The sequence below is a fragment of the Epinephelus fuscoguttatus genome, linkage group LG2 (assembly GCF_011397635.1).
Source record: "Epinephelus fuscoguttatus linkage group LG2, E.fuscoguttatus.final_Chr_v1".
NCBI lineage: Eukaryota > Metazoa > Chordata > Actinopteri > Perciformes > Serranidae > Epinephelus > Epinephelus fuscoguttatus.
This window is the reverse complement of record NC_064753.1, coordinates 17,143,880-17,369,728: the sequence shown is the minus strand read 5'-3', so window position 1 is coordinate 17,369,728 and position 225,849 is coordinate 17,143,880. Positions and strand designations below refer to the sequence as shown.

At 42.1% G+C, this 225,849-nt stretch overlaps 3 protein-coding genes across 10 annotated transcripts; 1 reads left to right on the top strand and 2 right to left on the bottom strand.

Moving 5' to 3' along the window:
* Positions 1–14,481: 14,481 nt before the first annotated feature.
* Positions 14,482–92,552, bottom strand: cd276 (CD276 molecule). Of its 4 annotated transcripts, none has more exons than XR_007448325.1 (9): positions 92,311–92,547; positions 84,260–84,355; positions 71,959–72,309; positions 69,245–69,541; positions 40,593–40,730; positions 35,865–35,906; positions 28,359–28,397; positions 28,198–28,240; positions 14,482–15,361 (listed from the first exon to the last, which is right to left on the bottom strand). XR_007448325.1 is itself a non-coding variant. In XM_049566100.1 (8 exons), exons 2-7 carry the CDS (start codon positions 84,303–84,305, stop codon positions 28,375–28,377), a joined length of 897 nt encoding a protein of 298 aa, XP_049422057.1. In that variant the 5' UTR covers positions 84,306–84,355; positions 92,311–92,544; the 3' UTR covers positions 14,482–15,361; positions 28,359–28,374. The 4 variants fall into 4 exon arrangements, 2 of the variants coding, with proteins under 2 accessions (XP_049422057.1, XP_049422075.1); XR_007448324.1 differs by having other exon boundaries at positions 28,198–28,237; XM_049566100.1 differs by lacking the exon at positions 28,198–28,240 and having other exon boundaries at positions 92,311–92,544.
* A 256-nt stretch (positions 92,553–92,808) lies between these two features.
* ubl7b (ubiquitin-like 7b (bone marrow stromal cell-derived)) lies at positions 92,809–100,232 on the top strand. Its single transcript, XM_049566086.1, has 11 exons — positions 92,809–93,424; positions 93,932–94,112; positions 94,283–94,402; positions 94,509–94,594; positions 98,322–98,406; positions 98,508–98,565; positions 98,687–98,820; positions 99,044–99,093; positions 99,190–99,366; positions 99,532–99,645; positions 99,868–100,232. The coding sequence occupies exons 1-11, from the start codon at positions 93,422–93,424 to the stop codon at positions 100,006–100,008; spliced, it is 1,149 nt and encodes a 382-aa protein (XP_049422043.1). The 5' UTR covers positions 92,809–93,421; the 3' UTR covers positions 100,009–100,232.
* Positions 100,233–105,768: 5,536 nt separating this feature from the next.
* zgc:158464 (uncharacterized protein LOC791139 homolog) lies at positions 105,769–211,600 on the bottom strand. 5 transcript variants are annotated; one of them, XM_049566052.1, is made up of 8 exons: positions 210,723–211,600; positions 193,793–193,925; positions 137,236–137,454; positions 136,323–136,421; positions 124,064–124,210; positions 117,680–117,854; positions 117,380–117,499; positions 105,769–109,237 (listed from the first exon to the last, which is right to left on the bottom strand). In XM_049566052.1, the coding sequence occupies exons 1-8, from the start codon at positions 211,161–211,163 to the stop codon at positions 109,051–109,053; spliced, it is 1,521 nt and encodes a 506-aa protein (XP_049422009.1). In that variant the 5' UTR covers positions 211,164–211,600; the 3' UTR covers positions 105,769–109,050. The 5 variants fall into 5 exon arrangements, with proteins under 5 accessions (XP_049422009.1, XP_049422018.1, XP_049422014.1 ...); XM_049566061.1 differs by lacking the exon at positions 136,323–136,421 and having other exon boundaries at positions 124,064–124,207; positions 210,723–211,599; XM_049566057.1 differs by lacking the exon at positions 136,323–136,421 and having other exon boundaries at positions 210,723–211,598.
* Positions 211,601–225,849: the final 14,249 nt, after the last annotated feature.

The window sequence follows — 225,849 nt, the reverse complement described above, 5'->3', positions numbered from 1 at the left end:
TTGGGTGAATAAAAAGAGGTAAAACAAATTCTCTTCAACCTGATATGAGAGGAGTCGACATGAACAACCCACTCTTGTATTCACAATTTCAGGAGCACATATATTTTTCTCAGTTTTCACCAGTTTTGTTGTTATACGTTTTGTTTTCGTTTCACATGAAACACTCAATTTTCAATGGTATTCACTCATGAAATTCTAATAGTACTGAAAAGCAGCATTTATCACAAACATATGGAACACAAACATCACAGACTGATGTACTGGTGTTAAAGTATCCAAGGGTAGGAGTTTCTTTTAATGTCAGAAGCCTCATTAAAAAATCTTCTTTGACTCCATCCGTGCATTTGGCTGTGAGCGCAACATTTCTCTGCAAGTTTAAATAAATAATGAAATTATTTGGTTAGATCTGTCAGTGGAAAAATTAAGATTCATGAACATATTTCTACATCACAGGGCTAGAGGCTGTCATATGGCTGAGAAACCTTTCTTTCAGGCCCCCAGTGTGTCCGGTGATTACAAACAGTAGGAAGAAGGATTGAACGCAGCATTGCTTTCCTTAGCCTCATGCCTCTCCTCCTGCTGAGATGCAAATGTGTGTGTGTGTGAGTGCTGAGTCGTCACATAACATGTTGCCTGTCATGTGCGTTAACTACTAGGTGCTAATTACTTGTTTTGTTCACGAGTCCCTGCATGGCTTCTCACTTTCTGTGACTCCTGACAGTGGATCGGGCCCAATCACAAGTGAGCATTCCTCCTTCTATTTCAGATTTCCCCAGTCATGGGGAACATGACCTGCCCTGATCACAAATGGCATACTGGCCTTTCCATCAGTGGTTTGCTTCAGTTAGCAAGTGGGAACAATACATGAATCAGTGGGCAAGAAATCACATTTCTTGCTAACTAAATGTAAAGGTTTGAGCATCACATGTGTTGAGTTAAAAATGATGACAATCAAATGTGATTTTCTTTTCTGGATGCACTACATGACATGCCAAATCAAATACAGTAAAAAAAAAAAAAGATAATAAACTGTGTTACCACAGTTCTACTGGCTGCATGATCTCTAACTTCACCATGATAACTGTGGATGCCAAGAGAAGACTTGTGGTTTAAAATCCAAAAAATAGTTCTAAGGATTTATTCAGGCCTAATGTAGGCACCATTAAAGTTAAAATGTGTGGCTACTGAATGTGCTATAATGGTTCAGTGGAAAATAATGCATGCATTTTCTTACATCTGACATAACAGCCTTTGTCATATTGGTTTCCCCTATTTCTATTCTTTTTTTCTCAATTCCACTGTAGACTGTCTACGGTTCCTCTGCCTCGCTCCCCGCCTCTGTGGACTGCTTCACCAGGAGAGAGCAAAGCAGCAGTTTGGGAAACAACCTTCAGCTGGCTCAAATTCAGCCAGCCCAAACCCCCCAGTGCAGGGTTTCACAGCAGGATGGTGGCCAGCAGCAGCAAAAGGGCTAACCTGTGTAATGGCAGCAACAGAAAGTTTGCAGGTGCCATCCATTATCCTCCCGCTGCGGTGGTCTGTGGCAACAGGGAGTAAGGTGGAGAACAGGCTCTAGGTAATGCTAGCTACATACACATTAACTTGAAACAGCAGCCATGAGCCTTCAGCTCCAGTTAGCAGAAGGCTGAACTATTAGCAAGATTTTCTTGTATATTGACATGTGCTTTATTTTGTTTATCAGACTCTCATTTAGACTCTCATTTTGATAAGTCTGTCTTCCTTTTGTGTTGCTCTGCAGTGTAGGCAATGTAGCCATTGCTGAAGTGGCAACTTTCTCTGCAGGATTATCTGCCACTGAATTGGGCTTTCACCAAAGGGACGTGCACACACAGCTGCATTTGAAGAACAGCCAATAGGCATCTCTCTGAAATAGTCTGAGTGGGCGGAAGTTTGCTGCATAGATCAGCCTTTCTCATTGGGCGGAACGAGCCACCCGCTGAAGTCCCGCCCTACCACCTCCGGTTGTGTAGCAGTTTTCAACCACTTTCAACACGTCCTTTACTAACTTTTGTGGTGTTTGATCTTGCAGGGATGTAGCCATTTTTCTGCCATGGTTCACGTCCTGTAGGTGATATTTTTGTGGGCGTATTACACCAAAACCTGTCCCCCCCCCCGGGGCGTTTTTTTCTCCAATCTTAAAGTGAGAGTCGGCCCAGCCAGACCTTTCTTTTCTTGAGAAAAATGGTGAGCAAGACTACTCTGAAATGACCTGTGATTGGCCAGTCTCCTGTCACAGGCTAAATTTTCTGAAGCCTAGAGACAGAGCCAAGAGGGTGCAGAAGTCAAAGTTTATTAAGCGGTTTTTGCCCAATAATACCAAAATAAAACTGCCTACCTTAAAATAAAACACCCCCTGAGAAATGCAGCCACATTGAGGGATCACAAACAAATGACTACTTCCTTAATTCTAGTTACTTCCCAAATTCCCAACACATTATCGCTTGACTTGCAGTGTTGGTGTCCTGGATTTATAACTGTTTTATATCAGTGGAGAATAGTTTTCTGGAAGTTGCACAGAGGTACATAAATCTAGCTTTTCTTTCTATCCTCCTTTCTGTAGTAAATTTACTGCAATTAGCAGCAGGTCAGTATTTAAAGACATGTAAAGGGGGTTCACGAGGAGTTTCACCAGTCCCCACAGAGAAGGACTGGACTAATTTCATCACCAAACACAGCTGTCAACATCCAATAAAAAGTAGGGAAAGGAGATACAGTCCTCGATATAAAACTTAAATGACTTCACTTTTATTTTTCTCCAGCTATTCATAGAGAAGGGGGTCATGGAGATGAATGCCAATGAACAGCTGTGTTTATTCATTATTCTTATCCAGAGTGATAATCCAAAGTTTATCTGATATGGATTGCTGAGAGCAGAGACACCACAGGAAAGCATGGATAATTTGGCAGAAATAGCAAGTAGCCCCAACACCCCCACCCCTAACCCCACCCCCACACAGGGCTTAATCTTTTATTGAACAACCTGAATAACACAAATGAGTTCGTGCATCTTTATTTGTAACATTCAAAGGGACCAATCATTATCTTTTAATTACTAGTACCCAGTACTGGGGCCCATTAAAGCAAAGTAATTAATCTAACACTTTGGCAAGGGAGGGGATCTGTTGTGCAAACAGCAAGTTCATTGAAACTGGTTTTGAGCTTTAATATTTACACATGAAGAGGCACTGAATAGCAAATTAATGGTGCAAGCAAGGACTAAAGTGAGGCAGTACAAAGAACAGAAAGTGCGCATGACATGTACACCACACAATAGTTTATCAGATACTATTTATTTTATGACATTTCCTTTTATTTTCTGGCCCTATTGCTGAGGAAAAACACCCCTGGCACAATGGCTAAAGATGAAAGAGCAAAATTAATCAATAAGCAAAGTAAATATATTATGATCATACACAATGCCTTGTGTACTACACCTTTGTCTGCATACAATATAAAATGCTATTTATATCCCTTGTTAACATATTAGTGTGTGCTCCAGCTATGTTGATGATTGATTAACATGTCAAATTAAATCACTGTCAAAGTAACATTAGCGGCGCTGATATTCCAAACAGTCCAATTACTGCCATTAATTGAGTGAACCCACTAAGCTCTCAAGGACAACAGGAGAGTGTTGACGACCACAAAGATCTGATTTCACTGTCTATAACCAACAGTGCCATCTTAGGTGTGGTTTATAAAAAGAAACAATTCAATCAATTCATATTTATTTCACCCAATGCCACTCTACTGCATTTTTTAGCCTGTTTAGCCTCTAAAACCCACAAATTCAGCCCAGTCTCCAGAAGAAAATGTTGGCATTGCACCATGGTTATATTTGTATGTTAAATATGTATCACATGTTCCTAAAGTAAGGTAGCTTGGATTACATGTATATGAGCTGACGTTGTTATTGACACCTGAAGGGGATGGTGGATGGCGCAACACGTAGGCAAGACGGCTGCCAAGATGCAAACCACTACAGACCACAGTTCAAGATATCTGTGGCCTTTCCAACAACAATTGCGCCACCAAAATCTGATGTTTTTTAGCGAAACATCGACGGCATTTCCAGCCGTGACTGTGCCACCTAAAGTGGATATTTTAAGCCAAAACATGATCATTTCCTAACTATTACCAAGTGTTTTTTTGTGCCTAAACATAACCACATGGTAACCACAGTGTTGATGAAACTTAAAGACAAGACCAAAAAACAAAGAGAGAGAAAAAAAAAATCACATCATGATACCAATTAGCATAGTTTAGACAGAAAATCTCTCTCTGAGCTCATGTGATTTTTTTGTTTTTTGGCTTTCAGGAAGAATAATAAAGTAAAATATGGCAAAGTTGTGTTAAAAAGTTGCGCGTAGGTGTGAATGTGAGCATAAATGGTTTTCTGGCTCTATGTGTCAGCCCTGTGATAGTCGATCTGTCCAGGGTGTACCCCGCCTCTCGCTCAGTGTCAGCTGGTATAGGCTTCGGATCTCCGCGACCCCTGATAGGATAAGTGGTTACGGAAAATGAATGAATGAATGTGTAAAGAAAGGATGTCAAAATAAATGACACTACACTTTTTAAATTAACATGTACATGTTGAATGATTAGGGGATACAGTAAAATAATTACTTGTTAGCAAAAGTGGAAGAGTGAGAAAAAAGGATAACAGTATATCCTAAGGAATAAGTATAACTGTAAAATGTGTTGTGGGATTCAGATATTACAATACTGATAAAAAAAAAAAAAGTTGATTGGCTAATAGCCGCAGTTTTTGCATATTTATTTTCCACTGTGGTGAGCGGAACAATGTCTAAAAATGAGGCTTTTGGACAGAGGTGAGGATGGAAGCTCTATAAGAATCTGAGTTCAACATCATGGTTGACAGGCTGTAAGCTCAGTCACTCTTCCTGTATTCTAACTGATATATTATGCAACATCTACAAACTTTGGGATAATAACACTTGCTGCATTCAATTAAATGTATAGCAATTATGTTCATTACGTGAAATACACAAAAATGTCAATAACCAAAACAACCAAAATACAGGCAAGTACTTGGCTAACATCTGCAGTGTTCTCTAAATCTGCTGTGGATCTCAAAAAAAAAAATCCAATATCATATTGCTGCTGCAGGATCCATTTCCTATATTGGAAGTGGATATTGCAGTATCGATTTGCCATTTTGATATTGCACATCCTCTTTCTATATCAGTAATGGCCATCTCAGTATCCATTTCACACAGAAATGTGTTTTTTTATGACAATCTTGTGATAATACATAGTCATATGGTGCATACTGTAAAACACTGAGTCACAGAGCAGCGAGAACCAATCATGGCACTGTGGAACTGTGTGTTCCATACGCAGTTTAAAGAGATTATTATTATCCTCTATCACCATATCTATCTCACTAAAAATCATAAAATACTGGGGAACTGAGATTGCCCTTCAAAATTATATAATATTCCTAATTCCTTAAATATTACTTCACATTATGAGAAAAAAAATGGAACAATGAGCGCAGCTAATTACACTGTTTTGCAAACTTTTTATTTCTGCCTCAGGAAACGAAAGACCATCATCACCATTGGAAGAAAACAACAAGGTACGGCTCTAGAGGAAAATGGTTTGGAGATTTGACAGCCCTGTGGTAATTTGTCAGGGTCGTTCTCCATGAGCGTCTCTACATCGTCCCCGCACTTCATACAGGAAATGATTCATCTGCATCCAGGAGAGAAGCTGAGCGCCATTTCTAAATTACCTATGAGTTATCTCCTCAATAACTTCTAATCAGACAGCTGCCGTTTCCTCCACTGTAAACAAAAGTAATTACAGTAGATGTGATGGATGGAAAGAATAAGACAGCTTCTGCATGCTCAGGACCAGTCTGGGACTCTGTAGAGCAGAACACTTTAATTAGGGACGGCCTAGCCCAGCACAACTGAATGAGTCTGACAAAGCACACATTTCAGTTGCTAAAATAAGCCTCTGCCTATGCAGTGTCTTTTGTTTCCCCAAGTTTGGGCCAGTGATTTACTTCAACGCCTCTGAGGAAGTTGTTTTGAAAGGGGAATAGAATCTAGCATGATATCACTTCATCCTGATTAAAGGTAGTGTGATTTTAAATAGAATTTAGGAGAAAAATCAAATACGCAGCCACAGAGTCAAATAAAAGCTGCACTTTTCATTGGCCAACCAGGAGTGTCATTACTTATTTGCTCTTCAGTGCACTTTGTGATTGATCACTGTTTATGAAATATTAAAACTCGGAGCCAATACAGTAGAGTTGGGGGACAAATAAAATCCACATCTTGTGTATATTCAATATTCTTTATATGGACATGCAGAAGGGGAAAGTCTGCTCTAAGTGCCTTTATTATTAACTATTGATCAAGTTTTATAAGGTAAAGCAGCCGGGGCGGCTTCACAAAAAAGACATGCTTTTGTGCAATCACTAAAACTGAACACAGCAGCAATTTATAGTCAGTAACTAATAACTATTAACTTGTATTTGCATTGTTATCTGAGGAATAACTGAATTTGGCCACACCTTTTTCTTGTGGAGCATAGTGAGAAAAATGTTAGTGGTGGCTATTTTACTGAGAGATTGGGGATGAGTCCAAGTGCACCAACAGTGGGAAATTTTTAATTTTTAATTTCAAAACAGGATATAATAAATAAATGAATAAAGACATTATTGCATTATTACTCTCTAATCCTCTATGTTTAAGGTCTGGTAAAATCAAAAGACTATAATAAAAAATTGTCTTCACAGTTTAAATTTTATAAAATAACAGAGGAATACAGAGGAAATCTCCACTATTCACTAGGCTAATTTATACAATGTAAAATGCCATAGACTTGTGCTAATAACGTTAGCATGTTATGTTTGTTTGGAAAACGTATTTAATGTAAGATAATTGTTTTGTAGATGAACCATGTGAGTTTTAATGGAGCCAAATTGTGTGCCATTACCTTTGTTAAATGTTGCTGTTGTCCCTGGCTTCACATGAATAGAGGAAAAGTGCGCTAGCTGTTAGGCTAATTTATATAATGTAAAATGCCATAGGCTTGTGCTAAAACATTAGCATGTTGTATTTGTGGGGCAAATGTGTCCAGCAAAAGACAAGTGCTTTGTCTGTGAATGCTACAAATTATGATTAAGCTGTGTACTTGTGTTTAAAATGTTCACTATTACGCCATGTTTAAAGTGTGTTTAATGTATGTTTTGAATCAACTGAACTGTAAAGCACTTTAAAGCAAAGGTTCAGCTTACAAAAATAGTACAATCAACTCAACTTTAAAGCACACCCCAGCGCCATCTAGTGTTTTGAAGCTGCAACTGCAGAGTGATGCAGACACAACACCACACAAGTCTAAATGCTCACAACAGCATAGGCCACCACGACGTAGGCTCTGCATCAAGCTGACCCGCAAGTATAACACAGAACAACAGAACAGGAGCTTAACAACTTAGCTAACAAACACTAATAAACAATGAAATTTACTGTTTTCATCTTTCATCTTTTCATCTATTTTCATCAATGTCTTTGGTATGTATCTTTCTCAGTGGCGCTGTATACCATCCCCAGATTTATTCCCTGTAATGTGCATCGACAAAGTTAAAAACAAACCTAAGATGGAGGGTATCAGCCGTAAATAATGTTACCGTATGTCCCAACATGATGTGACACAGATAAGAGGTGATTAAAGTTTAATGCCATTACAAGAAAATGCTTTTATTTGATTAGAAGTCACACATGCAGAAATGGATAAAAGGTGTAATTTGAAACAAACGCAGTTGTGTCCATCTTAAATATAAATGAGCGGTTTTAGTTGTCAGAGAAAAGTGTATCTTTATTGATTAGGATCTGGTGGCAGACTGTTTTAGCTGCAAAACCTATAGAATGGATTCCTGGTACAGTTTGAGCCTGAGGTCATCACTATGCAGCCTCTGTGTCAGACTCAGTAATGCTTTGTCCATGCATTCAGTATTGGAAAGTACTTGGGTTACGCTATCTGTTGTGTAAAGCTGACTATGTATGTTCATTCACACACTGTCCCTTTGTAAGAACTGTGTGTGTGCATTCTGTGTGTGGGGCCTGCAGGTGATAGTCGTGTTATTTCCTGAAAAGTTAAGTGAAAAATATAAGTAAAAAATACATTGTGACAGCTCTGAATCTGATCTATGCGCATGGTCTTTCACCCTTTGTTGGACCTTTGACTTCATGGACATTGATTATTGAGGTGTTTCCTTTGAAGTTTACTGTACTATCAAGGGGTTTCCAGCTGACAGTTACCTACATATTATACAATACACCCCTCCAGGGGTCCACTCCTCTGTGCTCAATGGATACAGCTCCACTACCTTTTGTACCCATTGCACCTCCATGTCTTTGATGTTGATTCCCAGTAATAAACCAAGACCAGCTGACCTTTTCTTCCCTTTTCTCCTGGCTTCTTTAAAGACTAACATGTATAGCATGGCACAATTTCACTTAGTGCATATTCCACAGAACACTGATCAGAGAACATAAATGCTGTAGTTGAAAATTGCAGCGTACTGAAAAACTGCACGTTCGTGTTGGTGCAGAGGGCATGTCGCTGTGACTCTTTCGTTTGGCAAATCATGGTATTTTGAATAACCATCTTGCCAAGTTCGGTTAGCAGGGGGGAGTTAGGCGTTTTATTTCATTTTGCAGGATCTAAAAGTTGCATCAATGCCAGTTTCGGTGGCCAAGATTTCAACAGAATAAGTGCCTTACATGAAAAAGGTCAGGTGCAGTTTGCACCTGTTAAATGTGGAGGCAGGCAATCTGTGCACATTCCTGAACTTAGTGCTAGGGAGCGCAGAGTGCCAAGTGCGTGTGCGTTTGATTTTTGAGTATAGACAGGTCTTTTTTTTTGAGGAACTGGAGTTTCTGATGAGGGAAAAATCTTCTGCATCTCCTGCAATTCAAAATCCAGATTAATTCTATCACCATTATTGCTGTTTACCAGTAATATTAACAAAAAGTTAAGTAACTTTTAAATCCCTGTAACTGTTACACAGAGTTTGACCTTGGCTTCCTTTGACCCTGAAGATGCAAATTAACTTCAGCTGAGTGGGTCAGTCATACACTATGACTTACGTGGGTACATTTCAAGGGTTGCTAGCAAAAAATTAACAATTTCTAAACATTAAATAATAAATAAACATTAACTTTTCCACAGCAGCTGATTTTCAAATTCAAAATCAAATGAGTCCACAGTGACCACATCCTTGGTACTTTTAAAGCTCCTTATGGAATATTTCTTATAATAGAGTTAATGAGACGCAGTGTACCTGCTCTCAGTACCACTGACATTATAGAACAACTAAAGGTTCATCCATTTTCCACTGCTTACCTGGATCTGCTGGCCCAGATGTATTTCTCCCCAGCCACATTCTGCAGCACCTGGTGGGATCTGAAGACCTTCCAAGACCGATGAGTTCTTGATCTGCCCAGGGGTCTCATCCCAGTTGGACATGCCCTGAACACCTCCAGAGGGAAGAATCAAGGAGGCATCCTGATCAGATGCCCACACCACCTCAGCTTCCCATGCAAAGTAGCAGTGGTGCAACTCTGAGCTGTGATTCAATATGCAATTTTATCCTTTCTGTCACTACCAAGAGCTACACAGAGCTTTGGAAAGGTATCTGCTGGAAAACCAAGAGCTTTTCTTTCAGGCTCAGCTCCTTCTTCAATATGACAATCAAATACCCACCCCTGTTATTACTGCCGTACCAATCCGTGATCTTATTCTCTATCTTGCTGCTGCAAATATTAGTTGTCTTCACATGTTTTTTTTTTAATGGTAGAGATATCAAAAGGAGTGATGTGACAGTGTAACCTGAAGGCTATACAAAAATCCCTGTGTCTATATTCACAGCTGGTATTCTCAATTTTTTTTTGATTGAGGCTTTACTTCTTAGCACCTCAACTGTAATTTTTTTTTTTCATTCGAGCTTGGCATGCCTGCCCTTCCAACAGAAACCTTCATTTTCTGACTCTCTTAAATCCTTACGTCAACATCTCATGCCCAGTAAGGCTGCTTGCCATTCAGGGTGGAGGATGAGAGTGTTATGAATTCAGGAGCTTTCAAGTCTTTTTGTTTCTTCTCTTACTTTCACATCATTATTCACTCAAGGAATTTTGATCTAACCTCGAAAGCAACTCCTTTGTCCTTGAAGACATACTAGTAGGGACGTACAGCTTTTAAAGACACATGTGGAACACAAACACGGACCTAAAGAGGTCTTCTGAAGATCTAACAACCTTTTCTTAACAACTATACTTACATTTTATACTTACTGTCTGATGAGGAGGTATAATTAAAGGTCAGTATTATAAACTCAAATGTGATATCTCACAGCTGAAATGATTAATGAAACATGGAGGTGTATTTGTCTGAATTGTTCTGATGTGTCTTGAAGTAACAAACCCCCTTCGACTTATGTTTGACCCATTTATACAAGACTGCTGTCACACACTAAATCTTTTCACACAAAAACCTATACTATATACTCTATTTGCTTTGAGTTTTGAAAATAAAAGAGATTTCAAGTGGTTTCTGCTTCTGGCTTCTGGTAACCTGCTTGAAACCAACCAGTTTTGTTTGCTGGTCTCGAACAGTGGTCTGCAGCTTTGCAGGCGTCTCACCTTGGTGACACACCATCTCCCATCCACTCTTAGGTGAAACCCCATCCACCAAGCCCTCCATCTCCAAATGACAATGTCAGCTTATGCATTGCATCGCTTTAGAAATGCTGATATGATACATATGAAATGTGCAAATGTAATGTATTTCTGGTTTGCAGAAATGTACAATGCCAACATTTTCTTCTGGAAACTGGGCTGTACTGCAATAAGGCTACAATAATGTTTGAGAATAATCTGTGTTTTAAGGAGTAAAAAGTAGTCCCCAATGGGGTTACAGCAATCTTCCAGCAAATTCTACAGAAACCACTATGTAATCCCATTGTTACTCTAAAAGTTTTTTCAACAGCTGATTGTTTCACAATGTTTTAAATATAATTGGGATTTTTAAATCGGGTTAAAATTAATTAATGTACCTTCACACATGTAATATATATGTAACATGAATATTCACAGCATCAATATTGGTCACAGTATCGGTTTCACAACCCAATAATTGGTGGATCACTCTTCCAGTTGATTTGCCTGTTTTATGTTATGCTCCCACCTCTGCATACTAAATACATTATCGAACCTCCTCAGGAGAAATAAAACACAGCGTAAAATGCTGGCAGTGTTTTCTCCTTAAGCGGTGAACAAACCCAGCAGATCGTAAAAATGATGCAAGGATGCTCACAGTGAGCAGAATTCGTAGTAAGTGTTTACACACCGCGCTTACACCCAGAGTTAACTGACTACTGGCCGTAGCCCAAGCTATTTACATGCACCTTGATAACTTGTGATGGAGTATCCCACGATTCCATGAATAAACCAATTACACAGTGGTCTTCAATCCTGGTCCTGGTTTTCTTTACTACCATCTACTTAATTGCATTCACTTGCTGTCCCTGGTGTGAATCAGTCCCTGATTAGACTGCTAGAATGAAACCGACAGAGCTCTGGATGCAGAGTGGCTTGGACCGAGAGCCGCTGACCTCAGGTGTCCCATCCCAGACAGAACATGGGCCACTAGCTGCCAGCTGCCTCCTCTCTATTTGACTGAAGTTACTTTTAATAGAGGAGAAAAAATAGTGAAAGGATGTAAGTAGTGTGCATGCTTACGCTGAAGTATCTGCTAAAGAAAAGGGGGGTGGGGTGGGGGGGTAAAGGAGGATATTTACGAAAGAGCACACTAAGCATTTACTGTGTACTAAAATTTAAGGAGCACATCTGGCCCCATTTCAGTGACTACTTTACTGGGACCTCATGTTCAAATCAAGTCAAATGCAGGGTAGCAGAAGTGCTAATATAAATCTACGGCGTGATTGGGCCGCAGTCTGAGCCAGAGTATGTGAGCTATGGAGAGCTTTCTAAAAAAAAGGTGCACTGGTGTTCTCTCACTCCAAGATACTGTTTCACCCCGTCTGCACTGATAGAATTTTTTTTGCATCACTTTATATGAGTGAATTTGACTGAGAGTGAGTTTTTTAAGCCACAAATAACCATCTGAAGTGTTCCCAAATCATGAAGTGTGTCTATACATGTGGCAGTTTTGATCAATACCTATCAGGAACTCTACTTGTTTTACTTCTGGCTCCTGTCTCTGTACATTCAGTAGTCATTGTACACATAAACACCACACTAACACATCACCTGCTTTTAAGAATGAGTTTGAATTCAAGACAAGTTAATGTGTAAAAATGTTCCCTTATGTGTGTGACGAGGGCTGAGGCTTGGCTGTGGGGCAACTCCAAACCCTGCCAAGTGTTTTATTTTGATAGATAAACAAAGATGTGACATTAACATCTTAAACATTTATCCCCTTGTGCCCAGGTCCGTGAGAGGTGACATTAAGTGTGATCAATTATGCATGTGAAGTAAGTTAAGTGAAGAAGTGCAGTTGGCAGGTGAAGTCAACTGATAGCAGGCTCGTGCTGCATGCTGTCACATATTTAAGCAAATCTCGACTGAATTTGTGAGTACGATATATGCTCACTGTCCCTTATGCTGGAGCATGCTGATGTACATTTGACTATATAGAGCTGCTGTGCTACATTACACTGGGAACGTTTCTAATTTAGAGGAATATAGTCTGTCTTAATATAGTAGTCACATGCATATATGTACATTTAGGTATCAGTATCCGTAGGGACTTGAGTTGGGAACTGTATAGTCACTGGTTTAACATCCCATCCTGACCAAATATGAAACATGGACTGGTAGCTTGAGGGGTGCTAGTTCGCCTCCTGGGCACTCCTGAGGTGCCCTTGAGCAAGGCACTGAAACCCCAACTGCTTGAGGCGCCTGTCCATGGGCAGCCTGCTCGGTTTGACATCTCTACCCTTAATACATGTATAGAAAAAAATTGAATTTCACCTCAGGAATTTAAAAAGTATATTTTCTTCTTTTTCTTCTGCTCTTTCCTCCTGTCCATTCTTGCAATGCAGCGATAAAGCACTAGCACAAATACACTGTGAGCAATGGGTGACAAAATGCAAACCAAAATTCAGCCAAATCACATCTGTAAATTTAAAAGTTTGTCTTTTCAGTAAGACATCTCAACGTTTCCCGTCAGTTAAAAGTTGAATTTTTAACTTTATCAACATGTTTGTCTCACATTCGTCTTCTCTGTGGTGAAAACATATTCATGATCTATATTTTCCCTTTGATTGCCAATTGATGGTCACTTATTTTAATGTAGTTTTATGTCAGTGTAATTTGGAATAAAGGATTGTGAAAGGCTTGACAGACTTCCAAATAATTGAGGGCTTGGCATTGGGTTCTTTTGTCTTATAAGAATTATTATATTTTTAATTTCTCAGATGTACATTGAGCAGTGAGCTGCCGTTTCATCTCAGTTCCTTCAGTTTGACTTTGGTTTTCTTTTCTTTTCCCCGACTTTTATATTTTATTTTGCTTCCAAGAACTCATTTTTCACATCTCCGAAATCCCAAATTTCCACTAGCCCCGTGTCCCTTCTTCCTACAATGTAAGATTTAGAAGTCTTTGCAGACATTTCAGTTTTTGAGGACCACTGGCTCCAGCGCTCACAGTCAGAAGAAAATGTCTTCAAGACTGGCATTTTCTTCCTTAAATCCCATGACATTTTTTCCAGTCCCTGAATGAGAGAATGAGCGCTTCTCAGAGAGGGGCCAACCAAATAAACCCCTCTTTGGGCCTGGAGCCACTAATCTGTAATTTAATTTCAGGCGGGTGTCTGGGCCATGAGGACACACAGCAAGGTCAAGGGCTACTGTACAGAGAGATCTGCGCATTTGGGCTCAGCCTGGGGTTTGATCAACAGTCTCATCCAGCTTAGGAAGAGGACACAGTATGTGCGCGTGCTCCTGTGCATGTGTGTGCCGGTGAGGTATTTCTGCACTACTTACACAAGTCAGACTTGATGCAAGGTAGCCGTTTCGCGTATGACAGCAACAAACAATCACGGGGAAAATCCATTATTCAAAACAAGTAAAATGTTTGGGATGACTGAGCATCTGCAAACAGAGAGGGATTAGCCCTAAAATAGGACTGCGTCTAACGGGGAACAATTCAACATGTCAGTGTTGATCTGCATGTAAATGAAATATTTGTATTACTTTGACCATAATTCATGTTTTACTCATTATGTAAAAGAGTCTAGTCGGCAGATAAATCAACTAATGGAAAAGTGGAAGGATGAATTTGAGCAGCATGGCTAATCCTGTGGGTGAAGAAATGTCTGTAATAAACTCGACCTTGTTCTGCCTGAACGAGCACAAAGTGGCCCCGGAAATGGGACCAATAATTACCAATGACCAGGCAGTTTCACCATGTCTCTTTAATGTAAATAGGCACTGGGTTATCTGACACAAATGGCTTTGGCATTCATACATGGACATATGGCACAGGGACTTGCTCAAGTACCTAAAAAAATGCAATAAAACAACTGGTACAGCCCCGAGTCTGGAGGAGATAAAACATTGCACCCCAGCAGGAGAAAGTAGCTGAGACAGTGTGTGTTCATTAAAAACAATTTCTTACATATAAGGCTGTCAGGTCAGTGAGAAAATCAGGGTGTATCCCATGCACCATTTGCAGTTTGTTGGAGCTTAGCTGGCATTCAATTTCAATTCCCTCAAGTTACTGAATATAGGAGAGCGGCACACACTGACAGGTACAAGTTACTCCAGCGACAGACGCTAATTAGCAAGTGCAGGAGTAATGGGAGAGCCAAGCTCTCTCTCTGGCAGAGAGACAGTGATGGCAACTGAGGCAGGGTCATCTCTTTAAGTGTCTCACTTCCTATTAGACAGGAGATCTCTGGCACATGCCCCATCACAACCCATACAGAGTGATGTCAGCGACAGAGAAAGGATCCTGTCACATCCTGTAGTTTTCAAACAGAGCTTCTCTTTTGCATACTGCACGGAACCACCGGCTCAACTGCGTTCACTCACCGCCACCGCCCTCCATTGACAGAAAAAGGGTGGTGAGGGCAATAGAAAATAATGGCACATGATGTGTTTATGTGTTTTGATGGAAACTCGAGGGAAAGTCTTAGAAAGAAGATGATGGACTCATCTTCTGCTCAGCGAGGCTTTGACATTCTGTAGGGGACGCTGGAAATAGTCTCCAAGTTGATGGATAGGTGGAGTGGGATTACCCGCCAGACTCATCTCCTACCCGCCGTCTGGCCTCGACTCCTGGAAAAAGACACAAAAACACAATACGTATAATGTCAGGATGTTCACCGTGGGAGAGGTTATTACGCTTTGAAAAATAATGTAACACTGCAGGCTGGTCACAGTAACCAACAGCTAACCCAATAACTAAAGCAAGCAAAGGCACTCCCACTGGTAGCATCTGCTCTGACAGGCAGATTACTAATAATTCCCCACCATTATTTTTATAAGTTATAGTGACAAAAAGGAAGAAAACAACAGACAAAGTGAATTTGGCGTTATTAAATAAACAGTCACACCAAGAGGAAGCTGCGTTTCCAAGGATGCTGCAACCTTCAAGTCTGTCTCCATCCGCACATCCTCCTCTCTGTATCACAAGTGTCTCTGTGAACTTCTAATGCTTCTCCTCACTCGTAGCCCCGGCGGACCACCCCACCGCTGGCACAGCGAAAGAAATTGTTCTCCCTGCATCATTAAACAGTTTGAATTAACTTGGGTGGAATTTAATTATGTCACACATGAAGCTCTCCTACTTGAAGCTTTTAAAAGCAATATAGTTGGCTATATGCTTGGAGGTTTGGCTTTTAGATACATTATTCAAGTCAGTCAGCTATATCTGCACGCAACTGGACTTCTAAATGAAGACAGTGGACCTGCTCAACAGGGCAGATCTCTTCATTTGTGTTTCCTGGTCAGATATACAACATAAATACCCAGAGAGGAGCTAATAATGTGTGCAGTGGAGATTCTGCTCATGCTGTGTGTCCCATTTAGACTTCAACAGTACTCCTGAGTCTACGTTTGATTTAGACATACTGTAAACCTGAACATCTCTGACTTATCACATGTATCCTCGTGTTTGAAGCACTCACTGTGTCTATCCTAATATTCAACACAGGAAATAAAGAAAAGAAAAGTTCTGTTGGTGAGCTTCTCCTACCTCCTAATTGACGCTCATTATCATGCCTTTATTACATTTTACACATGACAGGCTGGTGTGATGTGGATAAATCCTAAATGAAACCCTAAGGGCATTGCTAACAGCTTCAAAATGTCAAAGCCAAAACTGAAACAGTAATAAAGTCTGTCATTCTAAATGATAGGAGTCTTTGCAAATTGCAAAACTCGCAGAAGAATATCTGTTTTGCAGAGCAGTACTGCATCTGAGAGTGCAGCTTGGCTTCCATTTGCTCCCTGTCAGAGGGTAATCCAACTTGCCAACTTATCCATCACCCAAATGAACACAACACAATTTTTCACACGTGCATTTTTCTCATCAGATTCAAATACCCCAACGTGCCTCCAGAGAGATCTAAGGATGTGCGTTTCAAAGAGGAGTCATGCTAGCAGTTGAGTCTGGAGGTCAGAGGTGAAATGAAAGACCTTTACTGAGACACTGGATGGACATCTGTAGCGCAGTGATTTAGAAACTTAAAAAACAACAGGAACAACCACCCTGAAACGACTTTTTTTTTTTTTTTCTCGGGGATTGTTAACACAGGCAATCAAAAAGTAAACTCCAGCTTAAGTGTTTAACGAACAGCTTCTCTCAGTCTGGGAATCCAAAGCAGCCGCGGCAGGGCAGAACCATTCCTGCACTCCAACACCTGAGACACAAGCTGATGGACAGATTCATTTACAGCAAGTACACGAGATTGCACACTAATTTACTCGGCCTATAGGAGATTGTTCACGTGAAAGATACAGCGGGCACAGTGGATTCAATCTAATGAACCGCTGTAGATCCACACTGTGCCCATTTCTTTCCTCATTTACATTGAAATGTAAGTGCCATATTTCATTCTCCCTGTCTGTAACACCATCCCCCCCTCTGTCTTTTTATATTCATATACTTGTGGAACATCACACCTAAAAACAGAGCTTTTTGAAACAGACAGAAACAACAACAATCAGAGTAACTATCAAAGACAAACAGCAGGCGTGGGACTGTGAAAGTAAATGTTTGGGACTAACCTTGGAGAAGAATTCAGGATAATGAGGAAGCAGCTAAACCTTGGTGATACTTAAAGATCATTACCAGATGATCAAACACACCATGACAATTTCTCTGTGCAAGGATGGATAATTATACCACTCATAGAGAGGTACAAAGATCTGCTTTTATGGATGCATTTACATTTCAACAAATGCCTTACACGCTTCAATATACAGTCGAGCGCTGAAATGGAAATAGGATCCTGTGGGAACTGCACAACACAAATAGTGGGGTGTGGGATATATCTAAATAGCAGTTAGTATCTTCGGTGTGTGAAGAGATATAAGAGTCTGTTATTATTAGGCTTAACCATGCATCAAAGAACATACTCTTTAAGTATTCTGTGTGGTGTAGGCCCTCCAAATATGCCATCCAATAAAGGTAAGCACTGCATTGTCTCTCCCTTCCTCCGGCCCCCTCTTTTTCAAACAAGCTGTGAAGTCAGTGACATTAGAAATTTGACATTAGAAAGTCTGACATTAGGCCATCTGATTTGTAAAATGTTGCTGATGACATGCAGTATCACAGAAAAATATCTGAAGGCTTTTAATAATGCTTATTTTCAGTTTATGTCTTCTGAAGATGGGTTATTAAAGCAAGAGTTTGACATTTTGGGAAATATTCTTTCTTGCCAAGACTTAGAAGTGAAGATACATTTTGAGGGTATCAATCTTCTCATTTATCTCTCATCAAGGAAACGTATGAATGTTTTAATCCAAACCGTACTCTTTTAAATATTAGCTTTAACATTTCTTTAGACTGATACATTTCATTAGGGTTACATGTGTCTCATTTTCCCTGCAGGATCTGGCAGACAGTTGGTGACTTCTTTCCAATAATCTTTTTGTCATATTTGCTAAAACTGTCACTACATCCACACAGTAGTACATGAGACAGATAACCTCCTCCTACTGCTTCTAATGGCATTTGCTAGAGTCTACAACCAATCAGATTCTCTAAAGTAGCGTTCAGTCACCTCAGTCGCTGCTTGTAAACTGCTGTGAAACTGTCAAACTAGGCAGTGCTAAACAAATATGAATCAAGATTGTGTTACTGCTAGGGCCGCCCCCTTACAGTTGACCAAACGTTAGTTGACCAGAAAGGTAATTAGTCAGCGAAATTACATTGGTTACTTAGTCACACAAAAAATATATGAATAAATAAATAAACAAACATGAATCTCCATGACAAGCTGCGCCTTGTCAAAATAAATCAAAACCTATAAGACTGGACCATGTGGCTATTTAATTTGAAAGGACAGACACAGGAAGTGGCCACGCTCCCCAGTCAGACAGGAGTCACGTTACAAACCAATCACAGCCGACAAATATCTTTCCCTTCTTCTGCAAATATTCAGTCTGTTACAAACACAGAAATGTTAATCATTTTAGTGCAGGGCTACCCAGAGCTTTACATCTGTCTAACGGACGATAGGCCTACACACTTATAAACAGCGCCTGGAAGAAGATCAGCTCGGTATTCAGGATTTCAGGTAAATTCGATGCTTGTTAAGGTTGCTTAATAACCTCAGATGCAAGCTGCTGCCGCGCTCTTGAAAGATGGCACAAAAAGGCACAAGAGTAGCACCAAGAGTCTGACCTTGGGTTTTCCAGGCGGTTAAACAAGGCCCCTAATTTACATAGCTGGTACCTGCGGTTATTCCACAGGCTAGTTAATAACATGTCGGGCAGGAAATCCAAAGTGTGGGATCATTTTGAGAAAGTGAAGGACGAACCCAAGGTGATATGTAAACTCGTCTTCAGTGGTCAACTCCAAACATGACGTATCATCTGAAACATGTAAGTAGCTACATGCCCATTAGCCACTTAGCACAATCATTACTGCTTTGCTGACAGCGCAATTAACGTGTGGCGCGCACTTGTAGATAAAATCTAGGCCTATATTAATTAAAGTTCATTAGTACGGTTTTGTTTTTCTCCAATGTGGCACAGTGTTAACAATGTTACTGATACTACTCTTTCTGAGACCTTGAACTCAAACCATTGTGTTGCCCTGCCCAAAATATATCATGTAATAATTAAAATAATATTGTAAACATGCCGGCGACTAGTCCACTAATGGCCCTAAATGACGACTATTGGTCTACTAGTAAAACTCTTAGTCGGGGGCAGCCCTAGTTACTGCATTACCTATTTCTTGCCTTAGTTGTTTTCAGAAATATATTGTAGTGGACTGTTTAGCTGTAGAATAAAATAGCTTGCACCAGCTGGTGGGCAGTGCTCTGTCACAGCTTGACTGTTTTCAAAATGGCAGCCAGGTCACAGACTCTCATTTTACAGCTAAACAATAAACTAAAATTTGTTTCTGAAAACAACTGAGGCAAGAAATAGGCAATGCCATGACAGAATCTTGATTCACATTTAATCAGCGCTACTGAGTTTGACATCTTGAATGCAGTTCATGAGCCCTTACTGACATGATTGAGAGCTGCATTTGAGACTCCTTGTGCCATTAGAGGCATCAGGAGGAGAAACATGGTGTTTTTCACAGATAATCTGTACTAATGTACTACTGTCAGGATATAGTGACAGTTTCAGCAAATATAACAAAAAGTTATTTTTATACAAGTTCCTACAGAAAACTTTAACAGAAAATGGTGTTGCAGAAACGTGTAGAAACCTCTGCAGGAGCAGTCCCTATATGGGACTAGAAAAAAAAGGTGCAATCGTCTGCCTCAGTGATAATTCACATAGGTCACAGCGTGTGATAATAATCACTATAATGATGCTGTAATGCAGCAGCTCTCGCTACAGGCCCCTCCACTTTGTCCCAATAACAATAAGCCAGAGTGAGGTGTCTGACAGGTCATTCTGTTACCACTCCACTATTATTCCAAAACAGCAGCATACATCACATACCTTTATCAACTCTGTCTCAATGGTCGAGGAACCCCACCCTCGACCTCTCTCCAGAAGCAGCCTGCAGCCCCCCCGGTGTTAATTATAAGACTTTTTCCCCCGGAGCCTGGGCGGAACGTGAAAGTGCATTAATCTTGATTCTCCACTTCAGTCTAAAGGATCATTTGAAGAGACTCCTGTGGTAAGCCCCAAAGGCGAGGTGACTCAGTACCAGGAGAAAGGTAGAAGGAGTAAGAAACGAAGGAGTCACAGTTTATTCTGCGCTCATGCTGGGATGCCGTCTACCTCAAGAGACAAGTCAATCATTTACCCTAAACCACTTATATTCTGAGTATGTTAATCTGGATGGATACTAAGAGTCGCACAGGGTGACATCACGCCAAGCGACCGTCTTCTACCTGTGCTGTTCCCTGATGCAGCATGAAGGTGACTGTCACCCTATAAGCTGAATTGAGCAGAGTTGCAATGGCTGAAGGACTGCGATATGTCGATGAGTTCACATTCAGTCCCATTTCATTGCAAAATTTATCCCATTATAGGTATGCACATAAGTCGATGATGCGCTTGGCAGGAACAACACAACCAATGCTTTTCACAAAAAAAAAAAAAAAAAAAATCTAACAGAATATGATACTGTTTCATGATGTGAAAAAATTGTGTGGTGCCCATTTTATAGCAATAAAGCCATTGCTGCCTGATGCACAATTACTGATACCCTACTGCGTCTGTACACCTTGTTGTTGCCAATGTCACAGACGGTAAAATGGAGAGATGGAGATGACACAATCAGGTAATTGCTTGAAACCCCCCCTCCCCCAGAAAACAACTCACATACAGCAACAGAAAAAAGCCATAAGTGATAAACATTGGTCTGAATACACAGGTCATTTGACATCATGTCCAAGCAGAGCTAATGAGAGTGAAATGATAATTTCTAACTGACTGACAGTTTGAATATTCACTAATGCACCACTAATTAGCTGCATGAGACACAATAAAACAATCGCTTCTGACGCTTTAGTTGAAAGAAAACTCTTTCGACAACATTCTCAAGTCGGTGTCATCGAGTGCATTTCAACAGCATCATTTCTGTGCGCTTGATTTTGAATGACTTGCTCTGCATGTTTGATCATGGTCCTCCTTATCTCATTAGTTAATCTGCTTCTCCAGTGATAAAAAAAAGACACTGAAGCACTTAGTTGGCATGCAGAGACGTGCACGTCTAAGCTCCCACTATTAGAACAACTTCTCTTTCAGTTTCACGACAACGTGTGCACACTTCAGAAAGTTACGCCTAAAAGTCATTTTGCCGTTCAATAAGCTACATGCTTACCATCTTCCAATCACAGCAGGGGGTGGGGTGGGGTGGGGTGGGGGGGCTGTTCAGTATTTAGGTTTGTGCCATCTGTAAACTCTCTTGAGCTGAACAGATTCTCTTTGATAGCTATCCTTTGTAAACAATAGGCTGGGATCCATTTGAAAATGCTACTTGTGACAAGACTAATTCAGGTTTTAAATCTATATGTGGCTGCCGAAAATGGAACATTTTAGAGAAAGCCTCAGATATCACCAAAACAGCAGGGGCTCTCAAATTTGACAACTGTTCAGAAAGAGTGTTTTGGTAGGCCGGGAAATTGACAGTGATCGGCCTGGGTGAGGGATGTTAAGTGACGCTAATATGTTTTGACAAGGGCCATGGCCTGGTGACCACACACAAAGCAAACCATGTCATCACCATGGAGCACTCAATTGCCCACGACAACATTGCAAAGCATACATCGGCTGCATTGACTCTGCTACAGGGTCCCAAGTGTGGCTGGGTGCGCCTGTCTCCTCATGTATGTGACACTGAATGGAATCACAGATTAGCATAGAGACTACAGAAACAGTGCAGCATTTTCTTTTTATATATTAGTTATCAATGTTTAATCTGATGTCCATACTTTGGTGCATAGAGTCTTATAAATAGCCTCAGAGAACAGACGTTTGTATGTGCAGATACTGTCTATTTTCATTATTAGGATAATGACTCTCATTAAAGTAGAGGCAGTGCAGTATTTTGCTTGTCAGAGCCTTTTTCATGAAGCTCTTTTTATCAACTATACATTGAAGGTACATCTCAGCATCAGTGTCCCAGTTGTCTGTCTCCATGCATGCACCATTTGTGTGTGTTTTTCAACATCACCACACTGCTGATCTTGTATACGGTCTCTCATCTGCATTATGAGTAATCTATGGTAGTTAATTGAGCCCAGAGGCAGTTGGTTTCAATGAAGGCTCCTGTGCTTTTCTGGCAAAAACAGGAGAAAAAGAGCTCTCTGGAGAAGGCAGCTCTCTGTCGAGAGGCAAACAGAGCAGAACTCCTGCCGTGTTCATTAGCTGTCATTGATCAGCAATTCAGTTGCTGTGCAACTCTTACCACAGCTCACATATTACCAGTTTCATGTCCTAAGAATTAATATAAAGGTAGGAAAATGGAGCCAGCGCAGCGTTTTCCTCGTTATATTTTATTTTTCAGTGCACTATTTTGATGTGAATGGATGTTTGCCAAGGTTCTCAACAGTATGCAGAGACGGCTATGCAGCACACTTGTCCATTCCACAGTTTTCTGATATCAATATGAGCTACTATATTCGGTTATTGGCTTCCCTCAGAGGCTATAATCGCTGCAGCCTATTCCATCACAGGAGATGTACTGTAGAATGAGGCTGCGAGGTATAAAAATGCTGATAAATGGCTGAGACAAAAGCATAAATAATGCAGAGATCAGAGATACTGGAATGGTGAGTCAAACTCCACTTCAAGACACCTCCCTGGAGAGAGTCCAACGTAAGTGTCCTGTCTGACATCATCAGTGTCTGCAGGGCCTCACCTGCCACATACAGCAGGGAGGAATTGAAGGAGCCCCCCTCTGTCTCTCCGAGTCCTTCACTCTTCTTGCCACCAACAAAAAATCAGATCATCAGAAATCTCACATCCCATCTTGCATCTGGCTGCAGCAGGCTTTTAAACTACATTTAGACAAGTTTTCTCCTTTCAGATTTCACTCCATTTTACCCCTTTTATCTCGTCCCCATCCTTTAAGAAAGTGCTCCCTATATGCAGCCTGTACTTATAAAACCATGACAGAGTAAACCCGGAGCTATTACTGCAAAAACGACTATAACAACTAGATATATTCTTCAGAGTTTAAGTGAATATATAGGGGCGAATTAAATCAATATTTCACAACTCCGCTGAAGGAGCTGGGAAAGGGCTATTATGTAGCACTAATTGCACCTATAGGGCCTATCTTTAAAAAATGGAATCTCTCTCATTGGAATTCATCAAAAGTCGTCAGGTAGATGACTGGGATCGTCCGCACTACTCCTCATTTCACTATGTTTTTTTTTTTATTCCCTTCATGTCTGCCTTTGAGTATTTATTCTCCTCTCATTTGCAGCCATCTCTGCCTAGGCCAAGGTTCTGCGCAATTCCATTCCTTCTTGGCCTTTTTACTGTTAAAAGAACAAAAAAAGACTTTTTTTTTAAAAAAAAAAAATATCCTTGCAGATTATGAACAAAGGTCTCGCAGTCAGATGCAGAATTTCACCTGGAAAGTTGTAAGGTTCCTCTAGACCATGATTCTTCACAGATATTACTCAGATGAGTCGGTTGTGTGATGTGACGCATTAACACCAGTGCCCCAAGAACAATAACACTGATATTCAGCATTTTTTTCAAGTGCTGCTGGAACCAGCATTATTCACACACTGTGGTTATGCAACTGTCAGTGAGTGTCCTTCCACTGGCGAATGCAAAGAGGGAATTTCAAACTAAAACCATAACTTTGGGAAATAACCAGCTGACTCACTGAGTCTTCTGAAGCATCACATTAGCTTTGGCTGGAGTATATACTATGGAGAACAAGGACTGTGGATTTTGACCCACATTTATGGCCGTGGTTTTACTCGCTGAACACAGCTTCTTCTACTAACGTCCAAGTTTCCAGAGCCACAAAGTTGCCATAATGATCAGTATGTAGTATTTATGCTTCTGTAGCACACAGCAAGTCTGAGCCACTAACGACGGCAACAATCTACAAAATATTGAGTGTGCTGCAGATAGCTATTTACTGTTATCTGCGCTGGGCTGCCAGTAATGAAACAATAAAACTTTGAGTGGATGAACATAAGTCACGAATGAACACATGTATCGATAAGGCAAAGGTTTATGAAAACAAAGTGCCGCCTCACTCTAAAACGATTTAATTATATGCAGGGCCTCGCTTTATTAAATAAGATATGCTGCACTCTGCATAAATGCATTAATCGATAGCAAAACTGCCACACAAATATTAGAATAATTGATCCAGGATGATTCAGCAGCAGAGAGGTCGAGGGGCTTGCAGGATATTACCTAGCAATAACAGTTTCAGTGAAGGTCAGTGGATACTACTGTAATGACAAATGTCCTCTCTTTGACTCCTACTGGCCAGACTTTATTTTGGCTAGTTACAGGAAATTACTTTCTGCACCTTCCATCATCTTCTACTCACTCTGCATGCTGCGGCTTTATGGCAATGACCAGTCAGGGTATAATGAAAACAGGCTGCGACTGTCCAACCTTGTAATAAAAAGTATTCACACAATTGACACCAAACCGCCGGTTATTAAAGTAAGAGTAAAAGAGGCACGGTGAAGAACAGATACAGTGTAGGTCCGTACTGTATGCTAATGTGAGATAGCAGTGAAGTGACTGTGACTCATACACAGCGGTGCGACTGAGCAGTATCATCCAGTTTATTTTTCTCGACCTCCTCCGCAATAGATGTATGCCCATACTGTATGCACACATGCACAGACAGGGACACCAAAAATACACTGTGTATTATATCTGCATTGCCTCTCAGATGCTGTTAAATGTAAGCATGCAGGACTTCCAGTGCAGGTATCCCTCATTAGCAGAATACATTTCAAAGTGTCCTGAACAGCAGGAAATATTCAACAACTAACAGCTAAATTCGTCTCAATATCTGACAAAATACAGAGCAGCTACACCGTCCTGTTTTCACTCCAGCACTACAGTGAAAAAAAAACAACTTCAATATCTGTCAAATCAAAATTGATGGATTGCCCCGAAAATGTCTCTAAAAATATCTGCGTTCAACATCAAAACATCTTTGTGTCAACAAAAGGGAAAAATATTTTCTCCTCAGACAAAAAAAGCTTTGAACACAAAAATATCCTCTGCCCTCGTAACTCCTGTCCTTTGTCGGTAACAGCACTGATTTCCCAAAATAGCTCAGAGGTTTTGGGTTTTCCTGGCCTATAGAGCTCCATGTGCTGCTCCAGGGAGGGATATAGTGTCTGACACTGGCTGGCCATGGTTGAGTGAACATGGGGCCAGTGGGAGTGTCCTGTTCCTCTCCCTGAGGGCCACGGGGTCCAACACTGCCAGCACCCTGGTTCCCGTCACTATCAGAAATGCCTGCCTGCCTACAGCTGTATTACTGCTGCTGCTGCTCTCGGTCCAGGTCAGCCTGCTAGTCGAGTGGAGTCATTAAAAAATAGGGAATACAGCTATACAGTCAACCTTCAGTCTGACGATATAAGTGAGGAAAAATACACCATCATTCTTGCTCTGGAAAAAAATAGCTTGCTACCCAACATTCAAACATGGTCAGGAGAAAGCTGTTTTCACAACTGGTGACTGGAGATGTACAAACAAAAAATGATGCCCAACACCAGACAATGATACTCAAATAGCACAACATCACCTGAGACTTCTACACAGATAGATAGATAAATATAAATTAAGTCCAGGTATTAAGTATAAATATCTGGTCTCCAATGAACATCTGCATGTCTTTAGCTCTGGGAAAATAGGGCTGAATAGCAGCTAGCAGAGAGAGGACTGACTAGTCTACACTGGCCAGGGGCCACTCATGGGCTGAGTCAATCCACACTGCAGCAAAATGGTCCACCTCCATCTTTTTATGTGCCCAGCAGGAGGTAACACACACGCAGAGAGGGAGATGCAGTGATATCAAGGAGAAAGCATGGATCCCTGGTCGAGTACTCCAGAGATGTCATCTGCGGTGTATATTCTCTCATGAGTCCATGTAACGTGGCGGTACCGATGAGGTTCCTCTCAGTCTGGTCACACCGTTTCATAGATTACATAACAGTCCCCCACATGTCCTACAGGGAGAATCCAGTTACTAATCTGTTTGTCTGCGTTCCCAGTTATCAACACTCTTCCCTCTGTCAGGTTGTTCGTCTGGGTTGTCCACTAATCCAGAACAGACCACAGTTCAGATCAAACGGGCCAGTTGCAGCACCAGGACACAAAATATATCCAATATATCCGCCCTCCTGTCTGCCTCTTTAATATGAAATGTCCGATAAATACAAACATGCTAAAAAAGGAAATAAAAAAGGAAATCTATCCATGTCAATAAGCAATACCAACGCTACATCTGAGATTAGTTTGTTCTACCTCCTTTCTTCTGCTATGTGAGAAGTAGAACTGTCCGTGGTACTGAATGTCTGCTTACAGTATATACCAGGTACATACTGAGAGTATGCTTTGCCTCATTACTACATGGCTACGACTGGGCAATATATGGATACTATGTCAATATTATGAGACTAAATGTCTTAGATTTTTGAGTATTGTAATGTCATAAGTGTTACCTATTCCTGGTTTTAAAGGCTGCATTACAATAAAGAGATGTCATTTTCTGAACCTAGTAGACTGTCCTATCTGTTCTGTTTGCCTTTACCCACTTAGTCATTATCCGCACTACTAATGAATTTTTATCAAACATCTTATTGTGTAAATATTTTGTGAAAGTTCAATTGTCAACCCTATAATATCATATTAATATTGACGTCGAGGAAGTATGTGGTTGAGCAAAATATGCGTTGTGTTCCTACTATAGGGGTCATTTCTATACTTTGCTATATTTCTCTATATTGCTAATATTTTACTTTGATGCAGAGTCACTCAATCAACAATACTGAGCCAATAAATGTATTAAGATTAATGACCAAGGGCGAATCCAGGAGGTGGAGGTTATGTGTGTAACACATCACATTATCTTACATGATTTCCTGTTGAAATGTATGTGTTATTGGTGCTTTGGTGTATTTTTAAAATGTTAAAAATGAATTATTGAATCATTTTTTTGATGAATATTTTATGAGTAATAGTTGGTTATGCGTTGGTTGTCAATTGCTATTTGATATCAGTAAAAAAAACAAAAATGCACGTTGTGGTAAGAGTGATAACACTCGTCATAGAGGCTAATGTGCACAGATATAAATACAGGTGTGCCTTGAGATTTGGCCTGCCCTTTGGTGAGCACTGGGCACAAAAAGTTTGAAAACTACTGCATTTAAAACTGCAAAATTGTAGGTACTCTTGTCAGTAAGAAAGTAAATCTATCCCTGGGATCAATATTGATGATCAATATTTTAGCATGACAGTGTCAGTTCAACCAATGCAAACAGGAAAAAAGGAAAAAGTTACAACTGCATCTTTTTCTCCTTCAACACTGGCTTTCTGTGAAGGGGTTTTTGCTTACAAATACATGTCATGTATTTAGTAATGTAAGATTGGCCAAACACCCACAAAATAGTAGTGACCCGTTGCTTAACTGTAGCAAAAGGATACTATTAAACTAATTATGCAAGTCTCTTATTGTAAGTTTACTTAAGCTTAGTTTTCTGCTAAGTTGGCAGATTGAAAACTTCATGAGGATGACAGTGAATATGCAGAAAGACACGACTCGCGCCTTAAATGTTTACCATTAATCAGACTCTCACACTGGCTTCGAGCAGACCAGGAAATTTATGTTTGCATGCCTGATAAAATGAAATAGATTTGTCACATCAGCCAGTGACCCTGTGATTCCCGAAATCAAAATGTCAAGACTTCTCATATTCGCAACTGTCTGCTGAATTAATGCAGCCTAGCCTCATTACAGCAGCACTTACCCATAACCTACAGAGAGGCACTGTGTCATCCAGAGCATTACTGCTGAGAACACCAGGCAATTGTGATAAGGAGGAGAAAAAAAGTGTAAAAACTGAGTGACACATAAAGACACAGTTGTGCTTAAAAGACACATAGATATACATATTGAAATCATGCTCACCTTCATTTTCTTGGCCTTAGCTTTCCAGTAGCGTCATGGCTGAAAAAAAAAAGAGAACAAACAAGACGTGAGCTCAAAATATTGCATCATTTATACATCTGTGAGCAAAACAACTACTGTAAAGTGGTCATGTCAGCATCGTCGTAACTTTGTCTATTGTCTTGTGGACCAGAGCATCATTACAGGCTCTCGCTAGTTGTTATTGTGTCCCCTCCTCCTTCAGCACCCCTCCTCTTCCTCTACTCCATCTCTGTGCACCAACCTTGCCATGGCTAACAGGAAGCAGAGGGCACAGCGCTTTATTTAATTAGTCACAGCAGCTGAGTGCTCATGTGGAACCAAACAGGGGAGGCAGATTGGGGTAGTGAGATGGATAGGCACTCTCCCACCGGGCCTTGGCTGTGCTGTCAGAGGAGCGTAGATTACATGACAGAAGGGGGGGGGGGGGGGGTTGCTGTAGATGGCATCTGTACAGGGGGATTCATCCCAGGAAAAGGAATGCCTTCACTCCTGAAGTATCCCTGTCCTCTCACAGAAGCGTTCTTTACACTGTTAGTATAGTCTTATATGCAAAGCACCCAGCAGTGGAATGACTGGCCTGCTGTTGTGATGCACAGCACTGAGTGATTTGACTGCTTTTATTAACTGTGACAACACTCATTATTCCAAATGATTTAGGAGCTGCTATTTTTCCTCTGTCTCTTCTGACAATGATCGGGTGGCCTTTTCCTCATGGACCAGCAGATAACCTCTGAGAGGTTGCAAATATAGCTCGGTGTGCAGCACATCCTTGATGAGTTCCTTCCCCAACTCAAGGCAATGAAAAAGAAAGAATAAAGTTTCTCAGCAGCTGGCCTTTCAGAATCTTTCCCTTTCTCGTGATGCCGGTAATGTATAGAAATAAGAGAAAAAAGCAACCACAGGAAATTATTTTTTGTACATAATTAGAGAATTCAATGTTATATGAGACCTACATGTATGTATATGATTAACGTGAGAAGAGGTATATGATTCCCATTATTATCCAACCAGTGTTACTTAGCCTTCAGCACCATAACAGCGTCTCTCAGGGTTCACCCTTAGAGAACACACAGTAGTAAACACGTAGCTTACTGTACAGTGCTGAACCAGCAAGGAACACGAGTGCAGTGCTTGAGCAAAGTGTGCGCAACTACTAGGCAACAGTGTGCTGGGAGCTCCTTTAATTAGCGCTCTTGAAGTTATCCAGTGACCCACATCTAATAATGAAGGCAACATGAATGTTCTATTTACATATCTTTAGTCAGTAATGTGTGACCGCTGGGAGAGCCCAGTGGCTGAGTGTGTGCCGGCAGTGAAAAGAGAGGGCATGTCACGCCGAGCTGCCTGGGGGCTGCTTTCCAAGGCCGTCTCAATTCAAACTATAGTAATGTAGAGTGGTTTGTCAGTGACCTGCAGGTCTGTCAAACTGGGTTATGTTTTAAGAATACAGTATGCAATGTTTTAATAAGCCTTGGTCTGGTAGGGCCATGTGTCCAAGAATTTTTTTTTTCAGTGCACCATTATAACTACCATCTGCGACTTATATTTTGTGGGCTAAGTTGGGCTTTAAATTTATAATATCAATAAGAAAACCAAACTAACTAAAAGGTGCCCTGTGGAGTTTCTTGCAAACACACAAAAATTTACATTAAGCATATCTCAACAAAACACATTGTGTGTACCCTACAGGTCCAGCAAACATGTTAAGTGCATTTTCTTCCACAACTGCAAAGCCGAATTTAAAAAAACAAACAAAAAAAAACCATCTTAAATATTAAAATGTTTACACCCAGTGTCTGAAATATCTTTTTTCACTCACCAGCCAAGAGGACTGGTAGATGAAAAAATCCACTGGCCAAACATATTTTTTTTACCGCACAAAATAATAAATCGCCGTTTTGTGTCATATTTGTTTCAGTACATTTCATTGAGATAATAAAATTGAATCAGAATTATTATTAGAAAAAAATGAGCAGCACAGCCTAAATAATATAATAAGTTCCCTCTGGTTAACAGTGATACAGTGTATATATGTCTAGGGCTTTTATTGTGAAAGGTAAGAAGAGAGTGAGCAAAGCTGTGATGAGCTGCTGTTCACAATGTGGGAGGCAATACAAGTTTGCCATCTCAGTTCAGAGTTCTGAGCCTCTGTGCTGTATTACCGTCATAAGTATGGGCGCAATTCATAAGCTACTCATAACAGTTGGCTAAACATTAGCATCGTGATTGCTAGCTGCAGCTAGCAGCAAGGGATAGCTTAGCGGATCAGCTAAACTTCTGTACTGTAAACAGTGCCGCAAAACTGGTGGCACTGTGACACTGTTTAGATGTGTGTAAAAACACATCTGTAGTGTCTGTGTGTTATGTGTGTCAAACTTGGACATTGACAGGAGATGAGCAGTGGAGCAGCACACTTGTAAATCACACCAAAATGCAGGAGAGACTTGCATCATAATCAATTGAAAGACTTTTTTGGTACAAACGTTTACCTGGCAGTGCGAGCGATGGTCTCTGAGACTTACTTGCCAACAGAAAATCTTGGAGCTTGGCAGATATTAATTTCGGACCAAGTTTATACATCCATGTTTGCTTTCTGGCATCCTTCTTTACTATGTTTGACCAACTATCAAACTGAAATTCAATTCAGTTCAATTCAATTCGATTCAATTTGACAGAACTTTATTTATCGTGAAGGAAATTCTTGTGCCAGAGACCATTCAAATTTCAGTAACACTTACGTAGAGTAACTACAATTTTACGTTCACAACCAGTAACAACTAGTAACAACCAGTGGGTTCCTCAGGTCAGGGTCACTCACTGGGCCTAGTTTTAGAAACAACAGAGGGTCAACTATCCGGCAAAATATACAAATATAAAAGATAAGTGTTTTGAAAGAGCAATTGACTGCAGAGCTGCCTGCAAATGAATAAAACAGAACCGCTTGAAAAAACACAACTCCAATAGCTCTGCGAGTGTTCAAAAACTCAAAGATGCCTTTGAAGTCAATCAATCAGGATTAGGAAACAATCAAATTTTGTAAAAACAAATGTATTACATTCATTTCTTTAGTTGTTATTGACTGTATACCAATCCCTACAATTAAAGTTTTATGGTTAAATAGACATGTAAAAACAATGTCCTAACTATGCTCAAATTAACTGTGTATAATGATAATACTCCCTGAGGCAATGAAATATATGCTAATCCAAGGAACATAGAGCCATACTCTGTGCTGAATTATACACTTAATATATAAACTTAATCTGTTCACTCAAAATGCTACACTTTGAGTCCCATGAGAGACAAAGGTGAATATTATGTTCCTCACGCATTAAGGTGTATTTTCATTGCTATGTGAATAACTCAACAGAAAGGACAGAGGGGGGATATAATAAGCACAGAGGTGACTTTGACTCTGGTACAGCTGTCCTTGTTTCTGTCTGTCTGCTCAAGAGTCACCTTTGCACAGTCTTAGCTAGCTAGCTTCTTAAAATCATTTAGGGTGAGGGCTACTGGGCTTGAAGCTTTAATATGATTTCAGCAACTGTCATCCATCTTTCAGTGATGGCCTTGGCATGAACGAACCAGAATATGGTGAAGGGTGGAGCTTCCTTGTGCTCCCAAGCTTTATAAAGTCTGATATTCCCCAAACTTCCACCTTCACAGGACCTTGCCTCAGTTAAGAAGGGTTAATAAAACCGTTTTTCGCATGGAGCTTCTTTTTCAGAGGGCGTGTCAAATTGTTCTTTCCGACAATTCTTTGTCTATGAAAGAACTGGGTCACTGACTAACACTCTCTTCCAGGGCCTTGTTGCTAAGGCCTGACTCCTTGGAGTCCAGGATTTAGGGAGACAGGGGCTAGTGCACACAAACTAAAGCCAGCTTCTGACAGGAGGAGCTTCACTTGCGTGACTGCAGCCCCCTCTAAACAGCACATCATGCTCAGATTACTGAACACATTGCAGGGAGGAGGTGGGGAGGTGAGGGATGAAGCCAGCAAGTACTGTACACACTGCGCATCTCTGCATGTGGATGTAGATTAGTGTATAACAGTGCTTCTTTCTGTGTGTGGTTTGTGTGTCCCGCTGCAAGTGTGTGCATGTGTGGAGCTGTGTGTGAAGGGGTTGCTCTTGGCTTCAGCGCCTGCAAATAAACCCAGAATTTGAGCTCCACTGTTTGTTAAACATTATTTGCTGCGGCTGTAAAGGCAACAAAGGGATCCTACCCCACTGCAAATGAACGAGCCCAGGTCCCTAGTTATCACTGGTTATTGTTAAAATCAGGCTGGCTTTGAAAGGGAAGGCGCGCTCTCCTTTGGACAGCTCATTAAGATAACACACAAACGTGGCTCCCCATCATCCTGGGTTTATTAAAGTGGGGCTCATTTCAGCTCCTTTGTCTCATGCAGGAACCTCTGGCTTTGTCAGCGCAATTGGAGCCAGATGGCAAAACAAAGCTTCCTGTCTGGAGTGCTTACAGAGTGATCTCAGAAGGCAGAGCCATTAGCTTGACTTCACCAGCTCACCGCCCACAACGTCCACCTGGATCATCCAGGTGCATGGACGATGACAAGAGGCAGCGAGGGTGAGGGTGTCTGCAAGTTGCTGTCTTGTCGCTGGAGTACAGGCATACTACAGTCTCCCAGCTCAATTCTCCTTTGCCCTGCCCCTTTCGCTAAAGCTGAACTATTAAGTCTCACTAGTTGTGGGATGGCTGACCCCGCTCCTGGCTGCACAGATCTCTCTGAAACATTCATGAGAGAGGCATTAGAGAGTGAAAGTCATTGTCCCCCTTCACTCAGAGACTCTCCTTCACCTCTCAGCTTATTAAAATCACATGGTATTAACTTTGCCGTTCACAGAAAGGCTAAATAATTCAATCAGACTAAAGAAGGAGTCAAATGAATAACTCTAATGACATTAACGCTTGAGGGAGAACTGCTCAGGACTGTGAGGGGTAGTCACTGAGGCTGGGCAGGCAGAAGAAGCTTGCTCTGCTTGCTAATGGCACAATTAATTCTGGACTCATACGGTCATAGTAAGCAAAATATCACATCACTCTCATCTCAGAAAAAGAAGCACACATTGAAGTACTTTGTCCTGGTTCACTTGCATTATAGAGGGCTGGAAATGAATGCCAGGCAAAACCTGAACCTTCCCTCTAATGTGAAATAGGAATCTCCTGAAATAGGTAAACTACATCAGATAGATTTAAAAGGAATATATTGACATTTTAGAAAATATGCTTATTTGCTTTCTTGCCAAAAGTTAGATGAGAAAATTGATACCGTGCTCATGTCTGTATGGTAAATATAAAGCATATATATATAATATAATTTAATTAGCAACTGGTTAGCACAGCTTAGTACAATGTCTGGAGACAGGGGGTAACAGTTACGGCTGATTCATGCTTGGGTGTGCGACACTTTTGAAGAGTGCTGCTAGACAGAAATTACGTATTTTCGACAGCAACAAACTGTCGCACCACACTTTTCTTTCATGTCATGTGCCTAGAGAATTTTGTTATGTCACGGACGTCACATTTTGTCAAGCAATGTGATTGGTAGTGTTACTATCCTCACCATGAAGAAAGTAGTTTTAAATCAACGCTGACTCTGACCTGAATTTAGCGTCACAGAAGCAGCCGTGTGTCCGTAGCAGCTCCTGCAGAGCTAAGAGGACAGTGACTGGCCCATTATACATCTATGAACCAAAATATTTTTCATGTCAGCGGCAGCACTGATTTTATTTACCCGCCCACTGTAACGAGTGAGGGGACTCTGCTGCTTGAAAACAGACACTGGAAGCTGATCAATCAATAAATATATGGTAAATAAATTAAATATACAGCGGGATACTTGTGTGATTTTAAACAGCAGCCTGTCTGTGCAGATAAGCTTCACTAAATGCAAAAGAAATAGACCTGGCCTGTAAAAAAATACTGCGCATCTCTGAACTATTTCTTGGCCATCCTCTCAACTCCCTTGAGTCTTGTCATTGCCATGAGGTTGCTTGGCAACCAGCAGTAACTCCGGCTTCAGCTTCACTTTGTTTGCGTTTAATGTTAATTAGGAAATGTTAATGTTAGTGTGTTATTGCTAACACGCTAAACTAAGTTGGTGAACTCACTAAACATGAGCATGTCAACATTGTTATTGAGAGCATGTCAGTGTTTGCATTTAGCCAAGACAAACTAAGACCTTTTGAAACATTCTACCAGCTAAATATGATAATGTTAGCGTTGTTATTGTGAGCGTGTCAGTGTGCTGACATTAACATTTAGCTCGAAGCAACACTCTACTTTGATACAGCCTCACGCAGCCAGTGGTGTGGCTGTCGGCTCATAGTCTTGTTCATACAGTTGTGAAATGTGAAATGCATCAAGGGAGGAAATATCTTTATTGCCTTTGTTTAGTGATTTAGACGAGTTAGACATAAAAGGACAGTGCCTTGCCAAACTCTGTGTAGTCATTAAGTGGTGCATGAACCATCACAGGTGATGTCTGTCAATTCTGCTGAATGATTCATCAGAAAATTTCAAAGCAACTCATCCAAGTGACAATAATATGCAGAACACATTTCGGCCAGGACTCAAAATCAATTCAGCTTGGTAAACAGGATCATCTGAGTGCAGGACACGGCAGCACTATTGTTGGCATTTTGTGAAACTTGGAACTTGTGGAACTTGTGGAACTTGTGGAACTTGTTACCATTAAATTTATAGACAAGATAGATTTCACTGTTATAGCTGTAGCTTTGGGGGAACGTATAATGTAAAACAGCTTGTTGGCATCACTACATTAGCGCGCTCGTATCCCTCTGTCTGCCTCAAACACTTACACACACACACACACATCCATGGTGGAAGAGTTATGCCGCTGGGTTGCTGTGTTGAATGCATTCGGTGCCTGGAGCCGGTCTCATTTCTCACGTGCACTCATGCTTCATCAGCGTTCACTCACACTTCAGTAAACAAACTTAACATTCAGTTACTTGTACTGTTGGGTCCCTACCATCCTGCCACCTGGACTTAATTCTGAAGCAGACATGCCAAATTGTGGGTGAATTTTGTGGTGTTTGATATTTTTGTAACTTTAATGTTTTGCGCAGTACATGTAAAGACATAACCTACATTATGTGTAAGAAAAAATATATACAATTTTAAATCACCGTGCAGAATTAATTGCCCTGTTTACAGGCTCAGTCTGGTCTGCCTGCCCACTTGATCCCCCCTTCGGCGGATAAAATGCACTGTTGTTCCTGACAGTGTTTACATCCTTGCATGATTACACTGCTTGCAGTGCTGAATGCAAAAGATTAAACACGTCCAAATATTTCAATATCGGTTTTAGCTGAAGTGGATTTTCAACTGTTTTTTTGACCAACATTTGCCACAATCGCCTGCCGCAGCAGTGCTAGCTACAACATACTGGAGGCCCCTGATGCATGCAGAGGCTGAGGCTTGACCAGGTGTGGATTGGCTGACCTGTCTTTGACTCCTCTTCTTCCAGTTCCTTGGCCTCTTCAGCTGTGGGGAGACAGAGGAGCCATTATCAGTGGGAGCCATGGTACAAAGGCAGGCACGCAATGCAGTCACTTCATCCCAAGCCTATGGTGAGCTGATCCTTCACAGCTCAAAAGGACAAGCTGTGGTGCGAGAGCTATATGACAAGGAAGCTCCACACAGTGGTACCCCTGCCACATCATACACACACATGCACATACACACACACACACACACACACACACACACACACAGACCCATACCCACCCCCTTAACCTCCTATCCAGCCCTTTCGCAAAGACAGTAATCACATTAGGCTTTAGCTGCTGGCTCTCTGAAAACCCACTGTCAACAGAGTTAGGGAGGCAAACAAGTGATGGCTGTCACACTTGCATACACACGTGACTCGCATGTGCATGTGCGTACACACATATGGGCTAAAAATAGGCCTGAGACACAGTGTCCAAGGGACTGATATTAATTCTATGACACATTTTTCACAGCAACTGAGCTTGAAATCCACTGTTTAGTGCCTGATACATGAGATTAAACTGCTAATTGTACAAAATTAAACGTAAAGACAACACAGCGCATTTGTTTATATTCCTATATGCCTGCCTGATTTTCTCTGACTTTGACAGCACACTATAATCCTTATTATTACCGCATCAGAGCATTTCTGGATTCAAACAGCACAGGCATCAATCTACTCACACCACATTCTTCAGTTTCTCTTCCTTTATGTTATGTAGTATTTTGCAATCAGATTACCTATTACTGTAGTATTCATAGTACATATCCCGTATTATTATGAGACATAGTTTAGTCAGTTCAAGGTATGGCTTTGGTCATGGAACTTAACATTTTCTTCCACTTTTCTCTGGAGAAAAGATGGTCTTTTGTTGGGAACCTTGAACTGTATGTCTAGAATGCCATTTTAAGGTGACCTGTTAAAAATCTGGACATTTTCAGAGTGAAATCCACAAAAGCACCTTGAAAAAAGCATGAAACCACATATCTTCACAACTGTGGTGTAACATTCACATAGCTGTGTGAGCCTGTTTACCCTCACTGCTTCATTCAACACCTCCAAATCGACCAACAGCCCCACCACTGTGGCGGCAGGGGAAATACCTTGGGGGACAGGGCTTTGATAGGAGAGTGAGGCTCATTTAAAGGCACCTTAAAGTCAGGGTGAAAAAGAGGGCATCCACAGGGCAGGGAGTGAGAACTGCTTCCCTTGTACACTGAGAGCGCTACAATTTTATGCCCCTATTGGCTGCATCCCAAATGTGTGGGGGTAAGAGGAAGGGTGGTTATGGCTTAAGCACAAAAGCTGGACAAACCACATAAAAGATGAGAGAGTCAGGAGAAAGAAAGCGACTCAGTGAAGCCAGAAGGCTGTTACTGTTCCTCATCATCCTCCCTTCTGCCCCTATGTTTCCCCTACGCAGAAGTGGTGCAGCACTGCTGCTGAATCTCTTCAAATACTGCCGTGACATCATGAGTGTTTCAAATTTAAGCAAAAGCAAATGGCCTCTTAGTAAACCTATAGTACTATAAATACACTGATTAGTGGGCCTAATTAATTCTTCTTGCACCCTAGAAACAGCAGAGCCTTCTTCTTTTTAAAACCTTTGTGCATACGAAACACGAGGCTTAATGACAGCAGTGTTTGTGCTGCGTAGGTTTTAATTCATTTTCTCTCCCTTTGAATAGCAACTCTTGATGACAAAAATGAAGCAATTTTGCTTATTTAAAAAAGAAAACACGAGGAACAGCTTTAATTAGCCAATATTTTGATTCGTTCCCACCCAGCAAAATGTTGTTGAAAAGATGTTGAGAAGACATCTTTGCAGATGTCTGAGCAACACTGAGATTCGGTTGAAGAGTTCAAGGTGAAACGACGTCTTTTTCATGTCCTTGAAAAAAGCGATTTACCGATATTGGTGTGATTTATTTTGTATATTGTCACACTCTCCTCAAGACTCTCTTTCTGATAAGTCCTTCTTCCTTTTTTGGGTTCCTTTGCAGTGTGGGCAGTTGTTGACAAGGCTGGAATAGAAACTTTCTCTGCAGGATTCTTCATCACTGCATCAAGCTTTCACTGTTCACATGTGTAGAACAGAAAGCAGGAATGCCCTTTCTATGACAGACATGTAAGCTATCCAATCATTGTATTCTGCCCAAATGAAATGATTGGAAGGGCTTAATACAACCCTGCGACAGCCACAGACATCGTTTTTATTTCCAGAGCATTTCATTTATTGATTGCTATTAGGACGTAAAAAGAACTTCAATCATAGATGCATCACAATAACTACATACATAACCCAAGATGGCGCCTATCCATTCCAGTAGAGTTGCTCACCTGGCGCATACTCCAGAGTTTCTAGCTTTAGGGTATACCATTACAAAATATGCACAGAGGTGTTTCTCCCACTGGCCCCGCCCAAGAGTTCCCACTCAGACTTTACGTTGTGATGACGTCAACAATTTTTAAATCATTGTCTTGGCTTGAAGATAGTTTTATAAATATAAAACCTCCATGGTTAAAAAAAAATCATGATAGAAAGAGTCATAGCTGACCTTGTCTGCAGTTCAAGGTGTACTCTCAGCAGTTTTACAGACATTTCTTTTCCAGTGGTGGTCGACCGGGAAAATGCTTTTTAGGCCGTAGGAGATTTTTTTTTTGCTGCAATACTGCGATTGGCCACTGGGAAAAAATGGAAGCAAGGCTGAGCTGCTTTCCAAGGGGCCTGATTTCAACAAATATAATAAAAAATGCTTGTAAATAAGTCGCCCACCCTAGCTTTGAGGCAATGATGGGTCGACCAGCCCCAAAAACAATGCCCTGGCTCTGTAGCATGGACTTGGCGTGAAGAAAATCTATATGTCTGTTATTTCATGTGAGTAATATGCACATAAGCCCTGGGAAACATGTGCACCACTGTGGTCAAAACCTCGAGGGACACCCTGCTTCCCTCATGACTTTCATTCGTCACACACAGGGGAGATCTGTCCCTTGTCACCTACACATGATATCCAAGCGTGAGTCTGATTAAATCACACGCTTATCTAAATGTAAAATATGCTTTGGAGAAATGGAACAGCGGCCGCGGATAGGTCACTGAAAGCATGTATTAGATACATAGTCATTATGTAAGGGAGGACAGAAGAGAGGGATGAAAGAAAAAACTGAGAGAACAGACCCATGCTGGTGCTGAGATATAACACTGCCCCTGGAACTGAGCTTCCACAAGCTGCTCTGCTCTGTTACGATACACATTCGGGTGCTCCACATACATTATGACAGGTAAGAAAAATGACTTACTCACTTCTCCACTTTAACTGACCCTTCCACCCTTGCTACACAGACACGGTGAAGTGAGAGTCAACTTCAATCTGGCCATACCTGGGAACGCCATTAAAAGATAAGACAACCACAATTAGGTTGCACTTCTCTGCTTCCTGCCTCCCCACAGCTCTGGACATGTGCATGGCAATCCTATTTAAAGCCCCTCCACACATCTGTATTCATATAGTATCATTCTATCGTGAGTATAAGAGTCCGCATGATATGTGAATAAGTCAGCGTTCCCACTCCTCGGCTTTGTGCTCGGAAAACACCAAAGACTGCAGAAGCATGGCTGGCAGGACAGAATAAGACTTTCAATAAGGCGGACAGAGGATGACCACATAATCAATCCTGCCTTCGGTGTTAGGACTGCAGGCAGGAAACACAGCTCCTATTCCACTCCGCTGAAGAAAAGGGCCCCACCACCCTAGGAGCCTTTTTGCCCGTGGGAGGAACTGCATTATATTCCTCTCTTTCCATTTCATTTGATTTCATATGTTCCATGGAGCTATTTACTCTTTCCTCTGAGTCTGTGTCACTTCCATATTTATTTTTAAACCTCTGGGCCCTGGTGCAGACACTGGCTGACCTTTATTTAAATGTCTCCTCCACTCTGAGCGGATCTCATTACAGCAGAGCTGGTGGCTCTGCACTATCTATCTCATTTCAAAACTTTTTCTCTTTGCACTTGCGGCGATCCTCAGCCATTCCGCAACGCTAATTACTGGACCCGAGTAATGATGTTCCTCTTTGCCGAAGATATGTGTCCCACCATCCGAGATCCTGCCTATACGCATTAAGCAGAACTCCCCCTGGATTCTCAAAGTTCCTTGAGCAGTTAACATCTCATCGCTGCCTTTCTGCTCTATCTCCCTCCCGCTCTCGTTGTGCCTCCCACATGATCTAGGCAACATGTCGCAATTATGCATATCATCTACTGGCCCACTATGTGAAGAGTTTAAGGAGTCATTCTGCATTTAAATGAAGGCCCTCATAAGGGCTGAAAGGGCCTGAGAGCATGATAGGTTAGCATCCATTATTCAGTAAGCCCTTGAACTGTGTACACAGCAGGCCAACACAGTCCAAGTGAAAAACAGGAAATCATTTCATGACTTTATTTTTTGTGCATATAGCTCCAAAGTTGCTCTGAGATTCACATTTCAAATTGCCCCTAATATAGGCAAGTCAGCCCAAAAAGCTTTTATCTAACCTTGAGGACTAAACATGGATTTTCAAGAGAGTCATCACCAATGAATTGTACTCCTAGTAAGAATATACACTGGTACTGAATGTGCAGAGCCACATCTCCAACCCCCTCACTCCCCCCTCACCCCCCCTTTTCCCTCCTCTACCTTCTCTCCTGGCCTCCTCGCAGCTCTCCTTGATCTTCCTGCGGCAGACAGCAGCCAGGGCAATGAGCAGCACCAGCAGACACACGGCCAGGCCAACAGTTACCCACAGAGCCACCGGGGGGAACGCGATGTTCTGACCTGAAGCAAAGGGCAGAGGGAGGAGGGAGGGACAGGGGGGGAGAGCCTCATTATTCACTCTTGCAGAGCTAAAATAAGAGCACAACTGTCACGGCTGTATCCATCACCATTATTTCACCATTTGACAATTTTTGCTGTTAGAGTCCGTTATCATAAAAATCCTAAATTATCCGGACTGCAGAACATGAAGCGCAACACGATGACACTGATGATGATCATTGCCATCATTATCTCCGTCATCGTCGTCAAGCTCGTCATATCATCTCCGCATAAGGTTTGACTTTGAGGGAGAGCGGGGCTGTCAGAGAAAACCGAAATGAGTGTGAACCTTTGCTTAATGTGAATGGAGTAAGAGCTTCTTTACTAGTGTCCAATTAAGACACTTGAGTCACTCAATTGAGTCCAGATGGCAGATAGCTAAGCAGTCGCACAAGACTGTGTTGTCGTTTCACTCAAACAGCATTGGCACAGCATTAAGAGGATGTTGGCGCTAACTATCCCACCCCCTGCCTTCTGCTACACATTGCTCAGATGTCTCGAGTTCTGATGCGTTTGCTTTAATATTCTATAACTTCCCTAATGTCTACAATATCATTTTCAGTCTGAACGGGAATGAAATGCCAATATTCAGTGGTTCATTTTGAATAGGAGCAAGGTAAGGTTTTTAACGAGTATAATGATAGCACATCTTTCCGAGTGCACTACACTAAAATTACTTTGGAGACAATTAGACATCAAAATGAGTGACAGTATGTTGGCAAACTGCAAACTGATGATGAGGAATAAAAACTGGTCAGCAGGACAAAAAAAAAAAAAAAAAAAAAAAAAAAGATATCAGAGACACAGCCAAATTTCCCTGGGGTATTCAAACTGAACAGAGGGAGAAGAAAAGAAAACAGCAGAGCCACTAAATAGCTGTGAGCCTGGCTGTAGCACAAACAGGCCTCCCTCAGAGAGAGTGCCCGCTCTGGGCAGATAATAATAATAATAATAATAATAAAAAAAAAAAAAAGACTGAAAAATGACTGGCATTGGAAAGAGGAAATGATGAAGCATCTGTAAGGACTTGGCATCAGCTATGCAGACAGGCAGACAGGCTATAATACAGCCCAGCCAAGATGGAGGGCAAATAGAGGCGTCCTTTTTTTGGAGGTGATCAATTCTCAGATGGAAATCCAGTCCATCTGATACTGTGAAGCAAATGTAACTGATTGTCCTACGAAACCGAGTTAATGAAAGGCCACAGAGGGCCACTGAGGGGAGGAGGAGGAGGGACATGTACTCGCCAATGATAAAAAAGGGTCGTTTTAAAAAAGGCCAGTTCAGCCTTTGTTCTGCTGTTGTTTTTAGCCATGCTCAAGGCTTAGGATGAATCATAATAACTTTGGCGATCTCTTCACTATCCATCTGGCGTAGCATCATCACATCAAATGTTTGATTTGTCCAATACTTTGTATTATGATATCTGCAAAACTACAGTCATTCCCATTAGCCTTAATTGTGCATTGGTTTTGGTGCTAATTAGCAAATGTTAGCATGCTAAAACACTTAACTAAGTCGATTCACATAGTTAATATCATGCTTAGCATCAGGACGTTAGCATTGCTGCTAACCATAGTGTGTATATACAGATGGATGGCATGACAGCTCCCCAAAAGTGAAGCCAAAATATGTCGATCACCTCCTGGTGGCTGGCTGCAGTATGGGTCATAGACCCCACCCCTCTATGTAAGCAGATGGGACATGGGCTAAAATAAAAAGTCGAAGTACATCAAATAAACTCCCAAAGATGGTTGCTATCATTTTAGATGTCACGATGATGTGTGTTCAAGTGTTCATTTTTCTGAAAAAGTTTGGTCATGACTAGTTATTTGATGTTATAAACATGGGACTGATGTCATGATTGACAGCTGTGTGTGTCAATCAGTGTGCAATTGGTTGGACAGGGGAATGAGTGGGAACTTGATAGTGGGTAGATTGCTACTGCACAGAGCAGGGGTCGCGTTAACTGGATATTTTCGGTCATTGACCGTTTTTTTACAACAATGACTGGAAAATCTGAAGGCTGTCGGTCATTTTGACCGGTTGCAATTACCACCCCTGCCCACTTGGCGGTGGAGTGCACAGTACTGCAGAGAAAAAGTCATTCATCTGCTTCATGTAGCGTTGTTGACATAACGCCCTGGACACACCGGACGTGGAACCAAAGCACGGCGCCCAGCAGCAAAGGCAGTTGTCAGTCAGGGCCCATGTTAACCTATCTGACTGTCCACACAGGCCGCTGAGCAGAGCGGAAGAGAAGAGACGAGAGAATCCAGCCAATTTTCAAAATAAAATAACAGCTCGCACTGAGTGAGGAACGTGAGGAGAAAATCCTGTGTTTATAATTTAAAATAACACAACAGTGCATAACTGAACACATTTTTCAATACCATAATCCCTTCATTACAATTTTAATTTTGTGTCACCGAGCCTACAGGCATAACTACATAATGCCCTGAACACACCGGACACTTTAGTGACGCGTTAGTGCCGTCTGGTGTGTCCAGGGCAAAGCCTAATGGCACGGGTGTGTGGATGTCTGTTCATCTTTTCGTTGATGTCCTTATTAATGCACACTTTATAACTTGCTTGTTGGATTTATTAAAAATGAACGAATGAAAACTAAATGTCTTTGAATATCTTTATTATCATTTAAAAACAAAAATTAAAATGACCGGTAAAAATAGATGATGACCGGATTTTTACGACCCTGTCGGTCAAAATGACCGGTGACGAAAAAGTCTAGCGCAACATCTGGCACAGAGACACATTGTCCATCTTTATTTACAGTCATTGCTGCTAATGCGGTGATGCTAGCAAGGCTGTCGACTCTTATTCTTGTTATTGCTGCTCCTTGTTTTCCTTATCAAATTTTGAGGAGGGCGTTAGCACCCTGAACCCCAGGTGAGGGGTTTCGAACCCTGGGATGGGGAAGCCCTTCTGTGCAGAGTTTGCGTGTTCTCCCCGTGTCAGTGTGGATTTTCTCTGGGTACTCCAGCTTCCTCTCACAGTCCAAAGACATGCAGGTTAATTGGTGACTCTAAATTGTCCATAGGTGTGAATGTGAGCGTGAATGGTTGTCTGTCTCTTTGTGTCAGCACTGCGATAGTCTAGCAACCTGTCCAGAGTGTATCCCACCTCTTGCCCAATGTCAGCTGGGATAGGCTCCAGCACCCTGTGACCCCTAAAAGGATAAACAGTTACAGAAAATGAAAGAATGAATGAAATTTTAAGGACACCACCATATATATCCTTAACCATATATATCTATTTCAAGAGAGTCTCTCGATACACAAGGCACTAAAAAGACTCTCTGCTACTGCTGCTGCACAGCAGAATAAACAACCAAATGTCACAGCGAAAGGATAAAATCTGGAAAGTCAATCTTGTCATTTTGATGAAGCTGCGTATGCCTCCCCAGGCTAGTCATGACTGATGATGCTGTGGCTCGCTGTCCACCAAGCCCTTCACTCCGTTATATTTAAAGAATGACCATCTGAGAGCCACTTTGTACCGACAGCGAAACCACCAAACATGTATGAAAGAGGAATAATCATACACAAGCTGCTCACGTCTTTTAAGTCCAAAAAGTAACAAATGTGTCTAGGTCTTTGTGACGAGTAAAAAAGACGCCGTGCTCTTTGTTTCCATTGTCTTTCTCATTCTCTTTTTATTCTCACACCATCCCACCACACTCCCTCTCCCTCAAGGCAGACTGATAAAGACAAATGCCATAGTCGGCTATCATTGCTACGCCGGGGCCCAAAGGGCTGCAGGATCATATTTTTCTTTTTCTCTTGTTTGATGATGTGATTTTGTTTTCTTCAGAAATAGATTTGTCTCTAATGGCTCTGTTTACCTATCCCCTCTTTCCCCCTTTCCCTATTCCCTCTGTGCAAGGGTAAGGATGGAGTGCTTCGGGCCGCACTGTCACATTACCTAGAGTCTGCAGACTTCAGAGCTGCAAACTTCACTTCACACACTTGGGTGTTTTCTTGATACTAGGAATGTGTGGGACACATCAGAATACACACCAACAAAGTGGAAAGCGTGTCTATAACGAGCTGACATGATATGATAGAGAATGAAAGAAGACATTCATGATAACCAATCTAAATGCCACACACTCACCAGGGTTCCTGTCTGTATTTACTTCCTGCCACGTTTGCTGATGTCAACACTCAATTCCAGTTGACGAGTAAACATGAAATGGATAGTCGCTGAAGTATGCACCCTGTCAGTGTACATAAAATGACACTATGGGTTTAGTAGTCCTTTTTATTTTTGTTGTATAATTCACTACTTGATGTATTGCTAAAATTTTGCGCATTTCAGCACATCCAAACCGTGATTTGATCAGATTCTATGTTTGATATGTGTGTCAGTAAAACTGCACTTGATAACATGTGCCTTTTGGCACTGTTTGCAGCTGCATGCAAGTTTGCTGCCAATAATTTCCATGAATCATACCTTACTACCTTATTGTGACAATCCACAATGATTATTTTCAAATGTATATATACATCATTTTTGGTCCTATAAATGTCAAAATAACATGTAATGCTCACATCTGTCTCATAGATTACTGATACGTCCAGTAGGTGGACACAATTACAGGAACACCTGCAGAATATCATGCAAATCCAATATAATAGCCCACTAAAATGTTCACATTTTGTGTCTGCGAGGCCTTGAGTCAACACTCTGGCAGTTTTAGAGGCTATAAAATGGTGCTGTTGTATTATGTTCTATTATAGTGTACATATAATGTGATGCGTTATTGTGTCCATCCCTTGGAGGTTGTTGTCGCTGTGCACTATCAAACTTCTATAAAAAAAAGGATACATAATGAAAATGTACAACTGGTAGCAGCGAATGCACCTTCAATAATGTCTGCAACATTTTTTACAGGTTATATCGACCACACCTGGAGCACATCCTCTGCTGTTACTTCTTATAGGTGGTGCTTCACCGTAGGTGTTTTGTGTATCATAGGAGGCCACAGCAGACTGCTAAGGTAAAAATAGATATTTAATGGGGGCAGGCAAGAGTATGATAAAACACCACCTCCATATGGAGCCTCTAACACAGGGCACATCACCAGTGAGAAATGAGACTCCCTTAGTCTCTGGAAGACACTATAGGGGACTCGCAAGGGGCCAGCTTACGTATTGTTTGGGCTTCAGTGAATGTGAGAGCCAAGATTTGCAGGCATTTTTACAAGCCTGAGTGTTTTCTCTCCAGCACCTTTGGTGGAATAAAGTGCTCCTAAGACTCCCTTGCCTGTCATCTTGGTTCTGCAACGTGAAGACAGTGGAGATCAAAGCTGCTTTCTCTCCAACTGTCAGCCCAGTTTTACCTGCCTAGAAGAAACCTAGCCTCTTAAGCTGTGACCAAAGGAGAATAATGTCCCTTGACAGAAGGATGGCTTCAGGCTAAAAAGAGCCTCAAGGCTCATTGTAGACAAGCTGGAGGGATGAGGAAGAGGAGAGGAAGAGTCAATTAGGTTTTTCTTTCATTTTCAGGATGAACAACCTGACCTTATTCTGCCTAGTTGTAAAAAAAAAAAGGAGGAAGATAGAAGGGGGGACCTATAGAGGAGAGTGGTGATCAGAGAAGAGCAAGGTGGACTAGGGCTAGCCCAGGGGTTGAGCAGCAGCAGCAGGGCCTATACAGCCCTGGAGACTAGAGTGGCACAGCCAGGCCCAGGACTCGAAATAGGCTTATATATCTCTCTAACAATGAGTCGCATGGCGGAGATAAAGACATTCATTCAGACAATACAGTAAGGCAGGGAAGAAACAGTAAAGTGAATGAGATATAAAACTCAGTGAGACAAAACAGGAGCTCACACTTAAATCACATTCACCCAACACAGGCGAGGTGATTGATGCATACTACCTCAGCGAGTGCAAGCAGGCTCGCTGACATTGGTGATTTAAACTTCTTTATTCAGTTTCTGTGTAGCGCCGCCGATCTCACAGGAAAGAGATTGGCAGAAACAATAACAACGGTACTAATGGAAAGAAGATGGCCTCTGTGTCAGAGGACACGGATTAGCCAGAATGAAAAACATGAGCATGAATATTAGGATTACATTGAACGAATGACTTTGAATTTGTTTCAGCTTCAGTTTCAATTACCAGCCTTTATTATCAACCTCGAAGGTGTCCATCAAAACCTCTGAACCCTCCCCGTTCAGCCCCAGCATGAAAGCGTGTGACCACACAGACACACCAGCTGTTCTTGCAATATTTCTAGGGAACACCTCTCCTCTGTGGGAGAGGACAAGAAGCTCACTTGTAGAGGGAAAACTTGGCAAACTGAGATGGATGGCGGCAGGTTTTTGTCCTGTCAGCATCTTTGCTCTGAGCCTTCTCTCCTCTTTTTGCATTTCAATAAATTGCTTTTCAGCAAGATGCTACCTCGCTGTCTTATTGGCATGCAGGGAAGCAATGCGCTCGTCTCTAGGACGACCTAGCGCCCATTTACTTACACAATTTGTCTGACATTATTGCCCTTCCCTTGACGCCATTGGGCTCGTGGCAAACATGAGTGTATGATGTGCAGACGTGCACATTAAAACAGAGTAATGGCTCTGCATTTATAGGAATAAAGTTTCTAACAGCCCTCTTTTTTTCTCAGCAGGAGAACTATAAAAGCCATCTGGTGGTGGTGGGGGAGGTGATGGAGGGTGAGCGGGAGAGTAAGGTGGATGAGTTAGTGACACAGTGAAGGTTGGAGGGATGGGGTAAGCAGGTGAGTGACCAAGCGACCTGAGAAGGTGGAAAAACAAGCAGGTGGATGAGTTTGTGAGTTTGCAAGCGAGCAGGCATTGAGCTGGTAACTGCGTGAATGCTGGACTGGGCTGGAATCACAATGAGGTTCTGTGGTATTAGTCCACTCTCAACTCATAAGCTGTCTCTCAGACATGTCAGGCTGCTACTGACCTTTCTTCAGTGGAAAGTTGGCCCACAGTCCAGAGCTACTCTGCCTATAGCGCAGCGCTATGGATTTAGAATGATGAGTTGGTGTTGGTAAGTCCAACTTTAGTCTGATTGATCCACAGGTGAATGTTCCCTGCCACCCAACGGTCACACATTACTGAGAAAGGTTACAATGAGACACAGAGACAGACTGAGCTTGAGTCACAATTGGCAGGTCAATGCAGGATATGGATTTGGATCATTGTGGTTTGTTCATTCAAACAAGACAATGGGGCTGCTGGATAATGAGTGACTTCTTGCCAATTAAAAAGTAAGTTACCAGTGAAAGTCAGTGGCCTCTAGATGTCTGTGAAAGGCAGCTACATGTCATGAACATCACAGACATTAGATATTGAATAACACTAAAGGATTCCAAACCTTTCCTAAAGTTAGCTGTGAAAAAATAATTAATTAAATTAAATTACCCACTGACAGCCAGAGAGTCAGATATCCTGGCTGGGCCTGAAAACATGGAAACATAATAGCTTGCTGCGAATACATCAGTATCAGCACACCACTTGTTAATCAATGAATGACAAAACTTGCAGTACAGAAACGATAAAGAAGTGTAAGGTATGTTTAAGGTAAAATGGCTTAGTTAATTGTTAGAATCCATTGTAACTGAGATAACATTGTAATATTAGTAATACTGCAGCAACTGTAGCAGAGCCATCGCCAGTCTTATTGACCTTGTGCTTTTTAGCCTCAAGGAGATTCTCCAAATCTGTTATTTCTTCTTGCATATTAGTTTTGCTAATTATTGCAATTTATAATATCAATACAATATAAATTATATAACATAGTTGGGTGAAAACAATGTGTTTTAATTCATGTTAATAAATCAGATTCCAGACCAACAAAGCATGGCATGACAAATCACAATCATTTTTAATAATGCAAAATTGTTTAATAAATAACTTTATGACCTCAATTATCATACAGATAAGTTAGCATCAGAGCACTTGATACTTGAAACATTGAGCTGCAACCATATGGCTGCAACACATGGTAAGTGAGTTGAGCAAGCTATAAGCTAGCTATTGCTGAATGCAACTTTGCCCCATAGATTTAGGCCTTTTTAATTATAATAAACATTTATAATCTGCTACGTGAACCAATCAGGACTGAGACTTCTTACTTATGTTCATCATAGACGGCAATAATAACCAGAAGTTAGGACGCAAAGCAGAAATGGGACAAATTAAAGAATTGGTTGACTGCATAAGGTCAGTAGGGGATGAGTATCTAATATAAAAAATATAGGTTTTGGGTGAAGTATTTTATTTTAGTTGGACCACTGGTGACTTTTAATAATACATGTGCATATTAAGCTACACTCTTTATTCATATTAGTAAATTGTGTGCATTTTTATACACATACATATTATTTAAAACACACTTGCATATACAGAGATACATGACTGGCATTAATAATTCATGTCATCGCCCCCCCCCCCACCAAAATGTCATAGTGCCATAAAAACAAATGAGCAAACCTGAATAATTGAAGTAATCTCAATAACTGTCAGGAGGGTTTGGGGTATTACTACAGTACACAACCAGACCAACGTATGACAGTCACTGATTGTCTGGGAGTAAAGGAGGCGAAGTTAAGTCAAAGGTATATTCAAAGGGATGATTTTAAATCTTACTCAGATATGCCAGGGGCAAGGTTAGAGTGAGTTTTCTCATCTTTACAGTTGAAGGTAATCCCATACCCAGTAGACTGGCTAATTAACTCAATATACAGCTAAGAGCCAACTGCATGGTTGTCGTGTTACCGAGGCAGAGGCTACGTTATAGGCAGAGAGGTATGAGAATGCGTAATAGCTCTGTGCTGGAATATATAAACCATGGCCTGGGGTAGAGGTGGGCAGTATAACCAGCATAAACTTCACAGGGGTGGAGATGTGTGTCCTGATGTGGATTTGGCTCAACCATTTGTTCTGGTACAGAATGGATTTTAAATGTCACGTCAAATTGCACCGCAAGCAGCAGCTTACTGCATGTTAACCAGTGAGCATACGCTTCCCTTTAACACTAAAACAAACGCACATTTGCATGCTAAGAAAAGGGCGGGTGAAGAAATGGAGTCAGACAGCTCAAAAGAGACAGGAGCAAATCATGAGGAAACATGTCAGCAAGTATGCGGAATCTTTGAGAATGTGCTCCCGCTCTGACACAAGTAGCGCTGGCACTGGTGTAAAAAAAGAGAAAGCAGAATGCATTGTTGCCAGAGTCCCTGTCCTAATGATGAGACAAGTCAGCAGTGGAAGGACATGGTGAAAACACAGAACCCATGGTACATAAAACAGACTCGCCCACCCAAAACAAAATCCTCAACTAGTACTGTAGCGGTTGTGAGAAAGTGAAGCAAACAACACACACACACACACGCACACACACACACACACACACACACACACACACACACACACACACACACACAGCTGTACAGTGTGATAAGCTCTTAATTTCCACCAGGTATGAAGCTCTCCTCCACAGCCACTGTAAACTCTATTAACAGTTAACTGATTATAACTTGTACTTGAGGTAATAAATTGTCACTATACCAGAGTCCATCCTGCATTTGAATCACATCCGATTCAAATTATGAGAAAAAATACATAAAACATCAATATTCAAAATATACTGTGATACAAATTTCATGTGATACTGCCCAGCCCTGGTCTGGGAGAAGGATGAAAGTGGGCGACAATACTGTCTCACAACCGGTCTGCCCACCTCATCTAACACCGGCCAGGCTAGCGCTCTCTCTCAACATCTCCCATGTCCCTCCCAGGCCCACTGGGGCCTCAATTAAAAACTCCTCTGATGTCTAGTAACTGACAGAGACTCCATCACTTCCACACATCCCTCTCCACTGAGAGTGGCATTAAGATGTTGGAGGCAGAGTGGACTATTGATTTTCTTCTTTTTTTTTTTTTCTTTGGTTGCTCCATTTCTTCACTCGGCCATCTTCGCAATGCAGGCGGAAGTTGGACGCAATACTCAGTTTACAACATTGTGTTGTGTCTAAATTTTTAATTAGCTCTAAAGCAAGAGCTGCCTGTGAGATGCTAAGGATGTGTAGGAGAGAATCACTAGTGACAGCTATCAGTACCAAAGCAGACTATCTGACTAGTTGATAATGCCAAGCAGAGGAGCTGAGAGCAGAGTGACAAAGACAAACAGCAATGAAAGGATTAAAGAGCTATTTAAAACAGAGCGTATGCATTGATCCTGCTACACAAACCCAAACGTAATTCTTCACCTGAGCTACATCTGGTTCCTCTTAAAGTGGTTTTAATTATTTTTTCAGTGCCATGGGGCACTGCAATAAGCTGTAAACAAAACACTGACATTATCAACTAAACAAGCTGTTATGGCAAACATGTTAGCAAATGGTTACCTCCATACACCTCCAGCAGACAGAGAGTAATATAAGCACTCATTTGCAGTTGTGTTTCTGGCCAAATGGACGAATGTAAGTCCAATATTCAATGTCTTTTTTGCTCTGTTTTGGTCTCCACCACCTCTTTGGAGCAATATCTTGCTCTTTAGGAGCATGCTTCACTGCTCACCAGCTACTAGGCTAACATTGCTACCCTGCCATCTGGTGCTAGACAAGTAGTGTACAATGATTCATCAGGGTGTTTTCACAAAAGAAGCTGCCTGCTGCTGGGAATCACATGGATGAGACTGGTGAGACTCAACCAAACAATGAAAGAGTGGGCCACAAAACCAAAATAATGAGCTGGTAGTCGCTAAAATGCTCTGTCGAGCATATGGTAACTGCATAGTGAGGTGATAATTCTCTGCTGGTTTATGACTATTAGGGATGCCAGTTTAGGTTAGTATTTTTTTCCATAGCCTAACGCTCACTAACAGGTTAAAGGGGGAAAAAAAAGAAGGTGGGACAGCATTGCTACAGAAGTATGGTGGCCACCCCCTGGTCTCCCCTCAGGTAGCCAACGTGAGCAAGGCACTTCATTTGAGCCGTAAACCCCTTTAGCACTCATAACTATGTTAGCACGACTAACTGTGCTGACACTACAAACGGTGCTAACAGAGCTAACAGTAGTTAACAATGCTAAAGGGGCTTTGGGGATCAAAATTGAGGTGCTTACTCATCAGGGGGAGAATGGGTACAATGTTTCCACAACAACACTGTTGGGTCGGGACAGGGTTATTAGTAGTAATCGCCAAAGGGATTAGTGGTGTCGCTAGGTAACGTTAGCTCCCACCAGACCGAAGTGGTGCTCAGTACATTAAGTGAACAGTAGCAAAATTAACCTATAGACCACCATGCATAACTAGTCAAAGATGTTCTCGGCCATTAACAATTGACATCGCAGCTACTGTGAGCAACTCATTAACATGACATTCATTCATTTAATCAATTGTCAATATAAAAAAATTGATTAGTGCAGCTTCATACTGTGATCCTCATCCTGCTTTCTAATTTTATTAGTGCATATTCACATACTGCTGGTGGGAAATTACTTTAAGTGATAAAGTGCATAGATAAAAAGCATAAACAAGGCTCATTACACACAGAATACTTCACTGATACACAAAGACAAACAGTAAATAATATTCAGTCCCTATAATACGGGAAAGCCACATACATGCCACTACAAGCCTCTAACATAGTGGATGAGCCAAAACATTGTGCTCATTCCATTGAATCACTGCACCAAGAACAAACTGCAGCCTGAAACTCTCTGCAGACAGTCTGTGAAGTGCACACCTATTGCTGAAACAACTCCTGTGTTACATCAGTATAGTGCAAAGTGGGTGAGCAACATTGCCCAGGATATGAACTTTAACATGACACTTATTGAACCATCCATTCAAGTGTTCATTTAAGTTAGGAAAACACCCTGCAGTTGCACTAGCTTTTGTAATCGTCTTTCGTGTTTGTTTTTTGTCTCTTTAGATTGCTGTGAATCTGTAATGGGGCAGCAAAACAGCATCAACACTAGGTCCTTGTTTCTAGAGTGCTTTAGTTATAAAATTGCCTTATCTGTAGCAAAACTTTTTACAGCCATTGGTGATTCTGTCTGATTTAAAATATCAATGTTTGTTTATGAGGAAACAAAGCCATTGTTCAAATCCACAGGAACAGTTGCTGCTTATATGATAACGTCTGAATACAAAATGACAGGATATAAGATTAACCCTATATCACAAGGCAATGCAACTTCTTACCAAAACATTAAAGAAATGCCTGGACCTCTTCAAAGAGCGCAAGTTCTTAGTATGCCTCTCCCTCTGCAGTATTACTAGGAGAATATATAATGACAGATTTTTTTAAAAGACATGTCTCTGTATGTCTTTGCCTAGGGCTCTCATTATAAAACAGCATTTCTCATTTTCCTCTGCTGCAGTCTTTGGTGGTTACTGGAGAGACAGATGAATATTCTCAAAGCACTCGAGCTAGGCCGAGCTCAGAGTGTGGAACAGGTCAGCTTGCTCCTGTTAGCCGTTCATCTCTAGATCAAACCTCTTCACATAATTGCACTATAATTTGCTTAGTCTGAATGCAAATAAATACAAACACTGTTGAAACCACACAGCTTTTGCCTTCAGGGCGATCAGATGTCAGATTTAGCTATTCAATAACACCCCTACACTTCTGCATTGAATCCACACCGTGAACGAGTATCCTACGCCATGGGCTGACATACACCTCCTCAAAAATATACACATTGCAGTGATGCAGACCTCCTGTTTATTTTCGTAAACTGAAAACCATTTACCTCAGCTTTTATTTACTTTTATTTCATAGACAAGAAATGATAAATTGTGAAGACAATAAAGCCCCCACAAAATAGCATTTTGCCATTTATCCTAGCTTCATATGAGTAAAGTCTGCTAGCCACTATAATTTATGCAGTGGGAATTGTCATAGGCTTTTGCTAATGTTAGCATGTTGAATATGTGGAGTAAACGTATCTAGCAAGAGACAACTGTTTTTTCCATGAACCTTTGTTTGTTACAAAGCAGCCGAATTTTGTAGCGTTACCCTTGTCAAATGTTACTGTTGTTCACGGCTTCATATGAGTAGAGGAAAACTCTGTTAGCTGCCAAGCTAATTCAAGGAATGTAAAATGTCGTAGGCTTACGCTAATAACATTAGTATGCTGTGATTGTAGAGAAATGACAAACACAATTGTTTTGTCTGTGAACCTTGGGAGTTAAAATGGAGCCACATTTTTTACTTGTTGAATATTGCTGCTCTACAGCCATGGTTTATGTGCGTTTTAGTTGTGTTAGTTGAATAGATAACATTTTTCTGCACTTCCCAGAAACTCAACACAGTGACATAGAAATCCCACCAACTGGTGTTTTGGAATTGCAGAGTGACACAGACACATCAACGCACGCAAATCTGTGTTTCCTGGGATAGTGAAGGCATGACCCACGCTGCTCTGCCTTGCTATGTCTCTGATTGGCTTACCCTGACCCCATACCCCAACCCCAACCAATCTCACTCCTCTTACCTAAACCTAACCAAATAGCAAAGGCAACAGGTACTAGACAAGCAGAGGATGAGTAGGGCAGGTCATGCCTTTGCTATCCTGGGAAACGTGAAATCGCCCATCTCACAAATGTGAATACTCACAATGGCATAGGCCACTTGTGCAGGCTACAGGGCAGGTTCTATGTAGAGCCCACACACAAGTATAAATCACATAACATTCTTGGTGCTAGCAGGGATACAGTGTTGTATTTGAAGACATTTCTCAGTTACCAGCAAGAGGCTTCAGACTCTTCCTCTATCATCACTTTTCTGCTCAAAGAAACAATGTTGAATTTATTAAGAGCATTTTGAAGAAAGTGATATGCATGTTGGTGGGAGTAAACATCTAAGAGAATGCCTAGCTTACAAAAAGCAAGATCTGAAACCACAAACATGGTTCACACCATACCACAGCAATGTATAATCCCTTTTATTATATTTAATTTCAACTTTCACAGTCTAATTAGTACCGTTATCACATATCTAGCTGGAAGGACTTACCATAGCTTTGTCTCACATTGTCATTGTTACATTACCCTATTGCTAGCTTAAATAAATGACTACAATCTAGAAGCTGGCACTGCGATCCATTGTGATATAAAATGATCAAAAAGAAACATTTCAAAGATCTTAGGCTTTTAAACCTAAAACATCTTTCCAGTGTCCATTACGACCTCAGCTGGATCAATACACGCGGCTCCTCTTGGAAAATCCAGTCATTTATTGAGCTTAAATCATAGGCCATTTTTTCCCCTCACTTTTGAATCAGTGTGTTTGGAGTTCTTGTGAAATATCTTGTAACCCCAAATCACTACTCTTACTGGTAAGAGTATCATTATTTATTACAGAAATTACATTAAAATGTAACATTTATGGCACATTTACATTCTCCTTTTATTGCAGTCATTTTACAAAAGCAAAAAGCTACTTGGAGTGCTGCTTTGACAGTTCTTTTAGAAGAGTCCCTAACAATGCCTCTAAGCTGTTCCAAAATCACTGTCAAGTACAGCTTCTCATGGCTTATTGCTTAAATATACTTTGTCTCCTTCCAGCACTTTTAAAATATGATATCTTGGACAGACTGAAAAAATGACTCTGTAAATCTCTCTCTCAGTGGAATATAGCTAATCACAGTCTCACAACTTGTGTGTAGCTAAGTCATTTAGCCTGAGAAAATGCTCAGCCGCTGGCTGAGAAAGGAGTCAGGGACAATATGTTCATACCAATGTCCCACAAGGGTAGCACTTTCCACAAAACTAATACATTATGACTAAAACAAGGCTAGCTAATGCACAAATAAGGACGTTTATTCTCTCATTCACCATAAGATATTTACACTGTGGGCTTAGAGCAATGTTAGCTGGTTGTGATAAAGTGTAAGGGAGAGAACAAACAAAAGATTAAACCTGACAGTGATCAACTTTTAAGCATCTTATGATAATCAATATGTCAACAAATAAATCATAAACGCTGCTAGCCTTGAATAAAATACAGACAAAAAAGGCATAAAGGAATAGAAGAGAGGAAGAGAGAGAAAGAGGCAAAAAACAGTAAAACCAATGAGAAAAAAAGATACATTTCATGTGTTTTTGAAAGTTTACATGGCAGAAAACAATTTGCAAGGCTGCAGGCTACTGTTTAGTTGTCCTTGAGCGAGGCATTAACCCCTAAATCTCTCCTGTGGTGCTGCTCAATGACTGGCAGAACAAGTTTGTTGGTTGTTCCCAGGTGTGAGAGTGCGATCCAGGCCACAGATATAAACAGCATGCATGCTAAGCAAGCATTTTCTGAGTAAATACAAACAAAACTGACTCTTTCACTTGGGCCATGACTTTGAGACAATTTTCCTCCAACAGCACAGTGGATGAGTGGGAGATCACACTCAACTTTTCAAACAGGGCTGCGGTTTTAAAAAGGCCTCTATTGTTGGTGCAGGGTTTGATTACAGTATAATAACAGGTAACCAACAGACTGTTATGATGAGCTTTCTACTTTACTGGATATTCCCTATTTCACTGTCCAAACTACTTCAAATCACTGAGAAGCTATTATGCAAGTCACATTTACTATGTGTTGGCTAATGTGTCCAACAACCCAGCTTAATAGCACACATACTACAGAATGGGTGATCATTATTTCTACCAGCAATTATTTCCTGACACTCTGTATTGTTCATTTTTTAGTTACACAATAGACCTCTAAAGCCCCCGCTGAGCCGAAATGACAAGGAGACCTTGAAGCAACTGTAAAAAGGAGTTTGCCCTCTTTTCCTCCCTTTTTTAATCATATTTTGACACCATTATGATGCACACTCCTGCAGTCTTTGAAGCTGTCTGCCCCTTGCTTTAAAACGTTTGATAAATAACAAGAAAATACAGGGAGAAACATTATTTAAGACATTCTTGTAAATCAATGGCAGATTTACAATGTACAGGATTACAACTTGAATCCTATTTTACTCTGTAACCTTGACAGCTTCTTTTCCTGCTTTGGAGTACCGGCACTAATTCTTTTCGTGGTACACAATACAAAACAGGACACGCTTACTTTCATCTCTGGATGTAAGTCATCACTCTGCTGAAGCAGCACATATTTCAAAACTATAACCAGTTACATCATAGCGCCCACAATGTCATCACTTTTTGTCACGTGGCTTTACCGAGATACAGTGACATATTGAAGGACATCAGTCTGTGTGCCTAGTGTGTCACTTAACAGGTACACAACCTGCAACAACACATTGAATATGTGGGGTACCAAAGGAGAAAGCCTCTATCATTAAAAAATTAGACCTTCTTTTTTAAAAGTAAATAGTGCAAAAATGTGTAATACACGTGTCTTATTTACTGAATTTGTGACATTTTGGGACATGGAAATTCTTTGCTTTTTTGTTGAGTTAGATGAGAGTATCGACAGCACTGATGATCTGTCTGATCAAACTAAAGCTGGTTAGCTGGCTGAGCCATTTAGCTTAGCTTAGCACAAAGACTAGAAACACAGGGAAACAGCTAGGCTGGCTCTGACAACGTCTGCCTCACAGCACTTCTAAAGCTCACTGATTAGGACGTTATATTCAATGCTGGTAGGCCAATTTAGTTATTTAAAGTTATTAAAGTTACCTTTGGGAAAAGCTAGGCTAGCCTTTTCCCCGTTTCTAGTCTTTGTGCTAAGCTAAGCTAATCACCTGCTGGGTCTCGCTCAATAATAATAATAAATACAAAGACATGAGAGTGTAATCTGTCTTCTCATTTGATTTCCACCACACAGTGAATAAGCACATCTCCCAAAATATTCCTTTAAATCATATTTAATGTATCAGCAAGCCTGTTCAATTGGTCCAATTTCTACTCCCTTTCCACCCATCAGCCCTCAGCTTGGTTGAACTAAATTTCTTGGTTCCGCAACACAGCCATAGTACTCTGAGACACTCTGAGCAGTGTAACCCTGTTTGGATTGCTTAACCCCTCTAACAACCACATCAGGAAAACGACCCGACATTACAAATGGCATCACTCTTCATCTGGTAGAGTAAGTGGCTGAAAGCATCGAGACAGATACATTATAGATATGACAGAGTCTTGCGGTGTGGGTCACTGAGCTGTCTCTGCCACTGACATAGAGTTGCACTTACTGCGGCAACACACACGAAGCGGAGCAAGTGATGAAATTAAACACAGTTGACAATATTAATAAGGTAAGAGGAGCGAGTTTGTTTCCTCGTGGACAGTTTGTCTGTAATGAGCTGCAAGTTGTCAGGCTCTGGGGAGACAGGCGTGGTTACAGAGTCCGAGCCAGCGGGAAGATATTAATGCAACCTGAAGGAGATGTGAGTCATCGCGAGCTGCTGTCCATTCAAACTGGTATCATAAGGAGCACGACCGCAGCATGGCTTAATCACGGTCATTACTGTGATATTTGACACTGGGGTTGAAATAAAGGGCTCTGTAATAGGTGCGTTTCTTATCACACAGTGAGTCAGTGGATGCTTACGTATTTTCGAGTCAAGCTGTCAGTACAGGGGGAGATGAGCGACTCGAGCACTACGCCTGCTCGAAACTCCTCTCCTCTGGGACACAGCCACACTCAGTCCGTTCTTAACTTCCATTTCACACTTGGTAATCAATTACTGGTCTCTAGAGCTATCGAAGAAAAGAGCTACCTATCCTGAGAATAAGCTAAATCTCTCAACGCCTCCTAATTGAAAACACATTATATCGCTAGACAATGCTCTTTGTGTGTAGCCAGCCACTAATTTGGACTGTTTGCATGCACAGAACAAAGCAATTTACTGAGGTTGCAAACATCCTTTTGCAGGACAATAATTCATGGTGTTATCAGGTGCAGAGTTTAAACATCAAATAAACGGGCTGAATAACTAAATAAGCAAACTTTGAAGGTGTGCCCAGCCGTTTGTTGGTGGCTATTCTCCCAGTGACTCTGAAAAGCTGAAACTAATATGATTTCATATCGTGAAGCCAAGACTGATGCCAGACCTCCCGAAACCAATCCCTCTTACAGGATTTAGCGGGAGCTGTGTGAAATGTACACTGCAGGGCCCCACCGGTCCCAATGATAGTCCTTGCTGTGAGTCCAAATCAAAATGAACCCGATCAATAACAAAAGAGGGCTTTTGTGCGTTTACTGCCGTCATAAATACAGTGTCCTGAAAAGGAAAGTGAGGGAGGACAGAGAGAGACACATTTCTGGGGACGGACATAAAGATGTCAGGCTGCTGTTTGTGAGAGGGTGGCAGTGGGGAGGATCAGGCTCCCATGACATGATGGTCTTGGCTAAGATGGAGCCTGTTTTTGATCACATGCATGTTAACATGCACAAGACAACAATACATTCAAGGTATATGCATGTGAAAAAACAACATTTGCTGCACTATTCGTAAACACACATACAGAGACTGCTGACCTTTTCTTACAGAGCAAATGCCAAACAAAAAGATTAAAATATCATCATGCAGGAAGAAATTCTGCATCACTATGACTTTTAATTGTGCCAAAGAAAAGCATTTTGACACCCAACCAGTGCGAAAAAAGCTTTGATGCTCAAAAGTCAAGATGGCAGGGAGGGAACTAGAATAAAGGGAAAATAAATCCCAGCACAAAAGAGAGAAGCTCATTTTATCTTTCTGATTGTGCCGTTCTAAAAGAGCATTGTACACCAGAAAGTGCCCACAACTGAATCCAGCCCAACAATCCCTCAGAGTCGCTAACAGTAAGACTGGGAGCATGACAAATAACATTGCCCGGGCCATAATACAGGGATAAAAATTTCCTATACTGAAGGCCCAGAAGAGAACGTTCAAACGTCTTAGAGCACTGACAGCGGCAAGTGGCCCGAGTTAATAATCCTGATAGGAATTAATGTGCTTACAATGGTGCCATTGCTGCCTACCTGAATTTATTTTAGATTGCCTACATTACTTCATCTGTCTATTCGGTTGTTTTCCCTGGCTGGGTTCCTGATAAGACAGAGCATGCATTCAGCAAGAGAAAGAGGGCCTGTTTGTGCACTGGACACTAATTAATACAGTGCTCCGTCGGGAAAGTTGCCTGCTTGCTGCTCTACTGACAACAGATTCATTTATACTGCTGTTTTCTGCTTCTCCGAAGGCTCTGTTAATTGCATTTAAATTAGACCTTGTTCAATAGAGAACAAGTACTAGCACAGTGGTTTGTTAAAGAAGCTGGAAGGAAAAACATGATATCGGGCAACGTATTACCACAGAAGTTGATTGACAGAGCGTTTGATAGGAGGTCCTACCAGACAAAAGCGCAAACATGCTTGTAAAATAGTTCATGAATAACTGCAATTACTGCAATTTCACCCCAACAGTTGCTCTAATGAGGGAACCTTTGAACTAGTGGATCACTGCATTTTGCTGTTTGGCCCTTTGGCAATGATAGCACAGCAATGCTTATACTTCAATTTGAAACCCAACAGTGCTTTCAAACTGCCAAGCTATATATTTCAGATATTCTGAGGAAAAGAGAAATGTATATGACAATATTCAGAGAAAACACTCATTGTAGAACTTCTTAGAAATAAATAGATGAATTGTTACTTAATGGCAGGAGTAAGCAGCATGCCAGGTAGACATTTAGACAGCAATGTGGTGTCTATATGAAGCTTTCAAGACATAACAGTAAAGAAAAAAGTGGTAAGAAAGCAAACTGAAGGAGAGGAAGAGAGGAAAAAACTGCTAAGTGTAATGAATAGCTGAACACTCTCATGCAGACTACCTACCATTAGCACTAGTGTTTGATTCCATCTTCACAGCAAAGGTCAATGTTTATATAGCAATTAAAGATGTTTTTTAACCTTGATTTACCCAATGAAGGTTGCTTTATAATGCACGTGCTTCACAATAACGCAGTAACAAACAGTCTCCTTGGGGAAATGTGCCCCACAAAAACAGTTCTGTACCTGGAATAGAATAAGTCACCTTAGAAAAGACTCTCTGGAGGAAAGTAGAAGGATCTGGCAGGAAACTGAGGAAATGCTAGACAGTGGTCTTGAAGAAATGGGGGAAAAGAGTAATTCTCAGTAACCACATGAATTCCACAGGGCTGTAACCGTTCCTGTATTTATACTGAACCATCAGCTGCACAAAAGCCCCGTTTCCACCAAACACTTTCAGTATGGTACCTTGGGAACCAAAAGTAACCCTTCAGACATGGTACCTAGACTATAGCGTTTCCACTGCAAACAGTACCCTTAAATGTGGGCGGAGCTGTTGTCACTCACTGCTCCATCAAGCACTCACTATATTTCCTCATTACCGGTGACACAGACAAGAGTCTGCACCTTGTTTATCGTCCACAGAACGAGGCTGCACGCCAATATTTTCAGAACAAACTAAAACAGGCTGCAGTGAGAGTCTCTCTCCATGGGATATTTGAAAATATTAGGTTTATGCATGCAGTCCTTCAAAGGCAAGCTCAGGTGTTTAGTGTTGCCAGTGCCCACAGGAACGATGCTCCTTGAGGATTAGAATATATGCTGTCCTGGTCAAAACTAATATAAATAAAAACTTACTACTTACTTACTTACTAAGAGTGTATGTCATATAAAAACTAAAATAATGGCCAAAGTTGTCACAGTAAAATCAAAGGTGTGCTGATGGATTCATGTTGTCAATTCATACATTGAGTAACATTACAAGCTAACTTTCCGTCTAAAAAGTCGTCGTTAGTCGGCCCAGTGAATTAAATTATTTTTTTTCTCTGACTACAGCTGCTGCAAGAGGCAGCAAAACATCCTATCATTTTATAGTTTACTAAAAAAAACTCTTCACGGTATGAACAGTGGTTATACAAGCCTCAAAACCAGCCACAACTCGGCCCTGAGCAGAGTGACTGTCCGCTATTGACCAATCAACAGACTGTAGTGTTCACAGCACCACCTTTTAGTACCGGATCTGTGTGCTACGTACCCCAACAGAGGGGTGACCAAAAACTGGGATGGTACCGAATGGTTCCATTGGTACCATCCACATCTTTTTACAGCGGAAATGGAAAAAAAGCGTACCGAACTGTACCGTACCAAACTGCTTGGTGGAAATGGGGCTAAAGAGTACACCAAGCATGTCCAAAGTCCAGCCCGGGGGCCAATAGAGGCCAGAGGCTTGTCTATCAAAATATAACCTACTGGTTAATTAAGCAAGATCATTTTGCATTTTTTTCTGTTCACCTCACAATGGCAGGACTATCATACAGTTTTTAGACATACACCGAACTATGCAGGCAGAACTAGTGTGTTTTCATAAAGAGAAGATAAGTTTGCAAACAAATGAAGACAGACGCATATAAAGTCGACAGCAAGGTCCACCACCTTTCGGAGCAATGGAAAGTTATACAATTTTTCAATGTAAGATCAAACACTTGTTTGTCTAATTTCATGTGATTTCTTTAATAATCCTTATAATGCAAAATGCAGCTGAACCCCAGGTTTTTTCATAATACCTATTCTGGCCCCCATTTAAACAAGTTTGGATAACCCTGGGGTACACAGTATGCAGACTGATGCATGTAATGTTGAACTTAAGTTCACAAGCACCATTCTGCCCAGAAACGTACGTGGTATGCTGTTAGCAGCTCATGCTGAGGCACAACTAGAGGACTGGCATGTGTGTCAGACACACTATGGCGACCGTGAATGAAACGTCAAACCTGGAAGACCTGCCTGCGGCTTGTGGATCACCATGTTTGAGTGCTTTTAATGTTTAAATGTAGCCAAGATGGAACTAATTGAAACACTCCTCTAGGGCTGTACCAAACTCAGAATTATGCCAGTCAGATCAGACTTGGCTATCCAATATGAATATCTGACCATTCGTTCCCTTTTCTCTATATAGAGGTTGAGAGTTTGAACAGGGTTTCTCGGGATATTCAGGGTGACAGCGACGTTCACATAATACAGTAAACAAGCTAAATCGTACACGTGCAACATTTTTTGCCGACACTAAAAGCCAGAGAGAGTATTTTATTACGTAGCTGTGAGCTGTAAATTCACCACTTATAAGCAGAAGGCAGAAGATAACGTTATCTGGAAGCCTGACTGGACAGCGCCTCACTTCCTCTGGGCAGCTGCCTCCTCCTCACTCAGACTCACCCTGGGTCTGATGATTTGAATCATCGACTTTCAGGGGACAGCCCTACGTTCCCCCTAATGTACAAGTTTTATAATATTCTATATATTTTGGTATTTTTAATTTCATGGCATAAGGGATGCTTTTCAGTTGTATAGCCTGTTGTGATATGTTCCTTTTGAAAAGTGTTTGCTCAGCAGTATTTCCCCTCACAGGCCTGGTGAACCGCCAGGCCAACAGGAACACCCCCAGGCCAGATTTTTTATTTCAAATGCCAAAACTAACACCAAATATTAATTTATTTGGAAAACAATGATTTATGTTTGTGGGGGCCTCTCTGCATCTCTGTTCTGAAATGTAATTTCCATGCACTATGTTTTGCTGTCTCAAAAGTCTAACATTTTGTCTTCAGGGCAACAAAATACAGAAAAACTTAATATAAGGATTATTAACTAAAGGAAATTTGAAAGTGTGAGGAAACCAAGGGATGGAGGAAAACCCACACTAACATGGGGAAAGCAAGCCAACACCGCACAGACAGGACTGGGAAGAAAATCTGGGATCCTCTTTCTGTGAAGCGACAGTGCTAACCGCTGAGCCACTGCGTTGCCAAGTGAAAGCCAGAGAATGCCAACTAGATAGTAAAATTCAGCAAAAAGCCTTCCACACCATGTGGGGTGATCTCCCTCCCCTTCAGTGAGTCCATCTCCTGCCTGTCAGGCCATAGTGCCACAACTCTGAGCTCAGCAAACGTTTTCGTCTCCATCTTGCTTTCTGTCATCCACTTCTCACCCCTCCTAACCCTGTCTCCCTAGCTCCCTCTCTCTATCTCCCTGCCTCATCTCTCTGTCTCCTTCCTTTCCCCACTCTATATATCTCCATCCCCACACTGTTCACTGTAAATGCTGTGCCAGCAGAGTGATGCCGGGGAAATGGCGCCATCCTCATTGAGAGAGCAAGCAGACGGAGTGGGGGTGGTGCTGGAGGGGGTGTTCAGTGACAGGCCCTGAAACCCAGCCATCAGACAACACACTGCAGCAATCACACAGCTCCAGTAGATGGGATACACAGCTAAAGCTCCACATTCAGAAAAGGATCAGTAAAAGAATGATAGGATATAGACTGTTGATCCCCCAAAACTCCCAAAACATTATTCTTTTTTCTTTTTTTTTTTTTGGAGGAGAACAAAGTGGTCAGAATAGGCTGGGTGATGAGACAGTGCAAGCCATCGAGACAGGTGGAGGAGGAAGAAGAGGAGCAGGAGGGGGGTTGGTATACAAGCATGCTGGCAGGGCAAGCAGACAGGCCACGGTTCATTTGAGGACTGAAGCTGCTCCTTTCCATCATTCGACTGTTCATTAATACCAGCTGTTCCTATGGGCCTCCCCGCAACTAAGCCTTGCTGCACTCTGCAAAAATCTATCAATATCCCAGCAACACAAAAACACACTGCCTATTCCAGAGCCCGGCTTAAAGACTGACCAGCACTCCACAGGGCGTGTTTACAAAAATAACCACCTCTGAGATGCCTGATGCTAGTGTGCATGTGGAGTGTGCATATGTTATCGACGGTCTGGGTGCTTCTGGTGAGATAGTTAAATTGGGGGTGACTATAAAGTAGGTTAGAATAACGTGGATGACTTAACACAGCCTCTCAAAGAGCAGCTCATGCCAGCCCACATAGTGCTGTGCTCAGTGTGGGTAAAGGGTTCATTTTCTCAAAATTAACCTTGTCAAACTCCTGTTCTGCCTGGGGGAGATTTGTATTACTATTGCAATTTTTCAATCAGAGATTGGGGAGAGTGTGAAATTTTAACATGCTTGTTCACTCTCCCAACCCCCCGCCTCCCTTTCTTTCTCACCCTCTCATTTCTTGCTGTATTTTTTTCATTCTCATAGGCCATTTAGAGTTTTAAGAAGATTTCGCCCATTCTTATAATAGGATTCTCCACTTCCTAAGTATGCTGTGCTGTGTTTGTAAATGTATACAGTAAGCGTGTTCCCTATATCAACTCAAGCTCGGCACGCTCCACACTCTGCTGCTCCAGTGGAAGAGTTCTGCCGGGTCAAAATTAATTACAGAAGCTGTTAAGCACACACCAGCTGTTGTAAACAAATGAAAATACATTTTCATTTCAAACAAGCCCCCTTGTATCGCTGCACACAAAATACTGTAAATCTTCTGTGTGTTTACTAACAACTTGTGCCACCATCAAGCTGTGCTGATGCTCCTACACAGAGAAATTGCTCTTATTCATGTACACCCAACTGCTGTAAACCATGCTCGCCACTGTTGTAAGGGTTTTCCCCAGTTTATTTGTGGATTTGCTTCTTTGCCATCCCTCTTTCAATCTTTACTTCATCGCACTTCAATAACTCCATTGCTTTTTGGCCGGACCTTTCTTTTTCAGTCCATTTTGCTCTTGGGCACTTTCTTTTACTGAATCTGTTCAGACGGATTCCTTTATTTTTTTAAGTTAGGGGAACAGCAGGACCATGACACTTTGATTAAAGGAAATGAAAATCAAAGCCTGTATCAACTGCTCTAATATTGAATTTGATCCTTCCAGTATTAGGGCTGCAACTAGCACTTACTTTCATTATCGACTGATCTGCTTCTTTTGCGATTGTCTATAAATTGCCAACATACAGTGAAAAATGGCCATCACCATTCAAGGTGACATCTTCAAATGTCTAGTTTTTTTCTGGCCAGCTGTTCAAAATTCAAAGATATTCAGTTGACCATTATGTATGACAAAAAAAAAAAAAAAAAGCACACATACACATTTGCATCCACACGTTGCCCCTTTTTGCCAATTTGCATTAACAGTTAATCAGCTGTTCATTGGCTAATGTCCAATCTCTACACTAAGTCTGGGGCAAGTCTGTGAATCCATTTGGAAGTTACTGGGCTCTGAGTGGATGGTGGCCAAACAAAGGGCAGGACTGTGGCACCAAAGCCCCGGGTTCACATCCAGACTCCTGTCTGTAGTTAGATGTAGGCAACAAAAGCATTTTGGTTAAGGTGAGGGAAAGATTGGGATTTCTATTATTTATCAATAAAGAAAATGATACAAAATATGCTGTAGTCGATATGAGGGGACAGTGTATTGTAAGATTGCCAAATCTGGTGGTTAAAAAATAAAATATGTTGTCAGTGAACTTTTTGCAGATATTTTTAGTATCAGTGTTTCTGTTATATGCCAGGTACATTAATTAGCAACATTTACTCATTATGTTAACAGAAAACGTAATTCACTCTCTTCAAACTTGCGGTTTCAAATGAGTTGTATATGAATGTAATTTATAGGAGACAGAGCTTAAATGTTCCACCTATATGTTGAAAAAAGACTTTATTTACTGTCATTTGACAAACTGAGTAATCAAATAATTATTGTAGCTTTGTCCAGTATCCATCTCCTTTGAATTTGGTATGTTCAATCAATGGCTATATAAAAAGATGGATGAAAAGCAGCTCCCTAAAAAGGGAAACCAAAACATCTTGTTGATTCCCTGATGGCCTGCTGCAGTGCAAGTCATAAGCCCCGCCCCATCCATGTTAGCAAATGGGACATGTGCCAAACTAAAAACTCACAAAGTACACATAGAATACATTTTTCCCAAACATGATTTCTGTCATTTTAGGTAGTTCTTATCACAATGATGTTTGTTCAAGTGTTTATTTTTCTGATTAGTTTGGTTTTAGTTAGTTATTTGGTGCTATAAAAGGGGTGTGTGACATCATGGTTGACAGCTGTGTGTGTCATTTGGTATGCTCGCAACCAATGGTACTGCTTGCGATTGGTTTCAGACAGGTGTATGGGTGGGAACTTGATACTGCAGCTCCACTTTCCAATTGCTACTGCACAGACAATGGTTCAAATTATGTCACCAGCGCAAGATGGCAGTGCCTGCATTGTGAATATTTTGGCTTCATTTTTGGAAGGAAGGAAGTGGAGTTGCATTGTTCATCTTCATATACAGTCTATGAGTTGAATGAGTGCGTAGGTCCCAATTTTGTGCAAGTGTCCCCTATTTCACTAATGAGTGAATGAATGAAATTTATCAAAAATGTAGTAATAATAACATAATAACAAGTCTTAATTCAAATGCCACCAGCACAGAGCACACTCTCAGCTTGAGACATTAACGTGACTTTATTCTTAATCTGGGTCACCATTAGCTTTCACAAATTGATTGCTTAATTTCTTGAGGCATTAAAGATCTCAACTTATCATCAATCCATGTTGCACTACAGTACTTTACAAATCTTTTTTCTAAGTGGAGCATGCTCATCCACTAACTTTGGTAATTTCTCCATGACATTTTTCAAAGAAATGTATAATAATTTTCCATCCCTCTGGTGTGGCAGGACATCATCGACCTGCAGACGGAGGTCTGAGGGGGGAGGAGAGGGGCTAATGAAGCTAACTGATTTCATCTTGTTCACCTTTTAGGTTTGAAAATGGGATCCTGAATGAATAGAGTAGAGGAAACCAAGAAACATTCTAACTCTAGACTTGGGCATTTCTTGTTAAAACAATGATATTATAATCACTCTGTTACACTGCCTGTGAACACAGGACACTGTGTAGAAATGAATTAATATTCTGGTCACCAATAAGAAAGATATCCTTAATTTCATCTGTCATTAAATCTAGAGTTTCATATATTAATTTCCAAAACTTCACGTTAGAACAGGGTGGCCTGTACAACTAACTAGCAAAGGCTTACAGTACGGAAGGTGAATCTGAAGCCATATCAGCTCAATGTCAGTACTCATAATATCTTTCTGCAGAACTTGAAATGCAATTTTGCCATCATACTTGTAAACATCTGTTGTAATCTATATAATCTACAGTATATCCTTCGACAGCCAGCTCAGAATCATGAGGAATAGTAGTTTCCAGGTGTGTTTTTGACATTGCTAAAACATTTTCTGAAGAACATATTCTGATAATCTCATGACCCTTGTTGCTGAGGATCCCAATTCACTCCTGTCCTTCTGTTCTTTCTTGTCTGCAGTCCTATCAATTAAAATATTTATACACCTCCACTGATTTTCTGCGCAGTCTAGCATGGTAAACATCCTCTCCATTACCTACTTTGAAATCACTGTAGTTTCCAAATGACTTCGTCTTTGTTTCAGTCTCCTTGTACCTCATCTCTTCAAACTTATCTCGGGTGAAAAAAACTGACATCAATGGTAATGAAACGATCATATCTATTTCAACCAAACCTGGAGAAAGGTCAAAGGGTAATAGCAGCCACAGACTATTTTACCACACTCTTACTTTACAGTCATATTTCATTCTCGCCATGTGTTTAATACCTTTAGACTCCCCCAGTGGTCCCTCTGACTGGTTATCTGTGCTGTTTTGAAAGAGGCCAACCAAACTGTTAGAAAGGCCACCCTCCCTCAGCCGTCCAGCAAGCCTGCCCTGCCAATCGGCCATCCTGTTTCCAGACAGCACAGTCATTTCCCAGCCCAGTGGAGCAGCACTCCCTGACCTCTGCCTCGACCTCCGCCTCAACAGCCCGAGCTCCAGCACCAGCTCCAGCCCAGAGAGCAGGCTCAGGCCACCTCTACTTATTTATGAGCCATTTCACACAGTGCTGCTCCCATTAGAGACCCAGCCTTGGCCCACCTTACACGGCACTCTCCTTGCACTTAACACATAGAGTACAGCAGCAGGGCCACGGGGACATGAGCGGTGGGTGGTGATGGTGGGCGGGTTGAGGAGACCATTAGACCTATCACATAGGTGGTGTCACACAACAGGCTCAAGATTACATCAAACAATCGGAGGAAGGCAAACATATCAATCTACTTTGTGGTTAGCGAACATTTCCTGCAGACAGTTGTGAGAAGACCAATCGCTCCATCCAGCACAAACTCTTATTACCGTATTGCCTTTTGAAATATGTGATGAATAGCTATTTGATTATTCTTAGGGAAATGATCACCCACTGATGTAATCTAACGATGCACAAGAACTGATGGGTTATGCTTATTGAACCATAATTGGACATTTCATTATTTCTTATTCATTTCATCGGAGCTGAACTGTTACTCTTAGCAGGAAACAGAGAGGCTCGGAAAGACAACAAAAAAAAAGCTGAGTCTCCACAGCATAAAATTTGACTGATGGATTGATTCACAAAAGCATACCAGACTTTAATAAGAAACTCTGCTTACGCATAACTGAAAACAAGATTAGTCTGAGCTGGTAACATTCAAACACCGCAGGAAGCAAGAGAATATTAGCTTGTTTGCTTTGCACCAGAATGGAGCTGACAACACTGACTGAAAGACAGAGAAGCTGTTTATGGAGAAAGAGAGATGAAGACCCACCTGTGATCGTGACAAAGGCGTAGCCCTCCTCGCCCAGTAGTGGGTTGATCAGTCCGCAGCTGTAAGTGCTATTGGGCTCCAGGACAACTGTCAGCACGCTGGTGATAGTGAACAGCCCTTCCTCGTTGGCCACCAATGAAGTGGTGATATTGTCCGTCAGGTTGCGACTGCCGCCATCCTGCCATATCACACCGGCTTCGGGATAACCGCCATAGGCCACGCAAGTCAGGGCCACCTCATCACCTGGTCGTAGGTTGGATTCAGACGCCAATGTTACTACAGGCTTGGAGTAGGGGGCTGAAAAGGCGAGAGTACACAGAAACAGAAGGAGTGAAGGGTTAAGGGGAGGTGGATTGGTATTGGGTGGGTAAGGGTGGGATATGGGCGCAGCAGACACATACTGAATTTAGGTAGATTCTCTGCAGTGAGAGTCACCCTGGGAACTGTTTGACATGATTCCCATTAAATTCTTAATTATATTTAGGGAGCTTAGCATAACACAGTGCTTAAGATCCCACAGACACAGGCAGCATCTGTGGCACATCCTGATGCTGCATCCCTGCACTCTAACGCAGCTCTCTCTAGAGACCCAAAGCACTGAGCCACTCCCAGAATGGGAATGCAAGCCGGAGGCAGGGCAAGGAGAAAACTGGCAGGTTCAGAAATTTGGGACGACTCAGCCTATAGCATGGAAAAGAGCATAGTGGGGTAGAGGTGAGGGGTGAATCGTCCGCCTTGGCTGAAATCACGCTTCTTCAATCCCTTGTGCTAAAACATGAGTATAGAGGTGGCAGAGAAATAGGCTGCTGTATTCCCAGAACCAATCATCACACAGCAAACAATGGGGTGGAGCTGAGGGCGAGATGAAATAAGTTTGCCTGAGCTGCTTTTTGAAAAGTGGACTCTCAACACAAAGACAGATTTAGCGTGGTACACACTAACTTCCCCAGCTGTCCATTTGAGTGACAGGCAGATTTCCATCGAGGGCTCCTTTCATTTTCTTCCGGCGCGGCATGAGGGAAGTCGGCAATGTTAACTGTAAATGTTGGCTAAAAATAGAGCATCTATAAATCTAATGCATAAAATGGAACCAATTTGTCACTGTTGGAGACATTGTTTTCCCTTCTCCCCAGCCAGGAGAGAAAAAAATGTTATTCATTAACACCGCCTAATGCACATCCATCCTTAGAGAATACAGGAACAATCTCACAACAGATATAGAAATGGGAGAAGGAAGGAAAGGCACACAGTATCATTATAAATAAATAAAAGGCTCTCAGCTGTGAAGGCGGGTGATGTAGTCACACAGCAGAGAAGATGTTGGTGATGGCTGATTGACCGTAACAACAGCTAATAATCAAAGTCAGCAGATATTGACCATGACAGACCGCAATCAGCGCTTATTGACCAAAAACACTGCTGAGCAGCCCTGAGGAAACTGTTTATCACCTGCTTACGCCTGGTGAGAGGAAATTATCATAAATCACCTTCTTCATAGGTAACTGTATAACACGTTTCATTGCATACTATTAGTAGCTGTGCGTAAATAAGTGCCGAGGTCAAAACACTGTTGATATAATCATTACAAAGTGTAAAGTGAAGCTACGACACAAACATTAGCCAATGGAACAGCACTTATTAATTATGTAGTGGTTGTATTGAACATTTTCATTAAAACAACATTTATTTTTTGGTTTGTTTAGTTCTTGGGACAATTATAATTATCTTGTACTTAAAGACAATAAATCTGTGTGTGTGTGTGCATGCATGTGTGTGAGTGTGTGTGTGCGTGTGTGTGTGTGTGGCTCCAAAGGAGTTTTGAAAACACTGATGATGATAACAGTCTGCCTTACAAAGGCGGGGTGTTTAGTTTTAAAAATAGGCAGGAGAAGTCCAACAAAAGATGCTGTTAGGTTGCATCATGGGAAATGTAGGGCATTTTTCTGGCGTTACCCCTACCACAGACTAAACCTCAACATATCTGGATTTAAATGTTTATATGTCCCTGGTGAATACATCAACTTATGGAAGTGCTTAAGTAAATTGCTGAAGTACACCTTTGAAATAAAAGGGAATTAATCAAAAAATAATATACATTTAGAAGTGAGTCTCAAATTTGTGATGTCATCAAGTATAAAGTCTGGAGCTGCTCCATGTGAACCCTCAGAATGTTTGTTTTCTTTTTATCACCAAAGTTAGTTTTATTGTATTGCAGTGATCTCAGTTCTGAAACAGAAAATGTACTCATATATTCAAAACATTCTCTTGGGTGCTCTCAGTGTCATCTTAAACATCTTTTCAGTTCATTGTCAGTGGAGCAGTTCCAGACTTTACACCCTATGACATTGGAAATGTGAGTTTTAGCATTCTAGTGTTTGGATTTGTGAGAGTTGTTCATATTTACAAAATTTTTGTACTGTCTCAAAGCATTAAAATAACACGAATGAATTTGTAAAATGGGTGTGGTTCCCCTTTAACGTTGCCTGTTTTGTTACATTTTTGTTTTTTAAAATGATTTATTAATTATTCAACATAATTTAAGTGAATACTAATTATAAATGTTAAGCAATATAACTGATGTAATGTACTTTACAAAGGGTGTCTATATTCTCTGTGAATGTGTGTATCTCCTTTCTGCATGCCATAGGTCATAAGTGTCCATGTGTATGTTCATCTGTTTTTACACGTGTCATGGACATCACAGCTTGACTCACCGGCCACCTGCAGCAGCAGAGCAGCGCTGCCGTAGTCCTGCACCCTGACAAAGCAGGTATAGCTGCCTTCATCAGCCACCACGACCCTGCTCAGCAGGAGCGAAGCGTTGCCCAGGCCCAGCTGGGTGGGGAACAGACTGGTGCGGTTGGCGAAGCGCTCAGCCTGGTCCACCAGCTTGTCGCGTCCCTCCGCATACCCGTGCACACTGCGTTGGGTGTCGGTCAGCTGCCAGAAGACGCTCAGATCAGACAAGTTGAAGGGGCTGGCGTGGGTGAAGGAGCAGTTGAGTGTGGCATCCATGCCATGCAGCGCCACCACTGGCTGCTCTGGGACGTGCACTTCCATCACAGCTGTAAGAGAGGAGGTGGGACATATTAGGGATGTCAATTCTAAAAAAAAAAAAAGTCCCTGAATTGTATAAAACAATTGTTGTGTTTTTATCTTCCTAAAGAGCAGTGCATTTTGCTGTATGTTAGAAAATGTCAGGTAAGCTGTCGCAGAAATATATAAACACACTTCCAAAATCTTTCTTGCAATCATCTTGAATTTGCAGTCTTCACTGTATCAGTCTCACTACACCACCTAGGTAGTCTAAAATAGACAATAAACAGTATTAAATACTATTTGGCCCGGGTCTAGTATAAACATACAGTATTCACTGAATCACAGCATTAATTCAGGGTGCTGTGTTCAAATGTGACAGACTGACACCTACTCAAATTTGAATGTCTTTGAAAAAAAATCGATGCAGTATTTTGAAATATATGCTGTGACTGCTTCAGAAAACATCCACTTTGTTTGTGCAGCATGGTAGCACGGAGCGGGTGAGACGGGATGAAGGAGAGAAGGAAAGAAGAGGAGGGATCTGGAGGTAAGCATTAGGACTTTGTTTGTGTTCCTATAGGCTTTGCCTCCTGGCGATGGCTCAGTGCGCTGAAACTCAGCGATGGAAGCAACAACATCTGTATAGCTTTAGTTAAATCGTTAGTTAAATCTAAAAAAAAAAAAAAATCTGTTGGGGGGGTATAACTGCAGCAAAACTCTTGAGTGTGTGCTTTTGTGGGAATGAAAAGTGACACCGCTTCTCACCAAACACTTCTACTCAAAGGCAACTGATTTTTCTGTGTAACTGTGCATACGCATGTGTGTGTGCGCTTGTGTGTATTGTTTGTCTAGACTAGGCCAAGAGCAAAGAGTACACTGTATAATCATTCTGGATTAGTAGCCATCTCAGGCAGTCCAGAGTACATCCATAGTATTCTCAAGAGTCAGCATTCTCCATTGATCCCTGTCTGCTCTTATACAACTCTGAGACACTCATCAGCATCACAAGGGAGAGAAAAAAAAAGCCAGTCGGCCCCTGGTGCAATACACTCTTCTTTATGCTCAGCCTCTCTAATTGTTATAATCACAGCAGCATTTTAGCCTCCTCACCCCTTTCTGAGCTCTGTCTATCACACAGCCAACGTCAATGTTGAATCATTTTGCTATGAAGATTTGACTGCTGCGGAGGTGCAATAATTACTTCCCCTATTAACAAGAAACAAGTCTTTCATCTGAGAGGGTTCATATATGGATGGGTATTGCTAAGTCAAGGCAGACCTATTTTCAATCACATTCAGCCATTCCCAGATAGGTAGCCTCTCCACATTACACCCCAAACAACCTGCTCGTCTGCAGGAACAGTGCCACCTACTGCCTAACCTCACGAGTGCAGAGAAGTGGGACAGAAAAATGCACAGATTTCTCTCCAAATACCCCAGGCTCCTTCTAAACCTGTGTCAGGGCTTGAATTGCTCATGAAAAGCCTTACAGAGTGAGATTTTAAATCTAAATAATAATTATGATATGTAAAATGAAGGCCATGGACACTTTTTATGACACCTTTTTTTCCTTTTCAAATATTACATCAGGTAAAAAATGGAAACAGGAAACACAGCGGAAACTGGAGGACAAAACTGGCTTTTGCTATCATAGTCCGCCATACCTGTGTCCTGGGTATTTTGAATGAAAATGTTGCACTGCAATTTTGACCTGGAGCAAATCAAAGCCTCCATACACCGATGAATTGCCAGTCAAACAACAATTCTCTGACCCCCATGGTGACAACAGCAGAGGGTTTTTTCCTTTACTGTGATTACAAAGGCTCTTCTGGTGCTGTGGGGGTTTCCCATCGCCCGTATTGTGCCCACATTCACTCGGCAGGGCTACAGCACGGCAAACAATACAGAATTGTTATCAGGGCAAAGCATGGCAGGAGCAGGCGGTATTGTGCCGCCATCAATAGGGATAACCGAGCAAATTTCTGGAGTGTGTATTTATGCTGTCTTTGGAGGTGGCCCAACCTTTGCGGTAATGAATAGGTCGCTGGTATTTTTTGTAGGAGTGGAGGGTCAGTGACAGCCCTCTCCGAGACGTGCATGTTGAAGGAGGAGGAGAGAGAGCAATTAAATCACTCCCCGAGCAGCCTGGAATGACTCACACCACTGAGTTCATACAGGAAGGGGGAAGGGGAAGTGGGAAACGTAGAGAAAGAGAGGCCGGCATCGAGTTCATAGTTAAAGATAATATCTGGAAACAAGCCAAGGAAGAGGCCGTGGTGGAGCCTCACACACTAATCCCTCAACGCGGACCAAAGCCATGTCAGCGAGGAGAGAGAGATAGAAAGTCCCCTTTCTTCCACATCTCTGCCTCCTCCTCTTTCACTCACTGCTTCTTTAACTGGTGACCTACCACTTGCTCCAAGGCCCTGGGAGGATGCAGCTCTACACAGGGACCTTGTGTAGAGACACAGACCCGTGCTTGGAAAGAGAATTCAAGGGGAGCATTTTGCATTGCATCAAGGGGAGGGGATTGGACAGGAGAGGAGGGCAAGCTAGGCCGGCTGACGTCATGGAAAGCGCACATCTGATGTCCTATTCGTCAGAGGTGAAATACCACGAGCCAAAGTGAATCACTGCGCACTTGGCTGTTTTTGATCTGCTGCTGTTTACACCAAACAGCATGCTCTGTATGGCAGCTGACTGTTTGATCGTCTCTCCTCAGGTCTGCTCTAGACATGAAAAAACATGCATTCTCTAAAGAGACAAGTGTATGTAGCAGAGGTTAAAGATTACAACACAAGTGGTCTTTGGTGAAGGGGCCGGGCTGCACTTTGTAGCCAGGCCCACGGTGTCGTCTCAGGGGTAAGTGGGGATCTCGCCTCTCCCTTCTCCCTCTCGATAAAGAGATGCTCAGAAGCCATAGAGGGCAGGCTGGGAGACGTCAGGCTGTGGGGATTTACACACTGCACTTTGTGTTTATGGGCCTCAGCTCTGTTTGAGTGCCTGCGAGACAGAGACGGGCACTTTCACAGCCGACATGAAATAAACTCATTACAGCCTTCGCGAGCGCTGGCAACGGGCCCCGCTTAACAGCGAGGCACAGGGCTGGCTAGAAAAGGCTGCAAGTGATCTTCACACTGCTCTCCACTCTACTTTCAAGACGACCCGCCACCTTGTCACTATCAACACCTCCTTCCATCATGCTTTCCTCAGGTGTGCGAGGCATGGTGCTGCTGGATTTGCCTCAACCATGATATCTGTATAGTGAACTGATGCTAGCTAGGCACATGAGGTGAGCATGGTGGCTGAGTGTGAGACAGCGTGGGATGCAAGCAGACAGCAGATAGGAGGATCATAGCTTTTATAAGGAGGGTGCTTGCAGGGTGACGTGCGGGGCTGTTGGTAAATAAAATCCACTGATGTCTTGCATCATCCTGGCAGATACAGACGAGTCCACACCCAATTAAAAACACATTTTGTGCACAAAATCAGATGACTGGACTGAGACTTTCTGTATGCATGTCCTATATGTCTTGTTTTACATGTTTTGCTGTGTGTGGACCCCAGGAAGAGTGGCTGCTGCCTTAGATACAGCTAATGGGGATCCAAATAAAGAATTAAGGCTATTAGCCTTCACTAGTTGATCTAGTTAAGTAGATAGGCATAAATGTGACTGATTTGCTATGTACACCTTAAATAAAACTAATCACATCTGTGACCAGGGATGCACCGCTATGTCGACACATCAGTATTGGCTGATATTGGCCTTGTTGACTGCCACCGGACTATCGGCAAATAGGATAGCATTCACCGATGGCAGTGGCCAATATTGTACTGTTGTGTAACATCCATTTTGTGCAGGCTAAAAGCAGGGCTCGAAACCAGGCATCCTGTTGTCCAGGGGACAACATGTGTTTGGGAAGGACAGAGATCTTCTGCGGGATGCAGTTGGGACAAAACATACAGCAACGAATTGCCAGTCACACAACAATTCTGTGTTAAAATAGGCTGGAGGAGAGCGAGCTAACGTTAGCTGTTAGCAGTCGGTGGCTAGAACTAACTGCTGACGGAGGCTGCATTGGGTTACATTATGATGTTCAAGTGTTCAAGGTCTATTCAGTGAAAGTGAATATTGGGTGAAGGTAAATTATAACATCCTTGTGATGTGTTCAGATGTGACCATGTAAAATTTGCTTTTTGGTAAACAAATTAAGTTGTCTAAAGGAGAAATGTGTTTATGTTTTCACAGCAATATAAAATGTGTATTAGAAAGGGAATTATGATTTATTACATATATTAAAAAGACCTCTGTAGCAGTTGCTTCTGAAATGTTTTTCATGTGGGAGGTTATATATCAAAGGTTATTTCATAAATGTATAACTGAATTTGTGCTCATTCAAAAATAGTGTATTGAAGGACTGAATGACTTTTAAACAGTTAAATACATGTTTTTAATAATAAGGATTTCTCTGTTTTCCTATCACAATAGTATGGTGGCTGAGAAGGATCAAAGCAAATGCAGAAGCCACAACACAAGTAGGCTACAAAAGTCACAACATGCACAATAATAATAATAATAATCGATATGCTCTTGTTACAAATAGACTGAGTTGATCGTATTTATGTACTCTGTTTCCTACTGTCAGGCTGTTACAAAGCTTGCATTCCAGTAGCATCATGTAATGTAACATGAGCTAATGTTAGTTAATCAGGTGCCCACCAGCAGCCATGGCTGGAGCCATGTCAATCTCATTTGAACAAATGATATCAAAAGCCATGGTGCACTGTAAAGTTAGCAATGTTAGCGTAAACCGAACAGCTATGTTCACTGCATGGAGTAAGGTAGGCTACATTTCAAAGAAGTCATAGACTCTTCAACAAGCACAGTTGAACTGTGACTGTTAACAGGCCCTTTTCATGTCAGACCTTTTACCGTATCATAGCAAGACAACTGTAATAATGCCATCATAATCATGGCTATGTGTCATTTATGTAAGATAATTAAAGGCCACTGGTATCTTGGCAAGGCTAACTGGGACACTGGGACATTAATGGAATGAGCCCTCTCTGTGAGTCTATGGGTGAACACACACAGCATGTTTTATTTATAATAACTTTATCAAGATATCATGTGTTTTTAAATAATTTTTTACAACTTTGAATTATTAATATTTTCACTCAATTAAAATGGCTTAAAAATCAGGTTGGGATGAAATGATGTTACATGTATTTTGCTATATTTTTACTTTCACTAAAAACATTTGTACATTTTTAAAGATGCCTGTCTTATTGTTCTTCTATTAGGGTTCCTGTCAGCTTTATACTGTATACCGCAAAAATCCGACTTAATGAGTTGATACCATGCATGTTGGCTAAGGAAAGTTTAAAAGATACAAAACAAAGATAAAAACAAATGCATAAAAAAATGGCAAAAATCAACCAAATTTAATCTAGACGTATATCTGCCATAAAATGCAATACAGAAGCAAGCAGCTAAAACCTGAATTGACAGACCACAAAATAACTAACCTAAATAACTGTCAATGCAGCCCTAATACTCAATAGTGTAAATAAGACTTTCTAAACAGCAAGTGTTAGCTGGTAACTGGAAAGCTGTCCTCCTCTCACTTTCGTGCTGTCACTCATAAATATGCACTGCATGCAGGCAAATGTATAGCACAGCAGAATGTGCAGAAAGGTATTTACTCACTGAATTTTTTCAACTTCTTATGCTGCAGCCCCAAAAGTGAATCCACAAATGGCTGACTTAGGCATGTGCGAGCACACACTGTTTCAGACAAACACACACATGTACACAGAGCCAGGGATGGTATTCAAGAAGTGGTGCCAAATTATCACATATTTTCTTTCCCATTTCCTACAGTGTAGCATAAATGCACTAACAATTCCAATGGGCACTGAGATTGACAACAATTTAAGTAAGAAAAAAAGTGTGATGAGCTAGGGGGCAACTATTGACTGAGATGAAAATTGTGCAGTTAGCAGGGTTTTGGCAGTAATGTGACTGTTTGGAACATACTGAGGACACAAATGGACAGCAGAGAAGTGGATTATGCTGCAAGACTTTTTTATGGTCATTTGTGGCTGTTTTTCTGCTGTGAAAACTGGTCACATTTGGAAACCATTAACCGACATGAAATCAAACTTTCTACGGCCACGTTTCCAGTCTGCAATACTGAAATAAAAACAATTCAATAAAGAGGACTTAAGAAAAAGTGTGTCTTCCTCACAAGATGAAATCATTCTTTTGATCATCCTTAATTTATATCCATAGACATGAGCCCGGCTAGAGCCACGACATACTCCAGTGGTTGTGAGTTATATCAAACTGTTGATCATTGCAAAAAATCCATCAGCTTATCCCTTCTGGGGAAAAAAATACTCAGCATTTCAAAAAACTAATCATGCTCACGCCAGAAATGATCAGTTCTGTATGAGTGCGAGTCGGATTTTTAAATGATGATTATTTCATTTCTGCTGTCGTTTATTGACTCAACAACTACAGAGGAATGGTTTTGCACAAAACCCTATTGCGTAGAAGCAGTAACAAGCGATAAGACATGTATCACCACGGATTATTAGTCTTCCACTGGGCCACTGGAAAAGGAAACAGGTGAAAGTGCAAGTATTAGTTAGCACTGGCTTTAATTAATAAGCAGCATCAGTAGCATCAGTATCAATAAACTCCAAATAATACCCTGAAGCACACGCACACCATCCCACACGCAATTTCATGCAGAAACAGACACCCACAGGCCAGAGAACGCATTGATATTCCACACCTGTATGACTCCTGACAGCTCCACAGCAACACACTGTCTGAGGAATTGGACACGAGGTACTCTGACACTACAATGGAGACGCTGTTACAAAGCCGCTCTGGAGCAGAGAGGGTCCCCATCAGCATGACCAGCAACAGCCAAATACACAAATACACACGTGTACATAGTGCTAGTACACAGGTGTCAGGGCCCGCGCGCGTGCGCACACACACACACACACACACATACACATTTTCAAGTTAGTAATTCCCGCAGCTATCTGCAAAGATTATTTTAACAATTCACTGACTTCACATGCAATTAATTTATTGATGTCCAGCCCACATACAAACACGCATTTTAATATGCAATCCAGCTCAATAAACAACACTTTACTCCAACTTGACTCAATCCAACACCAGCTACAATCACACAAAGATAGAGACCTCACAGCCTCCACTCAGAACACGTAAAAATGGTTCAAGAGCAGAGCGCTTTGTTAAACACAGTAAGTACACATGTTTAAAGGGTATCCCTAAAACCCTGCTGCAGCCTGTGACATGTGAGAAAGTATTAATATGATTTCACACACAAGGAAAATCTAGCACTAGCACTGGAGGGGGCAATATTGACACAGCAAAGTAAACAGGTGCAATACTAACAGACTGCAATGACATTAGGGTTTAGTCTGGCAAAAACACAAGCAGAAGAAATATGCTTTTACAACACTGCCCCCCTCTGTTGAAGACTGCAACTGCAACTCAACACATTTTCACTGTGGACATTTTGCACCACCTGAACATCAAAGGGTTTTGCTCAAAGGATCTGTGAGCCCTTTCATACCGATTATTCTTATGATATAACCAATCCCTGTAAAAAGTCTGAGGGGAAAGCTAGCTTTTGATTTCACTCTGTCAGGAGCAGATGTAGATGTCCATAATACTCCTATTCGGAAAAAAAAATTAGCATCTGGAAAACATTAAGGGAGCGATGGGAGTGTGTGCATAGTAAGCATGATTTGGTTCAAAATTAGCAATCTGAAAAAGTAGACTGTGTCTCCAGCAGTGGTTTTTTAAATGGCCACTCAGTGAAAGAGGCACAATATGGATAGGATTAAGTGAGACTTCAAGCCTTCTGCGGTGTAAAGGGGTCACTTTCAACATTAAGCTCTGAACATAATCTCTTCCTTTCCCCATTTTTGCTCCAGGAACTCATCATGGAGTGTGAGTGCCCTCACTCAGGGAGAGATACAGGTGATGGCAGATGGGGAAGACAAGGACTCTGACTTGCTTATTTCCAGCGATGTCATAAATCAAGATGGGACTCGCTGTTGTGCTATTTTCTCTTTTTTTGCTCTGTTTCTTGCTCCCTATCTCTGCTCCCTCCGTCTTGCTTTCCTTCATAGATGTATGCCATCTCATATCCCGTCAATAACCTGTTAATGGGCTCCGGCAGTCAGATAATAGTGCCGGCTGAAGAACAGTGGGCAGATAAGGACAAGCTTCTGGCTTACGAGCCTGAGAGACAGAGAGCCTTTGATGAGCAGGAGGCTGGAGATGGATGAGGGAGGGGTCGGGCGGTACACGAGGAAGTGTCGCAAGGTAGCAGGAGGGTCATGGGGTCAGATCTGACTCGAGTGCAGCCATTTTCTCATAATGGCAGGCAACGTACATTATAGCCTTCATTACGGAGGAGCTGGGAAGAGTTGATGAGAAAGACAAAGAGGATTTTTTTCCTGATCCCTCTGATGAGCCAGGTGTTTTCCATCTGCTCGCTTATGAAAAGATTTTTTTTTTAGCTCTTTCACAGGTTCATATCCTTTGCTGAATCATGGTTTCATGCACCAAGGAGTGATGCGAGGTTAAGCAAGGGTCAGTTTGTCGCCAGCTGTGCGTTGTCTCCGTGACAGAGCCCCTGTGGCTGACATCACCACCGTCACGTCACCAAGGCAACACCCTGGAGGTGGGTGTCTCCCTGTGTCAGCTGCTGCGTTGCTTTCTCAGCAAGTCAGTAGCTGTGATGCTTTCCAAGCACAGATCAGCATCCATTCAACCCATTCATCACAGCCCACTAGGCACACAACAGACCCACATATGGCTCCAGGCCCCTCTTCCCCTCCAGAACTGCCATCTCGGCATATTAACCGTATCAATTTTTTAACGATCCCACAAGGCAGCATTTTTAGGACTTGTTGAAATAATCATGAGGTGCTTGTTGGGTAATGCACTCTGTTTCAATGAGCGCACTGTGAGAAAAGAAGAGCTGGGAAACGGTGAGACGAAGGCAAGCCAACAGAGACTGGTCATTATGTATGCATTGCGGCGAAACCAATCTTTGTTGAGCCTGTCCTCGATTGTTTTTAAAAGGATACTTCACTGGACGCAATCAAATTAGCAAGAACATCACTGATATGGGGTAATAACCCTAAATTGAATTTCTGCACAGGCTAAAGTGTCCCCTCTCTGCAGAATCAATTGCTGTGAAGAGAAAAGGAGGACAGGAAGAGGGCATTCATAGTTAGCAGACCTTTAAAAAGTACACCAGAGATGCAGGCATGAGCGGGCTATTTTCACGCTCCGGAGCCCTGCCATAATGTGTGCCTACCGACTACTATGCTAGATGCAAATCTATCCAATTATGCTAATTAATTTGAATTACCTTACAGCTCCCATCACTGAGAGGGAAATCGGGTCAGCTTTCCATTTCTGCAATACAATTCTCTTTCATTGTTTGGGTGCTAAGCGCAGCACACAGCGAGCTCTGGCAGCCTAGTGGCTGTGCTAACTGAACAGAGAGTATGACAACAACAAGCAATTAGCTAGACAGCCTCCTGTTAGCTCTGCCACTGGCTGACACTCCTGTGTGCTGTGCTGGAGTGAGCCAAGGATGTTACTGTACTCGGCTACTGTTGCAGCTCAGTCATTACTGTACATATACATTGACATGTCATGCATTTTGCTGACATTTATAACCACTATTGGTCATAATGAGCGCGGTAAAAATAAAGCTGAGCGACCGGTGGGGTCAAGGGTCAGAGCCAGACTGGGCTGGAGTAGCTGATTTTTCTCGCTCCTGCTTCCTCAATGGTGCATTTAAGTACAAAAACAACAACGCCTTACAGACAAGCGATTCACTGCTGCAGTGACACAACAGCTGTGCAGTGCTGTATGAGTAACATCAGGGAGAGGTTTCACACAGAATGATCCATCATCTGACTACTGAGTCAGGATACAGCTGGGAGCTACAGAGACAATGTTACTGCGTTGGGATGACAGTGTTGTCATGTGCTGTTGTCCTTGTGTTTTACTTCCACAAATACTGCTCTCACGATAGGAAGTGTGTTGGCAGAGACCACAAAGTGTAATCATGTCTACTGATATAGGCACTTGCAGGAGTTATCGCGCAACGACACGGCTGAATACAAGGAAGATTACAGCCAGTAATCCCAGCGAGGGACCTGGAGACCTAGGAGACCCTGAATCATATCGACACAGATGCGCGCACACACAGAGCTAGTCACATAATTACACAAGTCTGTGGGCTTTCTGTTTGGGCGGCCAAAAGAAGCAAAACATGGCTGTTTATAAATCAAAGGCAACCAAAGTGACCTTTAATTAGTTACCCAGATAATTACTGTTGTCCCATACTAGTAAAAAATAGAAAGACTGTGCTTTCATTAGTCAGCCCACAATGTTATCAAGCACACACCACTGCACTCAATATATTAATCAATACAGAATAAAAGTCAGTTTGAATCTGTATTGCTCTGGAGTGCACCTGCATTTCTTTGAAGCTGTTCGCACAGTCAAAGTTTCTAATATTACATAAGCTCTACAAAGCATGCAGTGTTTTTGTATCATCATACATCATTACATGTGCAGACTATAGAATCAAACTAGACTCCAACTAATTCACTTAGTGCTTCAGTTAGCAGAGAGAAACTGAATCGTGTGTGCTACAATAGCCCATTACCCGTGAGTTAAAGAGCTCCATCAGTGCCCGACACCTCCTCCTCCTCTTCCCTCCCGGTGAGAGGAGCGAGTTAGGCAGTGGATGCCACACAGCCAGTAATGAGCAGGCCGCAGGCCCATTTGTGCTGGGAGAGAATAGGTCCCTAATGAACCACTGAAGACACTTAGGTCCACTGAGTCAAGATTGAAATGTGCCACTGATGGCCGATAGGAGGTTGTGTCAACTCAACCAGAGAGCAGAAAAGGCGAAAAATAGCTCTTTTTAAATGATGGTGTTTTGGACGATAAAAGTTCTTTGTGAACTTTGTGGGTTTGCCAAAGTATGCTGAGTCCATTTCTGACATTCGGAAGAAACCTTTCAGAGCTGGATTGCTTGTTCTTCTCCAGGCTATACATTAATATAAAGGAATATCATCCACTATGAGATATTAATTTACATTATGTGTCAGCCACTCACCCACTGGGGAAAAGGGTGGTGTTACAATATATGCACTGTCGATCCCTCTTTTGACATGCCCAATTCTCTTCTTTTATTCACCGCGTCTTGAGACGTTATCGAGCCTACACAGGCTATTTGTCTCTTTTTTATGATGACACAAGTTTTTCTTCGAGCACCATTTCTACTGAAGAAAAACTTTTGAGTGTGTGAGTTATGAATCCTCAGTTGCAACATCAACCACCACCCTGCTTCCCAGTGTTATAAATATAAGAGGATGACTTGCACACCACACTCCCTGAGTCACAGCAGAAAAAAAATGCACTTCTAGCACTTTTCATGGAGGGCCTCACCCTAGCCCCAAGCTCTATTCCTCACCTGTCTGGAAAAGGTCAAAACTATTCTGTTTTACAAGCTGAATTATTAAAAAAAAAAATATATAAAAAACACACTACCATATCATAGAGCTGTAACCCTGTAAAAACTCAACTTAAAAATAAAAAATGTCTTTCTACTCCCTGAGGCAGGACGTCTGTATAAATAAGAATATGTTCTTTGTCAACTTGTCTGGGCGGATGAGCGTTTAAACGGGAAGGGTTTATAACTTTCAAACTATTGGCACATTATTTTTGGGAGTAGCCTCATTTGAACTGTTGTTTTGCCCAGTGAAGCCTTTGAAGGGGAAAGACTAATAGGCCCTGCAGGGCGTATTGTTTAACAGGCAGTGGCATTTCCCACTGCGGTGACTCTAATCTAATGGCCAGGGCATGGACAAGGGCGACACCCACCCATAGCTTGGATGGCCAGCATTGCGGACAGCAGGAGGGACAGCATCGTCTTCCAGGGTGGATTTGAACCGCGGGTCAATCTCTTCAGACACAGCGCTGCGGGGGAAAAAAACACAGACATCTGAGAAGGAGGCAGACTGTAGTAACACAGAACACGACAGGGCGGCAGAATGAAATGATGTGTGGACACGAAGGGTGATTAAGAAGTGACAGAAACAGAGAGGGGTGTCTTCCATGTGGGTGGAGTTTGAGACAATGATAAAGCCAACATTTTTCATGAAGTGCGGGCTATTCGTAAGTCTGGAATTATTTTTCGTGACTCACAAACTCACAGAAATTATGTCTGAAGGTGATTACTTCAGTCTTTTCTCTGGCCTGCTCAGGGCTTGTCTCTTTTATAAAAAAGGAGCTGTGATGACAAATGGGGACTTCCAAAGTTGACGGGAAGCAGCCCAGTCATTCTCTGCTTTCCTGAGGGAAAACACTACTTTAAGAGTGAGCAGAGACAGACAAAACTATCCCCTCCCTGACTACTACCACTCTACCAGGTATTAAATATTTAGGAGATATTATTCTCGCAAAGATTGGTAGAGGTCACTGTATGTGTCTGTATTTTTACTTGTAGTACTTTGTATTTTAGATCCAACTGGAGGTACTTCTTTGTTCATTGATATGAAGTCATTGTTTTACAGTCGCCAACAGCACAACAGTTAACCTAAAAAAGATAATTCACTGTACTGGATTCACAGTATGAATGAATGCAAAACTTTTAAGTAGATTTTAAAGCTCCTCATGACCACATGAACAAATGAGTCTCACACTTCATGTTTCACTGAAGTGAATGAAACCAGAAGCTTTGTGGTTGTAAGACAGAAACAATCAGCAATCTAAATAAACACTGTTGAATACTTTAGGTAACACCTGATTTTAAAACAAAAGAGTTTACATTCTGTAGACTATGGCTATGTTTTCTACATATGTGTCTGAGCATAAATAATACTAAACTCAAGAGACACACTGTGCATGGATGGATGAACAGCACAAAAATAAATAGAGGAAGTAAAAACCAGAGAAAGAAAGAGAGAAGGAGGGGGTTCTTTTATAACACAGGCATACTCAGCATTTTAAATATTCAGAAAACAGGTTATTTCTCATTCTAACCCCACTAAAAATACATCTGGAAAGATTCTATGACCATTTAAGTCATTGGACATCTTCTCCAGATATCGTCACTGTGTTAGAATGTGCGAGACATATCCTTAAGCAAAAAGCATGCGAGCGACAATCCACCAACAGACATAAACCATTTGGTTTCCTGTCAATAACTGCTTTAGCGTGTCATCATGTCTTAGCACAAGAGCACATGGGTCTGCTTTCTTTCTGTTTCTTTATACTCATTTCCCTGTGGCAAGTAATCCATGTCCTCCTGTCTGCGACTTCTCTCAATTCCGCTGTAAATACCCGGGAGGCCTGAGAGTGTGAAAGCTAGATGAGGAATATTATGGTTGCTTTTTTTTTTTGTTGAGTTTTCATCTTTTAAACTATCCTGATGGCAGAAAAATTGGACAATTCTGGTGCAGACTGCATGTTGTTTTCAGACCATTCATTTCAGAGTCCAGCGTCCCTGGGTGAGATTGGGTGTTTATTAGAGGGGTGCTTTGCTCTCAGTCACAGTGTCTTTTTTGATACAACCACTGGGAGTCACCAAATGTTAAATCCCACACATACAAATGGGAAAAATGAAGTAGAGCTAAACATACAGCATCTTTAGGCTGGTGTAGTGGTTGCTCAGTGTTACACACAGGAGTGACTTGTGAACCACATGTCAGCAAGACAAGAGCCAGGTATCTTTGATGGTGGGTCAATCAGATAGCAAAATATCCATTAAATATAAAAATCCACTCCACTTTTTGTTCAAGAATTGTTTTAACAGTCATCCAGAGACTTCAGCAGTTCTATTTTGACCATGTCTACAGTAACATACTGAAATCCTGCCTTTGTGTGAAAATGTATTCTGTCCAAACTAGTGCTTTTGAAACTTTTAAGACATTTCTACATTCTTAAAAAGTGCTACATCCACAGTGAAGCATTAATAACAGTATCTTATCTTCTCCCTCCCTCCCTTTTTTAGTTCAAGACACAGCACAATGGTGCATAACCTCCGCTATTGTCAGAAGTATGGCTGAACGAGTTTTAGTTTGGCAGCACAACGTTCCATTTTCATCCCTATAAATTTTGTGATCATACAAGGCTGTCACTAAGGTGCTTTCAAATTAATTAGTTAATACATTAATAAATTGTTTTTTATATATAATATTTGCAGACCACTTACCATAACTGCTATTATTGTTTAAGATTGTATTTCAGTCAAAAAATGACACCAGTGATTGTTTTGGCACACAGTTTCCAAGAGACTGAAAATTGTGTCCCCTTTTCAATTCATTCTGTCAAGAATCGATTTTTAATTGAATCACATCAGACACCAAAGAATCAGAATCAAATTAAATCACAGGGTTCCCAAAAATTCCAACCTTGATGTGACTTAAACATGTTTTTCTGCCTCTGCTGTTACAGGAACTGCCCATTGGTCCGACATGCCATTGTTCCGACCATATTAAACCCATTGTTCCGACCATAATAAACCCACTGGTCTGAAGTCTGTTCCGAAATCATCATGATGCCCTGTGGTTAAGGTCTGGTTAGGTTTAGGCACAAAAACCACTTGGTTAGGGTCAGGAAAAGATCATGGTGTGGGTTAAAATGAAAAAGAAAGTGACAAACACATAAGCTGTGAGCCTGCTCCGCCTCAAGCCTTTCCCAGCTGACCCAGAGTTGGTTGCGGCACACCATCAAGGCAGAAATACGCCTGCCGGGAGCCGTTCAGCACCGCGGACCGTCGGACTAATGGGATGTCGGACCAATGGGCTGTCGGACCAATGACATGGACCCGCTGTTACAAGTGCATTTAAGACCAATAATAGTGTTAAATGTTGTTGTTTGACAACAGTAACAAAAAATATTAATACAAAAATACCAATATCACCTGTATTAAACATCTAGCAAAGAGATAGCTTACAGTTTTCCATATCCACACTACCATTATTTCATGTATCCACTATTAATATAGTGAAATGTTATGGTTGAGTCACTAAATGTCTACACAAATCTACAATTAAAACTCCACTTTCAACTCCACCAATGAAGTTGTATTTTCAGCTCACTTTGTCAGCAGGCTTGCAGAAAAACTACTGACCCCATTTTCGTGAAGGGTGTAGCATGGGCCAAGGAAGCCTACCCATTAAATTCTTGAGTGGTATTGCATTTGGCCATGCCCAAATAGCCAATTAAAGAAATACAATGACTCCTGGTACAAGAAATCCTCTGGAGCAGCCCGCAAATGTAGGTGCTCAAACTTCACACAGAAATCAGTCAGTATGGAGCACTCATTTGACATGATTGTAATAGTTTTGGGAATATATCCAGACATATCTCGAGGTTGTGCTTATAGATTTGCATATCACAGAAGGACTATCGGCCTTGGTGGAAGTCTCCCTCTAACAAGTTCCCTTTTAGTTTTAATATGTTTTGGACATACAGAAATACAATTGTCTTGGAGAAGGAAGCTGACAGATCTGTTGTGATGTTTTGATACTACAAATGATTTCAGTATTGCCGTCAGCTGTAGCCCTACCTTACGCCAGACTGAAACGTTTTCCATGAGGCTCCATTTATGGTTTCAGCAGAGAGGATGTGGGCAGGAGTGCAGCTTCATCACTAAGTTTCCATAACAGCACACTCACCATTTGCTCTCTGGACTTTCAGAAGGCATTAGCCTGCCAGAGACCAGCTCAAAAGAGACACTTGTAACACTATCTCAAATTCCTAAGATATGTACCCTCAGAGGCAGAAAATATGGGTTTTTCACTGCATTTGAAAATGGAGAAAAGACCAGACACATATCACAGCCATCCTCTCCAAAAGGGCAAGAGTTCTGTAAAAATATCTCTAAGTTCTCTAAAGGATAGCCTGAACTTTAATGTGCCAACACACCAAGCCACAGTCTGACTCTGTCTGTGCTGTCCAGACACCAGGAAGCCATCAAAGGGCTTTATACTGTATGACTCAAGTACTTTACCGACCCCATGCCAGCATGCAAATGCTTTTTTCCTCCTTTCATTTTATGATTTAACTTTAACAATTCAGTTCAATGTCAGAGATCAACATGCTGACCACACTCGCGAGTCACTAAAGAATATAATGACACAATAAACTTCAACTGTAAAAGGTTGTATTTTAAAAACACTATTTTATCCATCACTACATTACACCAATGTATCAAAACTATTGCTGGCTCTTTATTCACATTCCAATACTGTTCATGGAATTAACTAATAATGGTGCTCTCTGAATTGAAGACCATTAAAATGGAAAAGAAATGGTCACTGAAAGACTGCCTGACAGTCTGAATGTCTTGAATTTCCTTTAGTGATTGGTCGGCAGCTTTTGAGCCATAATCACTAGTGTATTTCATTTTGACACTGCGCTAAGGATTATTAAGCTTCCTACTGAGGTCAAAGGAAAGAGAAATGATTCCTGAAGTATCACAGAACATTAAGATTTAGTATTTCACCATGGTCACTGTACCATTGCGGTATTCTTTCGAGAAATCTGTGACAGTGGTTCTCTAACAGTTTGTCTTTTTTCTTTTCTTGAGTCCACTCTTCTCCTGGATGACAAGGCCATTCTTAAACACTATTAATATAATGAATCTGACTGACCTTCTGGGCTCAAATGTCTCATTGGCATATGGCTTGCATCATTGCCAAGCTCCTCAAACCATTGGGAACCACTCAACCCTTGATGATAGGAACATTTCCAACCTGGACGCCACCGTACCCACCGAGGACCGCATCATGGGATGAGCCTTTCAGAATCCATATGGCAGCAGTGGTGTGAATTTAGCAAACCCTTTTAAGGGATGACTGGATTCACTTCGTGCAGGGAAATGTTCTCCATAGTAGTTGAGTTAATTAGTGCATTACATGGTCATATCATACATTAGCTCTTCAAACTGAAGAAAGAGGCGCTCCATAAACTTCAATAAAGCATTGCCAACTTTCTTTGTAAGTACTGAAACTCAAATTTACCGTTCACACTAGGCCATGCATCAGTGTCATACAGCAGTCCAATAATAGGCAAGCAGATGCAGTACTAGACTATATATTTTTATCTCACTGATAATTAGCAACTGAGGAAGTGAGAACTGTTGTGTCTCTCAAGACGAGATAAGTGAATAGGATCAGTGTGCAGTGTGACAGATATTCTAACACCCTACTTTTGTAAAGTCACAGGAGCCGGTTTAATATAACCTTTATCTTATGGCAGCTTGGCATAGTGTAATAATATGGAGCTGAAATAAAACTACGAACTGCCAAACTGTCACATCCATCCCCAGCAACAACAACAAAAAAAGACAGCAGAGCATGTTGCACCATGTCACATAACATCATTATCTCTCCATTTTATCACACATCATTTCCTACCAAGTCAGAGCGTTAAAAACTACATCCTCCTACATTCCAAAGGAAGCTGTACCTGCCAGCAGCGCACAGCTGCACTATCATGTGACAACAACATCATAGGGCCAGGCAACATCCTCACTGCAGCCCAAAATACAGCATCTAGTGGTTCTGAATTTTTTCTGCAGGGAACAAGTCTGGGGAAAATTAGGCATAGTTCAGTGTAGCAGGAATATGTGTTTTTTTCTTTCACTTTTCTATCCTGCTAATTTACTGACCCCTCAGATTTGTCTTGTTACTCCCTTATTGGGTCTTGAGCCTCAGGTTGGGAATCACTGTGACCTAACCTATCCTGATACAGTTCATTTCATCTGTAGAGAGAGCAAGAGAGAGGAAAAAGAATAATAAAACATACATAGGCTATACATTAAAAGTCCAGTGTGTAGGATTTAGAGGAATATATTGGCATAAATGGAATATAATAAAGTAAGTATTGTTTTTTACTGTATTTTCGCCAGAACATAGATGGTGTTGTTTTTTTTACAACACAACATAAGGCCTGTTTCCACCGCAGGAACTTCGGGGTAATTTTTTGGTGCGTGTCTCCACCGCAGGAACCACCCCCGAAGGACAGAGTTCCGGAACTTTTACAGGGGCTAAACAAGTCCCTGCCTCGGGGTAGGTACTCAGAACGGCCCCGAAAGACTCCTGGCTGGGGCGGGATTACTTGGTGCTGATTGGATATACTTAAGGAGGGATGTGACGACAACAGAAAGCAACAAAATATCCGGCATTTTTAAAACTCAGCAGACGAGGGTTAGCTCATTCATACAGCTTCCGCCGCCATGTAAAAAAAAACACACTAAATGGCCCGTGAAAAAAATATTTTTTCTGGCGGATATCTTAGTTACAACATGATTGAGCTAGCAAAGCAGTTTTGTGTTGCTATGTGTGGTATTTATTCAGTTTTGGGAAATCACGATGTCTAGAAAGCATCAGTGGCTGCAGCTGACAGGGACAGCTGACAGCAGCAGCAAAGCTAACGTCAGGACATCATCTGTTAAAAGCCTCCCGTTGTCGGATACCACATGAAACTACTCCAGTTAGCTCAATCATGTTGTAACTAAGACATCTGCTGAAAAAAATATTTTTTTCACAGACCATTTAGTGAGTTATTACAGACACCGCTATCGGCTAACGGCGTCCCTACATCGCCCCGGTCAAAATGGTCATGCAACGATTACGTCACATCCAGAGCCCGTAACTTTACAGGAACCTTCCTTGTACTCCGCTCTCTCAGTGGAGACACGGCCGATGAGAGGGCCGAGCGAGAGGACGTTCCTGTAGTAGTTCCTGCCCCCCAAATAGTACCAGGAACTTCTTCAGTGGAAACGGGCCTATAGGAAGCAGGTCCTTGTCTATGGAGATGACCATGTTGCACTGCCATGTTTCTACAGTAGCCCAGAATAGACAAACTGAACACTGGCTCTAGATAGGGTCATTCGAGTTTTCACTGGCCACTGTAGTTAGCAAGGGCAATGAAAAAAGCCCACTAATTTTTTAATGTGGAAACTCCTTTATTCAGTGTTTTACCTTTTCCATTTGTCTTGGTGAGGAAGAGACCTTCGCCTCAGTCATTTACTGTAAATCTGTATCCTTTATCATATTTTGTATTATACTGCTCTGTAAAGCACTTTGAATTGTATAAGTACAGCTGCTTGCCTTCTGAACATCTGGATTTTAAATTATCAGAAATGAGGTACACAGATTAGCAGGTGCTAGGCTGGCAGGTGAACAGATTTTTTTTAACATGAAACTGCTTTATTCAGTGTTTTTGCCATTTTAAATTACCTGGTTATTTTGTTTTGGAGACATCTCTGTGAATACCTCCTCTGTTTTAGCTGATTGACATATGTTAGCCTCGCTGCTAGGTGCCACAAAATCCTCCAAAACCTTACACACTGGACCTTTAAGTGATTTTTCTTTCTCAGGTAATACAAGTCCATACATAGGACTACATTTGATTGAGGATTTATTAACAAATTTTAGAAAATGGCAGACATATGACCAGTGCAAGCCTGTGAATAAACTGCGTCACTTGCCAGTAAATGAAAACCCATAAGTGTTCCTTTAATGTCCCCATTTTGAGTCATGGAAGTTTGCTGAAGTTTGCTGGTACACAGATTAAATGCACTGATGCAGTGTTGTCTTTTGGTCAAATGGGGGCGCAGTCCATTTCATTCATAGATGTCGCCCGCTCCATCTGTGTAACTGCACACTGTATAACTTAGCAGGCCTCTGTCTTGCTTTAAAACTACAAAAAATAGCAGACATGACATGGAGCCAGTGAATAGTGCCAACTATGTGAACCACTTACCCTACCCTGAGTTCATGGGGTTCTCCTGATCCCCGCCAGCTGTTGCTCGTTAGAGAATAACCCAAGTTTACAGTTATCTTTTTCATTAGCTCACATTAAGATAACCTTTCTGTTAGCTCGAGCTCTGCTTTCAAACACAATTTCTCAGGGCTTACCATGTTAGGAGGGCGAAACTTTGAAAGCACCAACCATCCAGCGGCGGTGACTCTTTTCTGTGAGCAGCAGCACAGCCGATGTTATTTTCCAGAGTAGTTCATTCCCCTCTCAAGAAAGCACTGCTGGAACTGCCGCCGACGCGGTAACAGTTTGTTTTGACGGTGGATAAATCTGTAAGATGTGTTTTCAGGGTGTGTGGGTATAGTCCATTGATTTGGGACGGTTCTCTTCACAGAAACCACTCCTTGCTGCTTTGTCCAGCAGTGATGTCATACCGAGGGGAGAAGGGAGTCTCGAGAGTCCCGACCTTCAGGTTAACCATTTGTGAACACACCGGTGTCTTCCACATGTAATTTACACATACAGTGGAAGTCCTTTTGTTTTAGGACATCCGAAATGACTTTTTATCTTGATACTACATAAGCCGTCTTGATTTATCTTACGGTCCTTAAATGTCTCACTGCGGTTTATGCGTGTTATATGAAGCACAGATTTACCATTCAGACCCTTATACCTAAACATATGCATTTATATAATACTATCTGCGTTGTTTAGCACATCATCGATCAGTTCCATTTACAATTTTCATTTTTTCAATATGAGATGAAACATTACTCTTTTTAAAATTTGGCATCGACCTTCTGACTGTAGGTAACACGTATCCTAGTTTGAAAGCAGAGTTTTTAGTTTGTCTGATCGAATAAGAGAAATGCTGACGATTATTATAAAGTTACTGTCTGGAATCATGTTCGCCCAAGACATTACACAGCTTTGGAAAATCCTGACTATGCAGCAGGAAAATCAATTGGAAACCCGAGGTGTGTGCAGTAAAGGAAAAAGTAGATAACTTCACTTTAAAGAGAAAATAAGCATATATGCGGAGTGTCTGTAATGCTAGGCTCACAGGCTGGTGCGGTGATATACAGTTTTCTCTTTGTCTTGAGGTGTGAGTCGCACGCGACAGAGATAGAGGAGATTTTAGGAGTGCCCGTGGCTAAAAATACAGTGAAGGAGGCAGAGAAGTAAAAGCTCCCTTGTTTGGAAAGGGGAAGTGAACGTAACGCAGACCACGTGACTAAAACCAGGAAGTGAATCGAGTGTCAACAATAAATGGTGAGTGTGCGATTCTTTTACAAATGGTACAGTTGTCGTGGCGATTCAGTTTGACATTTTTTTGGGTTGACATACAGATTGTTCTAGACAAGACACACCACACGAGTGTCTCACATTTAATTTAGCGAATTGGCATGTCTTTTTCTAGCAAAGGCTAAGCAGCTAACCGGGGTTGTGCAGGATTGCTAACTGTCACTGTTCGTATCAAACCCCCCAAATAAAAATATAAAGGTGAAATATAGAGAGTTTGTCCCGAGTCTCTCCTCTAAAAATGATAATTTCATTCGCCTCACGTTTATTTTATGTAGTAACGTTATTTGGTAATGTACAGAGATAGAACTAACATTACTTTCCCCGACTTACTTTCAAATTAAAGCGTAGTGAAATTATAATATGATGTTTAAAGCTAACGTTTAGAAACATCACACTCACGCCAGTAATTACCTATCAATTCTGTAGTTGCTGCCCATGCCATGGTGTTAAGACTGTGTTCTGTTTGTTTAAAAGATAGAGATGACTTCTTCAGACTGGCACCTGTCTCTTAAGCTGGTGGATCAACCCAAATCCATCTTCCACTTCCCAGAAATGATGCCAGGAGATGTCCCACCTGGAGGATACAGAATCGCTACTTTAAAACAACTTGTTGCAGCACAGATCCCAGACTCCATCCCAGACCCTGAGCTAATAGGTTTGTTACAGCTGTATTGACATGATGAATTAGCTTTGAATGAAATGTGTCTGTGTGTTTGTGTGCAGCAGGAAGATTTCACTCCTCTGGTGTGTAATCTGTTTGGTTAATTGTGCTGTCTATGCATGTAATTTGTCTTTACAATGTTCTGTATCCCCGCTCTGTATCAGAGCTGGTCCACTGTGGACGGAAACTTAAGGATGACCTAACTCTGGATGCCTGTGGGATTCAACCTGGATCCACCATACACATCCTCAAAAAGACTTGGCCTGAACCAGAGAGCAGTTCAGGTCCGTCTGTTTGGCATTTAAGTATTGAAATTAATCGTGTTTAAGCTGTACTGTAAGTGAAAGTGAAAGTCTGAATCTGAACATGTGCACGTTTTGTCCTATGTAGAGCCTGTGAACAGAGCAACTGCAGCCAGGGAGTTCAGGGTGTTTCATGCTGCTCTTCACTCTCTCAACTCTGCCTACAGAGACTCAGTGAGTAGAAGACACACACACTGTGGCACACACAGCCCCTTATGACAACCCTTTCCCTCCAATTCTCCAAAGAGTTTAAATTATGTTCCAATTTAATGTACTTAGTTTTAGAAAATTATTGTTGGAAAAAATGGGCATAATGTGTATTAATAACAAATTAACTTATAAAATTAAATTCAAAATGCTTGTTTTTCCATCTACTGCTCATGCTATTTCTCTCTATACAATTTGGACAGTCTTTGATGCAAAATGTCAGGTTTCTGTTACCGCTAAAAAGCAAAGGGTTTAGGTCTTGTGTAAATTAATCATCCTCTGTTGAGAAACATTCAGATCTGACTGCAAAATATATATGGAGTACATCCTGACTGACCTCTTGTGATGAGATTTCACTTCTTTTTTTCTCATGTATTTATATCTGTAGGAAAACTGGGACTGTTGCTTAATACAACATGTCCCATTTGCACTTAAATTGGAGAAGAGAGTACGTGCCATTATAGAGTTCCTCCTCTCTTCAATCCAAACCTTGTTTGAGTTGTCTGACATTGGCAAGTTTGGTAGCTAACTCACATAAAAGAAAAGGTTAAAGGTTAAGTTTGGTATTTTTTTAACCTGGACCCTATTTTCCATTTTTTTTGTGTCTAAAGGACTTATGGTAATAACAACCTTTGAAAGTGATCCAGTACTGAGTGAGAGGGCCTTAGCTGGCTGCAGTGAAACAGGCTGCCATGTGACCACTGGGGCGTGTTTGCGTCAATGTATGCCCATTAAAAGTACTCAATTTCTGTCACTGATGGGCTCAGATTGTTATTCTGAGTGTCTGCTAACTTTGGGGAAGCATCCCTAAAGAGGTAAGCCATTTTTTCTAAGAGGAAGTTCCTCTTTGTTTCACCAGAAACAGCCCTAAAAATCACCATTGCCAGTTCCACCAGACTCCATTTGAATAAACAGTAATTTTAGCTTGTATAGAGCCAGCTTATTTTCACATCAAACAGGGTGAAATAAGGGTTTATTTGAACCAAACCAGAGTTGGTGATTGTTGTGACGTTGGAAAGACAAACCAAGATGGTGTTTGTAACTTGTGTTTTGTTTCTTTTGACTTTGAATGTGTGTATTTTAAGATGATAAAATTACTGTTTATTTAAATAGAGTCTGGTGGGTTTGACAATAGCAATCTTGGGGCTGTTTCTGTTTAAACAAAAAGGATCATACTCTAACAAAAAGGTATATCTCTGAAGGGATCTTTTCCATAAGTCACCAGACACTTGAAATAATAATCTGAACATGTCAGTGACAAAAACAAGCACTTTTAGTGGACATTAACAGTCCCTGTTTGGTTACATTTCAACGTGTTGCACTGCTGCCGGCTGCAGCTGTCTCGCTCAATACTGGACCAATTTAAAAAAAAAAAAAAAAAAAAGTTTCCATTCGTCATTTATACACAAAAACATGGGAAGATAAGGTCCAGGTCGAAAAATCCTGAACTTACTCCTTAATTAGGTTGTCCTTCACTGTGGAATGCAGGAATGCGTCGGGGTGTTTGTTCTGTACTAATTTCTGACACACACATCCTTGACCTGGAAACTATTTGGCTTGTGTGATTGGATTTTTCTCCACAGTCACTTGGGTGCACTCACACCTGTGTTCACAGCTGTTTACCTCTGATTAGATCACCCTCGATGCATTTTACCGTACGTGTGAACAGGACCCTTGGCAGCTACGAACTGGTCAAAGATTATCCTCAACGGGAACAGGTTTAGCTATTATGGGCTGGCAGCTTTCCATAGCATAAACCGGCCAGACAGTTTGAGAATTCCAGCATGTTGACTCGAGTGATAAAGAGAGAGTTCAGATAGGAATGGGTCTATTTTTCTGACATAAACTGGTATGAGCCGCTCACTTGTATTTACACTGATCCATGGATATTTGCACAGATGTGGATGGAGATACTTGTCAGCAGAGGTGTCAACTCGAGTGTTGTGGTCCTGGTTAACAGTGCATTATGCTATTAAAGACTGTTTTGTGATTAAGTTTAGACGCACTTGTTTTAACCAACTTTTTTTTAACAAATACATGTAAATTTGAAAAAGAGTATTCATGATTTTTGTTGATTTAATATAATGATAATAGTAATAATAATGATAATAATACTAACTTTATTTGCAGAGCACTTTTCAAGCTCAAAGCAAAAAGTGATTTCCAAGGTGAAGAAAATACAAAAGTGATACTGATAAAACATAAGCATATACATACGCCTACACCAACATATACACATATACAACATATATACCTGTAAGCATGCATACATAAACACTTGGCTGCAAATACATACACTCCCATACACACAATAGGTCTGTCAACTGTCAGGAAAGGCCAATCCGTAAAAGTAATTTTTGAGACGAGATTTAAAGACGTGAACAGAGTCAGCTGATCTTTAACCTGGACCTCTGGGACAGTTAGAAGACCCAGACCAGCAGACCTGAAGAGCCTGTTTGGGTGATATGGTTTGAGAAGCTCAGTCGTATGCTCCGGTGCCAGATCACTGAGAGCCTTGTATTCATTTTATTTTGATTTTATATACTTTATTAATCCCCCTGAGGGGAAATTCAATTTTTTCGCTCTGTTGTCATTAACACACAGGTCCGAAAGACACACACATGCACAAACAGGACCTATACATGCACAAAGTGGAGAGATGTCAGAGTTGAGTGTGGACTGGTGGCTGGAGAGGTGCAGTGCCCAGGAGGTGAACTGGCACCTCTCCAACCACCAGTCCACAAACAGGCAACCCTCCGGTTCCCAACCCAAGTCTCTATGGACTGAGCTACTGCCGCCTGTGATTAAAAGAGCTTTAAAATGGATTCTAAAAGAGACTGGAAGCCAGTGCAGGGAAGCCAAAATACGTGTGATGTGTGAAGATCGTTTTGTTTTGGTCAAAAGTCTAGCTGCTGAATTTTGAACGATTTGGAGCTGATAGCTCGATTGCTCAGGCAGGTGAACAAGGCATTACAGTAATCAAGGCAGGGGGATGTAAGAGCATGTATGATTTTCTCTGTGTTACTGAGGGACAGAAGTGACCCACATGTAGTGATATTCCTCAGCTGGTAAAAACAAGACTGGAACTACATTCTGTACATCATGACTCTGTTGTTAAAATGACATTACACTTGGTGAAGAGCACATAATGACTTGTTTAGGACTCAAAGTTTACAACTCGGGACAACTTGATTACAACTTGATTGGAACTGCCTGTCTTGACATAACTCAGGACTTGAGTGCAAAGACGTGGGACTTGAGACTTTCAAAACAACTACTTGGTTCCACTTATGCTTGTCAGCAACACATGGGGGCAGTTGAGAAACACAGCACTCAAACTATGTTTTAACCATCCTCAATGGACTACAGCTTATGTTCTGATCTGTCATGCAAGTATATTATTTGCTGAGTGATACAGAAATGATTCTGAAACAAACAGTAGAATCAAACATGGGTGTAGACCAGATTTATGATGTTGTGGATGGTTGAAAACGTTGAGTGAGGGCATGTATTTCCCTGTCCAGAGGGTCTGTAGATAATGGCTGTACTGTATATCAACTTAACCACCAGTGAGAAAGAGATCCCAACTCATCCCAGCTTAGGTCAAATCTTCACTGCACACTAATCATGTAGGGTCAGTAAGTATTGATTTCTGTCTTTCTTGCTGTATTACTGTCTTTTCCCCCACACCTAGGTATATAAAATGCTAACAAATAAAGAGTCTCTGGATCAGATCATCGTGGCCACACCAGGGCTCAGGTCAGACCCAGTCGCCCTCGGTAAGACCTGCTGAGATTTATTAACAATGTAATGTCATCTCATTGTACCATGCAAATATGCAATTGGTAACATTTTCCCCTATGTCCTTCTCTCTGCTCAGGGGTGCTCCAAGACAAAGATCTCTTTGTGCAGTTCACAGACCCTAACATGCTGGATGTGTAAGCGCGGCTTTTTCTTTGTTACTGGCTTTGATGTGATGCATAGTAAGTGAGCGCAGCACAGACACACAAGTGGAAGGTAATTTAAATTCACATCTGTACTTTTCTGTCTGTTTCGCAGATTGATCAGTTCACACCCGGCCCTCGTCAACGCCATCATCCTGGTCCTGCACTCTGTGGCAGGCAGCATGCCCGCTCAGTCCAGTGCCAGCTCGTCTCGTAATGTCTCTGGCAGTTCTTACAGCGATATGCCAGGTGAGCAAGGACGATGGCGTAGTAAAACCAGGAAGAATATATGGCACGCAAGAGAGGATCACAAATAGTGATGAAGGATTGCTGTTGACAAGCTCAAGATATTGAAACAGCTGATTTGGCGCAGACAGTAGTTTAATATTTTGATCAAATCCAAAAATAATTACTGGCAGCATCCACCAGTGTTGTCACTATAAATGTACAAATAATTATTTTTATCTGGCAGGGGGCTTTATGTTTGAAGGCATGTCTGACGACGAGGAAGATTTCCAGTCCGTGAGTCACTCTGCTTCATACTCAACATCAGATAACATGTCCAGGAAAGCCGATGATACATGGGGCTATTTCTGTGTGTGTAAATGTGTGTAACAGGGGAGCCCAGCAGGACCCTCCAACAGGGCAGGAGGCTCAGCAGGAATACGACCGGTGTCTCTGAGCCACAGTGGAGCGACAGGCCCTCGACCAATAACACAGAGCGAGCTGGCAACAGCCTTGGCCCTCGCCAGCACCCCTGACAGCAGTGCGGTCACTCCAACGACTTCAAGCACGGTGAGATGTATTTACATTTGGAAAAACATATTTAGACACATGCATATTGTTTTACTACTTAACTAGTGAACCTATGTAGAATTTACTTGAGATTAAATTATGATAAGATATTTGTGTATTGAAAACATGACCTGACAGAAAACCTGGCTACTGTCTTTGATATAGGCGGACCCCTCCAGTGGCGTAGCCCCGATGCCAGCAGGGACCCCAGTCAGTAACGATCTCTTCAGTCAGGCCCTACAGCAAGCTCTGCAAGCCTCCAACATGTCTGCTTTACAGGTGAGGCTGTAAATTCACAGATTAAATCCCTCATGTTAATCCAATGGAGAAAACATACCTTGAAATACTGAATATTTAAATAGTAACTGGCCTGTTTGTCCTTAGTGGTAGAAAAATCCACGAGTCAGAAGTGAAAATGATTGGCGCATTAGACTGTGGTCTGGACTTGGGTTGGTCTTTGGATAAAATCCTCATTCAGTGAATGTGTTTTTGTTTTGCTAGGGCCGCTGGCAGTCCCAGATGCAGCAGCTCAGGGACATGGGGATCCAGGATGAGGAGCTGATGCTGAGGGCGCTGCAGGCCACAGATGGTGACATACAGGCTGCCCTGGAGCTCATATTTGCTGGAGGCCCAGGACTCTGAGTCAGTACCCCATGGAGGAAGGCGTTTATAGAGGACAGAGAGCAGGAAAAATCTTGACATCCTGCTGCCCAGACATGATATATTCTGGCTTTAGACATACACTATACAGATTTTTTACCCCATTTCAATACTGTATCACATCTGAGCTCCTCAAAGGTCATGATAGCATTTTCTTATTGATGTGAGTGGACTTGTAATAAATTTAAACATGCTTACCTCATCAACTCCTGAGCCGCACTTCCTGTTATTTGATAGGTGGGACTGACTGTAAATGCATTGGTCTAAATTTGCTATTGAACTGAAATGCTGATTTGCAATTATAAGGTCACCTTGTGGCTGCTCAGATTCCGTTTCCCTTGTTTGGTTCATGATGGTACAAACACACAGTGGGATCCAAAAGTCTGAGACCACACACAAAAATCTCTAATATTTTAATGTAAACCTTTAAAAATCAAACATTTAAAATCACCCAAGTTATGACATGTAAAATGGAAAAGAAATATTATTATAAATCCTGCAACATTTGATTTGTTCAATTTAAAGCAAAACTGTGGGACTGACCGATTTAACTCCTTTGTATAAAATATCAGATTTCCTTGAGATGTATCCCTTTCATTGAAGCATAGGTTCAGATCACACTGGATTTGATGTGATCTACTCATGTGAGGCTCGTTCAAGTCACTCAGCTTGCAGCCAGTGTTCACCTGTTATAAATATGGCTGTGCCTCTAGTCTCCAGCAGCTCATTACTCACTGTAGCATTGTGCTAGTGAGAAACATGGCATCAGAACAAAGTGAAAGTGTCAGAAGTCAAATTGTTTTTTTATTCAAAGAGGAGCTTCCTCAGCGTCAAATCATGGCTAGACTAAAGGTCTGTATGAGGGGAGGGCAGTGCATGGAACTCAGACACTTTGCAACAACTACTTGACTGCCTGTGACTCAGGAGGTAGAGTGGATCATCCACAATCCCCAAGACACTGAATCCCAACCTGCTCCTGGTGGCTGTGTCATCGGTTTTATGAGTGAGTGTGAAGTGGCCACCATAGTATGAATGTGTGTGTGTGAATATGTGACTGTGGCATATTGTGCTAAAGCACTTTGGATTGGTGAGAAGACTAGAAAGGTCCATTCCATTTCCATGAAGACCAAAGATGATCAAGGAGTCCTGACTGTCATGGAGTCTCCTCAACAGTCACCTGACCTCCAGCCCACCGGACATTTATGGGGGGCACTTGAAAACTGAGAAAGTCAAGAATTCAGTAATATAACGAGAAGCTCTCAAATCATGCTGGGCTAACATAGTTAACATACCAGCTTGAGTTCATACAGTCATTAAAGCAAAAAGGGGGACATACCAAATACTATGGTGTTCTAAAATTCTTTTTTTTAAAGATTCAAATCTTCATGCATATGTTAAGGTGATATTGTCATTTGTCATGAAAAACATAGTGTTACAGTTGAAATAAATGCTAATTAGAGAGTATCTTGGTTAGTGGTCTCAGATTTTGGACCCCACTGTGTGTTATCATGTAAGTATTTGGTGCTCTAAATGTGTGCTCTAAAAAACCATTCTGTATTTCCTCACTCTATGTAATTCATGTATTTGTACACTAGATGGCAATGCAGTAGTTTGTTTCTATCCAGATGGCTGATTATCATAAGTCACCCTTGCAGACACACTGTTGTTTATTTGCTCTTTCTTTCTTTCTTTCCTAAATTTCAAGTCACGCTCTTGAGCTGCCCTCTGCTGAACAGCCTTTGATAAACACTTGTTTTATTTGAAGTTGTGGGCTTTCATTTCTCACAGAAGGCAATACGCTCAGACAGCCAGAAACATAAAACAGGGAAGTTGCACAGATAAAGTGATGGCTTTATTAACATCCACTGAGATGTTGCTGTGCTTGTCAGAGCATTGTTACCATTAGTTGGGCACCCCCCATCCTGCAAGCCCAGCCTTATTACAGAAGCCTACATTTGCTTTGTGTGGTTGTCTCCCATCAGGGTATTTTAGGGGAGGACATATTGCATACCCCCCTCCGCTACCTACCGATCTCCATCTACAGTAATTGCCCTGCTTAGTTTTATTACTGCATCTGTGAATGTGACAGCTCAATCAGTGGATTGCCCTTTCATGAGCACAGCACCCAAACAGCGCTTTGTGTCCGTCTGTCCCCATTACTGTTTTATATGCATGCACACCTGCGGGCAATTTCCACCTCCAACTGCCTCCAAGGGTATTTTAAAAATAAAGCATTTCCACCGTGCTGAAGGAAACAGTGTCATAGTTTCAACAAAACAATGGTGAATAAAACTGTCAGTGCCTTTCTAGGAAATTAAAAAGGAGACTGCTCGCCGAGATAAAATAGTGGCGTTTCAAACCAAGCAGGAGTGATGTAGAACAGTTTTGCATTGATTTCCGTTTAGAATTGTTGTTTCTCTGTGAAGTCACATGTGTTGCAGCACACATACATCTTTGTTTACTGTGTCTGGTTACTGTATTTATGCATATGCTGCCATCACAAGCCTCCTTACTGCAGCTTTCAGGACATTTGAAACAATTTACTGTGAAATCATGTGAAGTTGTCATGGAGACTACCCGATGGTGTGCGAGATGCCGTCACACATATGGTATAGAAAAGCTGTTATTGTGCACCATATTTTGGTCCCTTTTGTTGTCAGCTGTGAGAGCAGTATTGACTACATGTGATCTCTTAGGGCCTTGATATTAAATCCTCTATATCCACTCTCATGTCAAAAGAGAACTGAAATTGCAATATATGAGCTGGAAGTGTTTGCACCTGCTGAGCCTTTCGAAACCTCTTCACCGATGTAAGACCTGGCTATTCAAAGAACTTTTTAAGAGCATATTTATTCCACTGGAATTACAGGGCATATAAATGATGTCGACATGGCAGCAAATATCTTTGGAAAATCCAACATTTGGGAGAGAGGTGAATCTTTTTTCATTCTTATAATGGGGACTGTATTGCGCCTGCTGGTGGCACTTGCCATCACAAGTGAACCACCAACTTTGAAGATCTCACGGGGAGCAGAAATAATGAAAAACATGCTGTTTTTCTCTCTCTCCATCTATTCCCACCTACCACTTGATTTATTTTTCAGATCAATACAGCCCCTCTTCACTGGGCTTTGCCACTGTTATCACAGGGTGCCTTTGTCACACTTGAACCTCTGTCCAATGAGGTTTTGAATGGCTGCTGAAGTTTGCAAGACTTTCTCTGTGGGCTTTTTTCACTTTTAAATGTAATCACAATGATGCTGTGGTGGATTCATACCTGTGAAAAAAAAAACAAACTTGAGGGTAGGAACAGGAAATGGCTTAAACAACTGGAAAGATGCCCTTCTAATGAATCAAGCCTGAAGCTTTGAAGCTGGCGCGAATCTCACAAATTACTCCCACAGTGACCTGGGATTCAGGTAATGAGCAAGGTTCTGCACCATGCCATTATAGGCAATATGTTAAGCCAATAGAAATCATCAATGCCAGACCTTCTGAAACGGTGTAAAAGCTCCTCTAATCAAGCCTTCACAGACTAGCAGCCAGCATTATTCTCTCCAGATGAAATCCTCCAACGTGCCAGAGGAGGAGGAAAGGATAGAGTTGGTATAATGCCCTCCATCCGCTTTTGTCTTTCTGAAAGGAGGCAACTCATGTGTTATTAACATAAGGTCTGTTACCTGAGATTGCTTTCTGCCTGGCGTGACTGAGCGGAATATGAAATGAGCTTCTGATGGACACAAGGCCATTTTATCCCCTTGTGGGCCATTCATTGCTTTCAAGCCATGCTTTTATTCTTCCCCCTTCTTTTTTCAGCACTCTTTTTGTCCACAAAAGCGTCTTTGATGCATTTCATCCCAGGTGCTTTAACCCTTGATGGAGCGTCTCTGGAGGAAAACAGAGCTGCAGCAGAGGGAGAGGCAAAGATCATGCGCAAACCACTGGGACAAACTTAAAATAGCCACTTCTCTCCTTGTTTAGTCTGAGGATGCTGATTTGACTGAGTGGGGTGAGGTGAGGACAGTCTACTGAATCTAAAATGATATTTTTAAGTAATTCGGTGCATATTCATGTGTAGCCAGGGCTGCAATTGAATGGCTTGTCCTGATTTCTCTTTTCAATATATAATTTTGCAAGTTCATTTTCAAATTTACCAAAGGAAAGTAGCCAAAAAAAAATGTGCAGTGATCTGCATTGTTTTACTCGCGATCATAGTCATGATAAGTGTTCACTACTGCACACAGACAAATGTAGCCACAAACAATTTCACTGTCAGAGCCACATTAAAGTGCTCACCGTGTGGCTCTCACTTACTGTAGAAGCTAAACTTGAGGTGTGCGCAGATTCTGCCGACTATCAAACGACTCGAGAGGCTGTGAATGTTCGGTGCTTCCTTTCATTAACCCCCTGCCTGTGCTCTTCCAGAATGCTTGCCAGATGTTTTGTGGCCAAAATGTGCTGTGTGGAAACTGCTTTTGCTGCCACAATGCAACAGTTCTAAAAAGGGATTTTAGGGTAAGGGATTAGGGATTGCACTGTTAAAATCGCCTGCAACTGAAGTGAACGCTGGACTCTGAGCAGTTTCATTTACATGTAGCAGTAACACCCCCAGAGGGAGTGATAGCTTGTAAGTATTGTGGGGATGTGTCTGGCTGAAAAGCATCCACAATCACAGAGAAGAATGCGGTGCAAAAGTACAGCTCATGCATGAAGAGTGGATTTATACTGTATAAAATACTATAAAAGCACAAAACACAAGAAAATCATCTCAATCTTTTTTGTTGGCGTTGTAGCAAAGCTTCCATACATGAATTTGCTGCTATTTATTTATGTCTATAGAGCTAAATAATGCAACACTAATCACAAGTGGCAGAGTTCAGCTGGTTCACTTCCAGTTTGTTAATTCAAATATAATTGCTGGCATAATCTACATGATCTTCTTATCACTGCAAAGCAGATCATCTGAACATGTAAAACTGTAAAAATTTCTCCACAGACAAGCTTACATTTCAGCAAATATGGTGAATTAATTTTTCTGCAATAAGTTAATATCAAATTAGGTTTTAATTGGGTTTAAATTTAACTTTATAAAAGGGATTTTGCTTTTTTTTCCTCTATAATTAGTATCTAGACACAGGGCTCTTCCACTATGCTTAGAAATAAGTGTGAAATTATTCTACACACCCATATAATGAAGCACTGGAAATCAGTGCTAAATTTCTGTCTCCTCTTGGCTGGCTGAAAAAATGTCCTCTAAATGTGTTTCTCGAGGCGGAGACTTTCTTCAAAAGCCAAGAATCATATATGATTTACACTTCGTTAAATTTACAATGCGGACAAAAATAGCCTGCATTCATAAAATTCTGCTATAAACTTCTTTATTGAGGAAAAAAAGGCCAGGGGTGTGATTGCTGAGAGCAGGAAACCTAATTGCACTGTAAGGAATATGGAGTAGCAGGACTGGGACTGATACACATCAAGCAAATGCTTCTGAGATGAACAACGGAGTGAAAAAAACATATTACAGGGACTGTGCTACAAAGTGGATCAATAGAGGACAACAAGTGCTGGAGTACTGGCTTGATAATAGCTCTAGCTTTCTGTCCTTGACTCAAACAATGGTCGCTCTGCACTATTTGTCAAAGGGCCTCACCATGGTAACGGGTGATGGTGAAGACACAGGCAAGGGTTTTAAATTAGGTTTGGTAAAAGAAAAAGATCACTGAAACATTATATCACACATTAACTCATAAACCCAATTTTATTTATTTTGAACCTTGATGCCTCTATGTCCCCATACAATACATTCAGTATATACATTTGGCCATGAGGGACTGTACAGAGATATGTTATAGTAGTGCATACACACGTGGCACGAAAATGTACACAAAGGAAACTCATACATGCCACTTTACCACAGTAAAGTCACACACATGGGGGCAAGTCAATGGCTGATGGTTGCTCACACCAGTACACACACACACACACACACACACACACACACACACAAACACTGTTCATGCATGCACAATTGTACGTACACACACACACACACACGCTTTAAGACACTTCTGAGGGAGGAGGAGGGCTCTTTCAGGTTCTCATAATAGAAATTAACAAATGTGAAGAGCGCGTCTGCTGATTGCAGCAAATCCCTCCCCCTGTCTGAACACCCTCCCCTCTGTCTCCCCCTTTTCTCTATTTCCCTTTCTCCAAAGCTAAGGCCTCTCTCTAGGCAATGCGGCCGTCATACGCAGGCTCTTTCCTATCGAAGAGTAACACTCATCAGCAGCAGTAACTAAATAAAGAGCCTCTACTGTCAACATTTCATCTCTTAGACAGGGAACATCCGGAACATAGAGGATACACAGCACATAAAGTTTATTTCATTTGCATTTCTTCTTAGAATATCTTCCCTCAAGGAAATACATAGGTCCACTTCGACAACATACTATTCCTTAATAAAGCTGCAGAGGTTGCCTTGTCACATGAACAGACACCCTCATATGACATACTCAACGACAGCAACATCTGTCTGCTCACTTACTGCACCAGTAAAATAAACGTCTGTATACATCCCACTTTCTGCAAACTATTCCTTTTAACGATCAATCAGGTCATTCTGCTGATGTCATCTCCTCCTGGTGGACATTTTGTACCATCACATTTGTCATAAACATTTGGTGGAGGCACACACTCCAATCATTTTCCCTTCAATGACTGCAGTTTAGAGTTGCATAGCACACAGCGGAGATATATAGTCAAAGCCAAATACGTATTTGACTTTGTATATACAGTGGTCATGCTCGCTTAAGTCAGTTTTAATTCCTTGTGTCAGTCATTTTCAGCCTGGACCAAAGCCCCCCAGAATTTCCATTTTTACTGGGATTTGCTCATTAAACCACAGAATTTTGCAACTCATAAGACTACCAAAGGTTTCCTCTGAAGAGGCAGTTTGTTAGAAGTATTAGGCACTCTCATTAGTCTCAGCCTCTCCTTGCTGTAATTGGTCAGCAATATTACATGCTGTGGGCTGAGCTATTATTGGTTCTTTTACAATAAACTGCAGAGAGCAGGCCACAAGACAGACACGTCATTCCTATGAGTTGCTAAAATTAAAAGTGGTAATGAGAAAATACAAGAAGAAATCAAAATTAATGAGTCACGGGGCTGAATTCTAGTCTCTTGAGTTTAGGGGAGAAAAAATAAAAGTGCTGACAACCACATCGAAGTTCAAGCAAGGGCTGTCACCAGTTTGTACCAGCAGGGTTAAAAAACACACTGGAACTCAAAAAGTCTGTGCACACATTCTCATTTGCATACATATACAGTACACATGAACGTGTTGGACACATGCATACTCACTCACATTCACACATGTATGCACTTCTGGTAGTAAAGGGTAGATGACAGAAAAGGTTTTAATGCAAAGAGGAAGCATGGCAGAATGAAGGTAGGTGTCTTTTCCAGTGCGAACAGGCCGCGCTGTGATTGGTCCATGGGGGGGAGAATATGCGATCGTCTCTTACGCGAGGCTTGACAATCTCGTTGGTCAGGAGACGCCGTGACTCGTGTCCCAGAGTCAGGCCACCGAGGCAAACGTGCATTAAGCAGAACTGGAAACAACAACAAAAAAAAACGCAAAGCACCACAGTAAAAGAGGCTGGAGTAGTCCCAAAAAACACGATCACATCGGCACGGAACAATGAGGGCGAGGGGGCCGCCGGGCCATCACAGAGGAGTAACACATCAGTAATAATTACCCCAGAATAAATTACAGTCACAGAACAATCGTTAAAAGCAGAACTGGAAATCAGCTGATCTAGCGGACTGATTTGACCCATGCATTATAAGGCATTAACCAAACATTTGTTACTGACATCACACAGTATCATATTAGTGACTATACATACAATTGCTGATCTGGAAAATCTGCTGTTTTCATAAAAAAAATCTTGGATTAACTGTATTCAAAAAATATGTTCCTAAAACCGATGATGCAATTTTAAGGGAATTGGGAATGTCGAAGGGAGAGCAGATCGATGTCTGCAATCCCATTGTACCTATTGATCTGCAGATGGGCGAATGAAATTGATTTTCTGAGGTAGACAATGCAGGCATATTTCATTCTCCCGATGCAAAGCCATTCTAAAGAGGGGTAGCAGGGCTAATTTGGTCCATTTGGACAGGCTCTGGTCTCCAGCCTCAGCCAATGGTACTGTGTCAGATGGCTTGACCCATCCATCATGATCTCCTGCCTGTCTCACCACTGTGGTACTTACACTGTCATTGGTGTGATACACCCACTCAGTGATGGATAGCAGACAGCATTCGCTATGACAAGATAGAGAGATCAGTCTGCACTGCTCACAGGCCTGTTATTTCCTTGCAGCTGGGGACACACCATTCATACAAGGCCGGGTTATTCAATATCCTGACCACTGTATGGGGCCCACGTGGACAATATCCCTCAACATGCCTCATAAATGTCGCTTCCCTTACACGGCCTTTACAATCTTCAAGTCCCCTTACAAACAATTACAGCATCAACAGAGCCTAACCAAATGAGCACAGTCAAACAAACGTGCTCATACACAATGTGCACCCCGAGTAAAATGGTACATTTTATGAGAAAAAGTACAACTCAGTGACAAATGTTACAATGTTGTACCTTTCTTTTCTTTGCGTGTTAAGTGCTAAGGGAAGTCAGCTCAAGAATCAATGAAATGATGTTCATCAGATAGTCAGTCTGCGATGTAATGAAGTGGGTGTCTGTCATAAATAAAATAAAATACAATAACAAAAGCCTTCTGCAACATTGAGTCTGTATGTGTAGGAGAGTATGCAGTAGGCCTTCAAAACAGGTCTGGAATCCGTAGGCCAGTGAGGTGAGTCAGGATCAGCAGTTTTGTGTTCATTTTCCCATGAGCCTACTGGGCGCTGTCCGGAGGGACAGGGCGCGTGGAGCCACGGGGTGGCCCAGTGAGTACTGCGGGGGCCGACGCCTGCAGGCGACCCAGAGCACTATAGTGTCCTGATGGCTACAGGGTAGAGCAGAGACATGTGTTCGGCACCCTTGATGGGCAACTTGCGGCTGGAGTAGAAATGGATGATCTCAGGCACGCTGTCAAACGGGCAGCTGTTCTGGCCCAGGATGTACTTGTTCTCCTTCGTCCGTGACAGCTTCATGTGCATGAAGCCCTGGCTGCTCCTGGGGACAGAGGAAAACAAGAAAAGAACAGCATGTTAATTATATAAAAAAAAGACCAAGGGTCTGCATTATACTTCAGATTTTCTGAAGTGACAATTTCATCCTCCACAGCATGAAAATAAATTGCTTGTTTAAAACAAGGAGACAAGACAAACACACACATCTCTGGGCTAAATGCTAATGTCAGCACCATGGATATATTAGCTGGCTCCCACCAAAAAAGGGTCATATACTGTTGTGCAAGCCACTTATTACAACCCATAGTTGCATTCATTTTAAGGTGGGCTCTCTAGTGGTAGTAATAATTATGGGAGCAGAGGAGGAATTGAGTTGACACAGTATAGAAAGTGACAAAGCCTGAATTATGTTGCTGGAGGGGTGGTGGATGGGTCAAACAAGCACAGGACCTTCACTCAGGAGACTGGTGTTTATGCCCCAGCATCAGTGTTGACTTACATAGCACAGTAAGCTAGTATGCGAAGCCTCCTATGCTAGTGATATGATGTCTTTCATGTGATGTTAGTAACAAAAGAACTTATTTAATGCCAAACCATGATGATTTTTCTTTACCTAACTACCCAGTTTTGTTGCCTAAACCTAAGCACAAAGTTTTATAGTGTACCTGCAATCATTAGAAAGGTAATATATGTTGTTTGAAGGCAGAGGAAATGCACCTATTCTGCCATTTAGGTATGAGAGAGTACTGAATATATTAAAAGTGCTGGATATGGCATCACCATATAGCCTTGCTGCTAATTTGCACCACTGGCCACTCATGGTACTGCAATGGAAAACCTCAAAAAGCATTTACTCATAAACCATTATAAAAAGGACTTCTGTGAAGCTTCTGGCAGAACGCCTTAAATTGCAAAGAAGATTAAGTATAACTGTTTTAGTAACTTTTAAAATATGGAGGTTTTACATTTGTATTTTGACAATGCAAATACTTTTGAAAGGTTTTCATAAACCTAAGTATTGGAAAAATTCAAATGATCATTTGACCTGATGGTGGCACTAGAGCAAAAGTCAAGGGATCAGTGAAAGTGAAGTGAAAACTTTGAATTTGTTGGTGCAACATGACAGGTGAGAGGATCACAGAAGTCATTAGGACTAATCCCATGGGAACCATGGATATCTGAACCAAATTTCACAGCAGTCCATCTAATGGTTGTTGAGATATTTCAGTCTAGACCAAAGTGGTGGACCAACCGACCGTCACTGACGTGCCTGGAGCCATGTCGCTAGCAAGGCTAAAAACCAATTTAAAGAGAAAAGTATGTCAGAAGCCTGAATATATAGGGAACTCAACAGAACGCCCCTCCTTGACAGCTCCTTTCTCATTTACTCCCGCAGTAGTTGCTCCCTACAGTACGTGACAATGTTCTGAAAGCTGGATTACCTCTGATAACTTTGGAGCTGTCTGGGGAGGAGACTAAAAGGCAGGTTGCTTAAGGTGCTGGGTTTCACATGCAGAGCATAAGGATGAGGCTAATGAACCCCTAGGATGAATCACTTAAGCTGCTACAATAAATGCACAGCAAATTAAAAGCCCCTTGTGTGTTTCTAGGGGCCTTCGATCGATACATTTTACAGCTTGCCGGTAATCTTCTGCTTTGAAATAGAAAACTACTTTTTTGGGAGTTCAGTGATGCAACAGTAAGCTTAAGCAAGGGACTGTTACAAAACTAACAGCTCCTATATCCTGCTGGAAATATACTATTTGAATCATTTTTCTTTACAATAATATATACGCATAATAGCTTTTTCAATCAGCAGTTAATGCTTCTTGCAAGTCATGATTGCTGTAGGCTCAAATACTTTGCACTCACTTGCTGACAAGTGGGCATTAAGTTCTGTCATTGACATAATGTGCACCAGTTCTTCCCAGCTCACTAAGCTCCCACCTATTCTACTCCATGTCTGTTACTTCCCTAATCTGAACTGTAACCCCCATTGCTGACATGAAAAAAGGCAAGAAGGAGAATAATAACAGAAGTTTCCCATTGAACTGGAAAAAAAGAGGAAAAAACTCCAAGGATTACCAATTCCCCCTAACCCCCGCTGTGACAGGCAGGCAAACACATCAGGTAAGCGTGAGAGCTGCCCACTCACCGACTCTCGGGGCCTGTTAGTGTTATCTGCACGGTGCATTCTGTTCGTGTCAAAGATGGTGTGAAACAGGACTCTCGTGAGAACTGTGCACACACAGGATAAGTGTGTACAAGGTGTTAAGTAGAAGAGATATTATTTTTATCAACAAAAGCAGGATGTGGGATTATTATACTGATTCAATCTCTGTTTCGATAAGTTAGAATAAAAACAGGGTGGGCAAGTGTTGATGAGGTTTAAACCTCTATGACTTGCTATACTTCTCTTTTCCATGTACATTTTTTTATGTTCCAGATTATTACATGGGTTTATGAATAGTCAGACAGAATAAAAGCCATATTTTTGAGGTCACTAAATGTATTCTCACTGTAAATACACACCCATATTTGTGGATGTGCCCATTATCTGTGATTAACAGGAGAAAGAACTGGGCTTTAGGCACCTTAAACGTGAGGCGAGTCCATTCTTTACTTATCTGGTAATTGCATGTGTAAAGCCTGCGGATGTGTTCTCTCCCTGATGCGCAGAGAGAAGGCGGCACAGAGATAACACTGATGTGGAGAAAAAGCTAAGAATATACAGGGTTCAATACGGGGACATCCATAAAGAATAAGAATACATTAAAAACCAATAAAGGGTGATTCCTTCCTCAGAGGTTGTTCTTTAAGTCAAAAGATGAGCCCTATTCTTTTTTTTTTTTTGTATTAGTGTGATTATTATCGTTATAATAGAAAATCAGATGAAGCAATCTCAGATGCTTTGGAATCCCACGCACCGTACATGGCAGACGATGGAGAATGTTTCAAACGGAAACGCTAACATAATTTTTTATAGGCGAGCTGAGCCAGAAAGCTGCAGGCTCGCTGCGCTATAAAACTGAAGTAAACACAACTATCAGAGTTCTCCATTACCTCCGCTGCCTCTGGCCTCGAAATTTGAGCATGTCATTAACAAGTTCATCATGATTTGAGGAGAGCAGGACAAATTTCCCCTCGCCACGGGTCTCTACAGTTCTACGATTCTGCAAGTGCTAGGAGAGCTCTTTTTTTTTTTAAAAAAAAAAAGAAAAAAAGAAAACTCTCCCTGCAAAGTGCATTTGATGAGTCTTCATGTGGAGCGCTGAGAGACAGGCGTTAGGTTACACAGAGCCACACTTAAAAAGCCAAACACATCAATAGCATCATTTTTAGATTCCCAACTGATTTTTGCTCAGGGCTGCTTATCACGTTACAGTCCTGCAGAGACAGAAACCAGGACAACGGAGCAATACGGCAGGGCTGTTGATAAAATGAATATGGGGCTATTTTTGAGAAGACAGGCCTTTGTGGTGTTATCATATCCCTGTGTGTTTTTGGGCTTCTATTGTCTAATCAGGATTAATCTCACTGGGGAGGTCTGCTGTCCTGTTTATTGAGGTTTATGACTTTGATTTGAACCCTGTCGTCTTCAGAGCAGGAACAGCCTGACAGCAATCACAGCTTATCTCCACTTCAACATATTAGATTGCTCCATGAATGATGCTCTCAGTGTTATGAATCCGTGGTACCAGAAATGGCAAAGTCATCTGCCAAAAGATAATGATCCTTGGCAGAAGCGATGACCTTTTTTTAAGCATTACTGGGCATGAGATATCCCTTCACCCATTATTTCATAGAGCATAAATTGAATGAGTCTGCCTAGGATGAGTCCTACTGTTGTGTAATACACAAGTGATGACAAAAAGATAAAGTTTAAGAAAGTAGTGCAAGTTTAAGAAACAAAATCTGCCCTCTATATCAAATCTGGTTGAGGGAACACAGAACACTGAAGAACTAGGCTCTGACTGGCTAAATCAACAGCATACAATCAAATTCAGTGTTACTTTTGTGTTCTAGACAGTCACTGATCTCGTCTGTGCCACATCAAGGAAATACGATCTTTTCTGTCTTAACTAAATCAAAAAGGCACCATAAAAGCATGATGTGTCTTTGGAAGAGGTGTTCAGTTGCAGATGCAAAGACCTTTTGGTTGTTTTTCAATTGGCTACTTAGTTCCCGTGTCTGTGTTGTGCCATCAAACAGATTTTGTTGGATAGATTTTCTTCGTTCACTAACAATTCCTCTTCTGAGCCAGTGGAAACACGCTGTGCAGAGCTCTCTCACGAGGTGAGAAACTGGCTGACACTGTGCTCTGAGAGACCTGTGAAGGGTTTAATATGTTTCAAACACCTAAAAGGGTTTCTCTCCACAGAGAGGGAAGAAAGAGAGAAAAGGGGGGGTGTAGTGGAGAGGGGCAGGTGAACAGAAAAAAGGGGTTAAGAGGGCAAAACAGACAGAAAACGCTTTCCGTCGGGCCAGAGGACTCTTGAGGCTGGAGGTCTCAGCGACGTCTGTCTTTATCAATAATGCAATACACATACGTGCCACCTCATGGCCTTATACATTTTTCAGCAGCCTCAGACATGGAGGATCCTCACCTCGGGTTTCCACTCATTTTCAGTGGCAGCAGGAGAGACAGGCTCGTGTGAGTGGGCTGAACTCGGGGTAACCTCTGCCTGCAGTGCGGTGGCACCTGTCATTCCTGTGCATCGCCCTGCTGACTGTTTTCTAAGCTTGATCTGATTGATGCCAAAGGCACAAGATACTCTGACATTCTGTGACAGCCAGGAGCTGACTTACACAAATACACACGTGGATGTCTACACACACAGAAGCACAATGCTTCAAGAAACATTTTCTATGTTAATAATTTTGCCAACTTTCTCCTTCTGCAGGTGCTTTCCCTGCCTGCTATTCAGCCAGCAGATGCACTGAATTGTGCACAGTTTGCTATGTTATTACCATATAAAACATCTTATCATTGCAGGACAAAGAAGACAAAGAAACTTTTTTCTCTTATGACACAGACCAAGAACAGACTGAGGTCCAATGTGACACTCAGCTCTGTGATTTACTTTGAATCTCTACTACAAGACTTGACCTGTCAGCAATTCTTGAGTGCAAGGCCCAGCGTCACTGTTAACAGTGATTAAATTATCTTGCTTCAGATTCGAGTGTAGGGCAAAGAGTGCTTCAAACTCACTCATTACGATCTCTGAAATCAGAAGGTTCACAGCCCAGGATTATATGATTCTTTCTCCATTTGGCCCCGGGCATGAAAGATCTGGACACCACTGCTTTAGTGGCTCCTTTCTCTACTACTTAAACTTCCTGCCCTCATTGATGCTAACCCAGTCTACTGCAAGGGTTGCACAAGGCATAAGCAAAGTCTGTGTCTGCTTAGAGTCACCAGGGCACTGCTGATCATTCTTCTCATTCTGACTGGGAGCCCCAAAAGCTTAAGTGTTTTCCCTGAGGTCGCCCACTTGACAAAGTGGGAAGAGTAACTCTGCTAGTCCAGGCCAAACTATGCTCACAGAGATTAAACAACTTTGCTGCAACAACAGTATGATAATCTTATCAAAATAATTATCTTCTTCTGCAACCATTATGGGTGTCACCCAACCACCTGCTTGTGTCTTTAGAAAACAGTGGCCTTTAGATCAAAGAACCAGACAAGTAGATGATCTGAATTAATGGACATGAAAAATATGAGCAATAAAACAACAAGTAACTCTAAATTGTCCGTAGGTGTGAATGTGGGCGTGAATGGTTGTTTGTCTCTATGTGTCAGCCCTGCGATAGTCTGGCGACCTGTCCAGGGTGTACCCTGCCTCTCGCCCGATGTCAGCTGGGATAGGCTCCAGCCCCCCCGCGACCCTCAAGAGGATGAAGCGGTTAGAAGATGAATGAATGAATAAAACAACAAGTAAAACTTCCTTCTACCTTACCAGCTGAGTAGCCCACTTGACACTTGACCAACTGTAGACCCCTATCATCTGCTCTAATAGCACAGTTCACTACTGAGGGTCAGCAGGACAGCTGTGGGATGTGAATTAAAGTACATGTGTGAGAGAGGGTTAACACATTTTGTTCACCTCATACTAAATCAAACAAAACTTTTATTTAAGACAAAATACTTCTCTCTTATTATTGCCTGGTTGTCTTTTCCAGTGCCTTCTGGTCTTTCTGCCCAAAAACTTTCATTTGATAAATCTAGCAATCAGCAATTTCAATTGGGGAGGTAAAGCCCCCAGCATTAAGTAATCCCCATCCCACCATCGTAGAGAAATGAGTGGATTAATTCTCTCTAGCTTTGAAAAAACATCATTATATGTTCATGCTCCAAAATTGAACAGGTGTGCATTAGAAGTGCATTCATCAGATTCAGACCCTGCATCATCACTCTGTATGTCAACAACATCCTCTAGCAAACAATTGTTCTGTCTGCATTGACAGTCTGGGCTCAGTCCATTTAGGTCTTATGAGTCTGTTTTATAGTCATTACTTAACTCTGAATATTCTCTCTGGTGAATATGGGGCTATTCGTGTGTGTGTGTGTGTGTGTGTGTGTGTGTGTGTGTGTGTGTGTGTGTGCTTGTGAACCATATATTCTGGTCTTCATTTGCACTTTACAGCTATTGATCACATATCCTCTGTTGGCCATCCCGGAGGTCCCTTTTGGCCATAGCTTTTTTGAGCACTAAATAATGTATTCCCACTCAGTGCAATATTACATTTACATTCCTTTTATCTCCAAGGAAGATACATTTGGCCTGAAAATCTTTCCCAGCAACTTTAAATTTCAGGATATTAAAAGACAGTGTCTTGGGCTACTTTCAAAAACAGATTACAATGTTTAGTATTGAGCCAGTCAAACAGGCATTAATCAGTCTTTGGTTTGAAGTCAGTCAGAATGTCAGTGTAAGAGGTCCGACACTCAGCAGTTAGTAAGTTTCAATGAGTAATGCAAAAAAAAAAAAAGAAGCAACATAAACAAATAGTCAGTCACTGAGACATGAAGTTCAACAGAAAGTCAGCCACAGTAGCATGTAGAGAATGAGAGCAGTGGAAAGCATTATGTTTCCCTGCCAACACATATTAGCCTTCAGCACCATGAGCTCTGCTGTATTAACGGAGGCTAATCTACGTCTGTTAGAATATTATAGTTTCATCTCATCTGAAGGTCGTCCTGGAGCTGTGGAGATTTCTCTAAATGTCATCTGGATGAGCCTGCCTTGAAATGTAAAATGGAATGTATATAAAGGAAATGTGAAAAGACCATTTGTCAGCACAGATACTAAGATTTTAAAGCTGATGGCTCAAGCAAATTTATCAAAGATGACTTTGGCAAGTTTTCAGAGGGCTACAAATTCCCGGTTATGACTCTGACACCTGGTACTTGCACCTGGCAGTGAAAAATCATTAAAGCAAACCCACCAAAGGCGCACGCTCCCGTCAAAAGAATAGGATGTGACTTCACTGCGGGCCTTCAAGCTAAAGTAACCTCTACCAAATGTCACACTAGACTAAACCAATCAGAGTGGCTCCTTTGAACCCTCTGCTGGATGCGGCAGGGATCAGGGGTCGTTGATGAAGGGCACCATTAACTGTGCTGTGGGCACATCAGCAAATCAAGAAGCCGACAGTGTCAGAGGGGTTACTGCGGGGAGGTGGAGGACAAGGGACGGCAGGATGTAGGTGGGAGATAGAGGTCTGAAAGGTGAAAATCATTACCATATTGAAAAGGTCGAGTCAGCAGACTATTGTGGCACAGGTATACAAGGACCTCTGTGTGCAAGGTGTTAGATTCGGCCATGATGTGTACTCCACCAGTAAGCATGTGTAGCTGTAACACTTCTTTGGCTCTATGTGACTCTTCAGAGTGTGTGTGTGTGTGTGTGTGTGTGTGTGTGTGTGTGTGTGTGTGTGTACACAGAGAGTGGGAAAGGCTGTTGCAAATAATCCTTGACACTTGCTCTGTGCCCAAATCACAGAAAAATATACTCGGCTGACTTTCACAGACACTTGATTTTCTTAACTCTCTGACACTCCAGCAGACTAAATCGCATGGAGCATTTGCGATTACTTTTTCACCCAGCTGTCATGTGCGCTTGTGTAACTGATAATCCTGTTTGTGGCTCGTTATTTATGAAAAAGAGAGTGCCGTCCTTACTTGAGGGAGAGGGAGTAGTCGTTCTTACTGGTCTCGCTGTTTCTCACCAGGTAGCTGGCCTCCTTACACAGCCTGAGCAGAGACTCTGCGTCTGTTCGGCTGATCGCTCCATGGTACCAGCTACGGTGAACAATAGGAAATAGGGATGAGGAAGAAAGAAAACAAAGGAGTGGTAAGAATGAGCAAAAAACAGAACAAAGGAAATGAAAAAACAAGGGTCAGGTGCGCTCATGAAGAGCCAAAGTGGTGCCTTCAAAATAAAATGCAGTCATAAAAAAGCATCCCCAAGACCCAACTCACAACTGGCTTTCCAGGGGCATGCTGGGGTCAATACGCTCCCCCAGAGAGGAGCTGCAGTGGTCCAGTGAAGTCATTTTGGTGTTGACCAGACAGCCACTGGAGTGTCGCTGCAGCGGGCGGGTTTTCCCCTCCTTGGTAGGCGACATTCGAGACTTCTCCACGCCATCAAACTGGACTGTAATAAAGAAAAATGCAACAGCTGAAGCATTTTACTCTGGAAGAATACACTGAGTATTTGAAAGCAGTGAGACCCTCATAATAATACAACATACTAGTCCTGTATGTATACTTCAGTTAGACTTAAGGTCACTTGGAAAAGCTAGTGTGCTTCACAAGCAGTGAAAATTATGGCATAAACTGCTGCTCTACTAAACTAGACCAAAGCAGTGAGGTGCATGTGGGAACATACACACACACAGTGTCACTTTGTGTAACTCATTCAACTGAAGGACGTGTAAACACAGTCGAGGAGGCATAAATCAATCCTTCCACACTGTGTACACATCCCGGTGAGACAAAATACACACACATGCAAACTTCCTCCAAACCACTCCAACAACCACATGCATCTGTAAATACACCCACATATATATTACAGTATGTGTGAGAATGCACACTCTTTAACTACACACACACAAATGTGCAGAGTCATGCAAACAAGCCCGCTTGGCAATGTCAGAGGAACAAATTCACACACAAGTCCTACACACAGGTACTGGAAGTTAAACATTAACCTGGCTTTTCAAAACTCTCACGGTCAACTGTGGATATGATCGGCTGCTTTGGCAGCTGCACAGGGAAGTGTTTGATGACATGTGCGGGGGCTGGAGGTGACCTGTGCCCATGACATGATTGGTGGAGGTCACTGAGCCGTTTCACAGCCAGTCAGGACTTGAAAAAACATTTACCCTTATTTAAAGAAGCTAACATGAGGACAAAAGAGAAGCTTATGTCCACAAGGACAAATTAAAGTGAATTCTCACTTCTGTCAGAAGGTTATAAAGGGCAAAATAATGAAATATTGGATGGCTGAGGCCATTTTCCCGCCATCGTCCACGGCTATAATTGATGTCACAGCACCCTTGGCTTTGGAAAAAGCCCACTGAGCCACTGACACGCTTCTCAAGCAATAACGGCAACAGCTACATGACAAGCTTTAGCTGGAGATTGTTGGCTGCTTAAAGGTTTAAGATCAACACACGGAGGCTGAGCTTTTGACGGAAGGAGTTAATGTAGCATGCTGACAGCCATTGCCTCTGTCTTTGCAGCTCTCGCTAACGGCGTCTAATGTTTAATTACCTGAGCTGTGCGTGGCAGGTAGTGTGCAGACAGACAGGCACTGTGATCTACACAACATGTCGATTCAGATGGGTTTACATCTGTCTAGACTCTGTATTCCAGTCAGAGGATCCATTACACTTTACAGTTTGTGAGCTCGCCAAGTGTGTTCCTGCACCAGACTGAGCGGGAGGGCTGACAGTATTAATCTGTCAATTTAGGCTGCACGAGACAACACCATGTCAACAAACCAAGCTGAGCCTGTGGTCCCCATTAAGGCTGTATCAGGAAAACATAGGACCTTCTGTACAAACTGTAAATGTAAGAAAACATATATTTTCTGTTATCATTGACATATTATCTCCACTGCAAAAAAGTAACTGAGTAAAAAGTAACACCCACTGGAAATGATTAATAGAATTGAATGTAAATAGAATCAAAATATGTTGTTTTGACTGGACCAATAAAACCACCAACTTTTACTGAGACTTTTTTGGCTTCTGATCCCTTACAAAAAAGTGTTGTTTAGCTGAGGGCTGTTGCCACATGTCCAAAAAATTCAAGTACTTTTACTTCTGATGTATTTAAAGCATCAGAAGTACTTTTACTTCTGATGCTTTAAGTACATTTTGCTGATCCTACATTTACTAAAGCAAATCTGCTTCTTCCACCACTGCCAGTGATGGAACATGATCCAGCAGCAGGTAAGGATGTTGAGACAGAGTCCTGCTGTTTCAGCTCTGACCACCAGGGGCTCCCCTTCATCTCCACTCAACTCCAGGTTAAACTCGCTGGCCTTGAGCTCACTGATGCATTTCCCTAAACATAAACTCATGGAAATGATTATTCCAAATGACTCCGCCTCCCCTTGTTATCTTGGCCTCTGCCCCTCTGTTCGTTATAGGGCTACGGCCGAGTCTTAAAATGACAGCCAAATTGTACTGTAGCATGACAGCTGGGTAAACTGTGGCTCTAACCTCAGACCCATGGAAGACTATGAGCCGTAGCTGCACTTCCTCAGGCTCTAATGCCTGGACGACAGGCAGTCAAATGATCCTCCCGTGTTGCATGTAAGTCCACATGGAAGACATCATTAGTTCTCTACTTTTTCATACAGTCCATTTGAACCACATGCCGACTGCTGGGAATACAGTGCGAGCACATTCAGTGTATGTGTAAGGGTGAGAAATAGTGTTTCCATGGAAACTGACCAAGGGGACAAGGGAGATGCATGTTTGCTCCGCTCATCCCTGTCAACGCTGACAGATCACAACATGAAGACGCGGCCAATTGCTCTCTCTCCCTCCTTCGCTTTCAGTTTCTCTCTTCCTCTTTGCATATGTCTGACCCTTCCTCTTTTTCTCCCTCCTCACCTTTTCTTTTGATCTCTCCCATGTCACGCACTCCAGTCCTGTCCTCCCATGTCTCCCTCTGTTTTTCCTCTGTGTTTTTGTTTATCAGGGACAGAAATAGATAGCAGGAAATGGTCTGTGGAGGAATGCCTGCTCGTCTAATAGCAAAAGGAGAGACAGAGCAATAAGAGCTTTGATCTGTTATCTCTACTGTTTCTGATGGTCCTAATGCAGGACTATCAGTCGCTCATTGTGTCTCATCCTGCAACAACATTGTGAAACTTTACCTATGCACATTAAGAGTCCATATACAAATTGGATAAAAAAAAGTACTTTGAAATGATGCTTTTTTGTAAGTCCACCAGTGATTTTAACTTACAAGGCTGGAAAAGGTATTTGCTGGTGTGGCATAAGGATGAATGTTGCTATCTCGGTTTTCCCACACAGTCCATCTCTCGGTATATCTACAGCCCACTCAGCCATCCGCCTGACCTCAGCTCTTCACATTTTCTCCATTCGTGCAGCACCCCCACTAATTCCTCCTCTTCCCCAGATTCAACACAATCAGTGCTTCATTTGACCTTGATTAAACCCTTTCTCCCTCCACCTCCTAGAAAGGGTTGAGTGGCTATTCTCGGAGGAGCTCACCCCATCAACCTTCCCTGTCAGAGCCGAGTTCTCTCTTCCACAGGCAGAGCGCATCGCTCCACAAGAAGAGTATTACCCCGAAGGGAGAGCCTCTGAACGTAAACAAAAGCTATCGTTTTTATTTGCTCAGCAGTGAATGAACCCGTGTCTGCTTTGATTGCCAGCCATCTCACTAACACTATAGTTTCGGAATTATGTTTTAAGGCCGAATATCAATGGGAGTGAGCCAAACTCATTCCCCTTTTCATTCTCTGAGAGCACGCGGTCTGAGACATGGCGGACAGGAGATTGACGAGAGGATTGGCCCAGAGCAGAACAAAAGCCCTGAGAGGCAGCTTAAGAGAGACGCGAGAGGGAACACACACAGGCGCGTGCGTCTTCACGTGCACGCACACAGACACGTACGTAAAAGCACTGGGGCATCTGTGTGTGTTATCAGTATTGTTGCTTGTAAAGCACAGCAAATGGAATCTGTATATCAGATTGAACTGTCAGTCAGACGGTGACTGATGGCTGAAAGACCTGCCCCCTTCAAACACATAGCTTCCTTCAGAGAGCTCTGTAAAACACAGGAGAGGATGAGGAGGGAGAGTGTGTCAGAGAGGGAGCTGACTGGTGAGGACACAGATAAACACAGAGGTCAAAATGACATTTCCATGATTACACTACGACCAATCCACAACATAAAGTGCTGCAGTGTAATTCAGCACAGCACAATACAAGACAAACTAATGCCATAAGAACATGGAGAGAGAGACTTATGGTGGCTATCAGGCACTAGAAAAAAAAAAACCTCTTATATAAATAAACACTAAAAAGTGGAATGGCAAACTTTTCAAGGGTGTAAGGGCCATGATATTAAACACATAAAATAAGAAAAACACCAAAAATGTAGTTACAATAAAGTGCACGAGGCTTCTGAACAGCCTGACTACTCCGCTTCCCTCTGCACACATTCCCGAGCAAATTCCTCTAATTAAGCTGGCTAATTAATTCTCATTCACTAATGGTATTCCTATCAAAAAGCATGACTAGTCTGAGGGGTGAAGTGTGCCATCGACTGCCGTATTGTGAGGTGAAAATTAAGTTTTCCAGCCAGGACGTGTGAAATGATTAACAGTTCTGCATCTCATTAGAATGCAACGCGCACTAAAAATAGTGCGATATGATATGACACCCAAGGAACTGGCAGCTTATAAAAATCACTCACTTTTATGTTGATATTAATTATGTGCATCAGGAACTCAAATAATGATTTGTTGGACAGCTTTTAATAATATATATTTCTAGAGTCTCGCTGCTGCTGCTCAGTCCAGAGAATTAATCTGTGATGATTCCACCATTTAGGAATATGATTTCTTCTGTTACAGAAATCCCAAAATGAAACTCTAATTAGGTTTTCCAAGACAAAGGAATGACCTTCCAAAGTGTCAGCTGGTGGATCTATTTAAAATTAAATCTGGATATCTTTTAATTACACTGTTTTTTTTAGTCTTCTCAGATTAGATGAAGGAGAAGGTAACAGAAATGCTTCAAAGTGTGGATAATTAATTCATGTCAAAAAACAAAAGCGAAAAGCTCTTCATTATACTCGGAGAAAAGCGCCCTCCATTTATATGTAGATGTAATATCTGCCCTGTCAAGCCGCATTTAAATTTTGATAATGAGGTTGGCAGATTTCCCTGAACTGTAATGGATATTGTTTATTCTTGGTCTATATTAGAGTGAGCTACAATAGCCTTCACATACACACACACACACAGACTTTTAGCTCCTTACCCCGGCTGAGCCAATCTGGAGTATGTAAGCAGTCCTGTGTATAAGGGATGACTAATGTCTTGTTGTGTGACTGAGGGTCTGCCTGTACGTCGAGGTCAAGAGAGTGCATTGTAACTGTATTCACAGGGGTCAGGGAGGTCATCGCCCCCCTTCTGTCTACCACAGTGGCCTTTGACCCCAAAGATGCAGAGTGGGGCCATACTGGCTCAGACAGAGAGAGGATCACTTTACAGCTGGACGCCAATCTTAAACCCACTGACATCACAGAGGGAACCAGAACCTTTCCCATGGATTTATGGATATAAATCAACTCCTTGCCCTGTCCTCGCCTATAGCACACAGTGGTGTCCTCTTACATGGTCTCACTCTAAGTCTTCCACTCTGCCAGGGGAAATCCCATTCCTGGCATTAGTTCTGCTACACGTCCCTCTTTTCCCCGGGTAATTACAGCAGTCAAGAGTGTGAGTCTGTGGAAGGGCTTTGAAAATCAACTAATGGCTCCATGGGTTGAAAATACATGATTACTTGTCCATTGTGTTTGATAAGATGGTAAATATGGCGCAACCTGAGGTGAAAGACTCAAGTCAAGAAGTGAAATTGCCTCAAATTAGTTTGATTTTTCAATTCATGTAGGACTGTGGAGAACAGCCGGGCAGAGGGACATCTGGGACGGTTATGAGTATGTTGACAAGAGGAAATGGGGGTCACAGCGAATGGCAATTACGCATGCAGAAGGCAGTTTAGCACAATTAAAACTAATGAGCCTTCAGCCCTAAAAACCTGCACAAGAATTAGTGATTTTCTGCCACATGTAATCCAGATGGAAAAGTGCAGTCATTACTGAGCTACACTACCTAAAGTCACATTGTACAGGGCCTCTAAAAGATGTGAGCTCTCTTAGTAAGTCATCACTGACTGATGAAGTGTAAGCGGACACTTTCACTAAATCATAATTTGCCCTTCTTAACCACTACTAAGATGTAAAGACGATCCAAAAAAGATTACTGGTAATATTCTTTGCAAGATAAATATGTCTTTTGCCATCAGTTATGTACAAAATGCCTGGTTAGTTATTTTTTTAAATTCTTCTCTAAAATTTCAGGCAAAAAATGCTACTGATTTAGTGAGCGCATACACACTTCACCACTCAACTTTTCTTTTATAAAGTGAGATAGACAGACAGACCACATTAAGGGGAGTGGATGGATGGATGGATGGATGGATGGATGGATGGATGGATGGATGAATGGATGGATGAAGCGGCTGATGGAAAGGGGGTTGGGGTTGATGGGGAAAGACGCCGGACAATGTGAACACCAACACCCACCATGGTGGTGCTGGTCACAGCTCGTCTGTCCCGGCGAGGGCTGAGCTGTCTGGGAGGGAGACTCCAGCTCCTCCACCAGGGGAGGGCTGGTGTTGAGCTGCCCGACAGGAGGGGGCCACGGTAGGTCCTTGATCACTTTAATCTCTACTGCAAGTGTCGCCCGAGTCACCAGAGGAGAGATGAAGGGGAGTAGAGGACAGCAACAAGAGGCATAAAAACAACAACGACAAAGGGAGTGAGGAAAGGGGAAGCAATGACAGGAAACAGAGAGGAAAAGGAGAAAAGGAAGAAAGGGTAAGTGGAAATAGATTAGGAAAGAAGATGCCAGCATTGTGGTGAGGAGCTGGTTTATATTGTGATCCAAGAATCAGCAGTAACTGTGGACTAGAAAAGGAAAGGAATGCAACAGGACTGAAAGGAAGTGAAGTTAGTTTTACAGTAAGTAGGGTTGGGTTCTGATAGCAGGTGCCATATAGGATTTCATTCCAGGTTGATTACAATACCTGGATTTCTGAAGAACTATGGTTCATGGTCAAAGGTTAACTAAAAATGTTTTAAGCTGAACTTCAATGGGGATTTGGAGGAACTCAGTAACCTAATTACATAGCAAATTCAGGTTCTTTAAAAATGCTATTAAACCCCAACCCTACCTAAAAAGTTGAGCCCTTTGGCCTCTCTTCCTTGCTCCGTTAGCTTTCACTCAAAAATTCAGATTGGAAATTTGACTCACTAACTTAAGCCTCACTAGAGATACACGGCAATACAATGGCAATAATACTTTACTAAAGAAGAACGCCCATATAATACAATGCGCCTTGAAAATGGAGACCATAAAACTGCCTGGAGCGCAGCTACAGATACTTAGATCAGACCATCAGCATACACTCTGCTGTTACTTTTAGTACAGAGTTTGGAAAAAAAACTCTCCTTAGGCATCTATATTAAGATAAACAACGATGCAGACAATATCCCTCAGTGGAATGTGCCTCGGAGCGATCCATCCTCACAGCGGACACTCCCCGGGCTTTGCCCCTTAAATAATGTATGCCTCATGTCCAGCCAGGGTATTACCAAGGTAAATCGAGCACCCCTGCAAAAACATATCTGTCACTGAGCGAGGGCCACTTGTTAAATAGCTGAGGATATGTTGTAAATGGGATGGAGAGGGGGAGGTTTTTTTGTTCATCTAAAAGAAAGCTAGAGTTAGAGAAATGCAGTCCAGCAACTTTGGAGAGCCAGTGTGTGTTGTTAAGAGTGTTATGTATAATTCTATGACACTTTTTTTTTTTTTTTTTTTTACTTAAATCTTCAAACACAGATCTTCCACTGAGGCAACTCACAGTGCTATTAAGAACATTTTGATGTCACTGTCCATGGTGCTGGAGATGTTACTGCAGTAGATGAAAGTAAGTACAAGGAACTAAAATTAGTGTAATTTCATCAGCCCAGTTGTTACTTATGGTAGACAATGCCCTTCACATCAGTCACAGCTCTTATAAGCTCCCTAAAGGTGCAGAAAAAACAAATAATGCAGGTGTTGCTCCTTGAAGGAGCCCAAAAAGTAACTCCCATTGACAAGCAAAAGCCAACAGACACACAACTACATATAAATACAAGAACAAAATAGGAAAAGATACAGGGCGATAGAGCGTGCCCCCCATGTTGGCTGAGTCCTTGGCAGCGGCCCAGATTCGATTCTGACTGGTGGCCCTTTGCTGCGTGTCATCCCCTCTTTCCCCTCCCCCCCTTTCCTGTCATTCTTCAGCTGCTATATTGAATAACAAAAGTAATAAATGTCCTAAAAGATTCAAATTCAATAAAATACCAAGAAAACTTGAACCAAACTAAACTCCAAACTTCAGACGAAGTAAAGGCCCAAAACACATCTTTTTCCATTACTTTACATTGCCGGTTGATGAATAAGATTGGAATGGGACAACCAAAAAAAGCTTTCAGTACAGTTCTACTTATTATTGGGCTGAGCCATACTGCACTCCATCAGTCATGTCAGTCATGGAGGGGCGGTGATGGCCTTGTTTGACTCAGGAGGATGTGGCCGAAGAGGAGGAGAATAGCAACAGATTGGCAGTAAAGTAAATCAGACAGCAGATAATTAATACAGGACTATGTTCAGGACATACCAATAAGCTATTGGTAATGCTTTTGTCTTGAATGAACTTGGGACTTGTTTCTGTAGTTTTGGCCATCCTTGCATTGGTTATAGTAACACTTACGCCACAATAATTACCCTCAGCAGAAATTTTTAACTTTTAATTGAAGGCTCAAGATTGCTAATAATCAGTATTTACACAGAGTATTACTTGAATGACAGCAATTAGTTAGAGGCACATTCTGAATCAGAGTAACACCCCTCATTTAAAGAGAGTTCACTGAGTGCTACTTCAGCTAAGAGGAAAAGAATGCAGCTTATTCATAACCATTAATGTGTCACTGTGTTGCAGTGGCTGGTGCACAGGCTGCTTTTCAGTGGGAGGATGAGCATAATGGCATGGACTTGTCTGTCTTTCACAGTGCAAGGAATTGCGGTGGCTGTGGTACAGGACATGCTAATGAGAAGCAATATCTGCGGGCTAGATGAAGGGGGAAACTGGAGAATATTCAATCCGACAAGCAATTAAATAGCTGGGCCCACGGTGTCAGGGGGCTAATCTAGAGAAAGGTGGCTGGAAGGAGGAGCCGCTCACCGTCTAACCCGATGGGAGAGAAGCTGGGGTGGTGGACCGGTGGGGCTGGAGGGTGGGGAATAGAGACAGAAGGTCAGAAACTCTGGGAGATAATATAACTTCCACTACTTTGGGGTGAAGTAGGGGACTCTCTTCCTGTGAGATTAAAAGCCTAATACTCATTTCACATTGCAGATTAGCGTGTAATTGTTTGGGGAGCAGAAGGCTGCCTCCACTCTGCAGCCTCAGTGCGAGGACGAGGAGACGATTTGGGCAAGTGTGGCTCGGATTCGCTTGGTTGCACGGCTGAATAATAGCATTTAGCACTGAGAAAATTAAGGCAGGCTGATTCAATAGCCAGGTGTTTTGTTTTGTTTTTTTGTACACTCTGGATGACTGGAATCTCCCTCAGCTTGTAACGCATTTAAAAATACTGCCAGCCCCAAGGCCTTGAGTAATTACTGACTCTAGATGCCAGGTTGCTGCGAGGATGAGAACATCTTTTCACCTTGTAGCATTCTTCACTGACAAATTCACATTCAGGACTGAAGTGACAACAGCAGCACCAGCACAGTGGTGATTTACACATCAAGCCTGAAGGCTCACCACATAAACCTGTTTAGAGCTGTATTGGCTGATGCAGATTTGCACTGGTTATCTGTAAGTGGTACATGTGTGAACAAGTGTTTTAGAGACTGGAGGGGAATATTTGGTAGAAATGTGACTGTCTTTTTGTTTGTTGGTTATTATTTAAAGAATACTTCACCAAAAAATGACCATTTGTATCAATTACTCACAGCACGTTACATTAAATTCTTGAAAAAAACAGTTTTTCTTACACGCCTCCACAATTAATGGAGAATCCAAAAAAAGCTGACATTCTTGATGAACTGAAGTCATTGGGGGCCATGATTAACAACAGCAAAACTATATCAAAACATCTGTTTGCAAACTCTCACACAACTCCTAGCCAAGCCTAATTTATCCAGTATTGCTCAGTACTTCCCAAACACATGCATTTTTGCTGAAACATTACAATATAAAATACTTCCACCTGTGAGTAGTGCACCCTGAGCATGCTTGAGCACAGGTTTGCATATGAGCTCCACATGAGTGTTCTTGCTGACATGTTTTAAATTGTAAATGCACAAGTTTGGGAAGAGTAATTAATACACAAACGGTCAAAGTTGGTAGTTCTGCTAATTGTAAAGCACTTAAAACAAAGCCTGTGTGGCTGAACACAGAAAGTCGCTGTGTCTGAGGGAACATACACATCCAAAGATTGCTACATCTCTGTCATCTCATCTGACTACATTTGGATCAATATGCCACCTCTCATTTGCATAATCCTTGATCAATGTTAGTATACAAGGCCTACTGTTGACATAGGAATAGAGCCTCTGAAATATTCTAGATCGACAAAGGACATGTCATTCAAGTTAATTACACAACAGTGGCCATGGTAGGACTTTGAATAAAAACATTTTGAAACAACATGCATGCCCGTCTTATATCCTGCTTGCTTTGGAAATGTGTGATGTTGGCAGGATGTCTGGACTGGACACCAGGCTGAGCACCATTTCGGGGTTGGGCATCAGTAGGCTGTGCTGTAGAGTGCTGTAAACACTGCAGCTGATTTATTATTTGTTTCACAGCCTGACGCTGACTACACTTCATCAAAAGAACCAGAGACCACTTGAACAATGGACAAGGGTCCCTTTTTTTCCGTGTTTACCCTCCCTTTGTTCTTCTAGGAGCAGATCTATTTTTAAAGCCAGGTATTTGTTTACCCAGGCTTTTCATTAGCCCATGGCACTTCATCACTGTAAACAGTGCAGCACCATAAATCACCAGCTATGCTTGTTTCCACCAACGCCATTTAATTTAGTTCTGCTTAATTTGGTTGGCTAATTGCATGCATATTCAAAACAAGCTGGAAGATTGCGATGTTTATGCTGCACATTATGAGCAGAAGAGCCTGGAAAACAAAAACCAGACACTTCTGAAGACGTGTTTGTTCCATCGGCACCCAAATCATTACAGATAACAACTGTGTAATGCTCCGGAGGAAGTGAAATGCCACCTCATAATTCTCGGCATGCTGTATCCGTCACATTATACGGTCTGGCTCTCTCTCAAAGCAGTTCTGAAAGACGGTGTGTTTGCATTAAAAATGAAAGTGGCAGGGCATTTTCCTGTGCTCTCCAGGAGACAGAAGGAAGAGATGCGTTAGTGATGGCCGGCCAGCAGCTTCCAGGGAAGCTTGCTGGAAGGAGCGCTGCTTCTATACTTTGTGAGGGAGGTTTACAGTGCTGTTGTGTGTGGCCAATGTGTGTGAGTGGAGATAAGACCTGTGGCAGCGCTCAGTGAAAAGAGGGCAAGACACATTTGAGGCTCATGAAAAAGGGCTGTCAGGAAGGTTATCAGCAGGGTGTTGCAGCAGAGGCCAGTGAAGACGAGACAGAGCTGAGAATTGACAGACAGCGTGAGGGAAACCGGATCAGTCAAGCAGAGAGAAACACAACCATGGCACCCACAAAACAGCTGGCTTTTACCCAGGTGCAAATAACCAGCGCGGGACTGTAACTGAATCAATTATTTATTTTAGGACATTAGACTTGAGCCTCAGGTTTCTGGGTCGTTAAGCCCATGAAGATTCATTAAAAAACCATAAAGCTCCCCAAGACCTGAGGGAGCAAGCGACAGCACCTTCTCTTATCTCCTGTGTTTAATGCATGGTACCCCGCTGGCCGGGAGCCAAGTGAAAGGAGTTAGTAGCAGGTAACAGAGGGCAAGGAGATTAAGTGACAACGGCTCTGGATCGCATTCCTGCTGTGATGAGGCTCAGATTTCCGATGGCGGCGTGTCCATGTCTGGGCGTGTGAGTGAGCGTGCCATATGCAGAGTCAAAGCACACGAGCTGAACACTGACAGACATGCGAGCACGCTTTCTTTTGCCCTCACATGCAGGCTTCGTCATATGGTCAAATTCTAATGTGTCTTCTCACTCTTCACCTCCACGCTCATCCATCACCTACTCAGCAGCCAGGAGGAAGGCAGGAAAGAGGCAGTGGCGAGTGTGGGTTCAGTCTGGAGAGCGTGTGGGGGGAACAGCAAGGATGAGTGATTAACCAAACCGCAAGTACACAGCCCCCCAACACCCTAACAAGGCAGGGAATTTACATTCCATTGCATACCTGTCAGGAGATAGCCCAACAGTGAATAATAACGGCAGACCAAATGTTGTGAAGACGCAAGCAAGCATGCAGGCAGCGATAGGGACAGCTGAGGAAAAAGGGCTGCAGCAGGGAGCATTAGTCTGCTCTCCTTCCCCTGTTATTAATGAAGACAAATAGTCTTTTATGCAGATAGCATTATGGTGGGAGGGTGTAGGCAGCACTTGGTACTTATTTAATCCCCCCTACTTTTTCATTTTTACACCCACTCCACGTTTTACTAAGGCTGTGCATCTTTTTTCACTATCGGCTAATACTTTGTTTGTAGACACTTTCATTTCCCACATAATTGTTGGAATATAAACTGTGAAGGTTTTGATGAGCGCAGAAGAGCGCCTCTATAATGCAAACGGTGAGCAGTATCATTAGTCATTGATATTACACAGCCATAAAGTGCTTCAGCAACTATAGAAACATAACCGAGGAAAATTGCTCTCCAGAGCAGCACATGGAGCTATAGTTAAGTTGGCTTTGAAACAGGCATCGGCCCACAGAAGTGCTTGAATCACGCCTGGAATAGTGACCTGAAAATTGCGGACATCTGGGGACATGAGAATATCACCATGATGGAGCTTGGGCAAACAATAGCACTCAGACAATCACAGAGGCTGTAATCAAATCTCAATGAAGTGAAATAAACGGTCCATAAAATTTTGTAAAACATTATGACAATATGTCGTCATCCATCAGAACGATAGGTGGTTTGTGTCATATGTCTATCTTCTCTGATCGTTTGAAAATTAGACCCAGGTTGGAGAAATGTGGAATTTTCTCATAAATACAATTAGCTGTTAATATATTTCTACAATCAGGACTTGTATTGATTTGTTTTTAATATGTGGCATACCCTATACTTCCCTCACATCAAGCTTTTTTCCATAATCTATAGTGACAACTTTTCTGAGAGGAAGGCTGAAAAAAGTTCAGGATATGTACCTCTGATTTAAGAGAACAAAAAAAAATCTAATTACAGGTTCAACTAAAGGAAGTAAAACTCTTAATCAACCTAGAAATCCAATCCCAACCTGGATTCCACTACTTGAGCAAACATGTTCAGATGTCTCAGGCTCTAACTTACAGTAAGCCCATGACCTCATGACTCCGGTCTACGATTTCATGAACCCCAAGTAACCCTGCTTTGAGTAGGTATGCAAGACTATTCCATACTGCCACTATGAGCTATGTGATACCATAGATTTTTAACTTTTTATGGCAGTAGAAAATTGATTGGATCAAAATTCATCAACATCACAGCTGTGAAACAGCTGCTGAGCTTGCCAGTTTGTACCCAACGGTTCACACAAATCAGGGGTGTCAAACTCATTTCAGTTCATTGGCCACGTACAACCCAATATGATCTTAAATGGGATGGAGCAGTTAAACCATTGCATAATAACCTATAGATAACATCACCGACAGATTTTACCCTTTCTTTTAGAGAGAAGAAGTACATTCTGAAAACATCTATCTAAAACAGATGATGAACAGCCTGAGATGAAAACTAAGTGCAATGCCAACAATATGTCAGAGTTTTTCCACATTCAGTCAGTCTACACTGTCAATACATGTACATTTTGTCATACTTTTCCACTCTTGCGTAGTAATGCTGGCATCACAACATCAAACTAAAGTGGAGGTTATTGAGGAATCAAATGATCTGGCAGTGCCTTAATAAGAGGGTGCCACCAATACGGTTTTAAGATACAAGTTGGATACAAATTATTTTGCACTGAAGCTGCTGATTGACAATACTTTGCACAATGGTCATATCTTTAAATCTGACCACAATAAGTATCTATTGCTATTTCAAAGAACTGTATTCTGGTCAGGGTAGACAATCCTCTAAAGCAGATTTTACATTTACTAGTGTTAACCTTATTCCTGACAAAAACTGGCACCTCTAAGCCTTTACAAGAGCATCATTATTTGGTATGTAAAGTCACCCAGTGGGCCAAATTGGACCCATGGCTGGTGTCAAATACATTGTCTGCAGCCATATGTTTGACACCCCTGATATAGATTTGTAAGGTCGGAAACTCCAGGACAAGACCAGCGTAATGTGGCAAAATCTAACAGCGGGCTCAAAGCTGACTCTTAAAATAGTGTTAGGTGGGATGAGACAGGGATGACTTGTAAAGTGGGATTGTCGACAGTCCTGAAGAACTGGCTCAGAAGTGGACTTAAATACTGAAGCAGTGTATAATTTCTTGACACTGGAGGTAAGCTGGTTGCAAAGATCAGAGCCTTGGGTGCAGGCACATATGCTTAAGGCTTGAAAGGTGGGAAACTTTCTCTAAGCCTCTTGAAGTCTGCATCCAAGGCCGGTCTACACTGACACCTGCAAGGAAAAACAAGCCTGTGTTGACAAGGCTTGTCCCAGAGACGTCTTTCTCATCATTCTTCCTTCTTCTGTCTTCCAAATAGTGGGGAATTATTTCTGCCTGAATAAAACATAACACAGAATAAAGACGCGCAATAAATCAAAGAACTTTTTTGGACTGCAGCGTTCGTCTTTGAAAGACAACTTAAAGACTTATCTTGCCAATTCCCAGCCAACACTTTGACATCCAATGGAAATTAAATTAATCATCATCAAAAGAAGGACGCTGTCTGTAAAAGGGGGAGTTGAAAGAGGGATGTGTTAGTAAATAGCGCCCTACACAAACTCTTCTGAGTGCTGCTTGACAGAAAAATAATGAGCGAGAGGAGGAAAGTGATTAAGGATGCAGCATCCCTTATTTAACTAATCACTGGCAGAGGCAGAACACTGTGACTCCTATGAAGACCTCAGTGCCTAGAATACACAGAAGTAAACAGGAAATAGAAATTAAGTGACAAAAAATTTGAGAAAACATAGAAAGATGCCAAAAGAATAGACAGACATATGATGTGTATGTGTATAGGTAAAGTCTAAGCCTCTTCTAAACATGTAATCTATCATATTACTGAGTTTTAAAGCCAAAAATCACATCGCCTTTTTTCATCTGTTTCGAGTAGTGATATTACCTTTAAGCTAGTGCACTCATCACCTGCAGGTTTGCGCTAAATACTCCCTCAAGCCTCTTTTTCTTCTTCCACAAATAAGATTGCCGAGCTTGCTACCATGTAATACCACATTAGAGACTTTACACATACTTAAACATGTTACATACTTAAGAGAAGCTTTGTTCAGCATCTGTCTCTTTCTGCTACATGACTGCTGCTGTCACTGTGGCTAACCTGTCAGCTAGCTAGTACGTAATGTTAAACACAAAAATGACCCTCAAAGAGAGGTATCATTATAATGTTAACATTTACAAACATAGGCCAGCTCAGTTCTGAGTAAAAATGTACCAAAATTTGCACAATGCTATCAGAGAAGAGATTCTGTCATTACATTTAAATCTAACCTGTGTTTGCAGTAGGACGACACAAATACTATTGAAATTGGTGCTACATGACCAGAGAAAACAAAGGAAAAAGGATGTGGTATTTGCTTTTGCTCAAGAGGTAGTAAACCTACAACTACCAGAATGCACTGCGTCACACCTGACCAATAAATGCCCTGGCTGGTGGGTGATGTAATCTGAGCTTGGCCATTTTGATACAGGAAACAATATAGCTGCTGGCTGGTAACACATGATCTAAAATTACAGTTATACAGTAAACTTAAAAATGTTTCTTAAAACATTTTAGCTGAGGAATAGGCAACACAGAAGCAGACTTGGTTTGTATTTGATCAGCACAGCCTAGTTTTACAGTTTTATCTGAGTTTGGGGGGTGGGGGTGGGGGTGGGGGCTCTCGCTTGATCCGCCTCTATACTTTTTGTGTCTATGTTGAGGGGACAATAAAATATAAAGTACAATCTGTGGCTCAAGCTACAGCCTTTAGGCCAGCAAAAATTGAGCTGGGAGATGGTGCTGGTAAGATAGAGGGAGTTTTACCACAGTTCATATACACATACCACCCACATTGTTATGGTACAAAGCTGGTTGGAAATCAGCTATGTATCCCTTTAAACCTCAGACGTACAATAGAATATACATAACAAGAACTCATTAACCTCCCAAAACTGTCTTGACATACCTGTCCCACAAATGCATGTAAGCGTTTGACCACGACTGTATATGAATTGTGATTTAGAATGTTTGTTCCTTTTACCAGATCTCTCACTGAGTCCCACGCATCTTCAAGCACCCACCAACATCTAAACACCACTGGGGATTCATCTCGTTCTCATCCTCTCTACTTCTAATCAATTTTGCTTCATTGAAATGCCATAAATTCAATGCAGTACTCCAAAAGCAAACAGATGGAGAAAAAAAAAGATTAATACAGTGAGGAAAACATGAAAGAAAAAAAAATAAAATATGTCAAAGAAAACACAATATGATCAAATTATTATGAAGAGAATTTTCATTATTTTCATATTGGGTCTTGTTCAGTGAGATTACATTTACACTTCAGTAAAGCTCAATTACTCTTCCAAGTGTAAAAAAAAAAAAACCTAATCACAAACTTGGCAACTTATTTTCCCAACTGTATTCCACAAAGAGCCTTCGGGCCCCGCATATTTTTAATGGATTCTTTCATTCAGCTGTAATTAAAAAAGAAAGGGTTCATTCACTGATGATTTTGTCATCACGTAGAATACCTAGAGCTGACTGAGTAAGGTTTGTGTGCAGAACATTCCCACTTAGGTAAATACAGTATTTCCACGGTTTTTCTAACTGCAGTGTTAATTATTATCTTTCCACAGCACCCTCAGGCTACACTCACACTGCAAGCCTTTGTGCAGTGTGAGTGTAGTCAAATAAGATTTACTGCTCAGATCGGATTTTTTGGTTTGGCTGATCACATTATTTTTTTTTAAATGTGGCCAATATCAGATTCCAGGGTGAACTGGTCACAGTCCTGAACTGACCTGCATGCACAAAAGAACACTAGCAAAGATGTCACACACAGCACGCTGTTGTATGTAAGTAAACATGGAGTTAGTGTTTACAGTTGTATTGATAGGCTGATGCACAGCAGAAATTTTTAATTTTGGCTTTTTGTGTAGTAATGGCTGCTACATCTGTATGGAGGTGTGTGTGGATACAGAGTCAGAGCTAGCGGTGGTGAGATTGTGACGTGAATGACCAATCACCCTGAGAAAGCGCAAAGGAGATGGGCTGTAATGGCTGGTAACATGGCCAAAATCAGAATTGCAAAGATCAGATTCCGTGTTATTTGAGATAGTCATACTATTAAGAAAAAAACAGAATCAAGTCACATATAATAAAAAAAGATCTGGGTCACTTTTCGCCTGTAGTGTGAATGTAGCTTTAGAGGTGGAGGAATCCACATATGCCCCCTTTCCATCAATATTAGCGCATGTACTTTAAAAATAGGTGATAGATTCTTTTCCCATTGCCAGTAGTCCAGAGCAGATGAATATGCAAATTTTTTCCCCTGGTGTGCCACGTTCAGTGGGCCGGAGAACAGGTTAGTAAACAGTAGAAAGCATTACAAACGCCAGGGAAAATGTTACAGTGGTTACGACTTTTTTATATTTCTTAAGCAACTTATTGAGTCCCTCTCTCAAACTCAGTGCCGACTAAATTTTGAACGATGTTCGACTGCTGCTTCGGAGACAGACGGTATTTTGTGATGGCCAGTCACTGCATCACTCTAGCAAAGGGACTAAAATACATTCCATCTCTGCTGATCAGAGCAGATCGGAGCTGAAGCCAATAACTACTTCTGACCTGGAAGTAATACAGATTGTAAGCTTTCCTATAAAGTACAAAAGCCAGTTGTTAGCGGGTGTTAGTGAGTTTTTTATCCAGTGGGAAGGAGCTATAGATTCACTCACTTGCTGCACCCATCATCTTCTGAGCACCAGGAGTGTTCCTGCACTTGTTGCACTCGTGTAAAGGCTGATTTGAAAAGTATCTCTACAGTGGCTGTGCCTTTTTTAGTCCACATCCAGCACCAGGCAATCACACTAGTAACATCCTGATAATGTCATTCTAATCAAGAACATTTTCAAAGCAAGCCAATTTACATTTGAAGTGGGTGACCTTTTGTCAGGATACAGCACTGGTAGATTTGATTTTGAGAATCTAGGTCTCACGCAACCATTTTTGCAGTGTTAACCAAATCTTACACTCGCTAATAACCTGCAAAACATGCTTACAGTATGACATCAACTCTTAAGGATATTTTTAACCTGTGTGCTGAGGATTTAAGTAAGAAATAAATCCCAAACCTGCAAGATTCAGTGCAACGCAAGAGGTTCAGGCATCAAAGTATAAAGGCTAGGATGAATATACAGACAGATAAGAGACACTCCCCAGCCCCATCTCAATTGGTACCTGTGAGGGATTTAGGGGTGCAGTCCTTTCCTCCGTGGGGACCTGATCCAGTGCCACTTACAGAACCCTCGTAGCTAATGCAGTCATAACAAAGCAGAGCTGTTCAAGGATGAAAAAGAAAAAATATAAAGAGAAAAGGGGCGATGAAAAATAGAGTCATGGGTTGCTGATTTTCTTTCAAAATATCACTTAAAAGGCTTGGCATTTTTTTTTGTCTTAAATTTGGGGTGCATTATCTAAATTCCAAAGCCGTATTCTTTCCAGGAACAGCCCTGTTTGATGTTATGGCTGTGTTAGCCATGCTGAAGCTCTCAAACCACAGCGACTACCTGCACCTACATGCACCTGCAAAACCATTCATGCCCCTCTGAGTAGCATAGGTATCATCTTAGCTTAAACAGGCAGCAGTTGGATCAAAACAGCAAACAGTAGACTGGACACCTGCAAGTGAACTTAGCGGGTGCTTTAACAGAGGAGGAAAAAAAAAGAAGTGTTAACAGGGTTCAAAGCAGCAGCAGGAGCACAAGCCTCACAACCTGACAGAAGCCAAAATCAGATATGTTAGAGCTAGAAGAACAGACACCTGGGTTAGTTAGGGAGAAGATAAACAGTTTCAGATTGCGTTGTGTTAAAAGCTTGAAATTTAAATAAGGCAACCGTTAAAGAAATGCAGTCATTTGTTAACTGGATTCGTTTACATGGTCTAATTCAGTGTTTAAGCTTTTGACATCAAGACTAACAGTATGTAAAAGAAGAGCTAAAAGCCTTTGCATTTGGATGAGGAAAGCTTGTTTTCTGTCTGTTACAACAACACTTGTACTTTGTCTACAAAGGTCCTTTTATTCTATGAAGTATGATACTGACATGTTTTAGCTACTTGTGTCATGTATTATGTTGGTGGCTACTGTCGTACCTGCAAAGGCTTTGGAAATCCTCTCTTTCTTCCACTCCCAGGGCTGGTCATACTCCTCAGGGGGTCGCTCATCATCTTGCGGCAGTCGGCTTTCTCTGGGGCAGCGCAAGCGCTCAGGGTCCGAGTCGCCGCCATTCTCGGCTGGCTCATACGGCGTGTCGTACAGGGGCAGCTGCCTCGCCGGTCCTTCCTTAGGTCCTCGCCCACCGGATCGTATTTCTACAAACGAGGAGAAAGACTGGTCGTTAATGCTGGGGTTCTGTAATAAAACTTTATAGGTGAAAACGGCTCCGTGGGGCGGAACACCGTCAGCATATGAGAAATGAGGATTTATGAGAGCACATGCACTTACAAAACACTAAGGCAACACATTTTGTGAGGCCTTGCACATTTCTTGTATAGCATGTGATGAATGTGTGGTGATATTTCAACAGATTTGAGTGGGAGACAAGATTCGCCTCATATTCACAGTTTCAGCTACTTGCATCCTTGTTGTTATATTGCTGAATTCACAGCCAATGACAGTTTGCAGGCTAAAGGGCACTAATAGCATTGCCTATCAGGCTAAAGAGTTTATTTACTTCGCTGTACTTTAAAATGAGAAAGCAACTGCAAGCCAAACAACCCTGTCAGCTGTTATGGCTGGTGATGAGAAAATTCTGGACATTGTAGAATAATCAGATAATAGGCAACCTACTAAATTGCTAAAGTTCTTGTGCTGAGTAAACATTGTCCAAAGAAGTTGTGCAGAAGTTGCCCAGTGTTGCACTGCCTCACTGAAAAAGTTAACATGACCTCTGACCTCAAATTTCTATCGTTTGAAGTAGCTTGATGCATTGCTGTCAAATTGTAGCCATCCTGAGCACACTAACAACAGTAAGTGAGGCACTGCAAGACTTATTTATGACATAAGATGGCAACAGAATGGGTGCTGAGTTCACAGGCCTCTCAGTAACGTTTGAGTATGCCAAGAATCTCTCACTCTTTTTTATCTCGAGTATAAATCCACCTCCAGCGATGGTCAGGGTGAAATAATCTGCATGTTGATAGGATGTGTGATTGGCACAGTAGGGGCCTCTTAGATGTAGCGACAGTTTGCTGTTGCTGAACTGATGACAGAAGTGGGAAGCAGAAGAGTGTTGAAATAGAGAAGAGTGGTAAAGAGGGGGGCCTGGGGGGCTGAGCACCTGCGAAAGCACACCATGTAAACTCTGGCAAAATCACACAACAGTTCTGAGCAGCCTTGCCCCGGGCTGCACATGCCTGCTCTGTCAGAACAGAAGTGAAGAGAAGGCATCAATTTCCTTTCTTAACTTGTTCCTTCTATGACCCCCACTTCGCCCCCCACCAAAAACACTACGAACACTGTGCTCATATTTAATGTCTCTTTCAAACCAGTAGCCTGTGAATGCACATTTATCCCTGCAATCTTTATAGTATTATTAAAATATTATTAATATTCTCACATACAGCCCCACACACCCACAGATTTCCTCTTAACTTTGTTAATATTCTGGCTTGTGATCTATGGTACACCACAAAGTGAATTCACAAAAGCTTTTGCAGCTGCTAAACTGGCACAAATAAGACAAAAAAGAAACTGTGTAATTCCCAAAGCACTTGCAAAGAGTGAAATGCACCCCTAACTGTGCTGCCAAGCAAATAGCGTCTTGGTGCGTCTGTGCTATTTGCGTGTATTTAAATCAGGTAATGTGCATATATTTGGTACCAATTTGCCCCCTTTCTGTGCAAATGAGCCTCAATGCAAAACTGTCCAATTCACAAAGATTAGTGTTAATAGCCACATGCAGTTACAGTGAAATTATTAGAGTCTTCAGAGAGTTGGTGCTAACTGTAGCGCATTTATACGGGGTGTTACACCTAGACTTTCCAGTAATCTTAATAGCACTGACAGACTGGGATATATAATCCTAAACACAGTTTCTCTGTCATGTTTAAATTCCTTGCCTGAAGTTTTGAGGAATGCCTCTGCACCTTGTTGGTCAGGACCTGTAGCTGCAATCTGAAAATATTATTTTTCTTTCTTTCTACCAAGGCAACATTTATAATTTGTCATACGGATAACTGCTATCAGATGCCAAAAAAGGGCAAACTTTGTGGGCATGTTTGTGCTGTAATATCATTAGGGCAGTATCATTTGTGAGTTGAACCTTTAGATGGGGGAAGACAGCAGTTGTAAGAGATGCACAGTTCATAGTTCTATCAGTGGCCGCAATCCATTCTTTGTGATTTCACCCCTGAGTATCATTATGCTTTGTATTTATTAAAATCTGTTTTTTTCCTTCTAAACGATGTGTGCAAAGTAACTAAACTCTACGTCTAAAAACCCACTAGTATTCCTACAGGCTACAATTTTTATTACAACCAAACATAACACTAAAGTGTTTGGAAAAACAAACAATATACTGGTGACTTTGGCATTCTCAGCGCCTCAGCAGTGGTGGGGCTAAAATGTTTTACCCTGAGGGTGCTGTTAGAAAAAGGGCCTTCCTCCTGGCAATCTGTGCAATTGTTGTCGAAATGTCATACTCTGGACTAAAGTGTTGTTTGGGCTGACATATCAACAGACCAGCTGACTGACCACCAACCAGCATATTAAACCCTGTCAAATCCCAAAAGATGGACATTTTTTACATGTCTTTACAAACCTGAGGTGGAGATAGGAGAGTGCCTGCCCTCTACAGCACAAAAAAAAGATAGCTTCTCAACAGCTTGAAGTACAACCTCTCAGCAGCGTGTGCCACTCAACCAAAGATGGAGTGCGGCAGAGGACTCGCAGTGCCAGAAAAGAAATTGTTGGACCAAAAGAGCTGCTAGTCTCTAAATGGGGTGGAGATTCATGGTGATTAGGTAAAAACAAATCAGGGCAAAATGGCCTTTACTACGTGCAATTTTCACACAATGCAGAAACAGACCGACATGTTTTGAACCTTGGTATAGCTCCTCAGTGCGTGCACCAGTAAACACTTCCTGCAACATTTCCACATCTCGTCTGTTGTTGGATTTTTAAGTGTCCATACCTTCTTCTGTATATATATAAAGTCATGAATAAGACAGACACTGCCTTGAAGGATGCCTGGTCGCGGTATGAGATATTTAATCTCATACAGCGGCCAAGCTTATCTCAAACATTTCAAAGACGCTGTGAAAATCGCATTTCTGAGAAATATAATGTAAAGCAGCACAGCTTTTAAAAACCATTTTAACATTTCAAACTGTTGCCTGATATGACTTTCTGCATATAAATTTTGCATGTAAGGTTTAGAATCATGAACCTAGTGTGCACATATTCATGTTTTTGTTTTTGCATTCATGCTGTAAATCTTCCTAACATCACCTGACCTAAACTAGGATGCATGCATGCAAACCCTTTTATTCTTCATGTAAGAAGGTGAAACAGACCTGACTCTTAATGAAGCATCGTGCCCTTGAGAACTCTCCTCTTCTCCCTTTTGCTCTCCCCTCCTCCTCCTCTGCCTCCCCTCTCCAATCTCCCTCTACTCATATGAAGTTGTTAGCAGCCTGCACCCTTCCTCCTGGGCCACATGAAGCTGTTAGTGGCCAGCACCACCATAGAGTAATGCGATGTGAAGAGAATGAAATATTATGCCATACTACTGCATAATTGCCTCTTAGCCCAAGGGAGCTCTTGCGGAAAAATGAGCAATGCGTTGAGCCTAATGGAGCTACCCGCCGGTGGTGGTGGGAGCGGAGGGGTGGAGTGAGGTGAGGCTGCCAGGTCCCGTATCTCAGCGTAATCCCACATTAGGCAAACTCGCACTCTTTGATCTAGCAGTTAAAAGACTTGGTATTACGAGATCCTGGCATGATTAGGTCCTACCTCCCCTGCAGAAGTACAAATAGCTCTGAAAGAGGGTGAAAAAGGCAAAATGAGGCTGCCAGAGGAGGTAAAAATGAGAGTGGGATGGGAGGACAGTGTTACTGGTGGGGTGGAGAGTAAATCTTGTGGGAAGAACCCTTTAATTGGAGGCACGCTGCCTTCGATAAACTGCTGCAGTGGATTGAGACTCCCTGCTTGCTCCCAGGAATGAGGCCTTGTGTGGGCAGATAGGAGCCCTGTTGACCGTCTTCCCCACTGTCTTTCATAACTTCTTTCTTCCTTTCAGCCTCCCTTCTTTCCTTGTTTCCTTTAATCCTTCACTCTTTTCTTTCTCTCTGTCAGCTCCTGTTGAGGCATGCTTAGTAAGCTGGGTGGGGACACATCTGTCTAGGCAAATTACAGTGATTGGCATGACAGTGGGGTTGCATGTTGCAACACAGCTGCAATCTATCTTCTGTCCTTGACCTCTCTGCTCTGTTTAGGGTCAGAGGTCAGCCACCACACCCTCCCTTGATGTACCCTGTACCTCCCCCTCCCCGGATGTCAGAGTTCCTGTCCAGATGCTGCACTTCCTGTCCTCGGCTTTTTGCTCCTCACTAACCCCTACATTCATGCCCCCGAAAAGTTTGCAATATTTGATTTATTTTACCAGTACTTTATAAGATAAGGAAAAGGAGAAATTTCAAGATCATTTGTGCAATTGGAGAGGAATGAGTTGCTGCTCCAAAGTTTTGAGTGCTACAAGTATTTTAAGAAACAATTAAACATCTAGAAAGTGTGCCACACTCAACAGGGTTTCAGCAGTCATGTAGTGGCAGCAGCAGCACTGACCACAACCATCTGTTTAGTGCCACTAAAAACGTAGAGCAGAGCATACTGCTGAGAACCAAACAGCTGCATTCAAGCTATGAACCATTTTTCCCTAATGAGAAAAGACACGGCTACTGACTCAGCTGTAAAAAGTACCAGTCAGTTGAATGTAGGTTCCCACATGCGAGATAAAAATCAGAAACAGTGAGGAGAAGCGCTCAGCTTTCAAACAAGTACCAGATCCAGTCTTTGTTATCATTTTCTTCTTTGGTTCATGAACTAGAGAGATTAATCCTATGGGAGAGGGAACGTGTTCCTTGCGATGAATTCAGGGAGGCTGCTGTTCCACATACTACAATAGGAGCCCTCTGGGCATATTATCATGGCAGTGCATGGGCAGGCAGAGAGCTCTGGATTAAATCAAAAAACATTAACTGCAACCAACCTGGCAGCCACATCCTGCTGCACAAAAAGGACTGACCGAGACGTCTAGCCCTCATCATCCAGACCACTCTCATCTTACTTGCCCTACTCCATTATTGCCAACCAGTAAAAGTGATTGCATTTGCAAGAAAGCAGCAAACAACTGCATAACTGTGCTTGTATTGCAGGGTTAAAGCTTCAGATATGTAAAGCAAAAACACATTTATCTGCCTCTCTGGTTGACTGCCACCCACCCACTCCTACTGAGCCAGAGAGAATTCACTGCTGTGAAGCGCTCACAGAGGCACAGTGAATATCTGGATTTGATTGAGGGGATCTCTTGTGCACTAGTGAAGGATTAAATGCGATTGACTTTACACCCCAGGAAAACAATGGCCAGAAAATATCCAGGCTTCCAGGATTTGCTCTGCCTGCTCCCTGAGCTAAGTCACTCTGAATGAAATCTTGAACCTGTGTAGCTATTGTCATTTTCAGAGAGTTCAGTTATCAACATGGTGGATCTCTGTGGAGTGCATCCATCTGAAGAGTAGGGCAAAATATCCATGAGGGAAATGGGTAACTGAGCATACATTATAGTAAAATACTCTGCACAGTCGTGTGTTATAGTCAAGACAACCTAGAGCGAGACCAAGTCATGATCAAGACCACAGTGTATTGAGACAGAGACAAGAACAAGTCTTTAAGGGGCTGAGACCAAGTCAAGATCAACACCAGACCAGTGCGAGTGGGTGAGGGATGGAGAAATTTCTGAATAGTTTTGGTACAGAGGCAGATTGCTACATGAGCAAACTAGTTTTGATAGTGTTACTTGCACTTAGTTTACCTTTCTTTATGCCTACTTTCCTTGACAGCCGACTGGGACGATTCTGTGTGGAGTTTGCATGTTCCTCCCACAGTCCAAACGCATACAGGTCAGGTAAACTGGTGACTCTAAATTGCCTGTAGGTGTGAATGTGAACGTGAATCATTGTCTGTCTCTATGTATTAGCCCTGGGATAGTCTGGCAACCTGTCCAGGGTGTACCCCACCTCTTGGAGCCTATCCCAGCTGACGAGAGGCGAGAGACGGTACACCCTGGACAGGCTGCCAGACTATCACAGGGCTGACACATAGAGACAAACAACCATTCACACTCATATTCACACCTACGGCCAATTTAGAGTCACCAATTAACCTGCATGCCTTTGGATTGCAGGAGGGAGCCGGAGTACCCGGAGAAAACCCACACTGACACGGGGGGAAACACTCTTACTGTGAGGCAACAATGCTATCCACTGCACCACCATGCCTCCTAACAAATAAATCAGACATTTGAAATGATACAGCTTCAGAGCATGTAAATGAAAAATGTACAAATTATGGAACATATCTATTTAGACTATAAATATTATGTATGTACATAGCATCAACAGAGAGGCTGAGGGAGGGATGGAGTAAGACACTTTGTCTGCACTATTTAGTATTGTATATGAAATATCAGTGTTGTCATTTCTGTCATCTGCATCCGGGGGGCTGTCTCAGTGTCACACGAGACACTAGACTACAACTACCATGAACAACAGTGGCGCACTTTAAATCACCTCACACACAAACTAGCAAACAAATGCTCATCTGGCACACTTACGCAGCTCTGTCTCCACACATGCAGCGCAGCACTGGATTGCACTGACTTAGCATAGCACGTGCAACATGTAGACCAATGCTGCACTGTAGACTAAGCAACAGACAGAATAAACAGAGTAGCAGCTCTGTGTCTCTCTTAGTGTTGCTGGAGAACTTCTGAGTGAATGGGGCGGAGCTGTGCGGAGTGTGAGAGAGGGGGGATGCACACTGGCATGGCTTTTCGGAAGAATGGTGTTATGTAATGTTACTTGACCCTATATAAATATAAGCAGTATTGTCTAAATCTGTATCTTGCTTGAAAATATATCCACATATTGCACATAGTCATATCGCTCAGCCCTGCGGTTACAGACCAAGACTGATCTAGAACACTACAGTACTGCTGCAGAGTTCAATGTTTTAAAACAGATAAATGACGAAGCAGATGCTTTCTGATTAACACACATTAATTACTTCACTCGTGCCTTGATGCTGAGCTGCTCATGAATGCTAATGCTAAAATGTATTTTAACCAACGTAGCCATCTGTGACGCTGGCCCAGCCGAGCTTGTTCCCTGACAAAGGCACACGTTTGAAAAGGCCACAAGGTTGAGTAACAAAACTGCTGCAGCAGGCTCATATGTAGCAGTGAGACTTTTCTGCACCTCTGATTTCATTCTGTCTGATTGCCCAGGTCTGTGAAGAGCGAACAGGGTCGATCTTGTTGCAGCAGTCAGAGGTTTAAGCTATATCAGGGGCCACCCACAGGTATTGTGTGTCAGTCAGAGAACTAGCTGACAAGTGAAGGTGTTTGCTCCTTGACCCGTGGCGGCCTGCTGTTGAGTGTCATTTCGCTCAGTGAGTGGAGCTGAGAGGAGGCTCTCGCCGCCGACTGTTCCCCAAAGACCTCTGAGAGAATAGAAACGATAAGCACAGACAAAACAATGCTGTCAGCTTTGTGCTCAGACCTCGCCCCAATTTTAATTTCATTTTTGTCTCTCATAATGTTTAGAAGGAACAAAAGCAGCAGACAAAAGGAATAAATTAGTATGTGTGCTTCTGTTGTACATCCTTTTTTTTTACAGCCTGCACAATTTCAGCATTCCTTATTTGATTTGATTTTTAGAAACAATTTGTAAAGTGTCTGCAATCAATAAGCTTTGATTTGTTACAGTCATGCTCCTGTCTGTCTGTGAATATGACAGGTTTGTCCATCTACAAGGGCGTCTGTGTGTGTGTGTGTGTGTGTGTGTGTGTGTGTGTGTGTGCATCTTTGCTTGTGTGTCTGTTTGCTGCTGCGTCTCCATCAGCCTCCTGCAGACAGAACAAAAGCAGCAGTGCTGTTTGTTCTCTCCGTCTCCTTCTTCCTTCTGGCTCACACTGTGCCAAGCTTGTGGTGGGTACACTCCGAGGCCTCTGCCTGCCTGTCACACATATACTTTTGGGAAGCCTGGAAGCCAAAACTCAGACAGTCTATTCATGCTTGGCCCAAAGAGGAGAGTATTTTGGGTCTTGCCACACTATTTTTGGTTTGTGTCTTCTTAAAAATGCCTTTCCGTTTCAGCGGGAAGCCATACTTCTTGACAGACAAATGACACATAGTGAAAGACGCTTGTCGGCAGACCCACAGTTCGCCTTTGTGAATTAATGTTAGGAAATCTATCTAGACGGTATATCAAACAGTGTGTCCATTTGTTCATTAACATAAGAAAAAGAGTTAAGGATTGTGCAGCCAGTCACATGTAATATCCAAGCGAAGACATGCCTGTGTGGGTGTGTGCGCTTGTGTGTGAGTAAATTTGCTGTTCCCCCAGATGGCCTGAGGGAACAGAAGCTGAAGAGTGTCTTCCACAACACGCTGACATGTATATGGATTCATTCCCTTACTGGAGCAAGAGAGTAAGCCTAAAGAGACGACATAAACAAAGCAGAAAACAAGAGGGAGGCGGGTGATGACGGAAGTAAGCCAGACAAAGTAACAGAGACACAGAGAGAGAGAGAGGGAAAGGAAGTGATGGGCGCGTCAGAGGGAGACTGTGGGGATGTATGAAAAAGAGAGAGAGACAAAGAGCGACAGCGGGTGAATGGAAAAAGGGAGGGGAAAAATTGGAAATTAGAGACAGGCAGGTGATGCAAGTTTGTCACAGAGGGAGAAATAAACAAAGAGACTGCGACAGGAAGTCGAGGAGAGTGATGGGAACAGAGAGTGGGAGATACAGGCACAAGGAGAGAGTGGCAAGAATAATAAATATGCACAGCAGTGGAGGGCTCTCCATATCCAGCAGATAATGAACACACATCACTTGAAAGCTCAGTACTGATGAAAATAACTGTTAGGTGACTTATGAGGTGCAGTACTATCAGACCACTGCTTCTATGTGCGGTAAACTTTATTACATTAGAAAGAGTTTTCCAAATCATTTTCATATGGCAACACGTCAACATATTGTCTTCTCGGTTCTCGATGCAATCACTGTTGCTCATGCCTCTGGCTGTCTGTCAGAGGAAAACCATACTAAACTCATATACACATCAGTCCCACTTAAGACTGTATGTAAATACAGTGGTGCATTGAGGGAAATGCTCAGATTAGCACATTAAAAAAGACATCAATGATGAATTTAGCATGTCAATGCTTAGCTGGTATGATGTTTAGGATCTTAGTTTAGCATGTTAGCATGCTGACATTCACCAAATAACAAATGGGGGAGTCATTCTTTGTGCAGGTTTTTGGATATAAACCAGTGATTGTTAATAAATATAGATAAATACAGACAGCATGAAAGCTCTTTAAAAGTGAAGCTTAAACATCATAGCCCCCTGGTGGCTGGCTGCAGTATAGGTCATAAACCCCGTCCCCTCCATGTTAGCAGATGGGACACAGGCTGAACTAAAAATGTAAAGAAGAATTTGAAAGAATGTCAAACAAATAGTTCAGCGGTGTTCATTATGTCATGTTTCGGCAGAAACTTCCTCCTTCCTCAGGTGACACTTCTGAGGAAGTAGGAAGTTTCCGCCGGAACATGTCAAGAAGCCTAAAAAGGTATGTAACACCTTAATACATGTCTGAGATAGAGGAACAACTGTGATTATGTCAAACAAATGTTTCACAAAGAGAGATTCTATCATTTTAAGTAGTTCTCATCACACGTTTTTTCAAGTGTTCATTTTTGTGATACGTTTAATGCTGTAAAAAGGGGTGTGTTTCATCATGACTGACAGCTGTGTGTGCCAATCAGTGTGCCCTGAATCAGTGGTGTTGCTCGCTATTGGGTCAGATGGTTGTACCACTACTGCGCAGACTCCAAAAGACATCACGAGTGCAAAATGGCAGCATCAGGGATATTTTAGCTTCATTTTTGCACAGTAGGAAGAAGTGGAGGTGCATTGTACATCTACACAGGCTCTGATACAAACCAACATATTGGACATATAGGGCGTTTGACCTGAAGCTGCCACTAGAAGAAAGGCCAGGGGATAAAAGTTTTTCAACTCAGGCTCTTGAGACCCTGAGTGTCTCTAAGTTGTCAAGATATTTCATACATGTCAACCAAGGGATCATCCCACCGACAAACTGACATTGCCATCCCTAGAGCCATGCCACTAGCGTGGCTAAAAACAGAAACTGAATTCAATCTTTCAGAAACAGCATGAGGTCAAGTCCTAAAGACAGATGAGCTTGAGATGGAATTGAGTTTCCTGTTGTCATTGAGAGGATTGCTAATTAACAAAGTCAGGCACCCAGTAATGAGTAATTAACTGGATTTGCTGTTTAACATGGGATGTGACTCCGTTGAAGGACTCCCTGTGATTTGATGCTGCCTCGCTGCGTATCACTGGCAATGCCTCACCTATGTAAATGCCTTTCCACTGCAGGGCCACTGCATGGACGGCGGCATTGATCCTATGCGGGGCACAACTGCAATTACAGCTCGTTAGGACTGAGGTGAAAGCTCATTAATAGGAGATGAATGGGGACAGCAGCTTGGAAAGGTGCCCGTCTACCTACATGAATCACAGAATAGCCCTCACAGCTAACTCACGCAGCTCCGCAGTGAACAAACAAAAAGACGAGCAGTAGATCAGCATAATGACAAGGCGACACAAGTACAGATGCGATTAGTCATTCGCCGGTGCTGTCGATTGCACTGCAGTAATAGAAATTCCATTTGGACGACGGTCAAACACACAGAAGCTGGAATCTTTTCTCGACATGCCGCGAGGACGACTTCATGTGAGGCGGTGACAGGCTGCTTGGCTGACGCTGTTGGATGCAGAGGGTCCCAGAGCCTTGTGGGAGTGGAGCTATTTTTCTGCAGGCTGCTGTTCTAGCTGTGCTCTGTGGCTATTGTTCCTGAGCTCAGATAAGACTGGCGGTGGATTAGAGGAGAGTGCACCCAGAGTTCAGGCTGTGTATGGCTGCAAGGAGAAGAAGACAGCATAGGAATGGGATTGGTTCTGGGAAGGGAACTGGGAAGAGGAGAGGAGATAAACAGAGGAGGAGAGAAAGGAAAGGAAAGAGCCGTGCCAGTGAGTGCCTCTTGTCATGATGCCTAATCTCCCTGTGTGGTCTCAGAGGAGGGAGACAAGGGAGTCTGATGACACGTGGACGTGGCTATGATGAATAGTCACTTCATGCCCCCACCCCATCTGGGGCAATAGCCCATTAAAGGTGATAGGCTTCCGGCAAAGTCCCACTTGCACCCCCACCATTTTGCTGCTTCAACCTTCAACTGGCTCACATTCCCTCCGGGTATGTCAAGACAAGACGGCTCATCTACTCTTCTCTGTGGGAAAGAGAAGAGAATTGAGAAAGAGATGACACTGTGCCTATTTGTGGCACAAGTGGAGCACTGTAGCGAAAGCTTTGGTATTGTACAGACATGGGTCAGACAGAGGTCATGTATCTATAAGCTCAAAGCAACCACAGACATTTGCTTGTTAGCTTTGAGAATGCCTGAGGAAGCAGTGTGTTGGTGTCTTGGTTAATAATTATAGTGCGACACTGTCAGTCGCTCCTGCTGGGAATTGAATTTGGGATCTTTCAGTACAAGCACAACATCTTCTGGTGCTTGGATCTCCAACAACTTTCCTCAACAGCCATCTGCAATGCTCAGACTCTAACAAAGCCACCACACAGCTGTACACTAAAATAGACGCCTTGCTGCGAGTAGGAAGAATCTCATACTTTTAAGTCTATCCCCCTTTTTTTCCCGCCGTTCTTCCTTATTGTGTGATAATCCGATAATCTCTCCCTGCAGCACAACAATGCAGACAGAAGCCGCAGCCGAGAAATCTGTGGGAAATTAAGTTCTATCACCTCCACGCTGAGCAGAGCTGACAGTCACTGCGCTCTCCTTGGGCTGTCTCTCATTAGCGGAGATGGATGCATGCTGAAACGCTGACATATTTTACTCACAAACTGGGTTACAAACGGAGGACTGCAGCAAATCGCTTCTTGTGGCAACATTACACTATGTGAACTGTGTATGACCTCACTTTTACTATTTGTAGTACGCCAGCAAGTCTAAACTCTGGAGGCCCTTACAAATACACCCCATGAGCACTTAAAAAATGAAGCATAATGCCACTCGTACTATTCCTGAACTTCAAAGTCAAGGCTCATTATCAAGCATAAAATGAGGATGAAACTGCAGCAAATTAGAAAAAAGTGTAGTATAACTAGTTCAACAGAGAAGCATAAATATTCATTATGTCAAAAAAAAAAGAAAAAAAGAAAAAGCTGTTGCATCTTTGGGCTAAAAGGGAAGCAGATAGGGAGACGCTGAAACGCTTGGTATTGATTTGTTTCCTTTATCTGAGAGGGCTACTTCTGCTGGAGCAGCACTGTGACCTGTTTACCAATCCTTCCAGTCCACGGGACGTGCATGTCCTCGGGGAAACGTGCATTAGCAGGGCTCTGGCAATGCAAATAGTTACACAGCAGCGACCTCGCTCTCGTTTTACGTGTGTACTGTTTTGACCTTCAGATGAGTGCAGCCTCTTGGTAGGCGCTCTCCACATGACGATACGCAGAGAGGGTAAATACAGTAAGGGTGGATTACCACTGTAAGCTGCTAACAGTGTTTACACGACTGTGAGTGACCTGATCCTCGTCACCCTGTGTCTGAGCGAATAAAACACAACATGACCGCAAACAGATTAAACAATGGGAAACACTGACTGCACTTTGTACCTCAGGTGAGCCTAAAATGAATGTTTTACAAAGGTGTTTTTGAGTCAGTGAACACTGACAGATTTCTATGATAAAAGTTATACTTTCACTCAGTATGGTATCTAACTTTCAAAATGGTAGAAGACAATGGCTGGCCTTGGCTCACAAAATGGTTTAACTTCTATTGAGCAGACTATCTTTATGGAATTACAAATTTAATGGATGAATGGTATCAGCTTTTTGAAAATCAAGCATTTCTCTTGCCCCAAAATGACTCTGTTTTTGTTAGCCATGACACCGCATGTGTCTAAAGCAGTATTTTCAAATGAGCTTGTGCCTCTCTGAGAAGTACAGAATATGCAGCCAGACTTTCCGACTCTATATTGTGAGGCTGACTAATGTTCATTTGTTTATGTTCCTTACATGATGCACACATGCATGCAAGACAGTCCTACAGTCCAGCAATCAGATATGAACACTGCAATTAGCCACAGTCTAATTAAAACCCACTGTACAAGTGTCTGGCTACAGCTTGAGGCTGTATTGTTTACTCCGGCTTAGCTTCTTGTGCGCTTGGCAAAAACAAAACACAAAGCCTTACTTATGCATGATGATGAATATGATACACTTCACCTCTCTTCTGCTCCGTCTAAACAATGTCTTCCCACTCTGTCCCTGTCTCGGTGTGTATACACTGTACCTAGTGAGCTGCACAGGACTGAAGTGCTGGAGTGTATGTGTGTGTGTGTGTGTGTGTGTGTGTGTGTGTGTGTGTGTGTGTATGTTAGTGTGTCTGCTGTCTGTCCTCTTCAGCCTCCATTAGATCAGACATCCGACAGCCCGGAGAGAAGCTTCTGGAGTCCAGTCAGACCTCTCAGCTCTGTCCAACCTGATTCACTCTGACAAGGCAGACGGAGGAGCGCAGGTGAGGCACATGATATATGATCCAACTGTAATGCCACGACTTTATAAAATTAAGATAAGCCTACATAATAAGACGGCCATTACATTTTCCGATTGGCGCAAGTATGCATCTGTTTAATCTTTGCAACCACATTAATCTGAACAAAAACAGGTCGTCAAACAGAGATGTTACTTGACTCTCAGTGAAGCAGAGAAAATAAAAAGTCCTCGTATGTCCTCATACAGCCTCCCCTCATTTTCATCTGTTTCACCCACATGCCTTCCAGTTGGCATCAATATGCTAACCAAGCTCCATGCAGGTGCAGCTGAGTGCAGACCTATCCTTACACAGTACAGACTGGAAGAACGAACACAGAGTAGCAGATGGTCATTTGCATTATTTTCGTCTGCACCACTGTGGCTCTGAGGACGTGGGAGATATGACGTGAGTTCTGGCTCAACTTTACCCACATCCAAGGTGCACAGAGAGGGGAATTAGTCTCATACCGATGACCCTGATGAAAGGGTGCAAGCCAAAATGTGTTAGTCTCACAATAAAGCCTTTACACCACAAGTGTTTCCAGACAAGCGTTATGTTCTGGGTGAGCAGGATTTTAGAATCTTTTGGCAGCTTGTTTTGTTTAGTTTTTCTCAAAAAATAAATCAACATGTCATGAAAAATCGCTGAAAATAGGTGTCAAGAATAAGTTTCTGCATATTGTTTTTACTAGGAAACCCTCTCATGCTGATTATTATCTCCCATTTGTTCTCTAGCTATAAACCTGTCATGAATATTGCAGCAGGCGTGTGACAGGCATGTATTGAATTTAGTTTTTATTAAGCCCTTCCTGTTGCCATTCATATTATTTTATTACATTGTCTTGCCCCTGACATTTCATGGCTCTCATAAGATATTTGATTGATTTGTCATACAGTATCAAAATCTAAATTCCAGCTCCCTTGCTGGCATTTATGTCAATATTTGACAACACTGCATGGGATGCTGCATAATTTTTACAAGGGATGCGTCTCTGGAATTTCATTAGCGTTTCACACGTTGCATTGTTAATCAAAGGGCTTTAAAATTCATGGGGAGAGCTACGTATCAATACTGCTGAGCACCTGTCCCTGAGGAGTAAACAAGACACAAGAGCAAGCAAAAAGAAAGGATATCATCTTGACTGAAAAGACAGGAATATGTTTATACACTGTGAATTTATGTTTTTTGGCTAACAGAGGCTGATTTACTTGTAAACTACACAATGTGCACCTTTGCTGACATTATAAAAGACAAAAGACAACAAAAACTAAACACAAATCTTGCATGCAATGTATGTGTGACAGCATGTAACAAAACTCAAACATCAGCACAGTCTCGCTCCGAAATGAACTTCCTAATTCAAATCTTCTTCAAATTTGCTTTATTCACACTCTACAAAGAGCTGTCCCATAAAGGCGAGCTCATTTTCCTTAATGAGTCAACCACACAACAAAAACTCCAGAAGACTGAACAATGAATGCAAATCGACCCCAAGGGTGCACTGTGGAAAATGAGCTCTTGTAAACAAAACTGATTACCCAGGAAAAAACAAGCTGCAATGTAAACCTTGACTAAGCTAGTTCTATTACTGGCTAATGAGCAAATCCTTTAACACCTTCTGCTGTACTGCCATTCTTACAGGAGATATTACATATGGTAGTTTATACACTGCAGGAGGGGACTGGTTTAGAGGCTGCTGATTGATGGTGTGCGGGAATTAGTGTTAAAGATTTTTGGCTTATTCCACAGCGACCTCAGGTTAAAGTACTGCTTTGCCAATATGAGCTCATCATGGAAAAGTCATTGGCATTAGCATATTTAATTTTGAAGGCCAGATCTTTGTGATTGCTTCAGGAAATATGATATATCTGCAGCAGAAGTCTGATTTCTGTGTCTTTTATTACTGTTAATTTACATTATGGCTCCCTTTGGATAACATTACATTGTGATGCACTATGGATTATTTTGTCACTCATGAAAATGTTAACACCTGCAATACTCATCAGTGTCTTATATCATAAAAATTCATACGACAGTGTTGGGCAAAAGGGTCTTAACAATAATAATAATAATAATAATGATAATAATAATAATTACAATAGTAGTAATAATAATAATAATAATAATTTAAAAAAGAAGAAGAAAACACTGCACACACACACAAAAATGACTGCCAGATAAGATCAAGGAAAGGCAAACACAGCTGCCTTCATTAGTGCTCATCACTGAACAAGGATTACACAGTAATAATACCATGTCAGTGTCTGCTGTGCAAGGCCGCATACCTGAGTTTTATGAAGCCTCTCTGTTGGCTGGGCCCCAGACATGTGGCTGCAGCGTGCCACGTGGGCTTCTCCACTAACCTCGCCAGCAGCAACAGCAGCAGCAGCACCACTAGTCGCTCTGGACCCTCTGCCAGGCATCCGTCAGCATGCCACTAAGTTTTATAGCCCAAGTCCCAAAAAAACACCACTAATGAAACTACGGTCTTTGAGAGGGATCTCTGCCAGCACAGTGTTTTAGGAAAGGCAGTGTCACTGTTGCAGAATAGTCATTAACATCTGACTGGAATCGGGCTTGGGAGTTGCATGGCAGTGTCCCATAGAGTATCTTTGTACCCTGCATTTAAGAGTCAATGGCAATCCCGTAAAAACACTCAGGCCAATAAAAATGAATGATGCTGAGTGAGTAATCTTTGCCTCATCCCCTTCCCGGATCCAATAACGTGCTACTGCCATTGTGGAAAAAAATCCCAGCAGAAGGTTGATAAGAGTACCAAGCTTTGGATCACACCATCACTGACATAGCAGCGGAAGTTGATGTGACAATACAGGTCAAGAGAACTGCTTCCTTAACTGTGTCATTGACTCATAGCCACGCAGTTGCAAAGTGAAGAAAATTTATGAATGTGTTAGGAAGTCTGTTATTTGACGACTTAAAAAACACACCCAGTAACAAAAGATTAGTAATGTGACCGAAACACAGGCAATTCTAGCACTTAATTAACATTTTTTTTTATGGTTTAAAGTAGGTGAGGGAGCTAACACAGGCAGTGAACATGCAGTTCTGATGTGCCCAACTAGGTTTCATTCTCCCACTGCATCCGCTGTTTCCCTCAGGAGTGTAATCATCCTCCATGCGGTCTGGCTGCCTCCTTCAACCCCAGCAGGAATGCCTTCTTCATTGCCAAAATCCCTTTCACAAAATGTGGATGCAAGCAAAACACAAAGAGCCTGACCGATGAGCAGGATGAAGCTCATTCTGTCACTAGGGCAGGGAGCGTGTTATCACAGGGTTATGAGCAGCTGCCGAGCATGTTTCGTAAAGGAATGCCAATGTTGATTTAAGCCATCTCCCTCTATACGTCATGCCATTCGGAAGGAATACCGCACCGCCTGTTTTCGACCATAATTATTCACACACTCGAGCACACACAAAGAGACACACACGTACTAAAAAACTCCACCTCAGAGTAAAACCATCCATTACTTAGGTCTAAAATACCACGCCAGGGCCTCACAAGGCTGCATATCTGCTGTTAGCCTGGTATTCAGCTGGTGAGAGAACCAGCAAATGGAAGGTTTCTGGATTCCTCCTCCAGCTGTGTGGGCGACTACACTCATACAAATCTATGTTAAAGAAAGGTCAGCTGGCTCACACACGAATAAGAGGCCTGTAGTTACATGTACACATTTTAGGGCACACATGACTGGCACAAATTCCCACACAGTACACGAGGTGCATACTAGGGACAGACAACCGTGCACACACCCATAGACGTAGATCACACCGCCGTAACAATACACCCTCTCCTCCCTACAGTGAGCCAAGAGTGGGCTGACAAGACCCATCCCGCTCAGAGCTGCTAACGCATTCTTGCACCTGCTGCCTCCCTCCCGACTGCTGCTCATCCGCTCTCTTCAGGGAACACACACACTGGATTCCACTCTGGTGAGGTGGCTGAATGTCGAACAGTCATAATCTCTCCGCTACGCACAGTTGTGCTGTTAACCTCTGACAAGTGTAATTCTAACTCAGGATCTCAGTTTTCTCCAATGAATAAAACATATTTTTGCTGAGACAAAGTCTCTAAGGGACTGACAGGAAATTAGGCAGATGAAGAAATGTTAGCAGGGAGGGGGGCAACTCTGGTAGAGTTGCGGGGACTTTTTGATTTATGCTGAGTGGGAGTTTGGAGTCTATACTGTGTGTCTGTTTGACTATATGGGCCTCTGTGTGTGTGTGTGTGTGTGTGTGTGTGTGTGTGTGTGTGTGTGTGTGTGTGTGAACTGTGAGACAGACAAAGCTAGAGAGACAAACAGACAAACATGAATTCAGAATATTCCAGCAGTGTATGAGTCGGCCTACTAAACATATGGAGGAGACAGAGTCTCCAATCCTGTGGGCGTGGAGATGAAAGACTGAGAAGTCTGACTTCTTGCACTTCCTGCTGAGACATAGGAAGCTACCAGAATCCTGTCAGGAACAGGAGGGGCTAATTTCTTCTGGCTCAGATTTTCTCCTGAACTCGTGAGTCTTTCCTTCACACACTTGAGTGAAAGAAAAAAAAAATCTTTGTGAAGTGACATTTTTGCCTGTTTCTGTGTGTATACACAGTGTGATCATTCCAGAAGAAAACAGCACGATTCATCACTTCCTACGCTTGTTTGCTCCTAATTCCTCTAAATCACAGCAAGAATAATGTCCTAAGCATCTTATCACCATGCTCTCTATGTACTGACATTTTCCACTGCTGTTGTGTAAATTCTTGTGGACACGCTGCGGAGGATGTGGCACCGGCAAACTCATTCTCCGATGGCTAAATGATGGCTGACCTTTCTGCTGGCAGTGTGCGAAACAGGGTGCCTGGCTCACTAGCGAGACCTGATAGGACACAAGGAGTGGAGTGGCAGATGCGCCTGAAGAATATTGACGACTCCAAGAACTCATGAATACAAACACGGATGGATGAAATAGATGATGCGGTTGTTGTGGATGAGGGGGATTATTCCATCATAGCGGTTTTGTTCCCTTGAAACGGTTACATTTGAATGGCTGTCTGCTTGCATTAGCAGGCTTCATTAATAACATTCATTAGCCATTCAGGGTATATTTGAACAGAGCACTGAGAATCTTCAGCCTCCCCTGGCTCCAGTCCTGATACACTTACAGGGACCGTGTAATGCCTGCAGGACAATTCAATTAGGAAAGAGGCATTTGATCACTATTAAGACTTAAGACTCACGTCCTAAAAGCATAATTTATCACTATCAAGGTCTATTGTATGACAATGGTAGATTAGGTGTCCTGAGCATTTTCTGGCAGGTGACACATGGCTTCCCAGAACTGTTAGGGGTAAACGAGATTAGCCGTGTATGTGTTTCTCCTAAAAATGGAGCCCAGCAGAATTAATGGCACGGACTCGCTTGTTTTTATTGTTTTTCCTACAATAGATTCTGGTTGAACATGGGCCATTTGTTGGCCTCTCATCATAATTGCGCTGCTTCCTGTAGGGAGCTACGGAGGGAGAGGGGAGATGAAATCAATCAAAATAAACCCATCTGCAGACTTTAAATCATCCTAAAATCAAGTCCGTGAACAATCTCCATCTAAACAAAAAAGGAGAATTGTGTTGAAACAACAACCCTCCAAGATCCGTTTGTGCTGACTGAGACTTTGCCAAGTGGGAGAGGAATGAGTAAGAGTCGACAGTCAAAAATGGAAACGAAAGGAAACGGAGGGAGGATGAAGATGCCAGGAAGGGAGACAGGACAGTGTGTGAGCGGCCCCCAGCGCCAGCTGACCCACTCTTGGCAGGTCTGGCTGCTGGGCCCACTGCTGCTCTCAACTGTGCCCAGGCACAGAGGGGAATCCTAGGTAATTTGTCCGCTTGTTTGGATAATCCACCATCTGCCACACTGCAAAAGGCCTCAGGCCTATCCACAAGCCTTCATGTTGGACCCAAATGCTAAACATATGGGGGCATGCAAAAATGGAGTCCAAGTTACTCCGAGGGCACAAAAATTGCAAAACAAGACTCAATCAGGAAGCTCTGGACGGGAGGAACATGAATCTCCAAAAATATCTTCACTGTACAAACAGGGCATGCCTCAGGGAGTGCAATCTTGGTTATTCCTGTCACATTTCAGGTGTTATAGATGGTGAGTTTATGATTAGAATTATTCATGTACAATGTAGTGGTCATCTTAGCACTATATGTATATTTTATAATGACTGAAACGAACACATTTACTTCTTGTTATATTTATAAAAGACTGTTTTCACTTGAGGCACCAGTGTGATAGTCAGCATTTCACAGGGAAGCTTCCAAGGATCTGCCTGCTGTCCAAAAGTGGTGTTTGGAAATATTATGCCTAGACAAATGTTTATTGGCATGCGATAAGCCAAGCACTGAGGAGAGTTTATTAGCGTCTCCATCTGCACCAGACATCACAGTTAAAATGTGGTAGGTAAACTACTGGCGGAAAACAGACAGATAACTGTGAAAAATTCAGCTGTCTGCAAAGTATATCAGTGCTGTGCATCCTGACAAACAAACAAAAAACTTTTTCAACAAAAATGGCACTTTCTCCAACAGTGGACAGAGTCCTCACTGCACTCCCTAGGATCAAACACTACCCCGATCCTCTGATGTTGTAAAACAGCCCCATGCTTTACTTTCTCTGATGAGAAATAGAGTGCAATTGAGAATGAATGAATCATATTCAAATACAGATTGTAAAACAAGTCTGCACCAACCGCATGAGCATAACAGAGATGATATTTGCAGAAGTGAAAGAAATGGAGAAGGATGGCAAAGGATACTCAAATGTCATGGAAAACCCATCTCAGGCAGGTTTGCCAGCCTGTCGAGCATTATTACTTTCGATTTCCTGGTTGTTTATAGGGACAGGAAACGGAGACACGTGAAGCTTTATCCTTTACATGACTGGGGTCTAAATTTACCTTTAAGAAAAAGGAAAATTACTTTCCAGAGCCTTTCAGGATGAGAGCAGGTTCAGGGCAAATACTGCATGGTCGGGATGGAGATAATCCATGCAATTACTGAATGCCAGGACTGGCAACAAATATATACAGGGGTTAATAAAACAGAAATAAATATGCCAAACTATTGTGATGGGGTCTGTATGTGCTATCTGAGGGAGCTCCTTCAGAATCTCAGAATGAGGAAGGAAAATTAGTTTGGATTTCATGCTTGTACCATCTTCATCCTAATACAGCTAATGTATAGTTCTCCAGAACAACAAAGAAATATGAACAGGTGAAATGACAGAAGAGAAATGGAGCAATGAGTGAGACTTGGCAGAGAGAAATTCAGAGAATGACTCACTTTGTTGCGCGCCTAAGATTGCACCTAAAAACTATTCCTCTATTGTATTCCCTTTGACAACAGTGTATTGCAGCACCAGGACACTGTGCTTTGAAGTGAAACGACACACGCAGGACTTTCATAAGAGGATGTATTGAGTCACCGGCCGGTGGTGTGACAGGGCCTGGAGGTGATTACTGAGACTGTGTGGTGAAGGGGTTCTGCTGTTTGGTCCTTAGCCTGGCAGCAAGACTGAGCGCTACCCACTGTTTTTAATCTAACCGACTGTGATTTATGGTCACTTGAAACAAATGACTATCACGGTAATCAAAGATAGGGTTTTCCCTTGAGCCATTAACACCTGCTGGTTTTACGCTGACATTATTCCCTAGAAAACAGATCACTGTGTATCTGTTTAATCATTTGGTATTTTACGATGGCTCTCTACCTGTAGTTAGACATTAAAACGAATTCCCCATAGTGTGCTCAGAAAATAGCCACCAAGTAGAAAGTCTTTCTCAGAGGAACAACAGATGTGTGCTCTTAAGATTTCCTGCTTCACAATATTTGTGAAAAGAAGGTCAAATGTACTTCTGTCTGATTTACATGGGAAAGAAAAGGAGATTGAGTGTTTAAGTGGCAAACAAACAATGAACAATATATACACAAGGTACACACTGCACTGCAACCACAAAGAGACCTCTCTCTGTCTCTTATTGTCTCTAAATGCTCTAAATGTAGCACTTAAAGTCCTTCAGCATATTTGATAAGGTTGTACCCACGCGATTGGCTGCACTTATTGTAAGTCGCTTTGGTAAAAAGCGTCATCTAAATAAATATGTCATGTCATTTAAAAGTTAAATATCTTAACAAAACAATGAAAAGTTTAGTTGCAGCCTGCAGTGATTAGACAGTTCATTGATGGTTACACTCAAATTACAGTTTGGTGACCGCACACTACAATTCCCCGTCCACTGTTTGTTTCCACAACATTATATTGCATTAATTAATAATGGCCTAACTGCTTCATTTTTGTTTCTAGCAACCAGGTTTTAGCTATGGCTTGTCTGCCATGATCTCAAATTCACAGTATAATAACCTCCTCGCCATGTTTATTGTTTACATCATGCAAAGCTGGAAAATCTATATGGTCCTCAGTTCTCTGGTGTGCCCTCTAGTGGCATCCACACGCATAGTATAAGCAAACAACTTTGTTCACAACGCAGCTAGTTGTTTGCGTGAACGTGTGGTTAAAAAGGAAAGTACATCTCTGGCCTTAGCATGAACTCAGTAAGAGAATACAATCATCCTTTGTTTCCATGAAACTTCCTATCATTCCCGCAATAAGGTGCGCAAAGTCCTTGCACATAATCTTTATAATTTCTGTCTAAAGTGTTCCTTTAATGTTAGGACACATTTTATGGGTTGGCATGTTGTTCAGATAGGTAAGGGGATAGGGAATCTTGTCTGAAGGCAGACCACCCGTTGAGTGTGCTCAGAGATGAGAACCACTTTATAAACCTATGTATTTCAAAGGAAGGATGACAGTCTGAGCACTGAGACACTGTGATGTGGCTGCAGGAATATGAAATTGAAAATGCTGACAACTTTTGAGGAGACGTAGTGCAAATGACTTGTCACACTGCAACAAACAACTGAAATTTGCCGAGGGACGGGAAAACCAATCTGCAGCTTTTCTCCCCCGCGTCCTTTTGCAGATCTTCTCTCTGTGCCTCTCTTGTGACATACCGAGCACCTTCAGTGATTGTTTCAGGTCTTTTGTCTCAGCTGGGCCATAAGCATATGACAGAAATATCTGAGAGTGTGTCCGAGAGGATGATCCACACTGGCTGCCAAAATATGTGTTCTGATGACCACATTACGTAAAGTTTTCAGTGTCATCTCAATGACGGTTGTTTTTTGAAGAGTTGGACTAGTTCATTTTCTCATCGCTTACCGGTGCAACTTGAGCATCTGCACGCTCTCCCAGAATGCTGAATGAGTGCAAATTGCTGTAATGAAGCTATTTCATTATGGGGATGAGCAGCGCTGAATAAACAGGAACAACAAGGCAGAGTGCTTCATTGAGCCATCTGTGGAAGTACTTTGGCAAGGAGTGCTGCTGTGTTTACAACACTGATGGCTGGCAGGAGGACAGAGATGACTTCTAGCTAAGTGAAACAACAGTCATCTCCAACTTCCAGTGATCTACCAACAAAACTAATGAACAGCAGGGGAGTCTGATGACAGCTGGAAAGAGGGACTCCATACCATAGGTCGTTAAGATCCAGCTCGGTGCCATCTCTACTGCAAGTTCGTCATTGATTTTGGAAAATGTCAACATTAATATGCACTTACTCTTTCTAATAATTTGAGGACGTTAACTTAGAGTTACAAAATTAGCCCTCTCCACTACGTTATCCGCCAAATTTCCATAAGACTGAAATTATTCAATCAGATATTATGACAAACACACAGAGAGAGAAAGCACAGACATTTTAGAAATATGGATAAGACAAGACGAGGAATATAGGAAGAAGTTACTTTCTTTGATAATACGGGATTTAAAAATGTTTTCTTCACTTTCCTCATGCTAAAAAGTTTAGGATGACAATATACAAGGTAAAGCTAAAGAACACAGTGAAAAAAGCCCACTTCTGCTGACTTCAGGGAGTATAGATGAAGCAGAAAATAGGCCAGGGGCAATTTCAGCATGTTTTACAGACAGCCAGGAGAAAGAGACCGAATAAGGGAGAAGGAAAGCATTAGCATTAACAGCTCTAATCCACCGGCTGTAAACGCAGCTATGCTCACACCGATGTCACAAGTATGCATGGCAGGGCATTTGTATTAACAATGTGAAAGACCATTCTTTGAATTCAAAAGGCTTACTGTGCTCCTGGACATCAAAAATGGTTAGACATTTTTATTCTCAGACTGAGTGCTTGAAAAACTCCAAAGAAACTATGGATAAATACGAAAACCTGTCTAATGAAGGCCGGCTCTTCCCTGTTTATATAAGACGTCAGATAAGAAATTCATGGTGTAGGAAGTGGGAACGATTCTCTTTTGAAATAGAGAAAAAAAACACTCCAAAAGAAGAATCAATATAGTCTTTTTTTTATGAAATATACAGCAACTGCAGTCTGACTGTGCACCTCATATTAAGGACATTACATGCTACGCATAAACTCTTTAAACTTGAAGGTCATTTAAATGTTCTCGTGTTTAGACAACAATTTTTACATGCATATACAATATATATGCATTAATAAAAAGACACTTTATCTGTTCTACTGTCATGTTCAAGCATACAGCAAAAAAATCTGGCTGCAGTGGTCACCTGTGACATTCTATTTAAAAAGCGACCTCTCTAATAACCATCTTATTCGGCTGTAATAAAGACTGTACAAATCAGCTAATTTCCATTCACAAGTCACGCTCCACAGATGGGTTCATGCTTAAGACGAATACGTCCCTATCACATAAATCGCTATTCTCACTAATGCGTCAGTCTGTGGATCGGCTCATTTTCATGCCAGAGTCACATTCTCCAGACATGTCATAATTACTTGTCTCCTGACATTCATTAAGCAACATGCTGATTTCCCTCCCTCCTTCAATTGGGCTTAATTGACCGCTTTTAAAAGCCAAGCCAGTTCTTCCATTAGAACAAAGGCCAGACAGCTAAATGTGTCAGAGAATGTAAAGTGTGTGTGTGTGTGTGTGAGCGCACCCATACACATTCTCAGCACTGCTGATTGCTGTAATGGGCTGGGGGCAGCTGGTCTCAGTTTTGCTGTCATCCTTGTCACAGTGACGGGGGCTTGATAGTCAGCCAAACAGCAGCGTGTTGCTTGCCACTCAGCCCTGCGTCTTATCCAACCGTTGCACTGCTAATGAACATCATCGCTAAATGAGCTGCACGTTGTGTTGCAGGGGGGTCCCACTAATCCAGAATTACCCAGTAGGAAGTTAGATTAAAATATTTAAAACCCTCGAGGAAGCTGCACACAAAACTCCAGCACTTGGCAAACGTGCATCTAATTTCATACCTCTCGATACATAAATGACTCTTGTGACATAAACGGAGTCACTTCATTAGCGTTAGGCTTTATGAAAAATGTACAGATTGCATCAGAGCTAATGGTTGCAAATATCTTAGGGGCTCAGAGGAAAGCCAAACACCTGCAGGGTATGCTGTTTCTGCGAGAGTTATTCTACTTTGCACCTGTGACTCACTGTTTCTCATGCCATGACAAGCGACATAAAGCAAACACTAAATATTCCTCCAAATAGCCCTCTTAATGGAGGGAACCAGATGGGTTTAATCCACAACACATCTATCTTAGGTCCAAACAGTTATCAGATTAACGCAATAAGCATACCTGAGCTTGCCCAATCTCTCATTTCCTGCCACTTAAAGACAGCTTACCGTCAGACTGCTGACCGTGTGCCATGTCTCAATTACACCTGCTCTCACCCAGATGATGTTAATGCCCTTAATTCTTAATAATGCCATTAGATGTCACAGGCAATCATCTTATCACACATGAATTCAAGTTCAAGAAAGCAGAACAATCCCATTACAGCTTCCTCCATTTGTTTAGCATTCTATTAGCGGCCGTGGTGCCATCACATTAAAATATCTCTGCACAGTTGTAAAATTGAGTATATTTGAATTAAATGTCTCTTGACTGAATAGGTGTGTGCTGTTAAAATCTAGAGTGACAGTCAGGGCTTCAGGGTCTGTCAGTTGGCATAATTGCAGTATAACTGTACCGGAGATGGTGCTGGCAGGAGGTGGACAAATAAGGAGGCGGAGAGAACGGCTGGTAATTGAAAGGTGGCTGGTTGGATTCTTAGCAGCAACAGGAGGGTGTGTTCCTGCTGTGAGCTGGTAAGTGGAGGGTGCCACTAAACCTTACAGTGCACCTGGGATGCTGCGCTGTAGGTGGCTCTGAGGAAATGTATGTGGGAAAAGTAATGAGTGCAATAAGGAGAGATGCTCTGTGTGGCCTCCTCAAGCTCTGAGTTTCTCCATATGTTGAAGTGGTGTGCATGGGCTGGTTAACTACCTACTGTAGTGATGCCAATGTAGTGTTATTTTCAAGGCCAAGGAGCACATAATTGGTCCCATTATTTTGTGGAGTAACAGGTTATGTTAGAAAACGCTGCACTCAAGACTCAAGGAATACTTCATCCCCCAAGAGACCATTTGTATATTACTTTTAAGAAGTCTCACACAACAGTATAATACAAGTCTCATTTATCCAGTCCAATGCTCAGTACTTCCCAAACAGAAAGACCTTTTCAATGGGGAACTGAACTTTAAGTGAAACTCATCTATGCTCTCTTTAAAGCCAGACCTCACTGGACAAAAACAGTAATTTTACCTCACTTAACACAGGAGCTATTGGTCTACAACTGCCTCCATCAGTTTGATTGTTCGTATTATTGTACAACTTTGGTATTTTACAGGGTTAATTCAGTTTTACCACACAATAACACAAACACAAACGACCAATCAAGCTACAGTAGACCAGCAGCTCCCATGTTCAGAGAGGTAAAATAACAGTTTTGTCTATGGAATCTGGTGGTGGTGAAGAGTGCATAGATGAGTTTCACTTTTAGATCAAAAAGGTCTGTCTGTTTGGGAAGTTCTGAGCATACAAATGCGTAAATAAGACTTGGATTATACTGCATTAGTTTTTGATTATTTCATTCACCAGAAGCATCTGAGACAAACACAGTTTTCTTCATGAATTCAACGTAACCCTGGGTGAAGAATTGATCTACAAATGGTCATTTGAGGGCTGAAAAAATATTCTTTAGACTAAGACTGTGTGTTACTCAACAACTGCATGAGTCTATGTATTCACTGTTAGCTGTACTGCTCACTGGGTTTCGGGAAGTTGACACAAGAGGGCACCAGAATTTCCGAACAGTAAATTGAAATTCTTTTTTGTAGATTGCCCATAAAGTAATCCACATGTTCACAAATATCTCTACTGATTTAAATGTGTCAGCTCGTGTTTAATCCAGGGTAAGCGATAAAAACGTCAGAGGGTCTGCAGCCCGATCTTCACCACACTTGACTTCAGGACTGTTTCCTTATCATATTACCCAGCCAGGCACAACCGATAATGTCCTGTGGTCTATCTGTTTATTTTACAAGTACTTGAGCAATGCAGACAAACTTCGCAAGATAGGGTGGAACTGCTTCCAGTTGCTGTTAAAATGAAATTCCATGTTAGAGACGTGGGCGTTCTTATTTCTACATCTCCACAGAAGACTGATGAAGATTTCTCTTGTAGTGTCAGTGCAGACAGAGTCTTTACCTGTAAACCTCTGGCAGACGGCTGTCAGATGTCAAACCCAAAATGCTTTCACATGGCTCTGAACTGTGAAGTCTGATTTATGGGATAAAGATCTTTTACTCAGGAAATGTCAGGTTTGACTTCATCATTAGTGATATGAAAGCGGCTATGCACCAGCAGGGTTGTAACCCTAACCTGGGAGGTCAGTTTTCATCTTTACAAATGGCGGGTCTCTACTAAAACATCTTGTCTGTGTCCTTCAGCAAAATAATGAACTGCACCTGATAACAGTGAAGTAAAAACGCTACAAATACTTGACTAAGGTGTTTCCATGACACTGTTTTGTTGAAGTGAGTGTGAATATTACATTCTGATCAGTTCACCTTCAACTGGGCTGCAGCTCAGAGAAAGTTAGGGCTCATTGTTTATCAGCTGCTTTGTTTCTATGAATTTTACTGGAGTCATAGGAATAAATTATTTCTGTCATTGTTCAGCTGCATATAAACATAGAGCAGTGCAGAGATGGGAGAATAATTAGCATGAGAAAACACACACCACCTCCGTGCTTTATTCAGAACATCTGCAGTACTTATTCTTTATTAATATGATTTCTCAATGTCCATGTGGGAGCACGGTCCTAACTGCGTTTATCAAGCACAGAGATCAGCAGGCTGTTTCCCTACAACAGGGACGCAGCCGATGCTTCAAACATGAAAATGTAAGGTCAGGTCAGGGCCGTGCAGGACAAACTCTATGAATATAAATCAGCTATGAAGGAGAGCTGCCAATCCAGAAGCAGAGATTTGGCTGCTACACACTAAGCCAGATGGGAGAGGGACACACCAACTCAATGTGTCAGAAGCATCTAATAATAGCATGACAGCACTACTCCCTGCACTACTGACCTCTGGTTTAAGGTCCTCACATGAGGACAGAAACTGACACAGAAGCACCATTTTCACAGTAATTCAAACCTTTCCCAATTTCCTGAATAAAATGTGGCCACATTTTAGAAAATAACTAACCTCTCTGGGACTGGATTCTCTACTGCGCATAGCATTCTCGCCAGTGTTATCAAAAATATGTTTTCACCATTTGCCTGTCTATGTCCCTGTTGCTGAAATTACTGCTCGTTAAAATTGCCTCTTTCATCCACTCCAGTTACCAGAACGGATAACAAGAGCAAAACACAAGGGTGACAATAACATTTTAGCAATGCATGGCAATAAATTACAGGACTTCAGTATTTTTGTTGGGTGAGTGTTACATCCTCCATCTGCCTAGTACCAGTATATCCTTTACCTGCAAATTAAGCCTCAACTGCAAGCCATTGTCCTGGCTCTGTTCACAGAAATATCTTCACATGTCCGTGATGTTTGCCATGACATGTCATAATGAGTATGATGTTTCAAGAGGACACCTAGTCATCCCACATAAAAAGCAGATCCCTGTGGGGTTGTTGTAAACAGACCCAATGTTACATTAGCATTTCTGCACAGTAAAACATGCAGATTTGTTTGTGAATTAACTTGGAACAATGTATATTTTATAGACTTTTGGGGAATTTACATATTTCTACATTTGGAAAATGTGTATTTCTCCATGTTGCCTGATATTTTGCAGCGAATCCATTAATATATACGGAAAATTCACTTTCTCTGCAGGACAACAGAACACTAATAGGATCAGTAAGTAATAAGAAATGCATGTGTAAGCACACGTTTCTTTTTCATTTATTCTATTCATTTTGCTTCATTATAATAAAATGTTTTTGAAGAACCTTCATCCGAGAATACACAGGGAATGACAAACAACGCTGAAACGACAAAGTACCTGAAAATGTTCTACATGGTGACTGCTTTCTTGCTATAATACATTCTTTTTGTGTTTTGCTTAAATGAAAAACAGATTGTGCAGCCCAAGACTAACAAAACTGCTGCTTAAACAACATTATGGCTGCGTCTGCAGATAAACAAACACCCAACTGTTGACTGTCTACAGTATTATAATATAAAGCCTGTGTACCTGCATCACACAGCAAATATTGGCTTTACTTAAAAACCTCAAGCTGTTTTCATGCTGTCTCATGTCAGGTGTGTTGTTTTGGCAATAAACATTTTTTAATTGCCATTTAATTACAGTTAAAGTTAGCAAATCTGGCAATAGACTTTCTTAGAAAACAAGCAGTAACAACAACTCTCTGCTGGCGAGAGAGTTGCTTCATCAACAGGATAACAAAGCTTTTTGTATGAACACTTCTGACAGGTCTGTGTGTGATGCTGACTCAGGTGCAGGTGAATCCACTCAACCTAACGAGCTTGTACACAGCAACAATTAACAGTAAGAAAATGTTTATACAGCATAAAAATCCACTCTTCATGCAAGAAAACCATGCAAAAATGCTTCATGTGCAGCCTGCACAAAGACTTTATTTATATCATGTTAAAAATTGTCCTTGATTAACCTTAACAAACATGATTAACATGATTAACTTGAGTCTTTCATTTCGCAGAGAACTTTGCACACATCTGGTGAAAAACCATTTACACAATCAAGTAGTGCAATGCTGGCATAAGATCATAGACGTCGGAACTAGGGAACCCTCCCATCCGCATCCCAGCCTCCCTACCCACTGCATCATGCTTTAAAAAAATAAAGAATCTGAATTTAAACTCAATTTGTCTAACTTACATTTATCTCTTTCACATCATTAATGCATAGATCTATGCTTTTGATGTGATATGCAGCCTGCCTGACTACATACAGTAGCCTTGGCATCCAGGATGTTGTGTCCATCCTGCAAACCTTGCAGCCCCAAACCCGCTCCATGCTGTCGGAGGTGGAGAAGCTCATTAAGCTCTGTCCGGCCCTGCCCTGCATCCGAGCACTCTTTCTCAGCCTTGCGCAGGCTGAAAACCTGGCTGCGCAACACCATGACGCAGGAGAGACTAACACATTTGGCCATTATGAACGCTCACAGTGACCTTATGGATGAAAGCGATGTCTCGACCCTGCTTAAAATCTTCATCAGTAGGTCAAGTGAGAGAAGGTCCACTTTTGGAAATGTATGAAAGTCCTGAGTCAGGAGTGCAGACTATTCTTTTTTTCATTCAAGGTTACAAATAATGCTGTTATATGTTCCTTAAATGGCTTGATTTAGTTATAAAAGTTTCATTTTCTTAACAATAAAGATGTCGTGTTCATCCATTCTAGTTCTCTTATAACTGCATGTTATTATAAAATAACTTCATTAAAATGAATGAATTTTAATCAATGGTGTGAAATCTAGAAACCTTCTATTTTCTCACACAGCTTTTCTCATCGCCACCCCTGTGAATGCTCTACTGTAATCCATTCTGAGTCCAAAAAAAGTGTCAAGGGAACGATTTATTAACACATCTCTATAAACACATCTTCCCTGGCCTATCGCAGCAGGGGTGGGAGGCATATTTGTACAGTTGTTCAGAGAGTGACTTTGCCAAATGGACTCTCTGCCCCACATCCGAAGGGCCAGTCTGAACTCCAGAAAATGCCTGAAGCCTGTTCTGAAGTGAAGATAAATCAATCTGAAGGCCCATTACATATTCAGGGAAGTGAATGCACACAGTAACACCAGCACTACTAGAGTTGGAGTTATCTTAAAGTGTATGTGAGATTGTGGCTTTAAGACAGCGGGGATCTGTTGTCTGTCAAATAAGGAGCACAGTTCTAAAAGACAGGGATCATGTTATAAGTAAGGATTTAAAGCTTCCACGTACCTGCTAGTTCCACATCTCAGCTCTCCGAGTGCACTGGCAGCATTTCAGCAAGGCAAGCATTCAGATACTGCTCTTTGCAACCCCATCTCTCTGATTCAACACTTTCCAAGGCCCGCCTTAGCTCACTTAGGCTATTTTAATTATGCATCAACTTCTGATCAAAGGCAATTAATAGGCAGAGAAGCCTTTTGACTCTGTGGCTCTTAACCTTGTAAGGCCTTCAGTTCTGTTGAATAAATTATCAGCCGAAGGGATCTTGTGTTTGCATAGTGTCGTTTGCAGATTGAAAGGTCCCCTGTGTGGATGGCAGCGCGCACTTATTGTTTTGAGCTTACTCAGGTCTCTTGGGTAAATCTGTAAGATTTAGTACATCTGCAGCCTTGGCAATGCCTCAGTGCTGATAACCATCAGCTGATCCAGTCCCATCTCCGTCAGTGGACAACCAATCCCGTTAGTAAACATCATCAGTATGCTGACGGAGGTATTGGGGCTCAACAAAAGCGAGCGTGATTTAGGCACAAGAAGCCCTGACAAACAGGTTCCTATTCTCAGAGGAGAGACAGCTGGGAAAACAGATGCTTTGTTTATTTGTGCAAGAAAGCACACATGCCCTTTGTCAGTGTGACCTTGTTTCACATTCACATACACACCTGACCTGCCCGGTACAGCCAGTATTTAACTGCTGGATAAAGAGCAGCTCCACTGAGGCAAGTGGAAGTTCAACATGTCAGACTGTGGAGCGTTCAACAGCGGTTGCTAACAAGAGAACAACCTTTAGTGTAGTTTAAAACATTATACAACAGCCACATCTGTCACCTCCTATTCTACTTTGTCCTGTGTGACAAACAGAGACACATAAACCAGCAGATACCCATCTATCACTGCTAGACTTGCTAAAAGTATACATAAACTCAATACAAAAACACATAATTCACAGTCTACATCCCATAAGGTTTCCTGCAATATTATTTTATTACAAAAAATAATGGTTCAGTACCTCTGTTTTATTATTCTGTACACAAGAGACCAACTGTTGTGTTGCACTTTATTGCAGAAACCGCCTACCTTCTCTCTGGACAGAAAGTATGCTGCACGTGACCGGTTTGTTAGACTCGACTGGGAGGGGGAAAAAAAGAAACCAGGATCATTATAGGTAGTGCAGAGACAGGCGAGATGTCAAACTCCCTCTCTTTCATTTTGTTTTAAGAACATGACCTATTTCTTTCACCGACTCCCCTGTACATTTCTTCTTCTTTCCCCTGGTACATTTCCGTGCTTTCACAGAACAGAGGCCTGAAAAGGAATGGGAGTTTTCATTCCGGATCTCCTTTTCAATTAAAATGCCTCGCTTGCCAGGAGGAAAAGCAGTCCAGCTCTTATGCAATCCTCCTCCAAACACTGAGGCTAAGTGGCAAAGGGAAGCAAGAGACAGAGAGTGAAAAGAGGGGAGAGAGACAGGGAGGAATGAAAGGAGCGCAGGAGGGGCGATCCTCACAAGTGTCTGGCAGTGTCTGACCCAGTGAGTGGCTTTCCTTTGTCAGGATATGGAGAGTGTGGGTGGGAGGGAAGCAGGGTGCTTCCGTCTCCATTCACATGCTTACTTCACAGACATGGCCACTCTGTCGCCACACGCCTCCACACGGCTCTCGTAATCGTGCCAGGCAGCAGGTAAACACACAGTCAGCCCACCTGACGTCATGGGCCTCTGCCTCTCACCAAGTCCCAAACAGATCCATTACAGAAGTTGCAGTCTCTAGCGAGGGGGCTGCGGAGCTCACGGAGATGGGAAAAAAGGGGGCCTGGCTGGAACTGCAGAGAAACTTTGATAAATATAGGGGATGATAACAAAACTCCCCAGGGAACCAGAGAGAGGCTAGAATGAGAAATGGAGAACAAAGGCAAGCCACAAGGTTTCCGAAAAGTAAAACTGCTGTGGTGGCTGTGCATGAACCCCCTCCTCTTCTTCCAAACCCCCCAGCAGCCCCTGTCTGCAACCTCACAGTGCACAGCCGCTGCTGGAAATACTAGGTCACACTCGTCTGAGAAAGGCTGCGGACTGCTCATGCTGGGATTTTCTGCATGGCACTTCACTGCTCCAAGAAAGCCCGTCCAATTAATCAAGATGAAACTGCAATTATGCAGCAGTGTGCTGATCAGCACTATAGGAAAGTTGTCGGCACTGAAGTGACATCACAGATTAGACTTGTGTATAAAGTTCAAGCATTGCCGCGTTGGTTCATCTCAGAACAAGCTAACATCACAGAACTTGTCTAACATGACGAAGCTTATTTGAATTTATCTTTTACAGACATAAACATGCCAATTTCATCAGGCACTCTGGCAGTCTTCACTTTGCGCACACACCCACAGAACTGCATGCACAGATTTGCTATACTGTTTGCCTGCAGTAGCCTGCATAATCACTACCTGCATGCATAAATGTAATATTCACAGCAAACAATCCCCATGGACTTCCAGTTAAAGATGAGGACAGGCTCCAAGGAGGAGAGGCCTCTTAAATTTCAATGCATCTTTCAAGTAATGAGGAAAAAGCCTGCTATATTTTGCCTGGGGATGTATGCGAATGGGGCGGAGGAGCTCTGCTGCAAGGAAATGAGGAACCAAAGGCATAACATATGCCTTCTACTTTCTAGTACACACAACTTTAGCGTGAGAAACTTTAAAGAATTGATGTAACTTAAATAAAAGACGTCACATTGAAGATGTTTGGAATACAGCTTTCTAAGCAAGGGAACCAATGATGCTCCACACCCTTGCTACTTTCTCCAGCTCCACTTGGGAGAACCTATGGTAAGAAATGGGATATATGATCCCTGCACTGTATTCTGAATCTGCCTATAGGGTCTCCTTCCAGTTACACATGCATGGGGTACCTTGAAATGGACGCACCCTTCCTAATCAGATGCTCAAACCACCTCAACTGGACTTGCTTGAGTTTCTTGAAAACATCTCACTGCTCATCCAAGATTGCCATGACCTGGATGACTGAGAATCTTCACCAACATCTCACCGTCTCTTTTTCTTCTCACTGCAATCTTACCCTTTCTGTCACTACGCAAAGCTCATGACCACAAGTAAGGGTTGAATCCACTGGTAAATCAAGAGCTTCCCCTTCAGGTTCAGCTGCTTCATCACCACAACAGTCTGGTTCAGTGCTTGCTGAATCTGCATTGATTTGCTTGTCAATCACTCCTTCCAAGCTACTCTCAACCATGGTCAAGATCAAGAGATGGCGGCTGCAAAAGCTTGGCTGTAAACAGCCCCACAGCGTGCCACAGGCAGCAGGTCAATGGAGTCATTTTTGAAATACTGAAATTAGAAATTCTTATCTTTGTGTTGAGAATAACTTGAGGTGAGTTTTAGGCCTCTTCACTTAGCCTCCACATTATCTTCACCAGCAGTCAGAAACTTATAAATCCAATCTCTCTTGGTGTTTACTCCTCTCAACGCTGCTGACCAGCACTATCATGTTTATTTGATGCCCTTCAAGATGGCTTTGGTATTGTAATCACTTGCCGTTTGCTCTGGGTGATAGACTAATACAGGATGAGAAGAGCCCATTGTTATTCTGTAGACTCCACACTCTGCCTTTCTCTGGTCAGGAAATAACCCACCTGGTGCAATCCAAGTATAGAGGCTTTACTGCTCAAGTGTTGTGTTGTGCTGAATACTGCCTCTTAACACAGAGGGAGCATTAGCTACTAAGCAGAGGCTGAAGAGGGTAAAGGTCTCTTTAGATAACCCCTGAGGAGTCTTGGTATGCTCTTTTTCTCAGAAATTCATCACAGCATTACACATCAGTACACCGGCGCAGCTGTGGGAGCATATGAGGGTATGGTGAAAACCCATCCAAGGGTGAAAAAAAAAAGAAAATGAAAGCAGAAAATAGTAGTGAATACACCACACGAATTATATGCATGCATGTCCTGAGCACTTGCATGAGCACACCCACAACCTGAGGGAAAGCAGTATTGGCTAGAAGTCAGACTGCCTTGGCCAAATGCTTTAATTGTGTTTCCAAGAACCACATGAGAAGGAGTTTGCTGTCAGTCTCTCTTCTTGTTTGATCAGTGTAATCACATTAGCTTGCTTCATTCCTTCACACTTTGTGAAGAGAATCTGAGCTAACACACTGCCTGACTAATTAACAACAACACATAGAAGAAGTATTGTCCACAACTTCAGCCTCTCATTCAGTGATTTTCAGAAGCTCTGATTAGAGCCCAGATCATGCCCATAAGCAAAAATCACACACATAAAATGTAAGCTGGCACATGCACTTCAATGACAATTACTACGCACCATATAGTTTTTAGATGTTAAGCGTGGAGAACTGCTTTGACTAATGTTATTCACTTCAGTCTGCATGATCCGTTCCCATTTATTCTGTTTACTAAATCCAAACCGAGAAGGCAGCCAGGGGACACGAAGGCAGCAAAAGAGAGGGGAGAGAGGAGAGGAACACACCGAGCCAAGTCTCCTCTGTGTGTTTGTGGGTGCTGATGAGCTAGGCTGAGAGGATATAGAGAGGGTTTCCTGCGGGGCAGCAGTCTGCTCTGAATGGGCCAGCTGTTCTCTGCTCATTCTGGTGTCCCAGTGCCCGCTGAGCAGCCGGGCTCTGCCAAAAAGAAGGACAGACTCACCACATTGCACACAGTGACAATGCCTGCTTTTACGAGGGGGTTCCTTTCAGAGGTGACCAACAGGCTCCAGGATAACTGGGGAGAGCATATGCTCTAATCAGGGCAGAGCTTCTGCTCCTTCGTCAGTCTCTTTCCTCGGGACATAATCCACCTCCATTCAACCCAACAACTGGCCCAGCCTGACCTGGCACGGCTATGCCTGCGGGTGACCTCAGGGCCCCAGGGAGGTGTTGATGGGCTTGGTGTCCCAGCCTGACTGCCCTGCGAGCTGCCTGCTGACAGTGACATGTGGGCTTGCTGACGGAGCACAGTGTGTGAAGCAATGTAGCCAGACATCTGTGGACTTGTGTGGAGCAGCAGAGGGTCAACCCCATGGCAGAGGGGTGGAGAGTAATGGATGCCTGTACTTTGTTTGTCAGCGAGTGCAAAGACAGGTGCATACAGACAGAGCATAAGGACATAATGGAGCAATTGAGTGCAGTCAGTTAATCATTCACTTCTACAATAGACTGTCTCAATTTCTCAGAGTGGCAGACCTTGAATGTCTGCTGGGAATAAATCCACCCTGGTAGAATACAAAAAGTCAGAAGGTTCAAACTGAAGCGTCACCTTTCGAGGCTCAGAGAGAAAGCATAATGATTTTCAAATTAACCTTGGTTGCTTATCTCATTGAAATGATGAGAGTGATAAAAATCATATATGCTCTGATCACTGAGATACTCTGGGATCATCATGAATAATAACATAGTCCCAATCACCCCATACAATCAGTGCAAGAAGCAAAGCAGGCACGGGAATTGTCCTGAGTAAACAAAGTGATTGATTATATTCACAGGGCAATAATCATTGGACGTCATGATGTAATTACTCTTTAATCTAACTTCCAATGAACTCCATGGCAGAATCCATATCTCATTAGAGAGAAATTACACACTGCTTATACCATTTTATAAGATGTACTTGAGTGGCTTCACAAAACGCTTTTATATGCACAGAAATATTTCAACATTGTCCACACTTCATAAGAGACAGTGTACTGAATATATTAACAATGTCTTGTCATTATGGCACTGATGGCCCACTCATACCAGATACGCTCAAGCACCCTTATGCTGATGATTTTTGAATTTGGATAATGTTCCCATTTGTCCATAAAACGCAGTGTAGAGAAAAATACATACAGTGTCTGCACAAAACTGATAAATACTGGGTTGTATGTCATGATAAGTTGTCCGTTACTGTAGCTCCTGCTCAGATGCAGGCTACCTTGTTGAATCACTGCCAGAAATCCCAGCATGCAAATCTAAAATGGAAGATTTGAATGTCTGAGTTCAGTATTTAAAACAGGTGCACTGAACTTCTGAAAGACCTGAAGTGTTTAATTTTCACAAGGTGTGTTCAGAAAAAAATGACACTGAATTATACTAAGCAGTTAAAATGGACATTCAGACCTTAGTTTTTAAAACTAACAATTTTCATATCATAGTTATAACCTTAGGGGGGAAACATGAACTACACTGTGCACAGTCATGCACATAGAAAAATGTGCTACATATATGCCAGTGCTATCATCACCACCACTACAACACAGAGCATTCGCCTCTGTAATTCACCTGCTGCCTTGTGTAAGCAACACATCTCTTTGTCTGCCACATCTGCTTGGGCTTAATGAGCTCTGAGGCCTGATAATGATATTACTGCCTGCAGAGAAGAGCTTTCCTTCCTCTGTGTGCATAGGGGACAAACCAAAAACAGACGTTCATATGCTGTCAGTAGTCATTACCGAGACCACAACGCTGATGTGCCTGCATATGTAGGGAAAAAAAGACAATATGTATGTGGACATGTAGACATGTTGTCAGCCATCTTGTCTGCAGTCATTACCCAAAATACATTGACGTGTGTAAAATGTAAATCAGTGCTGGTGCGCTGGATGTCATTTTCACCACACACGTTGCTGCACTTCATGTGTCTGTTTGGTTCTGGCTGACCGGTGAGGTGACTGGCCTGCCGTAAAGCTGCTCTTAACAGGATGGAAGATTTCCTGTGGCTGTCAGTGAGGCCCGAGAAGCGGAAATGTCACCAGTTGAGATTTTACGATATTTATTGCCAATCTCCTCACTTGTACTCCTCTGGCTTTAGTTGCTTGTCAGGGTGACCAGTGTCTGAGTCACACAGGCTGACAGTGCTCAGTACAAATATGCTTAGACATTAATGCAGGACATGATGTATTCCATTTTTGATATTTGGTGTATCACTGTGGTTGCTGTTGCAGAGAGGCCCAATTTGTCCCTATCAAAAGATTGCTTTATTGCTCAACTTTTATTTTTATTTTGGCAAACTAGACTTCTTCATTTTGTATTTAAACATTTCAGACAAATAGTATTCAGTGGTGCACAACTAGGTCTACATTAGCATGTGTGTCTGTATGCTTGCTACATCCATCTAACATTGGATTTGCTCTACTTGTCCGTATAAGCCCATTTTAGGTAACAGCAGATTGGAAGCTATTCAGATGCTAAATTTAGTTTAAAAGCTTTCCAGCTCTTTTCTAGACTTTCTAGTGTTCTAGTGCTCTCATTACAAAGCAGGAGGCCAACAATAATATCTACATTGGTAGACAGCAAACAGCTGTCATCACCTCATACTATCATTAAGCTGTTTTCAGACAATAAGATGCTATAGGGCTTAAACACGGAGGCCAAACACACTGATATACGTGAGTCAAATTTCCCTGACTTACAGCCAACCTTGACATCTCCTCTGAGTCGTCCAGCATGACAGATTACGGAAGGTATTAGTGTTTCTGAGAACGTAAACAAATGGAATTATTTATGTGACTCAGATCTTCTGTGCACTGCATGTGTGTGTGATTACTCAGCAGCGAGCGTCAGTAACTCACAGCAAGTGACGCCAAGGAGGTTAAAAGAAATGTTGGGAATTATTTGAGCGTGTGTATGCGTGTGTGTGCGTGTTCGGCCTTGCTTGCTCAGCAGCTAGCCTACAGTAAAGTGACAGGGGGCCAGTGTTTCTTCAGAGGATGAGTCAGACTACAGATGACATGTCTGGCTGGTTAAACAAGGACACATGCTTGTTGGATGTCAAACTGATGTCATTTACATCTAAACCGCAAATTACGCAAACTTACAGCGGAAGGCAGTTTGGCTGTTGGATGTAATGTTGTTTTTTACACAGTCATGATCAGGAATTTTGGATGAAGTATCCCAGGGTTTCTAATTCTTGACTGCCCAGTGGAGCTTGATACTGAGGACTGAGCAAGTGTAGTGAATCCCAGAGCTTTGTGTTTTAGACTGGAGTAACTGTATTAATGTCAAGTAAAGCATCTTGTCTGATTGAGATCCAACAGCACTAAGCACCGAAACTGCCCAGACTGACTGATGCCTTAGGCCACAGCTTTTAGATGTTTATATAATGTGACAATTAAACAGTTTCTCTGTTGTTTGGAGTCTCAGTTCTTGCTCTGAGCGCTTTTCTCAGAGCTTTTCATTGTAACACAGTCATTCAAATGCCCCAAGAGAGTGTGGACCCTGAGTGGAAATTGTTCTGTGAAGCAACTTTTTTCCCAAGGCCTGGTTAAGCATCAAAGTTTATTGATGCTTAACTTTATAAGCCAACACAGGTGACAAGTCCAAACAGCGCTATAGATGAAATCCTAACAGCTACTGAGCTCACAGGTCAACAAATCCATCTCCAACTGAGAAAACTCCATTTGCTGCTGAAGACGGTATGTTATGGGTGAAAACTCTAAGAGAAAAAAAAAAGTTAGTGGACTGTGACATGGAATTGTTTTGTCATCTACTCTCTTTAAGGTCAAGAATGAACTTTGAGGCTTTGCTACTGTTAACACTTTGTGCTGAAAAGTTTATTATTATTCTAGCCAGTGATACCATACTTAAAAAAGGTAAAGTAGAAAAATAGTGCTACTTTACAATGCTGCGATGTTATCAAATGATGTTCACTTGAAAATATGTGAATTTTGTGAATATATGCGAATATAAACAGTCACATGTAGGCTACGTTACTTAACAGTGGAGAACAGGGGCTGCAGAACAAAAGGATGATCAACGTGACTATCCAACTCCTATTGTGACATATCAGGTGACATGAAAAAAACCCACCTACACACTAACAAAAACTCAAACTGTCCTTCTTGTTGTCTGGTGTAAAAATCAATACTGGTTCTGTATTCAGGCGGCATGAACCAGTGCAATCAAAAAGCCTAACTGTCCTCCACAGAGACTCTGGGCCCAGGTCAGGCAGCCTGTGCTTCATCCCTTGTGGTGATCCCCTCAAGTCCCACACTAACAGAGGTCACCTTACTGCCAGATTTCTCTTAGGTACCTTCATACTCTACTAAAAACTGCCAGTTTCTCTCTCCCTCACTGTCACTCACCAACTTTCTTTTCCCCCGCATTTTGTTTATCTATTAAATTCGGATCATCCACCATGTCATTCCGGCTTTGACTCATCGCTGGAGAGATGGATTGAGAAAGAAAAAGGCAGAGACAAATGTAGATACAAAAAGAGAGGTTATGTCTTCCTCCAACTGTGCAACAGGTTTTACCCAACTGTTTGAAAGGTCGACAAAACAAAACATGAATCAGTGAATTTCTATCAACAAGCGCTCTGTGAATAAAACATCGAGAAGGCACGGCCAGATTGAGTCATTGCTGTTTCACACCTACGCTGGTGTTTATGTTTCCACATCATCATTGTTGTTCCAGAAAAAAGCTGTTTCCATCAGCCTTTGTCACATCTTCTCTTTGTTATGACACTAACACTTAGAAGTGTGAAACTTTTGATTCAACTTGTACATGGAACATGAAGGCAGAACATGCACTTAGACAGAAAGTAGGGATGCACAGTTTTGGATTTTTTGACGACATCCAATATGTCAAATCTGAGGCCATGGGTCTCTGCCGGAAACCGGTGGATTGCCACCTCCAGGCTGGGAGAGAGTTACTGCCCCTATCTCGGGGTCTTGTTCATGAGTGAGGGTAGAATGGAGAATGAGATGGATCAGCCGTTTGGTGCAGCTTCTGCAGTGATGCGGGCTTTGTGCCAGACCGTCATGGTAGAGAGAGGTGAGCCGGAAGGCAAAGCTTTTGATTTACAGGTCCATCTACGTCCCAACCCTCACCTATGGTCATGAGCTCTGGGTAGTGACCTAAGGAATGAGACTGCGGATACAAGTGGGCAAAATGAGTTTCCTCCGTGGGGTGGCTGGGCTCAGCCTTAGAGATAGGGTAAGGAGCTCAGACTTTTGGAGGGAGCTTCTCCTTCGCATTGAAAGGGGTCAGTGTAGGTGGTTCAAGCATCTGATCGGGATGCAGACCCAGAATATACTGAAGTGATTACACATCTCATCTGGCCTGGAAACGCCCTGGGGTCCCCCAGGAGGAGCTAGAAAGCGTTGCTGGGGAGAGGGACATCTGGGGTACTTTGCTTGGCCTGCTGCCCCCACGACCTAGCCTCAGATAAGGGATGAAAATGGATGGATGGATAGATTCAATATGCCTATAAATAACAACTCATTTGGCCGATAACTGATACTGATATCGATAAATCAGATACAAAATCGGCCGATACCAATGACATGCATCTCTACCAGAAAGTGTATTTAAAGAGAAGGTAACAGTGTGCCATTTATTTCTTGCTGTAGAGCCACTGGGAAACAAATGTGTTCTAAGAATAAAATCATCCTTCTACAGCCGATTGAACACACACAATACATGGGAATAAAAGTATGAAATGGCCAATGAAGAGGGGGTCTTATGACTTCCTGTAAGGAAATCACTCAAGCGGCAAAAAAAGTTTGTGGGCAGCAATATATCAAGCTACTCAAACTTAAGAGATGTGTCTTTTTTTCCCCACAACGGTCAATTATTTTTGAAGCCCGGATTCCCTGTAAGAGAAAGAAAGTGTGAGAGAAAAACAGACAGCAAAACAGGCAAAAGGAAGCAAAAGAGAGGCAGAAAAAACACACCAGCCCTTCAGCAGCTCTCAGCATCCACTGTTCCACATCAGTACAGCGATCAGTATTTCCAGATCACTGAGCTCGGGGTTAACCACAGCTCTCTGCTCTGGACAAAGGTCACCCAGGATAGGCTTGCTGTGAGGTCCAGTGACCCACTCTGAGGAGCCAGACTCTGGGCTCCAGTCTGGCCCGGGGTCCTTTAATCACCATGACCGGAAAGTCAATAGTGTGCACAAGTCAATTACCCAGGGAGGAGAACTTATGGTGCTACGTGATCCAAGAGTTTCCCTTATCCAAGCCACCAATCTTTCTGACAGCCAAATCATAGGCAACTTATTGGATTCGGTGGAGAAGGAGATCTTTACATTAATAATTCACTCTGTCCATTGCTGCATCTCATCCCCCTCAGTGCTGCCGAGAGTGAGACCACACCGATGCACACAGTGGGTGAGAAAATGCAAAACTAAGATGGAAATGAACCGCTCCCGCTGAACTATCTCATTCTCTGCTTCTTTGCACCCTCTGTCCTCTTATTTGTTTCTCCGTTCTTTTTTTCCTTCTCCACCTCTGTCTGCTTACCCATTCTGTTCAACTGGTGATAGCATTCCTGTGCCATTTCTTTCGCTGTCACAAATTCTTAACCTCCCACACACTCTCTTCCCACAGCAAAAATAAAAAAGGTGGATAAATGATGGCCTTGACTATTCTTTCTGACTTTAATATGAAAAAGATTTATGCTGATCTAAAATGGTAGCTAAACTATTTTAAATAGAAACCTAAAAGTCTACCGTATGAAAAAAAGTTACCTGCCTATTCCTGGTCTACTGTGGATAGTTTTCTGGTGCTCTCTTCCTCTTTGTCCTCATTCCCTTCTCCACTGACCCATGCTGCTCTGATGCTGACAGAGCCGTAGCCTCTTCTCCTTTACTTTCATCCTCTCTCCAAATTATCTGTCTTTCTCCTCCATCTCCCTCCATCTCCCCTTGCCTCCATCCCATTTCGCTCTTGCCAGTGGTGTCCTGGTGGTGATGGAAAGCCTATATCCCTCTGTGAGCTGCTGTCCCTAATGAGGCTCCTCAGCCACATACCGTATCAAATTAACAGGCTGCACCAACCCATTACAACCCAAACCCACCAGCCGGGCCCCAGGCAGGCCCAGCGCCTCACCTCATCGCACCGGCGATCGCACTTTGTGATTGATAAGATGTGGTGCAAACAAAGACAGAGGGGCTGGAGACAGTGGAAGAGATAGCGAGACAGAGACAGAGGTAGCCAAATTAAAGATATACACATCTGTATTTTCCCTGCAAGGAAAAATATCAGCCTTTTGCAATGAGTAATTATCCTCTTGATGGAATAAGTAATGAGGGGAAAAGGTCACAGATTGCCTGAGTGAAGAATATCCGTTTTATATTCGACGAAGCAACGGCGATTATTGCCAAAGACTCTCAAGGCCTCTCTAAAGTGCTGAAGTGTTTGACTAATAATACACACAGGTCATTTGCAAACTTGTTTCCATTCTGTTTAAATGCCTGCTGCAAACTTATTCATTTTAATGATTTTGCATTCTGCCAGCGGAGACATCCAAAAATGTCTTGATTGGTTCACCATCAGGTTTAAAATACGCCACTTGGAAGGGAATGTATGCACAGGAGAGTGTGTTATGCCGTAACCATCCATCTGGCTAATTGGATCTCTCGAATCTTGGAACACACACTTGACATGCTCTGATAAGGTTATAATCTCCCTTGTGCCTTTATGGTGCTGGTTCACTATTTTAATTAATTAGTCGCCTCAAGTTTAAGCGTGGCATTCCTTTATAACTGTGGAGAGGGAGCGAACTCAGACAGCGTGTGCAAACGGACGCGCTGAAGTGAATATTACAGTTAGGTGATACAGCATTAATTGATATCGTACATGTGTGTTTGTTGTAGCACTGAGATGTATACAGATGTAAAAAAAAAGGAAAGAGTAAATGATTAAATCATGCTACAATAATGGTTGGATTACCCTGCGAGGAGAGATAACGCTGTGTGTTTCTGGAAGACAAACCCAGAGAAGGTCATTCCTGAATAAATGTCACCAATAAATTGGCTCCCAGAGAGAAAAAAAGACCCCAGGGTTATTTTACAAGACAACAAGGCTCCTATAAAAGAGCTTAGTCCATAGTCTATCACAGTGAAAACAGGAATGTCCCAGACTATTGCCTCCTGGCTAGACTGATAGAGAGGACCAGAAACCCAGTGAGAGAAAGACAGATGCAGGCAGAGAGAGAAAAGAAGATACAATATATGAAATAGATAAAGCCAAGAGAAAGTGGGCAGATAGAAGGAGACAAAAAAGCAAAATAAAGATATGATAAAGACAAAGAAAAGGAATGGGGGAGACAGAACAAAACACACAGCGATAGACAAGAGGAAATGTTAACAGGCTCCATACAACAAAAGGAGAGGGGAAAATACAGACAAGCTCTGTGGAGAGATGCAATGCTGGTGTAAGATGACGGCTTCATCACTGTGTGCTGGCTCTTCAAGCCCTCCTCATCCAACCCTGTTGTCAACAGGCTTCCACACCTACATTACTCACACTGCAACAATAGTTAGAGGCTGCTCTCCTCGGACTGCTCACAGACATAGACATTACCTGTTTCCATTCGCCCGCCAGCAGAAGTTGCAGCTACATATCAACTGTGAATCACGGCCAGCAGATACTTTCACTTACTTTCAATGCAGTATTCCTCAACATCTTTCACAAAATAAGTCTGTAATACTGAGCATGTCACAATTGCCCTGAGTCTCAAGTCTCTCTTACAAACATACATGCCAATAGGTGTTATATACACCACAAAATAGACCATATTTAGGGTGCTTACGTGCACATACTCGCATAAATCCACCTGTCACTGTTCTTCCTCTGCCTGTCCCTCTTTTTGTGTCACAGTGGGCGTGTTTTCATGCAATTAAGTAATCAGATTACAGCTGGCTTTCTCCAGTAAACCAATATCATAAATGCAACGTAAAAAAGAAAGGCTTTAGTGAATTTTGTTCTTTTATCTCAGACATGTATTAGGATGTTACATACCTTGACATGTTTCGGCGGAAACTTCCGCCTTCCTCAGAAGTGTCACTTGGTGGCAAGGTATGAACTAGGCTTTTGTTATCAGGGTAGGAGATTAAGGAGACCAGATTTCTTTAGTTCAAATTTTCCTGGAAAACGCAGGTTTCCTGGTCATGAACATGGGTAATTAGGGTGACAGAGCAGTGGGATGAAAGGAGAGATCATAAACATGGCAAGTAGAAAGTAGCAAGTAAATGATAAATGGACTGCACTTGTATAGCGCTTTTCTAGTCTTCTGACCACTCAAAGCACTTTTACTATGCATGTCACATTCGCCCAGTCACACACACATTCACACACTGGTGGCCAAGGCTGCATCACATGGTACCACCTGCTTCTCAGTAACCATTCAACATGCACTCACACACAAATGGAACAGCCATCGGAAGCAATTGAAGGTTCAGTATCTTGCCCAAGGATGTTTCAACATGCGGACTGCAGAAGCTCGGGATCAAACCGCCGATCTTTCGATTAGTGGACTACCTTCTGAGCCACAGCTGCCCCCTAATGCTTTACATTCTCATAATCTAAATGACTCCATCCAAAGTCTGACTGAAACTGAAACAAACTCTAAAAGTCTATAGAGGTTAAAGTATGTTCATGTTCACCGCTGGCCAAGACAAGCAGCGTCCTCTGTCACTACACCTCCAAAATAAGGTCTGAGGTAGGGAAGAAATTGGATTACTGACCAGCTCTTGCCTGCATACACAGATTTACAGTTGCCATGGATACTAAAGCGCATGTAAACGCACTCTCCGATTACCTGTGTAACCTGGTTTCAATGAGAAACCTTTTTTTTGTGTGCACGTAAATGTATTGCGCGTCTTCCCCTCTCGTTCTTTCCTCGAATTTCTCTCTTTTTCTCACACACACACGCACACACACGCACACACACACGCACACACACACACACACACACACACACAAAAGGAGTCCAATTATGATTGAAAAGGCTCGTCAAACAGCACAAGGACAAGGCGAATCCATGGGTATTGATCCTGATGCACTTAGACTACAGATGATGAGCATGTCCCAAAATGTAAGGTTACAGAGGAGGTCTACTCCAACAAAGGCTCTGAGCCTGAACCTCAGCCCTGTTGGTTAGTTTGTACAGCATTGACTCAGAGGGGTAAAATTGATTTTTTTCCCCTTTTATTTGATTTATATTTTTGAGAAAAATAGTTTTCTGGTGTATAAAATCCCGCCAATAGATCTGCATAAAACATTACCATGACAATCTAAACTAATTCAGTGAAGCCTGTTTTCTCACACACTATCACACACTGATTTACTTGCACTGGTTTCATTGAATTCTGTGGTGTCCCTGTGAATGTTTATCCAGTGTTCCTGTGTCTGTCTTTCTTTTTTTTTGTGCCCATCTGTTCCTGTCGTGTCCTTCAACAGCTGCAGAGTGCTAGCCGCCCACTCGCACACACTCACACCTAAAAGCTCTCTGTCGCACCAGAGTATCAACAGGCCAGATTTTCTCTCCAGCTTGACTGTAGCCACCACAAAACAACACAGGCCTGCAATCAGATTGGTGCCAGCCATGTCCCTGTCTATTACTAATTCACCAAGTCTGTCATGCTATCTCTCCCTCTCGGCCTCTCTCTCTCTGTCTCAGCAGCCTGTAAAATCAGACCAATAACCTCCATCAAGTAACTGCCCGCAACAAAGATACAAGCTACAGCCTTAAGTTCTATCACCACTTTAGCCCAAATGGATAGCTGACATACCAAATGACCCCAAAGTGTGTCTGTGTGTACAACAGCTGCGTGTGCCTCCGTCTGTGTATGCTTGTGCATATTAACAGACGTCATATGCGTGTGTGCTGCAGGCTCTGGGTAGCCAGCAGCAGGTATGAATTCTGCCCTGTCCTCCTCTGCAGTAGCAGGACATGGATTAATGGTGTCATTAATCTTACCTTTAAAATGAATGACTTCAGCACCTTCAACCTGCGCCACAGTGGCTGCCTAGTTCCCACCCCCTCTCGCTCCAACCCCTGCCTAGTCATTCAGCTGTAACGGATGGATAGTGGGTCTGCCATCCTATCCATCCCTGGCTTGGCACAGCCTGGCACAGTGGGACATCAGAGGCCAGCAGCAGCACTACCTCAGCTTACTTCTTGTTCTGTGTCTGTGTGTATGTGTATTCAGCTAGTCTGATGGGGAAAAAAGTATCCAAAACATATAGGGTTTCCTGCAAAGTTTCTTGCAAAGGTTGCCCAATTGTGACGAATGTGTTATGTCAGTGCAAGTGTGCTCACTGTGACTGCAGGTCTCTCTGTTTAATGATGTTCACCACGAATGGGGGAGTTAAAATAAGAGGAAAGCACAAGAAATAACCTGCACAAATCGAACTCTGTTTGGGTTGCAAACCGGTTACTTTGCTTGTGGAAGCACCAAACTTGGGTCTACTGCCAGCCTTAGAGAAAGCAGACAGTGATTTCATATGAACCACTGGTACTGCACTGTGGAAATCATACTGTTACACACTTTAGACTAGGAAAAGTAAAGCCTGATCATGCTTTGATCAAAAGAGAACAACCTGACTAAATGTGTCTGACTAACTTTTAGGTGATATGTGTCAAATGAACCCTGCGGTGATGCAGATATGGCTATGATGTCAATCATCTTTCGCAAAGCTTCAGTAGAGATAGCCTTCAACGAAAATCAAAGAGCAGATCATAAGAAATGTGGTGGGTATAACAAACACAGCTTGGCATATTTGTGTACCTTTTATAGTCCTTGGTTCCTGTGAAATTTTATAAAACACGAATAGCACATGTAAAACTGTGCTCCAACCAGACCTGCATGCGTCAACATCTAGTGGAAATGTCAGATATATCGACAGCTGTGCTGCACCGAAGCCATGCACAAGGCCCTCTGTGAGTAGTCTGAGCTACATTGCTGGCTGGCATTCATCACTAAGTGAGGGGGAGGGAGGTTATCAGGCTGGAGCTGGAGATTTCTCATTTCATCAATAAGTCGTCAGTCTTCCTGCACTTCCCCTCTCCTCCCACCTCCTATACCTTCCGCTCTTCAGCTTTGCCAAATGACCCTCCATGCCACAGAGGCTGCTGGCCATTATCCAGTAGGCCAGTCACCCAAACACACACGGCCATAACCTCTTGGACTGTATGTCAATGTCAAAGTCACGGAAACTATTTAAAACCATAAGTTTAGCAATAGAAATGTGTTTCAGCATGATAAGGTTACACAGCTCAGTACAACTTCATTCTTCTTGTTCTGGCCACTGAGCATCACATAAAAAATTACAGCTCTTTGCTTTGAAGTGGATATTGGTGCTACATAGTGCAGCAATTACACAAAGTCTCCACATGGTTCTTTGAAACGTCTTGACTGGTTTTCAGTTCCTCCCACAAAAACAGTTAATGAGGTGAGATGTGCTGCTGAGTCACTCGTTTTAACCAAGGAAACATGAAAACCTGGCTCATTTACAAAGCGAGTGTTGTTTCGCAGAGATATTGCTTCACAGCTTTCATGTTAAATGTGCTTCTGTGTAAGATTGGCTTGAGCTTTTGTGTCATGTTTCCTCATGTTTGTTCCAGGCTTAACAGAAGAATCAGACTGAGTTGGTGGAGAGAGCTGAGGAACTGTGAAAGTTTGACTAATCTACGGTATAAATCCAGAAGGGAATCTTTAACTCTGAGTAACTTAGAGGAGAATATTTTTATTGTATCATGAAACAGAGTATGCTGCTAACATTACTGAGTTTTCTGACAAACAAACTAAATTAAACTGCAGTTCCACTCTAAAAGCACTGGTTTACTCCAGGCGGATCTCGTCACGTGTTGTTGACAAGACCATTTTTTAAATAATATTATACTCCAACAATGGGATCAAGCCAAAAAAAAGGACCACCTGACACCAGCTCTGGCACTGTGGAGCTCTGGTTTTGCACCACTCAGTACCACCCTGTCAGATCACTGTGTAATAACTGTCAGTCATTTCTCATGGGATCGTGTAGCTGTGACAAGTGGGTAGCTCGCTTCTGACAAAATCTGGCAACCACTGAATGGGGCGTAGACGTAATGACTAGTCAGGGAGCTGGGTGGAACAGTGGACTGTTTTCTGTTTAATAAGTGAACACTGTAGTTAATAAGAAATCATGAGAACATGTTCTTGTGCTTAAAATGAAGGTGAACTACATATCAGACAACAAACCTCCTTACTATTCAGAGCGAAACCATCATTAATAACCTGCTGTGTTGCGCAGTGTCTTAGGTCATTATTTAGAGAACGTATTGCTGTACCTTTGTGGCCATAACTTACCTAACTCTGCAGCAGGACCAAAATGTATTCACAGTATTTCTTTTGGGCTCATCACTCAACTGAGTAAACACAAGTTATCATTTCTCTCAAAGCATATACTGACGACTCTTTAATACAGCCCAGACACAGAGGGTCAATATATGTCCTACTGTGAGCCTTTTTATTTATCAGCATAGCTGCCTTGATAATTTTGCAGCTCTCCACTATTTGTCTTTAAGCTAATAAATGATATTTTCTATTTTATGGTTTTATTTATTTTAGATGCAGCTTCAAGTTTTGGATGCCTGGTCAAGATTGTTAGTTTGGAGGATGCTGTGAACTTAGCCAGTCAGATGCTCTGTGTGTCAGTGCCCTTCATGACCTTGAAACACACTTTCTGCTGAACACAAGTGGCTCCTATCTGGAAACGTCCTCTGCATCTTGTGCAGTAGCATAATGAATACTTTGTGCTCTATTGATTCATTACATTCTATTGATATTGTTATGCTTATTATTATTCTGCAATGTCAAAATGAAAATCTTAAGGGTGTACTTTAACTACAATACTAACTTTGAAGTGGATATTCTTGAATGATCAGCATTTGTCCCTGCATGTCCTTAACATTTGCATTATGAAAGACACCACAAAAATGTCAAAAAGTCCCTAACCTTGTCTGTAGATATTTTATGACAAGTAAAAAAAAACAAAAAACAATGTAATCATTTGAGCTGGATAAAAGAGCAGCAGCAAGTTGATTACAGCCCCAGTTAACCTTAAACAGTAGTTGTTGTAAGGCAGGAGAGGAAGGAGGAGGGTGTTAATTATTCACTTCCCCGTCCAGTTTCCAGCCACTGGCCTTGCAGTCCATGCTTATTTATAGCTGCCTATAATCGGCTGGGGTAATGCATAAATATGTTGCTGAGGTAATTCTTAAGCAATCCCTCAAATGCCCCGAGGCAGATGTGATGGAAAAGAAAACAAATCCAGAGATGAGAGTTTAACTGCAGACATACTATACGCTTTAACACACTAAACTAAAAGTCCCATATTTATGACACAAGCTTCCAGAATGGCTTAAAAAAAAAAATCACCTTTAAGACGTGCCAGTGTTGGTGCATGCTCCGGATATGCCTCAAGTCACAGCTCTGGGCAATAAAAGCAGGGTTGCAGGCCAAGAAATGTGCCGCCACATGTACCTGCCATCGCCTAGGGTGAGTTTTCACTCTTGTGAGTGAGAAGGAGATGGAAACCATTCAGCACACCATGCCTCCATTCTTTTCTATTAAATTGTCCCCATAAACTAACCCACGGGTGCTGTAACATGAATTTGTTCCCACTGTCTCTGCCTCAGCTAGTCTTCTCTCCTGATTCTATTTTCCACTCTCTTTTGGTTTTATGTTACTACTTTCCCTTTCTCATCTGTCTTTCAGTGTCCCCGCCTCTGAATATGTTCTCTCACCCACTCAGGCCAAACTGGTAATGTTTCTGGCATTTATACTTTAGAGCCAACAGGGGGCTTAGCACCACACTATCATGAGTAATTGAAATAATCAACTCCACTGCTAATGACTCATCTCCTTGGCACTGCATGCTAGTCTCCACATCATTGGGAGTGCGGTGCAGGAGGTGCCAGTGCCCGGAGACATTTCCCAGCAAATTTCTCAGAAAGCATGCGCACAAGAGAGAGAGAAATAGCGAACACCCATTTAACGTGAGTCAACCATTATGGAAAACATCAAGGTTTTTCCCCCCAGGCATTCTGGTCCTGTTGAACAACTCCCCTGCCGCTTAATGACTAAGCATGACCTGGAAGATAGGCTGAGGACAAATTGAGGTTACAACTTCGACACTGTGTGTAATAAATTCACCACTGGTGCAAAATATTTCACACCAGAGGGTTTATTTCTGTCTGATAGCCCTACGCACATTCACACACCTCAACACAAACTTTAGGTGCAGTGGCATGACTATGGCTTGAAGACTACCAAGTGGACTGGACTGGAGTGTGCTTGTTCAGGAGAGCTCAATCATGCAAGCTGTTTGCACAACAGGCCTCCTCTGCACTGTGGGAAAACTCTCACATGGTCGTTTGCCTGCCTGCCTGGCTTACTGGAGAGTATGACGACGAGCATGTATTCATTGAGAAATGCCTTGACGCAGACTGCACCGCAGTACTAGCCCAGCCCCTTGTACTTGTCAGTGTAACAAGTCTCAACAGCTACAACAATGTATGAGTCAAGTGGAGCAGATAAAGTAACATCGCAAAAGTTGATTCTAGCTTTCCTTCCGACAGCTCCTCTTGTGATTAGGTGCTGCTGCTTGTGTTGAGGTATGCAGGGAATGGCCATGCTGACAGCTGAAGAGGTGTGTTTGTGTTTGTGTGTGTGTGTGTGTGTGTGTGTGTGTGTGTGTGTGTGTGTGTGTGTGTGTGTGTGCAAGGGACGCTGAACATATGTGTGTGTGTATTATATGTGTGAAAGAGATGACAAGGTACAGAAAGAAGATTATGTGCAAGTGTAAAATCTGCTGTGACCTTGCACACCTTTGAAATACCTACACCCACACACAAGATATACACCTTCAGTACAATAACTCAACATGCCAGGAGACCAGCTGACAATCGGGGGTGGGTGGGGGAGGGGGGGGTGTCCTCTCTCAGGCTCCCACACACATGTTCAACAAACTTACACGGATACAAAGATAGCACATGCAATAGCTGACGCGTGTAGACATGACAAACATTCAAAGCACTCTGGAAACACACGCGCAGGGAACGTTGTAAAGACAGAGTGGCTGTGCGCACGTCTTCACATAACTGCAGGTGGAGCTCCTGCCGGCAGCCAGTGTGGAGCAGTTTACGCGGGGGTGGGGCTGGCTTTTCAGGTTAAGGAAGTCGTGACATGCCCCTCCAGCGGGCCCATAAATCAGTCGGCTCAGCCTCACTAAGGATGGCTCTTGGGAGAAGGAAAGACATGGAGCGCGCACACACACACACACACACACACACACACACACACACACACACACACACAAGCACAGGCCACTTCAGCTCACACACGGACATAGTCATGTACACATGCACTACAGTGTGAGTGCCAACAAACACTCACAGAGACAGCGGGAGCGCAAACTCTGTTATGTAAACGGCTGTGGCACTTTTCGCCTCAGGCCTTACATGCCACACCTCCCACTATGTGGTTGAGTGTATGTGTTTGTGTGTTCAAGGTGTGAATGTTGTGGAATCAAGGAATGATAATTGTATATTCAAAATAGTTACATCCGTTTTTTACAGAATTTAACTTCACACCTCTTGAAACACACGTGACCTTTTGTAGTTTGATAATCAAGCAATGTGGTGATAATTTTGTTCTAACTCAGTGTGGGTGGCGCCACAGACTTGTTGCATCTGTGCTGCCATCTCATCTTTGTCTGTGGACTTGCATACTGAAGTTGTGGGAATGAAAAACAACAGAGGAAGTGCTACTTGGAGCACAAAGCAGGTGTACTTCAACAACGCAGTGTGCCTTGAAACTCATTTCCTCTCCTGTGGACAATACAGTCATAGAGGATAAGTAGCCTTGAAAGACTGAAAGGAGTTTCTTACATTTTTCACACTTCGCTGAATGGAATCACATCAGGAGGAAAAATAGGACACGCAGGCATCTGATTGGCTGTTTATGGCCAGTGGCTTTTCTTTTGTTTGTTTATCTCTATAGAAAAAGGAACGGCCTTCCTGTAGCTTGTAGACCGCATTGCTTGCTGTGAATACAAGGTAAAGCAGATAATAAATCAGGTTGTTGAAGTCATGAGGCTGCAATTGCTCATAAAATGCAAAATGCGAGGGGGAGTGTGAAAAGCCTTTTCTAATCAGCATATGAGTGCAGACTGACCTCATACTTGCCATTTACAGAAAGCACCTGCACCAACTGCTGCATCATTGTACAAATTGAGCTAATTGACCTTTAGGCTGGAAGAACAATGTCTGCATTCAAAATATTTCTAGCAACTTACAGCAGCAATACCATGTAAATACAGAGGTTTTAAACCATAATACATTACAACAATTTTCCAAAATCAATTTTATCTTTTTAGAAGCAAAATTCCCACAAATTTCTTTCAAGAATTACCATATGTACTTCATGATAATTGAGAGTGTTATGGAGACTTATCAATCGCAGAATCATTTATGAAACAGCTTAGTCACACTATTGCTTTACAGAGAACCTACTGCCTGATCACTGCTAGGTGCTGTGCAAAACCCCAAGTGATGACTCAACATGAAAGATACTAATCTAAGGTGTCCACTTCCAAGATTTGACATGCAGATGTGTCAGAAAACATGGAATATGAACTACAAACAGGGATTTCCCAAGTTGATATGCAAGATTGATATCAAGGCCTCTTATGGAGGAAATTATAAGTACCCGTAGTAGTAGGAGTATTAAATTACTTAGCTTGATCTGGAAATCTAAAAGCAGTGTGTGTGTGCGTGTGTGTGTGTGTGTGTGTTAAGTGATATTCAAGATGACAGGCACTCAAAGTAAATCTTGTGTTGAAACTTGAAATGTAGGGGTCGTCTATAAAGACAAAAATGCCATGCCAGCTGATTTATTTTCAGTCTACGTCTTAGAATTAATTGGAAACACTTTTTATGAGAAACTATCGGTTACACACTTTTGAATTTTACAAGTTGAAAGCCCATTTTATGAGGAGGTAGACTAACCATTTTATAGATGATATGAATTTGGCTGGTGCTAAATTAAAAACTCTGCTCTGACAACCATAAATAGAAAAGTTTCTGTTGTTTTGGCATGTTTGGGGCTTTCTGTCCATCTGCACCCATCTGTGAAAGCAAGTGCCGAGAGGAGAAGACGAGGGAGGCTGTTAGAGCTCCGGCTATCTACAGCCAACAGTCTGAGAGCTGAAGGAAACTCACGTATTGCTAACAGTGCAGGTTGTCACTGAGTACAAAAAAAAAAAAAAACTGTCTTGCCTTGGGAGTGGGAGAGAAAAGAGATGAGAGAGAGCAGTGGTGACAGAATGAGACAGAGAGATGCAAGCCTCTTGCTTCACATGAGCGGTTTGGTCCTTTCTTTGCTTTAGTGCGGCAGCCCATGCAATGGTTCCTCGCTCTCCTTTTTAGCCAGCTAAATTCTGAGTGTGCAGTTCTGTCTGACCAATATGCTGTCAGAATGAGAGATGCAGCAATTACTCTATATCCACGGTCAGTATACTGATGTACTGGTGCATGCACCCGGCCTTGCACAGCGAGGGAATGTGAAAGAGCAGCGAGATCATTACATCACTGAGGTACCCATGGGCAAGGCACTTAACCCCCAAACTGCACCAGTGGGGCTGAACTGGTCAGTACTGAAGTGTGAATGTGTGTGAATGTGTAAATCTGGAGGAAGGTGTTGCTGAAAAAGAGCAATTATGCTCCATGTTTCTGGCCTGGATACATAAATGTTGAAAGAAACTCAGCAGCACTGTGTAGGCTACCAATAATGAACCAGTGAGACATGACATTTGGGTTTTTGGTGCAGGTATACATGATTATACTTTTAGATTTTCCACAGTCCTTATTTTGGGTGCTTTAAGCATTATTAATATTACAATCTAACCCACAGTCATCAATATGGCCTGTCTGAGTTACATCTCTCAGCCATTTGATGGAATTATTTGGTGGACATCTCACATAATAAGCTCTCTCTGCAGATGAATATCAAACACTGTTGAATTCCCTCTTCTCAAACAATGTCATTCCTACCTATGAGCCTGCATGTTTGAATTAAATACATTATTTAGTACTTGTGAAACCGCCCATCCATGGAATAAATCCATGTATCACTATGAATATTAACAGGATGACAGCAGAGCCAAAGAAATCCACTAACAGCTCTATTTAAGCCAACGCCCTGCTAGATCAGTCAAAACAGCAGACAAAAAAAACAAAACATAGCAATCAATAGATATGATGGATGAAAGCAGGGAGCCTGAAAACAACACCACTTCAGGTTTCAAAGACAGGAGCAACTAGAAACAACAACTGAAGACTTCATCAGATCAAACAGGCAATTGCTGCCAGGATAGCTTAGTTTGTCGATACAGCCACATGCAGAACTGTGTCGAGTCGAATTTTTAAAAAGCACAGAGAAATCTGGACTCAGTTCAAGATTCAAGTGATAACTGTAAAAAAAAAACTCGCTCAGATTCTTTCTTCTTTACAGCTTCTTCCACCTGAGAGAGGCGATAAATCTTGAGTTTTTGTACTCAGCTGAGGCAATGACTGGGCCAGAGGTCAAACCAGTAAGACAGATGAAAACAAGTGATTGTCTGGAGGCCCATTAAAAGAAAATTGCTGAGGAGGGACAGAGACATTCATGTCCTGCCTTTGTGGGAGCAATGGAGGTGAGTGTGTGTGTGTATATGTGTTTATAAGAGTACAGTATGTGCAGGAGGGTGAGAGGTTCCTGTATATTGTACATGATACGGCTGTGTCAGTAAATCAAGGTGTAAGTACTGATATCTTGTAGTCATCCCAGTTCCAGAAACATCCATTTGAGGTCTGACAGTCATGCAAACATTTTTTGTGACATTCCTTTCTTCGGTACTCAGGTCTGTCTCAGAGAGGAAAACAGCTGCCACACGTTTTGTTTTCTCCACATTTTTCATCATTTCTCCTCTCTCTCTGCACATTCTTTGTTCTTTGTCATTGCTGCGCTCACTTAGCCACAGAATGAATGTGCGCTGTGACAAAGCAGTGTGGAGAATGTGGTTCGGCTGAATTCTTATGTTAGCACACAGCTATTGTTGTCCCTTCCTGGAAGTCCTAGCAAGTGGCTGTCTCCATATGAACACAGTTCAGCAGGGAAAACAAAACATTTGAAAAACACCTCTCTCTTCACTGGTCCTCTGAGGTCTCTTTTTAAATCACTTATGGGCTTATATGATTTCTGGGGGCAAAGTCACTGCTTCTGAAAATGTTTTGACATCTCAGGTCATTTTCACTCTGCTGCACCTGTCATGTAAAGCGGCATTAGGCCGTCTCAGCCTCTTTATTAATTCCCAGCTTGGAAACATATGGCCAGATCACACTGCATACTAATTAATGCTCCACTAGGACATACAATATGGAATCATAGCAAAGACACAAATCAATTACGTGTCACTTGACCTGCCATTACTGAACGTGTGAAGGTGGACGGAGGTAGCTGTATGACATAAAATAGAGATATCAAAAAAACTGAAATCCAATCTACCTGCCATCATCTTCTGGGCCTCATATGGCTCCATGTAGCCATCATTCTCAGTCGTCATTTTTTCCGTGCTGGTCTGAGTGCCACCAGCCTGCTCAGCATCGAACGGGTCCGCGTAGTCTTCAAGGATAATGAGCTGCAGAAGAAAAGAAAAACAAGGGAAGGTGAGATGGAGGGAAGGAGGGCGGAAAAGTGAAAATAGCAAGAGGGGAATTTATTTTGCTGCTCTGTTGAACAATACAACGCTGGTAGGTGTTGGGAGACTTGCATGACAGATACTGCAGCGGCCCGGGACAGGACCAAGTGATATCCACCAGGGCAGGCCAGGAGATACAGGGAGAAACACATAAATAACACCCCTCCTCTGAATGCCTTAGCACACCACCACAATGCCCCAGCTTTTAGCCTTACAGCACGCTCTTTGCTACTGCTGGTCTGCCTAATTATATGATAGCCCAGTGACAGGCCCACATTTCAAAAGTAGAGGAAAGAAGACCACAACTGCTCAACTTTCTTAAGAGAAACAATTTGGCAGATTTATGCCGAGCTGGCAGTGAGCCACGACTAATTGCAGTCTTGCTCTTTTGCTGAGCATTTTGTGCAGTAGATGGCAATTAGGTGGACGTACCGAGACCCAGAAATACAGCGCAAACCTTTAGGGAGCAGAGCAACAGTCCGCATCTATAGTGCCTTGGGGGGATATTTGTTTCCTTGCAATGTTTGCTTCATCTACCAGGATACCGCTTCAAAAGTAAAGTTCTACCCTTTGAAAGTAAATAGACTCCCATCTGAGTCATCCGTCCTCTTGGACATTGGATCTAATGAGGGGGTATGACTGCAGGAGTTTGGGCCCGCTGCTAGAAAATTGACTTTTTCTCTGTCGAGGCTCCTGACAGTCTAGTCCTGCCAATCAGTGGGCAGAGGAGAAGGGCACCGCATGTTCTGTAACTTGGAAACGTTTTAGCCAAGGGTTTCAAACAAATAAGGAAACGCTTATGCATACACCTAAGCGAGCATGTAAACACGTACATGACTGGCACTACACCCTATGAGTCATGTGTAAGAGGAAGGGATTTGGTCTCATTATAAACAAGCTCATCACTCATCCGGCGGACGGGGCCGGGCGGGGCAGACACGAGGTGGACCGAGTCTCGTGCTGTGCCTCCACCTAGCCAGCTTCCCTGAGAACAACCACTGTCCATCTTTGCCACAGAGGGAGCACACTTCCCAGAAGCAAACTCTAAATGCAGGCCACCCGTGAGAGTGCCACAGACACACACATTCATTCACACACACACACACACACACACACACACACACACACACACACACACCTGCCAAGCCTCAGGGAAGCAAGTGAAATGTACAGATATACCCTTCCAACTCTGGGATTTCTCTTCGGTTGGGAAAGTACCGACATTTTTACAGTTCTGATCAAGGTCAAATGTCATTTAACTTTTTTTTATTTAAAGACGTTTTGAAAAGTTTCCAAGTGTTAAATGCCAGAAAATTCACTCGGGATAATTTGTAAGCTGCTTAGTGACACAGCAACGCTGGCAGGTATATTCCTACACAGATCATCTCAACTATACATGGATTAGGCAATAAAGGCAAAGGAAGTAAGTACCACGGATGTGTTTCATAGCAGCTACTGTGTGTTAAATCCACCTTCTTCAGTATTCCCTCTCCATGTGTTTTTGGTAAAATAACTAGGACTTTTTCTGCCACAGCATAATTATGGGTTCCTTGAATGTTTTGCTTCTGTGAATTTAAGCAGGGGGGAAAAAATCCAATACAAACATTGTCCTGGTTTGTTTTTGTGCCACAGAAATATACATAATTCCCTCACATCTTTAATTAAAATTCAGCCATTCAGATAAGAAACATCTTTGCGGCCCCAGAGACCCCAAAAACTCTCTGCATATTATGCCTTACAGCCTCAGTGTCATTACCATCTCGCACCTTGTTGCATAGAAACTCAGCCATCAGTAATCATAGCATGTGCCAAACCCACCTCAGATACAGTCACTGCAAACACAGCCCAAACCTAAGAATAAGTAACCCTCACTAAAAAAACATATGAATCACCTAAATGGGAGGGATGAAGGCCAGTGCCCATTTGACTGCGGTCCACATACTGTAGCAGAGTGGCTCGAGGTTTGAGACCATAGCCCACAAATGTGATAAAACACTACGAACGATGCATCTTACATTCTGTCAGCAGCTTTAGATGACAGAAGTAGTTTAGATATTTGCCCGCAGTGAGGTTTTAGCAGAGCTCCTACCTTAAACTTCAACAGAGCGCATTACCACTTTATGCGCCTTCATGAGCCAAAGGATGTTTGGGCATGTTTTCAGGAAATAAAGGCAATCAGTTATTGAGTTATGTGTGGAGCCACTCCAAACACATGACATCATCTTTTGCCTTTCCTGTTGACATAATGTAGGACAAATAAAGGGTGGGGTATGTGATGAAAATTTCTGATAGCATCGGACAGAGTGATGTGTTGGGATTAAATGCAGCCATGGATAAAAACCAAAGCTTGGACTTGAGACTCAAACACGACACACTTTGTTTGGCCTTTAGTTTGAGCCTGATATACAAGTGCTTAATATTTATGGCTTGGAAACTGCGGTTTGGTATTGTCTACAGTCCCTGACACACCAAGCCGAACGTTGGCTGTTGGTCAGCGTTGGGCCATCAGAGAGCATCTGTCGCCCTAGTTTTTGCAGTGTGTCCTTCACCGTTGGCTCTAGTCGGCCCTTGCTACCCGTTTTTTTGGCCGATCCGGCATGTTGAATCGGCTTTAGAGCTGGTGCAGCCCGTTGAAGCCCGTCAGAGCCCACTGGTGAGTGAAATCCCTCAGTTCTTCCAGTGGACTGGCAGATGAGCTCAATGCATGAGCAGAAAAATGGAAGTGAGGAAAGCAAAGAAACAACTAAAATCAAGAGGGTTACATATAGAGTTATATGAGATAAGATTATTTTTCTAGCCATTAAGCTTTTTAGCAGAAACGGCTCGTAATTGTTTGTGTTACTGTTGATTAGTGCATGTTCTTTCAACATCCTGTTTTGTTGTTAATGAGCTAACTGGCTAACTAGTGTCCTGAATCTGTCCTGTCAGTCTTCCAGTTTCCCTTTTTGAATTACGAATACACAACACACTGCTGCATGCTGGTATGGAAAGTTATTTCCTCTCATGCAGGAGTAGAACGTACGTGCGAGTGGGCTGATGGCTGTAGTCTTTGTGGTGTGTTCATGTGCAACTTTTTTGCCGAGACACACGTAGCGTGAGGCGACACAACAATCGGCCTTTGTCACCGCTAGTTCTTTGATGTTGGTTTGCTGTGTCTGAGCCTTTAAGTAGCGCGGTGCTATAGGGCAGATAAGGTAAAACACTTTATTTGAACTCTAATGTACGTGCCTTTTTTCCCATCCCAAACAATCAAAATCTGGCTAAATCAAAATCTAATAGGTCTGCTGGTATTCTGGAAGCAAAACAGGAATCAGCAATCAGTCACAAGTGGCTCTTGGTCCTTCTGCTCTTTTACAATTACTTCTGCAGAGGCTGAGCCAGTATTTGGAATGAGCTTCTTTTTTTTGTCATTTTAACTTCAAAATATTCTGTTTTGAAACACGTCAAGACAATATGCAATTAGATGCCATTATAAAGTAACGACAATCATGATTTCCTGCTTCAAATTCTGTTGGTGTGATTAAAAGAAAACATCTACAGCTGCTAACAATGTGAACATCTTAATTATGGCCCCCGTGTCCACATACACCTAAAAAAGGTTGCAAAGGCTTGTCATCCAACAGCTAACACTACATAAAAAAAGGATTTACATTTTACAGGCATGTGTATATTTAGCTCCAAGCTGGCCAGTAAAAGCTCATTTCAGCACCTGGCTCATGTTCTTATTCCAGTCAGCAGAGATGGTCAAGTTGTTTTTTCCCATAAAATGCAAGTTCAAGCAGATGACAAGCCAGTTGCCAGCCTGACTACCATTGAATAAAAATGAAAATAAAAAGAAGTTGGTCATGTTGGTCTTGCTATTTCACTTTCATTTAAGGTTACTGAGCATATTTATAGAGCATTACTGCAATCATGTCGATGACTAACAAGGGTTGTTTGTTTGAGAGGCATCTTTTTATGAAGGGGGAATTTCTCAGCCGCATGGTCACAATCAGCTCCACCCTGTGTGTCACATTCATACCTTTACAAACCAGCTGCAGTATTCTGTTGTCATCCATTAGCACGCAGCAATGTTGTCAATTTTAGCCGACACAGACCCTTACTGGGCATCTGGGGATTTGAGCCATCGTCTATTTAGATTAACAGACTGCCTCTGTAAGGCTCCATCACCCAGCCCCTGCAGCCTAGTTCATGTTTGGGTGGAGGAGGTGGTTAATATTTCCAAATTGTTCCAATGTGTCCTTCCTGTCCCACTGCACTAATGACTACTCGACAGCAGGAGGAGCATGGGGTTGTGAGGAGAGGGGTGCTAGAGAGAGGCAGCGTCGCCTGGGGACACACCATCTGCCTTGTGGCATGCCAGGGTGTGTCAGGACTGCAGCCAAGCCGCACTTGTCATGAAAGCAAAATTCCCCCTCAGCACAAGACTGCAGTGCCTCAATATATCAGGTCTTTGCTAAGCCGCACTGTAAGCCTATATGAATCTCACAAAGCTACCTCACAGGCTTAGGCCATGTCCCCGTGGTGGCTGGGTCCTTTACTGGTCTGCAGCATAGAGAGGGAATTCACTCAATTACTTTCACTCCACAGCTCAGATCCCAGGTTGGCCATGTCTTACACCTGCCAGAGCTCTGGCAGCTCGCAAAGGAGAGCCACAGACTTCTTGAAATGCACTGCAGCTCTCGTGCGATGAAGCTGACTTCAAATCAGTGGGAACGGAGGGGGAACATTAGCAAAGGAGGGAGACTGTAACAGGCACCTGCCACTTTGGCTCGATGCTAGATCTTGACGATGGTGGGGCTTGTAGGATTACAATTCGATTGGGCCCCAGACTTCCATTAGAAGTGAGAAAATATGGGCTACAATTCTCCTCCTGCACTCTTAATGGAGAGAGAATGTGCTCAGGCTGGCTGACTGGATGATCAGGAGCCAAAGAATAAAAAATTAAGAAGCATTAAATTTGAGCACAGCTGGAAATTCAGCAATAATAATAATTTGGAAATAGGCTGCTACATTTTTCTTTGTCTGCATTTTGAGCGAGCTGCATGTGCAGTGTTGGCATTTTGTAATCACTACCAACCAGAAGCAACTGCAATATAACAGCGGACTGATGATTTCACCGGGCAATAACCAGATAAACACCTCTGGACGAATACACAGATGAAAATAAAGACTCACTCTCACTGAACGAGTGCAGACAGGAATATGATATTAATGTCATGGCTGGTCCAGGAAGGATTGAATGCGTCACAGGCTAGTCAAGGTTGAAGCCCCCCTGAGACTGCCAGAAAAGTCAGCAGGCTGTAGAATGAGGGAGGAGGGAAAAAAAGAAAGAAAGAGACTGACATGTGTGATTTATGTCTCACGCCACCAGGGATTTCAGCCACTGATAACCTAATACAACTCAGTGCTTAGCAGCCCAATTGTATTAAGGCATTTCAAAAGGCTTTTTTTTGCTGCTATTGCTCTTTTGTTCTTCGGTGTAACAAAAAGAAAGCATGCCACTGTTGCGAGGACAGAAAGCCACTTTAAAGAAGAGAGGAAGGGAGGTGAAGATGAGGGGGGCACTTTTTTTTCATCTTTCTACAGAAGAAAGCTGCCATGCATAAAGTATGTTTACTCCTGTTGGACGGAAAGCTGTTCAAACGTTCGTGTAAAACCCAAACTCAGCAAGCTGAGCCTCATTGCAGTGCCTTGTGCTGACAGCTCCACCACCTTATCTTTGTCTGTAAACACGGGACGAATGCTGTGTGTGTGTGCTGTGCGCAGTCATCCTATGATAACTTGGCTACAATTTTGTAGAAAGAACGCACTGGAAAGAAACATTCCCTCAAGGCAATTTATTTAAGCAAGCACGATCACAGCTTCTCTGTTGACATTATGCAGTTACTATCAATAAGATACTTTCATGTTTCTAAGAAGCGAGCACAAATGCGGTTACAATTCATTGAAGGCCCCTCATGAAGACTAAGCCCTGCTGGGTTCTATATCTACCAAACAGATTAGGCAGACGGAAAACTGGCTTCGCCTCTAAAGGAGAGACAGTGCAGGAGTGCATTTCCCACCATACAGACCTGACGTTAATGAAACTTTATTGAAATGTTTCCAAAGTAACACGGTTGCTGCTGGAGCTCCAGCCTCTCTGCGAGGCTGAAAGAGCGATGTGCCTCCTCTAAATGCCTACTTAAGAGTCTGCAGAGGCAGCTAATCAAATTACTATATTTACTACAAAGATGCCTCTTCACAATCAGTCGCAAGCTACTGCAGTCCACACACCACTGAAGACCACTTCACTCAGGATAAACAAACAATATGTTTATTTCCAGGTATATTCATTTGCTTGGCTTTTAATCTAATTGGAGAATCATTCAAAAGCTGCAATTCAGTGTTAGTAAACATGCTCATATTTATGAATCAACACTTACACACACCACACCTACAGGCTTGTGAAAAACACCCCTTCTGTATTCCTTTCCTATCACTCAGCATCACAAGTGCATCTTCTTGACCATAACAGCTATCATTACCAAGCTTGGGATTTAGAGTTCATGTGTGACATATACTTTGCTGTATGTTTTCAGGATTACATTTAGCATTCGCCTTTGCACATCAATGTGCTCAGCCATCAGTTTCACATGTGTCTCCCTCAGCGACATCTGCGCTGTTCAAAAAACAGCTCACTTCAGGCTGCAGACTTATTTATTACACACCATCCCCTTTAAGGTTCAGACCACATTAAATGCTGGTTCCTCAGATCTCTGCACTCTTACCCATGTGGGGCGGCTTTCGCACGGCAGTTGCCCCGACCGAAGCCGGTTCTTTTGGCCCAACTGTTGTAGCCTGTTGTTGATCATGGTTTGCATGGGAATGCTTCCAGATGCAGCGGCAGCAACGACACTGATAACATGCACCACACTTGTGGGAAAAAAACAGTGAAGTCAGAACAGCTCTGAATAGAAATGGGTGTAAAACACAGTCTGTACACCTGGATAGTCCCCACATCACCACTGCAAGTATGGGTTATTGTGCATTATGGGCTTTTATGGCACCTATAGTCCAGTATACTGCGGGTCATAACACTGTGCATATGCACTCGCAACTCAGGTATGTGTGTGCATGACTTGCGCAAATGCACACATGCGTCGGGAAAGGAGTGGACTACGTCTTAATCAGTGCTGAAGTAGGATGTCTAGTGTTCATTATCAGCGCTCATTTGAATCAGACTTTCTGAAGACATTCAGTCTGTACAAATTATTACTCAAGAGGTCCCAGGCAATCACGATGAACTCCAAGAAATTTCACGGAAGAGTTTAAAAAAATCTGGAGACCTGCGAGAACAAATAGGACGGTTGTCTTTCTTACTTGAAAACTTCTAGTTTGCCTCTTCTGGTATCCAGGGAGGGGCCCCATATATTACAAATAAAGACCTATGATTGATCACCTGTCATATAGTCATGACAGCATCACATTAACAGGAGTCCATATGCAAAAACTGCATATATATTTTCATCTCTTCTGCTACCAAAGCTAAAAGATTTTATTGTTTGCTCAGGGAAAACTGCCCGTGTCCACCACTGTATCATCAAAATTCCAAGGCTGCCTCCTGTCCAGAGACAACTGGATTCACTAACAATAAAGCTTCTGCCTCTGATCCCTTCGGTATCCTTTGGTAAACATCAGTATGGAGCTTAACAAAATCCCACTGTCATCGTCTAAAGTTATCTTCATTCTTACAGCACAGGCCTTATGTGGGTGTTATTATCTGCCCCAAAGCATCTTTAAAAGCCATTAAGAGTACATTGTAGCATCCCAGAATGCCCCTATACCTAATTTCAGTCCTCAAGACACAGAATGCAAACATCCTAATACACTCTAATAATCATATAAATCTGTCTTTTAAGTGTTGATAGGTGATTAGGTGTCTTTACTGTTCAGTGTTCACAATATTAACTTGTTGCATTGATGTTGCAAAAGCTTGTTTGGAATAATAGCTCAGCTCCAATTAACAGCAATCAATTTAGCTAATGAAAACAAATAATTGCGCTGAGCACTTTTCTGTCAGGATTTGTTATGCTGACGTTTTATTCGAGAGACCTTGAAAGACTGATTATTTGTGTTTTTTAAAGGTGAGAGGTCAAAATTATGATTTTGAATCACTATGTTTAAAACACCGACATGAGCTGCGAAATGATCTACACGCCCCTCTGTACCATCAACATGCTGTCAGGCTAAAAGTTGGGATCCCTCAAACAAACAGGCTAAGCTGTGCTTGGAGGGAACTTTATGTCCCACACCCATTCCTTTCTATTCTTGAACAAATCTCCTTTTGGCTTTCAAAATTTTAAACAGCTACAAAATATTACTTTTCAATAAATTCCTACTCTAGCTGCCCTCCTTTCTCGATGAATGACCGTACTTTCCTTTAGGGCCCAAGGCAGTGAAGCACAAAAAGCACCATAACTTGTCCTCGAGGACCTCCTTCATTGGAACACACTCCACATAGCCACTTAAGACCTCCAGTGGAGAAAGGGGAGGAGGCCGTGGGTTGCACCCTGTGAAGGTGCTCTTAATATGCGACAGATATTCAAGATTAAGTACTTGACGACACGCTTGGCAAAATCCAATTTCCTTCCTCTGCCCCCATCCCACTGTGATAGATTTATTGGCAGTGTTTCTGGTACATACAGTTAGTGGTGCGGCACAAGAGTCTATAATAATAATTCAGGTGCTACAATGGAATGTTGGTATTTTATAAAATATGTTAATCCCATGCCCCTGTGAATGAGCGATTTGTCCTCAACACGCGCTACACTAATTTCCCTCATCACTAAATTACAATTATAATGAAAACACCAATTTGTTTTTTAATTTGAGAGTGAGGTAGTAGGCTGAGGAGAGGAATAATAAAGTTGTTTGCCCATCAAAGGCACAAATATGCTGACACATGCTGTGGACATTCACTCCCATGTGATGCAGCTGCTGCAATGCACAAGCAAAAACACTATTGTTTATCCCGGCTCCTATAAGATAGAAACTGACACAATTAGGAAAGTAGGGCTTCATGAAACAACATGAAGGGATCCACTGGGACGGAGGCTTTGATTTTGGGAGAGTGATTTATAGCGCAGGGAGAAAAACAAGCCACAGTCAGGCCGTAAACAAAGCTACAGATTGTGATGTGAGGACGTCTTGATTGAAGCTGGAAGCTCTGTGGCCTCAGATAGCCTCTGTGTGGTGAGGATGCACTGAGGTCCCTGCACGTCGCCTACACTGACAATAGAGTGAGTGCGCAGGGTGGAGTCCCATACCAATGCCATTGCTACGTGGCTTCCCACCTCTCAGAGCAGGATAGAAAGTGGCTATATTAGGAGGGGTGAGGAACAATCAGCAGTCTGTTGCCACAATGAGCCCTCAGTGGAGCATGCAACAGCCGTGTGCAGTCATCATTTGTCACTATTTCCGACATCCAGATTGCTCATGTCGAAACAGCCGAGGACATTAACCCTAGTTATATTTTAGCAAGGAAGCAGCAGCCAGAATACCCAGCCTACACACAGGGGCGAGCACAGACTTGTCAAGTTAAAAAGGGAATGTCACCAAGTTGTAAACACTTCCTGACAGGAAGGGAGCACTTCCTTAATCCTGGAGCAACCAAGCCATTCCTTATGTTCAGCTAAACAACTGCAGATAGTGTGCATCTTTCTCTACACACGTCCCTTTCACAACAACTGCTAATTTTAGCTGTATAAATAAAAAAGTAAAATATGACCTCTCGTGAGTAAATCAAAGATCTGAGCAGTGTTACAGCAGAGTCAAAACTGTTTAGCGAACTCAGTTCTCATTCACAGAATGGCATGAAATGAAATGGAAGTCTGGAATCCCACTAAGAAGAAATGGAAGTGTTCAGCTTCCTGGTGGGCACTCAGATGACAGGGCAGCTCTGTTTGCAAGACGGAAGTCTGGCTGCCTCCTGCAGTGTGACACAAAAACAACAGCCTGCACTCACACACAGGAGATAAAAAGGCAAATCAGCTCCCTGTGACCTCTACAGTATACTGTATTTTGATGCAAAAATAACTATTTGAGTACAGCTGAAATTTGCATAGTTTAGAGGGCAGAGCTATTGATTTAGCAAAACAGTGCAAATAATGTCAATGCCTCATGCAGATTCTGCCTTTGTGCCTCAGATGGCATCCAAGCTTTGGGCTCAATTTGTTTCCTTTTAATCGGTGTGAGACGATCTGCCTGCCCACCAGGACTCCCTCCTTCTAGACTCAGCGACACACACACATACACACACACACACACACACTGTCATTAAACAAAACAGAGCCATGTGTCTACAACTCCCCAGCGGCCAAAGCTGCAGAGCTAGTCTGCAGGCTAATTGTGACCTGGTGGAATCATGTGACTGATGTTCCGGCGCAAAGCTAGAAAAAGCAAATCGAGCAACAAACACAACAGACTCCATCGGGACTCTTTAAAGTGGAAAGAAGGCTCCCAGATGGAGGGAAAGAAGAAAATAAGCAAACAATGGCTAAAGGCCATCATTTCCAAGACCTATAACTTCCAAGCACATGTGGTGGGATGCTTGTATATAAATCCTAACCATGACTAGTTATTACACTCAGTGACGCTGGATTACAGCGCCATCATGAAAATGTAACAGGATTTGTGGATTCACCAAAATGATATCTTGATGAAAAGCCCAACCTTTCGGTGCTAAATTGAATAACCATTACATGATGGCTCCCAGCGTAACCCCCGCTACAGGATGACTTCATCCTGCCCCACAGAGGCGGGGCTTAAACATGTATGCTGTCAGGCTCTGTGCTCCTTCCTTCCTTTTCAAAGTGCCCTTCCAGGATTCTTGCTCAGGTCAAAGGAATCCATTGTGGCACTCTTTTGTCGTGGACAGTGAAGCATAAAAAAACAGTGAGTATAAAATATGTTTGGCATGAAAAGAACAATTTGTTGTATTCTGAGCAGTGCGTAATTAAAATTGAATATCTTGTAATCTTGAACTAGCTAGGGTGACTTTGAAAAAATGCCTTGGATGTTTAAAATAGCACAGGAAATGCATGGCATTCTTTGACAGCTCAGTGAACGGTGGCTCACACTGGAAACAAAAATCTACCTGCCACTTGATGCCAACAATATCACAGTCTAGACCTTTCTGTTACAGTATGAGTCAGAGTAGCCATAGCAACACAGTCTTAGTTATTTAACACAATTTATCATAATGATCAAAATAATTATCTACTTACTTAAAGATGTGAGTCACAGTCTACCCACCAGTGACAGTAACACATTTGTCACTACTGAGCACAATTAAGAAAAACAACAGCTGCAAAACCCAAGACGTGCATAACACAGCTTTCACACCAATCTGTTGATTATTTCAACCTGGGTATCACACTGTCACAGCAGTGGAAAATTACCTAAAATCATTACCGTCAAGGCTATGTATTATTTCCACTCTGTTCATTCTGCTTGGAGGTCCAGAGGTGTAAAATGGTTTTCGTTTTAAATAATCAGTATAGGAAAATATCCCCAACACTACGACTTTTACTCAGCCAGAGAGCACAAATACAGGTTTGTGTAATTTTAGAGCAACAAGGGCACATCCTGCACTGCTCTGACTTCCAGTCGGGCCTGCTATCACCCTAACCAGCCTCTGTCTGACACAGAAAGGTAGAGAGGTGCACTTAAAAGGGGTGCTATAACAAAACATGATGGGCTCTGATGTTTTCATCCATTTTCTGGCTCCCTGAAGAAGACCACTCTCACAGACGCAGGTGATATTGACGTTTGTGCTTGACATTTCTCCTATCACTAGCAGAGATGAGAGCATAAAAGGCCGGTGGGATGCATTTATAAAACTCCACTGATGTCTGGAGTGCCAGGGTGAAAGGCCAAGCGAAGATATTCAGGTTGTGGGGAAATGAAGTTGAGTCGAGCTCTAGCCATGCTCTACAAGCACTGTAATCTGCAGGCCTGTCAAACAAGCCCACTCTAGAAGACCGTAGCTTGGAAGGTGGGTCTGGCTGGCTCTTTCACATGCTGCAGTGCACCATCTCAAATTCAATCTGATCATTAAACACCGAAATGGACTTGAACGAATGCAAATGAGCAATGGAGGGAAGCCAACAACTTTTCCAGAAACAGATTAAACCAGACACCTGTAGTGGAGGATCACGGTGTTTGTATGGACTGCTATTCATTGCATTTGACATATTATTTACTGTGATAAATAATGATACATCTGACCACCAACTACACATGACTTTGAGCTACTATTTTGATGTTGCTAAAACTAAAAATAATAATATGGTTATATTTCTAATCTATATGTAGAAGGTTGCACATATTGAAGTTGATGGGTGAATGGTTAAGTTGTAGTTGACATCTGCCAGCTTCAATACTGGACGAAGATGAGTTCCTCCAGGAAAAGTCCAGCACATACACCCCCATAAAACCACAAACGGTGCCATTTATTCTCTGTTTTTTGTGTGGATTAAACAAAAAAGATTTAGTGTGTTAATTTCTGAGCTTAGATAAAGTTTAGCCATGCTCAACAGCTGCTGACGATCACAGACAGATATTAGAGTGGTATAGGTCTTATCATCAAACTCTGAGCAAGAACGCGAATAATCATATTTTCCAGCTGCTAAAATGTCAAACTATTCCATTAAATTGAAAAAGTAATCTGGGCAAAGACGGTCAAGCAGCTGAGGCCTACTTGAAGCATTCAGGAGTGCTAAAAACATTTAAAAACAAGGTCATTTAAAGTTATTTTTGATATATGTTGCTTCTAATTCATCAGTCCTGAGCTAAAATAAAATGTGCCTTACAAATGGCAGCATGGTAGTGCTATCCACACCAAAATTCTCTATATAAACAATGTTTGATGAACATGAAATTAGTTCCCCTGTCAGGCCTAACCAAATTTCACTGAATCCGTGACACATTTTTAAAATACCTTGCTAGCAAACAAACACACATCCCATATAGGATCAAAAACATAAAGCTCTTGGCATTGATACCAATGGTTTTCCACCTCCAGCATTAATCCTTTGAAATGCTGAGCCAGGTCTTGTAAAACGATGCAGGGAATGGATGTAGCGAAAAAAGCACAAAGGAAATCTGTCGACCCAGATGCCTCTATTGGCTGCACAACTGTCTGGGCTTCTGATCCAAAATTCTATAGATAGATACGCAAGCTGGCTCGTAGGATCACTGAGTTAAAGGCACCCCGAGCCATGAAGGGAGCCAAAGTTAGACTGTAACAGCAGTTTCCCAGGTGCAGAGACAGATAGTGATGATGACGGGCTGCACTTCACAAAGACGCCGCAGCCTGTCAGCTCCGCACCACTGCTTTTGTTTACACGTGGAGCCCGTCATCACTTTCGCGTGTCCTTGAGAGAAGTTAGGTTAGTGCTGAGTAGAGCGATGAGCTGGAAGATGAGGCCTTTAATTAGCTCCAAGGCAGGATGATAATTGATCATCTCCCTCAACTCACTCAACCATGAAGGGCTTGCCACCATTAAAAACAAAACACATCGCAATGCCTTGAAAATTCAAAACCACAAGCAACAATCTGCATTAAAATAAAGCTCTGTATGAAGTTCAACTCCAAACGTACAATCCACTGAATAAATTGGCACCTCTGAGACAATGATTGGCACAAATACCAGCAGAGAATTTTAAATAATGTGAGATGAAATCGGACACCTGTGAAAATGTAGCAGATATATTTTCCAGTATATCATTGTGTATTAAACTTATTTATCTGTCTTGTTTCCCCCATGGAAGCCTGGTGAATAGAAATGGAGCGGGGAAAATTCACTTGATGTTGCTATTGGCATTTCAGGCAATAGGTGAGCAGTGATATAATTAGCATTCATGAGTCAAGTAATTAAAACATCAATGTAACCAAGCAGTGCTGTTAAGACACTTGTGTGCTCTTTGCATAGTATCCAACAGTCAGCGTTTAGTCTGTGCGGTTAGAAAGGAGACAGTTTCTGTGAAGCCACCGACTCCATTTACTGCCATCAAACTGATGAGCATGTATGTGTGTGCTCCAAGCTAGAAACAGTTTTTCTTTTTTTCACCATCACTGTCTCTCTTAGTTTGTGAAAAAAATAACCTAAACATAATGTGAATTCAATACACTTCCTAAATTTCAGCTCTAGTCTGAAGGGAGGGTATGTAAAAGCAACTGCAAACAGCGTATCTTCCCACAGAAACAAGTGTCTATATAATGGGACTTTTAAATTTGTCACCTGGAGAGTCCTTCAAACAAGGATTTACAAATAATTATCATGGTCAGCCACACATAGCTTCCAGACACACTGTAATCCTCACAAAAATGTAACCACAAAGCCTCACAACACTCTTTGAAGCAACTGTGTAGTGAGTGAAGGTCTTTTCTGCAAATTATTCATCCGCTATTAAAACAATTATACACATAATGAAGCATGCCTGGGTAAATGTTTTCTGCCATTTTTAATATTTGAGAGATATTTAACATTGAAACAAAATAAATGCAACAAAGACTGCAAGGCGACATTTGTTTTTTGGAGGTATTTCTGCTGCAACCTTCACTTCCCTCCCAAGGCTATCAGGTGACTGACAGTGGTAAGCCATGCAGTGAAAGTGCTCAACTCAGCACAATGTAATAAGTCTAAAACTTTTACAAAACCAAATTAAGGCTTAATGATTATTATGACGGATTATACAGCAGACAATTTCCAAGGCTGTGGAGGCTTTTTTTAATACTCTGCAAGACAGATGGAAACAAACTCTGAGGGTGGCACAACAGTCCCAGATATCTCCAGTTTGCTGACGGTGTACAGACAGCACAAAGAGAAGGGACAACCCGCATGACAGGTACAAAAAACCCCTGATATTATCTGTTTTACATCACACTTCCCTCTACACTACTATTTCACTTCATTTAACCTTCAGCACCCGACAAGAAACCCGAAAACCCTTCGCTCAACATGTTGCTTAAGCCCACCAGCTGTCAGTACTGATTTAGCTCATCCATAACATCATTCATACTGGTAGGTGTGAGGTATTTAAACCGTACTATATAATCATCTGCCTGTCTGTTAGGCCATATGTGCAGATGAGGAGGGGCAGAGGCAACTGTATTCCTGACTGGGGGAAATCCAAATAAGCCTCAATTAACATGAGACAACTCTAATCTGTTTAATCAGCTTGAACAGCTGCAGTGGCTGGGTGAAAATTGTAAATTCTGGTTTCCTGCTTGTTTTGCTGATAACACATAGCCGTATGATTATTAAACCTGCATACTAAGTCTGTGAGGGCTGCTGAAACCAGTGGCTGACGATTTGGGAAAACAAACATTGGCCCAGAAGATATTTTGATGAGCTTCACATGGTTCCTGATGTCTGCGCTGAGGGCATGTGGGAAATATAGGCGACAGGTAACAGTTGGGTTTTGTGTGATCAAAACTGGGGCGATAGAAGCGCAGTCTTCCTTCACGCAACACTCTTGTGACAGGTCGCAGACACTGTGGAATATAAATAAAAGTGAGAGACCAAAACCAACTGTGAACTCGCCACATGTCACAAGACAGGTGCAAAGGCAAACACAGGAGCGGGAGGAGGAAGTAGCTGGACGACCACAAAAATGTTAGTGACTGAGACGTGATCTGAGGAGGAAACAGTGGTGCACAGTGTGTATTTTCACAGGGCGGTGTTTTCTTCTCTGTACATGAGCTACGCAGACACTGAAACATTCCTCAGTGGGATCACACTCATCACACGGTATGTCCTTAACCTCAGTGACACTGAACATCTCAGGTTTCTCCAAATGAGCCCGGTGTGTATGAATTCCTGAGAGGCCTGACATGTCAGTGTGCTCCAAGGCACAGCCAGCGTGCTTTCTCCCTGCCTGTCTCCACATTCATTTTGTGCTGATGAGTGTGCAACCAGCTCCCTGCATTACCCACAACCTCAGAGGGTAAAAAAACAAAGGAGCAAGGCTTGCTGCTCAGACAACAGTGCCAAGAGAGGCTCAAATTAGAGCCATCTATCCATAAACCCATCACTAGTAATTCCCCCCCAAGGCAACGGGCATCACTGCAAAAAGAACATTCACGAAATTGATCTGTCTAGTTAAATAAGATTAGATTCAAGTTAAATTAGAGCTGCTGTGAATAAGTCTGGATCGCACTGTTGCTTGGGAAGAAGCTGCAGATACAGATTGGCACAGCACACACATCTCAGCCAGCAGGCAGAGCAGAGTTTGCCCGCACTTCACAGCAAGTTCGCTGTCACAAAGTGAGCAAAAGTTCACAATTTTTCACTATTAAAGCATGTCTGCTGTGAGACTGAGCTGTGTGTCAACACAGTACAGAGACTGCTGCCTCTACAACACTCCCTGTAGTGCAGGTTAGTTATTAGGAGGAGGTGGATGTCGCAACTCGTGTGGACAGACGTGCGGTTGTGATAACAAGTTCTGCCGGTTGTAACGATTCATTCCTTACAGGAGTAGGTCAAGTGCTCCATTAACAGAGCTTAGTTAATTTTAGGGAAAAATATGAAAAGGAAGTGTATTTATATGATTTCATTTTGAGAAAACTAGGTTCAAGTATGGATTCATTGACAGAAATAGCCTCTTTTCGCTTCTTCGGGGTTGTACAAAGTAAAGTTCAGCCTGTAGGAGAGAAAAGAGTTGTTAATGTCTGGGCTAAACTTCACCCACCTTCTCCTTGTTGTCGTGGTCCGAGGGGGGTGAAGTGGGAGATTTAACACTCCCTACAGCAACAGCAACAGCCTGGGTGACGGTAACACCGCCGCCCGGAGCCGGGCTGCTCTTTTCGATTGTTTCCACCTTGATAAGTCGGTGTTTTGGTGACACATACTTGATATCCGGCGACCCCACAGTGTTCAAGCTGCCCGAGCCAAATGCAATATTTCCACTTGGAGTGTACGGGTCCTCGAAGTCCAGCTCCTTTTGTAGTTTGTAAGCAGCGAGGATGTCCGGTTGAGCCGGGCTCGGGAAGGTAGCCCCGGAGCTTGTTTGCTGGAAGCCAGGCGCACCGGGCACACCGGTGTGACAGTGTCTGTAGTCCGGCTTCGGAGGCGCCGGAGGGGGTGCTTTGGTAGTTTTGAATCCTAGGTGCTCCTTGAACCACTTGGCCATGCTGCCAGTGCATCGCTCTCAAGTCAATGTAATGTAGTTTAGTTCCACCTTTCCTGCCAGCGGAGCCCCGAGTCTTGTTCGTCAAAGTGGGATCCTCGGGTCACCCGCGGCCAGCTGACCGGCTTCGGAGCGTGTCGCCAGTCTCGTGCGACTCTGTCGGTCCGGAGAGGAGCGCGCGAGCAGGGGGGGAAGCGCGGCCACAGGCACTTTCTGATCTGCCCTGCCGCAACTCTGTCACTCACCGCTCGGCTGCTCTCCACGTCAGGTTTCCAGACTACGCAACATGGGAGCGCTTGTGCAAGAGGAACACACGCCCCCCCACAACCTGCCCTCCCTACCTGAGAACATTCACTGCCACCTACCGGACTCCTGAAACCCCGCTGACTGTGGACTACCCAGACTATCAGTCACCACTGCGTGATGTGGCTCCAGTTGAAAACACACACACACACACACACACACACACACACACACACACACACAGAAGCACCGAGCCCCATCTGAGGAGCGTCTTGTCTCAGGGATCCCCGGATGAGGACTCTGTGGTGGTAATGCAGAATGATGTAATATATGGGCTGCTGGAGATGATGTGATGCCTGTAGTAGAAGAATAAAAATAATTACAAGTTTTGCTCTAACATCCTGTCATTTTGCAAGTTTCCTAGCTCCATGTTGGTCCCTAACCCAGCACCACAGGCTCATTTAAATCCTCTGGTATAGATCATTGTGTGGTTTATGTCACATTTACACAAAAAATGATTCCTTACAAAGGATTAATGCTAAGAAACGGTTGTGTAAATGTATTTCCCATTCCTCTCCTACAATATGTTTCTAGAAATGTGCACTTTGAAAAAGTAATACAACTGTTTGCTTAAAAGCCCCCAGGTCAACATGTTTCCCACCAATGGCACTCAAGGGTAAAGTGTCCTATGTATTCTCAGTGCTCTCATGTCCAGATGGCCACTGCAGACTGTTTTAATTGCAAATTGCATTGCAAATGACCAGTGGAGAGAGACGCTGGGGCCTATATTAACTCTGGGCACTGTTCTAGCTAAGTTCATTACACCAATCCATGAGTAGAGGAGGTGAATTGTTCAAAGCAACAATACGAGTAAACAGCTCTCTCCAAGGTGTCTTTCAATCTCTTTGACGCAAAGGGTCAGAGGTTCACGTGCTTCACTCTAATTGCCTTTGCAATCAAAGGACAGATGAAAAAAAAATTCCCATTTCCCCTCCCAGAGACATACTCCAGCAACAGTCTGCATTAACAGGAGTCATGGCTGCAGCGCAGTGGGTTTTTATGAAGCAATATTTCTTTTTAATAACACCATACACACACACAGCCTTGAGCGAGTCACAGTGTACAGATCAGAGTTTAACCCTGGCAGGCCCCTGGGAGAGACAACTCCATGCTCCAGAGATCAAAACAAAATCTATTATTTCTGTCCTGAAATTCTGCCATCGCTGCACTTTGGGCGTGCAGAGAGAAATTTGACCAGTGCAATTTCCCTGCACTTTATAGGAATAATTTCACCCCACAGCCAGGACATTAATCTGTTTAACTAGTGCATTATACATAAAAGCTTTAAAAGAAAAAACAACCAAAACTGGTTCAGATGGCCTCTAGTTTATTGCAGCACTGGTCGGTTTTTGTTTCCAGCTCTGGGAAAACAATCTCTGAGAGCAAAAAGAGAAAGGCTTGTTCCAGCTCATACATTACATGGTATATTTTAGGGCTATAGCTGCAGTACGTTTAGTGTAGGTGTAACCTCAGTGCTGCATTTACACATACACAGCATGTGATATGAACGTTGTCTTTGCTGCTGACTAATTGCCTGTCTCACGTTGTAGGTATCTGTGGTGGGCAGGCACAGGTGTGTCATCTAGGTTGCCGAGCTTGACTCACATCACAGATCATTTATTGCATTGCTACAGTTGCATTCACCAATTTCCTCCAGCTGCCATCGCTGACACCCTTTAAAATGCAAATCCTGTAATCCAGCACCTCACAGGATGCAAATAGTCCCTTAAGTAGCCTACGCAGGCAGATTGCTTGCCAAGAGGAATTTATGTAGAAATGTATAGGATTCTGCTTAAGTTATCATACTTACAATGACGTGAGAGGTGCTGATAGTGTGTTTGGACAAACTGTCAATACCTCTCACAAGATAAAAGCTGCTGGAAAACAGTTAGCAATGACAGGTGGTGATGGCTGGCTTGACAGAAGATTGTCAGTTTAAGATGTCCACCTTTTGACTTTGGTATTTAATGTAAAGAGTCATCAGTTACTGCGCAGTCCTTTGACACCTTGAACTTGACTGGCTAGTCTGTAGTATTTCCATGCAACTTGTTACCTGCTCCAAGCTGCATGGCTTCATAAACTACAAACAACTAACAGGTTGCAGAATCTGGACAAACTTTCCTTCCATATGTTTGTCAGTGATAGGGATGTTGGCATGTATATAGAAAAAGCAAGACATTTTCAGACAAGTTGACAGCTCAGGTTTGCTATAGGCGAACGTTAATATCTTTACCGCACAGCTCAAACGTTTGACACGCTTTATAAGTCTGTTGGCTGTGGGGTTTCACAGGCATTCCTGGAAATGATTCCACAACACAAGCAGGTAGTGCTGTAAGGGCTAAGAAATGAGAAACAATTTATCAGAGTAGATCAACCCTATGTTTTAGGGCAACTTTACTGATATAAACTGCTCCCAGCTAGAATATGGCCTACATTCTTCTTCTCAGTCCTCTTCTAAAGGATCCATTTCTATTTTAATCCTCTGTTTTGTGCTACATGTAATATTACTCGTGCGCTGGTCAGTTTTGCCACACCACAATGTGGACAGTTATTACATGCTCTGAGCTCACAGAGTCTTCATTATTGTAAAGCCTTGTTCTCTTGCCTCAGCAGTTCAGCAATAACTGTGCGTTACTTTGTGCAGAACGCTTCTGAATGTCAAAATACTTCAGCAAAACAGTATTCATGTGCTACCATGCCAGGCTGGTGAAAGTGCCAAGTGGAAATATACACAGCTTTCTTTGGAACATGACGGATGGACCATCCCACTTCTGATTGTGTAGACTTTAACTGCGTCAAAGGAAGCATCTGGAAATAAATTACAGTGTGTGTGGAAAAGAAATGATGTGCGAACAACTAAAGCACTTTTTTATAAATGTGTATGTTTATGTTCATTTCCTAGAGGTACCTCGATTGTAACGCAATGATTCACTGTCAAGAAAATGGTTTAAAATGGGATTTTGAAATAAATTTGGTTGCAAAGAGTCTCAATTTACACAAGTGTTTATGTAAACACAATGGCTCCAGATCATCCTTTTTAAATGGATCTCTCAAACTACATGCCAGTTTTGTCATGCTGCATTTTGCTCTAGCGTGTGAGGCCGATGTAGGTTGGTTCTAACCTAAAATAAATAGAGCAAATAAAGCATAGGAAAAAACATGCAACCAGGTAAACATTGTGGTCGAGGCAAGCGATCTCTATATCTGAATTACTCTCTCTGTCTTCTTCTCTTCCTTTTTTTCCTTATGCTCTGACTCCGAAGTCTTGTAAGTCATCCAAATGTGGTCTGAAACTGTGCTCTTTCTTACACATAAATTATTTACCCAAACATTTATACCTTGTCTGGTAAACACACAGTGTATCTACACTCCAGTAGTCTCCATGGAAACATGCTTAAGTGATTTAACCAGCTGCTGGACATTCAAAGTCAAAGCCACTAAAGATGTGTGCTTTGCATCAGCTGCTTTTTCCCCCCATTTTTTCATTCAAGCAGGTGTTTTGTTTTTTTTTTAAATTTTTTATTTGGGTCTCCAGACTGGAACATCTGCGAAGCTGTAACCATCTCCTGTCTGTCAACAACTGTATCACCAAGGTCCTTAAGCAAGGAAATCAATATCTAATTGCTCAAGTAGACAGCTGAAGACTCTGGTTGCACTGTGAAGCTCCCACTGTGAGCTGACGGTGGGGAATAGTATGAACACAAGGTGAGAGCAGTGCTGATAAACAGGAAGCACGCTTAACAAAACTTCCTGAGTTAATGAAGGCTGAATGAAGAATAATTTCCCATCCGTTTGTCCCACGTCGCTTCAAATTAGTAGTGACTCAGTCAGGACAATATAGAAAAGAAGAGACATATCTAAATCTCTTAACCTTTCGGCAGCCATGTATCTTACCTGTCATGGCACATATTGATCATCACAAAGATGTCTCTTAGTGCCATGTTAGTTCCAGTTGAAGAAACACCAAGGCCACTAACCTTATGTTAGCTTTTATCATCAAGCACACACACGTCCAATCTGATGTCTGATGACTTAAAACCCCTCATTAACCCTTTCCTCTATGTGTTATCTCACACTCCACCTTCACCTTCTGACTTGGGTATTTAAAAGATTAATGGAGCTTTAAGCATTTACTTTGAGCAGCCGGTCACTCTATTTCATTAAAGAAGTGTGCATGACAAATCACACGTGCATCACCCAAGCAAACACAGGAAGTCCATTAAGAATTTATACACACAGTATCAACACATACAGGTTTGAGCACTGTGAGATATTTTGCCTGTTGTTCCCCAGCAAAGTCATGTTACCCTATGGGGCTCTATCCCTTGTGTATGAGCCTGTGTGTGGAACACTCCTCCCCATTTCTTAAGTCTGACTGCGCAGCTTTGTTTGCTTTCCCATACCTGTCAATCAAAGTGCAGTGCTGGGATCTTAAAAGCTAGCTCCTTTAGCTTCTCATCCAGGATATGTGCTGCTGTCACCTTTGGTTGTTCCAGAAAGCCTCGCCACTGCAGAGATGAAATGAAGTATTAATGGGTGCCTCTGCTGTGAAGGAGGACAAGGACAGATTACTAATCTGATTTATGTGTGTGGTCTCCCCATCTGCCTGGATGCAGGTGTGCATAGATATGAGCTAAACGTACATTCACTGTTTTATTACAGACTTTTATGGCGACAGCAGAAACAGGTGCAGTATATTGCAGTGTGGTGAAGCCTGACCTCTGTCTAGTGGAGCTCTATATGTGTCTTCTCCCTGAAGTGGTAGTCCTATTTAGCCAAGGAATTCATTAAACGGCACTACTCGTGTGCTTGTCCCTCACTGAGAGTCAGTGACGGCAGCATTTAGATACATGACTCAATATTATAATGTAAAATTGTCAACTGAAAGGCTTGCATTAGAAACATTTGTCTAAGTGGTAGCATAAAAGTATTACCTGTAAAATGTAGTTAAAGAAACAGTGGGTAGCACTCAAGGCATCTAGTGTTGAGGACTGCAGATTGCAACCAGCAGAAGCTTCTCCCATGTGTTAAGTGGGAACTCCTGGGTAGGATTCCTTTAGTATTAATTGTTCAGGAGGTTTTAACCAGGAGATGAATGATCTGCAGAAGTCTTTTTTTTAATCTAACTTATGCTAACCTGCTCTGGAGCAAGTTAACCTTAGAGTATGGGATCATTGTCTGTCAACATCCTGACCACTGACCAATCAGATCACTGAAGAAAAAAGGATCCATGAATGAAAGTCTGGAATCTCAGGTAAAAAAAGAGGAGCCTATATGCTGTTAGAGGTCAGTAGAATAATTTCATCGTTCCGGGACTCTATTTCCACTGGTTTTAAAACAGAGCTTCTAACAAACGGAGAGATCATTTACAACACTAAACACGTGATTTTAGCACTATTTGAAATTACACAAAGTTTATTTTAGTTCGCAGTCATAGCACTGCTACTTTAACATACAGATTCCATCACTGCAGCTCAAAATAACAAGACACCTGTGTGATGAGAACAAAGATAAAACAGATATTATTTTATTAGTAAATATACACTTTCGAGATTGTTTCATCTCATATAATATGTAGTATCTTACTTTATTCATGGTTGTGATGATGTTGCTCATAATAAACACCCCCACCTCTTTTACATGAAAGCACTTGTGGCTGGATAGGAAAACCCAGAGTTGACTCAACTAGTTGATAACCAGCTTTGTAGCACCGGTTATTCAGACGGCCATTGTTAGGGTTAGTCAAGCCAGATAATGAAATATATCTTGTTGAACTGGTTTCATAGTACAGGCCTCTGGTGATTTCAACCGATAAAAACACTGAATAGAGCAGTTTCATGATACAAATCAGTGTTTCTCCTTTGCTGTTTTGCACATCACAGTTGGTCTGCTAGTCCAGCACCTGCAAATCAAATGTGTGCTCACATTTCTTCTCTGATAACTTAAGATCCAGATGTTCAGGAGGTTTTTACCAAGCGCTGAATTATCTGCAGAAGTCTCTTTCTCTCCAAAACAAACAGACCCTGTGATTCGGATAAAGTTTCACATAAAAAAATCTGTGTTTTTCCCATGCGCTTGCAAAGGAGGGCTTGCTAACTCTGATGGCTGAAGTGAGAATGCAAATGACCCTAAAAAAAACAGTGTTTGGTTTGTCCATTCTGGGCTACTGTAGAAACATGGTGGTGCAACCTGGCGATCTCAATGGACGAGGACCTGCTTCGAATGTAAACGGAATATAAACGGCTCATTCTAAGGTAACGAGAACACAAGATTCTTATTTTCAGGTGATTATACAATGAAGAAAACAGACTTATTATATTATATTCCATTTCTGCCAATATATTCCCCTTAATCCTCCACACCGGAGGTTTGGTAGTATAGATGTATTATCTGTAAATGTTACTTTAAATTTGTGTTATGTTATCAAATATAACAGTACTGGAAGAGTTTTCATGAGCCTAGCACGTGATCTGCCATGAGACGGATCCTTTTTTTATTTACACTAGTATTCATACAACAAGACTTAAGTAGTAGTGATACTTTGGTATCCCTAAGATACCATTCTTGCTCAGAGAGTCCAGACATACTCTGCCCTTCTCATCAGGCATTAGTGTTTGTAGCTTGGCTGATGAAGTTTATATTCAAACTCTGCAGAGGTTGTGGTGCTTAATAATATTCCAGTGCTTGTCTGAGCTTTCATGTGTAGAGTCTGATAATGTCCTCTCTATATGAAATCAACAACTGTGTGAGATTTTTCTCCCACTGGTTTGCATACTTGGTATGACTGGAGCTGCTGCAGCCCGAAATCACTAGGATAGTTGCTTTTTGATTTATATTCAGACCTATAGCATTTATCCAGGCTGAGATGGCCTACTTTTTTATGGAATTATTCAAGGCATTTCTCTGGTACTCCTAAAAAAAACATTCCTCACACTCTTGCACAAATCATGAAATGCTGTTATTGCAGGGTAAACAGAGTATCTGCAGACCAGCTCAGTGAGGGAATAGATGTAATCTCCGATGTTTGATGTTGGCCAAATGTGACCCTTCCTCAGTGGCAGCTTCTCTCTGTCTTTTGGGAGTCCCAGCTCTGGGCTGTCTTCTGATCCAATCACGTCTCCCCGGACACCTCCTCTTGTATGCTTTTTGCAGATCTAACAGCATGTAACAGTGAAACCTGCAGCCTTGTCAATTATTTAGGGGATGCATCTGTGAATCCCCCTAAATATTTTCTGCTGGCCTTAGTTTAACGATTCTTCTGCCGTTCTCCAGAGGGAGTCTTAAATTTTGTTGGCAAGAGAAGCACTCCAGTCGACATGTTACCTTTTGAACCCGGCTAAGTATGTCACCCAGTTTGATAGAATCCGCACTGTCAAACCGTGCAAAATAAGGATTTACTGCCTATTAACTGGGATCTGAGTGTGTAGTTGAAATGCTTAAGATGCTGCAAACCCTTGCTAAAATTGAAGCAGAATATTTGACACATATCCTGAGTGATTTATGGCCTTAAAGAAGAACATGAAAGGATAGGGCACAAATAGAATGCTAATGTGCTATTTCCAACGATGACCAACATAAATCAGTAACAATTTGTACAAGATAAATTTGCAAAATATCAGAAACGATCCTGCATATTAAATGAAGGACTCTTTAACATTTGCTTTCTGTGAAGTTGTATTATTGGAGACGACTCTTTGTGGGTGCCAGAATGGCAGTTGTTTGGTACCATCATTAGGGATGTGAGTGTATTCTGTGTGACTACAATGGATCAGAGCAGCATTGTTCACAAGACTGCCTCTTTACTCAGTGTGACACAGTCAATGGCCTCTGACGAATGAAAGTTTACTGATAGCACTCGTCTCTACTCTCTGTCCATTTGTAATGCACTGCTGGTATGCAATACAATATTTAGACATCTTGTTGGGAGGTTATCCTTAAAAGTGCTGTCAATGGATTTGGAGAATGCTATTGTGAAAGGAAATTTTTGAACAGAAATTGCCATTGTCATTATAAGGCCATTAAGTCCTTTCAAAATGCAACACCTAGTTTTAAAACTCCATGCCTTACACCGAGGTTATTTTATCTTTTAATTTTCAAAAAGGTATAATATTTCTAAAATGCCAAATTTTCTCCCAGTGGCGATAATTATCTACATATCTTTTTTTCTCCTCGATCTCCCTCTGGTTCTCGCATCAACAAATGATTATTATGTCGGTCATGCTTCACCTTGAATACGATTTCATTATTCCAAAGCACAATCACCAAAGTGAGAATTGCCAACAGTTAAACTCATATTGATTGCCTTGCTGGAGGGTACAGTGATTGGATACCCCCCGATCCCCCCACCAGCCCATCGCACCCATCCTCATTTTCTTTTTCATTTTAATTTTAATTTCTAATGTATCTCTCAGACGAGGAAAGTCTCCAACTGTGCAGGTAAACTGTGGCTGGTGTACGATAAGGTGAATTTGGCAATCTTAAAAGCTGGTCTCATAGCAACCTATTAGTGCAGTCTTGCGGGCTGATAGTGAAACAGGCTCCCAGTCTCCGAGCGTATACACTGTAGAGGGGGAAATTAGCTTAATAATGTCGGCGCTGCAGAGAACTCTAAAGAGCCGTAGAAAGTCTCTGGGATGTTTCTCACTGAAATACTCTGTGCTGCAATTTTGGGGGCTGTAAAAGATGAGAAATGGTACCCAGCGGCTTCTTGCATTACTGCTATTGTCATGCTAATGTAACAGCAATGACTGGCTGTGAATGTGTCATAACCAACCAACAGGCTGATTGGGGTTTCCATGCCATGTTGGAGCAAAAAATAGATGATGAGTGTACCCTCAATTCTGTCTTGACTGACATCTTTTCACTCTAATGGCTGCCTGTTTCATTTTTCCCTATGTGGTAAGTGCACAGCTCTAAATAGTATTCAACAGTGAAGGCAAAATGTGCCCCTCCCCTGCTCCCCCCACACATGGATGTAGGCTGCCAGGAAGCAAGTGAAGACAAAGAACATTGATGGGCCGCTTGGTAATTAATAGTCAGACTGATACTCAGCTTGCTGTGCTGTTTTAGGGTGGAGGAACTACACAAAGAAATATTTTCATAATGAAAATATCAAGGTTGTAGCTGACTAGTCCTCTAGAGCCACTGCACAAGTATTTAGTGTAATAATAATCTTTCTCCATTACATAAACGACATGCAAAAAGTGACACTTAACACTTAGTATCACTCACTAACATATTACTTGCTGCTTTAATATAAGTTTTCTTGAATTGTGGTTATCTGAGTTATAAAAAAAATGTGTGGCTTCTGTGATTGTATTAATTATATATTGATCTCTGGCTTGTGTTTTAATGTTGTGGTTGGCTTGCTCCCCTGAATCTTTAGTATATCAATAACTTGTTTGTCTTGTAATTGCGTATTGATTCAGCAAACTCAATGTGGCTGTTAGTGTAACTTTTTTGGGGGGTAAATTCCCTTTAAGACAGAACAAATCCCCGCAGCTTGATGCAATCTTCATTTTCTCTTCAGAGGTGTACAAAAACATTTATTCGCCATCCAGGTGCATAATAACTATCATTAGCATACCTCTGGAATTTGTCGAGCGCTGGGAGACATGGACAGTTTACCGTTTACACGTGAAAACAATGCCCAAGTTGTGGAGAAATGAAGCTGCCGAAATAGTCTGCTGTGAGATTTCACATGCCACTAAACATGAACATCCAGCATTCTTGAGTACCTCTCTAACACCTTCCCAGACAAATTAGACACAGCTCAGTAGCACTCAATGGGTTTCACCCCTGGGAAATTATCACAAGACAATGGGCTTCTCATCTTCGTTTTATGTTCTGGGGGGGGAAATGGATAGAGTGCAGGAAAAAAGAGTTTTGAGACTTCCCCTTAAAAACCAGGAGAGACCGGCAGTATTCGACAATCACAGAGCTGTGAATGATAAGTAATTTCCTCGCAGGTTTGTCAATGTACAGGAGCGGATCTCTAAGACTTCATAGAAGTGGTATTTTCAGAGGGATGATTACATCCTGAAGATGATGGATGCGTGCTGGGTAATGTGGGAGACAGGAGGATGTCCAGGCTGCTCAATGGCTGATGACTTGCCACCGGCAGCCATAACCACAGCCTCATTACACACATAGCACGAGCTAAACTCTTTATCCTGTGGCATGAACAGTAGACAGGTGATCTCAATAGTCTTGCTCAATTAAGCAGCAGGATTCACACCCCTGTCCTTTTAGGTGGGAGTCTGTTAAAGACTTCCAAACTATAAATGAGAATATCATAAAAAGAAGTGCTTAGAATCCATCGTGAAGGCTGCAGCTAACCCCACGCTCTGAGGTGCATAGGCAAAGAAGATGAATTTCCCCTTCGGGAAATGTCAGAATGATGTAATGATATTCAACACATCCAGTGGTAAGACTCATCTTACTTTGGGGGATATTTTCCTCAGCTCATCCTTGGTGTGAGCTTACAAAGGTCTTATTTGCATATGATTTTGGAAGGGAGCAGGCAGGCGGCGTCGAACCCTGTTATCCAGATGCAATGACCTGTTTCAAGCTGTTGACCCAAACAATCCAGTGCACATTTCCCCAGCTACAACGGTTCAGTGAGAGGATGAAGAAGACAGCTCGAGTAGTGAGTCAGAGCTAGCCTGTAAGAGCACAACTGTAAATTGTTACTGTTGAGCAGAAAGGGAAGGAATATAAATATATTGGAGGAAGTGTGGCTGATGCATAATATTTAATTGACGAATTAACCAATCAGAACATTTTTCTAACAACCACCACAACAACAAATGATACTGAGTAAAATTGGCAGCTTTTCCCTGCTCTATATAATTGCAGATAAGTATGTGTATGGGTATGGATATAACAACTTAAGGAAATAACAGAGGGCTTTTACATTAATTTTGACATTAATTCTGACATTAAAGGCACATTTTACACTAGAATCAAAATACATTTTTTTGCAGTGTGTTGGAGTTATCAGCCATAGAGATGTCTGCCTTCTCTTGAATATAATAGAACCAGATGGCACTCTGCTTGTGGTGCTTAAAGTGAAAAAAACATTTGAAAACTCAACAGCAATTTCTATTTCTAGAGATCATGAACCGGTTTCTGAAGATAATCCACAGACCTTGTTGTGATCAGCTTCATGTAGGAACTATTTTCTTTCTACTTGACTACACCCAACAATCATATCACTGTGCCGACAGAAGTGTGCATCTACTCATGGACAAGGCTTGCGCTCGTAACAGTGCAAGATGTAAACATAGCAACGTCCTTGGCTGAGCTTCAACATTAGCTAGCTTCGGTGAGCTAGATGTATCAAACTGTTAGTTAGAATCGATAGTACTAGATGCACACTGCTTCAAAGAGACATTGCTAATGAGGTTTCCAAATGTACTATCTTGGTGCTTTGAGCACTACAAGTCGAGTACCATCTAGTTCTATTATATTCAAGAGAAGGCAGACATCTCTACAGCTGATATCCCAAACACACTGCAACTCACACCAAAACAATCTAGATTTATAAATAGCACTACAGGTAAGAGGGAAAATATGTATATTTGATTTTTGGGTGAACTGGCCCTTCAAAGACAATAGCCATGCCAAGCTCAATGAGGCTGCACTCAGGTGTGCTTTTAGCTGAATGCTGACATAAGCAGACTAACATGCTCACAGTGACACTGTTAACTCGATGTTGAGCCAATATAACCTACTCTTCACCATGTTCACCATCTTAGTATAGTGTGCTAACATCTGCACAAAACACAAAGTACAGCTGAGGCTGATGGGAATGTCAGTGGTTCTGCAGATATTTGGTCATAAATCAAAGTACTGGACACATCTGAGGGATCACCACTATTAAAATTCATCCTAAGCAGGGCATATATGTCTGTACAAAATTTCATGGCAATCCATCCTGTAGTTTTTGAGATGCAAAATGCTGTGATCCATGCAACCATGCAGCTTGCATGGATAAAAAACTGTTTTTAGTTATACAGGGCCTATAACTGGGTTTAATTCACCCTTACTGGCAGTGTTCTGGGTTTGTTTCTCTCTCGTGGGTCTTATTCTGAAGTGTAGACTCTGAGACACTGTTATCTGTTTGGAAAAATGTATATGTATGACATCCAGTTTGTTCACTCGCCTCCCCAGTGACCACCTCTCCACTGATTAAATCAGTGAGTCTGTTAACCTGAAGGCAAAGCACACAGCAGACAAACATAGATTTCCCATTGAAAGACCCAGATGTGTTTTCTCTGAGAAACAGCCACCTTGGCAATAACCAGCAGTAGTTTATTAGATGTATCTTTATGTGCTGTGAAAGCTGGGAGAGCTCCAGGTAGTTGTCTTACCCTTGCCTTTCTCTCCGACTATTGTCTCGGAGCAGCTGTAATTCTCGGCCTGTTAGGCTGCCTGTTAGCAGCCATCTGAAAACCTCACATTTTCAAAATAGCACTGAGCAATGTGGAAGGAAACCAGTGTTTTTCTGAAAGGCCAAGTGCTCATCAGCAGAACATTATTAGTGATAATGCTTTCATACATTACATCCTTGCAGTAAGACATTATGTCTTTTTTAACCCCTTGGCCGCTGATGTTGCTCATAAACTCCCCTCATTGTTTGTCTCCCATATTTCACAAGATTCGCGCAGGTGTATTTTCTTTGTTTCGTGGCTTTATTGAAGATACAGTGTGTATTCTGTGAGAAAGTCAAACCCAAGATACCATTTCAGGCACACTTCTGTGAAATTCAGCATGACCATGACGTATGTGTGTTTTGAAACCCTGGAACCTTGACTAGATTTAAAATGAGTTTCTGCAGACTTGAACAAAGCTTGGCCATGCATCATGGCTTTGAGTGATGGACTGGAAAGGTTTAGCACTACACAGTTAAAATGATCTCAGTGATAATAATGCAACCAACCCTCTTGTACTCAAGCAAGAGTTTGGTAAAACTGACACATTTTATAGTTTAATAGAAATGCAAAATCATATTTCGAATACCTAAAGTAGATGTGCATAATAGACCTGGAGTTTATGATTTGCACCACTCCTCTCCTGATTGCAAAAAAAACAAGTCTACAGTGTTCAGATAAACACATTAGAGTTGTTTTCTGTGCAGGAATAATTGAAATCCCCATTGCACAACTGGGTCCAACACATCCAGCATGAGCACATAGCTACACACCACTCTCAGATTATGGCTGTAATCAGATTCTGCTGGGTGGCAATATGCTGATGGTAAGGCAATCGAGTTTGTGACCAGAAATTCACCCAAACCAAGGCTGACTGGTAAAGTGAATGAGTAATGCTTACTGAAAGAAAAAAATGTCAAGGTCAAAACGACGGTCTCACAGTTGTTTTAGTGTGATGACTTTTTTGATGAAAAACCATTTAGGTGTCTTGAATATATTAAAGCTTCAGGGTACAAATGAAAAATATGCCTGACCTTTGACAGTTGCTGAAATATAACTCGCAGGGACATGCAAGAGATGACATTATCCCACACTGACGAACCTCCTAGGATGAATTAGGAAATCATTTAACCCGGCAGTGCTAAGTGCAGAAAAAAACCTTGGGATGTTTTCTGCATGTGTGCTGGACTAGCTTTAGCATGACAGATATTGAGTTCTAAATGGAGCGGTGCACACCTTTTCTGTTTCCCTCAGGATACAATCCCTGTGACAGCTCCTCCCCTGAGAGAACAGTCTGTATCTTAGCTGTGAGAAAATTCTGGGAACAACAGAGAGACAGACAGCGAGACAGAGAGAAGGAGGGAATTAGGTTTTTTGTACTAAGAATATCCCTATGCACCAACGTAGTTCATATAGTATGAGGTCATGACCTTTGTGCTTTCTTTTATGGCTTAAAACTGTGGCAGAAATGTTCATGTTAAGAAAACCAAAACTGAACATACAGTATATTAAAGCCTCTTAAGATGGACATATTTTACAGCATGTAATACAGAGGAAAATGTCTCATGGGAACAGCTCATTTCTTCAGTTGTTCTTCATAGTTAAGTTGTAAATCAGTGACGTATTTTCCTAAAAACAATGACGTTAGCAGCTACTGCAATTAGTGCTGCAGACAGACATGTGACCAGACAATAACCTACAGCACACGACTGGAGCAAACCAATGACAAATGCATACATTAGGCGTTACATCAAACGGCCTATTCTTCCCATGCAGAGCTCCATTTTTATCATACCCTCGGATGGATGCAAGCCATGTCCCATCTGAGTGAGCATAATTAACACCCGGTGATAAAACTGGGCCCCGGGGGAGCTGTCCACTCACAATATATTTAATTGAAGTAAATGATATAAAAGGATAAATCGTGAGTTATATTGAGCTGCCTTGACCAA

Bases quoted from the DNA above. Each gene is read 5' to 3' on its own strand.
- cd276 (XM_049566100.1), bottom strand. From the start codon at position 84,305: ATGCTGTCCCTCCTGCTGTCCGCAATGCTGGCCATCCAAGCTATGG. The intron at 40,731-69,244 runs GTGGGTCTTCAT...CCTTTGCTTCAG, and splicing joins CGCCTTTGTCACGATCACAG to GTCAGAACATCGCGTTCCCC. The intron at 28,398-35,864 runs GTCAGCCAATCC...TTTTTTTTTCAG, and splicing joins AGAAGAGGAGTCAAAGACAG to CCATGACGCTACTGGAAAGC.
- ubl7b (XM_049566086.1), top strand. The intron at 94,113-94,282 runs GTTTGTTACAGC...GCTCTGTATCAG, and splicing joins CCCAGACCCTGAGCTAATAG to AGCTGGTCCACTGTGGACGG. The intron at 98,407-98,507 runs GTAAGACCTGCT...CTCTCTGCTCAG, and splicing joins GTCAGACCCAGTCGCCCTCG to GGGTGCTCCAAGACAAAGAT.
- zgc:158464 (XM_049566052.1), bottom strand. From the start codon at position 211,163: ATGGCCAAGTGGTTCAAGGAGCACCTAGGATTCAAAACTACCAAAGCA. The intron at 193,926-210,722 runs GTGGGTGAAGTT...TTTCTTCTGCAG, and splicing joins ACCACGACAACAAGGAGAAG to CTCATTATCCTTGAAGACTA. The intron at 117,500-117,679 runs GTGAGTTGGGTC...TGTTCACCGTAG, and splicing joins ATGCCCCTGGAAAGCCAGTT to CTGGTACCATGGAGCGATCA.